This window comes from Mustela erminea, chromosome 20 (genome assembly GCF_009829155.1).
Source record: "Mustela erminea isolate mMusErm1 chromosome 20, mMusErm1.Pri, whole genome shotgun sequence".
Classification (NCBI taxonomy): domain Eukaryota; kingdom Metazoa; phylum Chordata; class Mammalia; order Carnivora; family Mustelidae; genus Mustela; species Mustela erminea.
Genome location: NC_045633.1, coordinates 34,707,736 through 34,939,003, shown reverse-complemented (window position 1 = coordinate 34,939,003; position 231,268 = coordinate 34,707,736). Strand labels below are relative to the sequence as shown.

At 58.7% G+C, this 231,268-nt stretch overlaps 2 protein-coding genes, 3 long non-coding RNA genes and 1 pseudogene across 12 annotated transcripts; 2 read left to right on the top strand and 4 right to left on the bottom strand.

Moving 5' to 3' along the window:
- Positions 1–5,104: 5,104 nt before the first annotated feature.
- Positions 5,105–15,494, top strand: LOC116580716. The gene is made up of 3 exons (XR_004281759.1): positions 5,105–6,415; positions 6,886–6,991; positions 15,182–15,494. It is a non-coding gene; the product is annotated as an uncharacterized LOC116580716 (long non-coding RNA).
- A 4,723-nt stretch (positions 15,495–20,217) lies between these two features.
- Positions 20,218–32,630, bottom strand: LOC116580717. Of its 4 annotated transcripts, none has more exons than XR_004281762.1 (4): positions 32,518–32,630; positions 28,650–28,802; positions 21,476–21,626; positions 20,218–21,377 (listed from the first exon to the last, which is right to left on the bottom strand). It is a non-coding gene; the product is annotated as an uncharacterized LOC116580717 (long non-coding RNA). The 4 variants fall into 4 exon arrangements; XR_004281763.1 differs by lacking the exon at positions 28,650–28,802 and adding an exon at positions 23,388–23,531; XR_004281760.1 differs by lacking the exon at positions 28,650–28,802.
- Positions 26,283–26,433, bottom strand: LOC116581546 (annotated as a pseudogene).
- A 5,523-nt stretch (positions 32,631–38,153) lies between the features above and the next one.
- On the bottom strand, positions 38,154–134,032 carry GTF2IRD1 (GTF2I repeat domain containing 1). 3 transcript variants are annotated; one of them, XM_032327338.1, is made up of 27 exons: positions 133,900–134,032; positions 101,690–101,818; positions 99,742–99,883; positions 97,488–97,643; positions 95,811–95,994; positions 95,063–95,370; positions 94,188–94,277; positions 92,543–92,626; positions 88,325–88,508; positions 84,455–84,480; positions 83,585–83,693; positions 82,605–82,642; positions 82,054–82,134; positions 81,370–81,459; positions 75,583–75,630; positions 74,591–74,656; positions 73,723–73,906; positions 67,380–67,429; positions 67,106–67,162; positions 65,754–65,837; positions 62,231–62,414; positions 61,698–61,726; positions 44,442–44,519; positions 42,247–42,439; positions 41,564–41,601; positions 39,470–39,606; positions 38,154–38,380 (listed from the first exon to the last, which is right to left on the bottom strand). In XM_032327338.1, exons 2-27 carry the CDS (start codon positions 101,810–101,812, stop codon positions 38,312–38,314), a joined length of 2,832 nt encoding a protein of 943 aa, XP_032183229.1. In that variant the 5' UTR covers positions 101,813–101,818; positions 133,900–134,032; the 3' UTR covers positions 38,154–38,311. The 3 variants fall into 3 exon arrangements, with proteins under 3 accessions (XP_032183229.1, XP_032183230.1, XP_032183228.1); XM_032327339.1 differs by lacking the exon at positions 133,900–134,032 and adding an exon at positions 102,472–102,712; XM_032327337.1 differs by lacking the exons at positions 67,106–67,162; positions 133,900–134,032.
- Positions 134,033–161,861: 27,829 nt separating this feature from the next.
- Positions 161,862–228,142, bottom strand: CLIP2 (CAP-Gly domain containing linker protein 2). 3 transcript variants are annotated; one of them, XM_032327436.1, is made up of 18 exons: positions 228,030–228,142; positions 217,563–217,662; positions 210,710–210,896; positions 197,017–197,582; positions 188,732–188,856; positions 187,117–187,330; positions 186,144–186,341; positions 185,207–185,310; positions 183,518–183,578; positions 177,243–177,347; positions 174,690–175,625; positions 172,584–172,641; positions 170,272–170,355; positions 168,988–169,144; positions 166,887–167,046; positions 165,334–165,519; positions 164,970–165,032; positions 161,862–163,812 (listed from the first exon to the last, which is right to left on the bottom strand). In XM_032327436.1, exons 3-18 carry the CDS (start codon positions 210,831–210,833, stop codon positions 163,801–163,803), a joined length of 3,153 nt encoding a protein of 1,050 aa, XP_032183327.1. In that variant the 5' UTR covers positions 210,834–210,896; positions 217,563–217,662; positions 228,030–228,142; the 3' UTR covers positions 161,862–163,800. The 3 variants fall into 3 exon arrangements, with proteins under 3 accessions (XP_032183327.1, XP_032183326.1, XP_032183328.1); XM_032327435.1 differs by lacking the exon at positions 228,030–228,142 and adding an exon at positions 227,494–227,778; XM_032327437.1 differs by lacking the exons at positions 177,243–177,347; positions 228,030–228,142 and adding an exon at positions 227,494–227,777.
- Positions 228,049–230,543, top strand: LOC116580759. The gene is made up of 4 exons (XR_004281775.1): positions 228,049–228,154; positions 229,277–229,528; positions 229,785–230,015; positions 230,385–230,543. It is a non-coding gene; the product is annotated as an uncharacterized LOC116580759 (long non-coding RNA).
- Positions 230,544–231,268: the final 725 nt, after the last annotated feature.

The following is a 231,268-nucleotide window of genomic DNA, read 5'->3' as shown; positions in this document are numbered from 1 at the left end:
CCCTCGGAGTCCTCGTTCACCGAGCGGCGCGCCCCATCTTTCCCGCATGGACCGCACCCAGACAGCCGCCTCTCGAGTTTCCAGGCCGGGTTTTTGGGTTTTTTGGGTTTTTTGGGTTTTTTTTTTTTTTTTTTAATTAGATAGAGACTTTATACAGATCCCTGCGGGAGCAGTCTGATGGCAGACGGTCCCCACATGTTCACGGTTTCCCCTACAACCTTTTTCCAGGCATTTTCGTCCCCGCCTCCTGCGATCGTGGACTCTCCTTTGTCGAGGCTCCCTCCGAGGCGTTCCCTGCGTTTTCCCAACAACAGTTTTCTTGGGAAATGCAGTCGCATTTCGTTAACGTCTTGGAATATTGAATTAAAAGTGCGTGTTCCCAGGAGCACGTACAACCGACGGATGTTGAAGGAACCCAGGTAACTTTGGGGAAGGCCGCCTTGGAGCCGAGAGGGGCAGCCGGCCTTGCCGGGGCCGACACTCAGCTGCTCTGGGCGTCGGTGAGGGTGTTTGCCCTGGAAGATCCAGGACAGCGGAGGAAGGACGCACTGGGTGTCCTGGTGTCATGGAGTCGCATCTGGAGAGTGTCAGAAAGTGAGCCGGAGAGGCAGAAGTTCATGTAGTCCAGATTACACTTGTCATCATTAAAAGCGTGTTTGCCCCCGGCGTCTATGAGTTTCACGCTCCAGTGAGGAACGTTGCTGCTGCTTCATGAAACACTCCCAAGTTCTTTGGGGTTGAAGCAATTCCTAAAACCATGAAGTCCCAAAGCAGTTCCTCAAGCCTCAGCTGGCTTTGAATTGGCCCTTTCGAGACAATGACCGGTGTATGCAATGGTGTGTGGTTCCCACTCATTTCTTCTGCCTACTGCTGTTGGGGACTGTACCCCTCACATTCATGTCTTAGAGTCACAAATACGCTTTTATGTCTCTTAAGCCCTGGCTCACTGCCTTGTCAGTTACTGGTGGTAACTTACATACTGTTTTTGGCCAAGGGACCGGTGCCTCACCTCACTGATAGGTGCTGTGTTCATTGTGACTGTACAGATGAGCCACTTTGAATACCGTCTCAGCAGGGCAGAGTTGTTTTTCCAGCGTAGGATCAAATTGCTATTTGGGGGGGGTGGGCGACAAATGATTGGTGTTTAGGGGTGGAATCCTTTGTTACATTGCGCACAGCTTGCCGTGGTCAGAATCACGTTCTAACAAGAGGCCTATGGGAAGACTGATTTGCAGCTCTTGGATCCTGCTCACTTAAGACCCAAGTGCACGGAGGCCAACAGGTGGCAGAATCTTGCATGTTAATTTATTTTGAATTATTTCAAATATTTCTTTTTATTTATTTGTTTGAGAGAGAGAGAGAGAGAGCACAAGCAGGAGGGGCAGAAGGAGAGGGAGAAGAAGTATCAAGCAGACTCTAGCTGAGCACAGAGCCCAATGTGGGGCTTGATCCCAGTACCCTGAAATCGTGACGAGCCAAAACCAAGAGTCAGATGCTGAACCAACTGTGCCATCCAGGCGCCCCCAAATATTTCTCTTTATAATGTTTTGTTTGTCAAGATTTTATTTATTTATTTGACAGAGATCACAAGTAGGCGGAGAGGCAGGCAGAGAGAGAGGGGGAAGCAGGCTCCCCATCCAGCAGGGAGCCCAACATGGACCCTGAGATCATGACCTGAGCCAAAGGCAGAGGCTTTAACCCACTGAGCCACCCAGGCACCCCTGTAGATTGCTTTAAATACCAAGTGAGGTGGTAATATTGGAATGTCTTCAACAGTCTTGAAAGTTAATCAGGTTCTCCTGAGATTTTTAATATTTGCTATCAGGACTCTGCCTTCTCCCCTATCATAGGACCATTTAGCATGGACCCACCCTGGTCAGGAAACCCTGAGTCCCCATGCCGACAGACAAAATCCTGCTCCCATCACTTGGTCAAGGTTACTATTGTTGAGAGATCATTTAGTGCTCTTTTTTAAAGATGCTCTTTTGAATCCGCACTGAATAATTTAATCTGTCTGTGACTCTGTCATGTATATTAAAATTGCCCCAAACCATGATTCTGAGCAAAAGTTGAGATGCCCTTGACATACTGATTTTCACGAGGCATCCGGTCTTCCTTTTTTTTGATCTTCATTTTTAAGTACTCTCTACACCCAATGTGGGGACTGAACTTCCAGTTGTGAGATCAGAAGTCCCCTGCTCTACTGAACCATGCTTGACACACAGTTTACATTAGTTTCAGGAGCACATCCAGGCTTTTGATGGAAACTAAACAGAGGTCTTTGCTTTTTTTTTTTTTCTTCCCCCATAATGGCACTTGATAGAAGCCCAGTATCTTCTGGGTCCAGTCTTGGTTTTCTGTCTTTCGAGAGAATGAGCCATAAAATACTTATCATTTGTAAGGCAGCAGTTTGTGCTCTCACGGCAGCGCTCACTGTTAGGATCTGTCCAAGTTAGTCCAGATCACGGGGGTTGGGCCACAGTGACATTGTTAGCTTTTGGATGGGTATCTGCGCTCTAGCGGATAAATCCTTTGTTATTACAAGGATGCCTTTTTAACCGATTATAAAACACTGTTTTTGCACAGTTTTCCATTTGGATAATTTGAACATTTAGAAGGTTGGATCAGTGACCTTTTCCAGAAGCTTCCAAAAGTGGGGGGAGGGCCTAAATCCCAGTTATAATTTATTCATAATAATTAATAATGTAGATGTGATATAAACCGACCTGCCAGCTCTTGCTGTGCCTTTCAGGCTAGCATCTGCCCTATGCAGTACACCTAATGTTCACGAAAAACGCGTTGAAACAAACAGGGTTTCTTGGAGGGGGCTGGTTAACAGGATTTAGAGGAATATGGTTTTCTGTTTAGCATTATGTTCAGATGGATGTAATCATGTAACTTAATTTTTAACAAGTAAAATCTCTATAATATTTTCTCTGCCTCCCTCTGGGATTTGGGGGAATCAGATGATATGTAAACGAAAATACTTTAGAAATTCTAAGTTAAGTGTTCTATAAATATTACATGGTATAATTTAGCCTTCCAAACATTATTTTTAAATGTGAACAACATGTGCATGTTTCTTTTCTGACTGAAGAAATCTATTGCTCATTTAAAAAAAAAGATTTTATCAATTTAGGGGCACCTGGGTGGCTCAGTGGGTTAAGCCTCTGCCTTCAGCTCAGGTCATGATTGAGGGGTCTTGGGATAGAGCCCCACATCGGGCTCTCTGTTCAGCGGGGAGCCTGCTTCCCCCTCTCTCTCTGCCTGCCTCTCTGCCTACTTGTGATCTCTTTCTGTCAAATAAATAGATAAAATCTTAAAAAAAATATTTTATCAATTTATTTGATAGCGAGAGAGGGAACACAAGTAAGGGGGGAGAGAGAGGGAGAAGCAGGCCTCCCACTGAGCAGGGAGCCCGATGTGAGGCTCCTTCCCAGGACCCTGGGATCAGGACCTGAGCCAAACAACAACTGAGCCACCCAGGCGACCCTCTATTGCTCATTTTTAAAATGCTTTATATTTGGGGCCCCCCAGGTGGTTCAGTGGGTTAAAGACTCTGCCTTTGGATCAGGTCATGATCCTGGGGTCCTGGGATGGAGCCCTGCATCGGGCTCTCTGCTCAGCAGGAAGCCTGCTTCTCCCTCTCTCTCTCTGCCTACCTCTCTGCCTACTTGTGATCTCTGTCTGTCAAATAAATAAATAAAATCTTTTTTTTTTTTTAAGATTTTATTTATTTGACAGGCAGAGATCACAAGTGGGCTCCCTGCTGAGCAGAGAGCTGGATTCAGGGCTCAGTCGCAGGAACCCGGGATCATGACCTGAGCTGAAGGCAGAGGCTTTAACCCAGTGAGCCACCCAGGCGCCCCAATAAATAAAATCTTTTTTAAAAAAATGCTTTATATTCTAATATCTGAGAAACTACACTTACAAGACTGACTCTAACCACCGGATTAATGTGGGCCTGACTGATCAAATGGTAGAAATAATAAAAAAATGAGTAATATAAGTAGCATGTCCTTCCAGAATATATATCTCTGTCAAACATATTATAGAGGACTCAGAAACCTGAGCGTACAGTTGTCTCAAGGAAAGCTATTTCCAAACAAAATGCGTAACGGAAGCCTGACTTTCATAACACCAAGAGAAGGAAAGTCTCGTTTACATGCTGAAAACAAATCTCCCCATCCCTTCCTTTTTCTCTAGATGTTTCCAGTGTCAGTTTAACGTCAGTGGTCCAGATTCTTGAGTTTTTAATCTGTGCCTTTCACAAGCCTTCTCTCGTTCTCTGGTGACTCTCTAACCACCCTTTTTTAATCTCCCTTTCATGACCTCGTGTTTATAATGATAATTAAAGTAGAGATGCTCTTGGAGAAATTTTCAACCAAGAATAAAGTGAATTTTTGAACAACAGATCAGAGAGGGGAAAAAAAGCCAGTGATAAGGAAACGGCTCAGAGATGAAATTTGCCACCATGGCATGGGTGTATCAAGTACTTTTTGTCTTCCCAACTGTGGGAAGGTGTTCAGTCATCCTCTTACTTCCCCCTGCACCGGGGGAGCAGCCTGGCCAGGCCCTGGGTTGTACCTGGGGTCATGATTTACTCCTGCAAACTGTGTGTTCCCATCCCAAATGAATTCAGATTGGCCCTGAGTGAGGGACACGTAAAGAACTGGAAAGAATCTGAGAATGTATGAAATTCCGGAAAGCTTGTGAGCCTGTCCCCGAGGTCTAGCTAAGACCGAGACTTCCTTTCTTTGAAGCCCTACCCGGTGCTCCACTCTTAAATATCTCATGGCGTGCAGACAAAACCCCCACTGTGGTAGGTGCTTAAAACCTCCCCATTTAGGAAGCCTGGGTGGCTCCGCGGGTGGAGCTCCTGGGTGGGAGCCTTTGTCCTGAGATCCAGTCCGGCCTTGGGCTCCCAGCCAGGAGCCTGCTTCTCCCTCTGACCTTCCCCACTCTCATTTTCTCTCTCTCATTCTCTTTCAAATATATAAATCTTAAAAACAAACAAACAAACAAAATAAACAAACCCACCCACAGAATTTAAAAACATTAAAAAAAAAAAAAAAAAAAACCACCCCATTTGCTAAAAAGGCTCAGAAAGGTTAAGGTACTTAGCCAAGGATACACAGATGGCAAAATCCAGACTCAGATCTAAATCGGACTGTATCCAAGCCTGACTTCTTTACTGTTTCCTATCTGTAGGCTCCTGGCAGCTCATCCAGGCAGATCGGATAAGTGAATCAAATACAAGGTATAGTCAGGTTGATGCCACCATGAGATCATACGAGAAGGTTAGAGACGGAGACAGGAAATTTTACACGGAGGAGGTCGCATTTGCAATGAATAATAAAGGTGGATGGAATTCTTAAAAATAAAATAACCGGAGGATTAGCCTTCTAATGCCTAACAGCAAAATGATCCCATCAAAGGACCTGTGACCTAAAAGGTCAATACACACTGCCAGTTCGCGCTTCAGAAAGATTGGGCCACTGGACGGGACAGGGTGTGCAAACGTCCGCTTCCTCCACACCTGCCCAATTCCAGGGAAAAGGAGCATTCCTTCCCACCCCACCCCCAGTGCTGCTGTGCACCTTGATTTTGAACCAAGTTGGGTGTCGTTTCATCTTTTTATTTGCCATTCTCCTGCATGTTTCTGCAAAGGACATTCCTGCTTGCATTTTCTCCATTAAGCCCTTTGCTACCCCGCCCCCCATCTTACTCTCCTGTGCCAGTACTATATACAATGAAAGAAATTGGCGTTTCTCTCTCTAGGTGTGTTACAATAGTTTCTCAGCTTGTCATGAGACCCTGACTTTTTTTTTTTTTTTAATGATGCGTTGTTGTGCTTAAGTTTTATGGTTGATACAGTGGAATGTATCCATTTTCTGCCTTATGTGTTCTGTGTTAAAAAAAAAATCAGTGGTGAGAAGAGCCTCCCCACACCACCGATGTATACAGACACAGATAAATGCACGTGGACGTGCAGACACAGGCGTGCATATGTACACAGACACCTTCACACGTTCTCCCCAAGCAAGGTTTCTGCATTTCCACCTGAGCTTCAGCGGTCCGGGCTCTCCATTGCACCCTGCCTGCAAGGCAGTCCCGCCCTCCGGGTGCGGATCCCAGTCCCATTTCCCGGCTCTGCCCGCCTGCCCGCTGGGTGGGCCGCGGGACATCCCTCCCGCAGGACCTGCGGGCTCATCACTTCCCCTGCAGCCCCCCGGGGAGGTGGGGGTGGGGGCAAGGTCGTCCAGGCGGGGCGGAAGTCCTGCCCCGCGGGCACCTGGATTCTGCCCTCCCGGCAGGCTCCCATCGCGGGCCACGGGGCCCCCTCCGAGCCTGGGAGCAGGCCTGTCCTGGGCGTTCTTGGAAATGCCAGCAGCACGTGGCCGCAGGAGAGCTTGTAGGGCACCTGCGTGGGGGTGGGAGGTGGGAGTTGTCCCTCCCACCCCGCCCCCGCAAAGCAGCTGCATCCTCGGGGGGGGGGGGGGTGCGCCGCCAGCCAAAGCAGAGCAGTCCCAGGGCGGGTTAGGGCTTTCCGTGGCCATACAGTTTGCAGGAGGACAGTTTGCAGGAGGACAGAGACAGCTCGGGACACGCCCGTCCGTCCTTAGAAACTGTGCCCAGGAGCCCCCTGCTCTGGTGTCCTAGCGCAGGCCCCCGCTCTTGCTCAGCACTTCGCAAGTTCGCGTCCCCGGTGCTCGCCCAGGTCCCGCGCCCCAGACAGCGTCATCGACCCACAACGTTGGAAAGGTTCCCCTTTCCACGGTCTTGACCATCCAGCTAGTTCGGAAGAAATGCTCACCTTGGTGTGCATTTTGGTTCGGTTGTCAATATATATAACATGAAACTCCCTGTTGGAACCATTTCTAGGGGGACCGTCCGTGACATCAAGGACCTCCACAGTGTGCTGCAGCCGTCACCGTGAGCGGATTCCAGGACTTCGGCAGGACCCAAACCCAAATTCTACCATCAGGCGGTAACTCCCCATTTTCTTCTCCATCCGGGGCCCCATAACTTCTCTTGTACTTTCTGCCTTTTCTCGATACCTCCTAAAAAGAGGATGGCACAGTATTTGCCCTTTTGTAACTGGCTGCTTTCGTCCAGCAAGTTTTCAGTGCTATTTGTTGAAGCGTATGCAACAGAAACTTCTTTTTATGGCCACTTTTCCGTTCTATATGTATTTATTTTGCATGTCCATTCATCCGACGGGAGGCATGTCCACCTTTTGTCTGTTGTGGATAATCCTACTAGGAACATTCACGAACTGTCTTTTTTTTTTTTTTTTAAAGATTTTATTTATTTATTTGACAGACAGAGATCACGAGTAGGCAGAGAGAGAGAGAGGAGGAAGCAGGCTCCCTGCTGAGCAGAGAGCCCGATGCGGGACTCGATCCCAAGACCCTGAGATCATGACCTGAGCCGAAGGCAGCGGCTTAACCCACTGAGCCACCCAGGCGCCCACGAACTGTCTTTTTGAGTATCTGTTTGAGTTTTGTTTTTGACTGCTTTTTCTTGGCTTTTTTTTTTTTTTAAAGATTTTTAGTCATCTCTACACCCCATGTGGGGCTTGAACTCACGCAGCCCAGAGACTGAGAGCAGCAGGCTCCCCTCTCTGAGCCAGGCATCCCCGTTTTCCTTTGGGATATAGTCCTAGAAGGGAAATTGCTGGGTCATACAGTAAATTCATGTTGAACTTTTGGGGGCGCCACCAAACTTTTTTTTTTTTTTTTAAGATTTTATTTATTTATTTGTCAGAGGAAGACACAGTGAGAGAGTGAACACAAGCAGGGGGACTGGAAGAGGAAGAAGCAGGGAGCCCGATGCAGGGCTCGATCCCAGGTCCCTGGGATCATGACCTGAGCTAAAGGCAGACGTTTAATGACTGAGCCACCCAGGCGCCCCACAATAGTGACTGTTGTACTCCGCGATTGTAAATTATCCTGCCACTCGTTTAGGTCTTTGGTTTCTTTCAGCAGTGTTTTGAAGCTTTCAGTATGTAAAACTTTGGTCTCCTTAGTTAAGCTGATTTATTCCTAAGTATTCCTAAGTATTATATTCTTTTTCATGCTCTTGGAAATGGACTTGTTTTCTTAATTTCCTTTTTTGAAAATATTTTATTTATTCATATTAGAGAAAGAGAGTGCGCATAAGCAGGGGGAGGGGCAGAGGGAGAGAGGCCAGCAGACTCCCCGCTGAGCAGGGAGCCTGACACCCCACTCGATCCCAGGACCCTGAGATCACAACCTGAGCCCAAGGCAGATGCTCAACCCACTGAGTTACCCAGGCACCCCTGTTTTCTTCATTTCCTTTTCAACTTGCTCATCACTTAGTTTATAGAAATATGAGTGATTAGGAACACCTGGGTGGCTCAGTCAGTCAACCATGTGCCTTCAGCCCAGGTTAAGATAGCAGAGTCCTGGGATCCACTCCCCCATCGGGCTCCTTGCTCAGCAGGAAACCTGCTTCTCCCTCTGCCTGGTTCTTTAGGACATCCTACATATAACATCATACTGTCTGTGAACGGGAATAATTTTATTTCTTCCTATTCAACTTTGATGCCTTTTTTTTTCTTGCCTAACTACTCAGACTAGGGCTTCTATGTGGAAAATACATGGGGAATTAAAGGGGGAAAGCAGACATCCTTGTTTTGTTTATTTTTTAAGGGTTTTTTTTTTTTCTAATCTTTAAGTATTCTCTACACCCAACATGGGCTCAAGCTCACAAGCCCAAGATCAAGAGTCACATGATCCACTGACTGAGCCAGCCAGGTGCCCCAACATCCTTGTTTTGTTCCCAGTCTTAGGGGAAATGCTTTCAGTCTGTCACTGCTCACTATGACATTACCATGAAGCAGTGTTAGATTTTGTGAGTTTGGGGCACCTGGGTGGCTCAGTCATTAAGCCTCTGCCTTCTGCTCAGGTCGAGATCCCAGGGTCCTGGGATCGAGTCCCGCGTCGGGCTCCCAGCTTCTCCCTCTCCCACTCCCCCCGCTTGTGTTCCCTCTCTCGCTGTCTGTTTCTCTGTCAAATAAATAAAATCTTAAAAAAAAAAAAAAGATTTTGTTAGATTATTTTTCTGCTCAATTGAGATGATCATGTAGCTGTTTCTCCTTCCTTCTGTTAATGAAATGTATTACATTGATTGATTTTCATATTTCAGCGCGAAACGCCACTTGGTTATAGCACATAATCCCCTTAATGTGCTGCCGAATTCAGTTTGCTAGTATTTTGTTGAAGATTTTTGCATCTGTATTCACAAAGGATGTTGACCTAGTTTTCTCCTTCTTTCCTCCCTCTCTTCCTTCCTACTTTCTTTCCTTTTTTTAGAGAGAGAGCACGAGTGAGCTCGGGGGGCGGGGGGTGGGCTGGTGCAGAGGGAGAGGGAGAGAGAATCTTAAGCAGATTCCACACCCAGCACAGAAACTGTTGTTACTCAGTCTCATGACCCCGAGGCCATGATCCCAGCTGAAATCAAGACTCAGACACTTAACCCACTGAGCCACCCAGGCGCCCCTATGGTTTTCTTCTCTTTTAGTGTCTTTGTCTGGCTTTGCTGTCGTGGCAAGGCTGGTCTCATAGAGTGAGTAAGGAGGTGCTTTCTCCTCAATCGTTTTGAAGAGTTTGAGATGGATTAACATTAATTTTTTTTTAAGACTTTGTTTATTTATGTCAGAGAGATAGCAAGAGAGGGAACACAAGCACAAGGGAGCCCCAGAGGGAAAAGCAGGTGCCTGTCTACACTAGTCCGCTCCGGTAACCACCAGACAAACCAAAGTGCACAACCCCGAAGTTTTGAAGGACGATATTCCCCACTGCCCACCCTGGCACCCATCCAGCCTCTCCAGAAACACAGGCTGCTCTGCCCACAGTCATGGTGGGGACCGAGGACCAGGCAATAGCGGCCTCTTTGTGCACACTGGTTATGAAACAGCAGCCTCTCCCTCGTCAAGCACTCTTCTGGTTGTTACAAGGGCTTGATCAGGCCCCAGAGTTCTGAAATCGTTGATTACAGTCATTCTTTTCAACTCAATGTTTGCTTCAGGGGAGGAGGCACTGACCCCCAGAGCTGCCCGCTCAACCATTTTGTGTGACACCAGAATGGATTTCTTTTTATCATAAGAATTTATTTTTTTATGTTCTTGCCATTTTTATTGAAATATAATTGATGTACCGTTGTGTAAGGTTAAGGCATACAACCTGATGGTTTTTATGAAATCATCAAATTATCATGATAAGGTGAAATGGTTATTGTAATAAATCCATTAACACATCGACCACTTCAGGTGGTTATCCTGTGTGTGTATGCGTAATGAGAACAAAATGGATTTGTAAAATTAACGTAAATACACCCATTTTTTTTAAAGATTTTATTTATTTTGGGCGCCTGGGTGGCTCAGTGGGTTAAGCCGCTGCCTTCGGCTCGGGTCATGATCTCAGGGTCCTGGGATCGAGTCCCGCATCGGGTTCTCTGCTCCGCGGGGAGCCTCCTTCCTCCTCTCTCTCTCTCTCTCTGCCTGCCTCTCTGCCTACTTGTGATCTCTGTCTGTCAAATAAATAAATAAAATCTTTAAAAAAAAAAAAAGATTTTATTTATTTATTTGACAGAGAGAGAGCACAAGTAGGCAGAGAGGGAGGCAGAGAGAGGAGGAAACAGGTTCCCCGCTGAGCAGAGAGCCCGATGCGGAGCCCGATCCCAGGAACCTGGGATCATGACCCGAGCCAAAGGCAGAGGCTTTAACCCACTGAGCCACCCAGGCACCCCTGAATACACCCATTTTAAGAGTATAGTTCTTTGGGGCGCCTGGGTGGCTCAGTGGGTTAAAGCCTCTGCCCTTAGCTCAGGTCATGATCCCAGGGTCCTGGGATCGAGCCCCGCATCGGGCTCTCTGCTCAGTGGGGAACCTGTTTCCTCTTCTCTCTGTCTGCCTCTCTGCCTACTTGTGCTCTCTCTCTGTCAAATAAATAAAATCTTTAAAAAAACAAAACCAAACAAAAAACCCCGAAGAGTATAGTTCTTTGAGGGGCGCCTGGGTGGCTCAGTGGGTTAAAGCCTCTGCCTTCGGCTCGGGTCATGATTCCAGGGTCCTGGGGTCGAGCCCCACATCAGGCTCTCTGCTTGGCAGGGAGCCTGCTTCCCGCTCTCTCTCTCTCCCTGCCTCTCTGTCTTCTTGTGATCTCGGTCCCATAAATAAGTAAAATCTTTTAAAAAATCAGTGTTGGGGTGCCTAGGTGACACAGCTGGATAAGCATCTGGCTCTTGGTTTCAGCTCAGTTACTGATCTCATGGGAGTGGGAGCAGGCTCCACATTGAGCTCTGTGCTCAACTCCAAGTTTGCTTGAGATTCTCTCTCTGCTTCCTTCTGCCCCCCACCCTGCCCTCACTTACTTGCTGTCTCTCTCTCAAACAAACAAATACATAGAATTGTTTAAAGAAATCAGGATTCTGGAATTTTAAAAAAAGTTTTATATATTTATCTAAAAGAGAGCACAAGAAGGGGGAGCAGCAGGCAGAGGGAGAGGGAGAAGCAGGTTCCCGGCTGAACAGGGAGCCCGACGTGGGGCTCGATCCCAGGACCCTGGGATCCTGACCTGAGCCAAAGGCAGACAGTTAACCCACTGAGCCACCCAGGCGCCCCGTGATTCTAATTTCTTGAGAGCAGAGATCTCATCTCTTTTCGTTACTAGACCCGAAGTCCTGGCCCAGGGTAAGTGCCTGTCACATGACAAGGCCTGATAAAATATGAATCAGCCATTTGTTCCCAATCAGAAACACAGGTCCCTTGTCACCAGAGTGTCTGGATTAAGAGAAGTCAAAAATTTGGATTTTGGTAGAACCCTCCTGATTTTCAATCACAAAATAGAGTTCAAAGTGAAAGGAAAAAGAAAGAAAAGAGAAGAACATTTACCAATAAGCATTACTGATACCAGAACGAGGCTAGTCCTTTAGCGTACAGAATGGGCTGGTTCCCTGGGATCTGGGATTTTCTGGGATCTGACAAGGCTCCTGAAGATGGCCTTATTTACCAAAGTGGCATTCTTGGGTGTGTTCACGTACTCACATTTAACAGCTAAACATCATTTACTGAGCAAACAAAACAGTAACCAGCTGGGCGCCTGGGTGGCTCAGTGGGTTAAGCCGCTGCCTTCGGCTCAGGTCATGATCTCAGGGTCCTGGGATCGAGTCTCACGTCGGGCTCTCTGCTCAGCAGGGAGCCTGCTTCCCTCTCTCTCTCTCTGCCTGCCTCTCCATCTACTTGTGATTTCTCTCTGTCAAATAAATAAATAAAATCTTTAAAAAAAAAAAAAAACAGTAACCAGCTAACTTAGAAATGAACTGTAGGAACATTTTTGTTTCCACATACCATGGAGGTGTTCATTTTTTTTTTTAAGATTTTATTTATTTATTTGACAGACGGAGATCACAAGTAGGCAGAGAGGCAGGCAGAGAGAGAGGAGGAAGCTGGCTCCCCGGCGAGCAGAGAGCCTGACATGGGGCTCGATCCCAGGACCCCGGGATCATGACCCGAGCTGATGGCAGAGGCTTTAACCCACTGAGTCACCCAGGAGCCCCTCATTTTTAAAAGGTATTTGCTTTCTTTTTTTTTTTTTTTTTTTAAGATTTATTAATTTATTTGTCAGAGAGAGAGAGCAAGCGAGAGCGAGCACAGGCAGACAGAGTGGAAGGCAGAGTCAGAGGGAGAAGCAGGCTCCCCGCGGAGCAAGGAGCCCGATGTGGGACCCGATCCCAGGACGCTGGGATCATGACCTGAGCCGAAGGCAGCTGCTTAACCAACTGAGCCACCCAGGCGCCCCCAAAAGGTATTTGCTTTCTAAACAAATTTATAAGAACAAATTGAAACAGTCACATTGCGCAAAATCCTAAGAAGTCCATCAATAAAAATAGCTCCGAGTAATAGCACTCAGCCATAAGAAAGAATGAAATCTCGCTGTTTGTGACCATATCCGTGAGCCCAGAGGGCATTAAGCTAAGTGAAAGAAGTCAGAGAAAGACAGACACTCTATGATTTGATTTATATGCGGAATTGAGAAAAGAAAATGGATGAACAAACAAATCAAGGCAGAAACAGACCGTTACAAAGAGAGAACAAACTGGTGGTGGGCAGAGGGCAGAGGGCGTGGAGAGATGGACAAAAGGGACTGAGGGGTGTGAGGTCCGGGCTTCCAGGAGTGGAAGGGATAGGTCCCAGGGTTGAAAGGTACAGCGTAGAGAGTATGGTGACAGTGCCGTAATCGTGTTGTTGGAAGACAGGCGGGAACTGGGCTTGCCGTTGAACCTAGACCAGGGTGCAGAGTTGTAGAATCACTGTGTTCTTTTTTTTTTTTAAAGATTTTATTTATTTGACAGACAGAGATCACAAGTAGGCAGAGAGGCAGGCAGAGAGAGAGAGGAGGAAGCAGGCTCCCCGCTGAGCAGAGAGCCCGATGCGGGGCTCTATCCCAGGACCCTGAGATCATGACCTGAGCCGAAGGCAGAGGCTTTAACTCACAGAGCCACCCAGGCGCCCCTAGAATCACAGTGTTCTACTCCTGAAACTAATGCTCAATGTAATGAAAAAGTCATAACAACATAAAATAGATACAGGTAGGGGCGCCTGGGTGGATCAGTGAGTTAAAGCCTCTGCCTTCGGCTCGGGTCATGATCCCAGGGTGCTGGGATCGAGCCCCGCATCGGGCTCTCTGCTCAGCGGGGAGCGGGCTTCCTCCTCTCTCTCTCTGCCTGCCTCTCTGCCTACTTGTGATCTCTGTCTGCCAAATAAATAAATAAAATCTTAAAAAAAAAAATAGATACAGGTAATCTTATAGATTACCGCAGAAGAACAAACAGGTCCCAGATGTTGACTAACTGAAATGAAACACTGTTACATCAGTGTTAAGAGTTCAAAGAGCATAGCCCGGGGACTCTGGGACTCTGTGTGTCATGCCGGGCCCCCCACAAGCGTGGCTCCCATCTGTCCCCGTACGACACGATTACAATACCATTGATTATATTGCCTATGCTGTGCCTTCCGTCCCCGCGGACTTAGTTATTTTATAACTGGAATCTTGTACCTCCCACTCCCTTTCACCCGGTTGGCCCATCCTCCCCCCATCTCCCTCCCAAACCACATTTTATCTCATTGTAACTCTTTGCGGGCTTACAGAAGCTAAAGGGCAAATGATGAAAAGCCCCTCCTTTATGCTAGAAAAGGGGCTGAAATTTGGCTTTGTCCCATTAACTTCTTTATTCCTATATCCCAGGCAAGCAGACAAGAGCACAGACTAGTCAATAGCTTTATGAACTTTTAACAGGGGGCACCCCGTGTGCTCAGAACTCAGACCAAGACATAGGACAGTGACAGTGTCCCAGAAGTCCCCCCACAACCCCTACCATAATAACCACTGCCCTGATTTCCATAACCACAGATACATTGTGTCTCTTTCTGAACTTTTTTTTTTAAGATTCTATTTTTGGGGCGCCGGGGTGGCTCAGTGGGTTAAGCCTCTGCCTTTGGTTCAGGTCATGATCTCAGAGTCCGTGGATCGAGCCTCGTATCAGCCTTTCTGCTCCGCAGGGAGCCTGCTTCGTCCTCTCTCTCTGCCTGCCTCTCTGCCTCCTTGTGGTCTGTCTGTCTGTGAAATAAATAAATAAAATCTTTAAAAAAAAAAAAAGATTTTATTTTTAAGTAATCTCTGCACCCGACCTTGTGCTCGAACTCACAACCCCGAGATCAAGAGTCACACGGTCCAGCCAGGCACCCCCGCTCTTTTTGAAGTTTACGTACACGGTATTATGATGGGTATACACTCTTCTGTGTCCTTTCTCTTCCCTTCGTATTCTGTTTATGAGATTTCCCCCATGTTGTTATAAGTAGCAATAATTTGGTTGCATCATACTTTGATGATAGGTTTAATTCTTATAAAAGCATAAAGCAGAGCATAGGTACTGGTTTCCCAACTGCCCTGCTCGGGGTGGTACCATGGAGTAAGCGCAGTTCTATCTGTCTTACCAATAAACTGGAAAAAAGGAGAAAACCAGGCACACTTGGCCCCGAATCAAAGGTTATGCTTTGTTTTCAAGTCAAGTGAAATTATCTGCAAGCAATTTCCTCGCGTGTTGCAGACAGACATAGGAAATTAAAGATTTTTTTTTTTTAAAATCTGACTAGGAAAGTTGAGTTTCTCAAAATCAAGCTTCATAAAAGTGCACGGACAGAACTTCCAACAAATACTGGAGGAACATTGACTGCATTCCGGGCCTCGTTCTAGGCACATCTCCAGAGCCGTTACAAGGCAAAAGGCAAGCAGCGACGGCATAAACTTTGTTAATAAAATCAAAAGATTTTTATAGCAGAATACAAAACATAGCTGTGGCTATAAGCCCAACGAGAAAGCTGTGAATCTGGGGCGTCCAGGTGGCTCAGTGGGTTAAGCATCTGCCTTCAGCTTAGATCGTGATCTCAGGGTCCTGGGATCGAGCCCCATGTGGGGCTCCCTGCTCAGTGGGGAGCCTGCTTCTCCCTCTACCCCTCCCCCCGCTCAAATAAATAAAATCGTTGAAAACAACAACAACTAGTAAAGCTGCTGCTTTACTTGTGGGCTCGTGCTGCTGCAGACAGCAAAGTGGGGGAATGGCCACCCGAACCCCTTCATTCATTCACTCATGTTTCCATTCGGTGGACGTTTCCCACTCTGTGAGCTGCTCCCCTCTATGAGCTCACGGAAGGCGGGGACTGAGCTCCGCTCTCTGTCCTACTGGTGCCGCCTCCTGCCTTTGAGGTCTCCAGCATCATCACCTGAAGTCTTGGAGCCGCAATTTCCTCATTTGCAAGTTGGGGGGAATCACATCCGTGGTACTAGGTTGTTGGAATGTATTGGGCGGACTTACGTAGGCGGGGCGTGTTGCATAATGGACATTCAGGGAAGGTGCTAGCTGCCTTGGGGGGTGCAGAGGGAAATCGGGCACCATGCCTGACCTCAAGGCGGTACGGACTGTGTTGGGGGGGACTGAAGAGTAACAGGTTATAATACAGTGAGGCTAGCCCCGAGGCCACGGGGGAGGAGACACCCAAGTGGCGCTCTCGAGGATGCATGGAAACTCCCCACCAAAAACGTGGGGGGTATTGAAAGCACGGAGAGGAGCAGGTCAAAGACAGGGAGGTGTCAAGGTACAGGGCTCCCAGAGGGAACGGGAACCAGTTCGTGCTGGCTGGGCTGAGGACCAGGTGTGGAACAGGCTGGAGAGAGAGACTTGGGTCCGCTCACAATGGGTCTTCTGTGCCACCTAAGTCGTTGGTGCTGGAGGCGTTGGTCAGGATGCCTGTCATTCCAGCTTCCCTTTCCAGGCCAAACGGAGCCACCCACTCGGGCAAGCTGGGCTAAGCTGCTTTTTAAAAAAAAAAAAATACACAAACACACACAAAAAAACCCCATTATTCAAGTACTTTATTTACACAGAAGAAAATGATTCCTTTTTCCGGGTTTCGTGCAATGCGTTTTTGACCAATGTGTTTACCCACGGAACCCCCGCCATAACCAAGATCCAGAACATTTCCACCACCGACAAAGTGCCCTTGTGCCCCCTTGCTTTGGTTAAACCTCCCCCCCAACCCCCGCCCAGCCCCTGTGATCTTTGATCTGTTTGCTGTCACTCCTTTGCCTGTCCCAGACTCATCCAGTCCCTACTTTCTATGCAGGGCTTATTTCCCTGGTCCCCTCTAACGCTTTGGGGTTGGAGTCACAGAATTGTGAGTTAGTATCTCATTCCTTCCTACTGCTGAGTCGCATTCCATTGCATGGACGCGGCACAATTTCTCCAGCCTCGATGAACTTCGGGATTGTCTCCCCAGTGGGGTTATCATGGATAAAGTGGCTCTGGTCGTAATACCAGTCTGTGTGTGGACGTGTTTTCACTTCTCTGGGGTAAATCGTTAGAAATGGGATTGTGTAGGGGCACCTGGGTGGCTCAGTGGGTTAAAGCCTCTGCCTTCAGCTCAGGCAGAGACGGTCTGGGCTGCTGGAATGAGCCCTTAGGGGATGGGCAAGGGGCTGTGTGGACAAGCAGTGAGTTATAGGAGATCTGATGGCCCCAGGAGCCCCTGACCCATGAGCCCACCCGCCAGGCCCCAGAAGTGGCCCACGGTCACACCTGGAGGCACTGGAGGCCGGTCCCTTGTAAGCCTGTATGGTCTAAAAGGAAAGGGTAGAGGGGCGCCTGGATGGCTCAGTCAGTGACGCTTCTGGCTCTCGGTTTCAGCTTAGGTCATGATCCCAGGGTCGTGAGATCGAGCCCCGTCAGGCTCTGCGCTCAGTGGGGAGTCTGCTTTCTCCCTCTGCCCCACCCCCCTAAAATAAATGAATAAAATAAATCTTTAAGAAAGAAAGAAAGAAAAGGTCGCGCTCTCGAGACAAATTGCACAGCAACAAAAGAGAGGGAAAGAACAGTCCTTGACGCCTCAGGGAGGGCCTTCCCCGCCTGCGTTCCACATCTTAGGAACATGCGCGAAGCCACAGGTCGGGCTACCCGTGTCCCCTGGCAGTGGGGGTCCCCGCAGCTGCCCCAGCCTGCGCTGGGCCCCCATCTGGCCTTGCCACCACCGGGGCGACCAGCAAGGCCTTCCACCGCAGAGCAGTTTCCAGAACATTTCGTCAAGTAATAACACTGTTTTTCCGCACAGAGACAGTAAGGAGCGGTTGCTGACGGGCTTCCTGCCGAAGTCCTCAGGGCACCTGCTCCCCGGCTCCTCCAGGACCTAGCCTACCTTGACCCTGGGCCAGGTTGGCATAGGAAGTGCAGATAACACGGGGAGGCCCAGGATCAGATCCTCAAAGCCAAACCTGCAGAACCAGACCAGCCTTTTGTGAAATTCCCAGGCCTGAGCTCCGACCCCACAAGGCCCCTCTGCCCACACCTGGCCTGGGCTTGATCCCGGAGGGGCCCCCTCTTCCCTCTGCAACCGGTTTTCCTGTCGGGTTTCAGTTCCAGGATCCGTCCTGAGAAGCCTCCCGGCAGGCCTGGTCTTGTATAACTCGAAAGACCTTGACCCTCGCCAGTTGCCAAAAGCACACTTTTCTCTTCTGCTCATCCAGGTGAACAACGTGGGGCGGCGGCAATTTCACTGAACAGGTCCCCACAGATGGACTTTGTTCCACGCAGCCCAGCTCTATACAGCGTGTGTGTGTGTGTGTGTGTGTGTGTGTGTGTGTGTGTGTGAGTGTGTTTTGCATACTTCATGGTGAAGTTCAAACTTTCAGATCTTGCGTTCACTGGCTGTGCCTCCGGTGGGACGAAGGTGTGGTTGAAAACACCGTGCTCCCAGGGGCACGGGGTCGGCTCTGTCACGGGAGCGTGTGACGCTTGATCTCCGGGGTCAGGAGTTCGAGCCCCACGTAGGGTGTAGAGATGACGTCAAGAAATAAACTTGAAAATGTTTTGCTGGGGCACCTGGGTGGCTCAGTGGGTTAAGCCGCTGCCTTCTGCTCAGGTCATGATCTCAGGGTCCTGGGATCGAGCCCCGCATCGGGCTGTCTGCTCAGCAGGGAGCCTGCTTCCCTCTCTCTCTCTCTGCCTGCCTTTCCATCTACTTGTGATCTCTCTCTGTCAAATAAATAAATAAAATCTTTAAAAAAAAGAAAAGAAAAGAAAATGTTTTGCTTCCGCAAAAAGACAAATGCTGTATGATTCCACTTTTTTGCAATCCTTAGAGCAGTCCTGTTCCTGCAGACAGAAGGCAGAATGGCTGTTGCCAGGAGCTGAGGGAGGTAGAATGAGGAGTTATTTAATAAATATGGAGATTCACAGGCACCTGGGTGGCTCTGTCGGTTAAGCACCGGCTTCTGGGTCAGGTCAGGACCCAGAAAAAAGGGTCCTAGGATCAAGTCAGGCTCCTTGCCCGGCAGGGAGCCTGCTTCTCCCTCTCTGTGTGCTGCTCCCCCTGCTTCTGCTCTTACACATAAATAAATAAAATCTTTTTTAAAAAACAGAATGGGCTATCGATGTGGTTAGGACGGTGTACAGAGGTGTTCCAGGCATGCTGTGTGGTCATCCCAGGGGATGTGTGGCCCCCAGTAGAGGAACACCCGGTCCCCAGCAGCCTGAGTTTTGCTCTTGGCCAGAAGCTGTTACTGTGGGCTGCTGCTCTCTGGTTTCCAAGGCTGTAGGAAGAGAGAATCTGTTTCGAAGAGGGGAAGTTTGGCGCACATTTATTTTTTTTTACCAAGACATATCAGGACCACACTTTACAAAAAAGCCTGGAAAGGGAAGTGGCATGAAAATTGTTTTGGTTTTAATACAGAATAATTTTTTTTTTTTTTTTTTAGATTTAGGACATATTTAAAAAAATGTTGAGTTCAGTTTAAATATATGCAGATACCGGGGCACCTGGGTGGCTCAGTGGGTTAAGCCTCTGCCTTCAGCTCAGGTCATGATCCCAGGGTCCTGGGATCAAGCCCCACATCGGGCTCTCTGCTCTGCGGGGAGCCTGCTTCCTCCTCTCTCTCTGCTTGCCTCTCTGCCTACTTGTGATCTCTGTCAGATAAAAAAAAAAAAAAAAAAAAAAAAAAAAAACTTAATAAATAAATAAATAAATAAATAAATGCAGATACCTTCCAGAAAAAGGTAATATTACAGTAAATTAGTCTTGATCAGGCAGCACGGAGAAAATTTTTGGAATAGTTGCATTTGAAGATTCCTATTTAATGAATGGCTTTGACTCAAAACTGATTTAACCAAGGGGCAAAGAAGAGAGAGAGAGAGAGAAACAAATCCTAAGAGACTCTTTTTTTTTTTTTAAGATTTTATTTATTTATTTGATAGAGATCACAGGTAGGCAGAGAGGCAGGCAGAGGGTTAAGCCTCTGCCTTCGGCTCAGGTCATGATCCCAGGGTCCTGGGATCGAGCCCTGCATCCAGCTCTCTGCTCAGCAGGGAGCCTGCTTCCCCCTCTCTCTCTGCCTGCCTCTCTGCCTACTTGTGATCTCTGTCTGTCAAATAAATAAATAAAATCTTTAAAAAAAAAAAGATTTATTTAGTTATTTTGGGGAGGCGTGAGAAGGAGCGGGAAAGGGAGAGAGAGATTCTGAAACAGACTCTGGGGCTTGATCTCATGATCCTGAGACACCACATGAGTCGAAACCGAGAGTCAGGCACTTAACCGACTAAGCTACCCCCGTGCCCCCCGAAATATTTTTTTAAAAATTTTTTTGAAGGAAAAAAAATCCTCAAGAGATCTGCAAAATATAAAAAACAAAACAAACTGATTTAACCAAAATCTGCTGATACTTTCATGAGGGGATTTAGAACTAGGTCACAGCAAATAAAGTACTTAAAGTAGTAAAAAAATAAAAATAAAAATAAAAAAAAACAAGAAAACCCCTAAAACCCAAACCCACCTGAACTGAAGCACTGTTTTGGGAAGGGACAGAGAAGAGGGTAAGGAGGAAGGCCCTGCGGGGAGGCACTGCATAGTCATCTAGTGCCTTTGGTTATCTGGACATTAATTTCAGAAGTGTCCTTATAATTAGAGTAAATTAAAGATCTTGCAAATTACAGGTCATGGATCTCCACTATCCCTGTTGAATTAGTGTGTAAAGGCCCTCATGAAATGCTGCTTTAAGACCAGAAGGCAAGTATGTCCACTGATCTCAGTGAGATCCCACGGAATCTGCGAGGTTGAACTTGAAGCAGCGGCTTCCCAGATCCACTTAAGAGAAATCTTGGGTTTCTTGGCCGGCAGCGGCCCTTGCAAGGAAACCACGTGACGGCTCCGGGTAAGGCAGAATCCCTTCAAGGGCATTCAGAGGGTTTATGAAGTGGCAGCTTCAAGTTCACACCCCACCTACAGGGACTGGGGCCGTTGGCTCGGGCTAGAGGGAGGGCTCCCGAGTGATTCTGCTGTGCCACCCGGAAGGGCAGCCACCCAAAAAGGGATTGACAAGAGGATGAGGACTTTGATTTTTATTCTGCCGTCTTTCTGGGGTGGGAAACAGGCAAACGGGAAAAAAAAAAAAAAAAAAAAAAGCCAGCAGGGAAACATATTTGGATGGCCTGGTGAAATACTTGGCTAACTCCCACTAATTTGGACATTGTCACCTTTGCACTCTCGGATGCCGCGAATAGGTATTGTCCTTCTTTCTAAGGTTGAAAAACACCGGCTCAGAGATCAGGTGAGGGCCCAGCTGCTAAGAGGCAGAGCCCGGGCTCCGCCTGGCCTTATCCATCTGCCCTTTTGTTCCGGGACAGGAACAATTCTCTTCTGTGACGGCCCATCCTTTCTAGTTTTTGTTCTCTGCTGCACTTGAGCTAACTGGGCTCCTCTCTTACTCTTGTCTCCTACTCACAGCGTAAATTGGGATCGGTGCGGATTTCTAAGAAAATAGAAATGAACAGGGCAGTCAGCTTGAGAGCAGAGAACGTAAGAGACACACTCACGCAGGAAAACCCGCCAGACGCCAGAATCACTTACCTCTCGCTTCCCATTGCTTGGCAGGGCTGACCTTGAACACGGCTTTCTGGTCACTGTGGTGGGAATCGCCTTTTGCATCATTCATTAAGACTGCTGGCTCGGAAATGACCTTGAGAGGTAGAAGGAAGCCTCTGTCCGCCTCCCGCTTGAGCTGGTAGAGAATAAGATGGAGAAAATACCAGAAAAGAGCGACACTTGAAACCAGTTTTGCTCTGTAAATCGGGGAATTATTAAATCATGGCTTTTAGTCTGAGGGAGGCAAAGTTCACGTGCATGAAAGAGATATCACTTTAATGGCCAAAAAAAAACCCCAAAACCAAAAACAAACCCACCAACACCAAAAAACTTGAATTTTCAGCTGAGATCGTTTTCCACGACTCCTTGAAGAGCTACTGCCACCTCATGGAAAATTTTTATAAACTCCCAGCTGAGGCAGGAATCCATGTTTGCTGTCTTAGGGGACCTTCTGCTGCCGGCCACGGTGTGATTTGCTCTCACACCAAAACACCCCTGGCCTTTGGCCTGCAAACTGCAATTTTTACACCGTTCTGGGTCCATTTCAAAGTGGTTAGAATATCATAGACACATGTGATTAGAAATCAATAAATAATACTTCTCTTAAAAGTATTTTAGGGATTCTTGATCTGCGGTGGGGGAGGGGATCGGGAGTTTGAGCCCGGAGTTGGGTGTATAGATTTCTTCAATAAATTTTTTAAAAATATTTTATTTATTTATTTGACAGTGAGAAAGGGAACACGAGCAAAGGGAGTGGGAGAGGGAGAAGCAGGCTTCCTGCTGAGCAAGGCGCTGGACGCCGGGCTTGAACTCGGGACCCTGGGATCATGCCCTGAGCCGAAGGCAGACGCTTTAACTGACTGAGCCACCCAGGCACCCCACTTAAATAAATTTTTAAAAAAATATATATTAAGTGTGATGTTTTTTACATTTAAACTTAAAAATATTTTGGGGGGCACCTGGGTGGCTCAGTGGGTTAAGCCTCTGCCTTCCGCTCAGGTCATGATCTCAGGATCCTGGGATCAAGCCCCACATCAGGCTCTGCTCAGCAGAGAACCTGCTTCCCCCTCTCTCTCTCTGCCTGCCCCTCTGCCTACTTGTGATCTCTCTCTGTCAAATAAATAAATAAAATCTTTAAAAAACACAATTTTTTTGGGGGTGCCTGGGTGGCTCAGTGGGTTAAGCCTCTGCCTTCAGCTCAGGTCATGATCCCAGGGTCCTGGGATCGAGCCCAGCATCGCATCGGGCTCTCTGCTCAGCAGGGAGCCTGCTTCCTCTTCTCTCTCTGCCTACCTGTGATCTCCCTGTTTGTCAAATAAATAAATAAAATCTTCAAAAAAAAAAAAAGGAATTTAAACTTAAATTTTTTAATATTTCTGTTTTATTTTTCTCTTTTTTGAAGATTTTATTTATTTATTTGACAGAGATCACAAGTAGGCAGAGAGAGAAGAGGGGAAGCAGGCTTCCCGCTGAGCAGAGAGCCTGATGTGGGGCTCGATCCCAGGACCCTGGGATCATGACCTAAGCTGAAGGCAGAGGCTTAACCCACTGAGCCACCCAGGCGCCCCAATATTTCTGTTTTCAATAAAAAATGTTATTTTTGGTTGTAATTGAAATGAGCAGAGAGGGAGGACATCGTGATTAAGAAAATTGTTCTCTGTGGTTCTTCTCCCTGTTATTTTAAGGAGAGCACTTCTGTGACAAGCAGCCGGATGCCGACTTCCCACAGACTCCAAACAACCTCCCCACTGGTGGGTTCTGGTGAATTCTTGTCTCAAGGCTCCGTGGAAACGTCCTTCTACACCTCCAGGTAGAGTGGACTGTTGCCCTCTCGGGGTCTGCAGGACTCCATGGCCACCTCCAGGGTCCTACTTATCATTACCGTATTTCTTGTTACCGTATTTACTGCTGTGGCACTTTGCTTCTTCTGTTGCGACGCTTTTGAAGAGGGAGCGAACAGCAGGAGAGCTCAGAGCTCCAGCTCCAGGTTCAGATCCTGCCTCGGCTCCTGACTGGCTCTGTCACCTTGCGTGAGTTTTCTCTGCCGCAAAAGGGAGAAAAAAGTATCACCTTTAAGGGATGTTAATAATGAGCTTTAAATGAGTTCATCTTCTTCAGGGTAAGCTTAGGGCTGGGTTGGGCGCTGAGGAGGGAGCACAATTGAAGTGTGACCTCCCAGTGCTCTGCTCCTCAAGTAATTGCCCTCACATAGGTCTGTCTGTCCCACCAGACTGGCTTCTGCAGAGAAGGATGGTCCAATTCATCTCTGAAATCCCCTGTCCTTACAAAGGGTGTCAAGCATTGCTCAGTCGTGGTTGGTGAATGCAGGCATACACAAGGGAGACACACTAGTATCGTCACAGTAAAGATCTCAGCAGGGCGCCCGGGTGGTCCAGGAGGTTGGGCATCCGCCTCGGGCTCAGGTTGTGATCTCAGAGACCTGGGACGGAGCCCTGCTTTGGGGCTCCCTGCTCAGCAAGGAGTCTGCTTCTCTCTCTACCTCTGCCCCTCCCCCCGCTTATGCTGTCTCGCTCTCAAACAAATAATCTTTAAATAAATAAATAAATTTCATTCCAAAAAATGAAATGAAGAAAGCAATTCTACTTCTAGTAGCAACGAAAAGAATAAAATATTTAAGAATAAATTTTTTTTAAGTGTAAGGTTTGTACACTGAAAACTGTAAAACATCAATAAAGAAATTAAGGAAGATGTCAGTAAAGACATCCCATGTTCATGGATTGGGAGATTTCATATTGTTAAGATGGCAGTCCTCCCAAACTGATTTCTAGATTCAAAGTGTTCTCTGTCAAAATCCTAATTAGTTGTGTGTTTTTTTTTTTTAATCCTCAGAAATTGAAAAGCCAATCCTAGGATTCATATGGAAATATAAGGGATCCAGGATGGCTAAAAAAATCTTGAAAGAAGAGCACAAAGTGGGAGGACTCACTCCTTCCTGACTGCAAAATTACTGCAATGATGTAGTAATCAGTAGAGTGCAGTGTAGGCATGAGGGTAGAGCTACAGATCAGTGGAAGAGAACGAGCACTGTGGGGCCCCTGGCTAGCTCAGTCAGCAGAGGATGTGACTCCTGCTCTCAGGGTTGTGAGTTCAAACTCCACGTTGGGTGTGCTGCCTATTTAAAATTAATTAATTAGGGGCACCTGGGTGGCTCAGTGGGTTAAGACCTCTGCCTTCAGCTCAGGTCATGATCATGGCGTCCTGGGATCGAGTCCCACATCAGGCTCTGGGCTCTGCAGGGAGTCTGCTTCCTCTTCTCTCTCTGCCTGCCTCTCTGCCTACTTGTGATATCTGTCTGTCCAATAAATAAATAAAATCTTTAAAAATAAAATTAATTAATTAAGAACCGGAGGCCAGATCCAAACTCTCACTTTTATGATCAGCTGATTTTTCAACGAGGGTGAGGGACCATTCAGTGGGAAACAAATGATCTTTTCCACAAATGCCCTTTTACAAGAGATCCCAGAGAGCTCCCTCCCAGCCTCCGTTGCATGAGACTAACAGCAAGAAGCTTGCCTCAATGAGGAAGCAGACTCTCACCAGACCTGAACCTGCCAGAGCCTTGATTTGGGGGCTTCTCAGCCTCCAGAACCGTGAAAAATCGATTTCAGTTGTTTATGTTCTACCTCATTTATGTTTTTGTTTTTGTTTTTCTAAATAGCAGCCTAAATGAACTAAGACAGTGTTTATAGTAACCCCAAAGTGGAAACACCCCCAATGCCCATCTGATAAATAGATGTTTTTAAAAAGGTTTTATTGATTGATTGATTGATTGATTTGAGAGACAGAACACGAGCACAAGCAGGGAGGAGGGACAGAGGGAGAAGGACAAACAGATTCTCCACTGAGCAAGGAGCCTGACGCAGGGCTCCATCCCAGGACCCTGAGATCATGACCTGACCCCGTTGCAGACGCCTAACTGACTGAGCCACCCAGGCACCCAGAGATTTCTTTTTTTTCAGTATAGTCTATCCATAGGAATCTATGGACTATTATTCCATAATGAAATAAATAAATAAATAAATAAATAAATAAATAAAATACTGGAACATGCTAGAATAGGCATGAACCTTGAGAACATTATGCTAACTGAAAGAAGCCAGTCACAAAGGACCGCATATTATATGAAAACGTTTAGGCAAAACACGCACAATGAGCAAATCGGTAAAGACAGGAAGTTCACTAGTGGTTGTCTGGGATTCTGGGGGCCGAACTGTGCTATGGCTGCTGGTGGGTCCCAGGTTTCTTTCTGAGGTGATGACAATGTTGAAAAACTGATCGTTGCACAACTCTGGGAATATACTAAAAACCATTGAATCGTATGGTTTAAATGGGTGAATTGTATCTCAATACGCTGTTGTAAAAACTAAATTATGGGGGCACCTGGGTGGCTCAATCATTCAACGTCTGCCTTCAGCTCGGGTCATGATCCCAGGGTCCTGGGATTGAGCCCCGAATCGGGCTCCCTGCTGAGCGGGAATCCTGATTCTCCCTCTCCCACTCCCCCTGCTTGTGTTCCCTCTCTTGCTGTCTTTCTGTGTCCAATAAATAAATGGAATCTTTAAAAAAAAAAAAAGTATATTACAGTATGTAACTTGTTAGACGATCATGTGGCCATTTATTTGTAAAAATTTTAACTGTAAAGAATATGCCAGGGGCACCTGGCTGGCTCAGTGAGTAGAGCATGTGACTCTTGGTATTGAGGTTGTAAGTTTGAGCCCCGTGCTGGGTATGGAGATTACTTAAAAATAGAGTCTTTAAAAAAAAATAGAATCTTTTAAAAAAGAATATATTCATAATATGACATTCTGGAAATAATAAGAATAAGAAATTATATCATGTCAACTGAGTATATTTGTTTCAATTAGCAATAAACGCACCTCGGATAAACCTCATTGGCTACGATACTGCCACTGCGCAAAGCTCAACTGAGTATATTTGTAAAGGAGACACAGTTGGTACCTGCCTACCCTCCTTTTCCTCAGGGGACACTGTCCCAGCTCTGCAAGTGATTGCTCTAAGTCAATGGCATGAATCCTACCTCTTAACCAGGTCTATGTGGGTCCGGGTCCGTTAACCTATGGCATTCCATTCCCAGCAATGGCGTCTGGTTCTGGAGCGGGGGCGTGAAGCAAGTTGGCCCAATCAGACTACAAGGAAGACTTTCAGCCCCCCACAGTCATCTCCTTGGGTCAATGAGATGCTGCTCCCCTTGCCAGAGAAGGACCCCTGGGATGAAGTCAGGGTTTGGGTGGCCCTGGAGACGTCATCTGGGTCCTTTACAGAAACTCATTGTTCTCCACCAACCCTAACATCTGGCCGCCTCAAGGTTTCCTGTTCCCTGGGGTCCCGAATAGCTTTCCTTCTATTTTAGCTTGTTTGAGCCAGGGTGGTTTCTGTTATCTGAGAAAAGCATCCTAACACAATGTGCGTAGAAGAAAGAATGGAAGGAAATGTATAAAAATGGAGGCCGCCATTAGCTTTTGCTGGTGGGGTTATGAGGCCTTGAGATTTCTTTTGTATATTCTTCTGTGTTTTCAAGTTTTTCTAAAATTAGTACGGATTACGCTTTTTCTTTTTTCTTCTTCTTCTTCTTCTTCTTTTTTTTTTTGTATTACACTCTCAATCAGATAAGCCCATTACATCTTTAAAAAGGAAAAGGCAGGGGCACCCGAGTGGCTCAGTTGGCTAAGCGTCTACCTTCGGCTCAGGTCATGATCTTGGGGTCCTGGAACTGAGCCCCACGTCGGGCTCTCTGGTTGGTGGGGAGCCTGCTTCCCCCTCTCTCTCTGCCTACTTGTGATCTCTCTCTGTGTCAAATAAATAAATAAAATCTTTAAAAAAAAAAAAAAGGAAAAGGCAGGGGCACCCGGGTGGCTCAGTTGGCTAAGCGTCTACCTTCGGCTCAGGTCGTGATCCCGGGGTCCCAGGATGGAGCCCCACCCTGAGCAGGTAGAGCATCTCCCTCTACCCCTAACCCCTGATTGTACTCTCTCTCTCTGTCTCTGTCTCCCAAAGAAATGAATAAATGAATAAAATCTTTCAATACAAAATAAAAAAGTAAAAATTTAAACAAAAAGACTGTCTTCTGTCTTGGGTGCTTACTCTCTCTCTCTAAGCTTTTCTTATGTGAGAGAGAGAGAGAGCACGGCGGAAGTGTAGCAGGAGAGGGAGAAAAGTAGGGGAGCCCGATGTGGATCTCCATCTCAGAACCCCGAGATCATGACTTGAGCTGAAATCAAGAGTCAGATGCTTAACAAATTGAGCCGCCCAGGTGCCCCCCTCATTTTGTTTCTTAAATCACGCTTTTGCGGGGGGAAGCTTGCTGCCATGTTGAAAGTGGCTCCTTGGTGAGGCCCAGGTGCCGGGAAAGTGAAGCCTGTAGCCGCTGGCTGATTCCCCTGCCCCACCCAGCAGATGAAGGCTGCCCAACCACAGCCTGAGGACAGCCTCCTGGGGCGCTCCGATCCAGAAGCATCCATCCAGCGGCTCCCTGATTCTTGACCCTCAGAATCAATATTAGACAGTAAGTTCATTGATTTATATATTTATTTTATTTTTGAAAAATAATCTCAGTCGTTCAGCGTCTGCCTTCGGCTCAGGTCATGATCCCAGGGTCCTGGGATCGAGCCCCACATCAGGCTCTCTGCTCAGCGGGGAGCCTGCTTCCTCCTCTCTCTCTCTGCCTGCCTTTCTACCTACTTGTGATCTCTGTCTGTCAAATAAATAAATAAAATCTTTAAAAAAAAAAAAAAAGAGCAGTATGTCCTACCAACTGAGCCAGCCAGGAGCCCGGGCCCCCGTGAGTTTATTATTCTAAGCTATTAATTTTCAGGGTCATGGTTCCATGGCGATCGAGAGTCACAGAGATGCCGCTCTTTTCGCTCAGTGAGCCACTCTGCGAAAATCTGAGCTTGAGGACCAGAAACCCCAGCATGAGTCGATGTATCTACAAGGGGCCTTATTGCTTCTGCCTTTGCTTCAGGAAAATACTGGGTACAATTAGGAAGGAGGGTGATGCCATTCTGTGGGACTGTTGTGCCATTCTGGGTACGTCCCTAAGGTCGACCTGTATGCGTGAATCTGGAAAGGTTCATGGCCCACCGAGTGGGGAGCAGAACGGTTGCAGAGTCCCACGTACGGCGTGTGTGGGAGGCGCTGCTGGAGGTGGCTCCCCAACACCTCTCCTCCCCTTCCTCCTCAACCGCAGGCCGTGGTCCCAGCGTCAAAACCAAACCGCAACTTCTCAGCTTCCCTTGCAGCCCCTGGCACAACCACAGGAGCGTATTTCTGGCTAATGAGATAGAAGCAGAATCCCCAGGAAGGAAAGTTACCAGTTTTTAGTAACATGTATACATTTTTTTTTAAAGATTTTTATTTATTCATCAGAGAGAGAGAGGGAGAGTGATCGAGCACAGGCAGGCAGAGTGGCAGGCAGAGGCAGAGGGAGAAGCAGGCTCCCTGCCAAGCAAGGAACCCGATGTGGGACTCGATCCCAGGACGCTGGGATCATGACCTGAGTCGAAGGCAGCTGCTTAACCAACTGAGCCACCCAGGCGTCCCACATGTATACATTTTTTAAAAAAACATTTTTTAAAATTTATTTGAGAGAGAGAGAGAGAGAGAGAGAGTGGGCGTGTGAGCGGGGGAGGGGCAGAGGGAGAGATCCTAAGCAGATGCCGCGCTGAGTGTGGATCCCGATGCGGGGCTCGGTCCCAGGACCCTGAGATCATGACCTGAGCTGAAGGCAGACGCTTAACCGACCGAGCCCTCCAGGTGCCCTGATCCGTTTTTAGGGACGCCTGGGTGGCTCAGTTGGTTGGACGACTGCCTTCGGCTCAGGTCATGATCCCGGAGTCCCAGGATCGAGTCCCACATCAGGCTCCCAGCTCCATGGGGAGTCTGCTTCGCTCTCTGACCTTCTCCTCAATCATGCTCTCTCTCACTGTCTCTCTCTCAAATAAATAAATAAAATCTTAAAAAAAAAATTTTTTTTAATTAAAAAAAAAAAAAAAAGATGAAGAAAGGGAGGAAAGTCACGGTGTGTGTGTGTGTGTGTGTGTTTACTTGTGTGAGCATAACGACGTTGAAGGATGCGTATCCGACTGTCAACACCACAGAGGTTACGAAGCTTTTATTTTTGCCCCGTTTATGTCGTGATGGCAAACATTTGTTAATCTTCTGACGCATTATAATAGGGTCCACAACCTTATAAAAAGAGAGGAAGAGTCAAATACACTAATATCCATATAGGAGAGGAAGAAAGGCCAAGGGCACAATGGCACAGCGTTCCGGAATTACCGGTCATCGCTCTGGCTCAAGGCAAGCGGGTCCTCAGTGACCGGGTGGGTACCGAGCCGCGTGCGGGGGGCCGGGAGCGGACAGGCTGAGGAGATGGGACGATCGGGCTCTGCTGCGGGATCGAGCACTACCAGCTCCAGATTTGTTCCACAGGCCTTGGTGTGGAGGCCCAGCCATCCCGGAGGTCATTGGGACCCCACCGGGACCCGGGAGGCCCAGAAGGGCAGATGCAGCCTGGCTGAGAAGGGATGCAAGACGGGGTGGGGTGGGGGCACGGCTGCGGCCCCCGCAGCGCAGGTCCCGGGCTCCCCCTTGCTTTGAAGAGCAGGTGTCTGCTCCAGTCCCTGCTCTGGGGCACCTGGGGTTGTGGCCAGATCCCACCCTACAGGCGCTGAGCAGGGCTGCGGCACATGGGAGCCCCGGGTTGCAACAAATCACCGTGTCCTGCAGCTGGCTGGGGAACATGACATACGTCTACCTACTCGGTGGCTCTTTGCTTCCTAGTGCTGCTCTGCGCTGGGCCCCTGAGCTGCCCAGGGGCTGGGGGTTGGGGCAGCAGGGCTGCTGTCTGGGATCCGCCTGCCCACCCACTCCCAACTGCCTCCCTGCACAATTTCCTCTCTTGCGGCCGCCAGGGGTTTCCTGTTCTCTCTGGCTGTCTGGGCAGCTTCCTCATTTCCCCTTGCGACACCGACATGGTGCAGCAGGTGTCTGGATGGCTCCCGCTCTCAGAAACTCCGGCCATCAGGGACGGAGCCGATGAGCCTCTGGGCTCACACCAAGGTGTGCCACGGAAAGGGACAGCCGCTCAGCCAGGCCAGGCCCGGCCAGGTTCTGGAGGAGGCAGAGGAGAGAAGCTGCCATTTCTGGGTTACGACCCAGATAACACACGGAGCATGTTGAGGCTTGAGAACTCTCTGTTGCTTATCGAAAATTTCCACGTAACGGAACATCCTGTATTTTTATTTGCTAAATCTGGCTGCCCGACCCTAAGCGGCTCAGCCTTCAAAGTTCTAATCGTATTTTTCCAGAAAGGGAAGAGAGAGAGAGGGAGGAGAGAAAATAAGAAATTCCCCATGGAAAGAGCCTGGGTGTGACTCACCAGCGGCTCCTCCGCACTGCGGGCCGGACACGGGGCCCCGGGAGAGAGGGCAGAGCTGGAAGGGGCACTCGTGCCAGTCCTGGCTCAGCTACCAACTTCCTGTGGGTCCCCCGGGGCCGGGGCTGGACCTCTCTGGGCTCCCAGGCTGGAGTCTGTGGCCTCCAGTGCTCACTGGTCCATCACGGTTGTCCCCAGCGCCCCCTCCGTGGGCCAGACCCAGGTCTGGGGAGGGAGCTGGACTCCTGGGCCCGCGAGCAGCTGGCTGGCAGGTGGCTCGTGGAGGATAGAGACAGGAAAATAGATCCCCATGATCCGGAAGATAGAATCTCCACTTCCCTCTTGGGAATAGAAATGGATAGAATCTCCACTTCAAAGGGAGGGGTACTCCGTCCCCACTGGGCTCTGCACCTGCCTTCTCCTCCGCCCCCCCCCTTTTTTTTTGAAGATTTTATTCATTTATTTGACAGAAACCGAGAGAGAGGGAACACGAACCAGGGGACAGGGAGAGGGAAAAGCAGGCTTCCTGCCAAGCAGGGACCAGCCCTATTTGTCCAAAGCATATTTCTTTTCCTTTTTTTTTTTTTTTTTTTTTTAAAGATGGGTTAGTTGATTTGGCAGAGAGAGACACAGCGAGAGAGGGAACACAAGCAGGGGGAGTGGGAGAGGGAGGAGGAGGCTTTCCACCAAGCAGAGAGCCTGACGCAGGGCCCCAGGATCATGACCTGAGCCAGAGGCAGATGCTTAACCACTGAGCCACCCTGGCGCCTCTGCCTTCTTCCTCACCCTGGTGCCAGTGGCCGCTCCGGGATCTGCGGGAGCTGCCTACTGGTGGCCTCGGCTGTCATGACACGTCTTATAGACCCAGCTGTCCTCAACAGGAAGCCCTCCACAAGGCCATGCGTCCTCTGGCAGCCCCCAGAGTGGTGTGTGGGGGAGGGGGCAGAGCTATGGGTTGTGCAGTGTTGTGCAGTGTTCTGGGGGACTTGCTTCCTCTGGACCAGTGGGTTGGGTTGGATCCAGGCAAGCCTGGGTCTCGCAGATGCCCACCTGCGTGCTCAGGGGCTTCACATCACCTGGTGGCTTCAGGATGACACAAGGTGGCAGTCCGCTTTTTTCCAGCATGTGTGCGTGGTGGGGAAAAATGGAAGAAGGAATTTGATTGAATTAGGGTGTGGAGGGGGGTTACCTGGGTGGCTCAGTCTGTTAAGCGGCCAACTCTTGGTTTTGGCTCAGGTCATGATCTCAGGGTTCTGGGATCCAGCCCTGCATCGGGCCCCATGCTTGGGCGGGGAGTCTTCTTGTGGAGTCTCCCTCTCCCTCTGGCCCTGCCCCTGTTCTCTCTCTCTCTCAAATCAATCAAACAATCAATCATAAAATAAAATAAAATAAATTAAAATAGGGCGCCTGGGTGGCTTAAGCAACTGCCTTCAGCTCAGGCCATGACCCCAGAGTCCCGGGATCGGGTCCCGCATCGGGCTCCCCGCTCAGCGGGGAGTCTGCTTCTCCCTCTGACCCTCTCCCTTCTCTCGCTCTCTCTCAAATAAATAAATAAAATCTCTAAATAAATAGATAGATAAATAAAATCTTTAAAAAACACATAACATACCGTTTACCATTTCAGCGTACAGCTCCGTGGCATTACGTACGTTCCCGATGTTGAGTAACTATCACCAGTGTTTCTAGACCTTTTTCATCATCCCAAGCAGAAACTCTGTACCCAGTGAAGAGTCATTCTCCTCTTTCTCCTCCTCCCCTTCCCAGCCCCTGGTAACCTGCAGTCTACTTCCTGTCTCCGTGAATGTGCCTGTTCTCAGCATGTCATCATCATGTAGAACCATACCCCGTGGGTCCTTTTGTGTCTGCCTGCTTGCATGTAGCCTGTTTTCGGAGAGCTCCCGTGCTGTCGCAGGTGTCAGAGTGTCCTTCCTTGGGACACTCTGAACCATATTCAGAGTGAATGGCTGAACCATATCCCACTGTGTGGCTAGACCGCGTTTATCTTACCCATCGTCTGCGGGTGGACACTTGGGTTGGTTCTGCCGTCTGGCTACCGTGCATGATACTGCAAATGATCGTGGGGGTACAGAGATCGGCTGTTTGAGTCCCTGCTTCCAGGTCCGTAGCGTCCACACCTAGACCCGAATTGCTGGGTGACAAGGGTCCACTCTGCTCTTCTCCACTACAACTATGCTTCCGGTCTACACTTCGGGTCACCAGATAGGTGGGGTTTTTCCAAAACCAGGCCTAGGCATGAATGATTAAACCACAGACATCGGTAATTCGTTCAATCTCTAGCCCCCTCGCCTCTCTGGGAGTCAGGATGGGGCCCTTCTTAGGGGCTTTCCAAAGGCCTCTTCAGTAACATAAAGTTGGGTGTGGTTGAAGATTGTTATGAAGATTATTATGAATAACATAGACAGTTGTTGTGCTTATCAGAAGATTCCAAGGGTTTTAGGTGCTGGTATCAGGCATGCAGGGGAAATACACATTTTTTCTTAGATGACAGGATGACATGGGGTCATATGACAATTCTGCCTCTTTCCCATAAGAGCTGCACCATCATTTTACATTTCCACCAGCAACGGATGAAGCTTCCGGTTCCCCCACATGCTCGCCAGCCCATGTTATCCTGTTTTGTTTTGTTTTATTTTATTTTATTCTATTTTTTTTTTTTTTTAATAACAGCCATCCTGGTGTTGACCCATAACTAGGTTTGCCTCTTGGTGGGTGTCGCACCCAAAAGACACAACTGAGCCAAAGAATAGGGAAAGGAAGGATTTTGCCTGCAGCTAGTAGAGGGTCCTGGGGCCATTTCCCAGAGTGGCATCTCCTCCTCGAGCCACAGAAGAACTGGGAAGTTTTAAGCAAAGGACTCGTACAGATTCACACAGGGGCTTGCTCCGTAGGGGGTTCAGCGTGGAATTAGGGCAAAAGTCATCGTAAGGTGGTCTGTCTGTCCCGGTGGAAGGCAGGAGGGCCAGCGAGAGCTGGCATCGCCCGTTCCATGCCTCCATTTGACTTTCCTCCGTTTGAGAGAAGTCGAGAATGTGTGTCAGGTCATTCTTTACTTTCGAGTCAGCACTGCGAGCTTTACCACGGATTTATTGTCCCCGATATGATAAGACTATCTCCTGGCGTGACAGTGGCTTTGTTTTTACATTCTTCTGTTCCGTTAAAAATCATGATCTATCGGGGCCTAGGCTTCTGTAATTTGCAGGAGGAGACGTTTCATTGAAAGGTAAAACCAGGGGGGCGCCTGCGTGGCTCAGTGGGTTAAGCCTCTGCCTTTGCCTTGGGTCATGATCTCAGGGTCTGGGGATCGAGTCTCATATGGTGCTCCCCGCCCAGCTCCCCCGTCTGCCTCTCTGCCTACTTGCGATCTCTGTCAAATAAATGAATAAAATCTTAAAAAGAGAGAGAGAGAGAGAGAGAGCTGTAAAACAGGAAAGAGGCACCACTGTGAGTTGGGAAGGAAGGGAAGCCCTTTTGAAGAAATGGAAGAAAGACCCCCAACCCCATATGCAGATGGCCCCGAGGATGACCTCTGAGGAGCATGGGGCAGAGGCCAAATGATGCAGAAAGTCTTAGGGTCATTGGGTCCTGTTTTAATCCCGACCTCAGCTGCTTCCCACATCCCCGCTCGGTATCCTCAGACATCACCCAGGACATTGCGGACCACAGCGTTGCGACCGGAGACGCACCCGCCTCTAGCCCTGCTCCCCCGCCGAACTTGGGCCTCAGTTTCCCCACTGAAAATCATGACTATTTCCCCAAAGACCACTCCCCTTCCACTGGGCCACTGCATGAAGCATTACCAAAAAGAAAAAACAAAAAACAATTGTCTACTTTCCTCTCCATGTTTTCTCCTCTTCTCTGGCTGGGCTAGGTGGCAGGAGGAGACTCTGCATCATGGGGTTCAGGGAAGAACCCTCAATCATTTTTTAACATTTATTTTGGTGGTGGTGTGGGGGGGAACGCCTGGGTGGTGCAGCGGGTTAAGCGCCTGATTCTTGGTTTCGGTTCCAGTCCTGATCTCAGGGCGAGATGCTTCCTCCCTCTCCTGCTACCTTCCCACGCCTGCTCTCTCTGTCTCTCTAAAATAAATAAATCTTGAAAACCCACAGAAATCTACTTTTATGTAATCGCTATGCCCAGCATGGGACTTAAACTCACAACCCTAAGGTTGAGAGTCAGACGCTCTAGGGACGGAGCCAGCCAGGCGCCCTATGAAGTGTGGACTCCTTAAAAAAAGACCCTGTCCCCAGAGCTCAGGCTCACCCAGTTTTTTTTTTTTTTCAGCGGAAGGGGTGCACCTGGGCGGTGAGTGAGGATGGCGGCGGGGAGCAGGTGCCTGAGAGCCGCCCCTCCCTCCCCTCCCCTCCCGCCTCACCCTAGCTTTGTCCCTGCGCTGATGATTGCTTTATTACTGTTTTCAGTCAGATATAATTCCGGCATTTTCTATAATCTTGATCTTTTCACTGATACCAGATTTTTGCACAAAGATTTGTATATAAAATGATTATGTACCCACCAGAATACATTCCCCGGCAATTACAGTGTTTAAGATGCAGCTCCTAACACTCCTTCGGCACATTCCTCATTTATTACTTTTGAAAATGTTTTTGTTGATTTTTTTTTTCTAATTTTTTTTTTCGGTGGATGTGTTTACAAATCCAATAACAATCCTCATTTAGAGTTGCAAAACACGAAGCCGTTTTGAACCCAGACAGATGGCAGCTAAATGAACTTTAATTAAAGAATGAGTGCTTTGAATCAAATCACTTGAAAAAGTACAGTGCGCGGAGACTGGAGAGGCCGCATAAACAGCATCTGGGCTCCGCGGCAGGACGCGGGCTGCCTGCGGGAGCGGGGAGGCGGCCCCGTCCGTCGGATCGGGCTGGGTGGGCACCGCGGGCAAAGCGGGGTACGCGTGGGGGGGGCGGCCCCCAAACGTGCCCTCGGTCCGGACGCACCGTCCGGCGCGTAAAGCTCCCGAGACGGGCTGGAACGGACACAGGCCACCTCCTGGGTCAAGGGCTCTGCCTTGGAGGGGCGTGGGGGTCCCCCCTTCTGCTTTCGTGCGGTGGGGACGGGCCCCAGGGCGCGGGGCCCCGCCGCACCCCCCGCTGAGCCGCCCGCGGGGGCGCGAGCGCAGGCAGACAGATGGCGGAGGCTCCGCAGGCCGCGGCGCGCGCGTCCCCGGGCCCTCCCCGGGCGCCCCGCCTCCCGCGCAGCCGCCCGCCGGGCAGGAGCCACTTCCGGCCGCGGCCGCGGGGCTGGGCGGGGGCGGAGGCTGGTCTCTAGGCGACCGACAGGCGCCAGCCGGCCCGGGGTGGGCAGCGGGGGCGCCCGGGGAGGGGAGGCCGCGCCCGGGGAGGCGGAGGGGGATGCGCCCCGGCGGCCCCCGCTCCCGCTCGGTGGTGGCGGCGGTGGAGAAAGGAAGGGGGCGGGCGGGGGAGGGGAGGAGAGGCAGGGGAGGGGACGGAGGGGAAGGGCCGCGAGCGCCGAGTGGGCGTTTGCACGCCGTGCCCGGGCGGGGCGGGGGCAGGAAGAGCGCCCGCGGCGTCTAATCCGGGGAGGCGGGATTAGACGGGGGCGCCCGGCCTCCAGGAGCGGGGGCTGAGGGCCAGGTGGCAGCTGCCCGATTGTCTTGGGTTTCAGAGTTTCTGCCTCCAGGGCGCGCGGGGGGGGGGGCGCCCCAGCCCTGATCTGGAGAGAAAGGGGCAGGGCTCTGCGGGTGGGGCCTGACCCCCGGGGCCACCGGGATGGGACAGGGAGGTGGTGGCCGCAGCGGGGAGAGGAACAGTGTGGGCTCGGCGTGCCAAGCCTTGTGGCTTCTGGCTTCTTGCATCTTTCCAGGAGGAAACCGAGTCCGGAAGGCTGGTCCCTCCCAGGTCTGGGCACCTGGCTGACCCCACGGGTTGGCAGAAGCTCCCGGCCGGTTTGGATCGTGTAATTAGCTGAATCAGGACTCAGGCTCGTTGGAATCCTAGGCCGGCTTCTGGCCCTTGGCTAGACCCTGTGGTCACCGTGACCCCTCCGTGCCCCTGCGCTCCTGTCCAATTGACTTCCAAGTCCTGTTGGCTGACCTCCTTGTTATTCTCCACCTGGCTGGAAGCCGCGCCAGCTCTTCCCGGAATAAGCAGAGGAGCCCCCCCCCCCCCCCCCGGGGTCTCCCAGCTTCTCCTTCCAGCCCTGACCATTCTTCCCCGCAGGAGGCCGGGTCCTTCTATACTCGGGTGGGGACTCCCCCCTTCCTCCAGGCCGCCCCTGGCAGGCCCACAAGGCCTTCCACACTTCCACATGCCGGTGGAAAAAAAGCGACGCAGGCTGTCCCCAGGGTGTCCAGCTCAACCTGAAGGACCCAGGCGGCATTTCTGCCTCACTCACCTGGCCAGCGGGGCTCCCTGTGCCGGCACAGCCCTCATCCCACCGGCAGCCACTCCCTGTTCCTTGAACGCCCAAGGTCTCGGGCAGCCTCCCAGCCTCGGCACACGCGGCTCTCCTAGATCACGGTCCTGTCCTCCCTGTCCCACTCTGCCCTGCCAACCCCAGCTGGTCTCAGAGTTTCTGCTTCAGAGATGGTTCTAGGTTGGGCACTGCCCTGTCTTCCCAGGGCACACCCTGCCTTCCCCACCCTGAGTGAATGGGGGCGCTGCCCACTGTCAGGCCCTTTTTGACCTGTCCTGCTTTCAGTCTTACCCCTTCCTTCCTCCTCCTCCTCACCTTGCCACCAAGGTGGCCTTGCTGAGACACAGCTGTGACCCATCACTCTGCTCAGATGCCCTTGAGCTCAATCAAAAATGTGCCCCACCCCTCTGGGTCCAACCCAGAGGCCCCTCTGCCAAGGTGCCTTCTCCCCAGCCATGGAGATGCCAGGCTTACTGGTCATACTGAACACTTGAGCTGTCACCTCTCCGTCACCAAGACAGCCCCCTGCCACCCTGTACTCCTTGAGGCTAGGGGTCAGTCTGTCACCTGGCCTCCCGTGGCAGCTCATCTGGAGGCCACAGGGCCCCAGCAGCAAAGAAATGAGAGAAGTCTGTCCCCAGACACCAGGGCCCAGTGGTCAGGGACACCACCTCCGCTCTGGCAAGCCCCAGCTCTGGCAAGGAAGGGGGACCTTGGCAGGCCGTCTGAGCCGGGTTTCCTGACCTTGTCCCAGTGACAGCTGTACTTGTTAATTCCAAACGAGAACACACAATAAAGTTATGAGCAAGGGCCATGCTTTTTTTTTTTTTCTTTTTTTTACTTATTTAAAAAGGCCTTGGTGGCAGGAATATAGTGTAAAAATCATTGGAAAAACTAAAAGGCATCGATACATATCCGAATATACACTTTGTACATAAATTACATTTCCTTTAGTCTTTCTGAGTGAGGTCCTGATTCAGCACTGAGGTCTAGTAATTCAGAGGTCCCGGGAGCTGCACGTTTAGGCCGGCGTAGTCCACCATGTACATTGGCCACTGCTAGAGACAGGGGGACAAAGGGTCTGCGTTAGGACTCCGGGTGACGCGCAAAGACCGCCAGACCACTTAGCGATGCTTTCCGAAGGGCCCTGTCAGATGGTATTCGTCCGGAGGCAGCTGAAGGTCCAGAGAGGGGACGTGACCTGTCCAAGGTCACACAGTTCACCAGGGGCCAGGGAGCCTGGGCTGTGGCCTTCCCACCTGTTCCCACCTGTGTCCCAGGGGCTGCTTCTGTGGACCGGACGAAACCGAGGCGTGGCTCAGAACAGCAGTCAGCCCTCCAGGCCTTAAGCCCCAAAGAGTCTGTCCCTCTCCTCCAGGCCGCCTCTGCTTGGCCCCCAAGACCTTCCACGTAAGGATCTGGGAAGTGGGAAGAGCTAGGGACCCTGTATATGGACCCCTAGGTGGGGAGAAAGAGATAGCCTGAATTTGGGGGGGTTTCCCCAGGAAGGGGTTAAAGGGAGGCCCGGTCAAACGATAAATCCCCACATCATTTTCTAAGGCATCTCACTATCCTCCCCACCGGACTCAGGACTTCAAAGCCGGTATTTTAAAGCCAGAAAGAACTCCCGAGCGTGTGTGCCCCTCACGAGGTTTTCCTCTTGGAGGGGACACAACCCAAGCCAAGCCCCCGGCAGGACGGGAGGAGGCGGCGGCTGCGCGTGGGGTCCTCCACCCGCCGCTGACCACAGCGAGGCCACAGTCAACCAGCGCTGACCCCCGACTGCCTCCTCCACACCCTGCGGGTAACACCTGCACCTCACAGGGCTGTGGCGAGGCAGAGGGGAGCGCAGAGATTAACTCAGCCTCTGATAGCCTGGGAACCGAGAGTCTGCTCGGGGTCCTGCTCTGGCACGGCCAGGGGAGTCCCCTACCCTCTCCGGGGGCTCCCACCGCCCCCCTGCCCCACGGGGGTGTGACTTCCTGCCTGGGGCGGAGGCGTGAGCCACCGGTGACAGGGTTGGGGCTATGTCTTGAGTAGATCAGCCCCACTCAGGGCCCAGCGTCTCCCTGCACCCCAAACGCACGCCCCAGAGGAGAGAGCCATGCCTGCGTGCGGCGGGGAGGTCCGGATCGGTGCCACCTTACCACGAGTGAGATCTGGTTGGTGGACGCCACGGACTCCGGGTTAGAAGACGAGGAGGAGGAAGATGAGGAGGATGAGGAGAAGGAGCTCCCCTCTGAGACCCGCTTCCTCTTGCGCTTGGGAATGCTGCTGTCTTTGGCTGGTGGGAGAAAAGAGGACGCTGGGTCTCGGCGCTGAACCCCTCTGGAGAAGGCTTTTGTTTTCAGGTTTCAAGCCTCGGCATTCAAGGCTCCAGAACCCCCAGGCTCCTGAGGCGCATCTCTCCAACCTCCGACCTTAACCAGGCCCCACTGCCCCTTGGGTCCCCTGCCTTTGCTAACACGAGCCTCACCCCCCCCCCCTCCGGTATGCCTCCCCGAGTGGGCTCAGTTCAGGCCCAGGTCCCCCTTGTACTATCCCAGGAGCATCCAGCCTTGGCAGGGGGAGGGGCTGGCCTCCCCAGAACTCCCAGGGCCCAGCATGCCGCAATGAAGGGCTTGGCCTCGGGCCCTGGAGAAAGTCACTTCAAGTCACTTGGCCCTGTGCCTTCATTCCCTCTGTTAACTGTGGACGTGTGATGACTCCCACCTCAGACTGCCGGGACGGGTGACCGTTCACAGCAGGCAGGGCTCCCAGGGGAAAGAGACATTGGTTTCCAGTCAGACGTCCCAGATTCCAATTCTCATTACTGCCAGCACTAGCTGTGTGACCCTGGGCAGATCGATTAACCTCTCTGAGCCAAACGGGGAAAACCGTGTGATGTGAGACTCTAAGATTACTATGAATCAAAGAGCCCGGCATCCAGCCCAGCACGGGGCAAGACTCAGCTGGGGCTCTGCTGCGGCAGAATGAAATTGGGAGGAATATGTGAGACATAGAAGATAGATTTGCAACCGCGTGTCACACAAGGAGGGTTCGGTGCTAGACTGAGCAGCCAGTTCCCTGAGTAGAAACCAGCAGGGCCCTAGTAACAGCATGAGGGCTGGCTGGGCCGAGGAGGTGGCTGTTTGTGCAGCTGGTGAAGACAACTCAGAGGCTGGGCGTCTGTGACGAGGGTGTAGACAGACATCCTGGGAAACCGAAGATACTGGAGGCAGAAGATGCTCAGGGAATGGGCCGGAGGAAAGGGGTTTTGGTAGAGGGCCCCACGTGAACAGGAAGGCAGAGGGGCTGGCCCAGGGTCACAGCCAACCGGGGTGCCTGGAAAACCCTAAAGATGGCCATGGTGGGGTAGGGGAAGTGGTGGACGCGAGTCATGGCATCCGCCCTGGGACCACATGGCCCCGGCTCTCCTCCGTGGGGCCTTCTGCATCTCTGCCTTCGACCTGGGAGCAGCTCCCCAAACCCGTCACCTCCCCACCCGAGAGTCTGGTGCCCCGCCCAGCCCCCTGTGATCAGTGCAGGCCAGAGGGCAGCTGGCTCCTGGCCGGGCTGTGCCACCCTAGGCCGTGGCATTCCAGGGGGACCTGGACTCAGCTAGAGATGGGGCCTCGGGTCGCAGACCAGGATGGGGGGCCCATCACTGGGCACCTGCTGGACCTGCAGTTCGGAGGGATGGCTCGAGGGGGCCACCAAGCCCCCTACATGGGCCCGCCAAGTTCCTTCCCCTCTCTGGGCCTCAGCTTTCCAGCAGCACACTGTGGCCAGAGGCGTGCCTCCCAGTCATCCCCGGGAACACAGCCCCGTTCCCCTAGTGCATCTTCTCGGGCAGAACCATCGCCTGCCGGACGGTCCCCCAGCTTCCTGCGTGCTCAAGGGTTCTAGGGGAGTTTCTGGTACAGGTGTGTGTTCTGCAAATGCAGGAAGGATGGTGGGGTGCCCCCCACCCCCAACCCACAGCCAGTCTCGGCCACGCAACTGCCTCCCCCTGTGGGTCACCTCCCCTGCGTCTGTCTCCTCCTGGGGGGGTGCCATGATCCCACCAGCACTCCTTCCCCAACCACCCCCCCTCCCACCCGCTCCAACCTGCCCATCATTATCTCCGGCTCACAGGACACGCTCAGCCGGGCTGTGGCTGCCCCACCCCCGGCCCTGGCAGGCACCTGCACCCCATCTGCCCACAGACCCTGGTCCCCGAGAGGCAGAGAGGTGGCCTTTCCAGCCACTGCCTTCCTTACCTGGCACCTTGGCGTCATTACAGATTTCTGCAAAAGGTCTGAAAGAGAAAGAAATGAGGTGGCGGTTAGAAAAATGGGGTTTTCCCTCTTCCTTCCCACCTGCCCCCTGAAAAGAAGCGACACCTCTCATGAGAGGAGATACTCCGGGTCTCGGGACCCCGAGATCAAGAGTCACACGCTCTACCGAAGGAGCCAGCCAGGTGCCCCACAAAATCTTTCTTTCTTGTGATGACGAGGACTTTTAAGATCTACTCTCTTAGCAATTTCCAAATGTGCGATCAACTATTTTTAACTAGAGCCATACAGTGACTGTGTGGTAATTTATTAGTAGTCTTGACTTTTTCTGATTTTTAATTTTTTTAAAAAAAACCTTTTTTTTTTTTTTTAAGATTTTATTTATTTCAGAGAGAGAGATTACAAGTAGGCAGAGAGGCAGGCAGAGAGAGTGTGGGGGGAAGCAGGCTTCCTGCTGAGCAAAGACTCGATCCCAGGACCCTGAGATCATGACCTGAGCCATAACCAAGAGTTGGATGCTGAAGCGACTGAGTCCCCCCAGGCACCCCGAGAAGATGGGTCATTCGGAAACTAGGAAGCGGGTCCTCCCCGGACCCTGAACCGGCCTGGGGCTGGGGAGGTGGGGAGGTGGGGAGGTGGGGGTGGTGGGGTGGGGGGAGGGCACTCACTGGAGCTGATTGATGATGACCATTCGCACGTGCTCGCGGGCCTTCAAGATCTTCTCCAGCCGGTGGATGTCGTACGTGTTGGGGTTCCGGAACGGGATGTCGTCGGGCAGGCCCGTGACCTCCACGGCGTCCGGGCTGTCCCGGATCAGTTTGTAAGGGACCAGCACAGGCCGGTTCAGGCCCAGGGCCTCGCCTACAAGACACGGTGGGTCAGCGCCAGGGGAAGATGTGCCCCGTGGGAGGCCACGCCCTCCGAGGACAGGGCTGGATCCCGGCGTGGTCCAGCTCCGTGGCCACCGCACTACAGAGTTTAAAAAAATCAATACACGCCTTTTTAAAAAAATCCGCTTAGCAAAACCATAAATCTAATACCCAGCGCTGAGAATGAAACAGGCACTTGAGCGCGTCCACCTGGTAAAACAGATGTGTGTACCCACGGTGGAATAAATACAAAGTCCTTCCTTATTATTTATACTTACATTAATCTATTATTAATTACTTATGAATGATAGGACGGGGTGTCTTGGGTGTGTGTGTTTTTTTTTAAAGATTTTCTTTATTTATTTGACAGACAGAGATCACAAGTAGGCAGAGAGGCAGGCAGAGAGAGAGGGGGAAGCAGGCTCCCTGCTGAGCAGAGAGCCCAATGCGGGGCTCGATCCCAGGACCCTGGGATCATGACCTGAGCCGAAGGCAGAGGCTTAACCCACTGAGCCACCCAGGCGCCCCTTGGGTGTGTTTTCCAAGATTCTGAAGCGCGTTCGAGGACGCAGAGCAAGTCAGGTTGGCCAACGGCTGGCGATCCCACGGGCTGGCTCTGGGTGACCGGGCCACCGGTGACTGGCTCTGGGTCACCAGTGCCGTTCTCCCCGCCTTCATCCCCGTTTGAATTTTGATGTCACCATGACAAGTGACAGACGACCCCAACAACGGCCAGCAGAGTCGCGTGTCACTTTCAGGACGAAACCCCAACTCCTTGGTCGGCCTGCCTGCCCTTCCCCGCGCATCGGGGCCGCCCCCAGCTGCTTGCTCCAGGTCCTCTGGCCTCCTTGCTGGTCCCCAGTCGCCCAGCTGTCCCCAACGCCCCGCAAGCTTTTCCTGGCACGTGTGTCCTCTCCTGACATTTGAGTGTCAGCTAACGTGTCCCATTCTCCCAGGGGCCTTCCTGCCCCACCCCCCAGGCCCGCGACCCTTTATCCTGCTCCTGCTTCTCCGTTATCACTCTCCTAAACTCTACTTAAAAATATTTTTTATTACTGTCTGTCTCCCTGCTACGGTGCAAAATGGAAATGATACTGAATTCATCACAAGTAAAGCATCTGGCACAGCTCGGCACTCAGTGACCTAAAAATCTCGACTGTAACCATACTATTATTATTATTATTATTTTAAGAATTTATTTTATTTATTGATTAAAAGATTTTATTTATTTATTTGACAGACAGAGATCACAAGTAGGCAGAGAGGCAGGCAAAGAGAGGGGAGGAAGCAGGCTCCCTGCGGAGCAGAGAGCCCGATGCGGGGCTCGATCCCAGGACTCTGGGATCATGACCTGAGCTGAAAGCAAAGGCTTTAACCCACTGAGCCACCCAGGCGCCCCGAGAATTTATTTTATTTTTAAGAATTTACTTTTTAAGTATTCTCTACACCCAACGCGGGGCTCGAACCTGTCACCCTGGACCGAGAATCGCACACTCCCCCCACGCACCGAGCCAGCCGGACGCCCAGTATCATTAACTGCCCCATCTGGGCTCTGCCGTGGCACCCTGGACGCCTTCCCCTGGCATGGCACGGCCCTAACCCACTCCGTGATCACCTCCCTGCACAGATTGAGAGCCCCAGGATGGCAGGGATCAGACCCTTTGCCCCGGAGTCCTCACAGCTAAACGTGTGTGGGGCAGGTGAGCTCACCAGCACTTGGCCGTGGGCCGTGGCCTCTGCCACGCGACCCAGCTCTAGAGCAGCGGAATCGCTGACCGCCACCACCGCCCTGGGCGCCCCAGATGGGCTCTTTCCCCCTCCTCCGACGGGGGACGTGGGGGGGTCAGCTCCCACCAGTCATGGGCAGGGCAGCTGGCAGGGGCGGGGGTGGGCGGGACTGGAGGCGGCAGGGCTGGCTGTAGAGGTAGGAGGGGCTGCCCAGCAGACCCGGCCCAGCAGACCCGGCCCGCAGACCCCACTCCTCGTGCACTGACCGTATTTCTCGTTGAAGAGCTCCTTCACCTGCTCGCGCAGGATCACCTTCTCCCCGAGTCTGTTGGCATCATCTTCATCTACGAGAGGAAGACAAAGGGGCTGTGAAGGTCAGCCCAGGCCAGCCCCTGGACGGGCTCCCGTGCGGCAAGCCCCAACCCCCCGCCGCCCACAGAGCTTAGTATCAGGCAGCCTTGTTTCTAGCTTCGGTGGTCTGTTCTCCAATCCATCCGCCCCCCTGCCGGGAACAGCTTCCCCGGTGCAGCCCCCCGTGTCCGGCCCGGAGCACTCTGAGGCCGGGGAGGCAGGGGACCTGCTTGGAGGAAGGAACTCCTGGCCTCGTGTGGGTGGTGCACACTCGCAGCGCCTCCAAGTGTGACGGGAGAGCCGGGGCAGGAGGCAGGGTGCCCACCCCCATCTGCAAATCCGGGCGGGCTCCCTGGAGGAGCGGGCTGTTGGAATCTTCTCTCGGAAGGCAGGCAGGGGTCTTGGGATGGATGGATGAGGTGGGGTGGGAAGTACTGGCCCAGGCCGGTCTGCTGGATGTGGCCGGAGCATGGGGGCTAGACTGAGCTGGGCTGTCGGAAACTTGCCCCGATTGCTGGGGGGATCCTGAGCCAGAGGCTCCTGAGCAGGGAGACAGGTGCGCTGCCGGAGCAGGGGGTCTGCACACGCTCCCCACCCAGGGCCCAGGGCAGACCTCCATGGGCACCTGCTGTTGGACCCTTGGCTCCCCTCAGCCCTGTTCTGGGTCTAAAGGAGCAGCTGGGAAAGTCCTGAGACGGGGCCCAGGGGGCCGGCCGGGCTGGGGGATGTTCAGGATGTGGAGGGGACGCAAGGGTCCTGGGACAGAGGGGCCTGCGGGCTTGTGTCCTGGGCTGGAGATCCAGGAGGGGTGCCCTGAGCAGGCAGGGCCTCCAGCAGACAGGGGTGGGGGCAGAGGGTGGAGCGGAAGCCGGCAGGGAGCCAGGGCCCGGGAGATGCAGGGCAGAGCAGACAGAATGGGTTTGTGGAGAAAAACAATTCCTGTTTTAATCCAGAGAATCTCACAGAATTTAGTTCAAGTTCAGAGGCCAAGGCAGGCACTGCGCCTGGCGGGCCGCGCCTCCCTCCCCAGTCTGCCTGCTGTCCCTGCCACCCCAGCCTCCCGATGCCCCTCCCTCCCCAACGACCCTGTGCCCTGTGCGGTCCGGGTCATGTCCACACTCCAGACTCTGGACCGAGGTCTGCCGCATCTCCGAGTTTCTGCATGTGTCTCTTCAACCATGACCTTCCAGCCACCTGGGTGCCCCTGAGACCCGGCAGACGTCCGGCATCCCAGATAACAACACCCTTTTCCTGTGTCCCCCTCCCTGGGAATCACAGTCCCATCAGTCGGGCCAGGGCACTGAACTCAGCCTCCCTGAGAGCCCCCTCCTCCCCACATCCCCCCAACACGGCCTTTCTAGACAGTCTTCAGGACCTCACGGTGGCAAGAGTCAACGTGACCCTTCTCCAGGTCCTGAGGGGACAACCTGACAGACTCCTGGGCCCAAGGGCCACCCAGAGCCTGTGCGGGAGTGGGCAGATGCTGCCCATTTCCCTCGCCCCCACCCTCGGCATTCCCCGGGGGGCCAGGATTCTGCACAGACCCGGCGGCACCCATGGGGCAGGGAGGGATGGCCTGGTCTAAAGCGGGGGATGGGGAGGGACACTGGGTGACCAGTGACCCACTGGTCTTGATGACTACCAGTGCAGGGCATGCGGTGGGAGGTTCCTAACCCAGCTGAGAATCAGGGAGGGCTTCCCAGAGGAGGTGCCGCTGCTGGGTGTTCAGCACCTCCCGTGCGCACAGCGCCAGGCCTCAGAAAGGGCGCCTCTTGGCTCCTCCTTGCTCTTTGTTTTTGTTCATTTTTTAATTAAAAAAAATTTTTTTTGGTGTTTATTTAATTTGAAGGAAGGAAGTTCCCGCTGTGTCCCTGCGCCAGCCCCGACGGGGAGAGCCAGGCTCCCTGCTGGAGCCTGGGTGACCCAGCCAGGTGACCCTCTGGGTTGGCCGTGGGCAGGTCACGAGCCCCCTTTGTGACAGAGCCGGGTTCCTGCCACCACGGCTGCACAGGTCGCACACTCACCATCGGGAGAGGCTGTGGCCAGGCCTGCTGGTCCCCAGGGACTGTCCCCAGGACTGTGGGGGGGGGGAGCAGATGCTCTCGCTAGCCTGGGCTGGGGCAGGACAGGCCCCCGGGAACCATCTCCTCTGAGTCTGGTCTGCATGTGGGCAACACAAACCCAGGAAACTGTCCCTGAGAACACAGTATAGGGCAGGGAGCACAGCCACTGTGGGGCCGTGTGGGGCCTCGGCCATAAACCCAGTCTGAAGGGCAAGCCCTGCGAATGGGAGGTGAGAGTGTTTACTCCGCTATCGGACCGCTGGGGTTCAAATCCTCTGTTATTAGCTTGTGACCTTGAACGATTCTCCAAACCGCTGGATTTCCTTGTTTGGAAGGGTCTGGCACGAAACCTGTTCTGGGGGTAACGGTCTGAGCTCCCCTGAACCCAGACCGGCTATAAAGGACGCCAGTGTCTAGAAACATTTCAGAACGTTCTCCACTTGGAGATGTCACACTTAGGGACCCACGTGGAGTGTGGGTCCCCCCAGGGCACCTGTCTGAATGCCTGCATGCACTGGGGAGGAAGGGGGTCCCCAAGGGCCTGTGACGGGGGCAGGGGGAGGGTCCCTGGCTGAGCAGACCGCAAGGCAATCTTGGTTCTACCCCTAATGCTGTGTGATGTTTGGAAAGTCACTCGACCTCTCTGGGCCTGTTCCCACATCCCTCAGCCGGGAAAGCTTCGGGATCCCCTGACTCCACGTATAAAAAAGTCGAAGGCCCCATCACCAGAATCAGGTTGTCGCTGATGCTATTCGTAGATCAATGCTTCCGTTATCCTGGGGTATCAGGGAATTAAACGTCACGCAGGGGACCTCCGGGTAACGGATGCTTCTTCTCTCCAGTCCCCCCGGGGGTTTGTCGTACCCATTCTGGGAGGGCCACTTACTAAAATGCATCGAGTGCCCCTTTCTTAGGTAGTACCTCGTGGGGTAGAGAGGTCCCCCTCGGGATCTCCGGGCCAGAAAGTGCTGCACCTGCCCCCGCAGAGACCTGGACCCCCTCCACCCCTCTCCCCCCCCCCCCGCAGGGACCCCCTTCGAGGACAGGCCCGCCCTGTCAGCGTTTCTGCCCCTCCCCGATCCCTGCTCCTGCCAGCTTATTGGTCTCCGTCACTCCGTGGGCCCCAGTAGCTCTCATCTGGCTGTTTCTAATCTGCCGTCTGTTAGCCTGAGGATTAACTGAATTTTGCCCGGGGGAAGAACGCAACCAGGCTTATTAAATCACCGCCAAGCTGGGTCCGCAGTCAGAGACCAGCAGGCTCCGGGTGCCGACTGCCAGGGCCCCACAGTCCTCTGCCCGGGAGCAAAGTATGAGAACCCCGAACACGGGGGCCTCCCCGCACCGGCTGGAGGTCCGCGGCTCGGACTGATGTCTGTACACGGACCGTCAGGATCGTGCAGGGCCAGGAGGAGCCCGTCACAAGGGACAAGCTGCTCAGAGGGACACGACACCCCCCTCCCCTCTCCCAGTGCTTCCGTGGGACCCCTCCTCTCTGCAGGCGTCACGCAGACCCTCAAGAGAATAGAGGGGGGATATCCACGGGGGTCCCCCTGTTGACGGGACAGCTGCCCCCGCATGCCCCCCACCCGGGCCCTGCAACTTGCACACCTCCCTTTCCTGGCTCTGGACCTTCCCCAGAGCGGGAAGGCACGCTCAGCTTCACCCGTTTGCCCCTCTCAGCCCGGCGTGCAGGTGCAGCGGGAATTCCTTCGGTGGCTCCGAGAGGCCACGCGTGCACGGCAGTGGGGAGGGGCCCTCGCCCCCGTGCCCGCTCTCCCAGACCCCCGAGAAACTTCTTACAAGTGCCAAAGGAAATAGGGTCCAGAGGGCTAACGGCACCCGTAGTCACAGGAAAACCACAAAGTGCCCAGAGCGGCCGAGGACCGCAGAGGTGCAGGGTCGCCCATTGGAACCGCACGGAGCAGTGGACGCGAGCCGGGGCCGTGTCACACGTCAGTGTCGCCTTACGTAAGGCCGAGCGAGGAAAGCGAGTCCCGACTTGACACACGAGGGCACACCTCGCTGATATAAGTAAAGAGCGGGGTGCCCAGGGGGGCTCAGTCAGTTAAGCGGCTGACTCTCGGTTGCGGCTCAGCTCGTGATCTCGGGGTCGTGAGATCGAGCCCCGCGTCGGGCTCGGCGCTCGGTGCGGCGTCTGCTTGACACACTCCCCCCTTGCCCTCTCCTTCCGTCCCCTCCCGGGCCCTCTATGAAATAAATAAATACATCTTCAAAAAAGAAAAAAAAAGGTAAAAAGCATGCAAAAGGAACAATTTCAGTTTCGGCAAACATGACACATCACAGAGCCCCTTCCGAGGTCAGCCTGTGAGCCGTGAGCGGACCTTAGATACGCTGGACGTTTTTCTTACACATACACACCGACGGTAGAGTTTAATTTAGAAACGGGGCACAGTAAAGAGATGAGGAATGATGATGGTAAAACCGAATTGTAACAACGTACGTAGGATATTGTAACAAAGTCACGAGAATGTGGTCTATTTCTCTCTGTGAACATCACACTGTGGTTCCCCTTCTTGTGATGACGTAAGAGGATAAGACGCCCACTGGGGAGGAGCAGCGAGGGGGATCAGGGATGCAGAGGCGGGACGGGCCGTTGGGCTACTGTTGCCTGGAGAACAGTGGCCGGCCTCTGGACCGCAGCTGACCGCGGGCGGCCGAACGGCACAAAACGAATCCGCAAATTAGGGGAGCGGCTGTATTTGTTCCAGGGAGAGAGGAGGGCAGGATGAGGGCGTGCACGGGGGTGGGGGCATGTTATCTGCCCTGTTTTGTTTGTTTGTTTTAAGATTATTTATTTATTTATTTGACAGTCGGAGATCACCAGTAGGCAGAGAGGCAGGCAGAGAGAGAGGAGGAAGCAGGCTCCCTGCTGAGCAGAGAGCCCGATGCGGGGCTCGATCCCAGGATCCTGAGATCATGACCTGAGCCGAAGGCAGAGGCTTTAACCCACCGAGCCACCCAGGCGCCCCTACCGGCCCTGTTTTAATTCTCGGATGGCAGTGGGCTCACGGGGTTCACTGCCGTGTCGCTGACCAAGCAGACAGAGGAGCAGGAACAGGAACAGAAAGAATTAAAAAAAGAAAGAATCTGTGCTACCTGCACTCTGGTATGTAAAAATCACTAGTGGAGGAACTCAAGACATCTGAACAGAAAGCCTGCGGTTTAGTTAAGCATATGCTACCGATCAAGGTTGAATTCTTAGTGTTGACAAAGGTACGCGGTTCTGCCGACGCCGTGTGGGTCAAAGGGTCTATCTGGGGAGTCCAGCCTATCTTGGCAACTCTTTGGCGATTAAAAATGATCTCAAAATAAAAAGCTTAAGCGAACCATCGTCAGACGCAGGGATGACCGACGGCAGAGCCGGTCCTGGACCCGGGATCAGGACTGATCTGGTCAGCGCTCAAGGTCCAGTGGGGAGGGGGACAAGGGAGGGAAGGAGGCAAGCCTTCCTCCCCAGAGTCTCCTCGGACGGGGCGGGGCTCTGCGCCACATGCATCCCTCTCCCTTCCCTGGTCGGGTGCTCCCCGCCCCTCCCTGGAGCCCAGCTTTGTGACCTCTAGCTGTACCGAAGGTCTAGAACAGAGGGCTCTCTGGCTGGAGCCTCCCCTGCTGGGGTTGGAGATTTGCCCTTCACGCCTCACGACAAGCCTGACCTCCAGCGCATGGTCCCATTCTACAGATAAGGACACTGAGGCTCAGAGGAGTCAAGGTGCTCACCCAACATCACGAAGGCCACAAGGTCTGTGATCGGCAGCACTAACACTAAAACCCAGTCTCTCTGACCCGTGGGTACTGCTTTCCCCTCGGAGGGCGGTCCAGCACCTTCTCGAGGGCCTTTGTACCAACCTGAACTTGCTGTCCAGGCTTGGCAAACACCAGGTCTCCTTGTGGGGGTTCATCTGGGATCCTGGCACCAGCCACGCACATGGCCCTTCCCAGGGCAAATCACCTCCTCCGTCCTCTCCCGTTCCTTCCTCCCAGGTCCCGGCTATGCGCGCCAGACATCACGGACATCACTGACCCAAGGCCCGGCAGGCCCCGGGCTGACCTGGGGCCGGGACCAGCCAGGCACACCGCGCCCTGAGCACCAGGGGCAGGACAACAGCGCCCCTCCTGGGAGAGTCGGACAGATCTGGCCCCTGGGCTGCAGGAGCCAGGACACAGGGAACGCATTTCTGCGGCATCATCTGGGGTGCGGGGCCTGATTCCCAGGATGCGACCAGTGTCTGTACAACAGCAGCTCAGGCTGCCGCCAAACACAGGAGGACGGTCGCTCCCTGTGGCACGCGCGCGGAAACGTGTCGGCTCTCACCCGTGTGTCCAAGAGAGGAAAGCCCTAGTGCCCGCGACGACGCCCAACGCCAAGCGACTGATCGCGAAGTCAAGGTCTCGCGCGCAGCCGGGCACTGTTCTCACAGCTCCGCGTGGATCCATCCCCTTAATCCTTCCAACAACCCTCTGTGGCTGGCCCTGGGACTACCTCCGCTTTACAGACAGGGAAACTGAGGCACGGAGAGACACGCTACCTGGGCCGGTGACACAGCGAGTGAGCGGAGGTCGGGACTGCCCCCCGACTTCCAACCAGCTGGCAGGAAGACAGAGTGTCCCAAACCCAGGCTTGTGGCCGTGCTGACTGCTGATCAGGACCTTGCTTCCACGCGTGGGGGAAGGAAGAAAGAGCATCCGTCTCCCCGTCTCTGCACCCCCAACCCCCAACCCACATTTCCCACTGCCTCTCGGAACGCCTTTGATTCTGCATGTCCCCGAGCGGCCTCTCCATGGCTCCCTCAAACCTGTCCCTCTTCTCTGGGCTTCCTTCCCTGGGGTCCCCCTCCTGGTCGCCCAGGAGAGACACCTCGGCTGCCTCCAACCCCGGAGCAGGCAGAGTCATGGCTTCCCCCAAGCTGTCCCCGTCCCAGTCCCGGGAAGCCTGGGACTACGGTTCTTTACACGACAGAAGACACTGGCTGGTTTAGGTAAAGGTCTCGAGATGCGGAGGTCATGCTCAATTACCCAAGGAGGCCCTAACAGTGATCATTAGAGTCCTTCCAAGGAGGCAAGAAGGTCAAAGGCAGGAGGAGTTGAGCCAACAGAAGCAGAGGTCAACGTGAGAGCTTCAGAGCTGGAGGAGGGGGTTTCTGGAAGGTGGGAAAGACCAGAGCCTCCCGAGGGACCTGCCCGTCCACTCATCTCGGGTTCCCTACCTCTGCAACTCGTGGGGAAAAATACTCGTGTTGCTTCAAGGCACCATGTCGGGGTGATCTGGCCCAGCAGCCAGAGGAAACCCGTGCCAACCCCACGTGTCCCCGTCATCCACCAAGGCAGGCGGTCACCACGATGGGCCACTTTCCCAGAGAAACCTCTGGCAAGCCCAGCCCATGGCGAGTTAGGCCTCAGAACTGCTCCTCTCACGGCGGGAGAACTTCCCGCTTGGCCTCCCCAAGACCATCCTCGGCTCTGCAAGTCGCATCGATCGCTCTCAGGAGTCTAGGAGACCCCGTCCTTCCTTTGCTTGAAGCCCGCTGAGGACTCTGGTGTTGCTGTCCATGGGGCAAACCGCTCCTCCCTCCCCTGGCAACCGAGACCCTCTGCTGGGGCTACTCTTCCTGTTTCCCACCCCAGAGACGGCACACTGGGAACTCGGGGCTCCCCTACGTCACGGAGCGTGCAGGGGGGACCTTCATCTCCTCCCCCACCTTGCGGGGGGAGGGGCTGGGTCCTGCTGAGGAGCCACCACGGCTCGATCCCAGGACCCCGAGATCATGACCTGAGCCAAAATCAAGAGTCGGATGCTTAACTGACTGCGCCTGCCCAGGGCGCCCCAGAAGTCCAGGTTCTCATCCAGCCTCCCGCAGTCTGCCTCCTCTCCCCACTTCCACCTCATCTACCACTTCCCCCACCTGCTTCCTCCCACACCCTGGCAGGTGACCCCAGGGCCTTTGCCTGCACTGCCCTTCTCTCTGCCTGCACCGCCCTTCTCTGGCCACCCCCGGGCTCCCAACCTCCCCCTTGAGTACTCCCCAGACGCCCTCCCGGAGGGCCCACCACCTAGTTCATGTTGCAACCCCCCCTAAAAATAACCGCAACCTCCCCCCATCTGCTTCCCCGCCTCCCGAGCGCACATCTGACACACTTTAACACTTGGTGCGTGATTTTCCGCAGCCACACCAGAACGGCGTCTCCGTGAGGCAGGATTTTCTTTTCTTTTCTTTCTTTTTTTTAAAACTCGTGTTGAGCAAAAGCCCTGCACCCAGCCCAGAGAACTGCCCAGCAGCTGAGCTCCCAAAGTGGAAGGTCCTGCTCCCTGTGCCTGCGGCGGGCTTCAGGATAGGGCTGCCTGTCCCCTACTCCCACCTCCTACTGCGGGGCCTCTTTTGTCCCCAGAGCTGTCCTTAGCAGGCTGGGCAGACGGAGTCCCCCCGGTCAACCACGCGCGCTGAGTCCCCCGACGCCTGTGGCCCAGAGACGTGTTTATCGGCCAGCGAGAACTTCTGATCTGCACGCCGGGGCCCCGGGACCCTCGGAGCCCATCTCAGTCCAGCCCCCATAAAGGCACTGGTTGTTCCTGTGAGCTTGGGTGGTCCCAGCTTGGGAACCAGTTTCAGCGTGGTTTTCTGGAATGCTGCAGAAGAGTCTGAAGCCTCCCCCCCACCCCCGTGCCTTCTGGGGAGCCCTCAGCCTAAGGTGCTCTAGGAACCACGGGGTCCCCCTTCCCAACGGGCAGGGCTCCGGGAGGACAGGGCCTGGGGACCACTAGCCCAGTCGGGGGCGGGGTGGGGCTGCGGGGACCCAGTGGGGTCCTCACGGGCCAGGAAAGGGTAGGGGCCTCCCGACCCGACGGCGTTCCGCCCTCCCCTGCGCCGCCGGGCTTGGAAGAAAGGAGGCAGCGGGCCAAGAGCGCGGGGGCCTGGCAGCCCCGCCGGGCGTCTGCCCACAAAGGCCTCCGGGCCCCGCCCTGCAGATGCCAGCTCTCCCCGGGAAGGCAGCGGGGAAGCTGTTCCTGGAGCCTAATTAACAAAGAAAAGCAGAGATAATTAAGTGGAGAAACATGTGGCTGGCGCTGGAACCGGGATATCTTTAGAAACGCGAGAAAGGACGGCTTTATTTTGAGCTCTCAAGACGGGGACAGCGTCGGAAGGGGGGAGAGGGGGCGCGGGGGCCCCAGGGAAGGGGCGGTGGAGCCAGAGGAGCAGGTGTGTGTGCGTGTGTGTGCGTGTGCATGTGTGTGTGCGTGTGCTTGTGCCTGTGAGTGTGCGTGTGTGTCCACCCCGAGGAGGAAATGACCCTTGGGGGGCTAAAGGGAGGGGGCAGGGGACCGCGGAGGGGTCTAGAGACCGGGGGGTCACTTATCCACCGTCACGCAGCTCAGAAGTGGTGGCACCGGTTCCTGAGGGGGCCGGAGGGGACTCCGCACTGCCCCCCGCTTTGTCCCCGTCCCCCTCCGTCCTGGGCTGAGAGCAGCCCCATGCTGGCCCCCTTCTCCAGGAAGCCCACGCGGCATAGCAGCTGCTGAGTGGCAGGAAGCCCCCCTTCCCCACCGGGAACAGGACCCCAGCCCTCTGCGTGAGAGGCCCTCGGCCCACCCCGCCGCCGCGCTTCTCGGGGACGAGCTGGGAGCGTGTCGTGGGTCAAGGCGGCTGACTCCTGCCTCTCAGCGGAACGCGACCGAACACCGCTGCTCTTCTAAGGGCACAGTTTAGGGAGCAGACGGTGTAGGTAGAGCGAGGACCCCCCCCCCACCCCCAGCCCTTGGAAACTTCAGCCCTGCCCTGCAGGGGTGCTGGGCTCCGGCCGCGGGGGACGTCAGCGGAAGAGCCTGCCAAGGCCGGGTCTGCAGGGTCTAGTCCACGCTGCAAAGCCAGGCCTTCCAGGCCCTCCACGCTCCGCCTGGCCGGCCTCGCCGCCTCGCGCCGCCTCCCGCGCGCCCCCGGCCCCCCGCGCCTCCCCGCCCTGCCCCGGCCGTCCGCGTGGGACCTTCCCGCTTCACAAGGAGGGAAACCGAGGCCCAGGCAGGCGAACCTGACTTCCTGGAGTCACACAGGAAGTCGGCAGCTCTGCTCTGTCTCCGCGACCCGGAGCCCCTGTTCTGGGGGGGGGGGGATGGGGAGGAGGGGGGCTGCTGCTTGGTTTCTGGCTGAGGGTCCCCTGGAGCCGGCAGGGAGGGCCGCGCCGCGGGGGGGGGGGGCAGGGACCGGAGCAGAGGACACGGGCCTGGGTCCCCAGGACCCTGCGTTTGCCCAGAGGGTGCTGGGGTTGGGCGGCTGGGCCTGTCCCTTGCTCGTGGTTCCCGAACGCCAGAGCGGGGCCCTGCGGAAGCTGGGGAGCTGGGAGGCCCCGGGAAGCGATGGGGTGGGTGACCACCTTGCCTCTGAGCCTTTCCAGAGCTCCCTCTCACCAGGCAGGGGACAGTGAAGCTTTAAAGGCGGCTCCCGCTGGGACGTGGGGGCTCCAATCTCCACTCAAATGCCCCCAGTGACGGGGAGTTCACTACCCAACAAGGCGCCACCGCCCCCCTTTTTCTGCCACTGCCATTCGAGAATAGTTCTAGAATGTTATTTTCTTGATCCCTCTTGTGCCTCCCAGAAGGGCCCGGCTCTCAGCTCTTCTTACCGGCAAATTCTTCCACTTCCTCCCCCCACCCCACCCCGTTCCTTCACAGGCTCTCCTCCTGCAAGGTCTCCCAGTGGTCAGTGTGTCCCCTGGCCCATCTCCGAGGGCGACCCACTGGCCTGAGTGCTGGCGGCAACTGCCACCTCCGCGCGGACCGTGCCCAGCCCCGTCGCCGCCTTGCGCGAAAACACCGATCGGGTCCCACCAAGTGCGACAGGCCCCAACCCAGCCTCGGGCCTGGGTACCACCATCGCTCTTCCAGAACGTTCCGCCCGGCCTCCCCCCCCCCCCCCACTCTTCGGCCACCTCTAGATCCTAGCACCACCCACCTCCGGGGCCTGCTGCCTCCCGCCTGGGGTCAGCCTCCTCAGCCCTCCCCTGGCTTCACCACCCCAGTTTTGCTTTTCCAATCCACCCCTGGTGGGCGGCAGCCTGGTTACCATGGTAACCGTAAGACAATATGAGGCGGATCCTGTCATTTCTGTAGACTCAGAAAGCAAGCCTCCAGTGCCACCAGAGAGAGCCTGAATCACCGGTGAAGTTTCTGGTCCAGGCCTTTTCTAATTCTGGCCTCACTCTTTGCTCCCCCAACCCCTGCGCCTCCGCACCGCAAGAGCGCAGACCTGGGTACAACTTGGGCCCCGGGCTAACCCGGGCTGCCGCCTGCAGCCTCACTCAGTGTGCTCAGCTGTGAAATGGGCGTGACCACAGCATCGACCCGACAGGCTTGAGAAGGGCTCCTAGCGGCGGTGTGAGAGGCCTTCCCCGGCCTCCTGGCAGGAAGCTAGGTCTCCAGGGGGAGAAGGGCTGGTCTTTGCCGCAGGTGGCACCGAGCTCATGACCGGGGGCTCGGGGACACCCACCCGGCTCCCCTCACATTTCCTGGGGAGCAACGCATAGGCAGACGCACCTTCCAAGCCCCCGGCCCTCCGTGCCTCGACGGCCACGTCTGAACCTCTTGGTCACCCACAGGGGCGGCCCCTCCCTGGTAGCCCACGTCAGGATGGACGGGACTGTCCCTCCCATCTTTCTAGCCGTTGCCTCGAGGACCTGACTCCATCGGTCTCGCATCGGCGCTGGGGCCCACAGCGCCGCCCCGTCCCTTTCCCGTCTCCCTAGGAGGAGTCAGCAGGGGCTCCGGCATCAGCTCGCAGAGTCCCCTTCCATCCCTGTTTCTCGGGGGGCTGGGGGACGGCGGGGTCCCTCCTTTTGCCCCTCCCCACCCCCATCACTCATTTTTCTAGAATCACGCTGCGGCTCTTCTTACCTCTAAAACCCTACTCCTCTCCCACTGCAGCCGGCAGCCCTGCCCCATCTCTGTCCTGCCCCTGGAGCGATCCATTTCTCCGCTCTCCATCCCTCCTGAGCCGGCCGCAGCACCCAGGTCCCCTCCCTGGAACGGCTGCTAACCCCGCTGCCCACGACCTCTGGGGGTTGCTCAACCCCACGGGCCGGTCTCTGGTCTCCCGTACGTGACCTCGCCTGCAGGTCTGGCTCAGACGCTTGGCTTCTGGCCGCCTGTCTCTCCAACACCTGAGCGTGGGAGGGCCCAGGGCTCACCCTTGGGCCCCTCCAAGCCGTCCACACTCATCCCCATAGTGATCCAGTTTCACGACCAAAACACGCTGCCGGCGGAATCATCCCCACCCGCATGGCTCCAGCAGGATGCTCTCTCTGATTTACAGATCTGCCTGTCCAACCCGGCCCCTTGGTGTGTGCCTGACAGACCCTGACCCCTCTCGCCCTCCAGCTGCTCAGGACAAAATCTTTGGCGCACACCCATGCTTAACTGCATCAGCAATCCTGCTAGCCTTACTTCCAAAGTATGTCCAGGGCCTCAGGGCCTTTGCACGGACTCCCTCCCTAGACGCTTCCGCTGGGATTTCGACATGGCTCCGACTCTCATTTCCCTCAGGTCTTAACTCCTGCTGGCCCACCTAAAACTGTCCTTTTGACAATCCTAGCTGTGTTGCATGTCCCCGTGGCAGTCGTCACTATCAAATACGGTGCTCTTTGTCCTTACTTATCTTCCCCATTAAAAAATAAGCTCCACGAAGGTAGAGACTTTTTTTGGGCCTATTTTGTATTCCTAGATTCTGCCTGCCACAAAGCAGGCCATATATACGTGTATTTAATATACACACATATTTTATATATATATACAAATATGTATTTTTAGATATATATTTAAAGTTTGAGAGAGAGAGTGCACACAAGCAGGGGACAAGAGAGGGAGAAGCAGACTCCCTGCCGAGCAGGGAGCTTGCCGCGGACCCCAAGATCATGACCCGAAAAGAAGGCAGACGTGCGCCCTTACATATAATATTTTTCAAGTAATATCTACACCCGACGTGGGGCTCGAACTCACAACCCCGAGACCAAGGGCCGCATGCTCTTCTGACAATATATTTTTGTTGTACATATACATAAACCCTAAGGATTAACTGTGAACCTGAAGGGGCAGAGGCAGGGCCCCTGTTATGGAAGCTGACAGCCAGAAGGGGGCAGCAAAGAGCCACCCAGCGCGGCTGAAAGCTCAGGGAGGCGCCGGCACAAGCTGTGTGACCTTTAGGGAGTTCCTTAACCTCTCTGAAACTTGCATTCTTCTTGTAAGACTGGTTACTGGGGGAGACCCCGTGTGCTGCTACGGGAAGGCTTTGTGACTGGCCGGATCATGCGCACGATGTAGGGGTCCGGTGTCCACGGTACGAGGAGCTGTCCGATGTCCCCGGCTGGGGGACGGGACAGTAACTATGACGCAGCCTGACCAGGGAATGTCATCGGGCGGTTTAAAAAACATCAGAAAGTGGTTATGTTTCCAGCGTGTGTGTACGTAAATGTACAGAAAGAACAACGGCGAGCTGTGAAGTTAGTAAGCTTGGGGAAAATCCGGAAGAAACGTATCATCCTAAAAACGAACAGCCGTCTGGGCACTTAGATTTCTGTGTGTTCCAAACTTCCACCATGGACACATACTCTGCATTTCCCTTCAGGTTTTTATGACCTCCTAGAATGTCTGTGGTTGTTCCTACACCAGCCCCCCGGGCGGAGGGCCTCTCCTTCCTGGGTCACCGATGCTGCTTCCCAGCATTACCCCAAAGAGCCTCTGCTGCTGTGCTGGTGTCCACGGCCGGGGGCCCCTCTGGGTCTGGCTCCAGGGTCACCCAGATCCCCTCCACAGCAATACAAGTCCTCTGTGCTCTGTGGGGAACGGTGGCCTGTGGCTCCTGGTGCACATCTGTGCCCGAGAGCTCGATGCTGGGGGCTTTGAGGGACTCTGAGCGACTCCTAGTGCTGTCCCCAGGCACCTGCCTCCCAGCCCCGCCGGCCCGGCCTCCCTGCTTTAACGCAGTTCAAGCCCACTGAGGCAGCCAGCAGCTCCAACAGTGTGGACCTCTCCTGTTCTCACTCGCGACGGCTCCTGAGTTCATGCCTGGGTCACCCAGGCCCACTGAAAGGCAGGACTGGAGTTCACGCTGGTACGAGCACTGGGCCCAGCCCCCCCCCCCCCCCGCCTTCTGCGGCCCTAGGTCTCTCCACCAGGCCCCTCCAGCCAGCATGCCGACCCCATTAGGGATCTGTCAAGCGGCTGGCTTTCGGCTCCCCCCACCACCAGAGGCCCGAAATCACACCCACTGTCCTCTGAGACTCAGTCCAAGTCCGTCATTAGCCAGGCGCCTGGCCAATACTCCGGAGGACTAACAGACACTGGGGGGGAAACTGAGGCCCGGAAGGCAGAAGTGATGTACCCAGTTGGGATAACACTAAAGGCCTCTGGTATCGTCTCTTTTGCCCCAGAACAAAGCTGGCTCTGAAACGTCCACACCCTCGCCCCCCTCTGGCCCAGCCCACGACTCTAGGAAGCATCATGAACAGCGTCATCTTCTTTAGAATTCACTTGTCTCGGAAGGTTCTTGTTAGGAAAGGCTTCTGCGGGAGCCTTTGCTAAATCCCCTAGAAAATCTCAGAGCTCACCTTAACAGGCCTCCCCTCCAGGAAAGCCTCCCCTTCCCAAGCCCCGCACCTCCCCACCGCACCCCTGATCTGCCCCCTCCGACCCTGTCCCACCCGTGGACCAGGCCCTTCCCCAGTCACTGGTCGGCTTGCACTCAAACTCTCTGTAGTAGGAAGCTGCTACACGGGTGGGCTTCTTAGAAGCTTCCAGGCTCTGGGGGACCTCAACAGGGAGGAGCAAGGGGCATCTCTCCAACCTTCGGCATGGACAATTGTCCATGTCGTCTTGTAGGCACCAACGTGGACACATGAGAGTCATGACTTGGTGGCCCCGTGACCCTAACTCCTTGGCCCTGCGACGCCTTCTGAAACCTGGACACGAGCCCAGGGCAAAGGGGAGGAAAACGGACTCAGAGTCTCCACCATGCCACGCGGCCTTTCGCAGAATCTGGTTTAATTCTACATGTCTTGCGCTTCTGAGTTTCCGTTCCGTATTTCTGGAAGAGGACGGAAGGAATAGGAAAGTGTCTTGGCCATGACACGCCACACCCTCCTGGCCACGCTGGTTTCAACCCTGCCCCCGCCCCAGCCCCGGCCCCCGGTGTCTCCCCTGTGTGCCTTCGCTTGGGCTGGGCCCTGCGTCTGTACCACACACTGTTCTCCTCGTCCCCGAGGCCCGGCTCAATGCCACCTCCTCCAGGAAGCCTTCCTAAACCCCAGGAACAACCGCTGCCACCGTCCCCGTGGCTGAGCACTTCAACGTCACTGCCAGCCCGGGCTGAATGATGCGCCAACGTCTCGCTCAAGCGTCAGGATGAAGCCCCCAGGACAGCAGGGGGAAACAGTCCTCCACAGCCCGCCGGTCACTGCCCACCATTTACCCAATTGCGATCACCTAAGGACGCAGGTACGCCTTTCCCCATCACAGAGAGGAGCAAGCAGACGCTTGCAGATGGAAAATAAGGCACCCAGAGTCACATGGGTAGTAAGGGGGGGTGGGGCAGGGATTTGAACCCAGGTCTGAGCACCAGGCTGGGCTTCCTTACAGTCTACACGGTCCACGTGCTGCCACCGGCCCAGAGCCCATGTCCGCCGTCCACATGCCCTGGGCACCCGTGTCCGGTTCAGCCCACCTGCCTCCAGACTACGGCACCTGCCGACGTCCCACCTCCCCCAGACCCCAGACCCGAGCTCCCTCTCTGGTTCACCTGGGGACCCCAGGAGCTGGCCTGTGTCAGGAAGCTCCTCTAACTGCCAGCGGGCCACCGGGCTCCCTGGGCTGGGGGGTCTTGTCAGCGGGATGGCCCAGCCCTGTGGTCTGTGGGAAGGTCGCCGGCGAACCCTCTGTCCCCCTGTGTTCCTCTGCAAAGCCTGACTTTCCTCTACTCGGCGGCTGCTGAGTTATGGACCACCTGCATCATGGGGCCTGCCTGCCTGGAGCCAGGCTTGGGACCCAATGGTCCCTTCACCAGAGGTGGGCATCTGGGCGAGTCACTGATGTTCCCTGGGCCTCCATTTCCTCCATCGTATAAAGATCACAGGGCAAAGCCTCATAGCCCAGGTCAGGTGTCAGAACTGAATTCCTTTCCTGCTCGGCAAGTTCATTAACGATTGTGTCTGCCCTCTGCCCCAGGGCAGTGACACATTCAGGCCCCCACAAGGACCCTGCCTTCTGGAAGGAGGGGCTGGGAGCACACAGATGCTCTCTGAGTTTCTGCTCTCGCCCTGCAGGGATGGGGCCTGGGCCTGGGCCAGGCCGCGCAAGGCTTCCCGTCTCTCCATGCACAGGCTCTGGGGTCAAGAACTCAGCAGAGGCAGCGTCAGCCCTGGAGACCCCGGGGCAGCCCAGAGGGCTCCCGAGGCAGTCATGTTGCCCCCACAGGGACAGGGACAGTCTCTGCTCCTTCAGGGTTTTCTGGTCTTTTTTTTTTTTTTTTTTGGGTAATCTCCATGTCCGATACGGGGTTTGAACTCACAACCCCAAGATCAAGGGTCACGTGCTCTAGCGACAGAGCCGGCCAGGCGCCCCTCTCCTTCAGGCCTTAGGAGGGCCGGGACACAGCCCGCGGAGGAAATGGAGGCAGCAGGGGCTTTGGAAGGCGGTCAGGAGAGACAGTTGCCACCTGAGGCTGAGGAAGCCCTCACCCAAGTCCGGGGGTCCTTAGGCAGAAACCCCTCCCTCCGCGATGACGAACCACCCGCCACCAAGCTCACCCACACACGGAGGTCAACCCGGCCCCCGCATCAGGAGCAGAGGGCACGGACCCGGCCCAGCCCCTCCCTCCCGAGCCCCGGCCGGGTGGACACGCGAGTCCCCGTGGCCCGCCGTCCCCCGTCCTCGGCCCGACGTTCCGCGGTGGCCCCCCTCCTCCCACCTGGGGCCGCTGCCCAGAGGAGGTGGCAGAAGAGAATGACGGGGCCTGGCGTCCCACAGTAAGCCGGGGCTCCGGCCTCTGGCCCCCAGCACGGCGGCCGGCCTGCCTCCCACGCCAAGCGGCCCCCCCCCCAGCCAGTGCCTCTTACCAGGCTTCGGGATGAGTCCTTGAAAAGGCCTGGAAGAGAAACGGAGATGGGAGTATCAGCGGGGAGCCTGGGGGCTCTGCAGAAAGGTCTGGGGCCCACCCCACACAGGCTGCCTCAGGATGGCGTCTTAACCAGCTGCCCGGGGACTCGTCGCTCGGCCGGATACAGTGCGGTAGTGTGCTGTGCGGGAGGGGGCCCGGGGCCTCCTGCTGGCTCTGGGACCCCAGGCAAATCCCCTTGTCTCCCCGTCCTCCCCTCTGGAGTGGGCTGACTGCCTCTCCCGGGGCGTGGAGGGCAGGGAGTGGGAGCTGCAGGCCGGTCTGGAAGGAGGTGACAGGAAGGGCACCGCTCTGCTGTGGGGGCTGACGTGCGGTTCCCTGCACCCTGGCTGGCCTGCAGTCACCCTTCTGCACCCCCTGCCCCAACCCGGGACCCAGGATGGCACCGGAGAGCGGAACAAGGCAGGACCAGATCACATGAAAGGCTCGGGGTCCTGCTCCTACGGGTCTGGCCTCCTCATCCTTCCCGAGTACCTGGTGACCGTGAACTTGATCTTGTCCGCCACGGCGAGGATCCTCTCCAGGTTCTGGGAGCCAAAGGTGCAGGGCTTTCGAAACGGGATTCCCGGGGGGAGCCCCTCGATGATCACCGAGCCGGGGTTACTCTTGATCCGCTTGTAGGGGACCTGGACGGGGTACTTGATGCCCAGGGCTTCTCCTGTGGAAGAGAGACAGGGCGTGTGTCGTCAGGAGACAGAGCAGGGCTGGTGTGTAGACGCAGGGGTGCAAACGCGATGGGAAGGCGTGCGTGTGGGGTTGGGGGGGTTAAGTGGGCTGGCGTGTAGCCCCGTGGGAAGGGACGATCAGTGCGGGGCCGGGAGTTAGGGGGCGGGTCGTGCAGGGGTGCCGAGTGTGTCCACGCAGGGCTGAGGAACAGGCAGGCACATGATGCTTCGGCCACGGGGAGGACAGTGGCTCAGGTTCCTTGGTCTCTCCTCCTGGAGGATGGGACCCGTGGGCGTGGCTGGCCCTTCCCTACAACGCCTGACCCTCCGTCAGCACCCCCGGGACCCGCCCCGCCTGAGGACAGACTGTGTTCGGGGTCCCTCCTGGTCAGAGGGAAGGAACTCCCTGCCGTCCGTCCAAAGGGCTCACTGAGAGCGCCATCCCCCGCGTTGGCAGGGGGGATGACATGTCTTCATTATGACACGATGCAGAAATCTCCGCCTGTCTCAGCGTGAGGCGCTGAGCCTTCTCTGGGCAAGAAACTGGTTTTTATCTCAAGGACAACGGGACTGGTAATACCAGACTCTTTTCCCTTTTTGCTCTGGCTCCCAGGAAACTCAGAGCCTCATCTGTCATCTGTACCCACCACTTACAGAATCTCGGTGGTTTCCTAGGACCCCTGACTTCTGGCCATCATTTCAGCCTGTTTTTTCTTTTTTTTTCATTGAGATGTAATTTCCATACCATAAAGCTGACCACTTGAACGTGTATGATCCAGGGGTTTCCAGAGCACACACGAGGTTGTTCAAGTCTCACCACTAGCTAGTTCCAGGACACATTCATCACTCCGGGGAGAAACCCTGCGGCCATCAGCGGTCTCTCCCCGAGCCCTGGCGACTGCTCCTGCTCTGTCTTGATGGATCTGCAGCCCGTTTTTAATTCTTTATCCTGACTGTGCTGCTGACGAGGTCACAGGCGATGGCTAAGAGATCCTTTTTGAGATGAAAAAATAATTGGACATGCAGGAAATTTTATACCCGTGATCCATCAACGGGAGCACCGCTGTCTCCACTTCTACCCTCTCCGCTGGCCCTTGCTACAATGACGGATGGCCTCCGTGTGGCCAAATCGAGTAGACACCCGCCCTTCTCTCGACATAGTTCGGCACAGATGACCACACTCCCCGCCCTGAAGCCCTCTCCTTGGTGTCTATGACCCTGTACTTTCCAGATTTCCACTCTTTCTGGTCACTCTGCTCCTGCCTGGACCTGACCTCTAGACACCAGGGCTCCTTGGCCTTGGTCTGGGTCCTCTTTCTGGCTCCTCTGCCCCCTTGGCCTAAACAGTAGACTGGATCCCCACTTGCCTATGAGTCTTTGCAAGACATGCAAGACGGCACCCATCCTCTCCCCGTCAAGCTTCCCCTCCTTGGTGAGGGCACTGCCCCTTCTCTCCAGCTGACCGTTTGGGTGTCCACCTGTCAGGCCGATGCTCCATCCCTGCCTCTCTCGCTCGTCAGGGTGATAGGTTGCGATCACCCGGTGAGCATGTGGTGTTTCCCTGCCACAGGGATTGGATGAGGAATGGACATGTGACTCAGTGGGGGCCAATGAGAAACAAGGGAGGGGCTCAAGGGAAAAAACCCCTGCTCTCTGGAGAAAGCCTGTGAGACAGCCAGCCCCCTCCTTCCTTCCTCACGGGGTAGGTGGGATAGCACAACCTGCTGTGGCCATTTTGCCACCAAGAGGGAAGCCAGCCTGAGACTGATGTCCACCTGGTGGAAAGACACTAAGGAGATCTCGGAACTGCTGGATCCAGCTGATCCTGAAGGCGGATCTACTGCTGGAATTTCCAGGCTGTGCGCTCTGGCTGATGATACTGCCCAGAGACAGCTGCACCAACATTCCTCCCAACCCACAGGCTCCTTCAGCGTCGCCAACACTCCCCCATGGAGAACTGGACCTATGTCCCCTCCTCTTGACCCCGGGCAGGACTTCGTAATCACCTCCACCAACAGAGGACCGCGGAGGCTCTCAAAGGTGACGGCTCCCACCTGGCTGGCAAATCCAGCCACCTTGGAGTCGCTGGGCTGGGGCTGGGGAGTCCACGTGGGGAGACGGCATGGGAACAGGGACAGAGGCCCGAGCAGCCCGGCTCTTCCCGTGCCAGCTCTTTCCCCGGCCCAGCGGTCCCACGTGAGCGAGGAGCTGTCAAGGTGACCCCAGCTTCAGCCACCTTCCGACTGTGACCCCAGGACAGACTCCAAAGGACAGCCGCCCCAAACCGCTCCCAGACTCCCGACTCACGGACACCACGAGGAAGAATAACAGCCACTGTTCTTTAGGCGGCTCAGTCTGGCCTGGTCTGGGCTGTGGTCCTACGAGCTGAGCCGGCAGCCAACCAACACCCTTGGCTGGGGCAGCCGGAGTGTTTGTTTTTGTTACTTGAGGCCTTATAAAGCACCTGAACCACACGAGCCTGTTTTCTTCAAATCAGACTCAACGGGAGGCCTCGGCCCTCTTCGCCGTCCTGCTCCCCACCAGCTGGGCACCTCCAAGTCGACCTCTGTAGCTTGCCTCCGCTCCATCCACCGTCCTCCGGCACCCCTGCCGGGGCCCGGCCAGCCTGTCGTCACTCCGGCTCCGAGCCGGTCGCCCAGACCTGCCCTCTTGCTCCCGTTCACCTTCCCGTTCACATGGGCAGCCAGGAAGACACTTTACAACTAGAGTGCCTTCCGTCGCTTGAGTCCTCCCAACGAAACACAAAAGCGAGACCATGGTTCCTTCGAAGGGCCTAGGGGACGGGGTCTGTGTCCTGGTAACCCTGTAGACAGGGCCCCGCCCCTCCAGCCCCACGTCCCCACTTCAGCCTCCGGTCCCTTCCTAGGATAAGCCCCAGGGCCTTTGCACGTGCTATTACCTTAGCTGGCCTGCCCTTCCTTCTCCGCGAGATGAACTCCTTACCCACCCTTCAGTTCTTTCTTTAAAGAGCCCTCCCTGGCTCCCTCCCTAATCCAAGTTAGTCTCTCCTGAGCAGCTCTGCTCTTTTCCTGTGAAATCGTGGAACAGGCCCTTGTCGTTATCAGATTCTGTGTGTGGTGACTGAAGGTTTGTCTCACCTCCCTGGCCTACAGGGCCCAAGAGGGCAGGGCCTCTGTTTCCTTCACTGCTGTTTCCCAGTACACAGTAGGTGCACAAGAAACATCCGTGCGTGAGTCCCTGGTTTTCCCAGAAGTGACCACGGCCCCGAGCGGGAAGTTCCCGCCTCTCCTCCCACAGTGGGCGGGCGGGCGGGCTGCCCTCCCCCCCTGCCCGGGCACCCCGGGGCTCACCGTATTTCTTATTGAACAGATCTTGGACTTGCTCCCTCAGCGTGTTGGCGATGTCGATGCGTGAGAGTCGAGCGTCATAATTCTCTGCAAAGGGAGAACCGGTTATGCCGGGGCTGTTAAATTCAAAGGCACTTGGGGACTTCTAAGGAATGTGATTTTCTAAGGGTGGGGAGGTCCCTCTCGGGCAATTATCAGACCCTCGGAGCGGGCCCCTCAGAGTCCCTCAGAAGGACCGTCTAGACGGAGACGTGTTTTTCCAGAAGGACGCACACAGTTGTGCCAACAGCCGTGAGTGGGGAAATGAAATTAATTGTCGGCCTTTGAAAACCCCCAAAGCAGTAAATAAGCCTGGGAGATCAGAGGCCCCACGAGTGGGGCGCAGGTTCTGGGGCTCGGCGGGGCCGGTGAGGAGGGCCACCCCAGGCCACTCCCCCAGCCGGGGGGGCGTTGTCTAAGGAGCCCACGTGCCCGCCATGCCAAGGGGGCCCCAGAAGGGCCCCTGACCTCGAGAGGCTGCAGCCCGGCACTGCCTGGGGACCCAGAAAGGGGAAGGAAGAAGGGAGGGTCCCCAAGGCGGCTAGGGTGGGCGGGTGCGGTGAGGACCCCCGGTCTGCTGGGAGGCTATGAGGAGCCGCCGGTGGGCTGGAAGCCAGGGGGTCCCTCATGGCAGCCACGTCCAGCTGCCAGGGAGGCAACAGAGAGAGCGCCAGGGCAGGGAGCAGCCACCCCTCCGGGATCTGGGTACCGTCTCTGGGGTACCCAGCCACCCTCTGGGGGATCTGGTACCCCCGCTCTCTGGGCTGGCCCTTCCTGTCGCTGGTCCCGCGGACCTCTCTCCCCGTCCTCAGAGCCCCAGGGACCAGCCGGGGGCCACTGGGGAACGACCTGGCCTTGGGGATGCGTGGCCACCCCCTGGAGCTGCCCCCCCCAGCACGTGGACCTCCTGCTTCTGTGTCTCCTGCCTGCCCACGCGCCTGCACCGCCGCAAGCTTCTACTTCCACCTTCTCCTGCCTCTCGGCCCTTCTTGGCCCGCGATGTTCTCCTCCACAGAGCCCCCTGCCCCTCGGGGCCCTCGCCCGTCTTTGGCTTCGGGCATCCAGGAGATGCTGACGGCCCGACACAGAGCGGGCCAGACGGACAGTGGGCCAAGTCCTGCGCCCTGCTGCCCCCCCCCACACCCTCCTGGAGCCTCTTCCTCCTGCCCCACCTGCCAGCCGGCCTCACTCAGTCCCCCGGGCCTCCGCGTCAGGGGCCAGCCCCTCCCCCGACCCCCAGTCTGGCCCTCCAAACCCAAGCCAGGTCGAGGTCACGGCGCTGGGGCAGCGGACCCCATCCTGAGCTGCAACCTTACCTTGAAAACCCTGTCTCTTCAGGCTCTCGTCCACAAGAGGGTCCCCGGAATCCCTCTCTGGGGGGCGGGGGGAGGAGGAGAGAACCCAGGGTGAGCAGCCAGCTCCTGGGCCCCCCGGAGGGAGGTGGTGTCTGTGGGTGGGGAAACCCGACAGGGAGGGCGGCGGCGGGGGGCGCCGGGGGGCGGGACTAGGCTAGAGGATGAGGGATGGGGCAGAGCTGGGACCCCTCCCACAGCCGGCTGGCGCCTCGGCCCGTGACCCTGCCCGGGGTACCTTGGCTGTCCGTGATGGGCTCTTTGACTCCCTCGGTGAGCAGCTCGGGCCTGGAAAACACCACGAAGGGACAATCGCTCAGGTCCCTCCGGGCCTCCCTGTACAGGCCCTCCCAGCTCTGGGGTCCCCCCCATCGCTTCCCCCTCCACCTGAGCCCCCACACCTGTCCTGAGACTGCGGGGCTCTGAGGATCGCGCCCAGAGGGACGGCGGCCCGACCCAGACCCCGGGGACGCTGCCCACGGTGTGAAGCAGAGAAGCAGCCGGGGCTGAGCATGGGGCGAGATCTCGGAGGGGCAGGCAAGGTCCGGGCTTTCTGGGGGACACCTCAGAGCTGCCGTGTCACTCGGGAGTCGGGGCCTTGGGGACCAGCCCCGGCTTTCCGCTCACATCTGTATCTCGAGACCGCACAAAGCCCTTCCCAGATGTCTGGTGCCCTCTTGACATGCCGGAGGCGTGAACTGTTTCCATCGCCGCATTTACCGGGGGAGGACACAGGCGTTGAAGAGATAAGCGAGTGCCCAAGGCCACGCGGCAGGGAGGGGCAGGGCTCCCTCAAGGCCTGCTCCGCTCCTGACTCGCGCGGGGGACGGTGGGGGTGCCAGTCTCCACTTTCCGGGCCTCAGTTTCCCCACAAGGAGAAGGGGGAGAAGGAGTGTGGGTGCGTGGAGGGTTCTACGCGCAGACGAGGCCTTTTCCAGCTCCTGAGGCCGGGCTCCAGGCCGGGGCTGTGCCTCCTCCTCCTCCCTCGGGCCTGTGAGCCCAGCTCTGGGCAGATACCCAGGTGCCAGGTGCCCGCTGCCAGGAGAGGCCCCAAGTCTTCATCCACTGGCCCCCTGGCCTGGGGGGGGGCAGGTGATGCCCTCAGAGTCCGGCCTTTGGTTTCCTTTCTAGGCCTGGTCTCCTCTGTGCCACTGCTTGGCTATCCCCATGATGGGGAGCTCATTACCTGTCCAACAGCCTCACCCACAGACCCTAGTCCAGCACGTCTATCCCGCGACACCCTTCGGGAGATCTGAAGGAGTGGTTCCACTACGTGTCCCACCCCACTGTCCCCTGTCCGCCTTCCCCTGGCTTGCGTGGCCTCCCCAATGCCCTCAGCCTGCCACAGATTCCAGACCATGCCTCCCTCTCTCAGAGCGGACAGGCCTACCCTAGCTCGACAAGTCTACAGGGAAAACAGGGCACTTAGAGTCAGTACTATATGGTACTATATAATAAAGAGTTTCGTCCTTGTCCCTGTGTCCTGGGACATAACCTCTCCCCTTTGGTATTTCTCGAGGGGCAGGAATATCCGAGTTCTTATTCCTGGGGGGACCCTGAGATTACAGCTAAGTTTATGCTAATGAGGTGACTCGGGATTCTGGAACCCAGACCCGGCGATCAGAGGATGGGGGCTTTAGGTCACCTGATGTCTGCCCACCCTCCTGATTTCTGGGGTGGGGAGGGGGCCGCAGACGGAGCTCAGTCACACAGCCAACGACCCAAGCAAGCGCGAATCCCAATAAAGACCGTGGGCTCGGAAGCTCGGTGCTCGAGGGTGACATGTCCTGATACCGTGGGGACCTTGACTTTCACGTCTCTGTCTGGCTGTCTTGATTACAGAATCCTTGACATAAAACTGTAACGGTAATACAGCGCTTTCCTGAGTTCTGTGAAGTGTTTTAGTTGATTACTGAGCCCCGGGAAGGATTCTGAGACCGCTGCTCAGAAGCGTGGGCGGCCCAGGGAACCGTGAACTGGCAGCAGGAGCCTGCTAACACCCGGTGGTCGTTACCGGAACGCGCGGCAGCACCGCACGAGCCAGAACCTTCCACCACGACTTCCCTGGGTAGCCGTCCCCATCGGTGTGAATCCACGCGTGATTTTCAACTTCCAAAGGGTTTCTTATCTTCGGAGAACTGAATGAAAGCAAGGGCCCCTCTCCCCAGGAGGCACAGAAGCTATGAACTTGGCACACAGATTCAAGGACTGCGGTAAAGAACACTTTTCGACCGGAGGTTTAGAAGGTTTAAATTGACTTTGTGCCACCCGTAACTGGTCGCGGTTGTCTGGGATATTGTTTAGAAGGACGAGGAACTCAGAAAAGAGTGACCATTAGGGGCGCCTGGGTGGCTCAGTGGGTTAAGCCTCTGCCTTTGGCTCAGGTCATGATCTCAGGGTCCTGGGATCGAGTCCCGCATCGGGCTCTCTGCTCAGCGGGGAGCCTGCTTCCTCCTCTCTCTCTCTCTCCCTGCCTCTCTGCCTGCTTGTGATCTCTCTCTATCAAATAAATAAAGAAAATACTAAAAAAAAATAAATAAAAAAAGAAAGAAAGAGTGACTATCAGGGAGTGATGTCTCCCGTAGGTGTTACTCACACACAGGAACACGCAGCCGACCGTTCAACACGGGTCGGAACTGCGCGGGCCAACAAACAGGTATGGTTTCCTCGAAACAGGACTGTAAATGCCTTTTCTTTTCTTTATAGGTTCTTTTCACGTTTCCTTTTTCCTAGTTTCCTTTATTGTAATAATACACCACGTTTACATACGTAACATATAAAAGACACGTCAATCGACTGTGTTATCGGTAAGGCTTTGGGGCAACAGTAGGTTATCAGGAGTTAAGAGGTTTTTTTCCTTCTTTAAAGATTGATTTATTTATTTTAGAGAGAAGGGAAGGGGCAGAGGGAGAGAAGGAATCTCAAGCAGACCCACCGTCAAGTGTGTAGCCCGACGTGGGGCTCAATCCCAGGACCCCGAGATCATGACCTGAGCCAAAGGCAGATGCTCAACCCACTGAGCCCCCCAGGAGCCCCTAGTCTGCTTACAGTGGACACACAATGTTATGTTCGTTTCAGTTCTAAGTGGCAAGGTTTGTGGGGAGTCAGAAGTTATATGTGAATTTTCAACTACAAAGGGGTGTGGGGGGCGGGCAGCACTCTTAACCCCCATATGGTTCTAGGGTAGATTTTAATTTATTTGTTTGATAGAGAGAGACACAGCAAGAGAGGGAACACAGGCAGGGGGAGAGGGAGAGGGAGAAGCCGGCTTCCTGCTGAGCAGGGAGCCTGATGCGGGGCTCGATCCCAGGACTCTGGGATCATGACCTGAGCCGAAGGCCCGATGCTTAACGACTGAACCACCCAGGCACCCCGGGTCAATTCTATACTTTTACAGGCTGAACTGTGTCTCCTCCAAATTTCGTACGTCAAAGTCCTGACCTCCCAGGACCTCGGAATGTGCCTGTATCTGGAGATGGGGTCTTTAAACAGGTGGTTAAAATTCAATGAGGCCAACAGAGGTGCCCTCATTCCGGGCCGGGTGCCCTTCTAAGAAGAGATTAGGTCCCATGGAAAGAGACACCAGGGATGTGTGCACACGGAGAAAAGGCCACTTGGGGGGCACAGCGAAGGGGACCCGCGTCGGGAGAGGCCAAACCTGCCAGCACCTGGACCTTGGACTTCCAGCCCCCAGAACAGTAAGAAATACGTTTCCGTCGTGTAAGCCACTCCCATCCGTGACGCCTCGTTACAGAAGCCCCATCAGGCCAGTATGCGCGTGCACATGCGTATCCAGGAGATCGATGCATATCCCCACTGAAATGGAACTCACGTGCCGCAACATTCAGTCTCAAAGTACGCCCATCCCTGGTTTTCTGTACACTCAGGCAGTCGCGGACACAGCTGTGCTTCTACCTGATCCCAGAACACTGACGTCACCCCCGCCCAAAGGCGCCCTTCTCTACAGTAGGATCAGTGACGAGGAGCTCTTTGGTGCCAAATATCCATTTAACGGTATTTTCTGCTGGTTTTTATTTTATTTTTTAATTAAAATTTTTTAAAGATTTTATTTATTTGACAGAGAGAGAGATCACAAGTAGGCAGAGAGGCAGGCAGAGAGAGAGGAGGAAGCAGATTCCCCGCTGAGCAGAGAGCCTGATGTGGGGCTCGATCCCAGGATCCTGGGACCATGACCTGAGCCGAAGGCAGAGGCTTTAACCCACTGAGCCACCCAGGTGCCGCATGGTTTTTATTTTTTTAATTCAATTTCATTTTTCTGCTGGACTTTAAAATGAGAAATAACAAAATACACGAAGGACCCAAATCCCTCAGAATCACCCAGCGAGGCCACCCCCTTCCCCCACCAAACACCGCACCCAGCAAAAGCTCATCGCGTTCTCCTATGTGAGCCCTCGTCCTTGTCTGGCTTTCCCGGAGGCTGGAGTCGGTGAAACTTACTCCTTAAAACGGATCTATTTTTAAAGACATGAGCTCCTCATCCAGGCAACCACACGAACGAATCTCAAAAGCTAAGTGAGAGAAGCCAACTCAAAAGGCAGCAGCCGAATCATGGCACCTGTAGAACGTTCTGAAAAAGGCAAAGCGACGGCAGAAGAGAGATCGGCGGTCGCCAAGGTACACAAGGGAAGGTTTTGGGGGGACAGGGCTGTCCGGTCTCTTTTCTTCTTTTTTAAATTAAATTAGATTTTTATTGATTTATTTTTGATCATGTTATGTTAGTCACCATACGGTACATCATGAGACCAGCCCGTATCTTCAGGGCGGTGGCGGTTATAGGACGCATGAGCTCACCGACGTTCAAACAGGTATGTGTGCACCTAAAACCCGATGTTAGGGAAAAAAAAAGCCGTCTCGATGGGATACTTCGAGCGTGCCAGGCCCTTCACTGAGCCGTGACCCCACTATCACTCTGGGACATGCTACGGTGCTTCCCGGTTAACAGCCCCTGAGAGCAAGCTGCCCAAGGTCACGGGGAAGAGCGGGAGGTTCGGACTCGGACCCAGGAGGTGGCCTCTCAAGTCCGCCAGAGAGTCACCGAGCTGACCCTCCTCCGTTTCTAAGTATAAAGCGGTGTGAACAATGCTCGTGAGCACAGGAGAGGGAAGCTGTGTCTTCACTGACCGATGAGAGAAAGGTCAGTCCATGAGGCTATGCGTGAGCTTGGCTCCTGCCGCCAAGCCGCCCGAGAGCTCCTGATTCTTGGTCTGGAGGACAGATGAGGCAGGTGGCCCCCGTGTGGCACGTCCTCCCTGAATCTGGATGTTCAGGACATTCCGCTCCCAACGTCCTGTCCCCGCCCCAGCCTCTCCCCTGAGCGGGGGGTGAGGAGGTGAGTCCCATTATCCACCTGCCATCCCCTGCCACCCCCGGAAGGCCCCGAGCTCCGCGGGCACAACAGACATCTGACCCCACTCGGGATCACGGCCTTCTCCTGCAACCCCCATCTCAGAGAATGGCATCACTGCCGCCCCGGGTGCTCAGCCTCGACCCCGAGCCATTCGGACCCCCCCTTTCTTGCACACCCCATATCCGATGCATCAGCGCATCCTGACAGCCCATCTTCCGAACACGGCCTGAAAGTGACTTCTCACCGAGCCGCCAGCCTATCCCTGGGGCCAGCGCAAAGCCTCCTCCTTGGTCCTTGCTTCCGCCCTGCCCACAACCCCAAGGTGCCCTTCTATCTCACAGCAAGAGAAAAAAAAAAATAAAAAAAAATAAGACCAGATCATGTCATAGTCTCTTTGGAATCTTTCAGTGAGTTCTCATTAAATGGAAAATAAAATCCAAACTCCTTCAGCCAGGCCGAGACCCTCCGTGATCGTAACCCTGCTCCCTCCTGGGCTTTACCACCCTTGCCTCACTCACTGTGCACAGCCATACCAGTGTATCACGGGTCTTCAAACACGCAACCATGCCCTGCCCCAGGGCCTTTGAACCTGCTCTTCCTGCTGCCTAAATGCTCTCTCACCAGATATCGGCATGCCTCGCAACCTTAGATAGGTTCCTCCTGCCCCTCTGCCCCCAGACCCCAGGTTCTAGCATTTATCTCTCCCTGACATTATATGATAGTCTTAGCCCACAAAACGGGCCAACTCAAGACGTGCATTATTTGAGTCTTCTGGAGCACCCTCGTTTCCTCCTGGTGCAAACCAGGGCCTCGAGGGACAGCACTCTGCCCCACGCCCCATCACCCGCCATGAAGGTATGCCACGAATCTCCCAATTTGGGGGCCATCGCCGTCAGCAGCACCCCGGTGCCCCCGGCCCTGGATACCCACACACGCCCAGAGAACGTGCAGAACGGTCCAGGAGAGGTAGCTGGCTGGCAGATACCCATTCCACGTGGAGACACACGAGCAGGTTGCTTTGGGTCTGGCAGGCCCGGGCAGGGTCCGGGCAACCTCCCGCTGGCCCAAGTGGGGCCAGACCCTCCCTAACACCCCACTGTTCCGAAACACGGTAAGAGCCTGCCCCGATGTGAAGACCAAGACGGCGCTCTGGCGCTCCCCCCACCCCCGGCACTGGACCCGCCCCCCCACCGTGGACACGGCCGGGCCTCACCTCTTGATGACGAACTGGATGCTGTTGCTCGCCTCCAGGATCTTCCGGAGCTTGGCGATCCCGAAGCAGTTGGGCCTGCGGAGGGAGATGCCTTCAGGCAGCCCCACCACAAACAGCTCCTCTGGGTACATCAGGAACTTGGAGTAGGGCACCTTGACGGGCTCCGAGATGCCAATGGCCTTGGCTGCGGAGACACGGCTGCTGTAGGGCCATCTGGACTACGGGGACCACGAGCCCCGGCTCCAGCCTCCCGCGTCTGCGGGGGTGGGGGTGGGGAAGCAGGTGGCAGGGCTCCCTCGAGAGTCAGTGCTGAGTTGACCACCCCCCAAACCCTGAGAGGTGGGTACCGTGACCCCAGCCTGCGGGCAAGAGACCGGGAGTTCAGAGGGCATGGGACACAAGGACGCAGGGGTTTCGTGAGACGGGAGAACGTGCGTGAAGCCTCCGGCCAGTGCCCAGCAAACCACTGGGGCCTAATAAAAGAACAGCCTCCCCTGCCTGCCCCACCCCCATCCTCGTTCCCGGACTCTCGAGTGGGAAAGGTCTTGCTGGGTAGGTGTCCTCCTGAGGACCCCGAAGGAGAGTGTCTGTGAGGACGGAGGGGCAGCTACGGCAGTGGACAGAACAGGTTCTCCACCCCGAGGCCAAGGCCAACCGGGAGCGCGCAGGTGGCAAAGGCCAGGGGCCGCGTGGCAGGAGGAATGGTTTCCCCGGGAGTCCCCATCCTCTTCCCGGTGCGTCCTGGCCCCTCCGTTTCCTCCCTGCCTCGTCCCAGGGCAGGGAGCAGGAGGGACCCAAAGTCCCTCGGCACACGGGGCCGCTGCAGGGAGGGTGCGCTGCCCGGGGCCCCGGCCAGCTCCTGGCTCACCGTATCGCGTGTTGAAAAGCAGTTCCACCTGCTTCCGTAAGGGCCGGATCACGTCTCCGTGGCTGTCTGGAAGGCAAAAGGCAGCCTGCTGGGCCTCCCCAGGGGCAGCGGGACCCCGCTTCGCAGCTCATGTCCCAGCTCTGCCGGCACCAAGAATGACCCTGCATTGGGACCTTGGAATGCGGGAAGGCCGGGGCCGTGGTGATAGCAGGAAAGTTACTTCCTCAGAAACGGCACCCCCGGACGGGTCCACGATTTCTGAACTCAACTGTCTGCTTCTAAAGCCAGGTCTACGGTGTAAAGATGTGGAAGATTCTGCTGCCTAAGCAGAACCACACATCTTTCGAAGCGTGTAAGTCATTCTAGACCGGCTCAGGGAGTGACTCGGCTAGTGGGTGAACGGCACGCCGGCACAGAGTACGCTGCCACCAGGTGGCGGTGGGACGTTTCAACCTCCCCCACACGGAGGTCGGGCTGGGGTTTAGGGAAAGGACCTTCTCTCCTTGCACACCCACTCCCATTCCGTCCCAGGGGCAGGTACTCCCAAGAGGAAAGAGACCCATCCCCGCTTTGATCTCTCCTCCTGCACAACTCTCGCTCAGCGGGAAGGGAAGGAGCGCTGTTCCTGAGAATGAGCAGGGCTGTTGGACACAAAGCCAATTTTGCGCTTCCCGGCCTCAATGCAACTTGCTCGGACTCCAGACTTAAAACCTTTGTGAAGCGGGTGCGTGTCTAAAAATAAAGATGGAAAATGCTCTGTATTTCCCTTAACCAGAACGAGCTGCGTGTGCCTCTGACCAGGTGTGTCTCCTCGTTCTAGAACACGGGTCTGTCAGCCTCCTCCCACTCCGGGCAGCCCACAGGACGCCCACCTCCTAACGGGGGGCTGGGGAGTGATGGCGTGGACAGAACCAGAAACACCAGGGAGAGGAAGAGTTTGGGGGGGAGGGCAGATGGGGTGATGGGATGGAAGGAAATGGACAGCGCCTCACCCTCCACAGGCCGCTCCTCGGGCCGCGGGTCCTCGCTGGGGCCTTTCTCTGAAAGAGAACAGAGGATGCCAGGAGGCCACGGGCACGGTCTCCCTGTGCCGCAAAGGTCAGGCCGAACCGTGGGGTGCAGCAGGCTGACTCTGGGGCAGAGCACAGCGGCCCCCCCGGATGGGGTCAGGGACCTTGATGCTGTACGGGCACCCCCACCCCTGTCTTCACACAAAGAGGCCAAGTTCAGAGCCACGTGTCCAAGCACGTTCGGTTCATACCCTCTGGAGACCAGACCCGTGTCGGTCGGTGCTTCTTTCCGCGTGCAAGGCTCTGCCCTCAACACGAGGACATGCAGGGACAAGGCAAAGCCCTATTCTCCTGCTGTGACACCAGATCGGACCCGACGGCCAGTCAGCAGGGATGCCGCGAAGACAGACGGTTCGATAAGGGGAGAGCAATTGGGCGCAGGGGCACGGAGCTACCCCAGGTCAGGTCAGGGCGTCCGCGGGGCTCTCTGATGCGATGGCACGGACTTTCGCCTGAGCTCAGAGCAACAGACCCATCCTTGTCCCCAGACAGCCAGGACGTGGCACGTCAACAAGGGGAGTACTGAAGTTATATGGGGGTGGGGACCTGTGCTGGCCTGTTGTTGGGGGAACGGAAGGAAGGCTTCCTGGAGGAGGTGAGCACCTGGGCTGGAGATGAGGGTCTAGAAAAGCAGTGGGGGAGAGGGACGCAGGCAGGGAGGGAGGCGTAACGTGGGGGGCCGTGGCAACAGCCACGCTACACGGCCTCCCTCCGCAGCAGCCCTTTATGGCCAGGGCTGGGCCCAGGAAGGCCTCGAGGGCTGGTCAGCACTTGAAACCACCGGGAGGGGCTCTAACCGGGGAAGCTCGCTGCCACTGTGTCTAAGCGCCTCCGAGGGCCTGTTTCAGCCCAGGACGGGCAGGCGAGCTAGAGGGCGGCGGGTCAGGCAGAGCCCAGGTCTGCCAGACTCCCGGCCGCCGGCCCGCACCCATGTGCTCTCCTGCCACCTCCTGGAGGGCGCACGTGGGGACAAGGGAGACGAGGCACGGTCCCCTGTCCCAGGCGGGATGGTGAGCCGTAAGGAAAGGCGCTGATCCCGGGTGAGCTGCTGGGAGTCCATAATCGTTCGGGACAGAGGGAAAAATGAGCCTGTACCTGGGATCCCCAGACAAGCCTGAGGCTTGGGGCACAACGCAGAAGGCGCTGGAAGGTTCTGGAGGGCAGGAGAGGACCCGCCCCCTCCATTCCCCTGGAATCCAGGTATCCTCAGCCCCACGAAGGAGGGGCTTCTGTAGGGCTGGGGCCACGCCTGAGTGGGGGGCTGTGACCCATGTGCTTTGGGGTCCCAAATTCCAAACGTGGGGAACCTGCCAGATTTCTCCACCCAGACGCGGGGGCTGGGTTATTCACCGGCTCGCCACGCCCCCCATTTTCCACTGTTGCGTAAGTGGCGACACCCTCCAGACACGACCGAGGGCACGCCAAGGACCCCTGTGCTCTAGAGATGCCCCCGGCCTCTGGGAAGGGAGGGAGGGACAATGTGTGCCCAACCGTAGCCACATGCATCCACACACGTGCAGAAAAAGGACATGGGAAGGCCAAAGGACGCGAAACGGGCAGCGGCTCCAGGAGGGGGCGGGGAGCGCCTCCTGGCTGGGTCGCCGGGCCCTGCATCATTTATTTTATAATGCACACGTGTCAGCAGAAAAAGCACACGCACACACACACCCCGTTCTAATCCACGGTGGTTCAGCATCTTCCTACTCCGTCGGTTTCGAGTGCGGTGCTGGGAAAGGCACCTCAGTCGGGCCGTCAGCAAACCTGAGCTCCAGCCCAAGGCTGGGTGCCACTGGGGAGGTGGACGGGCCAGACAGGACCTCAGGTTCCCACTCTCTGTCACGCCAAAGAGGAGAAGCCATTCCCGTAGGTCTGCTGGTCTGTGGCCACCCAGCCCCCTGCGATCCGGACGGAGACGGACACACGTGATCCTCTCTAAGGGGCACTGCGACCTGGGCGGCCAGGCCCCTCTGTCAGCTCATCCCGAGCCTCGGGTCACCCCACTGCTCCACAGACTGTCATCAAGTCCGGTCCCGTCCAGCCCAACGAGAACAGTCTTTCTTCATGACCACGGTATCAGAAGTCCATCCTGACCCACGGAGCAGACGAAGAGACACGCCCCTTCACCTCCCAGAGCGACGGTTCCAGCACTTTCTTCCGTCTTCCTGTGCTTTCCACAGCTGTCAACAGAACAGCCCAGCGCCTTCACCGGCTCCCCACTCGCTGCCGATTTTGGGGGGCTGCCGGCAGTCTGTCGGGGGGATGCCACCAACAGGTCCCCGTCCTTTGTTACCAGTGACATGGTTGCAAACTCCTCCGTGCAGAAGACACTGTCCGGGTTTCAGGTCATTTCCAAGGACCGGACCCTGGGGACTCCCGGGGGTGCTCGTTCTGACCCCTCGTCATGTTGACCCATTTCTGGAAAAAGCAACTGGGCACACTGCCTCCTCACCAGCACCAGGAGGGCATCACTTTCCCAACACGCAGCGCAGAGGTCCCGCCCCATTCAGGGGTGCAGAAGAGGTGTTCCCTTCCCGTTCCCGAGGCTGTGCATCGTCACGAGGCCCGCGGTCTCTTCTGCACGCGACTGTCCATCCGTGTTGCCGCGGACACCGGGTTGCCCCACTCGGGTCCCCTTCTGCGGCGACTCCCGGCCCACAACCGATGGAGGATATCCCAGGTCAACTCCGAACAACGCCAAGGGCCCGTTCTGGCCGCGGAGCTTCCCACGGGGTCGGCAGAGGCTGTCGGTGGGGCCGGGACATGCCTCCGCCTCCCTCTCGGCCCCCCACGCACCCACCCTCTATTACGTAGATGCTGAGCCTAAGGGCAGCCCCTGGGAACCCCCCCACCTGTTAAACGCCAGCTCCGAGCCTGTTCCCTGGGGAGCTCTACCTATACGACGCGTGTCCTCGGGCTGTGAATTCTTCCTGCGGGTTCCAGGCCAGCGTTCTGGTCTCTGAAGGCCACGGTAACGTTATTCTTGGGTGCACTGCCTGTCCTCTCCCGAGGCACCTGCCAGGGCAGAATCTTGCCGCCTGAACTGCCTTCCCCCGACTGACTGATCCATAAAACAGGAAGGACCGAGTCCCCTCCAGGGACACCGTGGGAAAGCTCCCCAGAGGAGGCTGGGGTCCCCGTGGTCCCCGCTTCTCCAGCTGGCCTGCGATCGGCCCCAGATCCTGGGGTCTCACGAGCTGACGATGAATGAGTCTCTTCTCGTGGTTTGGCCGTCCGTGTGGACACTGAATCCAGAACCAAACCCGGAACGGGCACGGGCTCTGCCCGTCTGCAGATTGGACAGACCCTCCTCCGGAAGTCGGTTTTCCACGGTCGTTGGCTCAGACTCTGTCCCCCGCGACCTCTCCGGTGCTGTAGGTGGGGGACCACAGCCCGCGGACCCCCACACGTCGCCTCACTGGGCGGGACTCCCGGGTCCTCTTCCTGCTCTTGTTTCCGGAACATTCCCCCAACAGACGGGAGCAGACGAGGAGCAGAGACGTTCTGCTTTCACTCCGCCGCCAGCAAACACGGAGCCACTGGGCTGGGCCGGCAGAAAACCTTCCATTTTCCCAGTCGTGAGTCTATTTTTGGTGTGTGTGTTGCGGGGGGTATGGATTTCTCAAGTGCAGCAAAGCACGCAGAAGACTATCGTAATAAACACCCAGGAGCCCACCGGCCGGAAGGAGTGTGTTATTAGCGTCTGGTCATTTCTGCATCCGATTTTTTTTTTTTTTTTGGGCACCTGATTTTTTAATGAAACATGCAACAATACTGTTTTGATGTTTCCAAACTTCCATCAATGCAGTCATTCCTGCCTTTCCGCAGGTGCGTTTCACGCTGAACGCCCTGTTTCTGAGACCTCTTGGCCCTGTTTGTTTAATTTTACTGTTTCCAGAATAATCTCTTCGCCCACGTGGGGCTCTAACGCATGGCCCCGAGATCAGGAGTCCCACGCTCCATGAACCGAGCCAGCCAGGCGCCCCTGCGCCGGTCATTTAAACGCCGCCTGCTGTATGCTTCTGAATGCTATCCCCGGGCACCTCCGTCTTCAGCTCCCAATCGGGCCCACGCCGGATATCGCGCACACGGGAAACAAACAGAAGCCAGTCCAGTCCCCTTCTTTGAGTTTCGTGGCCTGGCCCTGCCGGCATCCTGTATTTACAAAGCTTTCCAAGTTTTAATTATTCGAATACTAACGTCATTTTCTAGCCTCTCTGTGAACCTTGTGTCCCTTACGTCACATAGCATCCGTCTTCAGGATAACCAACTTTTAAGAAATATCACCTAGGGGCGTCCGAGCGGCTCGGTCAATTGTGTGCCCAACTTTTTGATTTTCGGTTCAGATCAAGATCTCAGGATCGAGCCCCACGTCGGGCTCTGCGCTCAGCATGGCGTCTGCTCGAGATTCTCTTTCTCCCTCTGCCCCTCCCTACATGGTGGTTCACACTCTCTCTCAAATAATCTAATTTTTTTTTTAAAAGATTTTACTTATTTGTTTGATAGAGAGAGAGGGAACACAAGCAGAGGGAGTGGGAGAGGGAGAAGCAGAATTCTCGCTGAGCAGGGAGCCCGACATCGGGCTCAATCCCAGGATCCTGACGGAGCCACCCAGGTGCTGCTCAAAGAAATAATCTTAAAAAAAAAAAAGACCTTTACCTATAATTCTTTTATTATCCATGATAAATACAGAACATCTGTTGACAATGGCTGGAGATGGGAGCTGGGCACCTGAAAGCTACTGGTTTCAATTCTACGTGTTTTTGAACATTTCCAAAATGAATTTAAAAACACAAGACCTAGAGAAGCCCACACCTCCCCTGCCGCTATCTACCTGCTGGGCCAGTCCTCTTGGCTAGGATACTGCAATAGTCTGTTCCTGTCTTTGTCCTCTGTCCCCTGCGGTTTATCCTGAACCCCATGATCTGAGTAAACATGGTTAAAATGTCACTCATTAGCTCCAACCACCATCCACCCCGTGAGGAGGCTTCTGTCTCCACGGAGTCATGCTCCCATTCTTTCCTTTGACGTACTTGCCCTGCATAACCCACACCATCACCTACCTGCCTCCCCAACCTCGCTTTCCCCACCTCACTCTGCGCTATCCACCCCGGCCACCTTGCTTCTCTTCGGACATGCCGGGCACAACTGACCACAGGGCCTTTGCATACGCTATTCCTGCCACCTGCAAAGCTCTTTCCTGACATCCAATGGCTCCCACCACCTTCAGGTCTTTGCTCCAAAGTCACTTTCTCAGTGAGGTCCTCTCTGACCCCCTAAGTCCTATAATAACAACTGTACCCCTGGCCCTCACGCCTCCCCCTTCTGGCTTTGTGCCCCCACTGCACTTACCACCCTGACTTTCTCTTTCACCTCTTGATTTGCTTACTCTGTCTCCCTGCACTAGAAGCACATGGACCTTGGTTGTCTGGTATACTGCTCTGGCCCCGGCACCTCAGACAGGACCTCCTGGAACACAGTAGGTGCTCAGTAAACAGTCACTGAATAATAGAACGAGTTAATTCACATGGGGATTCCTGGGCAAGATGCAGAAGCCAGACTTTATATAAACCAAGCCGACTGCAAGTTTCCAGAGAGGAACCCAGCCTGCACGGGGAGTCAGGCACACACTGGGTTTTCCCTGGGGGTGTCCTGGCCAACCCCGTCTCCCTGTGACGCCCCCGGGAGGTGGGCCCCCAGCCCATTTCTTACCAGTCAGCATCTCCATCCCATAACCAGAATCTTCTGAGGGCAGATGCCCAGGCATTGAGTCTGTCATCTCCTCAGAGGTGGGCGAAGGGTCTGGAGACAAAAATGACACCAGCATCTTCTGCCTGTCCCACCCCGTCATGGTCCCTTGGGGACCCCCAGCCCCACGTGCCCGCGAAGGGGGACCCTTCAGCAAGCCGTGCCCCTGGAACTCTGGGAGGGCAGCTTTAGTGACCAGCTGTGTCAGAGGCCTGGCGGGGGCCCGAGGGGGTGTGGGACCCCACACTGAGCCTCCGGGGACCACGTCCACCCTGTTTTTCACAGACGTGGACACTGAGGCTCCCGGGCCTTCAAGTCTGACCCTCCTATTCCCATACCTCTTCTCCTCCCCCTGCCTTCTAAATCCCAGGGGAGCCAGGCCTGAGAGGGCAGGCTGTGCGTGTAGGGGGCACCTTTAAGAAGGCTGGAGCCAAGAGACGGGACCATCAGCACAGAGGGGAGACCCAGCTACGGAGAGGGCATGCCGGACCCCACCGCTCTCGGGACTGACTAGAGACCCTTTCTTCACCCCGGGGAGACAGAGGTGATAGCCCAGGAGGGGACATGTGGTTCCGGTCAGCCCGGGGGCGGGAGGTGCTTGGTTCCTGGAGGTCCATGCAGGGCACCCTTCAGACACCGGTCCCTTACCTGGGACGGTGACCTGAATAATATCTAGATCCTCTGGCTCAATTTTAATGGGCCTCAGCCCACTCAGCTCCCCAGAAGTTCCTGCGAGGCGGGAATGAGGGATCCAGTTAGGTGCAGGCATACGCTTGGCTGGGCAAAGCAAACCATTCTAGAACATTCTTCCATCCGCAACTTATTCGTAACGCCCCAGGAAGTCATGCCGGCCCCGAGTTCCTGCCCAGCCCAGGAGTGGAGGGTCATCAGGCAGGCCCTGAGACCCACAGAGGGAAGCCACACTGGCAAACAGTGGTGACACCGGAATCCGGTGCCCCGACTCCCCCACAATGCCACCCACACCCTGCCTGGCCCTCCAGCCCCGCGGTGAGCTCCCAGGATGCTCAGAGGCCTGGGGCGTGGGGGGCAGGGATGGACAGTGTAACTCATCGGCACTGCGGGCGCAGGGTCTGAGCTTGGCTCCCTCCTCCCCAAGGCTGCGGGGAGGGGAGACAGGGGGTGCTGGAGGACGCCCTCTCACCGCAGGACACACACAGCGGGGTCCTGCTCCTCCTCACCTGGCCCACAGTCTTCAGAGACACCGTTCTTGTCTGACCTGTGGGAAGGAAGGAGGCCAAGAAACGACCCTGCATCAGCCCCAGCCCCCTCCTCCAGGCAGCCGGGAGCCCACGGGGGCTGCCAGCTCCACAGCCCCCACCCCGGACCATGTTCACGCCCCTGGTCCCCACAGGACAGTCCTCCCTACGGGAAAGATGCCCAGGGTGGGGGTCTCCCAGGCCAGCAGTCACCCGCTGCCCCAGCCGAGATGCTCTGTATCCTGGGGTACACGGTCTGGGAGCGCCTGCGGCCCGGCTTGGGCCAGAGCGGGAGCCCCACAGCTGAGCACAGTGCGGTGCGATCGGTGCTTGCAGGGGGCGGATTGAGAGCGGAGGGGGTACAGCCTGGAGGCGCTACCGAAGCCTGGGGGGAGGGGTGGGGAGCAAGGGGGTCAGGGCCCCGGACGGATGATCCCGTGAATTCACAGAGCACTGCTGGGGAGGCCCGGGCTGGGCTTGGGGCTTCTGGAATAAATGGGCCGTGCCCAGCCCCCAGGAGCCCAGAGCCTGGGTGGGGGGACACTGGCGGACAGTGGTGACCAGGCCATGAGCGGAGTGCAAAGCCTTGTCCACTCGCAGGGCAGACGCTCGACCTAGTCCGGGGGCCAGGGAAGGCCTCCGAGACACGAGGCAACATCTGGCGAGATCCTGAGCGGGGACAGAGCTCTCCAGGTGGAAAAAAGGTCGGCAGAGGCTGTGTTCTCCTGTCCCTTCGGGTTCTCCTTGGCCCGCAGCGGGGGAGGACACAAGGCTGTGTATGTCGGGGGCGGGGGTGTCTGTGCGGAATGACCCTGTGCTTACACACGGCGAGTGAGTGTCCGCAGCCTCTAGGCACGGCATCCTCTCGCCAGCCCCAGGCCTTGCTCCTCCCCGCAGGGGTCACACCACCAGCCCCAAGTGGCGGAGGCAGTAGGCCAGGGGCTGGGGCGGGGGGGCCTCACCGAGCAGTCCCGGGCAGCTCGAGGACAGTAGCGCGCGAGATCTCGGCAGAGGTATCCTCCGGGGGGCTGGCTGGCTCCAGCTTCGTGGGGTCTTTGGTAAACTTGTTCCCTGGGTAGAGATGTGGGGGAGGGGAAGGTCAGGGCCAAGGGCCTCCAGCCTCCGTCCGCCTGCAGGGCACCCAGACAGGGGCCTGTGGGAGGCTCTTGGGGTCTGGTCTGGGCTCTGCCAAGCCAGGAATGGGTCCTGGGCAGAGGAGGAATGCAGGCCCCAGTGCCAAAGAAGGCCAGGGATCTCGGAGGACTGCGGGACAAAGCAGCAGCCAGAAATGACTGTCCTGACCTCACGTTCACTAGGAACGTGGAGGGCGCCCTCAGAAAAGAGGCCAAGTTGCCCCCTGAGGCCGAACTGCAAAGCCGCCCTCTCACGTACTTACCCCAGGAACTCGGAGGGAGACGCGTCTTATTACCATCCCCACTTCACAGATGCGGAAACCGAGGCCCAGAGGACCCTGGCCGAGGTCACAAAGCTGGGGGCATGGAGGGCCGGAACAGCGACCCAGGCACGTCCCACCCCAAGACCTGGGCTCCCTTTGCTGCACCAGGCAGAGCCTGACACTTCCTCCTGGCGGGGGGTTCTGCCCATGGTGGGGGCCCCCGAGCCCTGCGTGTGCGGCCAGGCCTCACCCCCGACTAGCTGAGCTTCAGGGCAAAAAGCAGAACCCACTTCATGGTATAGCACGTGTTAGCTTCGTTATTCCCGAGGGGCTGTCTGCACCGGGGAGGCTCAGGCGCCCGCCCCGCCCCAGGCTTCCGGTCTGACAGTACGACTTACTCGGCCACTTCAGAAAGGACTGGCTGCTCCCCACGTACCTGTGAAAATTCGCTCATCAAACATCCTGGGGAGAGAGGAGAGACCGGCGTGAGGGCAATGCAGGCCTGGGCGCCCCCCCAGGCTCGGGAACAGGCCCCCATGCCCCTCGGGGACGCTCACTTGAGTCCCACACACACGACTACCGCTACAGAGCTGGGTCCCGGGCTGGTCACACGTTGGGGCAGGAGACGGCATGTTCCAGAACAGCCGGGCACCCCAAACCCCTTCCCTGCAGTCCCCACCTGGTTCTGGAGGCTCCAACCTGTTCATCGTGGGGCCCCAGGGGCTTCCTCCCACCCTGAGCTCTCTAAGGCCACCGCTGCAAGATGGCCCGGGGGCCGACCTCCCTCCCAAGAAGCTCTCTGTTTTCTCTGCAAGCCAGGCCTGTCACCAGATCACAGCCACTGGAGGGTAATGCACGGGACCCCTTACACATGTCTTGGAAGCCAACGGAGCCCAGGCAGGGAGGCCGTCGGGCAAGTGGGCAACAGGGGAGCCCCCGAGGGCCATGCCATCAGCACGCAGACCGTGCACTGGAGGGACGGCTGGGGGCCTGTGGCCATTCGGGACCCCTGCATCGCCCTGCCAAGATGCCTGCAAGTCTGGGCCAGGAATGGGGGCGGCAGAGGGAAGGTTGGCGAGGAAGCTGGGGTCACCCACACCCCCACCTCCGGGAACGGCTCTGCGACAGGCCCCTGGACCGGCCTGGACTCAAGAACCAAATGGCGCCCAAGGCAGGTCCGGGAAATGTAAGCAGGAGCCAAAGAGTCAGCGTGGGAGGCAGAGGCGGGGTCCCCTGCTGCTCCTGGGGGCCCCCGAGGCTGAACAGCAGTCAGGGGACCAACTCTGGGCAAAACCGACTTTCTCTCTGAGGCCTACTTCCCCTGGGGGGGACGAGGAACTGCGGGCCTCAACTGTGGTTTTATGATCAAGTCAGCTACGTATCGCCGAGCCCGAGGGCCAGGCAAGAGAGAGTGCATGGTCTGCCCGGGTGTCCTCGGGGACACGGAGGTCTGATGTGGCTCCAGGCCTGTGACAGACGCCCTTACGGGCTGCCTGGCCCGGAAGGCCCATTTGACGGGCGCAGACGGGGGTCTGCTGTCCCTCTCCCAAACCCGCCCCAGGCTTCTAGAATCCCTTCCGGACACTCGTCCCCCTTAAGTCCTGCTTTAGCGAGAAGCTGCGTGTCCACTCCTCAGGTGGAAACTTGGATCCTCTCGCCAGGGGCTGGTGTCCTGGCAGGAACTGGGGTTTTGGGGGCCGGGCAGCTCGCCGGCCACCGCTGATACCCTCAGGCCTCATCGGGCAGCTTCTCCCCTTGACCTCCCGCCACCCCCCAGACACGTGGCTCTGGGCAGAGACTCCACCCGCTGGCAGCTCCTAAGCCCTTCTCCCGACTCATTTCTGCCTGGACCACCTCACAGGCTCGGCTGACTGGCCGGGCCGAGTAACAGCCCAAAACGTCTGGAGGGCCCGGGACGGAGCAGCCGCTGTTCCGTGCGCGTCAGTCACGTCCAGTCCTCGGGTCTCCCGTCAGCGGTGTGAGGCATGGACAACCACGAGTCCCGTTTCACGGAGGCGGAAAGGGAGGCACAGAGCAGTTAAGTAACTTGCCCGAGGACACACAGCTGGGAAAGGGAGGGCCAGGAATCGAACCTGGGCTGTCGGCACTTTACCCGTCTTTTATCCACGAGGGGAGGAAATCAAGGGAAAGGACTCAGGTTTCCTGAGCATCAGGCGTGTTGTCTGCCTCATTTTATGTCGAGAAAAACTGGGGGGTGGGGGAGGGGCAGCGCGCAGGTGTGAATACATCATTGTCCTTATTTTTACAAAAAAGGGCACAGGCTCAGAAGAGCGGCGCTATTCAAGGTTATCACGCTGCGAGTGACTTTAGGCCCAATCTGCTTGATGCCAAGGCCGCCTCCTCCAGGAAGCCCCACAGGCTTGCTGCTCAGATGCCCACTGACTCGACAACCGGAAATCTGCTGTCCTCTCACGCCCTGGACTCATCACAGGAGTGAAACCCTCGCTTCCCCCCACCCCCAACCAATGACTGGTAGTGGCCTCTGGGGACCGGTGAGGACTCTGCCCGCTGTGTGTGAGGTCCTCAGGGGAGCCCAGGGAAGGGCGGGGCCTATAGGAGCCACGCGGCAAATACTAGTGAAGAATCGAATACGGTACGGTTTAGACTGAGGGCGGTCAAGGTCAGCCACGGTGAGGACCCAAATACCAGGGTCAGGCACATACGGGGACACCAAGGTGTCCCGGAAACTTTCTTCTCACCTAGGCCCCGTCCCCCTCCCAAGAGTCAACACTTGGGCAGCAGCAGGAGAGTTATGCTAGACGACAGTGGGCACTGCCTGACTACTGACTCCAACGCACTCCAGAATGATCTGTCAAGTGGGACCCCCCAGTCAGGGTCGTGAGGGCACAGGAGACGGCGCAGAGGCGGCCCCGCTGCCACAAGGGAGCAGGCGAGACGCTCCTCCTCCTGTCAGACGGGACCCCCTTGCCCACTGCCGTGTCCTCCCTGGCGAGCCCTCCCCGGCCCAGGCTGACAACGCTCAGATCCCATCTCCGGAGCATCTCTCCAAGTCAGCACACCCCGCGTGGACTTCCCACCGCACCCCTGCTTCCCCCGATCGTACGCTCAGACACACGGGGTGATCCCGGCCTCCGCGCTCCCCTCCGCGCCCCCACATCCAGCCGGCACGATTCCAGCCCAAAGCCAGCCCCTCGTTCCCTCCGCCCACCACTCCAGGCCTCCTCCTGAGTCTCCCCACCCCTGCGGCTTGCTGCTCACCCCCCAACCTCCGCAACCCTGCTCTGGCCTCCAGCAACCCCGCAGAGGTCCTTCCCACGGCTGGAGAACAGCGCTGTGCTCTCGGGGCAGACCCCCAGCCCCTGCCCGGCCTCCCCGCGTTCGCCCCGCGCACACACACGCTGGGCAGCTGCCGTGTCCCGGGGGGCCGCTCTGGGCACTGGGGATAGCGATGAGACCAACACAGTCCTTGCCCTCGGTCCCGGCGGCAGTCTAACGGGCACACGCGTGAGCACAGGCACACGCCGGGAGCGAGCCCTCACAGAGCTCCGGACGCATGCCTGCGAGGGGCCGGGGCGGTGCTGCCCGGAGGCAGGGGGCTGGCCACCCCTCCGTCTCTAAGCAATTAGGAGGAAGTGTCCCGGGCAGTCTGGGCATTGCCCGGAGACCCTGATGCTTCCTGGGAGGCGGGTCCAGGCAGCAAACTCCCCTGGAGTCGGGAGCAGAGGCTGGGGGATAGGCGGTAGCGGTCTCCCTCCCTCACACTCTCCCCCCCCCCCCGCAACCAAACTCAGCCACCCTGGGGGGGCTGCTGCTCCGGAGAGCATCCTGTCTGCTCACCCACCCACCCCTGCACCAGGGGAGCCGGCTGCCTGGGAGGGCCGGGAGGGCGTCCAGCCCCCAGCAGGTAGGGCAGCCCCATGTGGGTGTGAAGGGGAGAGACCGCCCGTCCCACCTGAGCTCAGGGGAGCTCCTTTCCCACCCATGGCAGTAAGTTCAAAGGCCTCAGGTCTTCATTAGGGGGAGGAAAACACCTCTTACAAAGAACCGATCGGGCCAGGCTTGGGCCAGGCTCTGTGCCTCTGTTTCCCGTTCAGGCCTCAGAAGGGGCCAGGCAGTGGGGGGGCCCCGCACAGCTGCCACGTTAAGGAGCCGGACACCCCCTCCCAGACACCTGCCTGTTCTGTTGGCTGCATCCGAACCCCTTCACTCCAGCCCTGTGCCGTCATCGCCTCCTGGGGGCCCCTGCCCCCTCCTCACCCTTGTTGTCCCCCGCCCCCCAGACACCCCGGCACCCCAAGCTCGGGCCCCGCCCCCCACCCCGTACCTCTTAATGACGAAGTGGATGCTGTGTCGCTCCTCCAGGATCCGCTTCAGCTTGGGGACCCCGTAGGTGCAGGGGCGCTTAAAGGGGATCTTGTCCGGGATGCCCACGATCTCCACAGCCTCCGGGTCGCAAGCAATCTTCCTGTAGGGGACGGGGACCATGTGGTCCAGGCCCAGGGCTTCCGCTGGAAGACAACGGCAAGGCTGAGCACGGACGGGAGCGGCGGGACATGCGGGGCCCCAGGGCCGCGGGCACCGGGACCTTCCCCCGCCTCCTCCCCTGCGCCGAGCCGGCCATGCAGCAGCATGTCGCTTCCTCTTGGAAACTGCCCACAGGCTCCCATCCCCCTCAGCGACAGCCAGAGTCCCACCTGGGCTTATGAGGCCCCATGTGACCGGGACGCCATCACCTCTATGAGGTCCCTCCTTTCACCCCTCAGCTCACCCTGGTCTCTCCAGCCTCCTTGCTGCTTCCCTAACAGGCCAGACACACACCTGTCCCAGGGCCTTTGCACATGCTTTTCCGGCTACTGAGACGCTCTTCTCCCAGATCACCATTCACTTCTCTTCCTCCCTTTCCCCACTCAAGCGTCTCCTCCAATGTCCCCTCCTCGGCCGACAAGAGCCCCTTCCATCTCTCTGGCACACCCTGCTCTGTTTTCTATCCCCCATTTACTGTGACCCGACACCATAAGCATAGTCATCTGTGTGCTCGTCCACTGTCCGGAACAGCTCCACGGGAGCAGGGGGCGGTCGCTGCTCCACGCCTGGATCCAGACAGGATGGGACACAGGCTAGCTGCTCCCTGCACCCCATGAGTGAAAAAAAGGCTAAAGCAAGCTTCTCAGCAGGACCCCTCCAGCCCCCCAGATATGCTCTTTCCTCCAGGGAGGCGTCTGGCTTTCCTCTCACTCATCACGGACAGAAACGAGACACTGACCACTTTGCCAACAGCAGTGTAGACAGAATCCGGGCTTAGGAAGTGGTGACTTGTTCCTTTCTTCCTTCCAGACCTGGCCAGGTTCCCCCCTGCCTCGTCCCTCCCGATTCCCGCGAGGGTCCTGCGTCCCCGGGGCCCTTCCTCGGGCCCCTCCCCATCCTGGCCTCGCTCCTCCGTCCACACGGCACTTTGCCCGTGTCCCGGCAAGTGCCAGCCCCGAGCTGGCCTCCCCTGCGGCCACACCCTGGCCGGGACGGGGCAGAGCTGCCCAGGGCCCTCCCTGGCGCGCCGTCAAGACTGTTTTCCTGTTGATGCAGCCAGGTCTGCGTCGGCGGCTTTGGCAGCCAGATCCTACTGTGAAGCCACACTTAGCTCGTTGTCAAATTAAACCCTCGAAATCTCAACAGCTGTCAAACCACGTCTCTCCCCCACCCCCCAGCCCCAGCCCTAGCCCCAGCCGGCGAGCGCCGGCTCCGGTGAGTCTGCGTGCACCCGTCTCCACTCGGGCTCATGTCACTTGCTGGGCCTGTCTCTTCGGCCGCGAGGACACCCGGTGGACAGAAGGTGACCCCGCCTGGCCCCCAGCCTCTGCTCCCTGGGAAGGTGAAGTCACAGCCGCCAGGTGGGAGCCTCTGTCCCTCGTAGTCTCAACCTCCTCCCAGGTGACAGGGTTCCGGAGGCCTCCTGGAGGCGGCGGATCCCTCGTCTCTTCCCTGTTTCATCCCCACCCCCGCCGCTGCACCCCCAGCCCGACGGCTGGCCCCTTCGCCCAGAGCTGGTGACCAGAAGGGCAGACCCGGGAGCAGGATCCGTTAGTCTAGGGTGTGCGGGATGCCGCAGACTGCCACTCGAGGTCCTCACCCCCGGGCACGTTCCCAGGCCTCCGGGGAACTTCCTTCTCCCCAGCGCAGCTGCAGGGGAAGCTCTGGCCCAAGAAGGCCCCTCAGCCACTCCCAGTCCAGTGCTCCTCCCTGGCTTTGGACAGGGCGAGGCCAGGGCTGGGCTGGCATGGCGGAAGGCTCAGCGTTCTGGACACCTCCAGAGTACACAATAGGCAGGAAGACGGGCAGCTGCTGGGCCGATCTGGCTGGGGCAGAACGCTCCAAGGCAGCCCTCCCCAGATTGCCATCCAGCTCGCACCTGCCTAGACAAGAGGGGGGTGGGGAGGAGTGGGTCCCTGGAGAGACCACATCAAAGGTAATCAAAGGTGCTCGGCCCATCCCAGACTCTTCACTAGGCCTCCGGAGCCTACCTCCTGCTCAGCCCCACCCCAACCCAGAAGGCGCAGCTTGCCAAAGCCCCACGGCGGATCAAAGGGCACCTCCTCCAGGAAGCCATCCCTGACTCCTCAAGCCTGGGGAGACCTCGCTTTCTTCTGCGCTGCCCTGTCTTTCTGAGAGCCCCCACCCCTGCGTATTACCGTACACTACTCCGTCCTACTGCACGCGGTTGCACACACCCGTAGACACCTCTCCCAACACCTGCCAAGCACCTTGAGATCCGCGGCGGCCTCCAGGCCTGGCACGAGGTAGGGAGTGGGACGCTTAAAATTCGTGACCCATAAGTGAGTGAACCAGTAGGTGCGTGAGAAGAGAGAGGAGGGGCGAGGGTGACAGGTGACCTAAGAAGGGTGACAGGTGACCTAAGAAGTCGCCTGGTCTTCAGTGTTCCCAAACCCCCGGTTATTTCCTTGACTGATAGGGCTGAGGAGAGAGTCCTTGTTTTTCCCAATAAGCCCCCTTCAGCCCATCAGAATTTATGATAAGGAGGGGCGGGCCCCCAGCGCCCTCAGGATGGGGACAGTTGCCGGGGCAACCAACCACCTGATGAGAGGGTGGGCACTACCCGCCTCATCCCCTACCTCCTGGGAGGGGCGAAGACTGAGCTAATCATGGAGGGGGTGGTATTTTAATCAACGCTGCCTATTTCATGGGACCTCTGTAAAAACCCTAAACGAGAGGCTTCAGAGAGCTTCTGGGTTGGTCGGCCCCTGTGCCAGGGGGGTGCACCCCAAACCCCCCCAGGACAGAAGCTCCGGTGCTCGAGACCCTTCTGGACCTCATCCTAGGTGTCCCGTCCTCTCCCTGCTCATCTGTATCCTTTATAATAAACCGCTACTAAAGACAGATAAAGCGTGTCCGGGTTCTAGCTGCTGTTCCAGCAGACCGTCCGAACCTGGGTTGGGAGGGGGGTTGTCGCGGGAACCATGGATGTGGAGCCAAGTGGGACAGCAGTGCAAATGCCCTGGGGTCACTGTATGGGACTGAGTCCTTAACCTGCAACTCTGCGTCACTCCGGGAGGTCAGTGTCGTGACTGAACTGTAGAGGCCACCCAGACAGAGCACTGCTTGCCGTGAAAAACCCCCTTTGGGTGTCAGAGGTGTTAGAGGGAGGGTTTTCCTTTAGCAAGGCAGGAGGGGAGGGAGGAAGAGGAAGAGAGGAGAGAAAGACGGAAGGAGAGAAAAGGGAGGGAAGAGGCAAAAGCCCCACCCTGTCCTTTCTGCTTAAGGTGAGAAGGCCAAGGCTAGAGAGGCAGGCAGCCGACTCCTCTCTTGGTCGCCGGGGGCAAGCAGCTGTGGACTCCCAGCACAGTGCTCCTCCCAGACCATGCGTGTTCAGGAGGCTCCCAGGGTCCCTGCCCCTCCTCTCCGCTGGCAGGCCTGGGTGGCATCCGTCCCTGCCCTCCCTTCGCCCCAGGGGCAGAGGGCACTGCCGTGAGCTCTGGGCCTGGCGCTGACGTGCGCTCTGAGCCTGGCGCTGTCCTGGGTGCTGGGGACATTCGGAGGGGCCGGCGCAGACACAGACAAGGCACGTCAAATGCGGGACGCGTACAGGGAAGGGCCCATCGGGGCTCTGGGAGCCCCATGGCCCGGGCTGAGCCTCGAGGAACCAGTGGCAGTCTGCTCCCCAAACACCCCAAGGGCACGCCAGGCAAGGGGGAACCGGCACAAAAGTAAGGGGGGCAGGGAACGGCGCAGTCTGCGGGGGACCTGCGAGCGTGAGGCCGCGGCCACCCTCCTGGGTCTCCCCTGCGGGGTGTCATCCTTCCCCAACCCCCCGACCCGCGACCCTGCAGGTGAGTCCAGCTTGGGGCTCTGCCAACGGTCCCGCCCCCTGGAAAAGTCTGGAAGAAAAATATTGACACAACCGCCCCCTCCCCAGACGCCGGTACCAGCATATGGCTCCCGCTGTCATGTTAGGGAACACGAGTGATTGCCACGTAATGAGATGCTCAACACGCTGCCGGGGGCCACGCGGCGGGCCGCGCCGCCCACTCACCATATCTGCTGTTGAACAGGATCTGCACGCACTCCCGCAGCGTGTTGATGTCCTCGGTTTCCTTTATGAAGGCGTCCCACTTCTCTATCAAAACACAGGAGGAACAAGGGAGGGTGGGTCCGGGCAGGGACGCCACGGCCCCGCTGCTCCCCCTTCCCCTCCCCCATGCGACCCTCCCCGTGGGGGCCTGGGCCCCGGAGACGGCCACACTGCAGGCCCCCAGAGTCCCACAGAGGGGCTGAGCTCTCCTGTTCACTGCCGCCTCGGACACGCAGCCTCCTCCCGCAGGCGACCCTGCCCAGATCCAGGGTGCTCGGAGGGCCTCCCCTGCCCCCCCCGGCTCTTCTCTTGCCACTGTCGGCCCCCGGGGTCGGTGCGTACAATGCGGGCTCAGCCTGTCCCTGCCGCGTGTCTCCTGCCCCACACAGGAAGGGGGTCTGGGGGGGCGCTCCCTGAGAGGAGTCGCCGAGTCCTGCCCTCGGAGGCACTAACCCTGAGGCTTTGCACATCCCGGGTCTTCCCTGGCCTTGGCCCCGTGGCCTCCCTCAAACCTCGGCTCTGCTGGTCTCTCCCCCGGAAACAAAGCCTCTGCCTCCACTTACTATTAATAACTAGAGCCACCATTTGGATCACTGTAACACCGTTATAAATGCCGCCTTTCATTTATTTATTATTTTTGCTTTTTAAGAGATTCTGTTTATCGGTCAGAGAGCAAGCACAAACAAGGGGAGAGGCAGGCAGAGAGAGAGGAGGAAGCAGGCTCCCCGCTGAGCAGGGAGCCCGATGCGGGGCTCGACCCCAGGACCCTGGGATCAGGACCTGAGCTGAAGGCAGATGTTTCACTGACCGAGCCACCCAGGCGTCCCCCATCTTTAATTTATGAAGGGCTTAACTGTGTTGAATATTTTATATATTACATCTCAGTTTGTCCCTCATGGCAGCTCTGAAGCACAGACAATATTCCCACTTCTGAGGCCGGAAAACTAGGCTCAGAGAGGCTGAGCGTTTCGCCGGAGATCACCCAGCAAGCACCCAGCACGCGGCTGGTCCCCCTTGCCCACCACGGCCTCCTGTGATGCTACCGTACCAGGGATGGACCCCGTGTGGGGCCGTGGGGGTCTGCATTCTGATCTCAGGGGGTGACGTCTTCTCAAAGAGCCTCTCACGGAAGGTGAGGCCGAGACCCCCACCGTGTGTCACTGCCAGGCAATCTCGCTTCACCCCCATCCACGAATCCCAAATAACCACGTGGTACTTGTAAAACCCGTCCACGTAGTTCTGTGGCCCTCCCGTCTTCAGGAGGTGGAGTTCAGACGGCCTTCAGCAGCCGCTGCCGGCACCCCAAGTCCAACCTCGTGACACAGAAATCCTGAGCCAGAAGCACCCGGCTAAGCTGTTTTCCAAATTCCAGACCTGCCCGAACTACAACGTGTAAACGCTTGCTGGTTTAAGCTAAGTCCTGGGGCAGTTTGTTACACAGCAACACCTAACTGTTACACCCGTGTTTCACTCCCACGCCCCTGGCGCAGAGCCGTCCCTCCCTGCTCTCGCAAAGGCCCAGCGGACACACCTCCGTTTCGGAAAGCAGCGCCCCCAGCCCCGGACCCCGACTGGGGTCACGGCGCCGCTGTGGGTACCGCCCTACCTGACTTGTCGTGCACAATGGAGAAGAGGATACGCTTCGAGGCATGGACGTTCTGGATGAGGGGGCCGCCGGGCCCGGGGGGCTTCTGTCCTGGACCAGGGAGAGGAAAGGCGCACGTTCGAGCCCCCCCCCCGCCCCCCGCCGCCCGCCCCGATCTGGCCTGGATGCAAAGATGCCGGCTCCGGGGTAACAGTCTCATCTATCAAGGGGAACTCAGAGCTCTGACCTAGGGTCGCAAGCTCAGGGCAAGTTCCCTGCCCGGAGGCCTGAGACATTCTTCAGCAGAGTTTGCGGTCCGGACGGCAGATCAGAGAGGCCAGAGTCAGGATGCCCGGCGACGGGTGGGGACCCCGGTTTAGGCGTGTGAGTCCATCCCGCTGCTCAACCCACCGTTTGGCCGGGGGTGGGGAGGAGGGAAGGGGAGTCCTTTTTTCTCCTTCTCCTAATAGTAAGTGCGACCTATAAGCACCTACTGTGTACCAAGCACTGGGCTGTGCCTTAACACAGCAGCCGTCAAGCCCGAGCACCCGTTGGAGCCGCTCGGCAGATTTAAATACACAGACACTTGGGCCCCCAGCGGCCCCCAGAGCTTCAGATCTAGCAGGACGCCGGCAGGGCCTGGGAATGTGCATTTCGTACCTGCCCTGTCATTTGACCACGATAATAACCTTGGGAGGGGTCCTGCTGGCGACTCGACTTGAAGGCCGAGAAAACAGAGGCTCAGGGAGGTAGAGATTTGCTTGTCCCGACATGCCTCCTTCCTCCTGGGGTGGGCCTGAGCACCCCCATCTGCCCAGGGAGGGTGTTTTCCCTGCCCCCCTGCAGGAGTGACCTCTGTCCCACCCCCCGGACTCAGGGTCCCAGCAGCAGCTTACCACAGCAGTCGGGGAAGTCCTGGGCCCCAGAGGCCTTGGGGTCAGGCCCAGGCCGGCCAAGGCCCAGGTCGCTGGGGGCAAGTGGGCAGGCGGGCGCCTCCTGCTTGAGCTCTCTGGGGGTGTGGTTAGGGAGTGCGGGGCTGTAGAGGAAGCTGGCCACGGAGGAGGTGGCGGTGGGGGGAAGGTCCTGGGGTGGCCCCTTGGGGGCTTGGCCGTGCAGGCCGCAGTCCCGAGAGCCCTTGGCTATCAGGGAGACACCGTTCAGCTCCACGAGGGCCTTCGAGTCCCGTCCGCCATCCTCGAGCGGCCTGGGGGATGGAGAGGACACGGGTCAGCTTCCCACGCCTGGCCCTCTGAGCAACAGGACGGCCTGCGAGGGACACCGTGGGGAGCCGGTCTCCATCCTACAGGCGGGGTGCGGACCCGGGGCAGGGATGTGATGTGGCCAGGGGCACAAGGCCGGGCCACAGGAGGCGCTGGGCCCTGCCCCTCGGCCCCTACCTTCCCCCATCCCCGACCCGGGGCGTAGGCCTCACCTCCATTGCCAGCCCGGGAGTGTGCCAAGCGGGGTCCCTCACGGGTGTCTGAAGTTCCCTCCCATGACGGGGTAAGTGGCCTCAGGTGGCTAAGCCAGCACGGAAGCGGGTCACCACCCCCACCCCACCGCCCGCGCCGGCCCGCCCTGGCCTGGCCCTCACGGTCCAGCAACCTGGCTCTGGGCCCACTCCCAGGCTGACCGCTCACTCACCTCTTGAGCTTGAAGCGGATCCGGTGGCTGTGCTCCAGGATGGCCATGAGGGCCTTGGGGTCGTAGTCGGCCGGCCTCCGGAAGGCCAGGCCCTCGGGCAGCCCCTGCACGGCCAGCAGCCCCGGCTCCCTGAGCAGCCTCTCATAGGGCAGGGGCACCACGCTGGCCCTTCCCAGGGCCTCGCCTGTGGGGGAGGGGGTCGAGGAGAGGGTCTAGTATGAGAGGGCAGCCAGGCTGGCGCGGGGGCCAGGCGTGCCCCGGAGCTGGGGCCACGTGGAGTCCCTCCCTGCGGACTTCACACAGAGCAAGGAAGGCTCTGCAGGGCAAGTGGGGCAGGTGGGTGCTGGGGACGGGCCCCTCTGTGTGCCCTGAGGCCCGGGGCTCCCCCCCACCCCCGCCATGGCCGGGGTTCCCGGCTTCTCTCGCCATGCTGTCCTCTCTGGGCACCCGGGGGTGGGGGGGGAGAGCGGGGCTCAGGGCCGCAGGCGGGCGCGCAGGAGCAGACCGGGCAGAGAGAAAGGAGGGCCGAGCAGAGACCGCAGGGGAGAAAGCCACAGGGAGGAAGGGAGGAGAAAAAACCGGAGAAAGGGGGCCACGGGGACAGAAGGTGGAGGGGCTGAGGAAGGGCCGAGGGGAGGGGAGACTCCCTGGGGACGGAGGGGGCGGGACAGCCCAGGGGCTGGGCTCAGAAACACCCGCTGTCACTCCCACACTGCAGCCCTCCCGGAGCCAGAAAGAGGCCGTTCACCTCAGATGCCTGCCCGAGGTGGGCAACTGGGGGGCAGGGGCAGGGCAGAGCGGGCTGGGGTGTGGGGAGGGCGAGGGTTGAGGGCATGAACCCTGTAGCTGGCAAAGCCAACCCCAGGTGCCAAGTCCTCCCATCCTGGGGTGGCCGGCGTGCCCGCCCAGCGCCTCGGGGCCTCCCGCCCCACCTGGGTCTCCCCTTCCTCCTGACAGCACGAGATCGCTCAGACCTGTGCTCCACACAGAGCTGGGACCTGCCCAAGGTCACCAAGAGGCCGTGACGGCTACCACTGGGCCAGAGGGAGGCCAGGCCTGCCCACCTCCCCCAAGCCTCAGAGGGAGGACTTGGCTAACTGGTTAAGTTAGCGCTTACTCAGTCATTCAACAAACACCCCGCGGGCCTCAGCCCCTGTCACCGGAGCTGCAGAGGGGGCAGGCACAGACCCCGACCCCAGAGGGCACTGGGCTGGTGAGGGGTCAGAACACGGTGGGTCCCCAAAGGGGGCGCGAAGCCAGCAGCAGCAGCTTCCCAGAGCTGAGCCTTAGGGAACAAGGCGGGGTCCGCCGGACCGAGGGGAAGGCAGTCCCGGGAGGCACAGCGGCGCAGAGGCGAGGTGTGAGATGGTGCGGGAGTGGACCGGGGAAGGGGAAGCGGCTTCCGAGGCAGGGTGACAGGGCGGCTGGGCTGGGGGGTGGGGCAGAGCCCAGCGGCGGCAGGGAGGGTGACGGGGAGCCCCTGAGGCCATGGTCAGAAGATGCCCTTGGTCACAGGTCACAGGACAGGTGGGCACAGCAGGGAGCTGGCGAGAGCAGGCACAGGTGGGCCCGCGGAGGTGTGGACGGCAGGGGGCCGGGGGGGGGCCTGCTCCGCGGGATGGGGACGGGGGCTCCCACCCGCCTGGGGGCCCCAAATGGAATGAGGAAGGATCTTACTATAAAGAACATCAAACACCTCCTCTACCATCTTGCGCAGAAGGTACACGTCCGAGCCGTGCTCCAGGGAAGCCCGAGGGACGCTCCGGCCGCCACCGTCGCCCCGCGACACCTTCTTGGGCTGCTCTGCGTCCGGCTCCTTCCAGGGGGCCCCGCCTGTGGGACACAGAGCAGCCGGGCCAGGATGAGCCCCTGTTCTTCCCGCCCCCCACGCCCGGCAAGCTGAGGTGTCCCTGCCCCGCGCGGAACCGTGTGGCGGACACTCCACGGGGAGTAGAACTGAGGGAAGGGAGGAGGGACGAGTGAGCAGGCCCGGCCCCAACCCCCTGCCCACGGCCCAGGCTGCTCCTCTGGGAGTTCCCGGAGCCTAACACGGGGCTTGGGTCTCAGCCTGGTCACCTCCAACTCGCTGTGTGACCTTGGGCAAGTCCCTCCCCTCTCTGGGCCTCGGGGTGTCAGCTCTCGCAGACCAGCTGGCCCGGCTCAGAACTGGGGTTCAACCACTGCCGGTTCCACGCACCCCTCTCTGTCCTCGGACACTGACGCTGTCTTAGTCGAGGCCCTGGTCTGCTGCTCTGCCCCGTGAGGAGATGATGGGGACCCCACCAGGAGGCCAAGGAGGCTACAAGAGGCAGGTTCGTGCCAGGCTGGGCCAGGGAGCGTCCGTGGACCCCCGGATAGGGAGATGCTGGAAACTTCATGGGAAAGGGGACAAGACGGGGGCCTGGAGGCCCCCTCACAGCCGGGGAGCCTGATTCCCTCCCGGGATCTGCGGAGCCTGAAATAAACCAGCCGAGCTCCCGGGGCTAAAAATAGTAGCTCTTCCGGGCTTGGGAAGGCAGGTGCACCGTCCCCGACCCCCGCCTGGCAAACTGGGGGCCACAGAACCCTGCCACTGTCTGTTCTACCCTGGGCCAGTCCCCACCCAACCGTGGAGAGGGGACAGGCTCTGAGAGCTGATTGGGGGTGGGGCCGGGGCGGCTGGGGAAGCCTCTGGGCCCCAGGGATGACCTGCCCGGTGCCGGGGGGCCAGCCTTCCCCGAAACGCCTGATCTAGGCTCCAGACCCCAGGGGGCCCTCCCCTTTCACTGACAAGGAGGCTGAGGCCCAGTAGCCGGCAGGTGGCAGAGCCAGGACAGAGCCCGGGGGACAGCCCCGAACCCTAGAGGACCTAACCCACCGAAAACGTGAAGCTGCACAGTGTGGGGAGTAACCACAGGGGCTGGGCTGGGGCGGTGCGGGGAGAGGGTTGGCGTCTAGGGGTGGGGGGCGCAGATAGGGCCCCAGGCGGGAGGAACGGGGACACGGAGGCTGGGGAGCCGTCTGCGGCCGAGGAAAGGAGGGAGGGGACAGCGGGCACAGAGGCCGAGGGGAGGACGTGAGAGAGCCGGCGAGCTGGCGCTCAGCCCGGTGCCGCCTGCGGTCAGGGTGAGGGGTGCCGGAGGGGTGACGCAGACGGAGGGGCTGGGTTTCCCGGCAGAGTGCTGAGGAGCTGGGGGCTTCGGAACGACCCCGCGGCTTCCAGGCTCCCAGCACTCTGAGAGCTGCTCTCCTCTTCAAGTGACCAGGACCCCCCCCCCAAAGAGCCCATCCCCGGCAGGGCTCCCGGCAGGTGGGGGGGGCAGGAAGGATCCTGCAGCACCCGCCCCCCCGGCCCCCCAATTCTGAAGGAGTGCGGCAGGAGCAGCACGGGTTTCAGAACAGAAGCCTGGCCTCCGTCACCTGGGGGCTCTGTCTCCCTGGGCACGCGGCTTATGCTCACCGTGCCTCAGTTTCTCCCTCGTACACTAGTGCGGCTTCCGGAACCTGCTGGGGAAGCGAACAGAGCGCGCGGCCTCACCCAAAGCACTACTGATCACCACTAACGGCTCGTGCTGCCGCTGTCCTCAGTCCCTTCGTCCCCAAGAGCCACCACGGGCCGCACACGGTCCGGGCTCAACCGGTGTCGGTTGAACAAGGCCACCTGGGCGCTGCGTCAGAGACGCACGGGAACTGGGCAACACTGGGCCTCAGGGTCCCCTTCTGTCAACGAGCAGATAGACGTGTCTGGGTCTGGCCCGCCGCTCGGTGGAGTCACCCGGTCTCTGGGGACCGAGGGGCTGCTGTAAGAGTCACGCCCCAATGATGCCCTATTGGGAAGCCTGCACGGCCGCAGACACAGGGTGCCCTGGCATTGCTCTGGACCCAGAGACACGCCAGAGCTCCCGCCCTCGGGGACCGCAGGCCCCACCCACGGGAGCCCCGGGGTACTCACGGCAGAACCTGAGGAAATCGGACTGCAGCTCCTTCCGTGCGTTCAGGAACATTCTCCCCTTCTCGGTGCCCACCACGAAGGCGCTCTCATCGTGCACGGCGACACAGGCCACCTCTGCGTTCAGCTTGGACAGCGCTGAGCACTGGGGGAGGGAGCAGGGTGTGAGAGCCGGGGGGAGGTCCCCCTGCCACGGTTCTCAGTCGGAGCCTGCGGAGGAAGGACTGAATGCCCCCACCCCCCAAAGCCTGGCCACGGTCAAGGGAGAAGCCACGTCAGGGAGCCCCGAGAAAAACAAAGACACGGGGCCTCTGCTTTTCCCTCCTTCCTCCTGGTCCTCCTAGCCCTAAACGGGGCTTCCTGCTTGGGATTGGGCTCCAGCCCCAGGCACAATCCTGTCTTTGCTTTTTATAAAGTCCTAAATGAGAAGAGATGGGGGCGGGCAGGAGAACCAAGGCTCGGGCAGATACAGGTTTCAATCCCCCCATCAGCCGCTTCTTGCTGTGGGACTGACGCAGGCCCGTCCCCCTCTGGGCCCGATCTGCAGAACGGGGACCAGCAGTGCAGCTCCCTTTCAGTGGGCTTGGTTGTGGGGATTCAGCGAGGCCCGGCAGGCAGGAAGGATCTCTAACCCGGGGTATCGCATGTGGGCCCACAGAGAGGTCATTCCAGCAGCCCGAGTTGAGGGGTTGGCAGGCCTGCTGCACGGGAAGCCTGAACACGGGGGCCTTGCAACCAAGCCCACCAGCATTTCAGCCCTCCAGACCTGTCGGCGGAAGCTCTCTGCCTGCCAGGCTCCCAGCCTGCACTCAGCGCCCCATAAATGATGGGTTTTGTGTGAGTCTGGTAGCGTATGGCTGGCAGGCACGAAGTCTGGTTTCTCATCCTAGTTCCGCTGCTGTGTGACCTAAGACAGGTTCCTCAACCTCTCTGGGCCATAATCGTGCTCCCTGGCTCCAGCCCAGAGCCCCTGTGCCGAGGAAGCCGGGGACATCGTAGAGCCGACCGGCCTGTCCCCTGGGATCTCCTACAGTGAGGGGGTGTGTGATTTCCCGCTAAGATTAAAATAAAAACCTGCCGCTCGCTTCCCCCGTGGCAGTGCCCCACAGGTCGTCACAAGCAAAGGAGACAGAGTCACTCGCTCCCTACACAGGAGGGCACATCAGAGCTGGAGGGCTTCCCCCTAGATGGGGGGCCTGCTTCTCCCTCTGCCCCTCCCCCCTGCTCGTGCCCTCTGTCTCTCCTTCTTTTTCTCTTATAAAACAAAACAAAACAAAAAACTGGTCCTGCTGTGTGACTCCAGGCAAGGTGCTACCCTCTCTGAACTCAACCTCACCATCCTAACGGGCAGGGGTGCAGCTAACGGACGCCAGACAGCTTCCAACACCCGCCTACCCACTGTCCCAGAACCTCCCCCCAGGGAAAGGCTCCAGTAGAAATGACATTATCATTTCCTGATCCAGGAGAAACCACTACCAGCGTCAGCACGTAGGCAACGGTGCCAAAGGGATTACGAGGCCCCATTCCTCTCTCCTGGCCCTGAGATGCTGTCACATCGGGGGTGACAGCTTCCTCAGGAGTCACTGACCACACAGATCCTGTCCTCGGGGGGCCCTGCTGGGGGTCGGAGACCTGGGACCTTCCCAGCGATGGGACCGGAATGGCCAAAGGTGATGAAATGAGGACCAGGGGTCAGGGGACCAGGGGACCAGGGGACCAGGGGACCAGGGGTCAGGGGACCAGGGGACCAGGGCCAGCGCTGACTCCAGGGCTACATTTTCACATCCTTGGCAGCACCCAAGCCTCTCGCTCCCCTACCCCGCCCCCGATGTTGGCAGATGGGGACAGTGAAGGCCCCCCCCAAGGTGGCGGAGGTGGGACTCGAGCTCCTGCATCTGCTGGCAAAGGCTGGGGCTCCCCCTCCCCGTCCGGGGCGGACTGGGGCACTCACCATGGAATCTAGCGCAGACACGAGGCTGGTGATGATCTCGTCCTTGTGGGTGAAGGCCGAGCTCCAGCGGTCGGGCCCGCAGCCGTTGGCGGGAATGTCGCAGCGCTTCCCCAACAAGGCCATGGTCACCTGGATGGGAGGGGGACGCGGAGGTGGGCGGGTGCTCCCCCCAGCCCCGCCAGAGCCCCAGAGCCCTAGGGCCGCCTCTACTTCCCAGGTGGGACGAAGCAGGGGCTGCCCCCCCCTTTCCCCGAGGGGTCACGTGCACGCAGGCGTTAGACCCCCGGCAGGCCTAGACCGGGAGAAGCCTGCACACAGCTGCAGACAAGCACGGGCGCACGCGGCCAGGCAGCCGGGGAGCGTGGTCCATGGCGTGTCCCCCCAGATCTGCAACTCCAGGGCTGAGCCCAGCTCCACGGCCAGTCTGCCTGGCCTACCTCGACTGCCAACTCCCCCTGCGCGTCGCTCTGGCCACGGCTCTCCCCCCCACCCCCGCTCACACACCCTCCATGGCTCCCTACTCCCTAGGTGAGCTCTGGACTCCTGCCCCTCGTCTAACTCCCCCTTCGCGGCCCACACTCCGGGTCCCCCCAGCATACCCACGTCCTTCACGGCTCCCCAGCTGTGGCGGGTTCCACCCTCCCTGACCCGAGCGGCCTGCTGGCCCCTCTGTGGTGTGCCGACCGCCCACTCGCCTCTGCTAGGAGGGTGCCCTCAACGGCCCCACCTCTTCCTGCCCCTTCCCGCCCTGCCTGGGCCAAGGGTCCTGGCTGGTTTCCCACCTGTCGTCAGGCCTCCCCGGTCACAGCTTTCAAACAGGCTACGCTGGGCAAGGCCACTGCCCTGAGGCCCGGGAGCCCGTCTCAGAGGTTCAGAAAGACAATGGAGGCCACTTCATCTCAGGACAGGGTTTCCCCAAGACAGGACTTTGTCCCCTTGTCACGAGGCTCCTGGAGGACAGAGGTGCGCCCTCCCCTTGCTGGAATGCCCGCAGACTGGGGCCCAATGTCAGGGCTCCCCCAGGCAGGGGACAGGCCTACTGCCCGTGCACCCCCTGGCCCAGGCCACGCACCCAGGAGATGAGACACAAAGGTCACCTCCCCCGCGTCCAGTCCCGTCCTGCCCCTCCCCAGCAGAACCCCAGGAGTCAGTCAGGTCCCAGGGGCTGCCCCAGGGCCAGAGCTTTCCCCTTGCCAATCCCAAGCAAAGGAGAAGGCAGAGGGCGGAGGCAGAGACCCTCAGTTTTCCTCTCGGGGTTTGGCTTCCCTAATGCTCTGTGTATGGACCCCAGGCCAGGTCAGAGGCACAAGCAGGGAGCAGGGCTGCAGGCCTCAGAGGGAGCCTGGGGGTCCTGGCCTCCTGGCTTCCTGCAGACGGGGTCACCGGGCAGGCTGACAGCGCCCAAGCCGGAGTGTCTTCTGCCCTGCAGCTGTCCACACCCCCCGGCCTGCACCATAAGCTCTCTGAGGGCAGAGACCAGCTAGCCTGTCACTGCCACACCCCTGGGTCCTGCTCAGGGCCCGCCGCGCACGACCACCCGTGAGTCACGAAACCGGCCGTCCAGAGTGAGTGTCACAGAGCATCACACATGACAAGGTAAGGCGTGTCCCAGCTACAGCTGTGGGCACCTGCGGAGGCATCAGGAGCGTGGTCGGGCCTGGCTCCCGCCTCCCGTCTGGCCCGCGTCTGCTATTTGGCTGTGAATAAATATCGATTTTAACAGCTGGTCGGTCAGCAGTCGGCCAGCGTGGGAATTGGGTTCACTCGGAAATGTTACAAAATGTATTTCTTCAACCGGGCTGCGACTTTATCATGTCTGATGTCCACGGTATTAGGGGACGCGGAGGGCATGACAGGCCCCGTCGGGGACACCCTCATGGGAGCCGCGGGCAGCCGCTGGCCAGAGCCCGAGGCCTTGTGCGGTTCGAAGCCCACTGGAGGGTCCGCCGGGCGACCCGCTGCGACGTTGGCCCGCCCGGGGCGCAGGAAGGCTCCTCCCGCCTCGAGCCATTCCCAGAAAGACCTCAGCCCGCCAGCCTCCCGGCCCAAATTGAATCAGGGCAAAGCTGCAGGCACCAGACAGCCCTGGCCTCCGGGTCGCCCCAGACAGCTGGTGGCTCCTTCCTGCAGAGTCCTAATCCACTTAGGAAGGAACGAGTGACGCGGGCAGGGACGGACGGAGGGAGGGGAGGTGGGCTCCGTGTCTGGGGGTCGGGAGGGAGCAGACCCTCCTGCGAATGCCCTGGGCCTCTGGGAGAGGCGCCGGCCTCCTGTGGCCGGAGGCACGAGAGCACGGGGCCCGGGGAGAAAACCCCCCGAGAAAGCCAACCAACGATTCAGCATAGAGAACGCGAAGACGAAAGCAGTGAACCAGGAGGCGAGGGGCCAGCACTAACAGGACAGCGTCCCGGGGGCCAGCGTGGAGGGGGCGTGTGCAGGGGGAGGGCGGTGAGGACAGGAGCCACGGCTGGAGCCCCCGTGCACCGCAGCCCAGAGGCCAGGGCTGGAGCCCCCGTGCACCGCAGCCCAGAGGCCAGGGCTGGAGCCCCCGTGCACCGCAGCGCAGAGGCCAGGGCTGGAGCCCCCGTGCACCGCAGCCCAGAGGCCAGGGCTGGGCAAGGCCGGGGGCACCCAAGCCCTGCTCTGGGGCCCCCAGGGGAGGACACCAGAAGCGTCACGTCAGGGGACAGGCAGCTGGCTCCTGAAGCAAGGGGCAGGTCGGGAGGGACTGCCAGCCGCCCTCGGGTTCCTAGGTGGACAGGCCTGCAAGGGTCGGGAGGCAAGGAGCACGTGACCTCTCTTCCCCGACAGATGCTTCTCCTGAGGCTGCCAGGGGGCCACCCACCTGCTTTACCTCCCACCTCCCGGCCACTCGCCCTGCTGGCACGGACTGCCAACCGCACCGCCAGCGCTGACCACCAACCCAACCGCCGGTACTGACCGCCAACCCCACTGCCAGCACTGACCCCTAACCCCACCGCCGGCACTGACCGCCAACCCAACAGCCGGCAATGACCGCCAATCTGACCGCCGACACCGACCTCTCATCCAACTGCCAGCACTGATCGCCAACCCGACCGCCAACACTGACCGCTAACACAACTGCCGGCACTGACCGCCAACCCCACCACCGGCACTGACCCCTAACCCCACTGCCGGCACTGACCGCCAACCCCACCACCGGCACTGACCCCTAACCCCACCACCGGCACTGACCCCTAACCCCACGGCCAGCACTGACCGCCAACCCCACCACCGGCACTGACCCCTAACCCCACCGCCGGCACTGACCGCCAACCCCACCCCCGGCACTGACCGCCAACCCCACCCCCGGCACTGACCGCCAACCCCACCGCCGGCACTGACCCCTAACCCCACCGCCGGCACTGACCGCCAACCCCACCGCCGGCACTGACCGCCAAACCCACCGCCGGCACTGACCCCTAACCCCACCGCTGGCAGTGACCGCTAACCCCACCCCCGGCACTGACCACCAACCCCACCTCCGGCACTGACCGCCAACCCCACCGCCGGCACTGACCCCTAACCCCACCGCCGGCACTGACCGCCAACCCCACCGCCGGCACTGACCCCTAACCCCACCGCCGGCACTGACCGCCAACCCCACCGCCGGCACTGACCCCTAACCCCACCGCCGGCACTGACCGCCAACCCCACCGCCGGCACTGACCGCCAACCCCACCGCCGGCACTGACCGCCAACCCCACCGCCGGCTGGCTGCGGTTCCATCCCGGCCCCTCCTCTTCCCCGTCCAGTTCTTGGCTTAACGTCACCTGGAGGTTGATGACTCTAGGTCTCTCTCTTCCCCCGTCCTTGACCACCACCCCCTCCTCCTCTTCAACATCTAAGAGGCCACTCGACCAGAGCAGGCCCCCCCTATTTCCCGCTCAGGCCGGCTCCTCCCCGGCCAGCCACTTGGGTGCTCGGGCTCCAACCGGGGCCTCGTCCCCGGCTCCCTCCTCCCTTGCTTCGAGAACGACGTGGGGAGAACGCCGCTCGTGCGGCTCCAGAAAGCAGCCGGATCTGCCCACCTCTCGTCACCGCCAGGGCCACCTCCCCGGCCAGGCCACCATCCGTGCTTGCTCACACCACGGCCGGGCCTCCCTGCCCTTCTCTTGTCTGCCCTGCTCTCTCCTGCCGAGAGCAGCCTCATCAGTCTCACGCCCCTTACCTCTAAGAGTCCAGACAACAGCCCCCCGAGCATAGGTGCTGTGCGAGCCGGGCCCACCGGCCTTCTCCCCTGTGCGCCGGGCTCTGGCTCCATCCCCCTCTTGTCCCTCACGTGCCACCCGGGCTCCCCTCTCTGGGCACCATGACTGCGGTGCCCCCGTGCAGCAGGCTCTCCCAGGCCTGCCCCTCCTGCCGCCCTCCCCGCCCCCATCACCGGCTCCCCAGCACCCCACCCCTGACCGCGGGGCAGGGCCACCCGCACGCAGGCTTCCCATCTCTTCCGCACATTCGAAAGGAACCTGTTCATGGGCTTCTCACCCGACTTCCCCAGCAGGAATGGGAGCCCTGGGGGGCCGGGGCCGGGGCTGGGCCGCCTGCCAGGGTCACGGGACACCCGCTGCCTTGAACGCCTGCTTGGGTTTTCACGGGCGCGCAACGAATATTCGGGGAACCCGCCGGTGCGATGTGGGGCAGGAACCGGGAGGGCCACAAGCTATACGCAGAGTGCCAGGTTTGGGCTTGGAAGGCTCTCAAAAAATAAAAATTTTTAAAAAAAGAGAGAGGCAGTGTGCGACACGGCAAGTGTGGCTGCTTTTGGATCACGGAGGAAGAGTCCGGGAACTGAAAGCGACGGAGGCTGCTGGGTCAGGGGTCCTGGACGGGCACCCCTGTGTGCGGCCCAGGACCCCCGCACCAGAGCCCGCGGACACCTGTCTGAGGTGGGTCACCAGCGTGTAAGATGGGGCCAGTTGGCTCCCGGGGGAGGGGACAGGACTTCCTTCGCCACAAAGATCTCAAGGAAGGGGGGACGCCGCTCTCCTGACCTGTCTGGAGACCAGACGTGGGCCAGGGTCTTGTTTCATGAAGCACTGAAAGGCAGAGCTGGGGCGGGTGGAGACGCGGGTCCCCGGTCTGCGGGAGCCCTCCTGTGTGACGGCCCCGCCCCTCTGTACCTGGGAGCAAGAAGGCAGGTACCCCTGCTGGCTGCCGAACTCCCGGCCTCCTGGGTCCTGCCCCCTAGAAGCCCGGAGGGGACAGGTCGCAGCAGGATCCGGGACACTGTATCTCTAAGTTCCCAGGGGGAGCCTGACACACAGCCAGACACAGCCGGAGGATCTCTGGGCACGGGTCCAGCCCCAGCATCCCGACTCCCGTTTCCGAGCAGCTCTGCCCGCGGCCCATCTCCCCCGACCCGGCCGGGGACTCCTTGCCCAGACAGCGGCAGCCTCGCTGGCTGCCGAGAGTTGGAGGCCAGCCCGGTATCTGAGCCAAAGATTAGCCAAGGGCTTGTGTGCCCGTCTGAGTCACCAGGGCGGACCTGTCCCCAGTGGGAAGGCACCCATGGGGGCCAGGCCCAGAAAGCCCACTCTCCAGCGACCCTGGGGCCAGCCCACCAGCAGACAGCACCTCAGCGGGGGTCTCGAATCCCAAACGCCGTACACCGGGCACTCCAGGCCAGCTGGGAGGCTCAGCGGGGGGTGTCCTCATTCCTGTCCCCGTGGGCCGCATGCCTGGGCAGACAGGTGCTGGCCCTGGCGGGTCCTTGATCCCTACCAGTGACGTGTGGCCCAGCAGGGCACGGGAACGGGGCTGATGGGATCAGAGGTGGGAGACGGGTGTGCAAGCAAAAACGTCGGGGCTGCAGAGGAACCTCTCGGCCCAGACCGTCTCAGACTCCCCTTGGCCGCCAGCATCTTGGTCCGTCATCCAAGGGTTCAACCTCCTCCTCCTCCTCCCCTCCTTGCCCTGCTTCTACGGGCGGCTCCTTCCTCCTCTCCCAGGCTGAAGAGCGGGCCACCAACTATGGCTGTCCACCGGGGTCCCCTTGGACACTACTGTCCCATTCACAAGCACCCTGACGCCTGGGAATTCTGTCCAGGGAGCGGGCAGGATGGAGGGGGCTTCGCCCATTTCAAGGGTGAAGAAACCAAGACCCACAGGACCTTCCTGCTCAAAGGGAGTGACAAAGGCAGGATGACCTGTGGGACATCTGATACAAGCAGGCCTTTCTGCTCCCACTTGGGGCAAGACTCCTCATTCTGAGGCCCGGGGCTCATGGCTAAGGCCGGGCGTGGGGAGACCCCCGGAGGCCAGCAGAGAGACTGAGGCAGAGCTTGGACATTCGATGGCAGGAGTCCAGGAGCCAGTCCTCCACACCGTGGGCCCCGGGCCTCAGGGTGACGCGGACACCCTAAAGGGCCCAGGCCTCAAACAGCAAGTGCCAAGGAGGTGGGCTCAGGCAGCCGTCCAGGGACCTGGTTGCCCCCCTCCCTGTCAGGGGCTCAGCGGAGGGGATTGAAGCAGGGAGCGACATGGCCGTTTCCCAAGGACCCAGGCCTGGTGAACCCCGATGTCTGGAGAATTCCCCGAACCACCCTCACTTTCCAGAGCAGGACTTCGAGCCTCGAGCACCTTAACCGTAAATGCTAGAACCAGCCTGAGGAAGAGGTAGGATCTCGGCCCAGATCACCCCGACGGAACCGGGGTCCCTCCTGATGCGGCCTTCAACTACGTCCCTCTGGGATGCCAACCGATGGGCAGGCCTGGCCTGGCCGGCAGGGAAAGGGGAGCCCACCCAGCACTCGGCTTCCTCGCCCATGGGGCCCAGGCGGGTACAGGTAAGGAGACCCCAGGAGGCCCTGCAGGCAGTGGGCCTGTCCCCCGAGCCTGGGGCCACTGCCGGCAGGTGCCTTTCCTGGCCAGGGGCCTCCCTGGGAATCCAGGGCCCGCCCCTCCTGTTCCCTGCACGTCTACCAAAGCCTGACACGTACGTGCTTAAGGAGGGGGGCGTGTCAGGGCATCTGTGCGTGTGTCCACTGAGTGTGCAGATGGGACCGTACGTGCGTCTGAGATGGCAAGCGCCGTGGCAGAAGGCATGGGATGGGTAGTGTGCACGACCCACAAAGAGTAAGAGCAGCCCCTCCCCCGCCGCAATGACAGCGCGTGGCCTGGGCCACCAGGCTGGGGAGGGTCCCCTGTCCCCGTGGCTTTGGGACTGAACCATGAACCCAAGGTTGCCAGCTCTCCGAGGACCAGCATGCTAGGGAAGGGCGAGCTGGGGGCCACCGGCGAGCTGGGGGCCACCCACGAGCTAGGTCTGCTCCGCCCCCTCCGTAGCAGGGGCGGGGACACCCCCCCCTCCGTGCTTCCTTCCACACACTTGTTGATCCCCAAGGGCTACACTGGGTGTTCATCGGCCACCCAGCTGGGCTGCGCTGGGAGACAGCAGACCTCCACCTGGCCGTCGGCCGGGTCCCGGTCCCCAGGCCGGGAGCTCCGCAGAAGCAGAGGCCGGGGTACCTCTCAGGTCTCAGGCAGGAGGCTTCCCGGGGCTCCCTTCACCCCAATCTGTGTATCCAATCCTCCTGGGGAGCCTGTCCCGGGCCAGGCAGACTTGAAAGGACTCGGATGACCCCGCCAGTCCACAGAATGATCGGACCGTGAAATCAGGCTAAGCGGGGAAGCGTGCCCGAGTGACAGAGCCGGACACCAGGGAAAGGGGTTCCTCGCATCTTCTGTTTCTTTAGCTCTGGGGGAGCAGGGGTCTCCAAACCAGGTTTCCCGGAGTTGACGGATATGGAGATGGGCTTTGAAGGGTGAAGAGGAGTTCTCTGGGGGGCACACATGGAAAGGTGGCTTCTGGGGGACAGTGGAGACGCTTGGCTTGCGGATACACAACCTTCCCTCTGTAAGCAAAGGGAAGCGCTTGGTGGTACTCGCCCAGTGTTCACCCTGGAGTGTCAGTCCGAGTTAGAATGGATGCTTGGTGGCCTCTGCGGAATGAAGCAAGGGACAGAGGTGGGGGAGGGGAGTACCTGACAAGCCCTATCTCTGACCCAGAGAGGAGTGTGAGCATTAGAACGCAAACATGCTTACACGTTCACACACATGCACAGGTGTACACACAACTGTGGTCAGTGCAAGTCTTCCCGAGGCCAGACCCCAGGCACGGTCACTCGTGAGTGTGGGGGGACCCTCACAGAGACTTCTCACAGAGAAGATGCCAGCCCAAGCCCAGGCAGGACAACCTGTTGGCACACAGATGAACAGGAAACACGCCACAGTCCTGTCCAGACGACCTGCCTCCGCTGCTGGTTCCCTCCAGGGCCCCCCACGCCAGCCTGCAGGGCTCTGGACACGCCTGTCCTCTGGCTTCTGGAAGCCGGCACGTCCATGTCCATTGTAAGAGACACCCTCCCCCTTTCCAGGCTTGCTCTTGGAGTCAACCTGCCAGGCACGTTGGTGCCTCTGATCCTGACCCCCCTGGCCAGCCCGCTGCCCCCTGGCTAGACACCCACAGCTCCTTCCTCCTGCTCTGCGACTCTCCCTCTGCCAGGACGCAAAGGGATCTGGGCCCCCATGAAGTACCAGCTCTTGTGCGCCCCCCAGACCTGCCAAGAACCAGCCTGGTACACAGGGCCGGGCCGGCAAAGGTGTTCAGTGGAGAGGGGCCACTTATGCAGGTTTGAAGGAATCGGGAGGCAAGAAGAAAGGAGGTGGGGGAGGTGGAGGGGGTATTCTGGACAGGGAGCAGCACTAGCAAAGGCCCTGAGGCACCAACGGTATGGGGTCGTCGTGGAGGCTGGAAGGGGAGCTGGGGCAGATCCCTGAGCCCTGACAACAGAGACCGAGGTCAGATTCTGAGACCGTCCGTGCTCCACCCCACCCTCAGCCCCGGAGCCTGGGCCTCACTTCAGGCGGCCCCCGCTCCAGCCCCCTCCAAGGGGCAGCAGTTTGCAGGCCCACAAGGACACACTCCACTCAAAGCATGAATCTGGGGCGCCTGGGTGGCTCAGTGGGTTAAGCCGCTGCCTTCGGCTCAGGTCATGATCTCAGGGTCCTGGGATCGAGTCCCGCATCGGGCTCTCTGCTCGGCAGGGAGCCTGCTTCCTCCTCTCTCTGCCTGCCTCTCTGCCTACTTGTGATCTCTCTCTCACAAAAAAAAAAAAAAAAAAAAAAAAAAGCATGAATCTGCCCCCAGAATACCTCCTGGGTGCTCAGGGCCCTGGGGTCCACGAGCAAAGAAATCCCCGTTCTGGACCCCTGGGGTCCCCTTCTCTGGTGTGTCCTCCCCTGTGGCTCTCGGTATGACAACAAATTACTGGACACATCTCCCCGCAAGTGGAGGCATCCAGTTGCCCTCCTCTTGAACACGGGCCTTCATAACCCACTTCTAACCCACACATGGCGCTGGCATCGCCACCGCATGACCTCCGAGGCCTGGTCCCCAAAAGGCACTGGACTCCTCCCAGCCTCTCATTCCCTCCCCGAGACACTCGGCATGGGAACTCTGAGCTGACACGTCAGCGGTCCGGCTATCCGGAAGCCGCAGTGATGGACCGGGCAGGGGGCAGGGATCTATGGATGCCTGAGGAGCCCCAGCTCTTTCCCGGGCCAGCGGCCAGCAAGGAAGAAGTCTCTGAGACAGCCCCAACCCCAGCCATCTTCTGACTGCCCGTGCAGGAGATCCTGAGCAAGAACCATCAGGCCGAGGCCAGCCAAGCCCCAAACTGAGAGATTAAAGCAGGAAATGACTACTGTTGCATAGTTCTGAGTCTGGAGCTACTTGTTACACAGCTATCGGTGACCGATACACCCCCAGGGCAGATAGTGCAGAGGAGGTGCACCTCCAATGGGCAGCTGTTTGGGAGGGGGGCTAGAGCCTGGAAAGATGTTTGGGGTGTCCCATCCATGCACTCAAGGGTCCCCCAGCACAGACACAGCTGGGTCGGGCAGAAGAGCGGAACCCCCACGCGTCTGCCTCTTCCTAGACAGCACATACTATACGAGCCCGTGTTTGAGAACAGCTGCTCTAATTGCCCTTAGAGACTCGTGGGAGGCCCCCAAGTGGCCCCCGGAAGACACTCCTGCCCTAACCGCTGCAGCCTGTAAACGTCACCTTATGGGGAAAGAATCCTTTTCACAGAGGCGGCGACTGAATGAATGACCATGAGACGGAGAGATTATCCTGGATTATCAAGGGGACCCTGAATGCCATCACACAGATCCTTGTAAGGGGACAGGTTTGACACGCCAGGAGGAGAAGGTCACGTGAAGCAGAGCACAGAGAATCTGCCGGCCTTGGGGAGCGGAGTGGCGCGGCCACAAGCCAAAGGATGCCGGCAGCCACAGGAGCCGGAAGAGGCAAAAGGAAACGGATTCTCCCCAGCAGCCCCTGGAGGGCGCCCAGCTCTGCTGACTCCTGGATTTCAAGCTGGTGGCCCCGATCTGGGTTCCGGCCTCCAGAACCGGAGGGAATAAGTTTCGGTGGCTTTAAAGCACCACGTTTCTGCAATTTGTTACAGAAAATGAATCCTGGACACCGTCGCACCTCACACCCCCACTCCCGAGTCGCGGTCCACGTCCTCAATCTCCTGGACCCACATTCCTCAGCTCAGACCTCGCAAGAGCTCAGGCCTGGGTCTGCCGGGATGTTCTCCGACCCCCTCCTCATCGGAAACCCCAGAACCATCCCTGGAAATGGCTGGGTTTCTCCGGATGCCAGGGGGAACGCCTCTGATTCAAGTCTCCGTGCCCTAAGAACCAGCTGGGCTCAAGAGCTCGTTTAAAAAAAAAAAAAATGCACTCAACCACGCAAAAGGCAAAGGCAAAAGCACACACCACCCAAACACGGCCCCCGCACCATCCGCCGCCATATGCTTGTGTTTCTGGAAAAAGAAGCTTGAGAGAACAAACAAAATTCTCCCCCGTGGGAGAATTTTCTCCTCCCCAGCAGCCCCCCCCCCGGATACTTTCTCTTCTCTCCCGGGGGCTCCCCAGTGGGGATGGAGACACCCTGGGCCCTGAATTCCTGCCCCCTCCCACTGTTCACCATCACGGCTGCAGGCAGAGAAGACACCGGCCCGAAGCCCTGAGTTCCACTTCTGTCTGCCTGGGAAGGATCCAGGCAGGGTAGCTCTTACACTAGCCGCAGTCTGAGTGCCATCCCCAGCCCTGGTCCCTTCTCCCTGCTAACAGAGCCCTCTCTGTGTCCTGGCATCTCACGGCAGGTGCCTGGGGCAGCGAATCTTGGTGATTCTCTACTGCTTAGATCCAGGCAATCCTGGTCCCTTATCTGGGGCTGCTTTCAAGAGAACCATATGACGCAATCCTGGCTACTCCGACTTGAGGGGCTCCTAGGGAGGTTCTCCTTGGTCTTCAAATGTGACTGAAACCAGGGATGTCCTCCTTCTTCTGCATGGGGCTCCCGCAACCATGGCAGCCACGTGGGGACCACAAGGGGAACCCACCCAGGAGGTGACGTGGAGGACACCCCGTGGAGGAACCTGGCCCTTCGTGGCTTGGAATCTGGGCTTCCAAGCCCACCTCTGGGCTTCGGGTCAGATAGTCAATGTCCACGTTGCTTAAGCCGCCTTTTTTACTTCTTTTTCTTTTAAGATTGTAAGTAATCTCTGAACCCAACGTGGGGCTCGAACTCACAACCCGAGATCAAGAGCCGTTTGTTCCACCGACGGAGCCAGGCCCACTTAAGCGACATTTAACGGAGGTTTCTTTTCCCGGTGGCTGTCCACACAGGTGAAAACTCACCACATCGGACACTGCACTTTTTTAAAGGTTAAAAACGAAGCATCCCAGGAAGTCAGCATTTACTGGTTATAAAGTCACCTATTTTGCTTTTGTGGTCTGGTCTATTTTAAAACACACCAGGATTCCCTTTCCAGAGATGCCTGAGTGGTTCCTTCAAGCGTCTGCCTTCGGCTCAGGTCATGATCGCAGGGTCCTGGGATGGAGCCCCGCATCAGGCTCTCTGCTCAGCGGGGAGTTGGCTTCTCCCTCTCCCTCTGCCTGCCACTCCCCCTGCTTGTGCTCTCTCCCTGACAAATAAGTGATAACTTTAAAAAAAAAAAAAAAAGGATTCACTTTCCAGTTGATGGGTAGAGAGCGCAGGTCCTGTTCGGTTCCCACGGCAAGATCTAGGCGTCTGTAGCAGACCCCCATGTGACCCTCTTCTCCCCGCCCATGGAGCAAGTGCCCGCTGTCCCTTTAGGCCTAAGGGACCAAAGTCACCCCTCAGGACGGAGCACCAGAAGACAGGTGTCGGTCCCTCTGAAGGGCTCAGCAGGTGCCCAGGGCGCGGCCACCCACATCCAGATATCTTGTTATTAAATTTCCCTGAACCCTGCTCTTGTCATCTGTAAAATGGGGCAACAGTACAGACCTACCACAATGCAGTGGGGAAGAGGTGGGGGGGAGTGAATAACATTAGTTGAAACAGACTGTTCGAGGCCAGAAGTCTCAGCTGGCGGCCGAATGAACAGACTCAGGCCCTAGGTAAGGACTAGAAGAGGTGACCTATTGGAAGCGTTCCCAGCGGGAGATCTTTTTTTTCTTTTTTAATAAGTTTTCTTTTTTTTTTTTTTAAGATTATTTATTTATTTATTTATTTGACAGACAGAGATCACAAGTAGGCAGAGAGGCAGGTAGAGAGAGAGGAGGAAGCAGGCTCCCCGCTGAGCAGAGAGCCCGATGCGGGGCTCCATCCCAGGACCCTGAGATCACGACCTGAGCCGAAGGCAGGGGGCTCGATCCCACGGCCCTGAGACCAGGACCTGAGCCGAAATCAAGACTCAGATGCTCAACCGACGGAACCCCTGAGACGCCTCCCGAGAACTTTATTACTTTTAAGCAGGAAGGGACTTCTGGAATATTCTACAACATGGGTGAACCTTAAGGACACCATGCTGAGTAAGATGAGCCGACGGCAAAAAGGCAGCTAGTGTGTATTTCCACTTACGGGAGGTCCCTAGAGCAGCCGTACGCACATGGACAGGAAGGAGCATGGTGGGAGCCGGGAGCTCAGGGGTTGGGCAAGGAGGACTTTGCGTTTACTGGGGAGAGAGTTTCAGTACAGGCAGGTGAGAAAGTTCTGGAAATGGGTTGCATTGCAACATCAATGTATCTAATGCTACTGGGCACGTAAGGGCTGTTGTGATGGTCAGTCCGATGGGATGGGTGTTTTACCCCAACTAAGTAATAACAGCCACTGACTGAGTGTTATCCTGGGACCCCCCAACACTAGGTCCGGTGATGTGCATGGCCTCCCCAAGACTGGAGCCCGCAACAGGCTCTGAAGTCCCACACTAGCCCCAGGCTCACTGGTGTCACAGGACAGGAGTCACAGGGATACGGGCTTTGGTTCGACCCAAGGAAACACTTCCCAGCGGGGAGGGCTGTCCCCGGTGAGGGCAGAACAGACGGCCATGTGGGCACTGAGCTGCCCGTCCCTGGAGGTGTGCAAGGGGAAACTGCCCATTTATCAAGACCTTTTGAAGAAGGAGTGTGCACGTTTCTTGAAGCAGAGACTTCCACAAGTCACCTGGCAGGGAGTCACAGGGGCAGAGGTCAAGGACAGCTCACCTTTGCTTTGGGTAGAAACTGAGGCCAGACAGACGGAGGACACAGCAAGAGGAAGCTCCAACCACTTCAGATAATAAGCTCTGGCTGCTTCTAAAGACACAAAGTCAGGGTGTGCAGAGCCGGACGGGCCGCTTGCCCAACCACTTCCCTGTGCATGTGGGGAAACTGAGGCCCAGAGAGGCCGGCCCGTGCCCCAGATCTCCAGACACCCAGTGCACGTTCATGCCATAATGCGACACAATGCCACCCCCCACAACTGTGCGTAACTGCTATGCCATTGCAAATTCTCTCCGATTCACTAGCACGGGTCTTCCAGAAACAAATGTGAGTTCTTTGTACCTGGGCAACCGTTGCAACGGCAGGCATCCTGGTTTTAGCACCGTGCCCACATGCACTTGGCTTCCTGGGCCTTCTCCCCGGCCCCTGGTCCATTGAAAAAGACATCAGACACGAACACACCACAATACACAGAGCAACGCGGCCGAGTCTCTCCAGCGTGATGAAAGCACCCAGAAGCCCAAGGTCACACCATAGGATTCCATTGATGTGCGGCTCAAACACATCAGAACTCCGATGTTCGAAGTCAGGATGCTGGTCCTCCGGCTGGAAGGGCGTGCATGGGGTTTCTGGGGGCTGCGAACGTTCTGTTCTCCATCTGGGTTGCAACTTGGGTAATTCGCTTTCTGAAAACTTACCGAGCTGCTGACTTACAATGACTAGCTTTCCCTCCCCGCCCAACTCAATAAAAAAGTTTTAAAAAGACGTCAGATGCCGGGATCCCCGGGCAGGCAGCAGACACCAGCAGAGCTGGCCGCGACAGACCTCCGGAGGGGGAACTGGGTTCCCACCCTGGGACCAGCCCTTTCAGTCCCATCACTTTATAAACCTGAGAAAATTCTCCGCAACACGGTGATTTATGGGCAAAGGCATCTCGCCAAAGCGTGTCACACATCCACAAGAACACACAGCGCCCAACACACCAAAGGGAAGCAGGAGACCATCCAAGAGCCCCCCAGGGGCTGGAAGCCACGACGTGGGAGTCACGACCGGCCCCCGGGCCACATGGACAAAGCCAGCAACGGACTCCGCCCAGGTCCTTTACCTCGCTGGGGGGGGGGTGGGGGGGGCCTCCATGAGTGACCCACCTTCCGGCTGCTTTTTGGTCCTTTGCCCGTTCTCTGAGGACGTTATCACTTTTGCAACTGGGAAAGAAAGAACAGAAAACTCCCTCCTTAATGGCCTCCCCGCCCCCGGGGCAGGAAAGCAGGCCCAGGGGCTGGGCAAAGGGCAGGCCCAGGCAAGCACATGCCTCCTGCCGCTTTCCTGGAAAACGAGGGAGACCTCCGGCCTTCTCTGCGGAGGGGGAGCTGGGGAAGGGGCAGCCCGGTGGCAGGGGTTGTGGGAAGCCACCTCCTCTCGGTCCAAGGGTTCCAGAAGGTACCGCTTCATGTCTCCCGGGTAGAGAGCGGTTCGTGAAGCGGACGCCTCCCGGACGGGGCTCCCCAGGGCCAGGCTGGGGCCAGGCCTGCGTTCTGGGCACAAGACAACAAGGGGTGCCCCTGTGTGTCAGCCATGTGTCTGCGCCCCTGCAGAAGACGGGGTGCGGCGGGGGGGGGGACGGGGTGGCCGGTGGCCCTGTGCCTGCCTCGCCAGGAGGGGAGCCCGGGCTCCAGCGGACAGACGGCTCTCTGGGGTCAGGTTTCTGCCCCGTTATTTAAAGCCCGGCTCCTGGCTCCTGGCTCCCGGCAGGCGGGCAGGGGCAGCCGCCGCCTGCGTGACTAGGATGAGAAATCGCGATCCTGACTGGGGCCAAGCGCCTATGGCAACTGCCGTGGTGGCCTTGGAGACTAATCTCCAGGCTGCCAGGCCGCAGGGGCCTCCCCGGGTGGGGCCCCAGCTCCCTGCAGAGGCCCTTGGCTGGGAAGGAGGGGACCAAGCCTGTCCCAGCAGAGGACGGGGTGTCTGACCTTGCAGGCCCACAGCCCTGGCCACAAGCCCCCTCATGGCCACACACATGGGATGTGGCCACCACACACTTCGTTGGACACCCCACGACACCCACGGCAGGCGCTCCTGCCCCTGAGAGTCCCAGGTGTGGGGGGGGAGGGCTTGGACAACGACAATAAAATAGGCTATTAAGAAAAAAAGATTAAAACACTGTGATACATCTTAATTGAAATGGCGGTTGGGGGAGTCGACGCAGGTAGAAACTCGTCACGCTAGACGCTTGCGATGTCCGCGTTTTACGGTAAGTTACACGTCAGTTAAAGGTAAAAATAAGGAACTTGCAAGAAGCCCAGGCTAACACCTGAGGAAGTCAGGGGAGGCTCCTTAGAAGAGGTGACACCTGAGCCGAGCAGGACGTCACGCCACAGGGGAGCCGGGCCCAGGGAGGATGACCACACTGCCCGCCCCGCACCCTGGCGCCCCCGCCCAGCCAAGAGATGCTGCGCAAACACGGCGAGACCCGTCTGAAGGCTGCCAAATTACCGGCTGCCAAATTACCGGCTGCCCGGGAAGCCCAAGCAGCAGCCCAGCCACCCACGTTGTGTGTCGGCTAGGCCAGACTGGGGGTGGGGGGCTGGGGGGGGCTGGCCCCGTGTGGCTGGAAGGGCCGGGAAGGAGCAGGAAGTGGTGGGCAGAGAGCCGGCCTCTGCCATGGACGCCAGGTCAGGGACTTCAAAAGGTTGTCACCGAGGGGGCGGGAATCACTGCAGAGTTTGGAGCAAGGGCAAGATGTGGTCAGGTTTTTTTTTGGGGGGGGGGTCCCGGCAGGACTGGGCAGACGGGGCTCCACACCCGGGGAGCGGGTAGTTCTGAAGCTTCTGCAGTGGTCCGGGCCAGAGATGGGCAGGTCTGAGGCCGAGGGCAGCAGGAGGACGGGGGAGAGCGGGTCTGCGACCCAGGAAAGGGCAGAGGTTTGTGTCAGCGCGGACAGGGGAGCCCCGAGGAGGGGCCGCCTGGAATGACGCTTCTGGTTCTGATGATGGGGCGGGTGATGGTGCCCCCGGCTCAGCAGGGGACAAAACGGCGGGGGCGGGGCCAAGAGGCAGCGTCTCGGTCAGGAGGGCCACCTGCAACCTGATCGGGGCTGGGGGCGAGGTGGGGGGCTCCGGGCTCAAGGCTTGAAATCTGAGAGATGCAGGAGCAGCAGAGGCCCCGGAACAACGCAGCGGAGAAGTCAGAGGGCAAACGAGGACATGGCAAGGTCAAAGGTCTGGGCCTCTCCGCCCAGGCCCTCTGGGGGTCTAGGACGATGGAGGGTCCCCGCCCCACGGTGGCTTCCTTCCCCTGGACAGGGAGGTGTGCACAGGACAGGAGAGGGAAACCACAAGCCAGCCGAGGGAGGGGGTGGTCTCACCCGCAGGACATGCCCACGCGGGCTGGGCTCCAGGACCACAGCACCCGCCGCACACATCCCTGCTCGGATGGAACTCAGAGGAGGTCAGCGCGGGGACCGCAAAATGAAGCCGCGCCGAACCAGACCATCCTGGGCCTCCACGGCCCTCCCCGGGCACTTCCAGCCCCGCTACGTGGGGTCCCCCTGCAGCCCCGTCTGCCCCAGGCTGACCAGCGGCTTGTGACGTCAAGGGAGGCCGACGCGTCATGCCTCAGTTTCCTTGTGAGCGAACCTGTGCCACCAACTCTGCTGCCCTCAGCATTTCGAGGACGGCGCGCTGAAGCGAGAGGAGCCTCTGGCACGGAGCCCGGAGACCACAGGCGCTCATTAAAGGCGCGGCGGCGGCGCTGCTGTCCGGCCCTGACATCACTGGGTCCCGTGCACTCTGGGTGAGCTCAGGCAGCACAGGGGTGCGTCTGTTCCCCGGCGTGAGGGGGCCCGGGGGCGGGCAACGCAGGCCCGGCAGCCGGCTGGGAATCAGGGGACCCCGGCACCTGTCCCCCCCCACCCCCCCCTGCCCCGTTTGGGCTGACCCTTGGCCGTGCACACAGTGAAAGTGTGTTTGGGTTCTTAAGCGCCCCGAGCGCTTGGGGGCTGGGCGTCAGGAGACGGTGGGAAGGAGCCAGCACTGGGGTGGTGCCAGCCCCTGGGGCGATCGCGTCTCCCCAGAGCCCCCTTTGCCAGACGTAAACAGGCCTTCTGAGAAGGATGAGCAATGTGGATGCGGAGCATCAGGCCCTTTCTTGTCGGGAAAAGGCCGGGCGGAAAAAAGCTAATCACGGTGGGTGATCTAATCCCAGGGCTCTGGCTCCCAGGTTCCCACCCCAGCCAGCCAGCTCCCTCACCCCTCCTGCGGCTGGCCAGCCCCTCAGCCCAGGCGGCTGGGGGTGCGGGTTCCCAGGGGTCCCAGGGAAGGCTGGCAGGGGGGCAGCTTCTAACTCCAGACACCACCCCAAAACAGGGCTCAACTGGCCCTTTGGCAATTTCTCCGAGGACCTTCTTATCCTCCACCGCAGGTGAAGGGACCACCCCGCCCCCTCCCCGGGCATCTGGCCCCCACACCTGGGCAGCCCAGGGCAGTCATCACAGCCGCCCTGCCCCCACCTCCAATGCCCCCAGCCCCCATGCCCTCCGACCCCACACCTCTTGCTGCTGGCTCCTTTAAATCCCAGCACGACAGCCTGCAGGGCCCCTTCCTCCCACGTTCCTCATTCCAGGAGCTCCCCTGCCGGTGCCAGTCCGGGGCCCATGCGTCCCCGGGGGCGAGGGCGGCATACCCATCTCTCGGCCGCGAGGGCACCCACTCATCACAGGGGCCCATCGGGCACCTGTATGCCCCAGGCCCGATCCCGGCCCCGGAGCTCCCAGGGGCTGGAAGTCGTAAGTGGTGGTGGCCTTGGAGGGAGGAGGCTGTCCCCGTTCGGAGGTATTTGTCAGATGTACCTGCTGCCTGGACGCCCTCCAGGCCCGCGGGCGGGTGTGCGCATGCGTCACAGCTCCTGCCCACCTGCGCCCCGCCCCGCCCCTTCCACAAATACTTCAGCATCTGCGCAGGCCCACCCAGGACCGTCCCGGGGCATCCTCCTGAAGTCCCTGCAGCCACCTGCTGGGTCGGGGGCTGGCTCCCGTTAATGACCTGGTCCCTGGGGGATGACACACTTTATGTTGTGGCTGGAGGGTCTCGGACACAGACAAGGACACGCAAGGGCACCCCCGGCTTCCATCACAGCTTTGACACTCCATCGCATCGGTCACCCTAGGACCCCCAGGAGAGAGGCAGGACGGGGGCAGGGACCATCATCCCTCCCGCGCTGGACGTCGGAGCTGCGGTGACCTTCCCGTGATTATACAAGAACCCCAGTGGGGGAGCAGGCGCCGTGGCCATATTCATGCCGTCTCCCCGGCCTGCGACCCCAAAGCCTACGTGCTCATGTGTCAACACTCAGGACGGCCCTGCTCTGTGCTCAACACTCCCTCACGCGGGCGAGGAGAGCCTGACCACCTCGATCTGAGCCACAGCAGCAAGCCAGGCCTGCCTAGAGCTCTGGCCAGGTGGTGGGTTTCTGCAGAGCCCTCCCGGGGACGGGAAAATCTGGAGGAGCCCAGCCCAGGCCGCGCCATCTCCTCCCTAGGACCCGGAGACCCAGGACACAGCAGCCCCTCACCAAAGCCCAAGGGTGCAGGCCAGTCCTTGGGAGATGTGGGTCCAGTCAAGGCTCTGCCGACCCAGGGGCTGTGTGATGCTGGGCAACCTGCCTCCCCTCCCTGGGGCTCAGTCTCTGCCTCCAACAAGGACGGACATCCACAGCTCCCTGCGGCTTCCTCCCTCACAGAGCAGCGGTGGGAGGTGAGAGCAAGGCCCAGCATAGACTTTCTATCCAAGTCCTACCTCAGCCTCGGGCGGAGCTGAGGCACCACGGCACGTTAGGCTCTCATCACCACTGGCAGCCACACGCCTGGCCAGGGCTGCGCTGTGGGCACCCTTTCAGGCCTCCGCAGCAAACCTAGAGCCCCGTGGCTTTCTTGCCGTTTGACAGTGAGGATGGGGATGCTCAGAGAGGCTCAGTAACTTGCCCAAGGTCACACAGCCAGAGAGTCAAAGCCAAGTCTGCCAGAAGGAGCAACATCGCACCCAACCCTAGACAACACGCCCAAAGCAGCACCCCCAGACCCCCCTCGCTGCCCCACAACAGCACGCAGATACTCTCAGAAGGCCTACTTAACACAAACTCCTTTTCTGCCTTCCCCAGAGGGTGAGGAGCTTCAGGAAAGGGGCCAGGCTTCCTGTCTGGGGGTAGAGGCCTTCCGGGAGGCCCTGGGAGTCCTAAACCAGAAGGGACCCCAAAGTATGGAGACCTCATTTTCCGAGCCACAAACAGGGCTGAGGCCCCAGGAAAGGGTCCTGTGCTGCCAAGATCATGGGCCAAGACGGTGGGGTAGTTACAGACCAAGGAGGGCAGGATTCCAGGAACTGCCTGCCCGCAACACAGACCCCAGACCCTCAGGTCACCCGCCACCCATCTACGTCAGCACAGAGCCCCCACGCGTGGGAGCAGGGGGTCCCTGGTTTCCTGCCCCGAAAGGACCCCCATCGAAGCCTGGGATCAGAGAGCCAGTCCTCTTCCAAAACTGTGGGCCCCGCAGAGGTGCGGCTGGGTGGGGAGGGGTCTCGGGCCTTACTCCTGGCACCCTCATGTCCCCCTCCAAGGCAGCCGCTGGCTTTCCAAGGCCTGCGGCGTGAGAACCCGCCTCGTGGGGCGGCCACAGCTCTGAGCTGGCTCTCTGAGGCGGCTGACGCGAACCTGGCTGGGAGCCAGCTCCAGCTCCGAGCAGCAGGCCGACCTGCCTGTCCCCTCCCCCGGGCCCACCCTCCCAATAGCCTCCAGACCTTTCAGCCGTGCGTCGAGGGGGGACACAGCCCACACAGCAGTGACTCGACATCAACACCAGGAGAAACCCGGGGCCTGCCTCTCTGAGACCAGACCCACCCCTCGGAGGAGGGCCACCACCACGGCATCCCACCTGCTCCTGGTCAGGTCTCCTGGGCTCTCTCCACTGTCAGCCTCACCCTGCCACCCTTCGGGACCAGGGCTGCTGGATTTACCTGGACCCATAATGGGGCTTCGGGGTTACCCCGATGCCATGGGTTTCCAGGGCAGAAACCAGCGCCCCTGTCTGTTGCCTGTCCCTGGGGGCCACCGGCCAGTCCTACGCGTCACGTTCCAACTCCAGCCACCCTGCGCGACACTCCCTTCTCTCCTCATCTGGGGTGTCTTAGAGGCCCTGACCCACCCCCCAAGCCCTGCCTTCAGCCACGCGCTGCCCCAAAGCCTCCCGCCAGCCGTCTGGCCTCGATGTGCCCGCCCAGTCTCCAGGAACCGGCAGATAAGGGAGGCTCCAGGCGCACGCCCCAGGAGGGCAAGGAGTCCCAGCCCAGGAGTCATGAGATGTGGTTTTGGATCCTGACTCTCGTAATCCTGGAATCGGCCCAATGCCTTCCCAGCCCTGGCCTCCGCTCCGCCACCCGAAAAGGAAAGGTCGTTCACCTATTCTGAGGTCCCTTCCAGTTCTAATGGTTCATGGATCTAAGGCACAGGGCACGGCAGAGGCCATCCAGGGGGCTCGTGAGCAGCAGAGGTAGAAGGGGGCCCGAGGACGGCGGCGGGAGGGGGCGCTGACATTCGTTCCATGAGCCAATCTGAAAGCCCCAGATCCAACAGTCCCGTGTCTACGGAGGACCGGCACCCGCTAACGTAGATGGAGGGGCTCACCCTGCACGGCGGTTAACGGGGAAAGGCCAGAGCAGGTTCAGGCTGGCTTTCTGAAACTGAGGGGCAACATGCACCCACGGAAATTCACACTCTGGCAGAGCTGGGTGAGTTTTTAAGGATGCGACCTCTTGTAACGGCCACCACAATCAAGACACAGGGCAGCCCCATCAGCGCCCCAAGTTCCTCCACGCCCCCCTGTCAACACCCCCCCATGCAACTCCGGGTCCCTTAGTTTTGCATCTTCCCAGCGGTCATGCAAACACCACGGGGCCTGGCTTTCTGGGTCTGCCACCTGCCAGCACCCGTGCTGTGTGTTGCTTTTTAACGCTGACTCGTACCCCACAGGCTGACTGACGTCGGGGTTTGCTTAGCCACACACACCCCCCCCCCGGCCGGACACTGAGATTGTCCCCCACGTGAGGCAATGATGAAGAAAGGCGCTTCCGATACATTTCTCTTCTTCAGGTTCTTATGTAAACCTTAGTTTTCATTTCCCTTGGGTAAATCCCAAGGACCAGAACTGCCGGGTCTCGTGGCGAGTCGTATGTTTTAATTTCACCAATAGGTGCCCCCAAATCCACAGAGACACGAGCAGCGGTTGCTCAGGGGCTGGGAGTGCGGGGGAGAATGGGGAGGAACTGCTAATGGGTCGGGGTTTTCTTTCGGGGGTGATAAAAGTTCTTCTGGAATGAGACAGCGGTGACGGTCGTACAACTTGTGACTGTACAAAAAGCCACTGGGAAGAATACTTTAAGATGGTGAATTTCATGATGTGATTATATGTCCATGCAAATAATAAATAAACTGTTTTCCAAAAATGGCCATGCCACCTTACTCCCACCAGCCGTGTCTGGGGTCTAGTCCAGGCCAGACGTTCCATAGCTGGATGGACGGAGGGGAGGAGCAAAGGCCCTGAGGCAGATTCGAGTGAGCCCTGGGCTACAGGCCTCCTGGGCTAAGCAGAAAGGAGGTCTCTGGGGTGAGGGCACCCACTGCCCTCCACAAAGTGGGATCCCCACAAGCCCCCAGATGGGCTGTGGTAACTCTGGGCCGCGTAAGAGCCAAGTGCTCATGATCTAAGTCCCTGCCCTGATTGTTGAGGGCAGAGGGTGCTCCATTCCCTCTTCATGTTCCTGGAGAAATGCAGATGTCCACATCGGTCTGGGCCATGAGGGGCAAAGAGGGGCAATGCCTGCCCACCGGCATTCCCAATCCCCTTCCTCCCCAATAGGCACGTCTCTATCTTCCCAGTTCCCTTGTAGTTAGGCGGCACCGCAGGACCAGAGTCTGACCTGTGCAAAACTGGAGACGCTCCCGAGGAGAGCATGCGTGAAGGCAAAGCTTTGAGAGAAACATACTGCCCTCACTCCTTCTCTCCATCTGGACCATGGGTGTGAGGGCTGGAAGGGATGCAGCCATTCTGTGATAAAGAGGCATACGCATAAGGACAAAATCCAACAAGCTAATTCAAAATCACATGAGAGAGCACGTCACCCTTCCTAGGACGGCTAGAATCAAAACGACAATACCAAGTGCTGACAAGGACGCGGAGGAACCGGAACCCGCATTCACTGCCAGTGGGAATGAAAAACGGTGCAGCCACGTCGGAAAGCAGCCGCGCAGTTCCTCGGTATGTTGAACACGACACTGCCATCATAACCCAGCGAGCCCACTCACAGGAGTTTAGCCAGGGGAACAGAAAGGACAGTTCGCACAAAAGCTCGTACACAACCGCTGGCAGCGGCGCTATTCACAACAGCCAGAAAGGGAAACAACCCCGATGTCCCTCAACCAATGAATGGAGAAGCAAGAGGTGGTCCAGCCTCACAAGGGAATATTATTCAGCCATAAAAAAGGAACAGACCTCTGACACCGGCCACAGCACGGGTGAACCTCAAAAACGCGACACGGAGGGAAAGGAGCCGGGCACGGAAGCCACGGGTCATGATATTCCATGGACGTGAAACATCCAGAAGAGGCAAGTCTGCAGGGACAGAACGTGAGTCGGTGGTTGCCAGGGGGTGGGGGGGGCGAGGGGAGCGGAGGGCCGACTCCTCCGTGGGTCGGGATTTCTTTCCCGGGTGATGAAATGCCCTGAAATGAGCGGTGGAGAGCATACGACTAGGAAAACGCACTTCAGCGCATGCTTCCTAGAAAATAATTTTTAAAGGCGCTTTGACAATCCGACAAGCTAGGGGCTCATTTCTGAGCCCCCATCAAAGCTGGTCGGGTGAGGTTTCTGATCCCCTGGAGCCAAGCATGCCCCTAACCAGCAGCCTCGTTCCCCAGTGCCACCTGCCGGGACTCGAGGGGCTTTGCACACGGGCAGCACCGGTGCCAGGCTGGGGGTCGGGACTCAGCGAAACGCCAGGTTATTCCAGCCGGTCACCCCCAGCGGCCCCTGGAATGCCACACCCATGTGTACAGGCACATACACACCCACGTGCACGCACACAAGCGTGTGTGTCTAAATAGCCCAGGGGATTAACTGTCCTGACGCTGCACACTTGTGCTCCCTCCACACACACACACGCACACACCAGCTGCCCTTTGCAGAAGGGACCCTCCCCCCGCAAGACTGGGCTGCACCCGGGCCCCGGGAGACACAGTGTCGCCCCCCCCCCCGGCCAGGGAGGTGGACAGACAAGGCATCAAGGCATGGACCCAACGGAAGGTGACAGGAAAGTCCAAGGACGGCCGGAACACAGGGCCATGCTGGGGGACGTTCGGGGACTGCAGGAACCCAGAGGAGGGGCGCCTGGCACAGCCCTGGAAGGGAGCACAGGGAAGGCTCCCAGAGAAAAGGGCCACCCGGGCCGAGACCCGCAAGTAACACGCAGCCTGGTGAAACGCACAGGGAGCACCACGTCCGTTCCCTGGAGGAGCACCAGCACACGGGCAGGCCAGACGGAAGCGCCGTATGTTCTAGACACCCAGGGAAGCTCACTGGGCTGGCACGGAAACAGGCCAGGGCCTGGCCGTGCCCAGTCTTGGAGTGGGGTGGCCAGAGGAAGGTCTTTGCCTGGACCCCACACAATGCCCTGAGCCGGGCCCCGCCGGGGAAACGGCCACCTGGCCACAGCGCCACCCCTGACCCTCCTGCCTCGAGACCCGTACGCTGCTGTGCCCCCCAAACTCCCCGCTTCCGCCCCCTCCACACCTGCACTTGCGATGCTCGTCCCAGACTACTCTTGGGTCCAAACCCTGACCCATCCTCCAGGGGCCAGTGAAAAGTCACCTCTCACAGGCTGCCCTCAGGCATATCCCAAAGGGAAAGGAGGGATCTCCACAAACCCGCCACAGGGCCCCTGACCCTGCATAGCCCCAGCCCCAGGGATCGAACCAGGTCCACCCTGGGGTTTTTCCCAGCTCGCAAAAACAGAAACCGAGGCACGGCATGCTCCAGGCTCCACGGGCAGAGGAGGGAAGAGCACCGCAGGAAAGGACAGCATCCAGCTGGTCTCTGGGCAGGGCCAGGGCCCCCAGACAGCGAGACCCTGGGGTCATCCTGAGACTAGGTGAGGAAGCACGCCTGAACGGAAGGGCACCCAGCTTCCCCCGGAGCACCGCAACGCAGGGAGAAGCCCCCTCGTTTGTTCTGTTGAGGCTCAGAGAGGTCAAGTCACTTGCCTGAGATCACACAGCACGAAGGCAGTCAGACTGGGACTTGAACCCATGTCTGTCTGGCTTCAAAGGCCCTGCCAGTTCCCTGGCGTCCCTGGCGGCAAGTGGAGAAGCCCTGAGGCAGGTAAAGGAGCCCCAAGGCGGGGCACTGGCCTCTGACCCGGGGCAAGGAAGGGCATCCATCCCCGGGATGTGCAGGACCATGGACCAGACCAGATAGAGGAGGTGGTCACTCCCCAGCCCAGAGGCCTGAACCCCCAGCCGGAAGCCAGGCGCACACACCCCCCTTCTCAAACTGGGGAGAGGGGCAACCACCCCCCTTCCCAAAGGCCCTAATTCCCCCCACCTGGGCCTCTGCCAAAAGCCGGCACACCTGAAAAACCAGCTCCTGGATAAACACGAGAGAGACACCAGACCGGCCCAGTCATAAGACTCCTCTGGAGCCCGCCGGGACCACCTTGGAGCTGGGTGGGTGGGCGGGCAGCGCCAGAGAGCCACCCAGGAGCACCCGCATCTGGGCCTCGCCCGCTCCAGGCTCCCACCGAGGACAGCCCAAGGGTCGGACTGAGGGGTGCAGGCCTCCAGACCAGGCCAGGGGAGGGGTTCCTGGGGGCTGTCGAGCTCCCCAGGAAAAACAAATGACTCATTTACCAAAAACAAAGTTAATACCCCTCCCGTCTCTCCAGACAGCCACGCGGGCCACGTTCGCACCCCAGGGGCTCCCTCTCCTGCGGGGCGCACGTGCCCTGGGGGGCCGCCAAGCTTCTGGTGGGAGACGCCGCCGTTCAGGCCACCTAGCCACGACCCCGCAAGGTACTGCTGTCTCCCCCTTCTCAGAAGGTCAAACCGAGGCTCGGCCGACTCGGCAGCCGTCCACCTCACACGGTGGACAGTGGGCACGCCACAGAGCGGGAATCGGCCGGACTAGAAGCTTCTGTGACCAACCGAAATCTCAGTGATGCCCGCGGAAGTGTTCAGAACAGCCGCTGTCCATGCCGCGCGGACCACGGGCAGAGGTGGACGGCAAATGTCTTTACTTAGACCCTAACGGGTAAAGTGGCTACAAATGGCCCTACTCAAGTGGAGGCCTGCCTGTCCCCACCCCCTCCCAGTCAGCAGCACCCCCCCCATACCCTGCAGGCTCCGTGGAGGCCCACCGGCCTGTGTGACCACAGCTGAGTCCCTCGCTGGCCCCACTGTCCCGTTTGCAGATGACCAAACCCAAGCACAGAGATCAGACGTCACTTGCCCGATGTCACACAGCCCCCTCCTAGGGGGCCCTAATCACGCTCCTGACCGGGACGCTGGCCTCAGTGGCCCCTCCTGCCCACCTCCCCTCCCCGAACATGCCCTGGCCTTGTTTCAGACAAACAGAGACGTTCGACCCTGAGCTAAAAGAACGCAGGAGTGGAGATCAGGGACACACGGCCAGGAAACCTGGACGCCCGGAGATGGGGGAGACACCACCCGGGCCCAGACGGCTGCCCCCGCCCGCCCCCCAGCTGTCCCCGCCCTCAGGGCATCATTGTCCCAGGAGCCCACCTGCACGGCGGAGGGCTGCGTGGATGGGAGCGCGGCCGCAGGCAGGCTGTAATTTCATCGGGGGCTCGCGGGCCGGCTGCGTCACCAGACCCGGAGGATGAAATTCTAGCTCAGGGGTGCACCTCTCCTGGCTCCGGGTTAGCACTCAGTGGGGGTGGGAATGGGGCACAGGCCGTGCCTTTGCGAACATGAATGAGCCAAAGGTACCCCTGCCTCTCGGTTGGTCCCCGGTGGGGCTCTGCCAACCAGGTGTCCCCGACCCCCGCCACCACTGCCACCGCAGGGCAAGCAGAGCTATGAGGCACGGCCCAACGGCGGCACCTTACTCAGCCACCGAAAGGTTGATGAAGCCAGACGCAGGCTACGTTCTGTGTGACTGTATTTAGGTGACATTCTGGAAACGGCAAAAACTGCAGGAACAGAAATGCGCAGTGGTTTAAAAAGAAGAGAGAAAGATGGGCGCCTGGGTGGCTCCGTGGGTTAAAGCCGCTGTCTTCGGCTCAGGTCATGATCCCAGGGGCCTGGGATCGAGCCCCGCCTTGGGCTCCCGGCTCAGTGGGGAGCCTGCTTGTCCCTGTCCCTCTGCCTCTCCCGCTGCTGGTACTCTCTCTGTTTCAAATAAATAAATAAATCGCAAAAAAAAAAAAAAAGAAAAAGAAAAAGAAAACAGAAAACAGAAAACACACAGTGGTTGCCAGGGGCTGGGGAAGGGTAGGAGGCTGGCTGCAAAGGAGCTCGAGGGAACTTTCAGGAGGGATGGAATGTTCCATGTCCTGACGGGGCCGAGCTGCCTGAATGCGGACAATGGTCAAACCCCTTGGAAAGCACACGGATTAAAACTTGGGCTTTTCCCTGGCTCTCCCTCATCCCTCGACGAAACACAGAACAATGTGCGGGGTGAGCCCCTCCTACGTGCGGGCCGGATGCCAGGACCTGAGACCCCGAAGAGCTGGGGGGCAGGGGGGCATCTGTAAGTTTCCCACTGGCTGGTGGAGTGACAGACAGACAGATGGACAGAGAGGGACTCCCCTCTCTACTGCTTCTGTCAGAAGCCAGAAAATGTACCTCGAACCACTCCCCACCCTGCCCTCGCCTTAGACCCTAATCGGCAAACAGGCCTGGCCCCGTCCAGGAAAGAGGCTGCCTGAGGACTATCTCCAGTTCTGGCCTCCAGCGATGAGCTCAGGCCCTCCATCTCCAACTACACAGCCCTGCTGGGCACCTGCAGGGGCTGCCCAGGACCCCAAGCCCCTGAGCCAGGACCACTCACCTCTCTGGCTTCCCGCACCATCTCTGCACCCCTGCACTGGGGTGACCCACATTTCCACGTTCTGGAGGCCCCTCCCCAATCATAACCCCTGAGGCTCAGACAGGATGATGGGGATATCCTCCTCATTTTACGTGTGAGCACATATCCTGGACTTGGGGGCAGGGGACATGGCCCACAAGACCCTGCCCCTTACTTCCTGGCCACAGTCAGTCCACACTCCCGGGGCCTCAGCATGGTCCAGAGGCTGATGTCACACCAACGAGGCAACCCCCCCAAGGGGATAGGCCCGCTCGCCTGTGATGCAACCCAGCAGAGACCCTCCCCCGCCAGCCCCCCTACCGCCCGAGGCAGGATCTCCAAGCCTTGCAGCGGGGACATCACACCAACGGCCTCCCGGTGCTCAGGGCCGGCTCGGCATATCTGGATTGCAGTGTACCCCACAACTTCCCTGCCCCCTCCTCCTCCTCCTGCCACAATGGCAGAGAAATCTCTGAAAACCAGCGCCTCCCAGACTGGGGAATCCCTGAGTCCCCCCCACAGCACCCAAGCCTAACCGGGGATCCGGACTAGAGAAAGCCCAGCCAAGGAAACTAGATTCGGCGCTACCTGATTCGAACTCACCCAGATCATCCCTGAAGCTTTAGGTCGAGCCCTGACCCCCCCCAGCTCTAGGCCCAACGCCGTCCTGAGCCTCTCCGCAGCCCGCAACGGTCCCATGGCCCGGAGGTCACGGCTGTAGGGTTGCCAGATAAAATACCAGACCCCGGTTCAGCTTCAGAGAAACAAACAAGTCAGTCTTCAGTGTAAGTTACATCCTCAATCCCGCATTATCCGTGGCTTACCCGAAACCCAAATTTAACCGGGCATCCCTATTTTTATTAGCCAGATCTGGCGACCAGAAGCAGGTGGTCCTGAGGGAGGGAGACAGGTGGGGGCACGCATAGCTCTGGGTTGGCCGGGCCCAGCTCTGGACCCAGAGGAAGGGGGTCAGGAGCAAGAGCTCTGCCTGAGACACACGCCCCACCCCGACCCGTCCTCCCCAGCCCGGGAAGGGACGAAGTACAACGTCACTCAGCTCACGCAGCAAGTCACCGTGAAGGAAGGCTCAGCAGCCCCCCCCCCTGCCCGACCCTCTCCCCAGGGGCTCTGCGCCCCTTACCCATCATCAACCAGGACCACACTGGGTGTGAAATGACAGAGCAAGCTCCCTGCTGAGCACCAGAATCACAGAGTCCCAGCTAGACACGCCTGCCGACAGGGAGCTGAGAGGGGGAGCCGGCCCCCTGCCCCCTGCCCCCCTGGGGCCCCCGCCTGGACACCCCCACCACCCACACACAGAAGTCGCCGCAGAACGGGGGGCATCTCACTGCCTTCAACCATTTTCATCTCTTCCTGCTGGGAATGCCCTTGCAGCTGCCCCAAGGGTCCACGTCTCCCAGACCCCACACGCTTCCAGAAGGTTCCGTGAGCCCCTGGCCCCGAGTCCTGCTCTGCTTGCCAGTGTTTGTGAATTAACCCTGCAGGTCTCTTTCCCGGGGGGCCCCTTGAGGGGAGCTGGGCCTCTTGCTTGTCTCATAGAACCTGGTTTCGAGGCAACACAGAGGTGCCCACAGACAGCGTAGGGACAGAGGGCCGAGAGCCACAGGACAGAGGACATCAAGGGAGCAGAGCCCCAGGCTCGCGGTGTGAGGGGAAGACACAGGCTGGGGTCATGGGGAGAGGGGGCCCCGGGAGGGTGGGGAGCGGGAAGCCCAGGGGAAGACCCTGGCGTTGTCCTCACTGCGTGGGGGGGGCCTTCCCCGGAGACAGGGATTGAGATCACAGGAGGAACTGCTCAGCCGTGTGGGCCAAGGCCCCGAAGTCAGACTCCATTCATTCCCTCAAGCAGCCACTCAACAAGTACTCGGGGACCAGCCCCAGGACACCACGGAATCCAAAGCAAGCCTTGATCTCTGCCCTGGCCCTAGTGCACTTGGGGGACAGATGTGGAACTTTTGAGCGAGATCCCCATTGGGACAGAGGAAGGACAGGACATCATGTGGGGGACACAGAGGTAGCACCGTGGCCGGCTCCGGGATTCCAGCCCGAGGACACGACAGCCAGAGAAGCCTTCCCAGAAGGAGACGAGAGAGACAAATCCTGCCACCCCTACCCCCCGCACTAGCCCGGTCGGGCCATCAGAGGAAGTCCCCCCACTCCCTCAGCGGAAAGATGGGAAGAACCTTCCAGAGAGGAGGGACAGCCCGTGCAAAGGCCATTCAGGAAAACTGCGGGATTCAAGGCGCCAGTCGAGGAGCGGGGAGAGCTGGAGACGAGGAACCCCCAACCCAGGACGGGGACGGCCCGGGGAGATGCGGTCTGTGCCTTCAAGGTCACCCTTGGGATACGAACGCTCCAGGGTGTCGTCACCCACCCAAGGGCCGTGAGGTCCTCACCTGGGGCTTCCAACCATCCGACTGCCACCAAACTGTGCAGGCCCCGGCTGCTGGAGACAGGCTTCTAGAACAGCTGCCTCCGAGACCCCTATCACTATGCCTGCCTTCCCGACTACTTCCAAGCATCCAATGCTAACGACCGCCGCCGTGTCGGCCGCTAGCCCGGCTCCGGGAGCCTGCCTTCACAGAACAGATAAGAAGTATTTGCCATTAACGCGCTGCTGCACGGGAAATGACCCCTCCTCCAGCACCTAGAGAACAGTGCCCTAAGGAAGTGGGTTAAGCCGGCCCCTACAACGCAGTCTTCCAAGACCCCGCCGCCGGACCTCCCGCCCCAGGTCTCCCGCATCTTCAATGCGCGGGGCAGCGAGTGGCCACAGAGTTCCCACCTTTGCTTGGTTCCTCTGCAGGGGTCCTCTGGGACCCTCTGAGTCAGAGCCTCAACTTTCTAGGTCACTGGCAGAGCAGGCAAGGGAATGGGGTGTGGTCTGACGCCTCTCATATCCCAAAAGCAGGCCAGGGATTCCGACATCCTGTCACCTCGGAGCCCCGTCTGTCCCTTGGTCCAGTAGTCACTGTTCAGAAGAGGTCAGCATCTACCTCGCAGCCTCCTGAACCCCTTCCCGCCATGGGGGGCTCGGGATGGGCACCGGACCACCCCCATCGCTGCCACCTCTGTACCCAGACCTTCCCCGCCAGCCGCCAGCAGCAGCCACCAGCATCCTAGTCACTGCCACCTCCTGCTCCGAATAAATAATCGATGACCATGCCCTTTCCCTTTGGGAATGACGCTGCTGAAATAAATGGCTGCTTGGAAAGGCACCTCCCAAGCCCCGAGGACCGGGGCAGTGCCAAGAAGCACACAGTCCCAGCCACGGGGCAACTATATCCCACAGGAGGAGGTCGGAGCAGCTTCTGGCCGCCCCTTCCTCCCCCTGCGCACAAACGCCCACTCCTCTAGATGTCCATGCCTGCCCCTCCCCGCCGCTCCCAGGCCGGGGCAATCCCAGGGCAGTCCCACACCCCACACCCCCAGGACCACGCTCCATCCAAGGCAGACGCTTCCCCCGCGGGCCTGCACCGAGACCCCCTCACTTGGGCTGTGGTGGGGACACAGGAGCCTCCCACTCCAGGCCTGGTGTCCTGGGAGGTTGGGTCACACGGCCAGATGTCCAGGGCTCCAGCACTGCCAGGAGGGCAGAACTCTGGGCTGCAAGGTCCCCCCTCTGCCCTGGGCCCAGGCCAGGGCATCGTTCCTCTGGCTGGCGGCAGGCCGGGGCTGGAGCCCAGGACAGGCATCAAGCCCATCCTTTCCAGGGACTCAGGATGGGGGTGGGGGTGGGTGGGCATCAAGCACCCTGGGGCGCTCCACAGGCCTCCCTGCCCAAGTGCAGGAACTCAGAGACCACCCACATGCGGGGCACCCCCAACTTGCTCTCCTGGAAGATTCGGGGGGCCCCCACGGCCGCCCCCTGAGACTCCTCCGCACCCTCCTCCAGAGGTTCAGCGGCCCCCCACTCAGGCCGGCCCCCTCCCAGGAGACCCCTGCCAGAAACCACCGTGCCGGGGCAGTCCGCGCAGTGTTGGACTCAGCCTGCTTGCGGGGGGGCGGGGGGGGGGGGCGCCGGCCAGGGGAAGGCCCAGCCCGAGGGAGGCAGAGGTTGGGGGGGCGGGGACCCGCGGCCTTCCCAGCCCCCCTCCGCTCCCACACTGGCACCCGCCGCCGCGGGCAGCACGACTGACCTCATTCGCCAACTGCAGCAGCCTGCGGGCGCCCGCCGCCCGCCCCGGGGCGCCCCCCACCTCCGGGAGGGCCGGGAGTTCGTGGGGGGGGGGGGGGTGACAGCTCCGGGCTCCCACCCCCTCCCGGCAGGTGGGGGCGGCCGGTCCTTCCCTCCCACCCCCACCCCCACCACCCCCCACCCCCGACCTCCCCGGCCCGAATTATAATCCCAGTCACGTGCCTCCCCGGGCACCCAAAAGCCGGACCCGGATTCTGGAGCACCTTGAGGGGGAGGGGCGGGGGCCACGGGGGGTGGGGGTGGGAGGGGAAGGGGAGAAGGGCCCGGGCGCCCGCCCCCCGCAAAAGTTTCTCCTACCTTGGAGGATCCCCAAGCGCTCCTGCCAGCGGCGCCCCGGCCCCCGGCCCGCGGCCAGGACTCAGCCTCCTGCCGCTGCCGCCTTAATTAATCCGGGAGAATGGGGGAAGGCGCGGCGGAGGGCGGGCGGGCGGCGCGGCGCGGCGCGGCGGGGGGGCGCGGGGCGCGGGGCGCGGGGCGCCGGCCGGGGAGGGGCCGCGGCGGGGGCTCTCGGGCCGGCCGGGGGGCTGGCGCTCGGCGGCCCCCACCCCCGGCGCGGGCTGCGGCGGAGGGCGGGGCGCGGCGCGGGGAGCGGAGCCGCGAGCGGGAGCGCAGGGAGGCTCTTTGTTCTGTAATCCCAGTAAGATTGCCAGCCATTCGCCCCGGCCCTAATCCCAGCCCCGCGCAACACCACCCTCCATTGGCTGCCATTTACATACGGGATTAGCCCGCCCGGCCCGCCCCGCGCCCCGGCCTGGGCACCGCGGGGGGAGCGCCGCGCCCCCCGCCCCGCCCCCGGCGCCCCGAGCGCGCGCCGCCGCCCCAGCGCCCGCCGCCAGGGGGGCCTGCGGGAGGGGCGCCCGCGGCCTCGGCGCCCCCTGGCTGCCGGGCGACGCCCCTCGGTCTCCCCAGCGCCCGTCGGGGGGCCGGATTAGGAAGCCGGGGCGCGGGAGTGGGACCCCCCCGGGCGCGGGGTCAAGGTCACCCGGCAGGGCGCGGGGAGGGCCCCCCCACTCCGCAGCGGAGGCCGGCGCCCGGCGCGGTGGCGGCGGCGACGGCGGCGGCTGGAGGACTGAAGGCGGGGGGCTGGTCACTCCCACCTTGCCCAGGTTGGCTTCCGGTGGCTGGTCCAGGCACCTCTCCCAGCCTTTGTCCCCGGAGATGGGACGGAAGGCAGGGGCATGCCCAAGGTCGCCGCAGACCCGGCCGGAGGCTCCCAGGCCCATCCCGGCTGGGCAGCCCTCCTGCTGATCGCGGGGCCACCCGCCTCTCTACCATACCGGCCGGTCCTCTGGAATCCAGAAGCGCATTCCCCATCCTCTCCGGAGCCAGGCATCTGAACTCGGCACAAGGAGTCCTGCGCTGGGCCCCTGCCATGCTGGGCACTCCTGGGAGGGACAGAAGCCCGGCAGGCCCCAACCCCAGGGAGCTCCTGGCCTAGATGGAGAGAGCCGAACAGAGACTGAGAATCTTCCAGGTCCCAGCAAAGCCCACGAGGTCCTTGCCCAGCCTCCTGCGACCCTGCTGGGCACACAGCGGGCACTGGGTAAAGGATAAACTTCGGGGACCAGGTCTAGCCCACAAGCCCATCAGACCGAGCTCCTTCCGGGCAGGGCAGGTCCACAGTGCACAGCCCGAAGCCAAGCCCAGAGGGGCTCGGGTGGCCCCCGAATGCCTTGCCCACAGCACTGGCCAGAGCAGTGGGGACTGGGAGTGAGGCCAAGATCCCCCACCCCCTACCCCACACTGTCCTTTGCCCCCTTGGGCATACCTCCCCAACCCCGCCATCACCAAGGAGGCCTGCGGACGCCTTGACCGAGTGCTGTGCAGCCCGCCTGAGACCCACAGCCCCACCTGCCCTCTCCTGGTCTTGGCGCGGCAGCATCACCAAGGGGGAGGAGCTAGGACCTAGAGACTGTGGGTTCAAATCCTGGCTCTTCTTCTTAGCGCCATGTGTCCTTGGGCGAGGTACTGCACCTCCCTGCACCTCCGTTTCCCCCTTTTTTTTGCAGCCTCTCAGTAAACCACAGCGTGGCCCCTCAGTGGATGACTTCACTGAGCCTGTGGGGGTGTCTTGCACTGGCCTTAGACGATGAAGGGAACTGACTTGCTTAGGGACATACATCATGGGCATGACGTGGCTGGCCCTGTCTCCGTAGCCCTGGTTCATCCCACTGGCCTACTATGCCTCCCTCCATCCCACGGGCCGCCGCCCATCTGGGGAGGTAAGGCGTGGCCTCTGTAGGCCCAGCTGGGGCACGCTGGTCCCCGGAAGGGCCAGCTCGTTGGGCTGTTGGTTTCTAGGGAGAATGCTTTCCAGACCCCAAGTCCTGGGGCAGAGAACCCAAAGCCTCTGCAGCCCAGGGCCACCACCCCCTTCCCCCTGGATCTGAGCCCTGGCAGGGTGGGAGCACCTTTGTGTGCTCAGTACTGCCCTCTGCAGGCAGAATCCAGAGCAGCCATAAAGCGAGAAGAGTGCTGGGGGTCGGAGCTCCCTTCCAGCCTCTGGGATGCTCTTCTAGTCCAGAACAGCCAGCCTGAACCCCACCTCGCCCAGGCAGACTGGGGACAGTGTGGTGCAGTAGAAGGCCTTGGCCTGGGGTGTCTAGGCCCCGCCCCACTATGTGGGACGAAGGTAAGACACCCGGGCTTGACCTTCACGGTATCTTCCCGGCCAGTGGACTGACCTCTCTGGGCCTGAGCTTCCTCATGCATAGTATGGAGACAAGATAGTCCTTTCTCTGCAGGATGGCTGTGGGGGCCGAAGGACCCGTGGCACCGGAGAAATGCTTGGTGTAGTGCCTGGCGACGAAGGGTAGTGCTCAATTTCTTAATCTGTCGGCTTCATCTAGGGGCACAGTCCCAGTCACCGTCTTTGCTGGAACTGACCCTCCGGAGGAGGTGAGAATTCTAAGCACAAGGTCATGGGCATTCCGTTGTCGTCAAGTTCAATTCCTTCCTCTGGGAAGGGCAGCAGAAGCTCCCTCAGCTGGGACGGTAGTTTGGAGGAGGAGTCCTTGCTGGCGGCTGCTCCCTACCTGCTGGGGCTTCTACCATTTGCAGGTGCCTGGGTGACTCAGTCGGTCAAGCGTCTGCTTTTGGCTCAGGTCGTGATCCTGGGGTCCTGGGATCGAGCCCCGAGTCAGGCTCCCTGCTCAGCCGGGAGTCTGCTTCCCCCTCTCCCTCTGCACCACCACTTGTGTGCTCTTTCTGTCTCTCTCTCAAATAAATAAATGAGATCTTAAAAAAAAAAAAAAAAAAGGGCGCCTGGGTGGCTCAGTGGGTTAAGCCGCTGCCTTCGGCTCAGGTCATGATCTCAGGGTCCTGGGATCGAGTCCCGCATCGGGCTCTCTGCTCAGCGGGGAGCCTGCTTCCCTCTCTCTCTCTCTCTCTGCCTGCCTCTCCATCTACTTGTGATCTCTCTCTGTCAAATAAATAAATAAAATCTTTAAAAAAAAAAAAAAAAAAGCACATTTGCACGGGCCTTCCCGCTTCCCGCACCCTCCCTGAGGCCTGACTGCAACCCGCGTATTGCACAGACCTGGAAACAGCCTCTGCTCACCGCCTCCCCTTATCAACCTGGAAGCCAGAGGGCTCCCTCCATCACAAAGCCTCTTCCATGCCTGCCGTCTTCCCGAGGACCCTCCGGGCAGGTGGTCTGCCAATCCCCATTTCACAGATGGGGACCAAGAATGCCAGGGATTTGTGGAAGTAAGTATGCCCTGGGGCATCCTGTATCCCCATCCATCCAGAGACTCCCTGGCAGGAGCTGGTCTCTCCCTCCTGGCCCAGTGCGTGTGTTCCACTGTCTCCAACCAGCACACCGGCCAGCAGGGAGAGCTGCCCACAGGGACTCAGCCCCCATGTCCCCCTGGGGTTGGGGCCCCGTCCTGGCTCCCTGACCTCCCGAGTGCATCATTTCCTTCTCCGTGATTCTGATTCCACTTCTCCTTGGCTTCTTGCTCCTTGGAGGTAAGGCTCGAGGGGATCGGGGAACAGATGGAGGGACAGTCCCGCTGCCCCCAACAAGGTAACCCTTAGCTGGGGGCAAGCCTCCAGGGAACCTGGGACTAGGCTACCCTAGACGTGACCCCAGGGGCCAAGGGTGAGGACAGTGAGTGAGCCCAAGCACTTCCTCTTACGGGTAAGCAGCCCGATTACGGAGACGGAAGGACAGACTCAGCAGCCTCACGGTGCGTGTCGGGGTGGACCTCAGGACTCCCCATCCCCAACCTGCCACGCCTTTGTGCCATCTCCGTGGCTTTCCTTGGCTTTTCAGGAAGTGATTTTCTCTGATAATTAGTATTCATCCTTTAAAAATAAGACTTGAACAGCTTCTGGAATGAGCTACCCCTGTTTCTCTTCAGAGACAGTCTCCTGCTCCACCATGGCGAGCAAAGGGAAAATCAGATTCAGTGTATGGAAATGGGCTCTGAAGGTGGCCAGCCGGGTCCCTACAACAAGGGCAGACAAGGCGGGTGTAGAGTCTGGAACGTAGCTGGGGCGCTCAGGCAATGTGGGGGCCATGTAGCCCCCGAGGGTAGGCGATGGGCTCATTGGGGGCGGGGTGGAGGGGCCTCCTGAGTCTGTGACCCAGACCCCCCCCACCCCCACGCCACAGATGGGCCATTCCCCAGGCCACCAGCAACTCCTTTCATGCCCAGATCTGTTTCCGTGGCCACTAAGGACAAAATCATTTCTGTCACTGGGGTGTCTGATCTGCAGAGGAACCTCTTAGAGTCCTCCGAGCCTTCGGGACCCAACAACAGAAAGCCCTCGCTTTGGGATTTCGGGCCCCGCAGCCGGCCAGCTCAGCCGAGGCAGGAATCAAGGAGGTCTGCCATCGGGGCACAGGCAGACCTGTGGCCTCCGCCTCTCGGGTCCCAGGGTTTGGCCCCGGTGAGTCGTCTAGGGCACCGCTGGCCCACAGAAGTAGAACGTGAGCCACAAAATTCACGCCACAGAGGGAATTTTAAATTTCCTAGTAGCTGCATTTTAAAAAAAAAAAAAAAAAAGTGAAGAAGAAACAGGTGAAATTCACTTCAACGATACATGTTATTCACCCCAGCCTTGTAGTCAACGTGCGCAGTCCAAACGATATTCGTTTCAACGCATAATAGTCTTTTCTTTTATATGGAAATATTTTCTATTTTGTAGTCCTTGCCTTAGACGAAGTCTCTGATATCCAGTGTCTGTAGTACACTTCGAACACCTTCCAGTTCGGCCGAGACAGACTTTTCAGATGTGGCTAGTGGCGAAGGGTCCCGTGGGAGCAACTTCTAGCTCAGCTCACTGCTGACTTTGGGGAGCCCAGGACTCAGTTTCCCCACCTTGGGAGCTTGTCCAAGGTGCGGGCCCAGGCCCTTCCAGGAGACGGGTCGGCTTGACCCTGAAGCGCTGAGAGAGGGCCCGGGACCCGGCTCTACAGAACACAGTCCCTAGCTTTTCGGACACACACTCAAGTTGAGGGAGTAGCGTTCAAATTCTGGGGCTCTCGACGCTGGCCCCCGAGATGGGAAGGCCTGGGAACAGCACCAAAGTGCCCTGTCTGTCCCGGGTGTCACGCGACCTGGGGGCCCTGGGCCAGCTGTTATAGAGCGTGCAGGAGTGAGCCGGACGGTGTATCCACCTAAGCTGAGACCGTGCCCCTGCACCCCCCCCCACCGCCGCGGGGAATGGGAGACCCACTGGACGGCCCTCTCCAGCCTCCATGCCTAAGGCCCCCCTGGACCAGGGTCTCAGCGCTTCCTAAAATATTTCTCTCCTGTCCTGGGATTTTCTGGGATCCCAGGGCCCTCCTGCAGCCCCTCACTCCCAGGGGAAGAGACCCCCACGGCCCCTACCAGCTTGCCCTGCCCCTCCTTCCGCCGAGGAGGGATCTGCCCAGACCTCGGAGTCAGAGCTTTTGCTCTTGCATCGTGGAAGGAAAGCCGGCCTTGGCACGGTGTCCTGAACCCAGTGTCCTACCTGCCTGTCCCCTACCCTGCCCCCGGCCAGGCCAGCCCCTCATTCTCTAGGTCTCGGCTTTCCCCACCTCCCTGGCTCCCAGAGCCCTAACGCACTCTTGAGTCTGCTGGTCGGTCGGTTTCCCATGGAGGGAGTGATGACCTGATCCCCATTTGACTCACCCACTAAAGTCAGGGGAGGCCCCCAGGGCTAGTGCACAGAACAAACGTTTGCTGAGCCATCGGAGGAAGGAAGGAAGGAAGGAATGGACGGACGCGGGCCTCCTCCGTCTGCCGTCAGGTGCATCGCCGAGCTCTGCTTTCTCGCGCCGTGTTCCCTCCGTCGGTCGGTGGCCGCCTTTGTAGGCAGCTCTCTGGAGCAGGACCCCCGGCTCTGTGCACCTCCCTGCCTCGCGCCTCCTCTCCGTGGGGCCTCCTCCCCCGACTTTCCTCCGCGGGAATCTGTCAAGAACAGAGAGAGGCATGTAATTGAGTTGGGGCCGTCTCCATGGCTGCAGCCCGGGAGTAACTCGAAGATCAATTTGGAAAGACTATCTCGGTAATAATTGCGCCTTAATAGTTTCTGTGAGGCGAGCATGGCTTGGTGTGCGGCGGCCGTCAGGACAATCTCGGGACCCTGGCGGGAAGAGGCCCCCTTGGAGGCCCCCCGGGGACCCCTGGGGTCAGGCTCTGGAGGAGACTTGGCCTTGGCCAGAAACAGGAGGGGAGTGGAAGCTGGGGTGGGGAGGGGGAGCGGGGGGCCCGGCCCGTTTCTCTCTCACTCTCACACACACACACACACACATACACACGCACACGCACACCCACTCACACACACGCACACGCCTGCCAGAGGTAGCCCCGCCCCCGCTCTTCCTGGTCGCCGCTGCGGCCCGCTCCTGTTTATAATTTATGCTTATGATCGGAATTATCAGCAATAATGATAACGTGATTATAATTGCCAAGCTGCCAGGCTCAATTGCAGCGCTGTTGGTAAATATTATGATAGAGAGTCGCGTGAGGTCACTGCCTCCCGGAGCTTGAGGGGACGGGGTGGGGGATGGGAGGGTCACGAGGGGTGGCGGGGTCCCTCCCCCACCCCCCACCCCACCCCCCGGCCAAGCCCACCCACCCTCTCCAGAGAACTTGGCGCTGCTTGACCGTTCCCTCATCCAGTCGCCCAACAGCCCTCCCTGCTTGAATGGAACTGAAATCACTCCTTTGGGCCCCGCCACAAGCGCTTGGAAGCCCGCGGGTGCGGGGGGTTGGGGGGGGGGCTGCCATTTGTCGCCCCACCAACAGAGGGCACTCCAAGGCGTGACTCCCACTGGCGAGGGGAGGAGGCCCGAGGACGGTCCCTTCACACTCAGGTTGGTGTGACTGGTGACTAAGTCCTGCAGGAACTCAGAGATGGCCCCAGGGGTCTTTGCGGGAGGCTAAGGGACAAGGCACACAGTTCCTGGGGGACAGGCCGCATTTCTGGCACCCAGAGGCCTTCCTTTCTGTTCAGGAGAAGCGTGTCTAGAGCCCAGGGGAGGAACAAGGCTGGCTGCTGCCTTGGACGTAAAAAATGGCCCCTTCGAGAAACCCACTAAGATAACTCGACGGCAGGGACCAGAGGTGCCCTGAGCAGCCGCCGGACGGCCGCGCTGTGGGCTGAGCCGGCTGCATCCCTGTGGAACCAGGCCCTGCCTCAGCCTGCGGCCTCCAGCCTCGGTCCCTGCTCCCGTCCACGGTCGATGTGTTCAAGGACGTGTCCAGAAAGGCTCGTGGCGCTGAGAGCCAGGCAAAGGCCGTGAGCTAGGACAGCAATGCCCAAGGCGATGAGGATGGGATCCACGAGCCCACCTGTGGCAAGGACAGGCTCAGCACCCTCCTTTACAGCTCGGGGCTCTGAGGCCTCGAGAGTCTCCCTCAGGCTCACCGAGCAGCAGGTGACGGGGCAGGATCCCGCTGGGCCCGTGTGTGGCGGCTTCTGGGACAGGACCAAGCCCAGCGCCCAGCCCCCAGCCCCCCAGTCCCTGGCTTGCTGCATTATTCATAAGCCCGACATTCCCCCAGGGGTAAACATTCAGGAGGAGCGTTTCAAATCCACTTTCCTGCTCTGAAAATAAATAAATGAGCAGAGAATGCCAGCGCACTTGGACAGGTTCGGCGGAGCCCTGGGAAAGCTCACAGATGGCCTATTTCTGCCCCCCCTCACCCCGCCCGGGCCCCTGAGTGGCAGGCCCACGAAACCCACGAGGTGGACCAGCCGAGTGTGGACCAGATTGCAGCCCCCGTCTGTCCCCTTGGGACCAACCACCCAATCACCACCGAGGCATCACCTGCCCAGTCCCCCGAGGCTGCCGCCGGGGACCCCTCAAGATCTCAGAAGGGGAGTGTCCTTTGGGTGACAGAGTCCGGACTATATGCTCCGCTAGGAGACTCCTCTCTCCAGCAGAAGGAGTCAGGAGTTGCTGTTCGACCCAGGCAAATCGCTGCCCCAATCTGGGTTTTCATTTTTAAATGGGAGAGGTCCCTTTAAAAAAAAAAAAAAAAAAAGATTTTATTTACTTATTTATTTGACAAAGAGAGAGATACAGTGAGAGAAGGAACACAAGCAGGGGGAGCGGGAGAGGGAGATGCAGGCTTCCTGCCAAGCAGGGAGCCTGATTCGGGGCTCGATCCCAGGACCTGGGGATTAGGACCTGAGCCGAAGGCTGACGCTTAACCAACTGAGCCACCCAGGCAACCCCCTCTAACATCCTAATGACTTCCCCTCGGCTACATCCTAAATGGTGGCCATCTGCTCCAGAACCAAAGAGAACCAAGCGATCAAGAGAAAGAGGTTGTTCAGCCCTAGTGGCTTAGAGTGCAAGTTCCAGAGCCGTGGGTGGTTCAGTCGTTGAGCCTCTGCCTTCGGCTCAGGTTCTGATCCCCAGGGTCCTGGGATCAAGTCCCATATGGGGTTCCCCACTCAGCGGGAAATCTGCTTCACCCTCTCCCTCCGACCCTATCCCTCCATTGAAATAAATAAATAAAAACTTTATTTAAAAAATAATAAAGGAGTAAAGAGAACCACACTAGACACACTTCTCTTCCTCCTGGCCCTTAAATCGTTCACACCCAGGGCCTGGACCAGCTCTATAATTGCAAAGTGAAAATGGGGTGTGTGTTGTTCAAAACGCAAGAAAGGGCGCCTGAGTGGCTCAGTGGGTTAAGCTTCTGCCTTTGGCTCGGGTCATGATCTCAGGGTCCTGGGACCGAGCCCCGCATCGGGCTCTCTGCTCAGCAAGGAGCTCGCTTCCCCCTCTCTCTGCCTGCTTTTCTGCCTACTTGTGATCTCTCTGTCAAATAAATAAATAAAATCTTTTTTAAAAAATCAGGAAAAATGTATCTTTAAAGGTATTAAAATAAACTCTTTTCTTTCTTCTAAGGTCTCCCAACACATAGTGGTTTCTTAACAAATTGCTACTGAGTATCATTCCAAGTAAAGCAAAATTAAAATTTATGATGGCCCCTTATTATCTCATCTTTATCATTCTTTATATTGCTCGAGGTCAGGGTTGTTTTTTTTTTTAATTTTTATTTATCTCAGTCATCTCTGCACCCAACATGGGGCTCGAACTCATGACCCCGAGATCAAGAGTTGTACGCTCTTCCAACGGAGTCGGCCAGGTGCCCCCGAATACCAGTTTTAAAGCAAAGCTACGAGAGCATCTGACCTCCACATGGAAATCCCCGAATTTACGTAGTTTATGTCACGCCTTGTACGTGCACATGCACAGGGGCCCTTCGGAAACACTGCGGGTTCGACCCCGACCACCGCAGTAAAGGGAACGTTGCCACGGAGTGAGTGTGGCGATAGAGCCGGTCAAATGACTATTTTGGTTTCCCGGGGCACAGGAAAGTGACATGCATTCAATACTGTACTTTATGGGCGCCTGGGTGGCTCGGTGGTTTAGGCCTCTGCCTTCGGCTTGGGTCATGATCTCAGGGTCCTGGGATCGAGCCCCACGTCGGGCTCTCTGCTCAGCGGGGAGCCTGCTTCCCCCTCTCTCTGCCTGCCTCTCTGCCTACTTATGATCTCTGTCTCTCTATCAAATAAATAAATAAAAATCTTTTTTCTTTTTTTTTTTTTAAAGATTTTATTTTTATTTATTTGACAGAGAGAGATCACAAGTAGGCAGAGAGGCAGGCAGAGAGAGAGAGAGGAGGAAGCAGGCTCCCTGCTGAGCAGAGAGCCCGATGCGGGACTCGATCCCAGGACCCTGAGATCATGACCCGAGCCGAAGGCAGCGGCTTAATGCACTGAGCCACCCAGGCGCCCAAATAAATAAATAAAAATCTTTTTTCTTTTTTTTTTTTTAAAGATTTTATTTTTATTTATTTGACAGAGAGAGATCACAAGTAGGCAGAGAGGCAGGCAGAGAGAGAGAGAGGAGGAAGCAGGCTCCCTGCTGAGCAGAGAGCCCGATGCGGGACTCGATCCCAGGACCCTGAGATCATGACCCGAGCCGAAGGCAGCGGCTTAATGCACTGAGCCACCCAGGCGCCCAAATAAATAAATAAAAATCTTTAAAAAAAATACCGTACTTTAACTGCAATAGCGTTATGTCTCAACAAACGGGCCTACCTTAATTTTAGAATGCTTTATTGCTAAAAAAATAAAAAATGCTAAGCATTATCTGAGCTTTCAGTGACTCATAATACCGATCACAGATTGTCGTGACAAATATAATAACAATGAAAAAGTTCGAAATACTGTGGGAGACAGAGCCCCAAACTGACTCAACTCTATTTCAGGGTTTTGTTTTGTTTTGTTTTGTTTTTTTAAGATTTTACTTATTTATTTGAGAGTGAGAGAGAGTGAGCGTGAGCCCGGGGAGGAGCAGAGAGAGGGAAAGAGAAACTCTCCAACAGACGCCCCGATGAGCGCAGAGCCCAACGTGGGACTCGATCCCACGACCCTGATATCATGAACTGAGCCGAAACCAAGAGTCGGCCGCAAAAAGACTGAGCCACCCAGGTGCCCTTCTATTTCATTTTTTGCTACGGACCCATTCAACCAGCTTCCTCTGCCTTTGGCTTATGACATACAGGTGACCCTTGGATGCTCGCTGAGAAGGTCATTGCCTTCCTCTGTATTCAGAACAAGCTTGAACAGGACTCGTGGCTTCTCAAGGCCGTCCGCAGCCCCTGGATGGGACACACGTGTCTTTTACTTGCTTCGACACCAGTTACCACCTGCAGGGCTGGCTCCTTTGGGTGACCAAAGGAGTCTGCTGTGAGCCTGGGAAGTCCTGCCCAGGCCTGCTTGGGGACCCCCCATCCCAAAGCCAGTCAAAGCCATCACCTCCAGCTTCTCTCCCTGATGAATGGACCCAAACTTCTGCTTCGGCTGCCCCCCAGGCTCCTGGCTCGTCATCCACCCAGAAACCAGAGACCTTCCTCCCCACACCTGCGGCCCCCAAGCTGTGCAACCTGGAACAGGCACCTCCCCTCTCTGAGCCTCACTCTCTCTGGGTGACGGCGGCCGTGCGGGTGGGCTGCCCGATTCTCCAGCTCGGGGGAGCAGTGGGCCTTCTGCCTGGCCCACCTCTGTCACACTGGAGACATTTAAGGGCACTCTCAACGTTCACAGTCACCCAGCCTGGCCCCCTTGTTGGGGTGGGGGTGGGGGTGTTTGTGCAAAGTGCATGGGTTTCCGACGCGGTCGGAGTTTCTGCTGACACAGCTGTATTTTCAGCACGGGCATTGTGCTTGTATTTGGGTCAGACCTATTTTAACTCCGCTGGGACCAGGGCTGAGCTGAGACAGCCTTCTGGGGCCGACACAGAGACAAGCAGTTGGTTCGGCTCAGCTGGGCCGCCGAGGGCCCACAGGGTCAGGGGGGTGGGGTCAGCTGGTAGGGGAGGGATCCCCGGATGGAGCCTCAGGGGACGGGGTTTACATTCATCAGTGTGCAGGTGTGACCGTCCCCCCTCGATGCCCCCACCTGAGTGATGACGGGCCGCTTCGGTGATGCTAACCTACACGTCCAGTTTCTCGTGTCCGTGCGGTTAAAAGGGGCCCTGACTTGGGGTGCCTGGGTGGCTCAGTCAGTTAAGTGTCTGACCTCCCCTCTGGTCATGATCTCAGCGTCCTGGGATCGAATCCCACAGCGGGATCCGCGCTCAGCAGGGAGCCTGCTTCTCCCTCTGCCTGCTGCTCCCCCTGCTTGTGCTCTCTGCCTCTCAAATAAATAAATAAAGTCTTAAAAAAAAAAAAAAGAGCAGTCCTGTCGGGGGTCCTGGTGTAGTCACCCACTAGCTGTGTGACTTCTGTCCAGTTACAAAGCCTCTCTGTGCCCGAATGTCCCGCTGCAAAATGGGAATGAAAATAGGAGCGATCTCACGAGGGTGTTGGGCGTGGGGTAGCAGATGGTTCGTGAGAAGTGCCCCCGCCTGGCACGCAGTAACCGGTGGTGGTGGCGGTGGCCGTGGCTTTGCTTCCGTGACCGGTCGTCCGGCCAGGGGGCCCCTCACCTCCCACCCCTTCTCAGCCCTGGCCCGAGCCTCGGGGCCCCGGGCTCATTGACATTCCAACCACCGGGGTCCTTCCCCGGCCTGAGCAAACCTAACCCGCGTCTATCTCCCGATCTGGTAATTAATACCCTTGACGGTTTTTATGGGAATGAAGCGCGGCCTGCACATGACTTGCTTTTTAATTAATAAGGAGTCTCTCTCCCCACTCTCCTTCCCCCGCTGCTGTCCTTGAGGACAGGCTGGGGCAAGGGGCCCCAGAGTCACCCCAGCCAGTTCAGCCAGCTACGGAGGGAGGGGTGAGTGGTTGAGCACAGGGAGGAAACACGTAGCCGCTCCCCTGACTATGTCCCAAACATTCCCTGTGCCGGACAGGAGAGCCCAGGGGATGCCCCAGACGTGGCCCCTGATCCTGGGGAGCTTGTAGGCCAGACCCACGGGCACATGAGCCCCAGAGCAGGGGCTGGAGGAGAAGTGTCTGAAAAGCAGAGCCAGAAACAACCAGCATGGCCCAGAGGCTCCAGGAAAGTGGCCTGGAAAGATCTGGAAAGATGACGTAGCTCTCCTGAGTGGAAAAGAGGAGATACCGGCTGTCCCAGGCAGCGGGAGTCCTCTGTGCAAATGCCCAGATCAGGGTGAGGCGGGAGCCCTGGGGAGCCCTAGGGATGGGGGTTGGGCAGGGGGGAGAGGCGAGGGACCAGGAGAAACAGGTCTTGAGCCCAGGACTGAGACTTTTACCCTGGGGGCAAGGGGCAGCCACAGCAGGTTATATACAGAGGGTCAGATCTGATGTGTAGAACCATCGCCTGGGGGTCCACTGTGTGCAAGGGACTGGGGAGGTCCCAGGATGTGGACACCAGGGTCCGGGCTGAGGCTCTAAGGTCTAGTCACCACACCAGGGTCCCAGCAGTCTGGACCTTCTCGGCCATGGTGCCTGGCAGCCTCTTTCCAGCCCCAAACGTACCTCCTTGCTCCTGCTGGGGTTTTTTATTTATTTGAGAGAGAGAAAGAGATGGAGGAAACACAGCAGGGAGGAGGGGCAGAGTGAGAGAGAGCGGGGAGCCTGATGCGGGCTTGATTCCAGGACCCTGGGATCACGACCTGAGCCAAAGGCAGACACTTCACTGAGGCCCCCAGGTGCCCACTCCTGCTAATTCTGACGGCAGCCACCTCCTTGAGATTCAAATGTGCATCTCTAAACTAGGCTCCTTAGTATAATTTCTCTCAATTAGCATTTCCAAGGTACCAAGAAGATAGCACACACACAGCCCCAGGGAGGGGACCCTCTCCCCCACCCCACCCCCCGCCCCGCCGCTGCTCAGTGCCCCCTGCACAGAGGGACCTGGGCTTCCAGGGAGAGAAGCACCGTCCCCTCGTCCTAAGAGCTGGGCCTCGGATGGGGACTGGAATGTCCGCGCGCTTGGGTGGGCTCTTGGCTTCTCCGGCTCTCAGTTTCCCCATCTGAGAAGCGAGGCCGGGTGGTGTGATCCGTAAGGAGATTTGCTCACTCTTGGCTCCAAAACCACACACAGGGTCTCCTTTCCTCCTGGCAAACGTGTGAGGGTATGGGGGAGGATGAACCCATTTCACAGATGAGGAAAAGGAGACCAGAGAAAAGGAAGGATTTGCCTGTGGTCCCTCAGGGCTTCAGTGGTGGAATTAGACCTGGTGCCTTTCATCTCACAGAGTAGGGTCTCCTGTGCGCTGTGGGTTTCCTCGGTATTTGGGGAGACCGCACCCTCGTGGGAAAACCTTGTAAGCAGAAGCTTGGCAGGTGAGCTGCGGCCATCGTCTCCGAGGGCTGAAGCAGCCAGGAAACCTTTCCTTTCGTTCTCTGGGTCTCAGCTCCGATTTGCCTCCTCCAAGAAGTCTTCCCAGATCTCTGGCTCGTCTGAGCTACTTTCTCCCTGCGATCTCTGGCTCGTCTGAGCTACTTTCTCCCCCCGATCTGTGGCTCGTCTGAGCTACTTTCTCCCCCACTCTCCACGTTGCCCACTGTCACCTGAAGCTCTCTCCGGCGGACCTCTTCTCCCAGGATGCTCCGGTGTCCTCGCCGGACCACAGCTTCGCTGAGCACGGGGTGGAGTCCCTTCCCTCCTGGCCTTCCTGCCGCCTCCTTCCTCCTGTGGCCTAGCTCGAGCCCGGACAATCAGCATCGGCCGATCTCGAACGCCTGCGTCTCTAGCACATGGCAGGACACTCCACGCCCGCTGGACGTGTGAACGAGCCACGTTCCCGGATGGCTGGGACCACGCTGTCTCCTCTTCTTCGGCCAACGCTTCCCACCCCAGGATTTCCCTGGGCAGGGCTGAGTTTCCGGTTAGTCCTCAATGAGGCCTTTGAGAATTTGGGTTGGTTTACCTCTTGTCTGCAAACTGAGAATGCTTGGGCATTTTTACGGAGCTCCTGCTCCGTATACGGCACAGCGGCAGAGCCTGGGTCCGGCAGAAGACGCAGATCTGCCTACCCCGTCTGCTCAGAGCCCAAGGCTGGCTGGGGAGACACCCAGCACAGCTGGGAAAAACTACTGGGTAATTAGAGAGAGAAAGAGAGAGGGAGAGAGAGACAAGAGGGAGACAGAGAGAGACACTAACGTCTGAACTGGTGGGAAAGGAGCAGGACACTGAGGGGCGGGAGCTGGTGCCCCAGCCCCCAGCTGTCCCCCTCAGTGGGACAATCCTGTGGTCCCCAGCTTTCAGAGAGTCCCTAACAAAACCAAACCCCCAAACTCACCTATTCCCTGGTCCATTCTTTTTTTAAAATTTATTGACAGAGAGATCACAAGTAGGCAGAGAGAGAGGAGGAAGCAGGCTCCCTGCTGAGCAGAGAGCCCGATGTGGGGCTCAATCCCAGGACCTTGAGATCTTGACCTGAGCCGAAGGCAGAGGCTTTAACCCACTGAGCCACCCAGGCGCCCCTCCCTGGTCCATTCTTCACTGGCTCTCCTCCCCGTGCTCACGGACATCCCATGGTCACTTCCCGACCACTGGTTCCAAGCCCTTGGGGGATCCAAGTGAAGACAGCCAGAATTATTCTTTCTCTGAGATCAGCTCTGCTGGGAAGGAGAAGAGGCATTTCAGACAAGGAGGTAGAAGTAGCTCAGGGCAGAGCTGCAGAAGCCACGGGGAAGAGGGGGTGTTTGCAGCGGTAAGTAAGGAGCTGTAGAAAATCCTTCCATTTATTCAGTTGTCTGGATGGCACCTCATTTCAAAGATGATTGGAACCTACTTTGACCCACACATACATAACACTCGTGGCAGTTGGGGTCCCCCTATTGCCTTATATGAAGTCACATCCTATTGCTGGGGTTTGGTCCTTAAGGTCACAGGTTCACCTTCCCTCTGCCCAGACAAAAACCAACCTCTGGTCTCTGTGGGGTGTATGAGAGTAAATTTCATGTACTGGATTTTTACCCTTTTCTTATTGATTTGTAGGAATTCTTTATATATGATAAACCACAAATCTTTGCAAGTTATGCACTCTGCAAATCTTTTCCCAAACTAAGATTTATCTTTCATTTTGTTTTTAACATTTATGTTTATATTTGCTATTTATTAGAAGTTTTAGGGGCATCTGCGTGGCTCAGTGGGTTAAAAATCCTTTGCCTTTGGCTCAGGTCATGATCTCAGGATCCTAGGATCGAGCCCCGCATCAGGCTTTCTGCTCCGCAGGGAGCCTGCTTCCCCCTCTCTCTCTGTCTGCCTCTCTGCCTACTTGTGATCTCTGTCTGTCAAATAAATAACTAAATTCTTCTAAAAAAGGAGTTTTAGATTTTTCCATTTAGTCGCACTTGTCAATATTTTCCTTTAACATTTATGCTTGCTGCACTTTGTTTCAGAAAAACTTTCTCTGGCCAATTTCTGTTGGTGGCCTCCAATATCCATTCTATTCTTCCTTTGTAACAGAATTTCAGTTTTTATTTAAAAAAAAAATTTTTTTTAAAGATTTTATTTATTTATTTGACAGAGATTACAAGTAGGCAGAGAGGCAGGCAGAGAGAGAGAGGAGGAAGCAGGCTCCCTGCCGAGCAGAGAGCCGATGATGCGGGACTCAATCCCAGGACCCTGAGACCATGACCTGAGCCGAAGGCAGCGGCTTAACCCACTGAGCCACCCAGGCACCCCGAATTTCAGTTTTTTAGCCAGATGTATTGCCAACCCAGCTGAAAGATTACATGACTAGTCTCCTTTCCAGCTGGTTGTGGCCATCAGACTGACATCTGGCCAATAAAATGTGAATGAAAACGTTTTGTGGGACTTTGTAGGACACGTCTCCCTCCCTTACCTTCCTCATTCTGCCATCCAGAAGGCAGATGTGGGGCCCCTGGTTGGCTTAGTTGGTAGAACAGGCAACTCTTGATCTTAGGGTCGTGATTTCAAGCCCCATGCTGGGTGTGGAGACTACTTAACAAAAAAAAATTAAAAAAAAAATAAAAAAAGGAAAAGGAAAAAATTTAGGAGACAAACGTGATGGTCGGAGCTCCAGCAGTCGTCTTGAATGTTGAGGTCATCTCAGTAGGGAAGCAACACACTGAGGATGGCAAGATATAGAACTGGAAGCTTTGGGGCGCCTGGGTGGCTCAGTTGGCTAAGCGGCTGCCTTCTGCTTGGGTCATGGTCCCAGAGTCCTGGGATCGAGCCCCACATCAAGCCCCGCATTGAGCCCCACATCGAGCCCTGCATCGGGCTCCCTGCTCAGCGGGAGGCCTGCCTCTCCCACGCCCTCTGCTTGTCTTTTGTATTCCCTCTCTTGCTGTGTCTCTCTCTGCCAAATAAATAAATAAAATCTTAAAAAAAAAAAAAGAACTGGAAACTTCTATTTTTTTTTTTTTTAAGACAGAGAGTGAGTACATTGGAAAAGGACAAAGGGAGAGAGAGAAAGAGAATCAAACCCAAAGAGGGACTCAACGCCATGACCCCGAGATCATGACCTGAGCCAAAATCAAGAGTCGGCTGCTTACCCGACTAAGTCACCCAAGTGCCCCAGAAGCCTCATTCTTGATATCCCTGTGAATTGTCACATTTCTGGTTTCATTTTGTTTTGTTTTATTACCTGCCGTGGCGTGATTATACCTGAGATAAAGATGATCATAAATAAGAGAGTTTACTTGAGCCACTGTGGCTCTGGGTTTTTCCAATCGAATACACCTCCCTAGCCTACATTTTCTTTTAAAAGTTTACAACTTTACTTTTCCCACATAGTTTTTTAATTCATTGGGAGCCGGGTTTTGCATATGTGGGAGGTGGAAATCTAATTTTATTTTTTTTCCATATGGACAGCTAATTGTCCTAGCATCGTTTATTAAACAGTCCAAAACAAAATAAAAGGTGTTTTGGAAAAAATTTAGTACTCAGACCTTTATAGAAAATGTTGTAAAGTTAATGTACATTTTAAAAACACTTAGATAGGGGGGCCTGGGTGGTTCAGTGGGTTAAGCTGCTGTCTTTGGCTCAGGTCATGATCTCAGGGTCCTGGGATCGAGCCCCGCATCGGGCTCTCTGCTCAGCAGGGAGTCTGCTTCCTCCTCTCTCTCTGCCTGCCTCTCTGCCTACTTGTGATCTCTCTCTCTGTAAATTAAAAAATAAATAAATAAAACAAAAACAAGTTAGGAAGGTAGGGAAAATAGGACAGAAAAATAAGAGGCCGGCCAGAGGTGAGGGCTCGTGAATCTGTCCGAGGCGGGAACCACACATTTCCCTTTGAAATTTCTGGCAACCAGTACACAGGGAAACAATCTGTTTTTATCTAAAGGATTAAAAAAAAGAGAGAGAGAGAGAGAGAGGTACCTCGTCACCAGGTAAACACGATTGTTCCTGGGAGCAGTGGTGGGACCTGAAGAGGCCCGCTAAGGGATCCAGCGGGAGGGTTTCTTTGTGGGGAAATGTTCTAAGACCTAGCCATAATGGTTGAACACTCTGCAAATATGCGAAAAGCCGTCGCATTGCGCACTTCAAGTGGGTACGTTGTACAGCAGGCGAGTTATATCTCAAGAAAGCTGTTAAAAAAAATAAACGGAGAACAAAGCAGGGCTCCCAGCGAGGCATCCTGGGTGTGTGGGTGGGAGCCATGTGGCTCGCTGGCAAACCCTCGGGGACGGACTGGCTCTGCACCAGGCCCGGGGAACTCAGCGGGGGCGACTGGGCTGAAATGAGGTATTACCGACACGTCTGTAAAAGTTGGAGCATTTCCAAGCCCTGTGACCCCGGATGGAGGGTCTGATGGAGATAACGAACGGCCGGGCCAGATCGGGTCCAGGCCCTGGGAGAGTCCTATCCTCTGCCTGAGGTAGAATGCTTCCTTTTTTGTTTAAAAAAAAATTTTTTTTTTTTAAATCGAGGTATTACTTCCAGGAAAGTATATAATCATCTGTGTGCAGCATATTGGGTTTTATAAACTGAATGCTTCCATGCGACCAGCACCCAAGTGAAGAAATAGCATATGCCAGACCCCCAGAAGTCCCCTATACCTCCTGCTGGTCATTACCTTGGAGGCAGATGACCCTGACTTTGATGACTGTTCACTGTTTTATTCCTTATCCACAGGGAGCCCTCCAGGATGTGCTGTTTTAGCTGGCATCTTTTATTTTGTTTTGTTTTTTTAAAGATTTGACTTATTTATTTTTCAGAGGGAGAGCATGAGCGGGGGTGCGGGGCACGGTGGGCAGAGGGAGAAGCAGGCTCCCCCTCTCCCCCCACTGAGCAGGGAGCCCGATACAGGACTCGATCCCAGGACCCCAGGATCATGACCTGAGTCGAAGGCAGATGCTTGATGGATTGAACCACCCAAGCACCCGTGTCATCTTTCATTCTGATGGACGAGTATTTAAAAAGGAGAAAGAACCTGTCACCCAGTTACTTAAAAAATCAATAAAGGGGAAAAAAAATTTTTTAATGGGCAAAAAAAAAAAAAAAAAAAGGAAAGGAAAAACCCTGTCTATCACTTTTCTGTTCTTTATAGTTGGGGGTGAGAGGCACCTGGGTGGCTCAGTGGGTTAAAGCCTTTGTCTTCAGCTCAGGTCATGATCTCAGTGTGCTGGGATCGAGCCCTGCATCGGGCTCTCTGCACAGCAGGGAGCCTGCCCCCCCCTTACAATCTGTCTGTCAAATAAATAAATACAATCTAAGCTGGGGTAAGGGGTGGGAAGGAAGTGAGACAGCCTGAAAGGTGGATGTTCTAAGGCATCCTGGCGACAGGGCCAAAGGACTGGGGAGGGGTGTCCCACCGGCTGGCCTGAGCCGTGAGCCCACATGGGAACCAATGCTGGTGCCCCCAAAGATGACCCCCGTGTGGGATAAACTCGACAGGGGTCCAGTGTTGACCCTCAGCGCGCTGGGAGGACCCTGCACGTGTCTCTGCAGGAACCCATGTGAATAGGGCCCCCGGGAATTGGGCAGTATGGTGGCCCAGGTGTCACACCGTCTTCTGGAGGTCTTCCAGAAGGAAATGGGACGTCAGGGCGGCCTGACAGCACGCTGGGCCGGGGGTGGCCCGGCGGTGACCCTGTCCTGTCCTGTCCTCCCTCATGCCCGGTATCAGCCCTGATATCAGCGTCTGATCTAACCAGCGTCCCGCCAGAGGGCGGCGACCCAGGGCATGGGCTGGGCATCCTGCCCGGCCTCCCCTCTCTGGGTTGGTGTCCCGCTAGGGGCAGACTCTGCCCTGCCTCCCACGGCGTGGCTGTCAAAAGACCACAGATTCCAAGACACGCAGGTCTTGAAACAAAGCCCTGGCGGCAGGAGGCTCGGGGCAGCCCCACACTCGGGTACCAGACACACGGAGGAGCCCGTGAGCCTCTTGAAATGAGGTTTTCGGGACAGGGCGGGGTGGGGGAGGAGGAAGCAGTTGCAGAAGGCAGGGAGATTCACGGGGCAGCCTGAGGGGCACCTGCAGGGACAGGCAGGGGTGAGCCCCATCCCACCACCCCGCCAGCCTCCTGGAGGGCACTGGGAGCCGGGAAACAGCGGGGGCGAGTCTGGACCCAGCCACGTGGCCTGGGCTCCCCACGCCTCCCGCCACTCACTCGCCAGCCCCGTGACTTGAGCAAATGCTCACCCTCCTTGGGTCTCATCTGCTCAGCTGTAACAAGGGATTGGCGACAACCCTTGAACCCTGATTGCAGGGGGGCGGAGCAGGGGGCGTTGAGAACCAGGAGGCTGGATGTTGAGGGAGAAGGAATCACGGAGAAGAAGTTGCCTTTTAAACGGAGCCAAATCAAAAGCCGGCAAAGGCTAAACATCCAGGGCTTTTTGTTTGTTTGTTTGTTTTAAGTAATGAGAAAAATTTCAGGTGAAAAGAACTCAAAGACCCAATACGATGGCCACTGTGAAATAGAGTCGTGGCGGGTAAATGTCATCAAAGTCACGATCAGCACATACGAAGCTAAAATTTAAAAGCAGGAAGTCGGGCTGAAAAGTTACCCTGAACGAGAGACAGGAGTTAAGAGGTTTAAAATAATGGCAAAATAAAGTGACAAAGTGAATGTGATTTAAGGGGGAGATCAAAGCCTGAAGTCCGAGATTAAAAGCTGAAACATGTGAGCGTGAAGACGTAAGAATTTAAGGAGATCCAGACGACCACCCACGTGACGAACTGACATCTTCCAGAGGACAGGACCGCGGATGAACCTACACCCAGGATGGAGATACTAGGGATGTTTATCTTCTAAACAAGACATGCACTTTATTTTTTATTTATTTATTTGGGGAAGGAGAGGCGGAAAAAGAGGGAGAGAGGGAATCCCAAGCAGGTTCCATGCCCAGCGCAGAAGCGACTCGGGGCTCGACTCCAGGACCCTGAGATCACCACCTGAGCCGACATCAAGAGTTGGACACGACCGCCTGAGCCACCCAGGTGCCCACAAGATGTAAACTTTAAAGAAGACTAAGAGAAAACCTACTTTAGGGGCACGTGCGTGGTCCAGTCGTGAAGCGCCTGCCTTCGACTCTGGCCGTGATCCCAGGATTATGGGATCGAACCCTGCGTCGGGCTCCCTACTCAGCAGGAAGCCTGCTTCTCCCTCACCCACTCCTCCTGCTTGCGTTCCCTCTCTCACTGTCTCTCTCTCTCTCTGTGTCAAATAAATAAATAATAAAATCTTTAGGAGAAAACAGAAGAGAAAATCTACTTCAGAGGACACCATCGTCAAAAGCTCGGCGATCGCAAATACAGCTGGTCAAGTCAACTCAGATTGCAAATAAATGAAGACAAGCAGGTGACTTGGAAAGGGCCACCGGAGGAAGACTTCTATTTATTTACTTATTTATTTATGTTTCAGTAGGTTCCATGCCCACTTAACGTGGTGCTCAAACTCATGACCTCAAGATCAAGAGTGGTACACTTTGCTGCCTGAGCTCACCAGGTGCTCCTGGAAGGACATTCTTTTAAACCGGGGTTGAACCTGCCAAGGTTTAGAGCTTAGGGGAGTCATCAAAGAAGAGGGCAACAATTTACGGTGTCTGGGGGTTGATCCATCGAATCACTGTTTATTGTTTTAAAGATTTTATTTATTGAGTTGAGAGAGAGAGAGAGCATGAGCAGGGGCAGGGGTGGGCAGAGGGAGAGGCAGAAGCAGTCTCCCTGCCAAGCTGGGAGCCCAACGCGGGACTCGATCCCAGGACCCCGGGATTAGGACCTGAGCGGAAGGCAGATGCTTAATCAACTGAGCCACCCAGGTGCCCGCTCCCACTCAACAACTATTTATTGAGCACCTACTATGTTCCATGCGCTGGGCTAGGAGTTAGGGCTGTGCGTGAGCTCACGGGCAGGCCTGCCCCCGGAGAGACACAGGCGTTAGACAGGTTCCCTCCCAGGATGTCCCTTCACACGGTGGTGTGCGCAGAGCGAAGGCAGGGGGAGGGAAGGGTGTGTGTGTGGCGTCCCTTGGAATGGCTCCTCGGAGGGTGTGGGGTCTGAGCCCGGATCTGAGAGCAGAGCCGAGAGAGGGGAGGAGGGTCCCCCGTGAGGGAGATGACGGGCAGGGAGGGTTGAGCACGCGCAAGCCCAGGTGCGTTAATCCGGTGACAGCAAACGACGATGCTCCCGGTAAACTTCGGACTCGTGACCCCTGGGAACTCGGAGGCGAAGTCGTCCGTGTGGGTCAGAGGGCAGGAGGCCACCGCGGCTGGGAGAGGGCGGCCGTAAGGGGCGTCTGCGGCGTCTCGACGGGTGTTGGGGAAGCCCTGGAGACAGCAGGCCCTTCCCTCTGCTGGTTCGCTGGAGGGCAAGGGCAGAACGTTTGCTCCTGGTTCCAGAGAAGATTCTAGAACTTAGTCTCCTGGTTATTTGCCCCGTCCCAGGCTGCCTCCCGAATTTACTCTGGGCCCCAGACTTCAGTCTTAAGACATTTTCCAGCCACTCGTGAGGAGTAGGAGAGGGACCAGGATGCAGGCCCGGAGCTGGGGTTGGCGCCTGGGGGGGGGAATGGGCGGCTGGTGGTGGTGGTGACAGAGCTTGGGGCAGAGACTCCAGGCTCAGGAGGCAGCTCCGTGGATGGGGGCAGAGCCTGGAGTCAGGAGGGCAGATTGGTCCGGGATCCTGCAGGGGTGGGGTGGGGGGCAGAGCCTGGAGTCAGGAGGGCAGACCGGTGCGGGATCCTGCAGGGGTGGCGGGGGGTGGGGGGGAGCACCGCAATGGGAGGAAGGAGACTTTAAGTCCCGGCCCCGTTGGAGTGCTGGTGATCGAGTAAACATCCACCCCCTACCGTCCCAGAGGGAACTCATAAAGAAGCCACATCTGGGAGGCCACAGGGTCAGAGAACTCTCGGGCCCGTTGCTGAGACATCTGGGTCCCGGTTGGTCTCTGGCTGGGGATCCGTGCCATCGTCCCCCGGAGCCTCCGAGACCCCTCCCAGCCGCGGACAGGGATTGGGAGGGCCGAGGGTGACACCTGGTGGCGAGCAGGCGGCACCACAGGTGAGAGAGAGGGCCAGACCGGGCTTGCACGAAGCTGCGTGGTGGTGGGGGGGTCCCGCTTTCTGGGTGAGGCGGGGGGCTTCAATCTCCTAACTGGGGCTAGGGGAGCAGGTGGCACCCGTCCTCCAGCTTTCTCCCAAATTCCCTCAGGAGGAGAAGGCCAGGGCCTCCCGACCTACCTGGATGGTCGGATCAGTGTCTCCCCAGGCAGGCAGAGCCAAGAGGGGGAGTGGGACCAGAGTGGCGACAACCCGGTGCAATGCATTTCATTGTCCCGATCCTACTGGAGATGGGAAAGCGGGGGCCCGGGGACCTGGGGGGCTCTGGTGAAGGTCATAACCAGGTGAGCGGCTGAACTGGGAATTCGAACTCAGACGGTCTCACTCTCAAGCCCTGCTTAGGTTCCTTTCATGTCTCAGGGGGCCAGGGCCGTGTGCATCAGATGGAGGGGTCGTGGGGACCCCCGGTCCCCGCAGCAATCCACAGCAGCTCACCCCTGCGCCTGGACACTGCTATTCCAAGTCCTACTGAATCCGCCCAAAACGGGACCAACGGGGCCACCTGACCCCATCCTAGGAGGAGTGACCCGCAACCCCTGCTCAACTCAGAATTGTCCCCATTTCCCTCAGGGATCCCCCCAGGCCTGGGGATTACACTCCCAACTTTACAGATAAGGAAACTGAGGCTTGGGGGGTGGTTCCCCAAGTCCAAAGGCTGGTTAGGGCCAGCGTCAGAGGCGGAACCCTGGTCTCAGCCTCGTGGTGTGGTTTTTGCAAATGGGACAAATGCGGAGCCCTGTGAGCTCTAAGGCACAGTTAGGTGACTCACGCGCCATCAGGAATATAAAGGGGGCGGGGTGCCCAGGTGGCACCTGCTCTTGGCTCAGGTCATGATCTCAGGGTCCTGGGGTGGAGCCCGGCGTCAGACTCCCTGCTCTGCGAAGAGCTTGCTTCTCTCTCTCTCCCTCTGCTCCTCCCTTTACTTGTGTGCTCTCTCTCTGTCTCACTTTCTCTCTCAAATGAATAAATAAAATCTTAAAAAAGAAGAAGAAGACGACCTGACCCCAGGGAGAACTTCTGCTGTCCTCGAGGTTGGGGGACACCGTAGATGGGGGCCCCACATTTTAAGTTCTGACTCGAGATTGTGTTTGTAATCAAAGTGACCTTGGAACTCTCTTACCCGTGAGAGCCCCTTGGCGGGGGTGGGGGGCGCCCCGGCTTTCGCGGAGGGTTGAAGAGGTCCCGTGACAAACGGGGAGAAATGAAGTCGGGATCATACCCTGGGAGTCCTGCCTGGCTCTCGGTCTCGGGCAGGTTTCTCTTCATTTATCATGCTCGGGAGACTGGGTATCTCACGTGCTTATCTTTTTCATCGATTCTGGAAATTTCTCAGCCGTTTCTTCGGATAATGCCTCCTGCCAGGCACCTGGCTGGCGCCGTGGGGGGAGGAGCAGATGACTACTGATCTCGGGGTCACGCGTTCAAGCCCCACACTCGGTGTCAAGACTACTAAAAAAAAAAATAAGATAAATCATGCCTCTCCACAATTCTGTTTTCTTTCGGAACCCAATTAGACATTTCTTCTTCTTCTTTCTGTCACTTGTTTATTGAGCAAACATTCACTGAGTGCTATGCCAGGGGTGACTTGGGGGGTGATTTGGCCAATGTAAGCTCCCTTGTGGGTCTTCTTATTCTTTTTCTTTTTCTTTTTTTTTTAATGTTTTTTTTGTTTTGTTTTTTAAAATATATATACATATATTTTTTTAAGATTTTATTTATTTATTTGACAGAGAGAGATCACAAGTAGGCAGAGAGGCAGGCAGAGAGAGAGGGGGAAGCAGGCTTCCTGCTAAGCAGAGAACCCCATGGGGGACTTGATCCCAGGACCCTGGGATCGTGACCTGAGCCTAAGACAGAGGCTTTAACCCACGGAGCCACCCAGGTGCCCCTAAAGACTTTTTTAATTAAAAAAAAATTTTTTTTTTAATTTTTAAGAAAACCCTCATAGATGCAGAGAACAGATGGGTGGTTGCCAGAGACAGAGGGGTTTGGGGAAGGTCGAAATGTGTGAAGAGGGTCAGAAAGCACAAACTTCCACTCATAACGTAAATCAGGGGCATCTGGGTGGCTCAGTTGGTTAAGCCTCTACCTTTGGCTCAGGTCATGATCTCAGGGTCCTGGGATCGAGCCCTGCAGCGGGCTCTCTGCTCAGCAGGGAGCCTGCTTCCCCTCCTCTCTCTGTCTCTGCCTGCCTCTGCCTACTTGTGATCTCTGTCTGTCAAATGAATAAATAAAATCTAAAAAATAAATAAATAAATAGAAATCAATAAATAAAAAAACTAAATGTATCCTGGAGATCATTTCCTGATGTATGCAAACAACTCACGAAGTGGGACTCCTGAAATGTGCCCAGTGTATCTCCATTTAAAAAATAGTAATAAGAAATAAATATTTTTTAAAAAGAGCAGAGTGGATAAGTACATTGTGGTACATTGTTGCAATGGCAGATTTAGCGAGCAATAAGAATGGACTTCACAAAACAAAACAAAACAAAAAAACCCAGGATATTGCAAGGCACAAGAAGGAGTGAAATTCACAAGTGTTCCTGAGAGCCAAAAACACCCTTCCAGAGCCCAGAAAGTGGATGAGAAAGCTCATCAGTGATGACAAAGGTAGAAACCTGGGTGCTTTCTTGGGTGTGGGGGGGTGAGCCGGGGCTGGGAAGGGGCCCAGCAGAGCCTGCCTGGATTTGGGTATGTCCTGTATTTTGACCTGAGCGGTGATGATGATGGCGTACACCCACATAAACAATGCATCCATCGGGACACCGAAGATCTGGGCATTTTACCGCATGTAAATTACTCCTCACCAGCAAAGAAAAACAAAAACTTATGATAAAATATTCCAAACACCCAAAACATTAAAAGGGATTGTATTTTATTTATTTATTTGATAGAGAGAGAGAGAGAGGGAGCACAAGCAGGGGGAGTGGGAGACGGAGAAGCCGGCTCCCCGCTGAGCAGAGAGCCCGACGTGGGGCTCGATCCCAGCACCCTGGGATCAACACCCAAGCAGAAGGCAGACGCCTAAGGACGGAGCCACGCAGGCGCGCCAGAGGGATTATATTTTTAAAGAGCCTTTTACATAACACCAATTCAGTGACACTCACTGAAGTCTTGGGTGTTGACACATGCCTCTTCGGCTCGGTCCCTACCCCAGGTGACATCGGGGGGGGCTCGTTCAGGTCCGTGGGAGCCGTCTGCTGACCCCTACATTGGACTGTCGGGGGGCCCACCAAGGGGGCGGCTGGGGCTGCCACATGCCTGCGGATGGAGAAAGGGAGGCTCCCCGTCTCGGCCAGGAGAGGGGAAGAAAGGACCAACGGAGACTTGAACCTAAGGACTTCTCCTGGGGTCACATTGAGATCCACTGTCACTCTCCCTGTGACAGGGTCTGTCTCTCCCTTCTTCCTTCCTCTCTGCAACTCCTTCATCCTCCCAACGACGAACACACAGGGCCACGCCGACTCCTGGAAGCCGGGAGTGGGGTGGGGGCTTCGCTCTTTTCTGACCACAGCGTACGGTTTCCACTGCAGGCTACACGGGTCAAAGAAACGCTTCCCCCACCCCGGGGTCAGGGCGATGCATTTAGTGCCCTCCATCGGGGACGGGGCCTCAGGGACAACGAAAAGAAACCAGAAATCACAGTGGTGTTCAATCAGCCCCCAGAGGAAAGAATCTTGTTTGCAGAAGCTCTTTAAATTTCAAAATGCACGGAAGACAGAGCCCGTGAGTGTTCGAGACAGCGGAAGCCCAGAGACCAGAACTGTCTCTCTTTCTGTTTCTTTTTTTCTTTTTTTGGTAAAGACTTTATTTATGTATTTGACACAGAGAGAGAGAGATCACAAGTAGGCAGAGAGGCAGGCAGAGAGAGAGAGGGAAGCAGGCTCGCCGCTGAGCAGAGAGCCCAATGCGGGGCTCCATCCCAGGACCCTGAGATCAAGCCCTGAGCCAAAGGCAGAGGCTTGCCATTTATTCCCACCCCAGCCCCATTCTGCTGCCCCTCCGTCCGGGCTGGTTGTGCCCAGGGGCTGCGGGCCTGGGCTCCAGGTTGGGTTCAGCCTCGGGGAGGGGCAGCAGGAGGGAGCCGGGGTCGTCGTCTCCTGATCCCTGCCGCCTGGAGTGGGGTCCTCCGCGCAGCTCCAGGCCCAAGCACAGCGCCTTTGCTCTGTTCCTTTGGGGGAACAGTGGCTCCCAGAGTCCCTGTGGGCTCCCTTAGCCCACCTGCGCCCACGGCCCCCCTTCCCTAAACCCTTCACCCACGCACGGGCCTCGCCGCTTCCTCCTTCACTGCTGACCCAGTACCTGGGAGCCAGCACGAAGCTTCCAGATGCATTCAGCTGTTAACCCCGAGCGCCTTGATGGTCTCCCAGGACAGCAATGTCAAGTGCAAAGCCTGTAAGATGACCCCAGAGCTTGCAAACCCTTACCGTTCATTTGATCTCGAGAGAGCTGGCTGCAGGAGATCAAGTCCCTCCCTGAGGTTCCAAGTGTTCCCGCAGAACGCACTGAACTCGTTTTAGTTACTCTGCACATCAGGGAGAGGTTTCATTTCCTTCTTGTGGGCCCCCTCCTCCTTCTAACAGAGTCAAGTCCAAACCCCCAGCCCTCTTCTGGCAGCCTTGCCCGGCCTGGCTGCCTCTGGTCCTCGGACAGTCCCTGCTGGGTTCCTCCTCCTTGGACGGGCTCCGGTCCTGGTCTCCTGGGTCTCTTCAAGCCAGGCCCTGTGAAGCCCTCATCAGCCCTTCACAACTGAGTAAAAATCAGCCGGCAACGAGCAGGACTGGACTGACCCCCACTCCAGGCATGCCCCAGCGGGCACGCAGAGAAAAGCAGACAAGGGTCCTGGACATCAGTCACAAGCTTTATTGTCTCGAGCACGGACTCGCCACACTTCAACAATTCCACTTCGGGGAGGACAAGGGTTGGGGAGGGCTTGGGGACGGAGCACAGGCTGAACCCACACTGGGCAGGGGGAGGCCTTCACAGGCAAAGGGCTTCTTGCCACCTGCCAGGTGCCCTGGGCGCTCAGCCCCTCCTGGTGTGGGCCTTTGGCTGTTAGTAGACTAATCAGTGCCTTCTGTAGGCGGGGTGAGCTGCCGGATTTTGCTGGAAAGAGTAGTAGTTAACTCTGGGTTAGGCCACTAAAGCGTCGCTTCTAGACTGATGTTAATAAAACCGCATGCGAGAGCTACGGAAGCCAACGGGGAGGTGGCAGGCCAACGGGACGATCTGGCTAACCGCCCCCCGCTCCAAGGATGGGCTGCATTTGGGCAAGAATGGGGGCCCCCTGGATTGCTCTCAGGGCACAGACTGCATACCCGTCCTGGTGCGCGGCAGGAACGCCTCGATGGGCCATCAGGCTTCCCCCCTTGAGCTCCTGGGAAGGGGGCCCCAGAGTGAAAACAGTCCCTGAGCTGGGGGAGGCGGGGACACTGAGGCAAAGGCAGTAACCTGTGCGCCCTCCAGCTCTAGAGGTTGTTCTACTGGCTTTTCCCACCACCCACAGGCCTGGAGTAACCCAGACGGGCTCGCTGGGCATCGGGGAGAGGCGGTTAGATCTTTCTACTCTCCAACAGCTCTTGGGCTCTTTCCTTGGCTGCGGGCACGGGGCTTCCAGAGCTCGGAGCAGGTGACCGGTAAGCAAGGGGGCTGTTGGCAGGCGAGCCCTCCGACGACTGTGCCCGGCACGCACGTCCCTGAACACTCACCCACGTGTACCCGGGTGTACACGCACACAGCGCGGCTGCAGAATCGTGTGGGGCGGTGTGTCCGGGCACAGCCCTGCCGGGCTGGGGGTTCGACCCCAGGACCGCAGCGCGTGCATCTTCCGACAGCAAATGCCCCTGTCCACACGGCTGCGCATGCGTGTGAGACCCCCCGGGGCGCAGGCCAGGGTCGGTGCGTGCCTGCGTGAGCGTGTCTGCGCGGGAGAGGCCCAGTTCTGGAACCGCTAGTCCACCCCGGGGACACCCCGTGGCGGGCCAGTCCCCGGGTCTGGGCTCTCCAGCGGCCCCGCTGCCCCAGCTCCCAGCCAGGCCCGTGAGGGGGAGGAGGAGAGGGGCTTCCGAACTTCCCTAATACTGTGGCTCCTGGCCTTGTGCTGACCGTCGGGCCAGCGGCTTGGAGCTACGTGTATGCGCTGGTGTTGGGGGTGGGGAGGACCTTGTCCCCACAACACCTTGAACTTGGGCCGAGCTGGGCGGAGGGGCTGAAGGGGGCTTGTACCACTGTTTGTGGGGACAAGCAGCCTGGGGGCTGCAGAAAGGGGGTCCCCACCTGGCTCCCGAGTACCGGACTGCCCTCCTTGGTGCCTAGTGGGGCCTCCTCTGACCCTTTCCCGGGACAATGGCTCTCTGGGGTGTCAGGGGAACCCGGGAGAAGGGGGAGAAGGGGGAGAAAGGATACTCCCCGGGTGCCAAGATGGTGCTCAGGGCGGCTCATTCTTGAGGGGGGCGTGGGGGGCCTGGCCAGATCACCTCAGCCTCCCCCAAACAAATTCCAGAAACTGCTGGGGCATCCAGGCTGTCCAGGCCGAAGGTCCCGGGGGCCAGGCCAGGACTGTACCGCTCTCTGTGGGAGGTCGTGCTTGAGGAAGCCTCCTGGTCCCGCAGGGGGGGGTTGGGGATGGGGGATTGTCCGAGGCAGTGGGCACGTCATTGTTACAAACACTGTTCTTGTCTCCAAAGTGACAGTCCTGGCCCCTGCCTGGAGGAGGCGCCACCGGGGCAGGCTGCAGGGGCTGTGGTGTGGACCGAGCGGCTCCACGGTGTCCCTCCGGGTCAGTGCTTCTCCTGGAGAGAGCAAGGGCCTGATGAGCAGGTGTCGGACCCTAACCCGTCCCATCTGGCTCTCCGCCCCTCCCCCACAGGCCTCAGCGGGGCGGATCCTGCGGCCCAGGTTCTCCCATCTCCGGAAGACACAGTGGCCGGGGGTGGGGGTGGGGGCTCCACGGCCCCAGAATGAAAAGAGGAGAGTTCCTTCCCCTGCTCAGCCTCGCCCCTGCACGTTCACTGAGCCTCCCGGGCACCCTGAACACCCGACTCTTGGATCTCAGCTCAGGTCTTGGTCTCAGGGTCGTGAGTTCAAGCCCTGCGTGGGGCTCTACACTGGGCGTGGGGACTACTTACAAAAAATAAATAACAGGGCACCTGGGTGGCTCAGTCGGGTAAGCGTCTGACTTTGGCTCAGGTCATGGTCCTGGGGTCCTGGGATTGAGACCCAGTGACACCCAACCTGGGGCTTGAACTCACAAACCTGAGATCGTGAGTCACACGCTCTTCCAACTGAGCCAGCCGGGAGCCCCCAGGGTCATTCTGAACAGCAAGATCAACAAGAAAAAGCACGAAAATGGGAGAAACATGGCACCAGACCGAGCGTGGAAAGGACGGTTATTGACTCAGAGCTGGAAGTGGCGGTGGGCATCGCCCTGTGCGGCCTCTGCCGGGACTGTGCGCAGCAGGGGACGCGAATTTCTCTCCAGTCTGCGCACACCCGAGAATGACCTAAAAGGGCCGTGAGTGCTGATTTTGGGGTCACAAATTTCATGAAGTAGGTCGGTTTGCAAATAAGGGATCAGCAAATAATAAGAATTCTGTACACGTACACACGCACACAGAGGAAAGTCCCACAAAGAGATCATCTAAAAGTTGTCAACCTAGGTCATCTCTAGAGTACGTTCTATTTTGGGTTTTTTTTTTCCCCCAGAAGTTTCCCAGTAGGCACGCAGAACTTTTACTATGTCAGTGTTTGGAAAAATCGAAACAAGCTGACAGGAGCGGATGACGCGGGATGGTTGAGTGGCCGCCCTACCTGGGAGACTCTGGCACCGGGAGCCTTTCTAATTCGGGTGGCTTCTCGGGGTTTTTTTTCTCCTGGAAAGTCAGCCCGTGTGGGAGGGCCGTGGGTGTGGCAAGGGGTCCCCTGGGGGGGGGGGCAGGGCGTCTCTTACCTCTTGTTTGTGGCCCTTGTCTTGCTGGTGGATGCCGTTTGCAGAACTGGAATTGCTGATGGCCTGCAAAGAGTCCCCAGCACGGGCTGAGTGAGGGTCACCAGGCGGCAGTTCCTGGTGCGACCACTAGAGGCCACCAGCGGCTCTTCAGAAAGCGGCATGGGTTGGGGTCTCAGGGCAGGGCCACATCCCAGCTTAGTCTGAGCTCCCCAGGATCAAGCCGTGTACTCCCCCAGGCGGGGACTCCTGGAGGACAGTCTCCCCGCTCACAGACCAGGGTTCCCAGGACAGGACCATGCTTCCGACGACAGGGCGCGCCCCATGGCTCGCCACCAGGTCCGCCCAGGCCCGGCCCGGGGCTCACCTGGGACTTATCGGGGCAGCTCCTCATGGCCTCCATGAGCTTCTCCACCTGCTGAGCCTGGTCCAGGGCGTCCCGCAGCGCGTCCTCTGTGCTCATGAGCTGGCGCTGCAGCCGCTGCAGCTCGGGCGCCGAGGCCGGGTCAATGAGGGAATAGCGCCGCTGGTCCACCAGGGACTTCTCTTTGTCCTGCACGCAGCAGCGGAGACGGAGAGCCCACGTGTGAGCCTGGGCGTGCTCGTCTGCACGCGTGCACACATGTGCTAGGAGAGGACGTGCCCACTGGCCTCCTGGCTCCTGCACAAACCTGTATCACACTGTATCACGCTGCCCCTGGGCCGGGTGCCTCCAGAGCCTTCTGCTCCGCTCTGATCCTCCCCTCAAACCTCCCTCACCGCGGGGACTTTCTAACCACCGAGCCCTTCCCTAGTTCTCCTGTGGCACTGGGGACAGCGCAGGGGGACACGGGAGAGGCTGCCCTGGGCGAGGTCCCCAGAAAAACTCGACCAGCCTGTGCCCCACGGAGATGAGCCAGAACAGGAATTCACCCACTCCACGAGGCTCTGGGAAAGCCTCAGGGAATCAAAACTTTGAAGTCCCCACGGGCCCCAGGGCCTTGGCTTCTCCCGAGTTATGCCTGGATGCAGAGCCAAGGGCCCTGGAGTCCTGCCTGTGGGCTAAGCCTGCCAGGACTGGAAGGGTGTGCAGTCTGAGTGAGCCCTGGCCCTTGACTCCGCGCCCCAGCTTCGGGCAGGTCCTGTCCCGCTGCCCTGCCTGAGAGGCCTCCCTTCCTCCATCTCCTCCAATGGCTGAACCCGTGCAGCTGAGCGGAAGGGTGCTGGGGGCTTTGGAGCCATATCCCACGGCAGCCGGCCTGTCTTCCCAGAACCTGTCCTGTCCAACCCTGGGACTGACAGGGCCCCATAGCTGGCCACAGGGGGGACAACTGGGGACAATTCTGTCCTGTGTTCCCAGCGTGGCCCACCTACTCCAAGGCCCGCGTCTGGGGACTCAGCTCAGGCACGTTCCTGCTCTTGATGGAGTCGTCCTAGCTCCCAGCAGCTTGGGGTTAGAAAGAGCTCTGGTAGGTCCCATTTCCTTCCTGAGACAGATGTGTGAACCCCCATGGCAAAACCCTGAGTTAGGAGCTGGTTTCTGGCTGATTACTTCCCCCGATGGGGAGCTCAGCACCCCGCAGGAGCCCATCCTAGCTCCGGACAGCTGGGGGTCTTCGGAAGCCTTCCCCCGCACTGTGTCACCAGACTGCCACGCGGCCAGCCACGAGGTCTGCAAAGGGGTGGCCCGTGGCCCTTCCACCAGCTACGCTCTGACCCTGTCTGTGATGCTACGGCCTCTAGACCCCTCCCTGTGTCTTGGCTGTGCCCGGGGTGGCTCCAGGACAGCGCCAGCCTCCGCCCACCGCGGCACGCCCCCGTCCCCAGGCTCCCGCTTGCCCACGCGCCAGCCTCCGCCCACCGCGGCACGCCCCCGTCCCCAGGCTCCCGCTTGCCCACCGCGGCACGCCCCCGTCCCCAGGCTCCCGCTTGCCCGCGCACCAGCCCGGTCAGCTTCTCTCGCAGGCCCCGGATGTCGTCCTTGAGCTTCTGCTCCTTGATCCTCCACTCGGCCTTGTGGACCTCGCGGCTCAGGTCCCTCTCGGGCCCCGGGGAGTGGCGATTGGCCTCCAGCAGCAACACTCGAAGTTCGTTCAGGCTCCTAGCGGGATTCGGCAGGCGGGCACAGGAAACCGTCAGCCCTGGCCCTCGGCTTCCACACCCCGGCGATCGGGCTGGCCGCGCTAAGGGCGGGCGGTGGCTGTGCAGACAGCGCCCGGGCCAGGAGGGGCTGCCGTGAAAACGTGGGGCACGAAACCGTTCGCTGGCAGCCCGAGAGGGGCCAGGATTTGGGGATGGGATAGTCAAGAGGACTGGGCCTTTTCTAGAATGTTCTTCAAGTTTTAAAAACAGAGAACAGAGTATCTGTTTGATTAAAAATTAAATAAAACGGGGGCGCCTGGGTGGCTCAGTCAGTTAAGCATCTCCCTTCTGCTCAGATCACGATCCCCGGGGTCCCAAGACTGAGCCCTGCATCGGGCTCCCTGCTCAGCGGGGAACCTGCTTCTCCCTCTGCCTCGGCTCCTTCTCCCTGCTCATGCCCTATCTCTCTCTCTCTCAAATAAGTAAATAAAAATTTTAAAAAATATATAAAAATAAAAATCATTTAAAAAGTTTAAATAACGGGACGCCTGGGTGGCTCAGTTGGTTAAGCAGCTGCCTTCGGCTCAGGTCATGATCCCAGCGTCCTGGGATCGAGTCCCACATTGGGCTCCTTGCTCCGCAGGGAGCCTGCTTCTCCCTCTGACTCTGCCTTCCACTCTGTCTGCCTGTGCTCGCTCTCGCTTGCTCTCTCTCTGACAAATAAATAAATAAAATCTTAAAAAAAAAAAAAAGTTTAAATAAGGGGCGCCTGGGTGGCTCAGTGGGTTAAGCCTCTGCCTTTGGCTCAGGTCATGATCTCAGGGTCCGGGGATCGAGCCCTGCATCGGGCTCTCTGCTCAGAGGGGAGCCTGCTTCCCCCTCTCTCTCTCTGCCTGCCTCTCTGCCTACTTGTGATCTCTGTCCGTCAAATAAATAAATAAAATCTTAACATCCAAGAGAGTTTGTGTGCAAGACTTTCTATTTTTTTTGTTTATTTTTTAAAGACTTAATTTTTAAGTAACCTCCACATCCAACGTGGAGCTCAAACTCACAACCCTGAGATCAAGAGCCTCGTGCTCTCCCGACCGAGCCGGCCAGGCGCACCTACGTGGTATATTAATAATCCTCTGAAAAGGATATTAAAATACTCCTCTCTCTTTTCCAACTACATTATCTACGTAAGGTCAGATTTTCATAATGTACTTCAAAATAACAACTGCAGAGACGGAAAGCAGAGGAAGATACGAGAATCCGGCTGTCTTCTACAAATTACGAGACCCAGAAAATTGGCAAAAATGGAACACGATGCCACTCTTCTCCTAAAACAATCTTTGTTTTGGAAAACAGTCACTTTTTTAAAAATTTATTTATTTATTTATTTGCAGAGAGAGAGCTAGAGAGAGAACACAAGCAGGGAGAGAGGGAGAGGGAGAAGCAGGCTTCCCGCCGAGCAGGGCGCCCGACGCAGGGCTCAAACCCAGGACCCCGGGATCACGACCTGAGCCGAAGGCAGACGCCCAATGACTGAGCCACCCAGGCGAACCCAGAAAAACGGTTACTTTTTATCAAAAGCCTATTATTTACATGTGATGCAACTGGCTTGTTATAATTTTTAAGTGGATTTAGAAAGATTTCTAAACTTCTGTTTTAATTGATAATATGGTAATTACAGAATAAATAAACAAAAGCTTTTTGGGAATCCTCAGTCCTTGTTAAGAGTTTAAAGGGATCCCAGAGACCAAGAAGTCTGGGAACCACCAGTGTTGCCTGCGAACTCTGCTTGGAGATCTGTGTTGAGGATTCGGAGGTTTCATCGGAGCCAAGGACAGCATCGCCCGTGGTGCCAGGCACCTGTCTCACCCGGCCCACCCCTGCCCTGCCTCCGGAGAAGACTGGCTAATGTCCGGTGGAGTGGGGTCGGGGTCAGGGTCAGGGTCAGGACTGCCCGCGGCGGACTCACCGCTCCTTCCGGAGCAGCTCCTGGCTGATGAGGACCAGCTGGCCCGAGGCGTCGTGCGTCTTTCGGGACACGGCCTCCAGCTCTGCCTCCAAGCGCCGCTTCTCCTTCTGGAGGGCGTCCACCTTCTTCTCTCCCGACTTGCACTTTGTCTCCAGTGCTGAGGGTCAGATGGCAGGGAAAGCAGAGAGAGGGTCAAGCTCTCCATGAGAATCTGTCTCCGCTGGGGGTCGGGGAGCCAAGTCCCGGGCAGGGAGCTGATTTTCGCGGGGGACCAGGGGGACACACTCCACGGAGCGGGTCTTTCTTGTCCTGGCGAGCCAGCAAGGGGCCGAGAGAACAGCCACACAGAGCAGGCCACAACCCAAGTTCAGCCACACAGGCCCTTTGGTGTGGGGAGAACCAGGCCACCCTTCCCGAGACAGGCCCTGGGCATTGACACTGCGGCCTGGACAAGGGAAAGCTAAATCCTCCCCTTAGCCTTGGAGAGGTCTGAGGTCAACCGCCCTGTGTGGGGACCAATGAGGCCACGTGAGCGTGATGGGAACTGGACAGAAGTGGGAGTGCGGACCACCTCCCGGGACGGCGGCGTCTTACGGACACCACCACCGGCATTCTGGAGGACGAGAAGCATGGCCAGTTCTCAGAATCACAAATTCCAGACCCGTGCCTCTCTTCAGGCTCCCCTTCTGTCCGTGTCTCGCTCCCTGCTGTGGCCAGCATCCTCCCTGCCCCCCAAGTCCGAAGGCCTGTATCCTGTATTTCATCTAGAAAGGAGCCAGGGGCACAGGCACTCTATGTACATGACCAACGTTAGAGTCAAGACAAGAGACGGGGCGCCTGAGCAGCTCAGTCAGTTAAGTGACTGCCTTCGGCTCAGGTCACGATCCTGTGGTCCTGGGATCGAGCCCCACATCGATCAGTGGGGAGCCTGCTTCTCCCTCTGCCTCGGCCGCTCCCGCTGCTTGTGCTCTCTCTCTCAAATAAATATTTTTTAAAAAAGGAGTCAAGAGGAGAGAGAAAGCTGATGCAACTTCGGAACACAGAGAACACAGAACTGGCTCTGCGGGAAGAAGGCAGCAGGGGTGCTTGGTCATCCCAGAGATGACGTGGGCGCCGCACTCTCCCACTCTCCGCTGCTCAGGTGGGAGTCCGAGCAGGACTGGCCCACGTCGCCCTCTCAAGGCGGAGGACGCCCGGACCCAGAAGCCAACCCAGTCCATGCTCCACGGGCTCCAGGCCCCCCGCAAGAGCCCCCCGCATCTGCCCTGCGGGAGGGAGACTTACCACTTACTTGGGCCCTGAGCATCTCGGTCTGGGACATCAAGGCTGTCACCTCTTTGTCCCTCTTGTTCAGCTTGTCCTGCAGGCCTAGGGGAGAAAGGAGAGACAAGGGGCCACAGTGTTGCAGGGGCAGTGGGTAAGGGTGTGGCCCTCCCGCAGGAACCCGAAAACGAAGCTACCCTTGGCCTCCAGGGTCCACGTCCTTCCCCACACAAGCCCCCTCGCTGGGGGACCCACTCCCAAGAAGCCTCCAGTACCACGCGGTGTCAGGCCATTTAACTCTTGGGGAGTCTTTCCCTGAGTGATAAATGGGGAGAGTCACGGTGCCCGTGTCACACAGCTGTGTGTGTTCAAGAGCCTCAGAATGATCCCCAAAAGGACAATCTATGGAAAGTGCTAGAAACACATCCAGTTCCCCTAAGTTAATACATGTACGTAGGATACCCATAAAAATACCAACAAGATTCTGACATCACTTGGCAGATAAGCAAGACCAGCCAAGGGGTTCTACCAAATCCTTCCTCAGCGCGTTAAGACACAGAACACACGGGCACACCCCCGACCACGGGCACAGGGACTCGCCTGCGTCTCCTTGTGTGTGTTTACCGCGACACCACTCCCAAGAGCCGGGAGGCAGAAACAGACCAGCCCTCCATCAACAGCTGGAGGAGGAGTAAGACGGGGGCACACGACGGCGCATCACTCGGGCATGAACAGGAACGGAGCGGTGACACATGCTACATACGTGAACCTTGCTTACAGTGCGCTAAGACAAAGAGGCCAGGCGTCCGCCTATGGCATGATGTACTGGACGGCCTGAATGGGCAAACCCACAGACAGAGAGCAGACCTGTGCTTGTCAGGGCTGCAGCCGGCAGGGAAGGGACTAACGATGGGCACGGGGTTTCCTTCTGGGGAGGTAAACATGTTTTGGAACGAGATGGAGGTCGCGGTTACAGATACTGACTGAACATACTAAATGCCCCCCGAATTATTCACTTCAGAACAGTTAGTTATGGGCGCCTGGGTGGCTCAGTGGGTTCAAGCCTCTGCCTTCGGCTCAAGTCAAGATCTCGGGGTCCTGGGATCGAGCCCTGCATCGGGCTCTCTGCTCTGCGGGGAGCCTACTTCCCTTCCTCTCTCTGCCTGCCTCTCTGCCTGCTTATGATCTCTCTCTGTGTCAAATAAATAAATCAAATATTAAAAAAAAAAAAGAACAGTTAGTTATGTCTTAATGCTGCATCTAAAAAAAAAAATCACCCAAAAGAATTTATAATTTTGAAAAAGCAGAGCAGGAAGGACTAGTTCAGAGGAACGAAAGCATAAATAAAGTCTGGGTGGCTCAGTCAGTTAACTGTCCGACTTTTAATTTTTGGCTCAGGTCATGATCTCTGGGTCACGAGATCGAGCTCTGCGTCGGGTTCCCTGCTGAACAGAGTCTGCTTGTCCCCTTCCCTTCCCTTCTGCCCTTCCGCTTGCTTCTCTCTCTCTCTCTCTCTCTCTCACTAAAATAAATAAATAAAGTCTTCAAAAGAAATCTGCATGGCATGCATGACCATAAGAAAAGTCAAAAGACAAACTACAAATGGGGGGGAAAATGTTTGCAATGTCATATATAAAGAGTTTCTAATAATCAACAAGAGGATCAACAACCTGCTAGGAAAAAATGAGCCAAAGACGCAAGCAGAACACAGGACATGAAGTAAGAGAAGGCACGCTGAAGTTACATCAGGGAACCTCTTTCACCACTCAGGCTGGCAAAGACCACAAAGTGTGATGAAATATTTTGCTGGCGAAGCTTGTGGGGAAACATACTTTCAACCTCAGCAAGTGGGAGTTGAAGTTTTGAGCCCCAAAGAGCAGAAGGTAATTTACTGAAGCCATGTAATAGACAAAGACTGGAAACAACCCACAATCCATCGGTAGGAAACTGGGTAAACACGTGACAGGGCTCCAAGCAAAGGATTATTCTCTGTCATGGAAGAGACTGGAAGAGACTGGAACAGTCTCCAAGAGGCACTGTAAAGTGGACAAGAGAAAGGGGTGGAACGGCGCGGGAGGTGTGGCTGGGCGACCCAGGTGTTTGTGTGTAAGCGTCTCTGGAAAGGAACCGTAAGTTGGCCAACGTGGTGCCTTTAGGGAGAGAACTCAAGTGACAGGGCACCCTTTTCCGGACGCTGCCCTTTGACCCACTGGAAGTTTATATATTAAAAAAAGTAAAGTTAAAACCAAACAAGTAACAAGCGGTTTAGCCCAAGGCCGGGCACTTCATAAGCCCCAAAGCCCAGGGTCCCGCCCAGCCCCGTGGCCACTCACCCTCTATAGTCTCCTTCATTCTGATCTTCTCCCCTGAAATGTCGTTGGACTCAATCATCTGAAAGAAGAGCCTGGTAAGGGGGTCGCTCAGCCCCCCCCCCCTTGACGCCCCCCCGCACACCCCTCCTCCCGGCCGCCAGCAGAGCCAGCACCCCTCACCCCTACAGGCTGGTTCTCAGGGACTTGATATGGGGGCAAGGAGCACAGATGTCCTCCATCCTGCCCCCTGACAAGAGAGGACCCCCCCTTCCTGCTCCCAGTGCCCCCCAAGGCGGTTTGTGCAGCTTCCGCAAGAACGCTTCCCACCCCTTTGTTGCAAATGTCTGTTATGTTAAACAGATGTCTCCTCCCCTGGGACACCCACAGAGATCAGTCCTGGAAATCTGTTTCCATCATTATCCAGAGGCAAAATCCCCGGCTTGGTTTCTCATCCATAAAACAAGCATCAGCCGCCACAGGGCAGCTCCCCGAGGGACTTCAAGGAAAGCTACTTCCTTCCTCTCCCTCCAAGACTTCTTTTTAATAATAAACCCAGAAGCCAAAGAAGAAAAGACCCATTAAGAAAAACAAATCCGGATGGCAAACGTCAACAGGATGCCCGCGGCTCCTCGGGAAAAGTGTCCAGACTGCCCAAGCTGGCTGTCCTCTGGGCCTGCAGTTCGCCAGTCTAACACTGAGGGGCAGCAGAGAGCCACGCAGGCAGTCACCTCCATCAACCCGCCCCTCATACTTCTGTTCATACATCCCAAGCCCCCTTCTGAAGTTTCAGCCAATTGTCCCTGCACTTAAACCTCTGCATCTGGGAGTCATGTGGGTCCAGACCGAAGCTCCACGTGTATGAAAATCAAGAGATGGGCCTTCCTGAGGTCACTGCCCATTCCTTGGCCTAAGGTCTGTGACTGAGGGGAAGGGGGCCATCCTGTGGAACCACAGCAGTCCCAAACCACCTCTGCTAAGGGACCGTCCCCATTCTGAAGCCAACTAGGCCTCGGGCACATAAGCGACTCTGGGGGCTGTTCCTTTCCCCTCTGCCTAGGATCCTGGGAAAACGCTTGCTAAAAATGGTCCCTCCCTAGGAGAAAGGGGCAAAAAGGCTGCCACAACGGGCTGCCAGAGGGGACACAGGCAGAGGTCCCTCTACAAAACAGGCACCCATCTGTGAAACTCCTGAACACCTACAGCTAGAGGTCACTCTAGTGTAAACGCCCAAGGAGACTCGGACGCCCAAGGAGGCCCAGGGCCCGTGTAAAGGCAGTGATCATGCCACTCGCTGTCCCTCATCTGGGATTGGACCCATGTCATCCTGGGCACCCTCAGCCGGCCCTTTAGCAGCGGAGCTGGGCCTGATCCCCACCGCTAGTGGGCAGGAAACCCCGTCTCAGGCTTGCTTTGCTCATCTGAGACCGAGACAACACTAACCTTGCAAGGGTTCAGGTAAGAAAAGGCAACACAGGTCCCGGCACAAGGGCCTGGTGGCCAGAGCTACCCGAAAGGCCCTTCCCGTCGGGCATGCTCACGGCCCACACCGCCCAAGGCCTGGGCCTCCTCAGCGTGCTGAGCTGAAGGAAGATGTACTAGATGTTTAGAAGACTTCTCGATTCGGACCAGAACGGATACTGTAGCAACAGCCGCTCTGGAACTATGCCCTTCCAGCCTCCCACTGCCCACTCTGGAGACCCCACACTCTGGCCGTGACTGTGGTTCAGGCTCATCAGGACTGGCAAAGGGGGCCGCGCTTAGGTCACCTAGGTTGGTGCCTGTGTTGGGAGATGCCCCCCTGCCCCCCCGCCGCACCACGCAGGTCCTGGTGCTGGCGCCTTGGGGAGATCCAGGAGCCCGCAGAGTGGGACACGTCTGGGAGAACCAGGGGCCTGGGGACGGGGAGGAACCCTGTGCCCTGTGCCAGCATACGCATCTCTCCAGGCCCAGCCAGGTCAGCTCTGCCCGTCTTGGGTCCCACGGTCACCCTGCCCTACCGATGGAGGGATGAAGGGGTCCTCTGGTCTCACGTGGGCCTGGCTGGGAAGAGGGGTCGGCCAGCGCTGGGGGCCCCCGTGGCCCCGTCCCCCCGCCCCAGCCAGCCCGGCCCGAGAGGCGGCTGCCTACGTTGCTGTGCTGGGACGAGCACAGGGACTCGACGGCCTGCAGTCTGTTTTCAGCCACCAGAAGCTTCTCCCGCAGCCTCTCGGCCTCCTGCTTGCTCTGGGCTTCCGAACGCTGCAGCAGCTCGTGGTCCAGCATCTTCTTCTCAGCCAGGGAGATCTGCTCCTTGAGGAACTCGATGGCCTGTGCCTGGCCGCGATACTCTGCGTCCAGCTTCTCCAGCTCGTGCACCCGCAGCTCGGCGTCGCGGCGCCGGTCCTGGGCCTCCTGCAGCTCCAGCCGGTGCTGGCCGGCCTGCGCCTCCAGCTGGGCCCGCCAGTGCTGCCGCAGCCCGGCCAGCTCCTCCTGGGCCTCCTGCAGCTTCTGCCGCAGCCCCTCCTTCTCCTTGACGTGCACGGCCGTCTCGATGTCGTGCTTGGCCCGCAGGTTGCCCAGCTGCAGCTGGTGCTCCATCTTGATGCCTTCCATCACCGCCTTCAGCTCCCCAATCTCCTTCTGCTGGGCGCCCGGGCCCGAGTTCAGGGTGGCCTTGAGGTCCTCCAGGGACTTCTGGTGGTCCGAGGCCAGCGAGTCCAGCTTGGACTTCCAGTTGTCCATGAGGCCCATGTTCTCGCTGGTGGCCTGCTGCACCTTGGCCTTGAGGTCCACCACCTCCTGCGCATACTTCTCGTTGGCCGCCCGGAGCTTCTCCACCTCTGCCTGGTAGGCCCGCAGCGCCTTCTCGTACTTGTCGCGCAGCGCGCCGCTCTCCCGCTGGTGCTCCTGGCTGGAGGACAGCAGCCGCTCCCGCAGCCGCAGCGTCTCGGCCGCCTCGGGGTGGTCGGCGGGCGGTGGGCCCAAGTGCCGCAGGCACTGCTGCAGCTCCTCGATCTCGCCGCGCCGCAGGCTCAGCTCCTCCTCCAGCTGCAGCACGCGCGACTGCTCGGCCACTGTGGTCAGCTGGCGGGAGAGAGGCAGGCGGGGGTCAGCGGGCTCCGTGGAAGGGAAGGGCGCCCCCCCCACCAGCCGACCCCAGCACCCGACCTGGGCACCGGCCATCCCTGGGAGCACCCCCTGCCCCACTCCCAGCCACAACCTCCAGAGAGACTCCCCTGGCCTGCAGCCCGGTGACCCAGGGACTCGACTGTCCCTGCGGCCCTGGGTGGCCCAGGACAAATTGGCGGTTGAAAGAAAGCACCTGTTTGAGGTTCTGGCTTTCCTGAGGAGGGAGCGTTGCCTTATCTGGCTCGGGGAGGGTCCCCAGCCGGAATGGGTGGGTTCACTAGGAGGGTCGTCTGGAGCGGGTGGCCCAGGAAAGGTCGGGCTTAATGCCCAAGGCAGAACAAAACTGGTGCTCCCAGACGCACCTCCTGATGGGTAACTGAGCTGAGAGGCTCATCCCCGCCCCTGCCCCCTCCAACCCCACCTGGATCATGACATCGCGGTCTTATTTGGAAACGATACTTTTGCAAGTTTTAAATCTCTTCCTAACTAGAAAAAAATTTTTTGTTGTTTCTGAAGGTGACCTTTAGTTCTGTAAATCCAGTTTTGTCTTTCTAATCAGGGTGACCCCCAGATCAAGATGCCTCGGGGTGGAGGGCTCCAGCCCGCCCCGGGGGGCTGGGTCGGTTTCTGCAAGCAGCCTCCTCACACGCGTGCGCATCCCGCACAAGCACACACGGTCGCCGGACCGCAGCCGGTGTGTGCAAAGGGACGCCCGTGTGTCTCCAGACACACGCACACACACACACGCTCACTTGTGTGCCGAGACTGACCTGCAGAAACGGACCGCGCTCGCCCCGGCCCCCACCCCGCTCAGACGGTCTGACCGGTCTCCGCTCGCCGGCTGTTTGGCTCCGAGGCCAGACCCGCAGCCGGGCTGGGCCGGCCAGCTGTGTGGACGTGTGGCCCTGCTCAGGGCCCGGCCCTGGGGCACATTGCGGGGGGCCGCCAAGGGGCCAGCCGGGCCCAGACCTACCCCCCCACCAGAGGGTCTACTGTATCTCAACGACCCCACCCCTGCGTCTGATAGAGTCTTAGGCCCCAGGGACACTCCCACACCCCCAAAACCTCAGGTCCTCCAGGCGAGCCCCTCCCGCCACCAGAATTAAGACCGCTAGGCTAGAGAAGCCGGGATCTGCACTCCACGACTTCCCGCCTTCCTCAGCCTCCCGGGTCTGGCGAGAAGGGGAGAAGGCAGGCGTGGATAAGTTTCCCTGCACCTGTCCATATATATATATACAGAAGGGGCAGACCGTGCCCAAGAGCCCCCCCCCAATTTCTGAACTTGACAAAGCCTTGCGTTGGCAATGCATGGGGAGGCAGGGAGGGGCAGGGCCTCGCGGGACACCCCCAGTGGCACCATGCGCTGGGCACAGGGGCCGGGACAGCCCAGACCCGCTCCTCCCCAAAAAGCATCACGTGGCAATGGCACAGAAGCACCCCTAAGCCTTGACTTCCCTCCTAGAAGGGGCACAAAAAGCGAAACACAACGAGGAGAGCAGCCAAAGACGGAGAAAATATTAAAACAGAGAAGCCGAAGGAGGGGCGGAGGCGACGGGCCGGGGGCGGCGTTACCCTGTTGTCGGCTAATTCGCGGAGCAGCCGCTCGGCCTGCGCCTTCTCCAGCAGCAGACTCTGCTCCAGCTCCCCAATGCGGGCGTGCTCCAGCTGCGTCTGGGTCTGGTCCGCCCGGGGCGGCAGGGGAGGCGGCCCAGGGGAGAGGAGTACAGGGCAGAGGAAGCCGGAGGAAGACAGAGAGAGACAGAGAGGGAGGGAGAGAGAGAGAGAGAGAGAGAGGCGGCGTCATCTTCCGTGCACAAGACAGGAGAGCAGGTCAAGGACAGGAGGCGGCTCCGGGACAGAGGAGGTCCGGGGAGCGGGCCGGGCCGGGCTTGCCAGCTGCCCCTCGCCGCTGCAGGGTCCCCAGGTGGGTTTGTTTAAAGGCAGGGGAGGGGCTGCGGCACTCCTGCCCCCGCAAGCCAGCCCACCCCACAGCGGGTGGTTTCAGGGCACCAGACTCCCGCCTGTCACCTCTTGGTGGCTCTGGGGAGGGCCCCCCCGCCTGCTCCTGCTCCCCATTCAGGTGCCGGCCCGTTTCCCCCCCAGATCCCGCACGCTGCAGGCCCCGAGATGGACGGACTGGTAAAGGAACCCAGGACTCCCGGCCCCCAGGCCTGAGCTGAAGGCGCAGAGCCATTCGAAAGGGAAGGTTTTACGTGGCCTTTACCCACAGGTAAGGCCTGGTCTCCGCAAAGCACAAGAACGCGCCTGTTCCGGCTTCCCACGCTAACCAAAGCCCGACTTTCTCAGGCCATGCAGCCAGGCATCTGCTCAAAACCGATCTGCAAGGGTGGCAGCCAGGGCCAAGGGCGCCGGACCCAGGCCCCCCGGGGCCAATCTGGAGGCCACGTTCATTGCAGGGAGAAGCCAGGGGGCCTCCTCAGCCTCCAGCCCCCGGAGAAGCCGTTTAGAGCAAACCTGTGGGGCCAGTCTGAAGAGGCAGCCGGTGACTCAGGGACTCGACTGTCCCTGCAGCCCGTCACCAGCAAGGGGGATGCACACAGCAGAGACCCACCCAAGAAACACGCGTGCGGTTCCTGCACAGCGAGAGACGCCTGTGTCGTCTGGCCTAGGATCTGACCTCTGTGAATGTTCCTGAAGGAACAACCAGAAAGCTTCTCTGTCCCAGTGTCTCAGGAAGGCGGCAGGCCGCATGCTAACGAGCTGCCAGGCTCAGGCTCCTTCAGGACATTACAGGCTGACAATGTCTCGGGGTCAGCCCCTGGGTGCTGGCCCGGGGGGGGGCTTGTCCCCACGCTCCTCTCCTAGAGGGTGGGCCCCGCAGCTCGGGCAGGACCCACGCTAGGCAGGCCCGACTGTAAATGATTACTGGTGGTCCCGGAGACAAGAAAAAGCCCCCAGCCTCACAATCCCAAGTTTCAATAGGTGCTCCCGAAAGGACACCCCCCTGCTGCCCCGCATCAGCCCCACCCCAAACTTCTAGCCTCCTGGTCTGTAGGCTGGGGTCTCCGCGGGGAAACAGGGGGACCCAGCGGACTCACTTCAAGGGCTTAATTAAGATAAATTCAACCACAGAAAGCTGGAGGTTGGAGAACAGGCTCTCAGGCTACATTTTGGGGGGGGGGCAATCTGGCTTTCCATCCACTCCAGGGGCACTGCCCAGGGTGTGAGGAGGGGGCCACCACGCTCCTGCTTCTCAAGCTCCCTGGAGCTGCTGTTCATCAGCCGTGCCCACGGTCGAGGTGCTGGAAGCAGCGAGAGTGAGGGCGGACGTCACTTCTGTCGCGAGCGCTAACTATAGGACCCAACCCCCGTGGGGAGGGGGGTCTCGGCCGTCTCCCCGGCTCGCAGGCGGGAGCAGCTACTCCAGACGAAGCCTCGGCTGGGCTCGGGATCACACAGCAACCCGGGGCAGCTCCAGGGCGGGAACTCAGACACCCCCCCACACCCGGTGCCAGGACTGGTGCCTCGGCCTGGAGCTGGCCGAGCTCCATGGGGGGTGGGGGGACGGTGCTGGGGTGGGGAGCCACAGACTTCCAGGGGCAATACAGACCATCAAAGGGGGCTCCTGGAGCAAGGGACCCCCATTTCCCTGCCGCAGCTCAAATCCAGGAGCTCGGCCAAGCCTTGCCTACGCCCCGCACCTGCAGCGTGGCCTCTGAAGACACGGGGCCCGCACCCCTGCGAAGCACAGAGCCACCGTCCCGAAATACCCCTCGGGTAACTGAGGGCTGGAATCGTTACTGGGGGAGGAGATGCCCCACCTGCACTAGGGGCCCCTGAAGGTCAGAGGCACGTGTCACCTCTCTTGACCTCTCTTTAGTCCTCAGAGCGCACACATCGACAGGGAGCAGACTCTGAGTTCACGAGCCTGGCTTCTCTGCTCCCCCCACGGGTCCCCCCAGGCACGTGACCGAGTGACGCAACAGGTGCTATTTAGTTAACAAAATCGTAACCCGTTTTAAGCCCTGGATGATTGATTAATCAACAACCACTGAACCCCAAGAAGGTCGAGTCCCCACTGGGGCGGCAGCGGGGAGAGGCACATTTTCACGGTGCCTCGTGGCAGACGTCCACTCAAGAACCAGAAAGCCTGGCCCCAGCCTGCGACCTGGGATTCCCACCTTCCCGGGGCTCCTTGCCTGCTCCAGTCGTGGGGACTTAAAGGTGCACGAGACAGACAGGGACCCTGTCCCCCCAGGGCATACACTGCGGGGAGGGATGGAAATGATAGATTTCAGGTTGTGGGTGCGGCTGGGAACAGGGCTCAGGGTGGGGGGTGCGGCGGACAGACATACTACCGAAGAGGCAGAGGGGGCGTCTCCGAGAGAGATCATGGGAGGTAAGGCCCGAAGGAGAAGCAAAAATCCGCACACGGAGTAGCTCAGAGGCAGACAGAGCTCGGAGCGTCCGGGAACAGAGAATTTCCACGGGCCTGCAGCCCAGGGGCACGGGGCTGGGACCCCAAGGGGCTCTGCTGGGACCCCAAGGGGCTCTCCTGGGCCCTTTACCTGGGCTCGTGGTGTTAGAGGTTTGAGCACGACAGCAGCAGGGGCTGGTTACCCTTCTTAAGAGATCTGGTCGGTTTGCTTTACTGCAACATTGAGAGGGGGCTGGTTTGGCGGGGGGGGGGTGGTGTTCTGGAAGAAGACGAGCCATGAGCTGACGGTCACTGAGCCCGCTGAGCCCGCTGACCGGCCACTGATGCGGGCTCCTTGTCCTTCTTCCCTAGTCATGTGTAGCCTCCAAACCTCCCAGTGATAAAACTTGCAAAGCTTCGGTGAGGAGAGCGGGTAGCAGAGAAACACCGGAGGTGGTCAGGATTTCTGACAGAGGGATGACGGAAGGATTCAAGACGAGTCAGCTAAGCAGCCATCTGCGGGACTGGGTGGTGGTGGGGGGGGGACAATAGGAACAAATGCTCTGGGTTGAATAGTGTCCCCCAAAACCTCACCTTAACCTGCAGCCTCCAAATGGGACTCTGTTCTGGAAGAAGGGTCTGGGCACGTGTGACTCGTTAAGATGAAGTCATGCCGGATGAAGGCGGACCCCAACCCCAGTGACCGGTGTCCTTATTTGAAGGCAAGTCAGGGACACAGGAACACACTGGCACAAAGGCCACATGACGACAGAATCAGTGACTCAGTCTCAAGCCGAGGGAAGCCAAGGGTTTGCCAGCAGCGTTACCGAAGCGGGGAGACCGGCATGGAACAGGCTCTCCCTCAAGCCTTCCAGGGGAAGGAAGCCTGCCAACCCCTGGATTTCAGATGTCTGGCTTCCAGAACAGCGACAGAGTAAGTCTGCGTTGTTTTAAGCCGCTGAATTGCGGTCATTTGTTACGGCAGCCCTGGAGGCTGCTGCTGGCACCGTGGTCCCCCCTCCTGGGGCCGGTGTGCGCGCAGGGGGGCGAGGGAATCATGAGCTCACAGAGGACGCTGAACGGTACAGACTGACGCTCTCAGGGACAGTGTAGGTCGGCGGACAAAGGGGCCCCGGGACAGGCCAACATTTAGAGATCGGGAAGGAGGCTAAGAGGCTGGAACCAGGGAGTGAGGCCAGGAGGCAGCCAAGCAGAGAGATGGGGTGACAGCTGGCGGGAGACCGGGAGCTCACAGGAATGCATTTTATTTTTGACTCCCGAGATGGGTGGGTGTGAGCAGAACTTTGGGACCATTTGCGTTCTGGTCGTCATGAATGTGGTCACAAGGAAAGCAGCAGGAAGGGGACCCCGGTGCCCCCCGACTGGCTGGCTGTCGCCATCTGTCAGGGTCCCTCCCAGCTGGGGCTGAAGGCGACCGGATGGACACCGGATCCAAAGCCGGCTGCTCACTGTCTAGCCTGGGACCCGAGGGCAGAGGCACGTGCTGGTGGGAGGCGGTGCTGGACCCTGGGGAGGGACAGGAAGCAGTGGGTGGGCGGGGCCAGAGGTGGGTGGGCGGGACCGGAGGCTGGCAGGTGGGCGGGGCCAGGAGGCTGCAAGAAGGCGGGTGGGAGGTTGGGGGGCGGGGCAGGAGGAGGGAGCAAACCTGCTTAAGAGTCCAGGAGATAGAACAGGCTAGAGGAGAAACAGAGAGACAGACAGACGTGGAGACTGACCACGAGTCAGGAGCAGAAGGAAACCTCTGAGCAAAGAAGGGGCTCGGCTCCTGATGCCATTTCTTGCGTTAGGTCCTTGAACTGCCAGTGACAGTTCCCTGTAGCCTTTCAGTAACCCCCCTCAAGTGACATGCGCAGGAGGGGTCTCTGTCTCTTGCAAGCACAGGTGCTTTTTCCAGAAGCCCACCCCAACGCCTGCAAAGAGGGCCACTGCCGGGCAGGAGAGCCAGCCACATGCAACCACACAACCCAACCCACCCCCTTGGCTGAGAGGGAACGTACAAGATGATGTCGTAATGCTGGGCTCGGGTCCTACATGGGGGTTGTACCCCGATATCCATCCTTAAAGCTAGGTGGCAAAATCTGCTCCATTCAGGGGCAGCCGCCAGGAACCCTACCCCGATCACACACACCCCTCCCCCAGCCAGGATCACCCAGGGACAGGTCAAGCACAGGCACAATTCTGCTGGGCAGCGATGCCACGGGCCCTTAAGGCAGCTCTTTCACAAAATCAGAAACTATACTTTCTAGTTGGGGCTCAGAAATGATCTAGTATAGGGGCGCCGGGCTGGCTCAGTCAGCGGAGCCCATGACTCTTGATCTCAGGGTTATGAGTTCGAGCCCCAACCTGGATGTAGAGATTCCTTAAAAATAAAATCTTAAAAAAAAAAAAGATCAAGTGCAGTGATCCCCAAGTATGGTTCCTAGACTGGCATCACCTGGGAACTTGCTAGAAATGCCAGTTCTCAGATCCCAGACCTGTCAAGCAGTGAGCCTGGGCCCAGCACCGCGTCTGAACACGCCCTCTAGGCGATGAATTCAAGTCTGAGAATCACTACCTAGTTCAACCTCCTCGTTTTGCAGATGAGAAAAGGGAGGCCTGGGGAAGAAAGGGACTGCCCAGGGCCAGTTCGGGCCAGGCCGGTGTGCGGAGGACTGAACTCACTGTCCCCCGCCCCATCGATGGCTCCAGGAGCCCCCCCTCTTCCCTGTCACCTCCCAGGGAGCTGGGAAGACCACAGCAGCGAGGCACTCCTGCACATCCAGCGTTGGCCGCGTGAGCCCTGAGGTCTGTGTGATGTGGTGGAGGCCGAGGTGGCGGGGAGCGTTCACTGACTGAGGGGCTCAGAACGGGTGGGGTGAGCAGGGACTGAAAGGCTCACCTTTGCCCAGACCACCTGTCCAGGTGTTGTAACACAGGAGGTGCCCTAATGGTCCTCCTCACGGCGGAGCTCGGGAGCCAGGAGTCCCGGGTCCTGACCCCAGGGGCTGCAGCCTCGCTCCCTGATTGGGTGAGTCCCTTTGATTTTCTGGGGCTGTTGTGTCACCCCTAAGCCCTGAGACCCAACAACAAGCTACTTCCAGCCCAAACGTCACCTGGAATCCAAGACAAATGAAGGGCCCATCCAACAAAGAAGGGACGGGGGAGTCCAGCCACCATGTCCTAAGGCTACCCTAGTCCACCCCACCTGGCAGCCAAACAAAAGGAGGCCTGTTCCCCCCGCCCAGGGCAGCTGAGCCGCTTCCCGCCCCCCAACACCAGAGTCTCTCATGACCTGCCCCTCCCCATCCTCCCAGGGGCCTCTTCTGGATTTCCCCCTTTTAATGTCCCCAGCCCCCTCCCGGGGAGGCCAGAGCTGCTGCCTGGTCCTCAGGACCGTGTGCCCGGCAAGGGCTGGGGGAGGGCAGTGGGGAGTGGAGCTCAGGCAGGGGCGGGGCGGGGCGGGCGTTACCTCCAGGTCTCCTTTGGTGATGGATTCCTCTTCCACCCGGAACTGCAAGTCCTCAACCTTCCTGCAGGGGGAGACGGGGCTGAGCGGGCTGGACTCGGAGCGGTGGGCCGCACCTCAATGAGGGCAGGGAGAGGCCGCCAGCCAGTGCTCAGGCCCAGGGAAGGCACCGTCCCAGAGTCACGGTGATTGGGGCAGAGCCTCCTGGAAACCTCCAGCCCTCCCAGCGTCCGGCCCTGTGCTCTACTCTGAGACCACGGGCTTCTCTAAAACGGGGCAAGTCAGGCGACATCCTTCCCACCTAGGGTGGCTGTGGGACGAGGGAGGGTGGGCTGTCCTGTTGCCATCCTCGGGGAGGGCGGGGGTGTGGGCTTCTTCCCCGCTGACCACTCTCGCATCCCTTCCCCACAAAATCGGGGCCCGGAGCCATGGAGCTGCTCCCTAACAGGGGCCCCCACTGCCCTGCCTCCCACAGTCACCCACCCACGTGCCAAGATAGCACAGGGGAGACGCGGGCACGCAACGGCGCACGGAGCTGCCCGTCCTGGGGCCTCCCGACAGCTCCCGGCACACAGATGGGGAGACGGGGGCTCCAAGGGCAAGAAGACCTGCCCAAGGTCACCCGGCAAGCCCAGGGGCCCGCACGCAGGCCCTCGGTGAACACAGCCCCCAGGACAGCCTCAAGTTTTCTGTTTGTCGGCCTCGGGCGTGTCACCATGGGAACCAGATGTGTGGGCCCCGAAAACTGTCGCAGGCAGATATAAATAAGCCCTTCGCTCTCCAAGTCAGACAGTAACAGCAGCCTGTGGCTCACAGGCCTTGGCTGAGAGCTCCAGAACAGCCCAGAGGCGGGGATGAGCATGGGGGCTGCCTGAGGCATGGGGGAGGGGAAGAAGCCCCAGGAATCTGGGTGTCGGGGGCGTCTGGGTGGCTCAGTCGTTAAGCAAGTGCCTTCGGCTCAGGTCATGACCCCAGGACCTTGGGATCAAGTCCCCCATCGGGTTCCCTGCTCAGTGGGGAGTCTGCTTCTCTCCCTACGCCCCTGCTCAAGCTCTCTCTCTCAGTGTCTCTCTTTCAAATAAATAAATATAAAAACTTTATAAAAAAAAAAAAAAAAAGGAAGAGAAATCTGGGTGTGGTCTAGGGGACAGGGAGAGGACCCTGGGCCAAGAGAAGCCCTGTCAGCTCTGTCCTGCTCTGACCCAGGACCAAGTCAGGCCAGCATGGAGGGAACCATGGTCCCCACCGGCTGCGGGGGCAGGAGAGAAAGAACCAGCGTCATCATCAACAGACCGGTGGCCTCAGGCAAAGCCCCGCCCCCTCTGAGACTCCGATTCGTCATCTGTGACATGGGGGGGACAGCCGCCTCCGGGACTCATGGTAACTCTTGGAGCTGCTTCTCTGAGCCTCGGGGACCCGACCCAGCCCAGCGGGGTGCTCTGCAGGTGCAGCCAGCGCGGGGGGGGGGGGGGGGGGGGGCGGCCCACCCCGCATGTTCCCCTCAGGATGTGCTGTCCCGGCCGGCAGGTCAGGTGCAGTGAACCCCCCGCCCTCGCGGTCAGGAAGGAGAGCCGCGGACGGATGTGGTGACCCCTCGAGCCTGCAGAGATGGGGACCACCACCCCACTTAGCGGACGAGGGGCCGGCCTGCGGAGCTCAGACAGCCCCGGCCCGGGGCAGGGTGGCCCGTACCTCCTCTCCTCCTCCAGCTGGTTGGACAGGTCTGCCTTCTCCTTCCGCGCGCCCTCCACCAGCAGCCGGGCCCGCTGCAGCTTCTCCTCTGTTTCTGCAACATACTGGGCCCCGAGCGAGGGCCAGCGCGGCGTCAGCCCCCTCCGGGGCCCGGGGTCCGCGTGGGGGGAGGGACGCCAAGCGAGGACCCAGGCCTGCCACTCGGGCCGCCCCCGCTGGAGGGGCACGGCCCACGGGCCTCGCTGTTAAGGGAGGACGGCCCGGCTGAGCGCCAGGAACGGCAGAGGCCAGGCTCACCTGTGGGAACCTCCACCTGTCCCCAGTGCCCGGCACTCCAGTGCCTGCCACTAAGGGCCTAAGACCCACCGTGCTGGGAAGGCCCCTGTCCCAGCACACGCGGGAGCCTGGCCTTTATCACCACAGTCGAGGCCGGGCGGAGTCAGGCTCGCAGTGGGGATGGGGACCCAGGAAGGATCTGTCACACAGGAGACAAACGCCTCCATAAGGGAAGAGAGGCAGGTGACAGCAGCAGACCCAAGTCGATGGGAGAGGGCTCCCCGCCCTGAACCCAACACACGGATCTACCCGAAAGCACGATCTGGACCGTGGACGGGGACAGACCAAGAACTGTGTACCTGAGTATATTTAGACGATGTGAGTAATTGGAAATAACTTGAGCCACCACAGGGGACTGGCTGCGCGGGCAAGGACACAGCCCGCGATAGACGGCCACGCAGCCGCGAAAACAGGGAAGAATTTTCCATGACCTAGAAAGTGCTCCCACTCTAGTTAAGTAGGAAAAAGCCCGCTAGAGCCAGGCTCCGGATCGTCAGGGGGAAGAGGAGGGGTCTTAGGTTCTCTGTGTGAGGGTGCCCAGCAAGGCTGACCCGGGGGCGCCCCCAACGCCCACCCCCCGCGACCCCACCGGCCCAGCCACCTGTTCGTGCTGCGCCTTGAGCAGGGCGATCTCCTTCTCCACTTCGCAGATGTGGCTTGTGGCCTTGGCCACCTCGGCCCGCTCCAGGTCCCGCTCAGCCAGCAGCTGCTCGATGTGCTGCTGCTTCTCCTTTAACGCCTCTTGCAAGGCAGTGGTGCCCGATATCTTGCGGGCGTAGCGTGAGGAGGTCTCTGTGAGCTGCGGGAAGGCGCGGGTGCAGGCGGGACTCAGGGGTCTGGAGCACCGTCCAGACTACGGCTCGAGCGCCTTGCCCCCCCGGGCGCCTGCTCCTCCTGCCAGTGACCTAGGCACTCTACGTAGGGGGAATCGTGATGTTCGAGATGCTGGGAGCTCCCGGCTTTCAGGAGAGCCCGACTGACCCCTGACAGTCACAGCACCGGGGCTCTGCCTCACCTGGGCCACTTTCTCTGCACACATCCTAGACTCCCCGCCTAGACTCAGACTGCCCAGAAGGCTCTATGCCCCCAGCAGGGCAGCATTGCCTTCTCCTCTTACTCAGGGTGCCTGTGGCAACCTGGAACTCCCTGCCCTTGACCTGCCCCCCATCCATACTACCTGTCTTTTATCTGCATGACCCTCCTTAACTCCCAGGGAAGGGGTAAGGCTGCTGACAAATCCGTAATGTAAAAATAACAATAAACATAAATGGATCAATCTTTCCTATTAAAAGACTTCAACTTTCATCTTTTTCCCCCCATCTCTTTTTTTTCCCCCTTCTTAAGTAGGCTCTATGTCCAACGTGGGGATTGAACTCACAACCCTGAATCAAGAGTCACACACTCCACTGACTGAGCCCGCTAGGGATCCCTAAGATTTCACCTTTGTTCCAAAACCCCACACTGGGATACGTGGAACACAGCAAGTCAGGGGAGAATGGGACACCCAGATCCTTCTGTCCCTACCCTCTCGCCCCCACACACACCAGGGTACCCCTTCCCCGCTCCCCCCTCACCAGTCCGCTGCGGCTGGGCCGGCCCCCCACGGAGGAAGCCACGGAGCTGACAGAGCTGATGGAGGAACTGCTGGGGCTGTGGGTCAGCGCTGAGACGCCCATGGCCATGCGCTTGGTCTTCTTGGCCTTGGCCGGGCTGGTGGACGGGAAGCCGATGCGGATGACCTTGTGGATGGGCGCGAAGAGACCAAACTTGGGTGGGCACTGGAAGTACCTGGGGGAAGCAGGAGAGACTCACACTGTCGTCACGGCTCCACGGCCCAGAGCCTAGTATCCCCCAGCAGAGACCCTCACCCCACGACCAATACAGGGGACTCCCAGAAAGGGTACAGAGGGGAATAGGGCCGGAGAGTCTCTGTAGCCATAAAGAGCCACTGGGCATACGTGGAGGGGTCTGGGGGAATAATGACTATCGAGTACCCACTCCGTGCCCATTCCTATCCCCTAGCCACTCTGCTCTCATCCACGTTTCACGGATGAGGAGATGTAGGCTGAGAGAGGTTAAGGAACTTGCTTATGGTCACACAGCTGGTTAAAGGCAATGCCAGCATCGGACTCCCCAGTCTTCTGGGCTTGGCTCCCACACACCATTCAGAAGCCCTCCCCAGCCCTATCTGCAGCCCCCACTTTCATGACGGCCCCCGGGTCATCTCAGACCCAAGGAACCCCACTGACCCCCCTGCTCACAGAGCTCCCAGAGTGCAGCAACCAAAACCTGAGGGGGACACCTTGGAGGTGGGGGGCTGCTGTCCCCCAGCCCCCAAATTCTGAAGGCAAGAGTGAGTTGAGAGAAACGCCCAGCTTGCCAACAGGAAGGCGCAGCGTTGTCAGGGGAACGCTGGCCTGTCTTCTCTCAAAACCTCTCAGGGCTCGGACTCCACCAGGGGCCGGGGAGCCGGTCCCGTTCAGTTCCTGCCTCACCTTGAAAGTGCCTCCGTACTTCCTACAGGAGGGTCTTTACTAGGACTGCCCCCCACCCCGGGTCCCGACCCAGCAGACCTCCCACCAAAAAAGCCCCCTTTCCTGCAAGAGCTGGGCCAAGGAGGGCTGTTCCCCCAGAGCTTGACCTGAACCCCAGTAACCGCTACTTTTCAGAGGCGGCACAAGCCAGCCTCAGGACAGCCAGTGCACAAGGGGCTGCCAGGCCTTAGCCCCATGCCCCTGCCAGACTGCTCACCCAGAACCTCACACCCCCGGCCCCTGACTCCAGGCAGCCAGTTCCTTCTAATCAGAGAGGGCGTGAGACCTGGAGCCCAGCTGTGACCCTACCCAGAGCTGTAGGCCCGAGACAGTGTCAGATTATTTCCCTTGTCAGCCCTCCCTCTCGCTTCCACGGCCCCTGCCCCACCTAGCCACACGTGGCGTACAAGAGCGAACACAGAACCGACAACTCTCCCAGCACTTGTCCGTGACTGTGTGACCTTGAGCAATGACCTCTCTGGCCTCCGTTTTCTCATCTGTTAAATGGGGATGCTATTCCTCAGCCCGTAGGAAGGTGGCAGCACCTCTCCCATGGTGCCTGGCTCAGCTACCGGCTTCCTCAGATGCCCCAGCCCCCACTCCCACCAGGGCAGGAGGAGCCGCTCCCAGGCAGCCCGGGGGGAGTCTACCATACCTGGTGCCCGCCACCGCCCCATCATTCTTCCCAAGGGGCTCATCCAGCTCCACGCCGCACCACTCGCCCTTGGCAAAGTCTGTCTCCCCCACGTACCGCACCACGCCAGTCTTCGTCCCGCCAACCTGTTGGCACACAGACAGAGTCCGGTCCGGAGGGTGCACTGAGCCCAAGCAGAGCCGGCCTGGGTCCCCGGGCCTCATCCTATCTTTCCCTTCCGGTGCGCAGGGGACAGGGCGGGTAGGAAGAGAAGACGCCCAAGGGCAGCGGGCCTCAGCTATCACCGGGGCTTCCCGGGGCTGTCCCGGGCAAGAACTTTGGAGACAGACAGACCTGCATGGAAACTCTCTGCCGCGTACCAGCTGTGTGAGCCTGGGCAAGTTACCTGACCTCTCTGAGCTTCGGCCTCGTCATCTGTAGAAAATATTCCTTTTATTTTTCTCCCCGAGGATGAAATACTTATGTCTGCCCCATACCGGAGTGTCAACAAACGTCATCCTTAAACATTGTTCGATGGTGGTCGCCGGTGGGTGGGGAGACAGGGAAATCGGGTGCTGTTTAATGGGAACCGAGTTTGTTTTGCAAGAGGAAGAAGGCCTGTGGGTCGGGTGCACAGCAACGTGAATGCACTGAACACTACCGAACAGTACATTCAAGGACGGTTAAGGTCGATTTGAGGGGTGCATGGGTGGCTCAGTGGGTCAAGCATCTGCCTTCAGCCTGCCTGGATCCTAGGTCTTCCATTTTTCTTGGTTTACTTCCTTACTATTTTTTTTTTAAAGATTTTATTATTTATTTATTTATTTGACAAACAGATCACAGGTAGGCAGAGAGAGAGGAGGAAGCAGGCTCCCCGCTGAGCAGAGAGCCCGATGTGGGACTCGATCCCAGGACCCTGAGATCGTGACCTGAGGCTTTAACCCAATGAGCCACCCGGATGCTCCAATTTACTTCCTTATTTTTAAGAAAAGGTGCCCGAAGAAATAAACTCTTCGAGCCTCTGCAATTTTGGACATCAATTTTTACTCTAGTCTCCCTTTTGCTAATCAAGAATTCCACTAACATCAAAATTCACCATTTTAACCTGTTTGAAGTGTCCAATTCCGTGGCTTTTAGTTTGCAACCATCACTGACTGCTCTGGGATCCTGGGACAGTTTCATCACTCCCAGAAGGAAACCCCGCGCCCAGGAGTACCGACCCAGCCCCAGCTCCCGGCAAGCACCCCTGTACTTCCTGTGTCGCAGACCACCTCATTCGGGGCGTTTCCTATCGATTCAACCACCAGTAGGTGACCCTGGTTTTTCCATCTGGCATAGCGATTGCAAGGCTCCCCCATGTCTACCACCATGAGGATCACCTCATCAGGATCCTTCCTATCGACGGCCAAATAAAACTCCAGCGCACGGATTACACCAGATTTTGTCTGCCCGTTCACCCACTCTTGGACATTTGGGAGGTTCCCACTTTTTGGTTCGTGTGAACCACGTTGCTGGAAACATCCACGTGTAAGTCACTGCGTGAACACTCGCTTCGCTCACTCCGGAGTGGGGACGGCTGGGTCCCTTCCCTCGGGAATTCGAAGGCTCCTGTCTCACAGGACTGTTCAGACATTTCAAGTCCAACGGAGTCCCGGTCCTTCGGGTGAGCCCGTCTGCCCGCCCCAGAAACCCACAGGGCTTGCTCTCTGCACCCGGGGTTGCCCAGATACCCAGGGAGGTCCAGGGTGGGAGCCTCTAGTCCTGGGCTCCCCTGGGCCCTTCCGATCGAGAAATACTTGACTTCCTCCGCCTTTTCCTGTTTTCTCTCTCCAGAACCGCTGCGTTTAGATGTTGGAGGCGCTGGACGGGCTCTCTGGGGGTTTTGTTTCCATCTGTCTTTTCGTTCTACTTTCGGGGAGATTTCCTTAAATTCGTCTTCTAAGACTTCGTGGTTTTTTACGTGTGTCATCGGATTTTTTTTTTCATTTCCCAGAGCTTTTTTGTGCACCGAAGAGTCATGTTCATATATTCACAGGCATCTCCTCCAAATTTTAATGTGTGACCTTCCCCAGCTTCCCAGAGCACCGGCCACCGTCCCCAGCAAAGCCTCTTGTGTTCGCCACCGAGGGGCGCACGGGCTTGGCAGCCAGCGTTCTAGCAGCAGCCAGCCGGGAAGGGGGCTCAGCCTTCAGGATCCAAATGTTCCCTGAATCCTCCTTTTTAAATCCAACCTGCCTGGGGTTTTCTCCCCTGTGCCCCCCTACCCCCATCCAAAGACTCTCTGCAACCCGCTCAGGAGATGAAGAGATTGGCTGAGCTCTCCTGAGAACTCAAGTCCGCAGCTGACATCAGGGTTCCCTCGTGGTGGTGGACGTTCCGGGGGTCTTGACAAACGTAGAATGACCAGCACCGACCATCACAGCATAATAGAGTAGCTTCACGGCCCTGGAACTCCTCCGGGCCACACCTGTTCATCCCGGCCGCCCCCCCAACCCCTAGCAACCACTGATCTTTTTACTGTCCCGTGACGTCTGGCTTTTCCAGAATGTCAGTGGTTAAAACCAAAGCCCCGTGTGGAGCCTTTTCAGATGGGTTTCTGTCACCAAGCAATTTGCATTTAAGGTTCCCCCGTGTCTCTTCATGGCTTGATAGGTTTGGGTTTTTTTTTTGAAGATTTTACTCATTCGAGATAAAGAGAATGGGGGGGGGGGTGCAGAGGGAGAGAGAGAAAGAAGCCCTCCCCTTCTCCACACCCCCATGGGTTTTCGGGCCCCGGAGTCCCTGCCCGCCTGGGCCGAGCACCAGCTAGATCTGGGGTCCCTCGGAGCAATGGTGGGGGGCAGGCCGAGCTCCTCTGTTCCTCGGGGGCTTTTCTCTGAGGAAGTCAGAACTGTGACTCACTTAAAACATCTGCCTCTGCGGCCGGTCATCTGTCCAGCTCTGCCGTCAGGAGGCGGGGGCGAGCCGGCCTCCCTCGCAGGGCTGCTGGGGGAACCGTGAGGGGCTCATGTCCACGGCTGGAGCGGCACCTGCCGGGGGGCTGGGGGGCGGGGGGGGGAGTGTGCAGAGGCAGGGGTGGGGCTGCTGGCAGGAGAAGTCTGGCCGGGGAGATGGGTCACTCCCGGGGAGTGGAGGGGACAGAGGTGGGCAGCCCCTCGGGGGTCTTCTCTGCCAGTGAGGGGAGCCTGGGGTCCGACCAGCCTGTGGAGCCCCGACACGGTGCCCCGTGGTGCCTCACTGGCTTGGGGCCACCCACGGGGCCCTGAGTCATTCACCCAGCAGGTACGTTCGAGCACCTTCCTGGCCCCAGGGTCTGGTGTAGGCACTGGGGGCCCAGCCGTGGCAGGAAGCAGACAGTGGAGGAGGAAGTGAATAATCCAGGTGGCCGGCGGGGGCTCGCAGAGCGACACCGCAGTCCTCTATCCCAGAGAGCCCGAGGCACGCAGCCTAGAGGAAGCGGGACAGCGAGCTGGGGGACGGCGTCCCCGGCGCAGGAGCCGGCCTGGGACACGGGAGGGAAGGAGAGCCGGCAGGTGCAGCCGGGCCCGGCCAGGACGGAGGGCGGGAAGCCGCGTCATCTGACAGTGGGCGGGGTCACCAGGGGCTGCGGACCACGGGAAGGCAGGGGGATTTTATCCCAGGTGACATGGGAACCTCTGGGGTTCTGGGACCTGGGGGAGGGTGGTGACAAGGAGACCACGGAGGAGGGAGCGCTGCTGTCCAAGAGAGAGCAGCTGCCCGGGGAGACGGTGGGACGGGGACAGATTTGGGGGTGTTTGAGAGATCAGCACCAGAGACCTCCCGACGGGTCCCGTGGTCGGGGAGGAGACAAAACAGGGCCCAAGGCCGGGTCCCCAGTTCCTGGCCTGGTCAGCTGGAGGCGCAGGTGCACGTTCCCAAGGATGGGCACGACGGGGAGGAGCAGGTCAGGGCCAGGGCACGGGGGACAAACAACTGAATTCCGTTCTGGTCATGTGTGACATGTTGTGTCCCCAAAAAAGACATGTTCAAGTCCTGACCCCCTACGGTCCTGTAGATGGGACGCAGTGAGGAAGAGCCCATCAGGGTGGGCCCCAAGGGACGTGGCTGCTGTCCTTGTAAGAAGACAGACGGAGGAAGAGTGAAGGCGCCCGCGGACGCTGGACGGTGTGGCTGCCGGCCAGGCACGGCAGCGGCCTCCAGAACCGAAGGAAAAGCACAGGGAGGCTCGTCCCGATCCTTCAGAGAGCACACGGCCCCGGAGACGCCTCGGACCCCAGATTTCTAACCCCCAGAGCTGTGAGAGCAGGCACCTGTTTCCCTTAAGGACCTGGCTCGTGGTCCTCTTACAGCAGCCACAGGAAAATAGCACAAGCTCGGAGGCAGGGGCTGTGGTGTGATATATAAGAGCTTGGCGTAAGAGCCCAGCCGATGCAGGAGATCCAGGTCTGGGCGGCGGGACTCCCCCAAGTGCCTGGAATGTTCTAGGTCAGAGGCCCAGATGGTCCCATCAGGGAGAGAACACAGGGGAGACAGGCTGAGGCCAGGGTTCTGACCTGACCTGAGAAGGAGGCCGGAGAGCTGGCAGCGGGCCAGGGAGCCTGTGGAATCCGAGAATCGGTGGGAAGACGGTGCTTCTAGAAGGAGGCGGGGAGAGGCACAGTGGCCGGTTCTGCCAGGCCGGGGGGGTGAAACAAAGCCACGACGGAGAACTGGCTGTCGTGTTTGCAATGTGAAGATCCCTGGCAGCCTTGGGGGGCAGTGGTCTCCCCAGAGCACAGGGTGCAGGAGAGCAGGGACGGGGGCGCGGTACAGACCGTGTGCACAGATGGGCCTTTCGAGGGGTTTAGCCAGAGGGAAGACAGAGGTGGGCATGGCTGAAGGGATCAGGGATCGTTTCATTTGGTTTTTATGGTGGACGAAGGCGGGGGCAGTGAGCAGAGCCACGCAGGGAAAGGGGGACCATTAGGGGAAAAACGAGTTCCTGCACAGGGGTGGGGGGGATGGTGACGAGGGCCCCAGATGCAGTCCCGGGACCGAGAGCCAGAGCCGAGGGCAGTGGGAGTCTGGGGGGCGGGGGTCAGGAGACCTCCCTGCTGCAGGAATTCCAGGCTGGGGTCCGTCTTCCGTGTGCGTGCCGGGGCAGCGGAGGTGGGAAAGCACAAAAGCAGGGCCACCGGTCACCACGAAGTGGGCCCCAGCAAGGGCTGGACCAGTGACAGCCAAGGACATCACGTCATCACGAGCCGCTGTGTCGCCTCGGGGAGGCTCTCTGAGCTCTGAGCCCCTCCCTGCGGCTGGGACCCCCTCCCCACCCCCCAAGGCCAAGGATAACATTAATGCAGATGAGGAGACTTTAATGTGGAAAAGAACTAAGGCTTCGGGGCGCTTACTCGGAGCCACACACCTTCTAAACACTGCGCACGTGGCCGCGAACTATGAGCCCATCTCACAAGCGGGGAAACTGAGGTACAGAGCGCATACATGACCAGCCCACCCGTGTTCAGCTAGTCCGTGGACCTTGGGGGGTAGCCTCCCGTGAAACCAGGATCCACAGGTATCTCTGAAGCACAGCTCAACTTAATGAACGTGAAAACCCCTCATGCCCGGTTCAGAATGGCCGGGGAAGCTAACAGCTTCTACGCCGGCCGCTTCCAAGAGCCTGGGAGGGGCCCAGCTAGCGCACATACAAGATCACAGGATTTAGAAAATGTGCAAAGCAGTGTTTTCCTGGGTACTGTTTTTCCTAGAGTCCCTGACCTCAAACTCTATAGTCCCCCACGTCCAGCATGGAATTTTCTCAAGGGCACGGTCGGGGCAGGAAGGCGACGTGGCCGGTGTTTAGAGCAGGCACAGGGAAGCAGCAAGCTGGGGGGCCGGTCAGGCCAGCTGGATCCTGGCAGTGAGCAGCGGACCGGGCTGCAGGACTAGCGCTAGAGAAGCTGCGGACGAGGATGGGGTGGGGGGGCCCGTGGGGCTCTATCCTCTCGGCAGAAAACAAACCCCAGGTTCGAGTTCTCCCCCCCCCACCCCAGGAATCCAAGGATATCCCGCTTCTAGGGCCGCCACGGTTGCTGAGTATAGAGGACTGAATGGTCTCTCGTCCCCCGGCTGCGTGACCCTGGGCTGAGCTCAGTTTTCTCCTCTGTAAAATGGGAGAGAAGGCCCACCTTCTAAGGCAAGACCCCAAAGACTAGGTACAGAACGTGCTGGGAAGTCCACAGGGGCTGCGTGCTCTGGCTATTGCCAGCCCCGCTGACAGGCTAGGGCCTGGCGGACACTGCTGGAGCAATGCCCACATCGTGCAGGCTTGTCCGCCTCCGGCGTGTCCTGCATGTCTACTTCCCACTCTCTGAAGGGGAAGCAGGTGCGAGGGGAAATTCCAGACAGGATCACACTGGGGTTCGACCTCCCTGCTCCCCCAGCCTGGGGACCAAGCAGAGCTGGCCGATAACCCCCACCGGAGCCTCCACGTCCTCCACCCAAGAGGTCGCAGACCGCACCAGGGCAGCTCACGTGACGCTAACCAGACCCGGAGAGTCCGGCCTCTCCGTCCCACAGCAGCCCCAGACTCTCCGCTCCCGCCCCCTCCCGTCCTGTTCCATCTTGTGCTTAAATCATGGATCTGCTTGTGCTGCTGCGTAGACCCTTCCACGGCTCCCTCTGCAAACAGAGCAAACCCCCTCCGCTCCAGCCCCGGCCCCAGCCCGGCAGGGTCAGGCCACACCAGCCTCATAGGCACCGTCCTGCCCCTGCTCCCTTGCTCTCGGCTCAGCCCCCCTACTCTTCTGCTTCTCTCCGTCCATTCCCGGCATCTCAGTCCTAGCACTGGCCTCGGGGATGCAGAGGACCAGGTCAAGCCTCCGCGATGGGCTCTCAAGTCACTGCATTTCTTCACGGCACTTATTCAGATCCACAAGGAGACCCTGACGTCTGCAATCACATGGATCACCGTCTCTGTCCCCTGATGGACTGTATGCCGCTGGAGGGCAGGGACCAGGTCTGGCCACGCCCACCACCAGATCACCGCAAGGAGCGCTGCCGTCTACAGGGCAGCGGGCTGGCAAAGTGGCCCCAGGGAGGTGAGGGGCAGACCCCAGACAGATCAGCAGGGGAGACACAGTGCGGAAGGCAGGTTTCAGGGGCTGGTTTGCATCTTGGCAAGTTACCACGCAAGTTCTTCAACTTCTCTGAGCCTCAGCGTCTCTGCCCGCTAAGTGGGGATAAGATTGTACCCAGTGTGGGCTTGAGGATCCAGCAAGGCAATGGGCGTGAACATTTCCTCTCGCGCTCTGCCCCAGCCCCAATGCTCTTCCCATATGCCTCCAGGGGGAACCTCAGCCTTATGGGAGGTCCTTGGGGTAGGGAAGGAGGATCCCAGGCAGCAATACCCTCCTGCAGTCCCCACAACGGGACCCCGGAGCCCCGGAATCCCTTCTCCACTCAGCCTTGGTGCTCCAGACATGTGGTCACCCCTGTCCCTCGGGAAGATTCACTGACACACACAGGGACCTCTCCCCCAGCCGACCACCCCCCACTGGCTCCTCCCACCCAAGCCCAGCGACCCCCTTCTGAGACCGTCCCATGTGTTGTGCTCTCCTTCCCAACCCTGTGGTTCTGGGGGCCACCCCAGCCCCGGGCTTGGTGTAGCGGGACAAGATCCCTTCCTGTCGTCAGCTTGCCACCCCCAGCCCGGACCGACCGCAGCAGGTGACAAGGGAAGCACTGCCTCGCTGCCTCATTCCAGACTTCTAAGGATCTGGGGGCCGCTGCCCCCCCTTCAACCTGGCCCCAGTCCCAGGGACTGCCAGAGAAGAGGGGTCCCTGGCAGGAAGACTCGGCTGGCAGTCCCTCAGGCTCCCGTGACCCAGTTCTCTCCCCCACAGCAACCGCGGTCACACGTCACAGCAGATTCGGCGTCTGAACCACCCGACCCTGGGCCGGAGATCCTGAGCACGTCCGGTCTCAGACTTTTCCAGAACAGGCCTGGCGTAGCCACACTGGGGGACTGGATCAGGGGAGGGTACCAGCAAGAGCTACCACTCCAGGAGCACTCCCTGAGCGGCTGGCACCGTCCGGGGGCACCACACGCATTCAAGCATTTCAACCCGTTCTACGAATGGGAAGACGGGGACCCAGAGAGGTTAAGACACTTGCCCAGGGTCACACAGCGGCAGTCTCCAGAGCTCACTTTACTGGAGTCCCCGATCACTCCGCGGTTCTGACGAGGATGGGGAGCCCCAGCCTGGACCCCACCCCAGGACCCCCCCACCCCCGGGGGTCCAGCCCGCAGGGAAGGCGGGCGGCAGGGGAGGGAAGGAACTCACCAGCACGCGGTCTCCTGGGCGCAGGTCCTTGTCGCCCCGCTTCACGGAGCCGCTGTCCGAGAGGTTGGAGCCCGACTCGTTGCCGGTCTTGACCGAGCTGTTGAGGACGCTCTCCCGTAGCGGGATGACCCGGCTGCTGAGCGGCGGCGTGGCCGTGCCCGAGTGCAGCGACAGGTTCTGGGCCGTGAGCGACTCCACCGAGTGCGCGTCGCTGCCCGAGCCCTCGGCCACGGGCTGCCGGGTGAGCTTGGAGGGCCGCGTGAAGATGCCCTGCAGGGCCGGGCACTCAAAGTAGCGCGCGCCGCCCACCGCGCCGTCATTCTTGCCCACCGGCTCGTCCAGCACCACGCCGGCCCACTGGCCCGGCGCGAACTGCGTCTCGCCCAGGTACCGCACCACGCCTGGCTTCACGCCGTTCACCCACACCCGCTCGCCCACCGCGAAGTCCCCCAGGAAGTCATCGCCCACCTCGGCCGCCTTGGGGCCCGGCTTCTCGGGGGCGGCGGCGGGGGCGGTGGTGGCGGCGGGGGCGACCGGGCCCGAGGCCTGCTTGTGCAGGGGGGAGCCTGCAGGGGGAGGGGAGAGAGGCTGCGGTCAGGGCCCCAGCGGGGCGCAGAGTCCCGGCCGGGGGCGGGGTGGGGGGTGGGGCACGCCAGCTCACGGGTGGGGAAACGGAGGCAGGCGTGGCCAGGTGTGGGGCCTTGGGCAACCCGAGGTCTCCATGCCCCAACCCCGCCCGGCAGGTCAAGGATTCGGAAGCTCGGCCAAGGGTCTCCTTTTACTGCCCGGAGTGGCTGGAGATCCAGGGCCCGGAAGGAACCCTTTCTCAAAGGTTCCAAGCTGCTCCCTCCCCATCCCCCAGTGGGCTCCAGCCCCAGCTGTTAACCTGAGACCAGCCACCACCCTCGACCCTCCGTGGGACTCAGATCTTGTGAGTGGTCCCTATGTCCCCCACCCCCCGCCCCAGTCAGCTCAGGGCCCCACAAAAGGCTCTTGGACTGTTCCTGGACAGCTGGCGACAACCGCAAATGCCTTGGGGCAAGGAAGGGGCCAGAAAACCTCTTGCTCCACTCCCGAGTCTCCCTGCCTGAGCTGCAGCTGCACAGAGCAGGGAAAAACGGGCTAGAGGTATGTGGGAGGCGAGTCCTGCCCCGCGACATTCCTGGGGCTGAACTCCAGGCTCTCTGGGCTGCCGGGTGCGCTGGCCCAGCCCCTCTTCAAAGGAAGCATGACCCTGCGGCTCGGAGAGGCAACAGCCTTGCTCAAGGCCACCCAGCAGACTGGGGACTCCAACCCAGGGAAGGCGCCTGCTGCCTAGGACTGGGCCCTGATGGGCCACAGATGCGGAGATGGGAGGGAAGGGGAGCCACTAGCTCGGGGTCACTCATGAGAGACAAAGCAGGGCTGGAGCCCACGTGCCTCGTGTGCATCCGGCTCCTGGGCCCCACGGAGGGCCTCCTGAGCAGTGGGGCTCAGGAAGCCCCGCCCAGTCACCCCACGAGGTCTGGAGGCTGCCCCCCAACTTCCCGCCAGATGCAGCATCAGACAGAAAAGGCCCCATCCTTCTCGACTCCAGAGCCTGAAGCGTGTGGGATACAGAGATGGGGGGACAGGAGGCGCGCAGATGCGGCCACACCCCAGCAGAGCTGCCTGTGTTTCAAGTCCTTCCAGGGGCAGCCAGGGGCGGGGCCACAGGGCAGCAGCTGCCCCCCAGCATCTTCCTTCCAGCCAAGGCCAAGAAGCCCAGGCCTGGCAGGACGCTGTACCAAGACTAGATGCCGGAACTTCTCGGGGCTGGAGAAGCCACACGGCCCCCAGGACAAGCCAGACCCACGAGACCAAGCACAGGGGTTCTCTCTCTGGGACCCTGGGACCCCAGCAGAGGCATTGGGGAAGCACATGGCACCCAGGCCTCGGCAGCCAGGATGGGGGTTCCTGACCCAGGGGCTCCTGGGAGGTCAGCGGGCTTCGCTGCTGAACTTGACGGAATCCACAGTCACCACACCCATGCTGCTAAGAAACAGACACACAGGAGCTCATCGGACCCTCACGGTTAATCCCGTGGAATAATTTTATCTCCCACGGACAGAGGAAGAAACAGGCTTGGAGACATCGGGAGGTTCACCCAGGCCCCCAGGCGAGAGGCAGCAGAGCCCCACCGGCCACAGGCCTCTGGCTCTTGGTGTCGGGCACATACATAAGTCAAACCAAACCACGGCGCTGAGCACTTGCCGTGCCAAAGCCTCAACCTAGAACCACCCCCAGTCCCTTGGGCTCCCCTGAATGGAGCCGTTTTCCAGAAGCGGGCCAGACCCTCCACTCCCTACAATCTCGCCGCTTACTCCAGCCTGTGTAGGGACGTCCCCTTCCACGTCCCATCCGGAGAAGACCACTGGGGTGGGGGTGGGGGGCCCGAGGCTCTGTGCCCCCACCGAGATCCCAGCAGGCAGAGGCCACTGTGGCTGACGGAGCAGCAACTAGCCCCCCGGCCCCAGGACTGCTTCTGACCTGCACCCTGGTTCTGGGGCTGTTCTCCGTGCCCGGCCCGTACAGGCACACAGTGGGCACTGCCTGGTGTTATTCTGATGAGAATGATTTATAGAAACACTGAAGAATTTAAAAAAAAAAAATTAAAAACCACAAAGAGGTCCCAGGAGGCCAAAGAAAGGCTTCCAGGCAGGTTCCAGTGACCCTGGGCAGGGGCTCTACCCCTGAGTAAAGCGAGGCAGCCGGCGGGGTCTTCCGCAGGTGGCATAGAACCCGGAAAAGTAATCATCAGCTCACAGACCTTGTCCTCATGGTCCCAGTCACGCCCTAGGATGGCCCTGTATTATAAGGAGCCTCTGCAGGGCGCTGGGAACCCCGTCCACACCCCGCAGACGAGGCGGGGACCGTCCATAGGAAAAGCCGGTCTGGAAAGCAGCCTCACGTGGAAGAAGCCATGAATGAGAACATGACCCAGCCCACGCCCCCCTCGTCACGCGGCCCAAGGAGCCGTGGGGCCCATCATCAGGGAGCCAGCGCGGCAGCGTGAAGACCTCGGCTAGGACTGGACACCTTCTCTGCATTATATTCTTATCGTGCAGATCAGGAAGCAGAGGTCGTGACTCTTGTCCAAAGCTACCCAGGCAGAAGTGGGGCCCAGCCGGTCTAGCACAGGGCCCTCCCCTTGCCAGCACCCCCATATGCTCGCGTGCATGGTACGTGCCCTTCCCATATCTGTTTCTAGAAGCTTCCGTGCGCCCTGGGGCTCCGTGATGCCCGCGAACTGACCTGGGCAGCTGGGAGGTAGGAAGCACCTGGGCCGACCTGGCCTCTCTGGCTGGAACGCAGAAGAGGGTCCCAGGTCGGGGGGCCCCCGGTGTGGCTATTCCTGGAGAGAAGCTGCTCGCCCAGCTGTCCCGGGCCGGGCAGCCCCTCAGGTAATCTTTCTGCCCCGTCCCGTCCTGCCCCTTCCAGGGTCACAGGCCCGGAGACCAGCTGTTCCAACAGCTGCTCAAATCCAGGTCCCAAGCCGTGGCGACGGCGCTCCGGTGGGGGCGGAGGGGGCGCCTCATTTTTCCTCTTCGGTGCCCTCAGCTGCCCCAGCCTCCCGGGGACAGACCCTCGTCAAATCCCCGACGCCAGCAGGGAAGCCTCCAGAGGCCTGGGCTCGGGAAGGCAAGGGAAACTGGGACAGAGCCCCCTTCCCTCCCTTAGACCTCAGTAACACCGGGGGGACCTCATGGTCTCCGGCCCTACCCGTTCTCCCAGAGCTGTGGGACCTGGCTGGCTCCCCCCAACCCCACCGCCACACCGCCAGGGCTCCAAGGCAGGTTCCCAAAGCGCCCTAAGGGCAGGGCCTGGGCCCCCCTCCCTCAAAAGACCCCAGTGGAGCAACCGGGCCCAGTGAGCCCCCCAAGAAAGCAGAGGGCAGCTCTTAACCCTCTCTTGAGCACTTGGTCCTTTCCCCAGACTCCAGGCACGAGGAATTTCCTGCCGGTTTCAAGTTCAAAGCAGGACTTTGAAGAAAAAGGCTGAGGGGCCTGGTGTGGGGTGGCGGCAGCTGGCGGCCTGCTGCCGTGGAGGTGGGGGCTGGCGGGGGTGCCCGGTGGGGGCGGAGAACGCACCACCCTCCTCCTCCTGCAGGGGCCTGGAACCCACCCTGCCCGGGGAAGTGGGGACGGGCCTTGCCCATGCCCGCCGAATCTCAGCTGCCAGGGACCCCGTTCTCCGAGCCCCCAGGGTCAGACACTGGGGACCACAGGCACAGCCAAATGGGGACCCGGCAAGGTGACTCAGCTGGTCACTTCCTGACGGGGAGGAACCTGGCCCAGGGGCTGCGGAGAGAAGGCTCCCTGGGAATGGAGATCGAATGCCTTCCAAAACCTCTGCTGGACAGTCACACAGCTCACTCCTCACCTCCTCAAAGAAGCCTTCCCTGATTGCTTCTCCTAAAAAGCCAGTCCCCCCTGCATCACCCAGCACCCCCATCCTTCCAGAGATTTACCCCATATTTCACCGTGTTGTGGGCCCCTCATCCTCGAACAGACGCTCAGGAGGGTCCTGTTTCCACTCTAGCACCGGGCTCGCAGGCCCTCAGTGCAAGCTGCCTGCTCAAAGCTGGTCGCACTCCCAGGAGGAGGGGCCGCGGCGGCTCTGCGCTGGTGCACGGACTCTACACATCCCCGAGCGGCGGAGAACCATTCCCATTCCTCTCGTCGAGGACAGAGGCTCAGTGCAGCCAGCTCCTGGCTCACCTCGTCCCCCCCCACCCCCAACCCCAACCTCCGTACCCCCCCCAGCCCACTGTTAGCCCCATGTTTCTATAGGAAAGCCAAGAACGTTTTGGTCTCCCCAGGGACCCGCCTCCCCACTATCTCTCGCCTCTGTCCCCTCCCTGGCTCTCCATGTGTGCCACCAAAGCCCCCAGCCACAAAATTACAGCTTCCCCCATGGACACCGCTCCTGCGGTCACCCACGGGCCTTCCCCGCCAACTAACTTTTCTTCCTTCTATGGACGTCCACTGCCGAAAAATCAGAAGGCAGAGTTACTGATTTTTCTTTTTTAAATGAAATCACCTCGCGTTCCATCAGACAAACACAATCACATTTACTGTCCTGGAGTAGGTTTCTCCAGACTTTATCCATGAGGGGATGTTGCGTACACAGACTTCATACTTGCCTCCTCCGCCCCCTGCCCCCGTCCCAGCCCGTGGTCCTGTGTTCCAGCGGGTGGGCTGCAGGTCAAGGCTTATCAAGGAGCTGTCCGGAAGGAAAATAAGAACCCTACCCACCACAGTCAATTTCAGGCAGCCCACTCGGTGTTCCTCTGAACACGGAGTTGGAAAGAAATCATATAGTGTTTCCACCACAGAGCAATAACCTCAAACACACAGACGTTATAAAATCTGACTGCTAGTAAAACAGTAATATTTTACCGGTAGTAAAATGATGGTATGAACACTACTCTAAGTACGACCAGAATTCCTGAGTTTTGAGTATTGGTTACGGATGTTTTGAAGAGAATTCATTACACTGCAAGTTGATCAGATCTGGTTTCTTAAGTCAAGGCTGTGTTTCACATCCGGCTTGTAAAATTCCTGACCGTTTCACCACGGGTTCTCCGGAGCGGGCGGCACAGGGCTAGTCCCGCTCCAGCCCAAACCCTGCACAGGGGGCCAGTCTAAGACCCAACAGAATTCTCGACAGACCCCCCGAGTGACAGACAGGAGATTAGACGGAGAAGCGCCAAGTCTCTGAGCCGTCTCCCACGCAGGGAGGCGGAGGGGAGGGGCGAGAGGCAGGAGGGATGTCCTCCTTCTGGTCAGTACCCGGGAGCCCTGACCTACACTGTACGCCCCCCACAATCTAACCCACTCCCCACCTTGAGCCGCTGCTTATCCGTCACCACGTCCCTGCTGTTTTGAAGCCACTAATACATTCTCCTTGTAAAAGATCCAAGTGACAGAGGAAGATGCAGAAGTTGGGCCCCCAGTGCTCTCTCCAGTGCTGATCCTGTCCCTGGCCCCTGGCCCCACCCTTCCGGCCCCTGCCTCCTCCTGGAGGTCCCGAGGACCTCACACTTGATGTTCTAGACCGCAGTGACCCCCTGCAAGGGCTCCTGCTCTGTACTGCCCAACTACGGGGTGCAGCCCCCCAACACCCATTTCCTCAACCACGAATCCTCATTGTTCCTTCCCCCTCACCGCGGCCCCCAATCCAGTTATCCACAGAAGAAACACCTGAAACGCACGCTTCCCTCCAGGGCCCCCGAGGCCCCTCTGGATGGCAGGCCCGTGAGGTTTCACACCACCTGCCGCAGCAGCCTACGGAAGGGGGCCTCCCAGCCTCCAGCACCCCTGCCCTGCTTCAGCCCCCTCCGGAGACATCCAGGAGCCCCCCGCCAAACACAAACACACTCACAACATCACTCCCCACCTGGGTCATTTCCACTCCAGGCAGGGAACACCTTCTAGGTTAACCTTGGAATTTTCTAAGAAGTCTGTGTTACTTTGGTTAAAAAAATGTCAAAAAATGAAATACAACAGGGGCACCTTCGGCTCAGGTCATGATCCCAGGGTCCTGGGATCGGGCTCCCTGCTCAGTGGAGACCCTGCTTCTCCCTCTCCCTCTGCCTGTCCCTACCCCTACTTGTGCTCTCACGTGTGCTCGCTCTCTCTCTCAAATAAATAAAACCTTAAAAAAAAAAAAAAAAGAAATAACAATATTTTTAAAAAGAAAAAATTAAATAGAGACTATCCATTGGTCCATTTCCCAAAGAAGTCATTTAGACAGAAAAAAACCTGTCTTCTCATTCACAAAACAAACAACAAAAAACCTTCGGGGTCTATGGCTGGCTCAGTCAGTAGAGCGTATGACTCGTGATTTCAGGGTTAGGAGTTCAAGCCCCACACTGGATGTAAAGATTACTTAAAATTAAAAAAAAAAAAAAAAAATCTTTAAAAAAACCAAAATGAAACCCTGAATCTAAGCGCCCCCAAACAGGAGAGAATTATATGAATTATGGTCAAGTCTTTCAGATTCATAAGCAACTTTTTTAAGATTTTATTTTATTTTCTTACACTTCTCTCTACACCCAACACGAGGCTCAAATTCACAACCCCCAGATCAAGAGTTGACATGCGCTACCCACTGAGCCCGCCAGGCGCCCCCTAAGCAACTTTGAAAATAATTCTTCCAGGTTATGTGGAAAGGTGTTTCTGACGTGACACTGGGTCATAACTCAGGGCTCAAGAGTGTCCGGACAGGGACACAGGGACACAGAAGCCTGGGTGCAGGGCGCAGGATAAAAAGGTTATCAATTTTACAAAAACACAAGAGGGGACTTTCAAGAACCTCTGTCCCTGAAGGCCGGAGGGAAAAAAGCGTGCCTATGCTAAGACCCCGTCCCTCAAGGTAGGAAGCAGTTCCTTAAATGTTCCACAGAACACAGTCCCAAGGGAATTCATAGGTATTATGAAAATAAATAATCTCCAAATTCCCACAATCTTGAGAAAGAGCAGCTTAAACAAAGTTAGGGGGTTTTTGGCTGCAGGACTTGTCAGAGCATTTAGCATGCTAATGAGCACAGACCTCGTAGGAGGGGCTCTAAAGAGGGTGACGACGTGATTCGTCACCCAAAACCAGACACCATGAAGAGAAGGGAGGCGCTGTTAACACAGCGTCCTGCCGAGACCACAGACATAAACTAGGGCTGTCCCAGACAGAATGGTCACCCGGGCCTTTTCCTCTCCGTGTCACCTAAGGAAACCCTGCCCGTCCATCAGACTAGCTCCAACCCCCCGAATGGCACAACCCCACTGCAGGACTCCGTTTCCCTTGCTTCAGGCAGCCCGTCTCCCAGGCTGCCAGGGTGCACATCCGAGTCCCCCTCGGAATGCAAGGGGGGCCCACACCGACTGCACGCTCCATCCTCGGAGCCCGCGACCAGGCTGAAATGCAGACCGGCCACGGCCGTGACCTCCCCTCCCTGGTGGCCCCAAAGCAACACACATAAATGCACCATGAACTCGAAAGCTGCCCTCCGCTCTACGTCCCCTCCTCTTGTCACCAGCGGGTGCTCAAGGCAGAGGTCAAGAAGAGACCAGGGTCTCTACAGCTTTCCTCCAGGGAGCCGGCTTTCCTACAGTGCGGTCCCCAGCCTGGCCACTCTCCAGTCAGTCCTTCGGAACACCGACTGAATCCACCCCAGGGCCCACCCTGATCAAGGCCGGGCCCACCCCCTGTGGCCACAACAGACCCGACGTCCGCCCCCACCCCCTCACCCCTCCGCTGCCTCCAGTCCACCAACCCTGAAGAAGGAACGCTCTATCCGCCCACGCTGGGGTGAGCCCCATCCCAAGGATAGCTCGGCATCCCTCCTGAGCCATATGGGACTCCGAAGTCCCCTTCTGTCCTCCCAATTCCCAAATCCAGGAGGGCAGAGCCCCACCCCGCAGAGTCAGGCGGAGACCGAGGGGGAGAGAGACATGCGAGGCTTACCCTGGAAAGAGCAGAGCCAGCTCCCCATGGAGAAGCCCTGCTCCGGCCCTAGCATGGGCCGGCCGGCCGGCAGGCAGGCGCTAGCAGATGGGCCCGTGCCCCCCACCCCCCCGCCCCGATCGATACTGGGCGACGTCAGGAACATTAGGAGGCCGCCCTGCCCCCCACCTGCTCTGCAGCCCAGCCACAGAAATGCTCAGCTTGGCTTTCCCCATCCTGATGCCATTAAAAAGTTTAGGATGTGGTTAGGGGAGGAGGGCCGGAGAAGTTGACCTTGAAGGGGGCTGGGTGCTGCCTGGGGTTGGCAGGCTGTGCAGGCGCAGAGGCTACAAGTCTGTCCCGGCTCTGCCCACATGCGCGGCAGCGGGGCCAAGTCCCTGAAAATGGGGATGCTGCTGGCCGCCCTCCCAGGGAGCGGGGTACCACGGCGAAAGCCTTCCTCCGGGGCTGGAGTGGGGCAGGGCCAGGGTCTAAGACGGGGGCGGCTGCAAGCTCTGTGGGCTCCACCTGGGCCACGTCAGGCTGGTCCCCGGGTCTGGCGTGCCCACGGGGTATGGGGGGCATCTGGGCCCCAGTTCCGTAGCCAGAACGGAGAAGCTCTGGGACCGGCCCCGTGCAGGCCCCCTGGGCGGGGACCCTGGTCTGGGCGGGGACCCTGCCCCGCGAGGCCTGCTCCCCGCCGGAGGGGGAGCTCCCTGCCTGCTCTTCCTTCATCTCCACGGCCTGGGCCCCAGCCAGAGGAAAGGCCACAGGCAATGTGGGGGACCCTGGTGACCAGCCTAACAGAGCCGATCACTCGTCCCACCTGCCCAGGACAGGGCTGAACCAGGGGTCCCAGCCACCCCACCCCTGCAGCCGGGAAGTAGGTGCCCACCGCCTGAGCCGGACCCTCCTCCCCAGCCCCGCCACTCCCCGGCCCTATTGCCCTGGGCAACTCCGATGACAGCCCGAGCCTCAGTTTTGTCAGCTCGAAAATGGAAAGAACAGCTCTCTCCCGAAGTGGGACACCTCTGCGGGGGGACCAGTGCCGGGGAGGAGAGGAGAGCCCCCCCAGCCCCCCCCCCGCGCGAGGACCCACCTGCCCTGGGGGAGGGGCAGAGGGAGCGCAGCAGTGGCCTGTGTCTGTCCCTTGGCCTGGCAGCCCTGAGCCCTCCCCAGATCACCCACGCTCGTTGGGGCCAGGAGGGACCCCTACCACCGGGCCTGGCCTGCCTCCCCCTGAGGCCCAGCAGCAGACCCCAGGGAAGGGCTGAGGGCTCCTGGCCACGGCCTGCCACTGTCCCTGCCTGCCCACCATCACAGGGCAGCGGCAGACCCTGCCGACCCCTCCAGAGGGCTCTGGCCTCAAAGGGAGAGGTATACTCCGGCGGCAATCCTGGCCGCTTCCTGGAAGCCAGGACCCCCATCTCCTCCCTCAGGCCCAGGCTGGATTCCAAAGCCCCGGGCGCCCCCAATCCTGCGCCGGCTCCCAGCTTCCCCCTGGGGCCCTGGCACCTGCCTGGACCCACTCCCAACACTCCCCCTTGCCCGCTCGAGCTGCGCAAGACTCGGGCCCTTTGCAGCCATTGTCCCCTCTGCCCCAGTGCTCTTCCCGGCTCGGCGGGGCTGGCCTGGCTGCTGCTTGTCTGTCACTCAGGTCTGCGTACCAATGTCACCTCCTAAGCAAGGCCCTCCCTGACAGCCTGATCTGAAACAGCTTCCGGGGGCGGGAGAGGAGGGTGCTCCATCCTGCCTGGCTGGGCTGCCCCCCACCTCACAAGCCTCTGCACACTGGTGGGCCCCAGACCGCCCTCCTGCGCTCCCCCTGCTCTGATCACCCCTGGGCCTCCTCCCAGTAGGACGGTCCCCCTCTAACGGCCCCTTGTTCCGGCCACTTCCTGTATGTCCCAGCTCTGGGGACTGACGCAGCCCCCCTCCGTCCCCCGTCCCCACAGAGTGGGGGGCAGGGGCATCGGTCCAGGCCCGGCCCTCGGCCAGACCCTCTGCCCGGAGGCTGAGCTCATACTTTGGGAGAGAGCCACTGCCCCGATTCCCAGAGCTGGGCCGTTTATTGCTGCCGCTCCCCCGCCCCGCCCCCGGGCTCCAGCCTCCTCCAGACCCCCTCTGGGGCCCCAGTGCCCCTCACACAGGGTCCCGGCCTCCTACAGGGGTGGGCACGTCCCGCACCTGGGACAGCAGACAGCCAGGCCCGCAGGGTGCGTGAGGGAGGCAGAGGAGCCAGCAGGGGAGAGGGGGTGACCCTGACCTTCTCTGGGGCTTCCACCCGCCCCCCCCCGAGCCTGGTTCTGAGACCCGGAGCCGGGCAGGGACAAAAGCAGCTGTGGGCCTCAGAAATCCCGGCTGCTCCGGCTCTCTGCTCCCTCTCCGCCGCCTGCAAGTCTTGCCAGGACCTGCCCAGGCGGAGGGAGGGGACACGGAGCCCAGCTGCGGCCGCTGCCGCCGGCGTGCCCAGCAGCAGGCACGGGGGTGTGCCTCTGTCATCAATCGGGCATTCACAGCGTGGGACCTCCTCTCTCTGGAACCATCCTGGGGGGCGGGGCGCCCCAGCAGAGCCAGACCACCCAGCTCCCACCCTCATGGGCTCTGCCCTGCACTGTGTGACCAGGAAGCAAGCAGCAGGCCGCCCAGGACAGCAAAGAAGCAAAGACACCGCAGCGGCTCAGGGGGGCACTTCCTACAGAAGGCAGTAAGACAGCGACACGGAGATCGGGGCACGGCCCACGATGGAGCTGCTTCCAGCAGGACGTACCACCCGAGAAAAGACCCGAAGGAGCTCTAACGCTGGCCTTAAGGAGAAGGGAAGGGTAGCGGCTGCTTCTTTTATTACTTGCAATTTTTTCTGCACTGGGGCTGCGGAGGGATGCGGGGGGTGGGGAAAGGAAAAGTGAGGAGTCTTCCCGGGGCTTTGTACCTGCAGGCACTTCACGCTCGTTAACTCCCTGGATCCCATCTGTGGCTCAGAGAGGTTAAGTCCCTCTTCCAGGGTCACACAGCAGGGGCAGTTAGAAGGGGCATGAAGGGTTGGACCAGAGCTAGAATTCAGACCCCTCTAGAGTGAGGGCCAAACCCAGAAGGTGCTGCGAGCTCCCTCCAGGAGGCAAGAGGGTCAGGTCGGGCTGGTGACCTTCTCCCAGAGTGGCCGCACGACCCCCACCTGGGCCAAGCTCAGCTTTGCCCGTTCTGCCACTTGCCACTTCCTCCACGGTCCTCCCCTCCTCCTCCTCCTCCCCGCATTCCCATTCCCTCCATCCTGAAGGCGGAGCTCGTTCCGCTTCCTCTGGGAAGCCTTCCCTGATAGCCCACTCCTGGTGCTCAGCCTCTGACCGCCCCTCGCCCCGGCAGCGAGTGCAGGCCTCCTTACCTGGGGGGAGCACATGCCTCTTCACTCGGTCCTCCCCCAGCTGCTAACCCCACAACCCGCTCTCCACAGCAGCGGTCTCCCGCCACCGCCCTGCCGACAGCAGTCTCCCAGAGCATCGGTCACCCCGGACACCAACCCGAACCGCTGCCCTTCATGACCTGCCTCGGCCACCTCCCCCAACCTCATCTCATAGTCTTCTCTACCCAGACTTGTCTTTCTTCTTTCCTTCTCTCACAAACCAGGTCCGTTCCTACCCCAGGGCCTTTGCATCGCTACCTTCAGTCCACATGGAACATCCTTTCCCCTTTGTTTAATCTCTCTGGCCTCTTCCCATGGTTCACTAACGTCTCTCATGAGTAAAGAAGGATTAGCCACGTTGGAAAGGAAGCCTGGGCCTCCAATGGAGCCGCTCTGGACAGGCCTGTCTGCACAAGTCTGCCCAGCGACCGCACCACACAGCTTCCTTAACCTACACCCCCCCAACCGGCTCTCTGGCTGTGGCGGGGCCCTGCTTCGGCCAGCTGTCCGTACCTTTGGCTCAGCCTTTCCTGGACTCCACCCAGGGTCCAGATTACCTAATCTGGCCCCTGGCTACTTTTCTGTCTCTCCAAACTTCTGTACCCATCAGTGTCTTAACCCTGGACAGCGTCTTGCCTGCTTGGCAGAAGAATCATCATAAAAACCAGGATTTGTGCCCGAAGACATTCATCACAGCATCATTTATCAAAGCGGAAGAATAGGAACCAGTCACCCCCAACCACAGAGAATCAGTTAAGAACCTGTTTCCAGTCCTTGTGTTATCATATCCCTTTCGATTTGAAATTCTCCGATGGTTTCCCAGTGTTATTCCAACAGAAGTGAAATGCCCTGGACAGCCCCAAGCGGTCCCCACCACGGCCCACCCTCTCTTACCAGCACACTTGTCACTGGCCACACACCAGCCACACTCTCTTTCCCTTCCTTACATTTGCCAAGTGCTCTCCTGCAACGGGGCCTTTGCAAGAGCTGTTCTCTCGGCCTGGAACACTGTCCCCTCTTCAAGTAATAGACTGTCACCCTCCGGACCTCAGCTCACCTGTCCCCTCCTGGGGGCTGACCTCCCAGACCTGGTCAGGCCCCAGCTCTAGGATCTCACCCCCACCCCCGTCCGACCAGACCAGCAGCCCCGAGGGAGGGCTGGGCCCACATCCGGTTTTGCTCAGCACGAAAGCTCTGGGGGTTTGAGACTGTGTCAATAAAGCAGGCCTTTGATTTAGAGTCGTTGGACGGACCGGATATCTTACATCCATTAAAAATGACGTGGAAAAATCCACTTGAATCATATTAGAGGGAGAAAAACCAGATTTTCAAGTCGTAGATGCAGCACAATTTCAAGTAGGTAGGAAAAAAAAAGAAAGGATAGAAACCAAAATAACGGGTACCTCTAGGGGGCTTAGATTATAGACAACGTCACCTCTGCATCAAACTTGCGAAACATTCCAGCGTGGGCTCCCCAACAGCTGTCCCCACCCCCCGCCCAGGGACTAGGACAATCCCAGACCCTGGAGGGAACACTTCGGGGCAGGGAGGTCGCTGGAGGCTGGAGTCTGAATTCCAGCTCAGTGACCTTGGGCGCAGGGCCATGCCCACCCGGATCTCCACTTTCTCGCCCCCAGGCGGAGTCCGCAGTAAGACCTGCCCCCCAAGGAACGACACATATAAGGCTAGGTAATTAGGAAAGGGATTACAGCCAGGCAGAAGGAAGAAATTCCGTGTGCTGCCAGCCCCCAGGCTGGTCTTGGAGGGGCTCTTCTGGAAGGGCCACTCCCCACACCCGGCCCCGTACCCACCACCTTTGACCTCGCGCACCTTCCTTGGAGCTGGTGGCCGCCGCCGCCGCGGACACGGAGGCTGACCCAGTGGATGTCCGGCCCACGGGGCTCGAATGCTTCCCCCCACGGCCGGGGGGCTTCAGGCCGCTGGGCTTCTGCATGGTGGTGCCAGTCTGTGCGTGGAGGGTCCGTGCGGGTCACGTTCTCTCCGCCATCGCCCTCACCTGCGGGCAGACGGGAGCCGTCACCTCATCATGTCTCCACTGGCCAGGGCCCCCCATGGGTGACACAGCAGGATTCCTGCACCCCCTACCCCATGGGGCTGGGACTACCACAGCCCTCTTTCCTAGCTAGGGAAACTGAGGCACAGGGCAGTGGCAGGAAGCGTGGGTCCCCTGTGGTCACAGTGTGGCCTGGCACGTGTCCTGGTCTGCTGGACCCCAAGGTCAGGCGAGCTGTCCCTGCCCACCTCCAGGGCCCGCGAGGCGAGAGCAGGCGCAGGCTAATTTGGGGGGTCTGCCGGGATAGCTGCACTGGCCCCAGCAGCAGCCCTCCACCAGGACCCTGCAGGTCAGCGCAGCCACCAGCGGCCGAGGGGGCCTCCCCCCGAGCACAGGCTGGTATGGCTTCCGACACACGTGGGCAGCCTGGGGCAGACAAGACAGGCCTACCATCCCCTGGCCCTCTCCTCCACTGCTCTGGCACACACCCTCTCTTGCACCAGACGTTCACGGAAGGCTTGCCAGGGGCCAGACCCAGCCCTGCCCCAGGGCTGCAGGCCTCTGTCTGGCGAGGACATTGTCCAGCGGGGAAAAGGAACACAGAGCTCCAGCAGATGGGCAAAGGACGTTGGCAAAGGCATCACCCCCCCGGGACCTCGGGAACGGGGGAAATCTGTGTTTTCTGGGTGCTCGGCCCATGACCCAGGCCTGCCCAGAGCCCCCAGGGTTAGTTAAGGAAAGATCATATGACCCAAAGAACTCCAGGGCCTGGACTCTGGCTGGTACCTTCAGGAAAGGTTATTTCCTTTCTCTGGGCTGCCTGGGTGTGGGCTGGATGCCGGGCTGGATACAGGGCGATCCCAGTTACCGCATGGAGGAGGCTGCCAGGGAATGAGGCCAACGTGGAACAGGCGGAGCTGAGTTGCTGGATTTGGATGGAGGGCCTGGATCCAGCCGAGCCTGAAGTTGGTCCCTTGAGCTCCTCACTTACACCCGTCAACACAACCTCACACAAGGACAAGTTTCTCTTTTTGCCTACACCTACTGGAGGGGCCCTGTCGCTTGCAACCCAGAAAGTTGTGACTAATACAGAAGCCCACCCACAAGGCTCACGGCAGGGGTCTGCCAAGGGCCCTCCGAATGGCGGTCACATGAGCAAGCTGACCCGGTGACTCCATGTTAGCACAGCCAATGGGACCAACTGGGCTGCCGGCCCTGAGAGCAGAGACAGCTAACCCCCAAGGCACATGGGGAGATGCATAAACACCCAGGTGAGCCAACAGGGACATGGGACATGGTTGCCAGCCTTGGCCTGGTCCTAGAGCCTTCCAAACCCAACATCTCACTCCTCCGATGGACAACCCTGACGCCCCCGGAATTCCGAGACCGGGAGTCGCTCCATCGGCGGGTAGATGAGGGGCTCCCTGTCCCCCAGAAACTGGCCCTCCAGCGAGCTCACTCCCCAGGGAAGTGACTGTGGTTGCAGACATCACTCTCTGGTTTGGTTAGGACTTGCTGGCCTCCCCTCAAAAGCCCAAAAGACTTGCTGAGCCAGCAGGGGGCAAGGGAGCTTGCGAATTCCCCTCCCCAAGGGCTAAATGGCTTCCTGCCCCAGCAGCTTAGCAGAGGGGCCCTCGGACCCAGGAAATCCTAATGCAAGGAGCCCTTTCCCCATGCCTTTTGGGGTCCCTCTCTGCCTAAACCCCCCCCAGGGAAAAACATTACAAATCATACACCTAATAAAAGACTTATATCCAGAACACATAAAGAACTCTAATCACGGGGCACCTGGGGGCCTCAGTTGGTTAACTGTCTGCCTTCGGCTCAGGTCATGATCCCAGGGTCCTGGGATCAAATCCCGCGGGGGGGGGGGGAATCCCTGCTCAGTGGGGAGCCTGCTTCCCCCTCTGCCCCTTCTCCCACTCACAGTCTCCATCTCTCCCTCTCTCAAATATACAGTCTTTAAAAAAAAAAAAAAAAAGCTGGGGCGCCTGGGTGGCTCAGTGGGTTAAGCCTCTGCCTTCAGCTCAGGTCATGATCTCAGGGTCCTGGGATCGAGCCCCGTATTGGGCTCTCTGCTCGTCAGGGAGCCTGCTTCCTCCTCTCTCTCTGCCTGCCTCTCTGCCTACTTGTGCGCTCTTTCTCTCTCTATCAAATAAATAAAATCTTTTTTTTTTTTTCAAATAAATAAAACCTTAAAAAAAAAACAAACAAACAACGTTACACTAACTACAAGAAAGCAAACACAAAAGACTCCATACTGCATGACTCTTATTTATAGGAAATCTCAAACCTACGCAAAAAGAAGGCAGTCGGGGGTTGCCTGGGGGTGGGGGCTGGGACTGACCAGAAACAGGCATGAGAGAACTTTCCAGAAGGCAGAAGTGTTCCCAAATCAAACTGTAATGGCCCCACAACTGACATCTATACTAGATATCAAATGTGTCACCACACCGTATTTAAAAGGGGTGAATTTCATGGTCTGTAAGCTAAATCCTAACTTCTGAAGATCACATAAAAAACAAAGCCCTCGAAGGCTCTCCGTAGGAGTTAGTTGCCGGCCTTCAAGGCCCCCTCATCTCCCCCTGCAGCCCTGTGGCCCCTGCCCGCCCCACGCACCAGGCATTGTAACAGCGACCCTAGCATCAGAGTCTCCCCAGCCAGCACTGCCACGGGCGGCCCGGAATTCCCTCACTACTCACCTGACAACCCCCGCCTGCCAGACCCCACCGGTGCCTCTGCTCCTGCCTGCTTCACTCTTCCGACCACCTACATGATAACCCAGCCCCACGCCTCCTCCTCCATGAAGTCTTCCCAGACCTCTGGCCCACAGAGACCTCAGGCTGGCACGCTTAGCCGAGGAGAGATGATACTGTTCTCATTTATCATCTCGCCTCCCGGGAGCCCGCGGGCAACCCCAGCCGGGGCCCCAGCTTCTCTGAGAACCCAGCCCAGCACAGGACCTGGCCCAGAGCCCGAGATCCGGAAACCCCGTGTGAGGGCACACCTGCCATTGCCCAGAGGACAAAGGCCTCCAAAGCCGCAAATCTCGAGGACACTCCTCCCTGGGGAGGACTCCGGAGTTGCCCTGCTCCCTCCGGGACCCCGAAGAGCCCAGCGGCCTCCAGGATGAGGGCCTCTGCCAGGCCTTGCAGGAATGGGGCCTCACTCAACCTCCTGAGCCCTGAGGAGCCAGGAGCTGTCTCGGGAGGGGCATGGAAAGCCCAGGAAGGCACCCAACCTCACACGCTGCTTGCTCAGCCGCTGTGCTGGGCCCAGCCCCGGGCCCGGCCCTCCCCTGCCTCCCTAGGCTGGCCAGCCTGGGCCGGGACTAACATTTGCGAGACCCCTGGCCTCTGCGGAGAGCGCCCGCGTGCCTCGCTGACAAAGGAGACCGGAGGAGCCGGTGCACTCACTCTGGACTCCGGCCCACCGCCACTGCCGGGGTGGGGAGGGCTGGGCAGGAGAGGCCAGCGGCCACCCCCACCCCCATCCCCAGAGTCTCTGAAGGGGGCGGGGAGCTGAGGGAAGGGGAGAGGGGAGGAGAGAAGAAATGGTGAACAGGGAAAGGGGGAGGAGACCTGGGGCCAATCACCCCCCGCGACTCAGCCCTGCTCATGGGATAGAGGAAGGAACGGCTTTCCTGGGAAAAGCCGGGATGTGGTGACAAACTGGCCACCGGCCACGCTGGCTGGGCGTTGTGGGGAAGAGCAGGCCCAGGAGATAGGAGGGAGAAGGCTGCAGGCAACGTGGGTCCAAGGTGGCTGTGGGTCCGTAGCCCGGTGGGAGCCTGTCGCGTCGCCCGTAAGATGGGGTGACAGTGTGGCAGCCCATGGGGAGCACGGACAGGTGAGTCCGGACACGCACACCCCACGGGCGCCCCCTCTGTGCCCACAGACGCCCCCAGGGAAGGGAAGGCCCGGGGGGCACACGCCGCCTCCCCGGGGGACTCGGGCCAGGAGAGGCAGGCAGGGCGGGGGCGGGGAGGGCAGGCAGCATTCAGACCAACAGGCCCCCTTTGTGCTGCCCTCAACTGCCATTTACCAAAGACAACCCGGGCTGCATTTCAGGGTTTCCATTTCAGCTGCCCGGGGGTGGCGGGCCGCGGGCTCAGCGGGGAATGAGGCCCAAGAACCCTCTGCCAATCGGAGGCCCAGGGTATGTGGCCCCGACGGAATGGGGGGAAGGTGCCGAGCAGGGCCGTGGAGAAAGCCCATCTCCCGGCTGCTGCCAGGGCCCGGGGGTGCGGGAGGAGGGCACAGGGAACCCCACTGCAGAGCCCCGGGCCCCTCTGGCTGGAGGGGGGCACTCTGGTAAGACTCCGCTGCTGGCTGGAGCCCAGCCTTCAAGCCCGGGCTTGCCACCCCCAACATCAGGGGCCCCCCTGGGCTAGTCCTCCTCCTCCCGCCTGGCCTCCGGGGTCAGCAGCCAGAGTGCCCAGGCTACCCTGTCCTCTCCCAGCCCTGCGGCCCGAGGGCTGGCTGATGGGGCGCCCTCGGGGCAGCCCGAGCTCTCACCAGCAGCCCTAAGGCTCAGGCCAGGCAGCCTTGCAGGGGTGGGGCTGGGGGAGTGTTCCAGAACAGGGAGCCCAGGGCACTGGGGGCCAGGCAGGCGAGCTTCAAGCAGAGGCCAGGTTCTGCCGGGTCAGCCAGAGTTGAGGATTTACTGGCTAAAATGTACGTGTGTGTGTGTGTCGGGGGCGCGGGGGTCATGCAGAGGGAGGACCGCGGAGCGGGGGAAGGTCTCCCAGTCCGAAGGCGTCCGGCAGTGGGTGGGACAGAGCAGAGGTACCTGTCGGCCAAGTCACCCGGGAACTGAGAAGGGCACTGGAGCGAGTGAGGGCAGGGAGGCCGCAGTCCCGGGGGCCACTGGGACAGACAAGGGACATGACCCTGCGGCTTGAACCACCACAGAGGCGGAGGCTGGAGGGGACAGGGAGGGGAGAGGTGCTGGGCGGCATCTGGTGGCCGGCGGTGTGGGTGTGGAAGGGGCACCTGGGGGCCCCGCGGGACGGGGAGGGACCTCGGAGAAGGTGGGGGCTGGGGGAAGGAGCCCGGTTTGGAGCGTACCAGGTGTGAGGTCCCCGAGGGACCCTGGGGGGCGATGCAGGGGGCCAAGTGATGGGGCACTTGGGAGGGTCCCCGGGGACAGCGAAGACCAGAGAGGAAGACAGACGGCACCCCGGACGGACAGACGGATGAGAACAGACCGCTTTCGAGGAGAGGGAGCCCCCGGACAGCCACTGGGCCTGCCAGGCGGCAGGGAAATGCAAATCCAGGCCACAAGGAGATCCCGTTTCCCACCCAATCAGATGGGCAAGAAGTCAAAACGCCCGGTGACACCCGGAGCCTGGGAGGCTGGGCAGCGGGGGCTGGTGGCCGCGGCGTCCAAACCTGGACCACGGGGCCCGGGAGGCACCAGGAGTTGTGCTGATCGTGGCGTCCACGCGATGGCCGGGGGGGTGCGAGTCTCGGGTAGGAACGGGGCTGGGGCGTGGTAGCCGGGGGCTCCGTTCCTATTTCTAAGATTTTTTCTTAAGTCCTGCAGGACGCACGTGGTGGCAATCAGGTTCTCTTTACTCCTTTTTCTGAGTGCCTGAAGTATTCCTAATTATTTTTTTAAAAACACAGAACTCTACCTCTGACGCTAATGATACACTCTGTGTCCATTAATTTAAATAAAATAAAATAAAATTTTCTAAAGCTGTAAAGACAGTCATGGGTGGGGGGGAGCAGAGTCCCTCCCCTCCCCAAGCACACCAACCGGAGGAATGGGGGGGCAGGCCCCAAACTGAGCGGACCCCCCACAGGGGCCGACCGCCAGCCCAGGGCTCCCCAACACCCCCACCCAAGCCCAGCAGGCGGGCGCGACCACTACCCCACGGGCCTGTTCCCACCTGGCGCTCCCTGCCTGTCCCATCCTGCTCGGGAGGGAGGCTCACTTCGTCTGCTCTTGACCCAGGCTGGGGCCTTCCACCCGGTGCCCTCCCCGCAAGTTCGACCAGCTCGAGAGGACAGTCCAAGCCGGGAGCCTCCCACCGGCTGCCCGTCAAGCCCGTGATGGCCGGGGAGATGGCACCAGCCTACCCGTCCCTACCTGGGACCTGTGCCCCGTTCCCACACCTGCCCTTCGCTCTCACCCGGTCAGCGGGGCCCCACAGAGCAGGCCCAGGCCGGGCAATCCTGTCACTCATGGGGCCGCAGGCCAATGGCAGGAGTTGGTGGCCCCAAGAAGGACAGGGAGCTAACGGGGCTTGCTTGGGGTCCAGAGTCCCCCTGGGAGTACCTAGGGGCCTGGCAGCCATCCGGAACCAGCCCAGGAAAGGGGCTGGCCCGAGCGTCACAGCAGAGCTGGGGCCTGAACGCCACCAGCCGACGAGGCTTCAAGAAGAGGCAGGCAGAGGCGGGAAGATGTCGCGGTGGGCCGGCAGCATGGACACGGAGGGCAGGGCACACAGAGGCTGAGCAGAGGACAACCCAAGGGCCCCAGTGGACCCCAGCTTCCATGACACCTGAGGGGCTGAGTCCAGAAAACTGGGGTCCAGTCCCACGCGCTCACCCTGTTCAGGGCTGGAAAGGCCAGTTTGTAAAGTCAGGATCTTCCCATCCTGCCCAGGGCCTGGGTGATGGCAGAGCCCCGGGAAAGCCTGGGCTGTCTCGTCTGTCCTACCTGAGCCGGACACACTGCAGATGGGCCATCCTGCCCCAGGCTGGGGGTGGTTCAGGTCCCGTCTCTCAGCGCAGCAAAGGGGATCAGGGCCGTGTCGGGTCTGGGGAGGGGAAGGAAAGTCAAGGTCAGTACACGTCCCTTGCCTGAGACACACACACTCAGAGTCGGCACGCTTACAACCAGGGGACCGCCATGGCTCCAGAACCCGCTCCCGGCCGTGTGGCCACCCACACCCGGTGACGGGACAGCTGCGGCCCTCCTGCCACCGGCCCACGATGCGGGCCCGACCCTGGCTGACTCAAGTTGCCCTCTGACCCACGTTTATTCCCATCTCCCAGAATGGGAAACGGAGGCTCAGGCTGCCAGTCACGGAGCCAGGGACCAGGGCGGTGAGGTTCAAGTGACACCTCCTCTCCAGGGTCATGATTTGCACCGGATACTAAAAAAAACGCTCCGGAGCCCAGTCAGTGAAGGGTCTCCCTTCAGCTCAGGGTGTGATCTCTGACGGGTGCTGGGACGCAGCCCGGCCTCGGGCTCCCTGCTCAGTGGGGAGTCTGCTTCTCCCTAGCCCTCGCGCATGCCCTGTCCCATTTGTGCACTCTCTCTCATAAATAAATGAAATCGTTAAAAAAAAATACCCTGGAGCAAAGGACAGTCTTTACGATAAGTGATGCTGGGACAACCGGAGGACCACAGGTTGGTAAAAGATCATGATCCCGTCTACAACGGGTAGAAACGACGGCCCCTCTCGGTGTTCGTGTCCCCATCCCCGAAGCTGTTCCCCACGCGAGCGTCCACACGGCAAAGGGGAGTTAACGCTGTAGACAGAATCAAGGATGCTAGTCGGCTGACCTCCAGACGGGAAGATTATTCTGGATGACCCAGAGGGACCCGAAGTGATCACAAGTGTCCTTCAAAGTTCAAGAGGGAAGCAGGAGGGACAGAGTCAGGGAGAGGGCGGCGCGCCAACGACTCGCTGTGACATTGCTGGCTTTACGACGGAGGAGGGGGCCCCTAGCCCAAGAATGTGGGCAGCCTCTAGAAGCTGGAAAAGGTCACGAAACAGATCCTTCCCTGAGCCTCTGAAAGGAACACGGCCCTGCCGGGATCCTGGCTTGAGCCTGGAATGATCCAGGTCGGTCTCCTGGCATCCAGGATTGTAAGATAAAATACAGTTGTGTTGTTTTGGGGCTGGCACGTTTGGGCTCACCTGTCAGAGCAGCAAAAGGAAACTAATACGTTGACTTCACGTGGGAGGGACAGTGCGCCTAACCGAGAAAGGCCAAACAATCTAGCTTTTAGCAGAAGACCCGAGAGAAGATCTTCATGACACCGAGGTAGGCTAAGGTTGCTTAACCAGGACCCAGGGAGCGCTGGAAAGCAGGGAAAGGATGGACACACGGACACGATTAAGATTAAGAGCTTCTGAACGTCAAAGGACAACACGGAGAGACAGAGCGTGTGTCAGGAGTTAACCACGGAATAGGAAGGGTATGTTCGCAATTCCTACGTACCACGAAGGATTCCTACTCAGAACACAGAAAAGCCCAACAAATCAAGATCAGCCAAACACCTGGCCAAGCCCTACAAAGAAAGAGGGCATTCCCAACACCAGCAAGCAGGGGCGCCCGGGGGGCTCGGTCCGTTAACCTCTGGCTTCGGCTCAAGGTCAATCCCGGGCTCCTGGGATAGAGTCCCCCATGGGGCTCCCTGTTCAGTGGGGATCCTGCTTCTCCCTCTCCCCTGCCTGCTGCTCTCCCTGCCTGTGCTCATTCTCTCTCAAATGAATAAATAAAATCTTTAAAAAATAAGTAAATAAAATAGAATTCTAACAAACAGTCGCACAAATGCAGGACAATTGACTGGCAGATGCCACAGGGGAACGGGGACATCCCAGTGGGGACGACGGGCAAAACAGTGGAAGGGGATGAAAAGGCACAAACTTGGGGCGCCTGGGTGGCTCAGTGGGTTAAGCCGCTGCCTCCAGCTCAGGTCATGATCTCAGGGTCCTGGGATCGAGTCCCGCATCGGGCTCTCTGCTCAGCGGGGAGCCTGCTTCCTCCTCTCTCTCTGCCTGCCTCTCTGCCTACTTGTGATCTCTGCCTGTCAAATAAATAAATAAAATCTTTAAAAAAAAAAAAAAGGCACAAACTTGTAGTTATAAAACAAGTCAGTCCCGGGGACGAAAAGCACAGCACAGGGACCACAGTCAGTGATATCATCAGAACCTCACGTGGCGACAAGACGGGATCACACTTACTATGAAGCGACCCGAACAACGTACAGACTTGTCAAGTCACTGTCGTATGCCCCAAACGGATACTGTTATGTGTCAAGTACAATTAAAAATAAAAATACATGGGGCCCCTGGGTGGCTCAGTGGGTTAAGCCGCTGCCTCCAGCTCAGGTCATGATCTCAGGGTCCTGGGATCAAGCCCCACATCGGGCTCTCTGCTCAGCAGGGAGCCTGCTTCCTCCTCTCTCTCTCTGCCTGCCTCTCTGCCTACTTGTGATCTCTGTCAAATAAATAAAATCTTTTTAAAAATTAAATTAAATTAAAAGTAAAAGTAAAAAGTAAAAATAAAATAAATAAAATGTGAAAATACAGCGGCGCCTGGGTGGGGCTCAGTCAGTTAAGCATCTGACTCTTTTTTTTTTTTTTTTTAAAGATTTTATTTATTTATTTGACAGACAAAGGTCACAGTAGGCAGAGAGGCAGGCAGAGAGAGAGAGGAGGAAGCAGGCTCCCTGCTGAGCAGAGAGCCCGATGCGGGGCTTGATCCCAGGACCCCAGGATCATGACCTGAGCCGAAGGCAGAGGCTTAACCCCCTGAGCCACCCAGGCGCTCCAAGCATCTGACTCTTGATTTCGGCTCAGGTCACGATCTTAGGGTCGTGAGTTTAAGGCCCCGGGCTGAGCCTGGGGCCTACTTAAAAATAAACAGACAAATAAATAATACAATATAAATATAAACAAGCAAACAAATAAGTAAAAATGAAGATGCCAGAAATCAGGGAAGGGGTCCCCCTTGGGTCAGGGTACTGACTATAAGGACAAGCCAAGAGGGGCCCTGGGGAACCAGCTGGTTCTTGTTCCTGATCTGGGCTCTGTTACACAGGCGTTTCGTTTGGAGATGCACACTTTTCTATACAGATGCTGTAGTTCCATAAAAAGGTTTTATGGCAATATAAACATTTTATGGAAATACCTATATGTTTCTAATATATATATATACATATTCTTTTTCTTTCCCTAATTACCTAGGCTGGGGGGTGGGCAGCAGCAGAAGCAGAGGAAGCAGGGGTGGTCCCTGCCTCTGGGGTCTCCCCCCGCCCACCAGCCCCAGGAGGTGGTGCCGAACCCTGGGGCCCATGCGAGCTCCTGTCTGCCACCCCCACCCCCCCGCCACCGGGGCCTGCAAGCTCCCCGCGGGCAGGCCCAAGCCCCACAGAGCTCAAGCACCTAGAGCCTGACACGCAGCAGGGCTGTGCTCGCTGGACGGCCTCCAGCACGCCCACCTTCCTCCCTCAACAAAGCATGCAAGTCAGCACCCCAGCCTCCCCTCCCGAGCCTTCCCCTGCAGGCGAGGGGCAGGTTGGAGGCTGAGACCACGGAGCTGGGCCTGTCCCCTCACGGACACAGGACAGAATGCAAACTGGGGCCCATGTGGGAGCCTGGAGAAGGGACAAGCCAGCTGGGGGGCCACGGGGCACCATCTATGCACCCAAAGGGCAACCCAGGGCTGTTGGCAGGGGGTGGGGAGTGCTGGGTGGGGAGGGGCAGAAGCTGGTGGCTCCAGGGGTGAGATCCGTCACTAGCAAGCCCCCACAGTCAGGGTTTCCTTTTAGTGCTTCCAGAAAAGCAACGGCCACCCCCAGCCTCCAAATGCTAGCGGAATGCCACAGACGCCCGCCCACCCACACACCGTGTCACATCGCCGGGGCCTCGCACGCGCCGTTCCCTCTGCCGAGGATGCCCTTCCTCTCCTAGGCTGGTAAACTCCCTCACCTCTGGCTGAAAGCGGCTCCCAGAGGGCCGTCCTCTGCCTCTGTTGCTCAGTGCCGGGCTCGGTACCTAGGACAGCGCCCAGCACACGGCCCTCCGCGGTGAACACAGGCGTGAGGAAGGAACCATGAATGAACAGAAATGCCCTCCTCTGCCGTCCTCGTCCTGCCCGCGGTTAGCTGGAGGCCCACAGCAGCCCGTCCACGCGCCATCGCTGCGCTCGCTGGCCAGCTTGGAGCCGTCTCCGGGAAAGGAAGAACGTTCCACAACAACCAGCAGCCGGCGCACAGAGTGGATGCTAACCACACGTGGGTCCGGCGAACAAAGAAGCTGGCAGTGAGCCTCCCATCACTGGAGGGGATCAAGCAGAGACTCGGGTCTGTTCTCAGAGCACGTTTCTGCTCCAGTTGGCACAGCCGCCCTGGGAGGCTCTCCCGAACCCACACAGCGCCGGACCCCGTCAAGAGCAACATTAACCGTTAATGGGCCGTGCTGAGCACCCGCAGCCCCCCACGGCGGGTCCACCGCAGGGAGAAAGGGGACCCCATGTCCGCACCACGCCCATCACAGAGAGCCTGCTTCTTCACTGCGCTGCACTCAGACCCTGTGTGGCTGTCCTGGGGGTGGGGGGTTCGGGGGGGACAGACCATCCCTTCCCCTGAGCTCCTCCAGGCTCGGGAGCCACGGACCTGCACCGTCTGTTCTGCTCCAGACGCCGGTCCGAGTGCTGGACAAATACCAGCACAGCAGACCTTCGCGGCAGCCCTGTTAGGAGCCCACCCACTTTCCAGGTGGGGAAACTGAGGCCTGGAACGCTCCATCCTTTGCCCACGGTGACAAGGCTGACTGCGAGCAGGTGTGGAATTTGAACTCAGACCCTCTGGCTGCAGAGCCTGAGCTCTTGACCACTTTCCTGACTTTCTCAGAACCCAGACGGACTCTCCTCCAGGCACCCGGGATGAGGTTTGGGCAAGAGGTCAGGAGGGCAGCCCGAGGCCACGGTCTGCCACATCCCCGCCCACCGGCCCAGGCCCTGCCTGCCTCTGGCCTCATTTCCCGCCCCAGCCCCCAGCAGTCTTCATTCCGCCTCCTTGAACTTCTCCTGGCTCCTGGAGGCATCTCACCCCACCGCTCGCCCTGCCCAAATGCCTCTCCCCTCTTCACCCCTCGGCCAACTCCTGGGGCCGACAGGGCACACAACCGGGGTGCCGCATGTCCTGGCCCCATGCCCCCTCGTGAGACAGGGATTCCTGGGCACAGAGCAGCGTGGCTCCTGGTTCCCGGGCTCTCACCCACACCTGGGACCGGTCAGACCCCGGGGAAGGGCTGGCTGTGCACAAGAGCCCCAGCTCTCAGCTGGGGACAGGGACCCTCCAGGGGCAGCGGCTGCCCCCGCTGTCCAACCCTCAGGCTTGGGCAGGACACACAGCGGGGCTCACGCAAGGCGAGGCGACCGTCCAGCCCCTCGAAACTCCTGCTCCTTCCTCGGATCTGGCTGCTGGAAAGCTCAGAGTCAAATTACCTCCGGGAGAAGGTCCAGTGGGCCCCCTCCAGCTCCGTTTGATTTTTGATCTTCCTCTTGCTCAACTTTCGCGCGCCTTTTCTGTCCCCTTATACGGCCTTCGGCAAATCACCTCCCAGCCCTTTTGGGGGTCAAAGAGCGCACCAGACCCTGGTGAAGGTCCTCCCTCCCTCCTGGGCTCAGCCCCTGGTCTGAAAGAGCTGGGTCAAGGCACCAACGAGTTTATGCAAGGAACAGCCTACAGCAGAAAGGGAACAGCCTGAGCGGAGTCAGGATACAGGGAGGCAACCCCCCCCCCACCAGACACCGAACGTCGCTCCCTCCCTCCCTCGTGGCTGGTCTGGCTTCGCGCCCCACTTGGAAGAGTGGTGGGCTGCAGGCGGAGCCCCCCAGCCGGAAAAACAGGGACCCCGGGGGAGCCTCAAATTCCAACCCCTCACGGCAGAGAGGCCACGAGGGCGAAAAAGGACGTGAACTCGGAGCGGGTGTTTTCCTGGGCAGACAGAGTCCGGGACAGACTCCAGGGACGCCCGAGAGCTGCCCAGAGAAGACGGCACGGCCACGTGGACAAAACCCCACGCCTCGTAATGAAAGCCACCCGACATGCTCTGCTTCCTACTCGGAAGGGAAACATTTCATTATCATTTTGAATCATTTCCTCTGAAAACATGAGTTTTGTATGACTGTTTCTGCACGCACACACACACACACACACACACACACACACACACCCCGCAGCCCCGCACGGGAGTCGGGGGACAGGGCAGGCTGTGGGGTTGCCGGGGTCCCGGGCTGGCAACCGGGCCTCCGGTCTCCAGGTCCTGAAGGGAGGACCCTCATCGGCTTCTGTGCCACAGCTTGTGGGGCGGCAGGTGCCGTGGCTCACGTCCCCTCTGTCCCCCGCCGTCCCCCGCCATCCCTTCCCCCCAACCCAGGTCAGACCGGTGCACTCCAGCTACTCCCAAGAAATCACCCAGTCAACTAGCCTGGGTCGGTCGGCCTCTCCCATCAGATCCCGAGTATCCAAGGGGAGGCAATGCCCCATTCACCCATCCTCCCCCAGCACACGCCCCCAGCACACAGCAGGCAACCATCACCCCAAGGCAGGATCCGCAGCCCCCAGCCCCGGAGCCCACGTGGGCTGCCCCCCCCCGCCAGCTGAGCGGCAGGGTGGGTCCCCTCACCCAAACTGGGCCAGTCAGTCTCTCTAGCACCCCCAGAACAGGGGGGCCCCACAGGAGGTCCTGGGGCCTCAGTTATAGTCACCACTCAGGGCAGCCGGCAACCCAGCCAGAGCCAGCCTACAGGGAGGGGGGCAGGGACGGATGCAGTGGGAGAGGAGGAGAAAATGAAACCCCGGTCCAGAAAGCAGCAAGCCAGAGGGGGGGCTGCCTGCCAGCATCCCGGGTCCTGGAGGACCCCGGGGCCGCCTGTAACTGTTAGCTCTACCAGTTCCCCTTCTCCCTTAATCTAACTGAAAGGAGTTTCCTGAGCCTGCAAAAGCAGAGAATCCCGAAAACACGGGTCAGGACCCTCCCCGCCTTGGACTTGGGCAAACTGGGGTGGTGTCCGAGGAAGGCATGGCCCAAACGGAGCCCTGGTGATAATGTACATAGTATGGTAGACTGTCTCCCCTGGGAAAAAAACAGTTGGTGCTTAATGGATGCACAAAAGGCAACCAGGGAAAGCTCTCTGGGTCCTCATTCCCGCATCTGTGAATACAAGCATTTAGAGAGCTCGGGAAACGGTTCCTGGCACAGAGCGAGGGCTTGGGGATGTGCTGCTGTTGTTTTAAAAACCTACACAAAAGCTGAGTTCCCCCCCCCAGGACCTCAGGGCAGGCGCTCAGGTCTGAATGTCTGTGTCCCACCCCCCAGGTTCATATTTGAAACCTAACCCCAACGTGATGGTATGGGGGCGGGGGGGGGGCTTTGGAAGGGGACATCTGTCCTGAACGGGATCAGTGCCCTCGTAAAGGGGACCCCAGACAGCTCCCAAGTCCCTTCTGCCAGATGCGACTACAAGAAGTCTGCATGCCCGAAGAGGACCTCCCCCATCGGAGCTGGCACCCCGAGCTTGGACTTCCAGCCTCTAGAACCGTAAGAAATCAATTTCTGTTGGACCTAAGTCACCCAGTCTGTGGTATTTTGTTCCAGGGGCTCCGATGAAGACGGGGTCAGGAGCGCTGTCCCCACTCTGGGCATGGAAGCAGAGGTGGGAGACGTGGCTTCAAGAGGACCGGGGTCAATCTTCAGGGTGGCAGGGTCAGGGAGGGGAGGGCAGGAGAGGAGTGTTTCCCCCACATCACAGACGAGAAAAGAGGGAGCAGCCCCGGGGAGGAAACTGCGTTGAGTGTGAGCGGTTGGATAACAGGCAGGACTGCCCCGCGGGGCACAAATAGCGGGGGAGGGGACGAGCCACGCAGTTGTGGACAGTTGTGGACGGAGGCTGGACCCAGGGCACTAGCAAAACAAACACTGGGCACCCTTCCCCATCCCTGGGCACACACTTTACACACATCCATCCATCAGATTCCCACAGCGACCCTAAAAAGGCAGAGACCCTAAGCACCCTCATTCTAAAGGACAGGGAAACTGAGCCAGAGGAAGTAACTTGTCCGAGGTCACACAGCTAATAAATAACAGAGCTGGAACCCAGGCTGCCGGCTGCCGGCTTCCCAACTCAACCACCCAAGCAAGCCAGGAGATACTGAAAAGGGCCTGCTGGGTGGCTGAATCCCCCCTAGCTTGGGATTTCAAGCTCGGGGGCAGGATCCCAAACACCACCAGCCTCCCTCCGCCAGGTCCTCCGCCTTTGAAGCTCTGCACCATCTCTCTCCCCACCCCATGCGACCCAGAACCCGTACCCCAGCATCTCTCCCCCGCCAGGCCCTGCAAATGCCGGTGCCGCCTGGGCTCACCATTCATGGAGGAGGGAGCTCGGCGGGGGTGGGGGGAACATCTGCGAAAGTAGGAAGGGGAAAACCATCCCTTCCTTCAGCAGAAGTTCCCCTGCTTTAAACCCACACCCCAGTCACCTAAGTCCTTTGCCACTCCTCCAACCCAACAGCCACCAGGCCTCCTTTTGGGAATCCAAGCCTCTGCCCCTGCGACTTTGCCTGCCTGAAACCCCCTTTGGCATCCTGGCAGCAAACTGTGGCTGGGGGTTCTAACCAGCTTCCTCCTCCACCCCATCATCCAGGGGTCCCTCCTGTGTCCTCCCAGCTCCCCCACCCAGCGGGCCATCGGTGCTGCTGGGCTGTGCTCCTTTGGGGCAGCGAGGCTGGTTCCAGGGACCTGCCGGCCCCTGGCAGTGCTGGGACAGGTGACAGCAGCCAGATGAATGAAGGACTCATTGTTTACATTACAACTGGTGGGGTGTCTTGCCCCACGTGGCCTTCCCAGCACTCCCCTCCGCTGCCTGCAGCCCTGGGTCAGTGCTACCCCCATGAACCTCCCTTGGGTATCTTACAGGGGTGAGGACATTCCCCCCCCCCAAACTGGACTCCTACTTCTCACACACATGGGAGCGGCGGGGTATCAAAGGTGGCGGATGTGCGGCTGGGTGTGTGACCCTCCCCAAGATGCCCCCCTGCCCATCCTGCCCGGAGTGGGGCTGGGGCCTGGTGACAGCGCGCAGGGGGCACCCGCCCCGCCCAGCCCCCCGCCTGAAGGGCCCAAACGGGCGCGCCCTGGAGGCCAGGGCGAAGCATCTCGGCGGCGAAGGCCCCTCCCTACCGGGAGGGCAGAAAATCTGCTGCCTCACCAGCTCCCAGCGCCAGCCCTGGGGGGGCACCCCTGCGGGAAGCCGCCCTGCCCCAGCCTCCCCCTCACCCCTCCACCCTTCACTTCAACCAAGTTTTGCGAAGGCAATGGGCCGGCCGACCCCAGCCGGCGGAGCGGAGGCTCCGAGCTCCCCCAGAGCCGGGGGTCTGGACAAGGGGGCCGCGCGGCCGCGCCCACCCGGCTGGGGCACCCCCGCCCCGCCCCCCCCCGTCCGGGAGCCCCGAGAGCCCTGGGGCGTCCGGCCGCCCCGCGCTGCCCTTGAGGCCCGGGGCGGGCAGCCCCCCGCCCCCCGGCAGCTGTGCGGAACCGGGTCTGCGGGTGCGGGCGCCGAGGGAGCCGGCGCTGCGTCCACGCGCCCACCCGCGACCCAGGAAGCCCCCCAACGCCGGCAGCCGCCCCTCCTCGCCGGCGGGCGACCGGGAAGTTGGGGGTGCGGGGGAGCACCTCCCGCTCACGCCCACCCGCCGGCCCCCGACCCTCCCGCCCGCCCCACGCCCCGACAATGCCGCCCCGCTGCAGCCCCGGCCGGGCCGCCGTCGCCTCCCGCACCGCCCGCTCCTTTGTTGCCCGGCGAGCCCCCTCCCCCGGACCCCCCCCCCCGAGCCCGGCGGCTCCTACCTGCGCCCCTCCGGCGGCGGGCTGCACGGCGGGCGCCTCGGGGCCCGGCCTCCTCCGCTCCCGGCCGGGGCGCCGCGGGGGGAAGAGGATGCTGCGGCCCCTCCCCGCGCGCCGCTGCCCGCCGGCCGCAGCCCCTCCCCGCGCCCGGGCTCCGCGCTCGCGCTCCGGGCCCCGGGCCTCGCGCCCGGGCGGCGGCGGGAAGGCGGGAGGCGCGGACCGAGCAGCCCCGGCCGCCGCCTGCGCGCCCCGCGGCCGAGCCGAGCCGAGCCGAGCCGAGCCGAGCGGGAGCGGAGCGAGCGGCCCGGCTCCGGGAGGGAACAAAAGGGGCCGGCGCTGGGGCGGGCGCGGGAGGGCGGGGCCTGGCGCGGCGGGGGTCAGGCGCGCGCTCACGTGGCCTCGCGTTTCTCGGGCCGCCGCGCCGCGCCGCAAATGGGCGGGCGGGCGGAAAACGCGGCCTCCCCTCCTCCTGCGCCCGCCGCCGTCAGTCGTGGGGCGTCGGGGGTACCCCCACCCCCGCCGCGCCGCGGGTCACCTACAGGCGCGGAAAGAGCCTCCGTCGGCCTCGCTCTGCGCACGGGGATGCCCCAGAGCCCCGGGAGAGGTGGAAACTCGGGATGCTGGGGGCGGCTCCTGGAGTTTCCGGGAAGGCTCCACAGAGGAGGTGACGTTCGGACTGGACAGGAAGGGATGGGGAGGAGATGGTGTAGCCGAGCTGAGACCTGCAGGCCTCTCCGGGCTGTCCTGAGGCCAAAGCGGGCGGGGGGGAAATGGCACGGGTGATGAGGTTCCCAACTCGTCTTTGGAAAAAGTGGTACCCAAGATCAGGATGACGGCTGCGCCCTCCTCCCCTGAGCGGGATCCGCCTCCTGTGATATCAGCGGAGTTTACAGCTGCCAGCCCTCTCCACCCCCAGTGCAAATTCACCTCCCTTTCCTTCAAATAGGGGAATGAGGGTGTGCTGGGGGAGGTTGTGGTCTGCACGGTGACCGTGACACCAAGGAGGACAGGCCCCAGGCAGTCTCGTTCACAGCCCGCAAGGCACCCAGTCCAGTGCCTGGCCAAGGGCGGACACTCAATGACACCAGAGTGAATGATCCCCACCACTGTCCCTCCATTGCTCTGGTTCCCATAATCTTGGAGAAGTGAGTTCACCTCTTGAATTCCCCACCTACGGACTGGGGGTACTATTTCAGTTCACTTCTGCTAAGGGGTAAAAGTATGAGGAGGGAGGCTGGACCCCCGCCAGCCCTGAGGAGGAGGTCCCCAGCTGGTGGGTGGAGCCAGAGCTGGAGACCAAGGGGAGAGGAGGTCCTAGAATGGGCCCAGAGAAGGGCTGTCTGGAGGAGGAGTCAACCTCATGGGAGGGATGGGGTTCCAGGTGGGAAAGGCTACCTTCAGGAACCAAGAAGTTAAATTGTATCCAGGTGGCCAGGGGGGACGGTAAGAGATAAGACACAAGGCACAGTGCCACAGTGAGAATTCAGCTTCATCCCCTGCCCGCTGATGGGCAATCTTCTCTCTAGGCCTGTTTCCCCATCTATAAAGTGGAGCTGGTGACAAACCACTTCCTAGGGCTGTTGTCAAGGTCAAGTATCTTAATCTACGTGAAGCACTAAGAGCAATCAGCACTTAGTACGCGGTTAGCCTTCCACACGCGTGAACGTCGGGGCCCCTGGCCGGCGCAGTCTATAAGGCATCGACTCTTGATCTTGGGGGTCATGAGTTCAAACCCCACACTGGGCATAAAGTTTACTCTTAAAAAAAAAAATTAAAAAAAAAAAAGAAATGTGAACTTCTTTCAAAAAGAGCCGGGTCATCTGAGGACGTGTTAGGAGCTTGGATCTCCTCCTGTGAGCGTGGGGTTTCGGACAGGGTCTTCTCTAACCATCGGAGCGGAGGACACACAGAGTGAAGGGCAGGGCTCTGTCAGGTTGCTGGCCTCCTAGGTTCTGCCACTGCCCTGCAAAGGCCACAAGGGCTCTGAAGATGGAAAGCGGATGAGAGCCAGTCAGAAGCAGCTCAGAGGGCTACCTGGGTGACTCAGTGGGTTGAGGGTTAGACTCTTGGTTTCGGGTCAGGTCAGGGTCTCGGGGTCCCGCATTGGGGGTCTCTGCTCAGTGGGGAGCCTGCGTCCCCCTCTGTGACTGTTCTACCTGCCTGTGATCTCTCTCTTTCTCTCTCTCACTGTCAAATAAAGAAATAAAATCTTTAAAAAAAAAAAAAAAAAGAGAGAGAGAGGCAGGGCTCAAAAAATAATAATTAAAAAAATTAGAGAGGAGGGTTTTTTCCAGGGTGCAGGGTCTGGCCGGCTGTGATGTACCTGAGCTCACCTGGTCCTGTCCGGTTCCATCCACGCCCCCTCCTGCCTTCCGCCCACCCCTGACCGCCCCCACCAGCAGCGCCCTCCCTTACTGACAGCCCTAACTACTATTCAGCTCAGGCAGGTCCTAGCTTCCCCCTGCCCTGGACTCTGGGGGGCGGAGCCTCAAAGGGGAATCTCACCCCGGCCAGACTCCTTCTAGGTGAGAATAGAGTTTCTGTCTTGTGGGAGCTGGGATTGGGGTTTTCTGCTTCCAGGACGTCAGGCCTGGGGAGGGGCAGATGGCGGGTAGGGGGGAGGACCAGGGAGGCAGAGCCCTCCCAGCTGCCCTCTTACCCAGCGCTTTTGTCTCCACCAAAAGTGCTGATCTGGACATTTTCTTGCTGACATGGGCCCTGACTGGCAGCCCCATAGGAAAGGGGGTAGGGGGGCGCGCTTTCCATGGGAAAAGCGTGTTGAGAGTCACAGCGGGGCTGGGCAGAGCTCTTGGAGGCCTGGGGAGGTGACAACCACAGGTGAGGCCTGGGGCTGCCTCTCTGGTTTACTTTTTACTGTGGTCTTTATTTTTTAGGACCAACAGGACATCGGAGTGAAGGAATGTTTTGTAAACTTTGAATTACTTTTTACGAGAAATCTGTAATAACATGGGAAGACGGGGCACCCGGGAGGCTCAGTGGGTCAAGCCTCTGCCTTCGGTGTGGGTCATGATCCTGGGGTCCTGGGATCGAGCCCCGCTTCAGGCTCTCTGCTCAGCAGGGAGTCTGCTTCTCCCTCTCCCACTCCTCCTGCTTGTGTTCCCTCTCACTGTGTCTCTGTCAAATAAAACAATAAAATCTTAAAAAAAAACAAAAAAATCCCCATCACAGACACCTGAAACTAACATAGAACACTGTCTTGTTAATTATACTTCAATTTTTAAAATGCACAAGATAGGGGCACCTGGGTGGCTCAGTGGGTTAAGCCGCTGCCTTCGGCTCAGGTCATGATCTCAGGGTCCTGGGATCGAGCCCTGAATCGGGCTCTCTGCTCAGCAGGGAGCCTGCTTCCCCCTCTTTCTCTGCCTGCCTCTCTGCCTACTTGTGATCTTTCTCTCTGTCAAATAAATAAATAAAGAAAAATAAAATGCACAAGATAAAAACTGTGGATGTAGTAGATTCCCAACCTTTGAAACGACGGGGGGGGGGGGGGGTACTGGTAACTGTGGACGGCTTTGGGTGGAGGGAATCCTGGCGATTTTTCTCTCCCCTTTTCTGCATCTTTCCACAATCAACGGATCAAGGTACCTGTTACTTAACTCACAAAAGGGCGTTTAACCCAACCCAACCCCCCCCACCTTCTGTTAAGAGGATTGTTCAGATGTTGTGTTTCTGTTCAAAACACACACAAAAAAATGATTGTTTGGATGTAGCCGCGGGCTGGGGCTGGGAGTGACATCACCATGGAGATATCAGGAGA

Excerpts from the sequence above, each read along its gene's own strand:
- GTF2IRD1 (XM_032327338.1), bottom strand. The coding sequence starts at position 101,812 with ATGGCCTTGTTGGGGAAGCGCTGCGACATTCCCGCCAACGGCTGCGGG. Across the intron at positions 97,644-99,741 it reads CGATTTCCTCAGGTTCTGCC|GCGGGGCCCCCTGGAAGGAG; the intron begins GTGAGTACCCCG and ends TGTGTCCCACAG. Across the intron at positions 67,430-73,722 it reads ATCCAGTTCGTCATCAAGAG|GCCCGAGCTGCTCACCGAGG; the intron begins GTGAGGCCCGGC and ends GGTGTTTTCCAG.
- CLIP2 (XM_032327436.1), bottom strand. The coding sequence starts at position 210,833 with ATGCAGAAGCCCAGCGGCCTGAAGCCCCCCGGCCGTGGGGGGAAGCAT. Across the intron at positions 172,642-174,689 it reads GCTCGTCCCAGCACAGCAAC|ATGATTGAGTCCAACGACAT; the intron begins GTAGGCAGCCGC and ends CTCTTCTTTCAG. Across the intron at positions 167,047-168,987 it reads GAGCTGCTCCGGAAGGAGCG|GAGCCTGAACGAACTTCGAG; the intron begins GTGAGTCCGCCG and ends GAATCCCGCTAG.